At 38.2% G+C, this 288358-nt stretch overlaps 7 protein-coding genes and 1 long non-coding RNA gene across 9 annotated transcripts; 5 read left to right on the top strand and 3 right to left on the bottom strand.

The window, feature by feature from the left end:
* The first annotated feature begins 75423 nt into the window (after nt 1–75423).
* On the top strand, nt 75424–129732 carry LOC121648895 (transient receptor potential cation channel subfamily M member 3). Its single transcript, XM_041999347.1, has 15 exons — nt 75424–75506; nt 76251–76464; nt 79852–79976; nt 82008–82179; nt 95304–95478; nt 95939–96062; nt 107960–108032; nt 118432–118532; nt 118742–118876; nt 118963–119013; nt 122650–122790; nt 126636–126665; nt 127537–127829; nt 129320–129596; nt 129699–129732. The coding sequence occupies exons 1-14, from the start codon at nt 75504–75506 to the stop codon at nt 129588–129590; spliced, it is 1908 nt and encodes a 635-aa protein (XP_041855281.1). The 5' UTR covers nt 75424–75503; the 3' UTR covers nt 129591–129596; nt 129699–129732.
* A 10028-nt stretch (nt 129733–139760) lies between these two features.
* On the top strand, nt 139761–147296 carry LOC121648894 (transient receptor potential cation channel subfamily M member 3-like). Its single transcript, XM_041999346.1, has 4 exons — nt 139761–140252; nt 140880–141073; nt 141240–141372; nt 141692–147296. The coding sequence occupies exons 1-4, from the start codon at nt 140002–140004 to the stop codon at nt 143307–143309; spliced, it is 2196 nt and encodes a 731-aa protein (XP_041855280.1). The 5' UTR covers nt 139761–140001; the 3' UTR covers nt 143310–147296.
* Nucleotides 147297–150090: 2794 nt separating this feature from the next.
* Nucleotides 150091–155553, top strand: klf9 (Kruppel-like factor 9). The gene is made up of 2 exons (XM_041999402.1): nt 150091–150885; nt 153370–155553. The coding sequence occupies exons 1-2, from the start codon at nt 150498–150500 to the stop codon at nt 153642–153644; spliced, it is 663 nt and encodes a 220-aa protein (XP_041855336.1). The 5' UTR covers nt 150091–150497; the 3' UTR covers nt 153645–155553.
* A 68-nt stretch (nt 155554–155621) lies between these two features.
* On the bottom strand, nt 155622–162430 carry fam219ab (family with sequence similarity 219 member Ab). The gene is made up of 6 exons (XM_042000705.1): nt 162157–162430; nt 161166–161265; nt 160117–160222; nt 159460–159540; nt 159295–159349; nt 155622–157342 (listed from the first exon to the last, which is right to left on the bottom strand). Exons 1-6 carry the CDS (start codon nt 162232–162234, stop codon nt 157184–157186), a joined length of 579 nt encoding a protein of 192 aa, XP_041856639.1. The 5' UTR covers nt 162235–162430; the 3' UTR covers nt 155622–157183.
* Nucleotides 162431–169309: 6879 nt separating this feature from the next.
* On the bottom strand, nt 169310–173163 carry LOC121649622. The gene is made up of 2 exons (XR_006012139.1): nt 172708–173163; nt 169310–170956 (listed from the first exon to the last, which is right to left on the bottom strand). It is a non-coding gene; the product is annotated as an uncharacterized LOC121649622 (long non-coding RNA).
* Nucleotides 173164–175483: 2320 nt separating this feature from the next.
* Nucleotides 175484–178481, bottom strand: ela3l (elastase 3 like). The gene is made up of 8 exons (XM_042000573.1): nt 178377–178481; nt 178100–178188; nt 177788–177885; nt 177190–177318; nt 176627–176763; nt 176158–176303; nt 175628–175780; nt 175484–175528 (listed from the first exon to the last, which is right to left on the bottom strand). Exons 1-8 carry the CDS (start codon nt 178414–178416, stop codon nt 175511–175513), a joined length of 810 nt encoding a protein of 269 aa, XP_041856507.1. The 5' UTR covers nt 178417–178481; the 3' UTR covers nt 175484–175510.
* A 3437-nt stretch (nt 178482–181918) lies between these two features.
* Nucleotides 181919–189962, top strand: bco2l (beta-carotene 15, 15-dioxygenase 2, like). Its single transcript, XM_042000015.1, has 12 exons — nt 181919–181954; nt 183396–183573; nt 183728–183939; nt 184372–184487; nt 184582–184684; nt 185000–185140; nt 186482–186642; nt 187424–187594; nt 187934–188071; nt 188757–188939; nt 189024–189134; nt 189406–189962. The coding sequence occupies exons 1-12, from the start codon at nt 181921–181923 to the stop codon at nt 189520–189522; spliced, it is 1665 nt and encodes a 554-aa protein (XP_041855949.1). The 5' UTR covers nt 181919–181920; the 3' UTR covers nt 189523–189962.
* A 3270-nt stretch (nt 189963–193232) lies between these two features.
* LOC121649606 (GDNF family receptor alpha-2-like) lies at nt 193233–260326 on the top strand. Of its 2 annotated transcripts, none has more exons than XM_042000558.1 (8): nt 193233–193889; nt 195286–195642; nt 213789–213875; nt 227909–228281; nt 245309–245421; nt 246419–246559; nt 253421–253533; nt 257981–260326. In XM_042000558.1, exons 1-8 carry the CDS (start codon nt 193838–193840, stop codon nt 258104–258106), a joined length of 1362 nt encoding a protein of 453 aa, XP_041856492.1. In that variant the 5' UTR covers nt 193233–193837; the 3' UTR covers nt 258107–260326. The 2 variants fall into 2 exon arrangements, with proteins under 2 accessions (XP_041856492.1, XP_041856493.1); XM_042000559.1 differs by lacking the exon at nt 193233–193889 and adding an exon at nt 194812–194831.
* Nucleotides 260327–288358: the final 28032 nt, after the last annotated feature.

Genomic DNA, 288358 nt, shown 5'->3' with positions numbered 1-288358 from the left:
TTTTGAGATTAGTCCGAGGTGTATTTGATCATATTAATTACTGACATTTTGCATTACTTATGCAAATCAGATATTTGCCAAACACATTTTTTTTATCATGTTTAAGAAGCAAGCTGGTTAACCTTAACATCTTTCAATAATTCACTGTTCAAATATGTTTTGAGGACTCTGTAAATAAGTAATAAATGTGCTCAGAGGTACAGACAGCTCCATTTCTTTTAAGCTGTGAAGATGGATTTTTAAAAAATGTTTATTTTTTTACTGAGACTACTGCCGCAGTGTGAAAAAACATTATATCTTTTCCTAGATGCCTAAACGTAGTCAACAAGCAAAGTGCTTCTTCTCTTAGATTTATTAGCTATAAAAAAAACAGGTTTTTGTTCCAGTAAAGACAAGCTTTTACTGCGCTAGTTGAAGGGGCTGAAACTTGCGATGATAAATTCATTCATTATTATAATAATGAAAAAAAAAATTATTATTTTACTTTATAAGAGCAGAGATCAGAAAGGAACAAAGAGTTTTACTAGTTCCTATGGAAACAATTCAAGGCTCAGTATTTTTTGTCAGGATAATGCATTTAGAATAAGGATAAGAGGCTTTTGCACTTATGTGAACTATTGCAGGAAATTTGGTAATATTTTGTAATTACAAGTCAAACTTTAAACTTTTGCTCAACAAAATTTAGTTTAATTTAGAGTAAGAACTTTTAATCTCTTTTTTTCAACATTTTGAGGCAGATTTACAGGTACACTGTAGAAAGTACTGCCTACAGAGTGGAAACAACAATCAGCTACCATAAACCTAAAATGATGTATGTTATTTGATTATGGAATTATGCTTTAGAAATAGAGTGCTTTAGAGATGTAGTTGTTATATGCACCCACCTAAAAAAGCAGTTGATGCACAACTGTACTCTGGATGTATGTAATCATTGCTGGGCAGGGAGTGTTGTGAGAAGAGTCCATATCCTTTGGTGTCACCACTTCTGATTGTGTGAGTGCGTGACTGAGGTTTTCCCTCCCTCAGCAGCTACCTACCTGTCTGTAAAATGATTCACTGGCAAGTGAAGTCAAACAGCTTCTGGCTGCTCCTGGACAATTGCAACAAGTGGTGTTGCTCCATTTTGACTGTATGGTCTCTTGATCTGTCTGCATGGAGGGTTTTTAGCATACTGGTATGATTCTGAAGTGATTTCAGTAAGTGCATGGGCACCAGAGTGATTGACAGGTGGAGTGATTGCCATGTTTTTTGTAGTAATTTATTTGTCTTTTTAATCTACAAAGAATAACTTTTATTCTAGACACTGCAACACAGAGGATATAAATCTAAGCCCCCTGTGTTCAATACTGGACAAACAGACAGATGTGCAAAGTTCCAGCTGTGTGGGGAATTCGTTAGTATTGCACTTTCTAGGTAAAATATGAAGAGAAAGGTGAATCATCTCTTACTGACTTATTATAAATGAGCAGAGGTGAGGCACTTATTTAACCTATGCCTTTATGTGTTTTTATAGTAATTATGGTGTCTGGAGTTGACGGAAAAAAGCCTTCTCACCATGAAACACGGTTTGCTCATATCTGCATAGACATTACAACATCTATTGCAATGGCAACATAGCATGTTAGCTAGCATATTAGCATGCTAGCAAAAAATGCTAACAAGGTATATCAACATTTCAGATTCTCAGCTAGACATTTTACCATGTTATATATGTTAGCACGTTAGCTAACATGCTAGCAAAAGATGTTTGAGATGGGTGGCGGGGGCCATGAGGCTCGGACCTGATGGATGCCGCTTGTGGCTTTAATTATAATTATTACTATTATTATTGTTGTTGTTGTTATTATTATTATTTTATATTATTATGCTACTCTTTAAACTTTCATTTTGCTTTCTGCCAGCACTAGTGGGTGAGTTTTAACAGACCTGAGGGCGGGCCGCTGGCATGCCACCTCAGCTAAATCCTCAACATTTTAATCAGCTTAATACACATTTCAGTGGCAGACTGGTAGTAAAACTAATCTGGTTATTTGATGGAAGGGATGGTGTGCAGGGGTGTGTGTGTGTGTGTGTGTGTGTGTGTGTGAAAGAGAGAGGTTGGTGTTGACTGACATCGGTAGCAACAGTGGCTTGGAAACGGCCTGAAGTATCATGTAGAGTAGTTTAAGCCATGAACATGGTGGGAGGTGTTAGATGGTGGAAGAATGTGCTGAGACAAAGCTTCTTTTGGGAGGATGTAAGAAGTTATTTGTGATTGTCTGTATGTGTGAGACAGAGAAGGAGATGTTGTGAGAAGACTGAACTGATTAGCCATGATAGCCATAGTCTCAAGGGTTTTAGGTGTTGCAGTTGATGTTGCTTCATTTTTGTCCCCTTTCTTTTCATCACTGGATGTGGCATGAGCCTTTCTATTTCTAAAGCCTAACTAAGATCTCTCTAGATACTATTCAGACGAACGATGTGGATGGTAAACTTTTCAGGCTGGAGAATTGAAAGGGCAAAATGAACCCTGGTCTTTAAAAAGGGAAAAGAAAAGGAAAGCAGCAGTAGGATAGAGCTTGATAAGGTTGCATGGCTTACTTTTGTTACTGTGGCAATGATACCACAACTCACCTTTCTGATGAAATGACCACAGATGACCTGACAGACATTATCTTTTGGTGTGGTGTGAATGTGTGTGTGGAAGCTACTTGGTGGATAGTGTATACTGACCTTAAAAACACTCATCACTGGCGCTGCAGTTTGACTCAAGTTGACTCTTTGGGCTATAGCCCGCTAAGTTGCTCTGAACTGTTTGTGACTTTGCCTGCACTGTCTGCCTTTGGCTGGTTAAACTGCTAAAAATAGAAAAAAAGGAGATGGCAGATTGTTGTAGATGAAGCATCACAGCCTACACGACTAAGCTCTCCTCAGTGGTCACATTTCGAAAATGCCATGCGAACAAGAACACATGCCCGTGAAGCAAAAAATAATGATCAGAAACTAATGATCCGACTTCATCCACATTCAGCAGTAGATTTTAATGGGCTTTTTGTTGTTGCTGTAAAGAACTTGTTATTTATTTATTTTTTGGGGGGGATAAAATGAGATTTTAAGATAATAACTGCCAAGATTGTTTTTTGTAATCTGTGTGTTTGTTGTGTTCTTTGCTTTTTTAGGCAAGTGTACAAATTCTTGGCTGCCCATTTTCCTACTGAAATCAAAGAAATAGTTAAATTTGGACATCTGGACTGCATGACTTAAAGTCTATAATCCTACTTATCTGCTATACAGCTACGACATAAACAAACGCATGAAACAGCATGAATGTATAAAGCTAATTGAAAAGCATATATGTAGCTTGAGGCATCTGAAACTAAATAAACAAAAGCTATAGTGTAGCTAGCATTCTTCTTCTTCTTTTTTTTTTGTTATTGGGACAAGGTTGAGTAAACACATTCACTCATATGGCATGTTGACTTGCCAAAACAATATAAAGCATCTAACAAAAAAACATGATCTGAGTTGGTTCCCTTATGGATCTGTCAGATTACTGGCACTGGTTCTGATCAAAGGGCTTTTAAAAACCTCCTCTAAGCAGTCTTGCTCTGGATTCCTTTAGCTAATTTATCCTTTCTGAGACAGGAGAGGAGAGGAACAGAGGTGGGGAGGTGGAGGGAAAAAAGTGTTTGGTGATGCTCAGTCATGCTTCACGTCAAAAAAACTTCTATAAAGACCGTTCACATTAGATTAGAGCTTTTTCTTTGGGCTGCAAGAAATAAGTCTTAGTTTTTCCTTTCCTTTCCTATTTTGTTATTTTACTCATTTTAATTTTTCCTATACAACACAGATTTATTAGATATGTGCTGGCCAAAAACTCCATACATTTGGTGTTTAATATTAGAGTTGCTGTGTGAAAATGCTTCAGCATCCCTGTCATTAAGACATTTAAACAAGCAAAATAATGTAATAAATATAGCCGTTAAACATTTTCAACCCTGCAGGAATTAGCTACTTTAATCTGGTCACCACGGCTTTGAGTTTTTCTGCAAACATTCTCACCTGTCTGAGAAGAGAAAGCTGACGTTTTCTCCTTTAACCAACTTTTAAACTGAGGTTGTTCTTTTCCCCAACCTTTCAAAGCATTACTGGGATTAATTGCTGCCCAGTAAATGTACAGTTTGATCAGTCAGTCACTATCCCCTGCTGCGCTGACACGTCTCATCTTGTTATCAAAGTAGAATCTAGCTAACTGTTTAAACATTCACCTTAATTGGCCGTCGTGTGATGTAGTGGCTCTGCTGATTTTCCCTCAAGCTTAATATTATATTTCACAGAACTGTTATAATTTCTTCTGACATTAGATTAGCAGAGGTGCTATGTATTTCAGGAAAGCTGGCATACCTCCACAGCAGTATCCTGCAGGAAGCTGTAGCATTTTACTTGTTTATGGAGAACAAATGAAGGAGTTAAGTAGATACGATTTGGCATCCCTGCAGGGTGATCCACAGAGATGTCAGCAAATCTAGAATTAGTAAACAGTATAACAGAAAGCTCTATCTTTTTCATGTAAATGTAGATATTTTCTATTAATGTAAATTTAGGAATAAAGATCTGTTGATCTCAAACATGTATTGCACCCTACCTTTGAACTGTAGCTTTGAAGCTCATCTGTCTGATGCCTTGAGCTCTGAGCTTTGAGGCTGAGCGTATCCTCGTATGTATTTTCTGGTGTAGCCGGTTCAGCTGTAATGATTGTCATAAAAGCCATTACCAGGGGCCCCGGGGCCACTGGGCCGTAGGGCTAGCTTTATTACTCCGACCTGCAAGATGGTAATTACACTATGTCTATGTTGCTACGGCAACAAGTAAGTTTTCAACTGTTCCAGCAGAATTTATATCAGGGGAGTGAGCAGTTTTGTTTTCATACAGGGCAATGCAAGCAAGCTTTCCGTGCTTATCTTCTGTGTCAGTCGCAGCAGAACACTGTGCAGGAGGTTGATCTCTTCACTGTTTCACTTCACTGGTCCTTTTACTACCACTGAGCTTTGAAACCTTATTGTCAGTACAAGCTGGACATAAAGGCCACATTAAACACTTTTCAGATAACCATCCTAAACTTATATCTAAAAATTAAAAAAAAAATCTGTTATAAGTTAATATTGACACATTCAGAATGACCTTATTAGAGCAGTAAAAATTTGTGACAATACTTGGAATAGAATGAAAATATATCTTACATATCACTGAACTGAAAAGTTTTTCATTGAAAGTTTGACTGAAATTTACTCAGCTTGATGAAAGCTACACAGTGAGCTGAAGAAAGATGCTTTCGGTTTAAAGAGCAGCAGTCCACTCTGCTGCTCTGGGATGAAATGAGTGACTGTTCATTATAGTGGCTTCTGACACTGAGCCGTGTCTGCATTGCTCTGTTGACTCGGAAGATTAGATCGGCAAGCACTAAAGCTAATCTGGCATTTATAGATTTCTGTGTGCTTGGGGTTTGTGCACGTGTGTGTGTGTTTGTGTGTTTACGTGCTTGCACATGCTCCATTTTCTGTCTTGGCTGACAGGACTTGTGGGCTTGAGGTATTGTGAGGTGGGTACTGCACTGATCTGCTGTCTAAGGAGAGAAAAGCGATGTCAGTCTGAAACACAATCACGTTATTTTTTGCATGAAGTGACTGGGCAGATGGGGGTCATTCCCCCTGACTTGGAGTTTCTTGCATGTATGTACTGAATGTTTACTTATTTTCTTCTGTTAGTCATCTAAACCTAATGTTGTCTAAATGACGTTAGTCAATTGGATTTGATGTAAGTCCTCTTAGATGATCAGAGCCAAAGTCAAATTTATTTATAGAGCCTGTTTAAAATGACCAGATTTGTTCAAAGTGCTTTAGATAACATTAAGGCACATCAATAGCAAACCAAACAGAGCAAAGGAAACAAAAGCAAACAATAAAACAAACAATACTGAAAGGTGGAAGCAGAACAGGGGAAAAAATAAATAGAACAGTGACATGTTTTTAAAGAAGAAAAAAGAAATAAGGAAAATTTGAAATGCTAAATAGTTACAATTAAAAGCTATACAGAACCTGTATGTGTCTTAAATGTTTCAGATGGTACATACTGAATTAAAAACAGCTGATTCAAACCCTCTATCATACCCTCTTCTGTGGCCAAAGCTGAATATATTAAATAAGGCCAGAATTAATTATTAATGATCAGTTAAATGCAGAGTTTCTTGAGAAAATGCTAATGTAAAAGCATTTTTGTTAAGTGCAAGTAAAGTATTCTGTGAATCTTTCTGTTAGAAGCAGTTTTTACACAGCAGATATTGGCATTCAGCCGTAGTCATACAGAAGTTGCTTTGGTTGACACAGTTTTACAAGGGCTGTCCTTCATCTTGGGGACAATTTCCTGTCCACTGCCAGCAGTGACTCTGCCACAGTTCAGATAACCTGTGGAGAGCAGCTGGTTGCATGATCTGTCTTTTTATTCTTTTTACAAGCACACATAGACATTACATTACCTTCCACCGAAGCACCAGTCAGCATTTCTAAGTCCAGCAACTTAACTTACATCACGCTTTAACCATACATGGGAAAAACTGCAATTTCATTACGTTTGATTTAGTTCATCAGTTTTTTTTTGTTTTTTTTAGTAATATACCAGTTGAAGCAAACTTTATTAAAGAAAATAATTCCAAGTAAAGAATAATGAGATTTGCCATTGAAGGCACTGGTTTGTGTGCTACTACCAACAAACAGAATAAGACATGTAACAATCCATAATTTTTATATTTATGCCTTTAAAATGTTTAATAATATTGTAGTATCTTTATGTCAATTTAATTTAGTTTGAATATGTAAATTCTTTTAGATAGTATTGACATTACAATTGTAAAAGTTGATGTTGTTCTTGAAAGTGGAACAAATGCAATCTCTTTCCCAGGCTCATTTTTATTGAGATATGCAAATGGTAAACTTAAATAAGGGGTTAATTCATTTAAGATTCTTTAATGCAGCTACTTAATGTGAAAGCGCTATTCACAGTAGTAATATGCATGAAATGAGTATACCACAATGTTTACTTCAAATGGTTTTACACTTAATTTCTCTCTCTGCCATGCCCTCTCCTTTGTCTTCTTTTTTCTGTTTCTTTCGCACTCTTTTCTCTCTAATCCTGTCCTCTCAGCCAGTATTAGACTGGTGTCTCACAGTATTGCACGTGTTGTTTTTTAGCTATAGTTCTTTGTCACACTTCTTTGCTTCATTGATCAAACTAAACAAACACACACACACACACACACACACAAACGCTTTCCCAAATGTACAGCACTGTGCATGAATTTTTAGCCATAATAATATAAATGGGAATACAGTAATTTTGGCAAAAACAGATTCAATATTTAATATGACCACCTTTATTCTTTAACACAACCTGAAAACTTTATGACAAGCTGACAAGTAACCTTAAGAAATATTTCTCCAGGTTTCTTGAAGGACTTTCCAAATTTCCTCTTTGGACTTTGGACACTGCTTCATTAATGTTGAGGTCCGGCCTCTGATGAACTCATTTTTTTACTGTCTGTGTTCCATCCAGGTTTGTTTTTTACTGGTACTGTGTTTGGGATCATTGCCATGCTAACAACACAAGCTGCCAGTCGGAGACTTTCCAGATGGTATTACATGGTTTTAGAAAATATAATGGTTCTTTATTGCATTGATAATTACAAGAATTTTGACAAGATTACCAACAACTGGCTTTAAGATGTACAAAACCATGACAGCACCTCCATTATGTTTTACAGGTAACTGTAGATGCACGCTGTTGTATCTCCTGACCTCCTTTTTACATAATGATGAAAATTTGGATTACACCATAAGAGCTTCCGTATATTCCAAATATACCATTTCTAATGAGACTTCAGTGAGCAATATACGAATCAACTGGAGGGCCAGAAATTCTCTTAGGTTGTGTCAGGCCTTTGCTGGAACTTATTCTGTTTTGTAGGGACATCATTTCAGATTTTTCCTTTTTACACTAGGAAGTTTTCCAATAGATTTGAAGGACACAGATCTTGTCCTTCAAGTCTAAAGAAAATAAATAAATTTCAGCTAGCATTTTTGCTAAATTGTCTATCATGTGTAACCAAAACACTGATTAAATTGTTGAGTTAGATGCCTTTTCTATGCTTGAATAACATATAGGTCAGTTTTAATTACCTTAACAGTCTAAAAACACTCCAAGAACTCCATAGATTCATCTGGAATCGAATTTTTGGCCAAAATTGTATGAAAGAAAGAAAAAAAAAAAAAAAAAACACAAGTTGATTCCTTTCATCTAGGTTTCTTCGTGGTTTGCTCTGAACACAATTTCCTTCTTTGAGTGACTCTTAAAAATGAACCCACATCAAAAATTTTGAGTTATAAAGTTACAAAACATGGGCTGTGTCCGAATGTGCGCCCTACTCTTACATAGTGCCCTAAAATGGGTCACGCCTATGACGAATCCAACTGTGCACACACAAATTAAGATACGGATACATCATCTCTGTATGCATTTGTGACTTTCAACACGGATTTGTAGATAATATTGCTACAATAATAGCCCCATACACGCCATTTTGTAGAGCTGTCCTAATGTACAGAGAGATAAAAGTAGGGCCCTCAAAATTACCCACAATGCATCTTGAAAAGTATTGAGCATTGATGGTCACTAGACGGGTCAATATTGACCACAATGCATTGCAGGCAGAAGCTCAACATGGCGCAAGGAAGCGGAAAAACATTTTTTATTGAATAGATATGCAAAGAATATGCAAAGAATAAAATACAACATAAGGAATAAAAATAAAAATATTTACACACAACTTTGGATTGGATTTGGAATGACTTCTTGAAGCCATTGTGGTTGCCGTGGTGACTGCTGGTAGTCATGTGGTCTGCTGCGAGGGAAAAATAGGCAGCTTCGAGTCCGAATAGCCAAGAGAATGAATGCACTATGTAGTGTGCTGTATAGTGCAACCCTATTTAGTGAACGAGGGGTTAGGGAGTAGGGTGGACATTTGTACACAGCCATGTTTGTGTAATAAACAATGGAAATCATGTACCTTCACCCTAACTAATGACTTATGATTGGTATAATTCATTAAATAACTGTTATCAGATATTTAAAGTGAATCTGCCCATAGACAATTGAGTATATTGCAGTACAACAAAGTAATTTTCTCCCCAAGGACCACTTCTTGTACATTATTCATCTCTAGTCACAAGGGCAGAGTGCTATAATTGGGCATACTGTGGGCTGTAGTGTCTTAATTTTTGTGCTGTTTGAAGATTGTTAGCTACAACTGAAGATGCCCATACACATAAACACAACTCCTGATGCATAAATGCTTTCTTGCTATTTACATACGCCTACACACTGTGTGGTTTATTGTAACTCCTTGATCTGTTGTAAACTCTGTTTTTAACATCTATTTTAGTAGCCATCTATTTTCTTCATAGTTTACACATTAGTGTTCATAAGGATCTTTTAATGAAACTTGTACAGATTGTTCAGTTGCCAATTTAGTTATAGAAAGGTAAATTAAGGATTTTCATAAGATCATGATAAGAATAGTGTGTCTTAGATATTTATGGTTTTAACACATTCCATTATACGAAAATGCCAAATGTCACATAAATAATTTCTGCAGTAGAGAACAAGGCTTGGACTCTTGCTGTTTCTTTTTCAGACTATCTCACAGCAGGAAATGTTTCTTCCTTCCATTACTGCGAAGTTCCGACATTTACACCTGTACTTACCTTTTGTGACTGTTATCGCTCATCTCAATGTCTTTTCTCCCCTTTACTATTCAGCAATCCTTCTGTCTTTTTCTGAGTATCATTTTTCTTTTACCATTAACCTACTCTACCTGTACCATGTTGCGGGTAAACCCATCCATCCATTTTCTGCAGCTTATCCAGGGGGCAGCAGTGTGTGGAGAGACTCTCAGACCTCTTCTCCTCAACAGCCTCTCCCAGCTCTTCTAGCCTTAAAGGGACTCTCAAGACAGCCAAAACATTTTTATCTTTACAGCAAGTGCCTGGTCTGCCTTGAAGCCTCTTCGCGGTAGGACATGTCAGAAATAGCTCCCCTGGGAGGCATCCAGAAGGCATCCTGACAGAATTCTGAGCCACCAAAACCTGTTGCTTATGAGGCAGAAGAGCAGTGATTCTCTACTGGGCCCTTCTCAGATGACAGAACAATCTTTCCCATGAATTAAGCTCAACTGCTGTTAAGAGTATACTCAATTTGGCCCCTTTTATTTGCTTTCTTATTATTTTGGTTACTACCCATAGCTCATGATCATAAGTTAGGACTGGAATGTAGATTGACTGGAAAATAAGACCCTTCGTTGTCTCTCGACCACAACAGACCAGTAGCAATGCTGTTCAATCTGCCTGTCCATCTCCTGCTCTCTTCTTCCCTCTCTTTTGAACAAGGCTCTGAGATACATTGAGTTGCTGCCTCAAATGAAGGAGCATTCCAGCTGTGGACCATGAAATCAAACTTAGATTTTCTGGCTGCTTTAAACTTATACTAAAAACTGCCCCAATTTCTTCTGGAGGTTCTCAGGATCTTTCACAAATTACAGCCCAACAAAATCTACAGGCTCAGTTATTCTTGTGCCTGTGTCAGGTCGATTATGCCTTCACCGCCATAGGCTCTGTGTAGGTCTGCAGATGCTTGACGTGTCTCCCAATCAGATGTGCAGTCCAGCTACACAGTTTGTGATTATGTGTTTCTGGATTTTTGTATCTTCTCGGTGAACAACTCTGAAACATCGTCTCCTTTCTCTCATACATGTACACATTTGTGAAAGGGGATGCTTATGAAATGAACAATAATTAAGCTGTATGATTCTGTCCTAAAGAGAGAAAGAAGGCATCATAAGACTAAAACTATGGCACTTGAAAGAGAAAGAAAGAGTTTCCTTACATGCTCTGTTGACTGACATAGGCCCTTTTGATTGGAATCCTGGTCCACTTGCTTGGAAAGTCCACTCATTTGGGGAATTGTGAATGCACAAACAGACTCTGTTTTCGGATCAAAGCACCATGTCCACAAACAAGGGTCTCGGTCCGAGCCAAATACATGAAGTGAACTACCAAACAATGCATTGTGGGTACGGCGCATGGCATCTCTGTTAAACGCAAATAAAACATAAGCACGTATTGGATGATTGGTGGCTCTGGATGGGAGAAACAGCTCGCAGTCAGACGTTTAAGAATTTGTGAAAAGTTTTGATAATAAAAATTATCAACCCAATACAGCTAGAATCTGTTGCAGCTGTAATGTACAACAAACCAGATGAACAAGTTTTCTTCTTCACTGTGTGTCTCGTCTTCTCCTTCAGTGATTCTTGGTGCACTTCTGGTGGACAGTAGAACACATAATTTAAACTGTCTGATTCAAAGCTAGTTAGTAAAGTGATTGCTTTAAAATAAAAAGACATTCAGAACAGATGTCCCAACCACTCAGCATCTATGGTCAGTTGGTGGAGCAAGTACAGAGCTTTAAGTATCTTGGGATGGAAATCAACACCCGCCAATCCTCTTTACAACATAACACCTGCCTCAAGTAATACACATCACATTCAACACATACAGCATGTGCCATATTTTTATTTGAGGTGGGTACATCACTGAATTCTCTGCATGCATTGTGTTCATTGCTAGGGTCATTGTTAGAGTAATATACATATTGGATGCCTGCAGTGGTGGAGGAAGTATTCAAACACCATACTTAAGTAAAAGTATAACTAAACAGATAAAAATGTTTTCCAGATAAAATACCACATTAACCTTTTTACTTTAGTAGAAGTAAGTAAGTATACTTACTGTACTGACATTGCGGGAGAGCCAGATGAGGAGGATATGAACTCCATAGGGCAACAATTGGTTATTTTCCTCCTTTCTAAAGGTATTAAAGTGATTTTTTGTGATATTGAGGCCTGGCAACCTTTTTCCTCAAGGAATGAGAACGACAAACCAGTCATGGTTATAAAATTTGTAAACAGAAAACGCAAACTGCCTCTCGCCTACTAATTGCTGTGATAGGCTCCAGCTTCCCCATGACCCTTAATTGTACTCGGTGGTACAGAAAATGAATGAATGAATGTTCTAATGTCTTTTAAATTACCATCTTACAAAACGAAACACTGAAATTGCAACATAGAGGAACTGGATAAGTGCTGACTGTTATCACTGGAGGTACAGTATGAACGCACTGATGATACACAGCACACAACATTGTACTCTTAGAAAGAACCAACTCATCTACACCAGACAGGGACACCATTGCTGACTTGATCACAGGTCATAATCAACTGGAATTGAGAACTTTAAATACAAAGATTAAAGACAAATGGAAGTTGAAAATGAATTGGATCTGTTACCAACAACAGCTGCTGCTACTATACTAATGGTGATGTCAGAGATAACATTAGAATGGACAATAACCTTTCAATAATGAATTTCAATAGAAGATGCCTTTATGCCAACTTTATTAACATAAATTAATACTAAATGCTTGAATAACTTTACAAAACCATTAAAAATAATTGCTATTTTAGAAACATGGATTAATGAAGGAAGGGGATTTTGAACTTAACGGATATGACTTTAACTGCATGAATAGAAGGAATAAGAGTGGAGGAGGTGAAGTTCTGTATGTTGATAAAAACGTAGATTTTAAGGTGGTACAAATTATGACAACAGTGATTGACAACTTATTGGTGTGCACAACAGTAGTGCATAACAAGAATCTGTCAGGATAAAATGAAAAATGTTGTAAGTTGTGTATGAGGAAGTTGTGTACAAAAACCTCAGACATCAAAATTTAACCAACAAGCATAAAAAAGCTGCCATCACATCATTTACAACCAGATAAACACACTGGCAAACTGGGTTGAGCCAAAATGTTCCCTAATCAGCACTGAGTTTATGGTTAGGGGCAATATACATGTACAGACTAGTTTAGTTGAACAGCCTTCGTATTAAAATATCTACCATATATGACCTCCTCTATATCCAGGGTTAGAATAACCAGTAGCTTTTATGTTTGCTGGTGTCTTGGTCTTCCTATGGGCCAGTCCAGACTCCAGAATCATTTTGGGTGTTTTACAACTAGTGCTGCTGCTGATGTTGCTGCTGTGGATGTGCCCCGTTCTTGCTGAATGGAGGGTCTAACACAATGCTTCTCAAACTGCTGAATTAATTCAGAAAACTAAATAAATTAAATCTACAGCTTCAAGCAAAGTCTTGCAATGGTCTAATTTTTTCAACCTGAACCCACTTGCACTTGTTATATTAATAAGCATGCGACTGTTTACCCATTGTTATCTCCCAGCCAAATCTGGACCTGACCCGTTGATATATTTAATACAGACAAAATTCTATTCTTATCCTGATCTATCCACACCAGTGAAATTTCAAATATTTATTTATTAGTGATGGTGTTTTAGGTGATTTTTTTAAATCGGCTAGTCAGGCCTTTCAAAATGAATTAGTCGATTAGTTGTGCCAGCATCATGACGTCATCAATAATGAAATTTAAAAGTACAGTCTCCAAATGGGAATTGTAAAATGTGTGAGATGTTATTTATACAATGTGTGTAATCAGCTGACGTCTCTGTCCCCCTTTCTAACTCGAGCACGCTGTTCTTTTAACAGCGTTGTAAACAGCACCATGTCTCTGCACAATCAGACATAACCCTCATCTAAACATTAGTCGACTTTTAAAAACAGCTGGCAATTTTGTGCGCTGTTTTGAATAATCGATTAGCTTTGAGAGGAGAGAGGAGGCGGCGATTTACATGAACGGAGATTAATGCATGACCGGATCGGCTGGTAAACGACACACACAAGCTGGAGATCAACACAGAAAGAGTGTATGACGTCATGCTGTACACTGCTGTAGTTCTTCACATAGCGATTTTTTTTTGTTAATTCATTCTAAAAACGATGAATTTCCACTTAATGCCCCTTAATTCAGCTTTAATGAAGGGCACTGCTCAGGTAAATTTGATTTAGCAGGTAAACTTTGTTAGGCTGATGGATCTAAATAGTAAACTGCATCTTACAACAACGGCATTATGGTATACTGTGATAAAGGATAGCTCAAGTGACTGTGACATAAATTATTCTAGCAGGTCTTTATTTTTAACCGTAACGATCTTCCTACTCTGTTGCCACTGACTTAGCTAATTTTGTGACTGTTTGTCAACAGCACTTCCTGATAACATTTAGCTGTGCTGCTGGAGGTCTGGATGTCAGAGATGAAAAGTATAGATCTGATATTAGGGATGGGATGACAGAAACATGACAGCTACTTCAAAATTAGTTTGAAATGGTAAGGATGTGTTATGGTTTAGAAAATATGTTTTCACAGCTCAACTTGACCTGCTGTTGGTCATGTTTAGTTGTAACCTGTTGTTACATCTGTAATTAGTCCCTTATAACAGGAGAATTTTCACAGAAAGTTATATCCATTTATAAAACAGGTGATAAACAGGTACTCTCAAATTTAGGCCACTTTCAACCACAACTGTCAAAAATACTGGAAAAATATTCCTCACCAGACTGAAGAATTTTATTACAAAACACAACATACTGTATGATTAGCAATACAGAACCAACAGGACAACTACCTGTGCACTTTATACACAGCAACATTTATAGAAAAGAAAGAATGTGTAAGGGGGTATTTTTGGATATGAAGAAAGCTTTCAACACTGTAGACCATGAACTGTTACTAAGAAAAATTAGACAGACAGCACAAAACTGGATTATTTACAGGACAGGAATATATACAACAACAGTGGTCCCTCACCATATCGTGGTTCACCTTCTGCTGTCGTCCTGTTTTGCGGATTTTTTTGTGTATGCAGCATTGCATATTTAAATATATGTAAATCCTATTTCAACCATTCTATGTCCAAATTTTACTGTAGGAATCAGCCCACTGCTTTGTTTCTTGTTTGGGTCAGTAAACATCAATGCGCTGTGTTTTGTGTCTTGATTGGCCAAAGGACTCTGTCCAGAGTCAGTCTACTTCGTGTCCTGCTGTCTTTTTCTGAAAAAGACAGCAACACCCGTGCCTTCTGTGAAAAACAACGTTACAGACGAGGGTGGGGACGCAGAGCCAGCAGAGAAGCTGTGATATACAGTATTTTATGGGGTTTTATGAATTCACGTTGTTAAATATATATAGGTTTTTGAGAGTGTATAGTGTGTGGGAATGTTGAAAATATTCATTTTAGTTTGGGAAAGGCCTTGACATGCATTTGAATATTGAAAAATGAATAAGGTTGTCATTTCGCGGGGTGTTTTCAGAGTGTAACCCCAACAATAAATGAAAGACCACTGTACAAGAAGTAAAGTCTGAAATACAGAAGATTACCTGTGGGGTCCCCCAGGGGTCAGTGCTGGGCCCTTTTCTGTTTATTTTGTATATAAATAGTTTAAATGAACCATGTAAAAACATAAAGCCCATATTATTGGCAGATGGGAGAATCTGCAACTCCTCCAGGTACAATGGAAAGGGAACTTTCAATACTGAAGAAATGGTTTGATGACAATAAATTGTCACTGAATTTAAATAAACAAAATATATCATCTTTGGAAATCGTAAAATCGACTCAAACTAGAAACTGAGAATAAACTAAATAGAAATAGAAAGAGTAACAGCTATCAAGTTTCTTGGAGTAATAATTGATGATAAATTAAAGTGGAAACAACATATAAGTTATATTAAGACAAAGATATCTAAATCAATTGCAATATTACTCAGAACCAACAATCATAAATTCAAATTTGTTACATACTTTGTTCTTTTATAAACCTATACCTGACTTATTGTGTTGAAGTTTGGGGAGCACATACAAAACAAATACAGAACCAGTATACATCATCCAGAAAAGAGCAATAAGAATTGTATGAAATGATCAGTACAGACAACCCACAAACCAACTCTTTATCAACCTGAAAGTGCTCAAATTCAGAGATCTAGTCAATTTTAAAATAACACAATTCATGTACTCAGTAATTCATCAAAAAGTACCATAAAGTATCCATGAGTTATTTCAGACAAGTGAAAGTACATTTGTCACCTTCCTAAAATAATAGCCTAAGTAATTTTTTTACAAACATTTTTTTTTTGCCTAAATTATCTTTTTGTGACGCTGGCCACCTCTAATAATGTCACCAATATCCTCAGATGAACAGTTCATAATCTGATCTATTAATCTGAGAATGTTGGTGACATTATTAGAAGTGGCCAGCATCACAAAAAGATCATTTAGGCAAACAAATTATTTTTGTACAAAAACATGACTTCGGCCATTTTTTTAGGAAGGTGCTCTATGAGGTACGAGCATGCTAAAAATATCTATGGTAAGAACGAAAACAAATTATTATTGGGTTATTGCATGCAATTATTATTGCATCACAACTACAGAAGTTAACTTATGGAACATTTTGATATATGCACACATGTATATTTATACCTATGTATGTATGCAGGCATGCATATACTTCATTGTTTCTTTATTAGATTTGAAAAGCACAATAACACACATTATCTTGTGTGTGTATGTGTGTGTGAGAGATTGTATTAACCCCCCCCCCCCTAATATCCATCCACCCATCCATTTTTTTCCGCTTATCTGGGGTTGGGTCACTGGTGCAGCAGTCACAACAGGGAATCCCAGACATTCCCTTTCTCTGACCACTTCTTCCTACTCATCCAGCCACTTCTTCCAGTTTGTCCTAGCGGATCCCGAGGCATTCCCAATCCAGCTGAGAAAATTGTCCCTTCAATGCGTTCTGGGTCTTCCCTGGGGCCTTCTCCCAGTGGGATGTGCCTGGACACCTCACGAAGGAAATGTCCTGGAGACATCCTAACCAGATGTCACCACTCCCCCTATTATAAAGCACATTATACATGCTTTACAGTCATAATCAGCTAGACATATTATGGCACATTAGGTTTTACATGAAAGTCTTCCTGCTCCAGGCTCTTCTGGGAGGTTTTTGTTTATTTATTTATTTATTTATTTTTTGCTGTCTCCTCTTTTCCTATTGGCTGCTCTTGGTGTCAGTTGTAGACATCATGCAAAAGCTTTTGTTTACAGAATGTTTGACTAGAATATCTTAAATAAACCAACATATTTTTCTTATCACAGATCATTTAATTATCAAATAATTGACAGTTCAGCTCTACAGTATATTTAAAATATGAAGTAAACGTTTATTTTTACAACCATTTTTACAACTTCAGAACTGGAAAAACTACCAGCCAACATCCACTTTAAACCATCATATTTACATTTTTAAACACATATCATCTAGAAGTAGTGTAATCACAAGTTCGGCTTAATTAGGTTTTTGATGTAAGTAACAAATATGTTTTTATAACCCCATTTTTCAAGATTGTTCCAAAAACTGGAAGAACACCAATGATTTATTTTCAGCTGCATGGTGCTGCTATAAGGAATTATAGTTTTACATAATAAGCATTAAACAGGAGCAGTGAACACAACTGTCGATTCAGTTCTTAATAATCTTTGACAATGCCTTCAGTTGGTGGGTATACCACATGAGTTATCACATGACAGCTCAGGTCACGAAGTTCCATAACAGTTGGTCCAATGTCTTCATCCCCTTTTGCTGTTAAATAATAAGCCTTCAAATATGCACTAAGGTCAAGGTTCAAAAGGTCAGTTTTGCAAAGAAGAGCAATGTAGAGTGTTCATACTGACGTGTTTTTCCTGAAAATGTGCCATAGCGCAAGGATTTGAGGTCTGCCGGTGGACTGGGAGTTTCCTAGTACCAGTCCTGCTGATCAGTGGTAAAGATTGATGCTAACGGCCAACTGTTCCAGACAAATGGGCTGATAACCACAGATAATGTCAATTCAAGAACATCGGAATTGGGAGCCCATTCATGGCAAACGCCTTGTTGGGGCGGCATTGGCTCAGGTGGTAGAGCAGGTTGTCCAGTGGCAGTTTGTATCCCGCTACCCGTCGACACTTCACCCTCCTTGCCTCCAGTGTCGGCATAGCTGGTGTATGAATATGTGTAAATGTTCAGTTGTGGTCAGTGACACTGTTACCGCAGACTGGCTGCTATGTTTCCATCAGTCTGCCCCAGGGTAGCTGCGGCTACACATGTAGGTTACCTTCACCAAGTATGAATGAAGAGTGGATGAATGAAAAATTCGTTTGAAAGCGCTTTTAGTGCAAAGAAGCGCAATATAAATTTAATCCATTATTATAATCATTATCATTGGTAGTTCAGCGTCCTACTGTACTTTTTATCATTACCAGTATTAGCTGTGAATTGATTATAGGAGAATAAAATGATCTTTTCCACCATGTAAATGAAACACTCCAAGAGTCAGTGGTCAATTTTCAATTTTAAATGATATGATGATGTAAAACAAAACCACCTACACACAAAAAAATGACATTATTAGAGAACAAAACTTTAATAATGTGCAATAGTCAATTCAATGAAATTAGGATCAATATAATAAAAACATTTCTTCTTTTTTTGCTTATCTTTTGTTCTTCTTTTGTAGATTGGTGGAACCGGGCTTTGTTCACACTCTGTTGTATTGCAGATGGGTAATGTCACAATGTCCACAAGAGAGCACCTCCACTGATTTATTATTGTCCTAGTTGGCTCAGTCATGTCTTCGTAGGAATATGTATGAATATTCATGCATTGTTTTTCATAAGAAATCATGTTAGAGCAGCCTACACAGCTAGGGTGTATCTCAGAGGCTCATAGTAATTGATAGTAGAAAACTGAGGAGAAAACTACACATTGTGGGAACAATTTAGTATTTGTGTGTACAATATGTGTGCTTGTGGCTCACATAATTGTTGCCTTTCTCCAGATGGAGGAGTGTACCCGACTCAGCAGAAGCCTTCCTGCCTCTTTAGGGCAAGGGAAGTAGGGGGTAGGTGTGTATGAGCATGTGTGTGTGTGTGCAGGCATGCCCATGTGTGTAGACATTTGTGTGCATGTGATAGTATGCCTATGAAGGAAGATATTGAACTGTCACTATGAAACCTCCTGGGTATGAAAATCACACAGAGGAGAGGGAGACCAACCCAAATTAGATAAAAGCTTTTGGGGATCATCAATCTACCACAGACAGCTTTGTTAACACTAAGTCTTAGTCACTTGTTTCACTAAAAACCTGATATTGTCATCCACAATGTATTATGCTGCTGTACCATATGTACCCCAGCATGGTTAACCCAGAGGGAAATTTGGCCTTTAAATCTTTCTTCATCAAAACTGTTGTTGCAGCAACAAGGGGAAATCTTCTCTGTTCTGTTTACTATCTTTACATAGATGCCACTACAGTTACTGCTTACAGCTAGATCAGATAGGTGCTGTTTTGCACAGATTAGAGCTTCAGTTACAATAAAACTTGCTGTACTGATGTCATTTTGTGAGATCCTGACTTTTTAGATCCTTATGCTAAGTATCAACTCACGCTGGATGCGTGTCAGATGTGAATCGCCTGCGAGTGCAGTTAACGTTGCTAGATCCGTGAGATCATGAAACCACAGGAGAAGTGGAGAATCTTGACTGACTGACTTCTAACCAGGTATTTCCGTTAATGATGTAATGATGAGCAATCTGCATTGGGGCTTTTATTTTGAAATGTAACAGATACTTTACACTGCTCCCGTGTCTGATTTCCTATCTGGTCCCATCTGAAATGCTGAACTTGACACATTCTGAGCTAGCAGATATGTGACATTCATGAACGAATCGAACAACTCTTTTTGAACGACTATTTTAAATGAACGATGGGAACCGAGTCATAGCTGTGAGCCATTCATTTGTGAGCAGTTCTTTTTATATACAAAATTTCCGCACTGCCTTCATCACATTTGTGACATCATAGAAGTCTGATGTCCAACACTCTCCGTTCATGTGAGGCATCTATGGGCAGAGAGTATTGTTCGGAAACAAATACTGTGAGTTCTATCCAAACCATTTACTAGAATTTGCACTGTGTTACAACCTCACCTGGCCAGGGCTGGTAGTCCTCCACATCTGGTCCTGATCTGCTCACCTTAATCAATTTCAATCAGTCACACCTGTCCTCCAGTCCTTATAATCCCCTGTTCTGCCCTCAGTCCTCACCGGACCTTAATCCTAGGCTCATTAAGGACTCACTCCCTCTCTGTTCCTGGCTTTCCTCACCCCCCGTCACCTCCTCCATTGTCGGTACTAGTATGATCCTTACTCTGAGTTTATGGTCATTAATAAAGTATCGTTAACCTGCTTTTGTCTCCATGGAGTCCCTGCGTAACACACTGACTGCTCAGGTTATCCTTTTTAATCTATATTTTTCCTATAATTTTTAAATCATCCATAGTCGATTTTATATAGGTACATATTTTGATTGTTTGTCATTCTTATATATTGTGAAGTTTTGTAAGATAATATGACAATGAGCCAGTCTTTTGAATGGCTCTTTGAAAGAAATGGCTCCTCAAGATCCGGCTCCCTTCAAAGAGCCATAAATCCCATCTCTTAAGAGCTAGCTTCTATAGCACTAGGTCTTAGCCTTCGGCCGCCGCGCCGCCCATCTCACAGTGCTCCCGACCCTTATAGCCCCTCCTGCTGGTGGTGAGCCCACAGGAAGAGGGGGTGGCTATGTCAGCCTTTCGGGCAGAGCCCAACCAGGCCCCATGGGCAAAGGCCCAGCCACCAGGTGCTCGCCTCCATGCCCCACCTCCAGACCTGGCTCCGGGGGGGCACGGTGACCCACGTCCGAGCAAGGGAAGCCTGGATCCATCGTTTTTATTCATCATAGATGTATATTGATAAATGAAAACAATGGATTTAGGTTTCCCTTGCCTGGGTGTGTGCCCCTGGGTACCCCCTCTGGAGCCAGGAGCATGTTTTCTTCAGGTCGGGAATGAGGTCCTGCCCCAAGTGGAGGAGTTCAATTAACTCTTGTTCATGAGTGAGGGAAAGATGGAGCAGGAGATCGACAGGTGGATCAGTGTGGTGTCTGCAGTGATGCGGACTCTGCGTTGGTTTGTCATGGTGAAGATAGAGCTGAGCCAAAAGGTGAAGCTCTCGATTTACTGGTCGATCTACATTCCAGCGTGGGTAATGACAGAAAGAATGAGATCGCGTATACAAGTAGCCGAAATTAGGAGTCTCTGCTCCTCCACATTAAGAGGAGCCAGATGAGGTGGCTCGAGCATCTGGTCATGATGCCTCCTGGATGCAGTGAGGTGTTCTGGACACATCCCAATGGGAGGAGATCCTGGGGAAGACCCAGGACACACTGGAGGGACTGCATCTATCAGCTGGCCTGGGAGCACCTCGGGATCTCCTGTATGAACTGGCGAATGAGGCCGAGGAGAGGGAAGTCTGGGATTCCCTGCTTAGGCAGCTGCGACTTGACCACAGATATGTGGTAGAAAATGGAGGGATGGATGGATGGATGGATTGTTCATTTACAGCTCCCTTCCACTTCCCAGGCTCGGTGTCCAGCTGGTGATATTAAAGATGGCATAGCTACTAAAGATGATCAATAATAAGTACATAGAGAAAATAAAAAGGAAATATATTGGGAAAAAAATAATTGAAAGAATACCAAAACAATAAATTAATAAAAAAATAAAATAATGAAATTGTGTGAAAATAAATAAATGAAAAAACATAAAATATTTTCATTTCTCTTATGCGTTTGTATAAATATTTCTACATTTATTTCCTTATTCTTTTCCAGATTTATTCTTTTTTTGTGGCACTTCTATTATTTCATACTGCAGAGCCAGACTGCTGCCTCCAAAGCATGAAGGAGCGCTTGGAGGTGGTCCGCGATTCTCCCTCAAACACACTCAGTAAAATCCAATATAATTTATTATGGTAAATCCTTAATATTTCTTATTTTAATAATTCTCATCTATTAACAACAAGTAGGTTTCTGGGAGGAACCTGTGTGGAGTGTTAAAACAACATGCGAGCCCGGCTGCTCTCGGCTTCCGTACATATCTGTAAGCGTTGTCATTAATTTCTTTTCTTTTTCTCACACCTGGAGCAGCTCTTATGTATGTTAAAGTTTACAGTTTTTCCTTTCTGTCTATATTTTTATACATTTTACAGAAAGCTATGTTTGTATCTCATTCATAACCTTCTTCATAGAAGATTCAATTTAAAAAATCCTATCCTACATTCCTATCATAAAATATTTTGCATTGAATAACATAGTAATACTAATTTGTCCCAATAACTTACAAACACTGCCTGATCTTCATTCTTTGACCCACAATCTTTACACAGTACCAGCAGAGATGATACACGTTTTCAATGAGCGATCAGCTTTCTCTGGAGATCTTTGCTCGATTGACAGGTGGAAATGAGCTTTGTTCACACTGTGCTGTAGTGCAGATGGGTAATGTCACAAGGTCCACTTGGAGTAAGGATGAGAGTTAATGTGTGACAGATCATCCACTTTTAGTGCAGAGAAATCTGTTTCCATCATCACATTTTATTAGAGTATTTTATTTTGACATTTTCCCAATGAAGACACATATTTACACATTACACTTAATATAACATTATACAACATAAATACACTTGCACAGGCTCTAGAGCTTAGTTACTTTAGTGGGGCACATTATATATATATATATATATATATATATATTTATATATAATTATGCTTCTGTTCTGATACATGCTCTCAGCACTGAAGCACATAAGTAATCTACTCTAAAGTGCATCCTTCACCTGCCAACTTAAGTTTACTCTGGTGAAAATTAATAATGGAATAATTAATTCACAACTTGTTGGGTGTTGTTTGCCAGACCTTTAATACTATTTAATGTAATTGGTTTAGCCATGAAGAGTGAAAGGATACAACAAAAAAGACAGTTTATTGTGTGTATCAGTGTGTTGTACAGGCTCCCTCTGCTGGCAAAAGTCTGTATGATGCCTTTTTCTTTCCAGGAAAATGTTACAGTCTTTACTTCTGTCCAACATCTCCATGCTTTTTGTGAATTAAAAAAAGCACTCACCAAGATTAAGACTGAACAACATGACTGTTTCATAATGATCCTCTTACATTTCTTAGATGTTATTCACCTGTTTGGTTGAATTTCTGGCATAAGGCTGTGATGTGTGTTGTACAATAGAAGGTTGCCATCTAGGGTCAGGATGTGGGCAGTGCATGGTGATGCTCTGAGCTGTATTTGCTGATCCATTTTATGAGGAAATATGTGAACCAATGGTTTAGTGGGGGAAAAGGAAGGTTCTCATTCCTTTCTTTGTTTACCATCCCTTACTCCTTTGCACAACTGAAACATCCACACACACACACACACACACACACACACACACACACACACACACACACACACACACACACACACACACACACACACACACACACACACACACACCACACACAGGATATATGGTTGACAGATACCTCAGAGGTCATTGCAGTCTTCAGGCAAGACACCGGTCAGTGAGATGGATGCATCTAATGTCTGTTTTTAACTGTCAGTACTATTAATGCAAGGATGAAAGAAACACTAAGTTTTTCTTTGTTTGTTTTGTTTTTTGCTTCAACAGAGTTAGTGTTTTTAAAAACAAAAAATAAATAAATATTAGAACTTCCTCTTTATTTTATCTCCATATTACCATCCATATAGGAACTTACATTTTGTTTGTACACAACTTTATTAGGATATGAGTTACACAGATGCTTTTAGATATTTTATGCTTGATGCTGCTTTCCCTATGTCATAAATATGTACCATTTTGAGGTAATACATACATTTATATGATCATTATATAGATAATGATTTATCAACTGGTGAAATCTCTCTGCATTTAAGTCAGTTTCCTCCCTCAATCCCACCTTATCCAGACTAAACATGTCAAATTAGTGACAAAGAGAAGTTAATTTCTTTTCTCTTGACTTCTGCTTTTGCAGGTTTCAGTATTTTGTATTAGTAATTTGCAAGAAACAAGCAGTTTGAGTAACTTGAAATAAAATAAATCCCAACAAAGATGCAATGAACACAGATGGCTCTTTTAGAAATTTTACAATCAAGGATTCAAGTCTTTCAGGGCTGTACTTCACTGATAAGGCCAGCCATTGTTGATTTGCTTTAGATTTCTACAGCTCTGTGGATTGTCCTGTTAAACAAAAGCAATAAAAATTCCATTCTCCCTGGGAATAATCAATTAGCCTTTAATACAAATGGATAACCCAGGCCTTTGTAATAAGAGATTAAAAACACCTAACATAATTAATTACATTAAATAAAGTATTTACTACTCCTGAGAGGCTTAAAGACACAGTGTTAAAATAAGAATATGTAGCTCTTATAAAGAAAATAATTTAGTTGTGAAAGACCTGACTGGCTGCTTGGAATTTGAACTAGCATATAGTGAACAATGCAGTATTTTTTATACACCTAACACATGAATTCCAACACATAATCAGTTTATTTGCAAAAATGTTGAGGACCACTTTTTATTTTTATTAAACAAAGATAAATCAAGCCTAAAATGTATTTTACTATTAACTATTTAAATGCAGCTTAATATTCACACTAACACAACCTGACATCCCTTATTTGACTCAGTGATTGGAATCAGTTGATGGATGGGGAGGCAGTGAAGTTAATAGAGATTAAAATTACTTTTACATAAAATGACAATCACTTCATCGGTCCTGTCCTTAGTGTTTGTTCTGACCACTTGAGAGAATTTTCTGTGTAATTATGCCTCACATGCACATGTTTAAGTAGGTCGCACTGCTCTCCATTGCCACCTTACCAAGTTGTTTAACACGCTTCCATCTTCAATCTCCATCTGAATCCACTTAGGACTCCGTTCCCATACAGCCACCACACACCACCTCATTGCATCTCTTCCCTCTCCTCCCATTCTCTCCATCTTGCCACCTCCCTCTTTTTCTTTCCATCCTTCCTCTTTTTTTTCCAGTGTACTGAAAACATCTTTTAGTCCTCCATCCTATCTCCACAGTGTCAGTTTCAGCTGGTTCATCAATTGTATCAAATTTTATTATTACATCTTTCCTCCCTCCGCTCTCTCTCTCTCTCTCCCTCACTCTCTCTCTCTTTCCCTCGCTCTCTCTCTCTCTCCCTCCCATCTCTTCTCTCTGTTTTCATCTTGGAGACAGAAGTGTGCAGGCAGCCTCAAATCTAAGTCACTGCTCTGCTAATGCGCCCTGCGCTGTGCTCCTTTCCTCTTGTCTCTGTGCTACACTGCACTGCTCATTTCTCCTCTCTTCATATCTTCATCTCTCCTCTTTCTCGTTCACTCTTTCTCTCCTTCTACCTGCATATCTGTCAGACTAATCTCATCTCTGCTGTACATTGCTGCTCTTTACTCTACTGTTTGGAAAAAATTCTATACTCTGGGTTTATTTTTTGGCGCCAGAGCTGAGCACACTTCAGCCATTCGCAGAAGAGGAATCATATGCTCTTGATGCACCAGGTTTGACTTGTCTTGGATTCCTTGGACCTGTGGAAGCTAGAGAGAGGAGAGGAGCGAGAGCTTCATCTGCTTGGGAGGGAGTAAAGGCTTCAAGGTAGTGGCAGTGGTTGCTGATGGTTGTCCGTCGAGGGTCATGCCCTGGGACTTGCGTGCTTTTCGGCAGTTGGAGTTGGAGACCATCTCCCATTTTTGCCCCCCTAGTGGGGCAGCATTAATCCTGGTGCCGGGAAAAGCCGCCAGGCACCAGTGGCTGCAGTGTGAAGAGTGGACACCATGAACCAGCTGGATGCACCACGGCCACTCAACTGGACCATCAGAAAACTGTGCCATGCAGCCTTCCTGCCATCTGTGCGCCTACTAAAGGTAAAAAAAAAAAATAATAATAATAAAAAAAAATCACAAGAGCACAGACACTGGGAGTGAACTAAAAAATGGATGCCCTGGGAGATGTGGTAAAATATGTCAGGCAGCCCTTCTGCTTTCCAGCTCTCCAAAAGAAGAGAGGATTGAGGATACAAAATGATGAATACTGAAGATGCTTGTCACAGCTCTGGTTTCCTTTTTGTGCAGTTAGAGCATGAATCAGTGAATGTAAAGCAGTCATTAAGAAGGAATAGTGGGAGTAAAGCTGCTGAAAATAAGAAGAAATGGGGCAAAGCTGCCAGCATTACACTGTCAGAGGGGAGCTTAAAGGTTTGGAAGTATGGGGATGCGCAAAGAGTGGAGGATAAAAATGGAGACAGGGAAGAGCAGGAACATGGTGTTAAAGGAATGCACACAGAGTGGGACAGAAATGAAAGGGAGGGTGTTAAAGAATATACAAATATTCAACAACAATTGAATTTATTAAAACAAACAAAGATGAATAAGGTAAAAAGAAATCAGGATGAGTGTGGATTACAAGGTGTCCAATTTAAAAAGATGGGAAGGGTTACACATGGGGTGAAGGTGGAAGTATTGGATAAAGGGGATTTTTAGGGATAGGTGAGCAAGAATGTTAAATTAGAGAAGTCAAACAGGACTGAAGAGATTCAGGAAATATGTGGATGTGCAGCATTAAATCCCTGTAGAAAGGTGTATATAAATCTAATATAGCACTTTAATGTTAATTAATTCATGTTGGACTTGTGCATTATACTTAGCCAGGTTGAGTTGGCAGGCTGTCAACTCATCACCTGAGCAGAGGTGAGCACTGTGCGCACGAATGTATATTAATAATTGTATCTGATCAAATTATAAATGCCTCTGTGTGGATGTGTTTTGTAGCCTCAGTAAAATCGCATTGCCTTTATAATGCTAACTTACAGACATTTGTTCCCTAAAAGCCCGTCTTTGTGCATTTGTGTGCTTGTATAAGCCAGTTAGAAGCACTCTGCAAGAGGGGCTATTGTTAGTGGTCTTGAATGCCTCTTCTTCACTCTCCTTTGATCTGGTTTTATCAAAGTGTCTCACAGAACAGTGTTGCTGTGATGTGAACCTCACAACCAGAGTGCCTTAGCTTGTGTCTCATTCATTTGCATTTGTATAGCTTGGTTAAATGAATATCATTGTAAACCTTGATCCAGTGTGCACATGTGTGTCTAAAGGATGCACAAAATGTGGTTAGTAGCATGTGCTGTGGAACTTAACATGAGGATGCAGTTTTTATGCCCAAGTTTAGTCCACTTTATTGTATACTTATATAGCTGTGCTTATTCACATTTTCTGTGAATAACAAAATGTTCTGATCCCACATTCCCTCTTTTCTCTGAGGATGAAACTCAAGAATGTCTTTATTATCACCACAATGCTCAATCATACCAAATATATATATATTTTAATAGTTTCTAATGAGCAGATTTTTCTGCTGAGCAGAGTTTGAACATCAGCAGCAGCTAAACATTTGGCTTTTGCCTATGTTAGCAAGAATGATGCTACGGTACAGGGGATTATGGGAGGGAAACATCAGGTTGTCAGTGTGAAATAAACCCAAAAGCCTGTCATTATTGTTGCGAACTTCTGCATGGTAAGCACTTCTCTACCATGTCCCTCTAACTTATTACCTGCCACCTGCTGCCGACTGCAGATTTACACCTGTGTGTGGGTGATTGTGGCTACAATTTAAAGAAGAAAATATGTCCTACAGATTGTGTGTGCATGTTTGTGTTGGTGCGTAGGTGTGTGCTTGTATCTGTCCACATGCTTGTCAATAAATATGTACATTTATGATTTAGTGCTACAGGGATAGTTTACTTTGCAGTAGACAGCTGTTGTGCAAGTACCTGTGCATGAACATATATCTGTGGTCAACTCGCAGAGGCAGAAAAGGTCAGATAATGCAATATTTATGCAATGAATGCATTTATGCATGTTAGAACAACAACCTTTACATATATTGGTTGATATTACTGGTATGGATAACATCCCAAAAAAGTGTTGCCATGCACCTTTCAGCCAGGATATCTTTTATGGTTTGATATGAATATAGTCAGACAATACACAAGTCCCCTTGAAATTTTGTCCGTTTATATCTCAACTGTTATGAAAGTGTTAGATATGGTTTGTAATGCAAATCTAATAAAAATGCTCTCTGTCATAGCTCTTACTTCTTCATGAAATATTCATGTATTTGCAGCATCGCCACCTGACACTTTTACAAGTTTAAACTGTGTAGACCCAGTGGGATAAAATAAAAAGGAAACAGTATTGGAAAAAGAATGGGAAATGAACAAATAATCTTTCTTACTCCCTTGGCAAGTGTAATACTCATTTCTCTCTGACTCAAACACATATCTCAGTCTTGCCTTTGGAGTTTTATGATGACAGCTTCTGCATTTTAGTGCTTTTTCTGATTCAACTTTTGATCATCACACTACATCGAGTTGTCTTAACTGTTCCTCACCTTTCAGGTTTACTTCACATCTGTTGGATCTTGCCTACTGTGGAGATCCAGCAGTTTTCACATCTTTGTAGTACTGGTTAATAGTAGTGCAAAGAAACGGCAGCACAAAAATAATATCCCTTTTTTCTGGTTCTCTCTATGATGTTGTCTATTTTCAGCCCTGTGTCTCTTGTCTCTTGTCTCTTGATCGCATTTGTGATGTTTCATCTGTCTGCTTGTCGTCTTTCATCGTGTATTTGGCATCTTTCTGTGTTTGGTGTCTAGTACCTCTTTGTCTCTTCGCCTTAATCAGAACACACGGATACTATGTCTTAATTTGGGTGTGGGGAGGGTGCTGCTAAGACATACATCTCTCAACAACATGTCTCCAGTTGTAAAAATATCTGATACATATAAAGGCTTTTTCTAGTTAGACTTTGGGGAGTAATTGTTCATCTTACAAAGCAACCAAACTCATTGTTATTAATAAAAATCTGCCATTTTGTATTTAATTTATACACATATTGTAAATTACAACGAAGGAGTAAAATTCATGCTTTCACCCATAGATGGCACCACCCTTTTCTGTATCTACAGTAGATGTACTTAGATACAGAAAATGACAGCACATTTATTGTGAAACTTATAAATCATTGGATCTCAGATGTTTTTTATTTTTGCCTTTCTTTATGAAGCCTTTTGTGTATGATTGCATGAGACTAAAACTTTTCATAGGACACAAAAACAATCTTCAATTTCTTGTAGATGTTCATCAATAATAAGGTGAAGTGTGGGGAATTTTAGTTACTGCATCAGTGTCCGTTGTGTTTTTTTTCTTCTTTTCTTTTAGGTGTTTAATAGAATACATGTTACACAGAATATTGCCTTAACTTATTTCTTTATAACATACATTGTTCATTTCTATACTTGATTAGATTACAACAGCAGAGATTCCTCCAACCAATAATCCTTTATGAAGTCACTCATTGAGTCATCCAGGATGTTCATTGGAATCCGGTTGTATTTTTCTAAACTTATCACACTTTTTTCTATCTTGTTTCCACACATACTTGTTTCCTAACCTACTGACAGAGTCAATACATCTAGAAATACTACTGGAGTTTTAAATGAAAAAGAAGAAAGTCTTATCACACAAAAACCTCGGGAGAGGTCATTTCCCTTTGTTGCACTTGAACCAGTCAGAGTTACAGGACATGTTGGAGCTTGTTGGCTTATGTCTCAGTTATCCAGCAAATGCTGCATTTGTGTGATTTCAATTAAAACATTATCTCTCTAATGAACCAAATCAAGAACATAAGCTGCCAATTAACATCTCATTCCTTTATTTAAACACACAATGTCTTTATATTTTCTGTTTGGCTTCACTCCACACAACAACATGGGAAGAGAAACAAGCTGTCACTATTATTATTATTATTTTCTTTAAGTATCTGGATATTTAAACAAAAACGAGCTTGAGGAAACCAAATGTTTTGTTGTGCTTTTTGCACATTTGATCAAATTTGCCCTGAATCAATGCAACAGATAGCTCAGAATGATTTTACCTACCAGTAAGCTGCTGAATAATGTATGAGAACTATGCTGAAAAGACCTGCAGTTTTAGAACAGATGTATAATTTGGCTAACCACCTCAAGCAAGTATATCAGCATCAGTAAAATGGAGACAAAATGTTCCCACTTGCAGCAGAATTTACAGGAGCAGTAAAGTTATGAACTTTGAACATTGACCTTAGGGTTGTTAGCTTTCAGGTGGGAGTATACAAGTGATTGGGGCCTGTTCAATAATGTATGAGCATTACATGCCATAAATCATCCCAATACACTTAAGGGACTCTATATAGGTGATGTGGCCGGAAAAATTTATAGCTTGCATTGCTCCATGTTTTGCTTGAGTTTTAGGTGTGTAAGAAGATTTATACACATAGTTTCTAACTGCTGAATTTATATGCAGTTTTATGCTGCTGCTTGCTTTTCTCAACATAAATAGGTGATATTTTAAGACTAAAAGTAAATTCATTACCACATCATTACTTAAAAACTTGAAACATAATTTTTGAGCACACGCCATGAGTGATGGCACGGCAAGAGGACATTGTCGGAGGAAGAGGAAAGAGAGAAAGAGACGGGGTACATTGGACTGACTTTTACTAGCTGGAGAGAGCTTAGAAAAGGGTCAGGATGCAAGATGGATGTCAAATTAGCCTTCATTAGACTGAAGACCTTTAACCTTGTGGGTCTGAAAACTGAAGCCCAAAGTGCAAAAGCACTTTTAACATGCATTGTTTTTAATGGCAAGCAAGAAGCCACAACTGCTGCTCTAAAAATAAGTCCACTTTTATGGAGGTTTTTTTTGAGACTAGCTTAAAAAGTGAATCTGCCCTAAAGTTATCCAAACTTTAGAATGCAGCCACTTTAAGTGACAAGTGAGTAACATGAATGCAAGCCACTGGATGTGCATAAGGTCCTTTGAAGCAGTGATGTCAGGCAGGGTGGAATTATTTCACCTTTTCTTTTTAATATTTATATGGAAGACTTGTCTAACCAACTAAATGAATGTAGAACTGGTTGTGTTATGGGGGACACTGCTGTTAATCATCTCATGTACGTAGATGACCTGGTGGTGCTTTCCCTGTATAGCGCTGAGTTACAAGAGCTACTGGGGACCTGTCCTCAGTATGTTACCCAATATGACACTGAATACAATGTCAAGAAAAGTAATATCATGATTGTACGCTCTAAAGATGATTGGAAATCAGTTTTCTCTATGTTTTCCTTAAAAAACAAGGTCTTTGTAATGTTGTAAAATACCTTGGCCTCTGTATTTCTGAAGATCGGATGACATTGATATTCATCAACAATGTTGTAAACTGTATGCACAGGCAAACATGCTCAAGAAACAAATTTATATGTTCACCAGATGTCAAAGCCTTGCTGTTCAGAGTGTATTGCATACCGCTGTATATTGCTAAAAAAAAAAAAAAAAAAAGTTATAATCTGTGAAATAGCTTTGTTAACATGCAGCACATTCAGTCTTCTGTCACTACATTACTGATACTGAGATAATCAGTTTGTTTACCTCCTCAATTCTGTAGTTTCACAGCTGCCATTGTGTAGAAGCAGCCTAACCAGGTAAGGTTCATCTTAAAATCAGTTTTGGACATTCATACATACATGTATCCCTGGGGGGTTATTCGTAAAAAATAGAAAGCTAGTAAATATGTCAACAATCAATCAATAAAAATAATCAATATATTTCCATTAATTTACACTTGCTAACGGCTGTGAACCCTGACAATGAAAAGACACTTGGTGTGTGAGGGGAGGATGGAGAAATTATTGAAATCTTGGGTGCAGGACACTAAAATTAGAGGCTCTGTAATTATTTGAAAACTGAACTGCATTGTTACTGAGGCATTAGCAATCAATCAAGCCTTTGTTCACTGAAGTGAAACCACAAAATCAGTGCTTCTTGATCAGTGCAGTGAAAGGCAGCTTGTTCAAGCCAAGTTACAAAATCAGCACCATGGCTAGCGACAGACTCTAACCTGTGAATGAGAAGCCTCATTGGCACTTTTTACTTAATTTTTAACTTTAGCATTTAAAGCTTGTTGTCACATGCTTTTAAAATTTATAAGGCACAAAAATTCATTCATTCATTCATTCATTCATTCATTTAATTTTCTATAGCGCTTAGTCTAATTTAGCGTTTGGACAGGTCGCCAATCCATCACAGGGCAAACATACTTATAAACTCAATTATTTCTATTCATCAGCTGTTCTGATAATTATGATTTTGTCCACTCAATGAAGTGTTTTGTCTGAAAATCTGATAGTAAAAAGAAGAGAATCATTCAGTTTTGGAACAGATAATAGTGATAATAAAACTAATTATAATATCAACATCTGTTGATTATTTTATAGCAAAGTACACACCAAAGTAATTGTGATGGCTGTAATGGAATGGAATCATTCTTGTAAAAGATATTTTGAGGTTCACTCTGTAAAAAAACACTACTTAAATGTCAGAGTCTTGCTAAGTCCAGCACTGATAATTCCACATATTCTGACCTCAGGCAAACTGATAGGAGTAGATGTGTAGACAAACCAGCCTATGCATGGTTGAGCATGTGGTAGGCAGTGAATAATTGATATGGCTCGGCAACTATGGTTTGTATCTTTTTCTGTGTTTACGAAAGACTGAGTCATGATATAATGTCCTCTAACCTATTATAAATGCCATTCGAGCTTCTGGCTCACTGTGGTCCATTAGCATAAACTGTTTGCTGATTCAGTTTAACACATAGAGAATAATTCCTTTTCACATCCAACCTGTCTGGTTTCTTTAAATGAGGTGCATTTGTCACACATAGACAACAGAGTGTGAGGATTGAATGTTATTGTTTATACTCTGTGCAGTTTGCTGATTTAAAAATGTAGATTTTTTCCCCCCCAGAGCAGAATGAGATAGCTTGGTTGGAACCATGCATAGTGAAATATGTTGCATAGACAGTTGCAGTGGTTTGGCTTTTATCAATCAAATGCCATCAAATAAAAACAGTGAGTATATATCACTTTTATTTCTACATTCACTAACGCCTGCATACATGATTTTGCTTTACAAAATTTTGGTGTCTGCATTCATCATTGTGCACATTTTTATTGAATATTTATATTTTACTTCCTCCCTGAGCTGCCACCTTACCGTGGTGGAGGAGTTTGTGTGTCCTGATGATTCTAGGAGCTACGTTGTCTCTAGGGGAGGGACTGAAGGCCTGGTACTGCACTGTGACAGCCAAATGAAGAGGATGACATAAAATATGATTTCTGGACTGTCTTTGTGCTGGGCATCACTCTTCTCGATCTGTTAGAGTTTCCTCACTGTTCCACCACTGTCAGTGTCTCTCTCTAAGTACCCTCTTCTGCTCTACCAGTCCACTTGATACAAATTATATTGACCCATCAAATAGAAAATTGATGCTGTGTTATCATATGCATAATTATTTCCTCCTGGGAAGATAAGTTAGCAATTATAATAACAAACTCCATGACTGGAGTCAAAGAAGGGGGTTATGGTCAGACCTTGTATGAGACCTTTTCCCTGCCCTTCAAAGTTCAGGTCAGAATCCTAAAAGTTTCAATTTACTTCTCTTTTTTTACTATTGCTTCTTGCTGGTTGGTTACCCTGGAAACCTCAACATGACTGACTATTTTTGTGATCATTCAGTTCAGATTTTTCCATTATAATGCGCCTTTTGAAAAATCTGTTGCCCATGTTTGCTCTTCTGTAACAATTTGCTATTTTCTTTCCTCAGCCATGGGAAACTCTGCTCCCATTAACCCCCACTAATTCCTCTTGACCTCTTCACTGCCCCATAATATGAATTGCTGGTGGCTGATAAACTTGGTCATACTTGCTTGTCCTTTATTCTCCACTGAATTACTATGTCTTTTCTCACATTTGTTATCAAAGACAGTCAAGATATCTGGGCTTATCAAGGAAACTGCAGATCTTCTGGTACCCTGACATTATGTGATGGTTGCAATGAGCTATAGACCCACAAAACCTGATGAAAGGAACATATGATCAGATGAGCCCAAACAAAAATGGATTAATACTCAATCTCCCCCAAAAGGAAAGAAAGGTGTACTACATATGATCTATGTGTGGTTATTGGCAGTATTTAATCTGGTACATTGACTCTGTGATCCTTGGCCAAAAATAAAAACAGTGCTTATCCTACCTGCTATCATATGAGAGGCAGGATACACCCTGGACTCCCTCATCCATTGCAGGGCCAACGGAGATACAGACTCACTCACACTCACTTCTAGCAAGGATTTAGAAACTCAAATTAACCTAACATGCTTGGTTTTTGAAGAAAACCTACACTAACAAAGAGTGAATGTGCAAACTCCATACAGACAGGCTTCAGCTGAGGTTTGACCCAGGAACCATCATGTTGTGAGGCGACAGGCACGTCACTGTGCAGTCCACAAATGATTTCATCAGATTTAATTACAGCAACAGATTGGTGCCTTGATTGAGTATAATCCTGTGTATGATAAGAGCCAATCCTTGGAGAAGTAAATTAACATTTATTTGTTTTCTCAAAAATTGATGCTACTCCCATGATCATTGGTTCAGTATAAACCAAGAGGCGGGGAATAATCAACTCAGCGTTGAAGGTATCATCAAAACTGTCTCTGCCACTTGTTTGGCAACTTTACCATGATGAAAAGACTCCAGGAAGTCCAAATGACCTCCCCCATCCACTGAATTGATAACTCCCTGTAAAGCATGATTTATACACTTCTGTTTGTGTGAAGCAAATGAACCGAGCAAGCAGTTTCCTGCTGCTTCCAGCCTGTAGGCTAAGATAAACTAATCCAGCTGCTGGCTCCAGTGCTATAATGGTGGCTGTCTTATATGATTCTAAATGTTACTCTTCTTTTAACATTTTATGTATAAGTCCATCTTATCAACCTGATGAATTGTCTCCCTAGATTTATATTATTCAAATATCTTATTTTGACTCTGGTATTTTGAAGTATTTATGCTCTAATAGTGTTTAATTGTGCAGATGCCTGGCACATTGCTGTACTGACTGGAAGTAGAACAGGTCACTGACCATGTTTTCTGCCTCATTCACATACTCACACACACACACACACACACACACACACACACACACACACACACACACACACACACACACACACACACACACACACACACACACACACACACACACACACACGTAAACACACACATTTTATAATTTTCTCTTTAATTAAAAAAAGAAAAGCTTTTTTCACAATTTTATTTTAATAACTTTTTTTTGTGTTTAACTTTATTTATTTATTTTTTTCAGCACATGCCTTTCCCTTTATGCTTTATTTATTTTTCCCCAAAGCTCTATTTTCTACAGCTCATACAGTGGATTGTTTTCAGTATTTGTGATCTCACTTGGAGCATAGTTGCAAGCACCGGCATCTTAAATCATGCTGTGGCAGTTTAAGTTCCTCTGGATGCCTCCTGCCTGTGCTGTCATTTGTGGATCTGCACAATACACTGAAACTAAAAAATGCAAAAAGAAAAATGCATGGAGACACATTCACACACAAGTGCACAAATTGAAAACCTAAAGCAAGTAAACCAGGAAGACATGGTTGATTTATTGCACGTGAGATGCTCTGACTTTGAGCTGTAATGATTCTTACAACCAAAGTGGATTTCATTACCAGAAAGATGGTAGAAACAGATGAGGAGTGTCTACCCAGTGGAGGCGTTGTTTTTTTTTGTTCCCTGTTAAAATTATGCACACATGCTCTGATATGCTCACACATACATGTACACACACACACACACACACACACACACACACACACACACACACACTTGCATGCATGTGATTCACAAAGAGCATGAAGGGTCTTTGAAGATCAGCTGTAACACTAAGCCTCGTTTTTTAAATCTGGAGAAAGATGGGTTGGAATCTTCTATGTCACTTTGGGCCTCGAAGGAATGAACAGCACATGAATGCAAATTGCCCTCTCTATTTCTCTTTTCCTCTCTAATTTCCCCTTCCTTGCATCTCAGTCTTTATCTCTTTGCTTCTATCTTTTTTACTCACTCTATCTCCCCCAACCTCTTACCATCTATCACTCAAACTTTTATCCCCTTTAAATGGGATGAGCAGCTCTAAATCTCACAGCACAGCTATAGGGCAGGTCCCTGTGGAGTTCTTTTAGCTGCAGTATGTGAGTGTGGATGTATATAGGCATTCACTGTATACTGTATACTGTAAATGTCCCTATATTCCTGTATTAATTTGTTCGCAGTGCCTGGCTAGGTAGACTTACCATCTGTTGAAAATACACTGGATAGTGTGAGTGGATCTAAGATAAGGGTGAGTGTGGAGGCGTAAAAGAATATAGATGAGTTTTCTTGCAAAAGTAAATTAGATGGTGTGCATGTACTGTAGGTGTGTGCTTTTGCATGTATACCAGGGGTTTTAAGTGTGTGTGCATGCAAGAGAATGAGCAATTATGTGCGTGAGTGTGAGAGTGACAAATGTGAGAAATGTGTAAATTTAATACATGTACCTGTGTGTGTATGCGTATGTCTCAGTAAATTGGATACCAGGACATGGAAAATGTAAGGGAACAGCATGGCCACACTGGGCTATTTTTGTCCTTCCATCCATCTCTCAGTCTGTCTCATGCTTTCTCAGTTCTGGAATCATCTCTTTTCTTTCTCCCTCCTAGTTCACTCCTCCCTTGTTTCTCTCCTTGTCATCTCTTCTCATGCCTTCTGTCTGATGGACTGTATCTGATGTATCTTTGGGCATATCAACCCAGTTATTCCACCTTTCATGGACCAGTCATACTGGTGTCTAAAAGGTTGTTATGTCAGTGCTCCAGGTTGGCTTTTAAAGTGCAGTTTTTATCCAAGTCAGTCTAAAATTATCACTGCAATCCTCTCATGAATCATTTCTACATGCCTTTTAGATGTCCTGCAAAATCCAGCATCCATAATTAGATTTTCAATGTTTTCCAAGTTTATTGCACAACATTTTAATACATAGTCCATTTTTTCTGTGCTGAAGCAGCACTGTTGCCATGCCTGCAAGGATAATTATTTGGAAAATTCTGCAGGGCTTCCCTTGACTTCTTTTTATCCTTGCCATACCCACTATTGCAGTAGACAGCCCAGCTATGGAACATTAATCTGTATCTAAATTCAGTTTCCTCCACAGCTACAGTAAAAAAAGAATTTTCAATAGAAATAAGAACCACTCAAGAGAACCAGATAAAAAGCAGATTAGTCTTTAGTGGACAGGAAATTATTGAATAAAATCCAGATATTGTCAGTAGGTCATTTGGATGGAAAATTGCAATAAAAAAAGCTATGTTTTGCATGAAAATTTGTTGGCATTTCAGTTGAGTTGTTTTGAATGGTTGCTCCTAGCGCACACATCAGGCTTGGCATGAATTGTCATTTACAAAAGGAATTCTTTGTAGCTTAAGCTTAGCTTTACATACCTGCACATTTCTCTTGTCCTTTTTATGAGTTATGTTTATGAGTTTATGAGTTATGTTGAGTTAAGACACAAGCAAGCACTCCTTGCATTTTTCTGTCTTTGAATAATTTGTGCAATATATGCACACAGTATGGATAGTGTGTCTCCCTTTAAGTGTCATTGTGAGTGGGACGTGAGGACCCAATTGCAGGACAAAGAAGCAGGCGGGTGCAGGAACAAGGTTTAATGAGAAACACACAGACAAAATGGGAAACAGACAGATTATTTGACAAACACTGACTAGAACCAAAGAATATATAACTGGAAGACAACGAGATGCAGGCGGAGTGAGTTAACAATTAAAACCAGATGAACTAATGAACAGAAAATAAAACAGAATGCAACACACCAGGGGGAGGAACAACAAAATAAAACGGGGCAGGGAACTCAAAATGACAAGATTAAAAGAGCCCCAACCCCAAACCCACAGACCATGACATAGTGTGGCAGAACTTGAAGAGGATTAAACACTCTACGAGGACAACTGATGACTAAGACTGTATTGCTTTTCTTGGCTTTTTACGTTCTGATCCCAAAAGGCAGGGAGAAAATATGGATGCACCTGCTTCCCAGAAGTAAAAAGAGAGAAAAATCTGGGAATAAATAGGTAGGTAGAAAAATAATAAACTGCTAAAAGGAGACCATAGATGGAAAACAAAGAAAATAGCTAAGTGAATAAATATGAATGAGCAGATGGAAAGAAGTGCAGAAAATAGGATGCAGGAAGTCTGTTCCAATGATGTGTGCCCGGTGTTCTGTGGGATCATTGGCAGGTGGTGTGCCGTTGAGCACAAGCTCCGGTCCTGCCAGCAGCCTTATGTAATGACACTTTATTCCTGTCACTCTACAAGGGTGAGAGGCACATCGGCACAATGCCACAAAGACATATTGAGCCAGAGATTGTTAAAGGAAAACATGAATGGGAATTGCATTCACTGCTTTTCATTTTTGCCTCTAATAGATCATCTTTTGCTGGGAGTCAGTCAGTTATGTTGAAATGGGTTCACTTTGGACAGGCTTGTTCAAGTGAATGCCAGTGTGCATTTGACTTTAAATGTTGTTTCAGTTACCACTGGATTGGTTGCTGAACCATGGTAATCGTGAAGTACAGATCATTGACTCAAAGCAGTTTGCTTAAACAAGTTCTGAAAATTTTGCAAAAGAAAGCACTTTTTTTCTCTAGCTCACAGTTCAGTGCCAACTGTTTAAAAGATTTGTGTAAAGGTACTAATCATATTAAATTCTGCTACATTTGTCTTTAGTTTGTTAAGCTCAATAATTAAATAAACTTTAAACAGCAATGATAAACTATACATGCAATAAGGCAAAAAGGATGTCTCCAGTGGGGAAAAAAAAAATTAAAAATAAAAATAAAATAAAATAAATAAATAAATAAATAAAAAAAGAGTAAAATCCCTTTCTATTAAGATACCTTCTTTACACATTTACATTGTGCTCCATAGCTCATACTCAATCTTTAGTGAGATTCCGAATACATTAAAAGGTATATGATTTAATGGTTGCCCCACCATTTGTGTTGCTTATATCTTTTAAGCCCCTCCCTCAGCTGCCACGTTATCATGGTGGAGGGGTTTGCGCATTCTGAAGATCCTAGGACAGGGGTGTTCATCTCAAATACACAGTGGGCCAAAAAATAAAAACAGGCAAAACATTAAAAAAATAGTGGAGGACCAGACTGGTTCAATGTTTATAAAAACTTATTAAAATTACCTTATTGCACATATTGAACCTGAAACCTGAAACAGAACCTATTAGTTATTGGCTATAAAACAACATTAGTTATTAAATAAATGAAAACAAGATCTGTTCAAATCTGTTGCATTTACAGTATGTTTTATGGCTTTATGTGCTTTTTTTCTCAGAGTAATTTCAACTGAAAATTTTTTCAACACAATAGCCAAAAATAATCTCATTTGAAAAATCAAATGCCTAGTAATAGCAAGAGAAGAAATGCAAAAAGCCAAGCCTGGAGGTGGGGCACTGAAGCGAACGCCTGGTGAGGCCCTTCCCAATAGGTAACATGCCCCCCACCCCCCACCCCCCGTTTTATGCCAACCAGAGCTGTGGCTGCAACGTCATCGGTGTCTGTCGTGGTGGAAATCCCGAAACTCATTGGTGGACACCAACAGTGATGGATACTGTCAACATGAAGAAGCAGTCCTATCATGCCTTTTTGGCCTGTGGGACTCCAGAAATATCTGATATAACCATCAGAACCAAGGGTAAACGAAACGTGGTCTTGAGGCAAAAACTCGGGCATGGGAGGAGTTCGGAGAGGCTATGAAGAAAGACTTCTGGATGGCTTTGAGAAGAATTTGGTCCATCATCCGACGGCTCAGAAGGGGGAAGGAGTGGTCCATGGAAGAAATACTTTGACAACCTTCTCAATTCCACTGACACGTCTTCCAATGAGAAAGCAGAGTCCATGGACTCTGGCATGGACTCTTTTATCTCTGGGACTGAGGTCACTGAGGTGGTTAAAAAGCTCATCAGATGGAGTTCCTTAAGGCTCTGGATGCTGTAGAGCTGTCTTGATTGATGCGCCTCTGCAGCATTGCATGGACATCAGGGACAGTGCCTCTGGACTGGCAGATTGGGCTGATGGTCCTTCTCTTCAAAAAGGGGACCAGAGCATGTGCTTTGACTACGGGGGGATCACACTTCTCAGCCTCTTTGGTAAGGTCTATTCAGGGGTCCAGGAGAGGAAGGTCCATCAGAAAGTCAAACCTCGGATCAAGGAGGAGCAGTTTGGTTTTTGTCCCAGTCATGTAACAGTCTACGACAGGGGTGGCCAACGTCGGTCCTCGAGAGCCACAATCCTGCAGGTTTTCCATATTTCCATGCTCCAGCACACCTGACTCAAATTAAATGGATCAACAGCCTATAAGGATCTGCACAATGACTCATTAGTTTAAGTCAGGTGTGCTGGAGCAGGGAAAAATGGAAAACCTGCAGGATTGTGGCTCTCGAGGACCGACGTTGGCCACCACTGGTCTACGATCTCTACACTAGAGGGTGACATGGGAGTGCATTATTACTCCTGTCCCGTCCCACTCCCACAGAAAAAAGCCTGTCCCGTCCCAATCCTGGGCCAAGGCAAAACAAAAAATCCTGTCCCGTCCCAATCCTGATAAAATTACTCCCGATCCCATCCCACTCCCATTTAGAATGACCCCCACTCCAATTTTTTTTAAATTTATGTAGTCTTTAGGCAATACATTGAATTTGATTAAATGTTCTCACCCTTCTTTTTTAGAACAGCTGCTAAATGTTTCTAGCTTTTTTTAGAGGTCAATTACAATTGTAAAAAAAACAACAAAACAAACAAACAAACAAACAAACAAAACAAAACCAAACAAGGGGGACCAATACAGTAATGAAACAGTACATGGTTCACAGCATGTCCAAAGTTAAATAAACCCAAACAGAACATATAAAGTTGTATTTCACTCATTTCTAAATGTCATTAACTAAACATGTTTTACAAACGGCAATGTGTTAAAAACTGTCGCACTTGACTCTCATAAAGTTCATTAATATGTCCGCCTTTTCTAACCAGTTCTGCCAACTTAATAGACACGTCATTACTTCTAACTTTGCGTTGTGAATAATTTTTTGCCATATCGGTTTCTCCGCGGGTGTTTGCTAACTCCATTCCTTTGCTTCTTTCAATTCCAGCAGGAGAGCAGCGGCTGGAAAGCAGTGTTGGCTTCTGAGTAGTGTAGATCTTTTTTAATACTTGGTTACAGTGTAGGTTTGTTGAGCAAAAACTACAAAATGGCAGCGGCTGTCTATTTTTTTTTTTTTCTTTTTCTCTTTTTGTTTGGTTCCCGCTCCTGTCTGCTCCCATTAACTTTTTATCCTGTGCCGTCCCAATCACATGATTAATAGTACATTGACTCCCATCCCGTGGGAATCCCGTGATCCATGGGATTCCTGAAAAAATGTCAGCCTCAACTCTATACCCTCTTCAGGATCTTGGAGGGGTCATGGGATTTTATCCAAATAATCTACATGGGAGAAGGTGTTCGACCATGTCTCCCAGGGGCTCTTGTGGGGGGTGCTCCGGGAGTATGGCGTGCCAGACCCCCTTGTACAAGCTGTCTGGTCCCTATACGACCAGTGACAGAGCTTGGTCCACATTGCTGGCAGTAAGTTGGATTTGTTTTTAGTGGGGGTTGGACTCCATCCAGGCTGGCTTTTGTCACAGATTCTGTTTATAACTTTTATGGACAGAATTACTAGGTGCAGCTGAGGTGTTGAGGGAATCTGGTTTGGTGGCCACAGGACTGGGTCTCTGTTTTTTGCAGATGATGTGGTTCTGGGATCTCTAGCTCTCAATGGAGCAGTTCGCAGCCGAGTGTGAAGTGGTCAGGATAAGAATCAGCACCTCCCAGATCTTGGACAGGAGATTGACAGGCGGATCGGTATGGCATGTGCAGTGACGCGGACTCTGCATCGGTCTGTCGTAATGAAGAAGGAGCTGAGCCAAACGACAAAGCTCTCGATTTACAGCTCCATCTATCTTCCTACCCTAACCTGTGATCATGATCTGTGGGTAGTAACTGAAAGAACAAGATCGCAAATACAAGCGGCTGAAATTGGTTTCCTCTGCAGGGTGGGGGCAGGGTCATCTAGGAGGAGCTAGGAGTAGATCCTCTACTCCTGCACATTGAGAGGAGCCAGATGAAGTGGCTCAGGCATCTGGTTAGGGTGCCCCCTGGACCCCTCCCCGGTGAAGTGTTCTGGACATGCCCCACCGGGAGGAGACCCCAGGGAACATCCAGGACACACTGGAGTGACTATATCTCTTGGCTGGCCTGGGAATACCTCAGGAGCCACCTGGACGAGCTGGCAAATGTTGCAGGGGAGAGGGAAATCTGGGCTTCTCTGCTTAGGTAGCTGCCCCCCCCCCCCCCCCCCCGACCTGACCCTGGATAAGCGGTAGAAAATGAATAGATGTAAGGATGGATATCTTTTTAGAAGAACACAACTACACATATACGCATAATTAACCAGTTCTATCTCAGGTCAAAGATGAAAGGTGAGGTGGAAAGGAAGAAACTGTGTGACTGAGTGGAAATGGTTTTAACTTTTCTATAGGGGAGAGGTAACATTGAGTTCAGAGGTATGTAACACATACTAACGCACGTGGTAATCCGGTGTAGCAGAATGTTGGTACAGTTCCTGCTGTTCCTTATGGTGTCTCAAGGTCACTTTTTCTTCTTAATTTTAGACTAGCCCTGTCAGTTCATGTCTATATTGTGTGTTTTTGAAACGGGGCCTGTGATTAAGTTTGAATTAATCAGTCTGGTTGCAATCACTGTAAAACCAGCTTTCTTGCCTTAAATGTGTGTGTGTATTACATGTTTAAATGTGTGTGTGTGTGTGTGTGTATGTGTGTGTGCGTGAGAGAGAGTGTGCTAAAGAGGGTCAGGTGTTTCACTGTGGTGGCTGCCAAGACAGGCAGACAAAGACAGCCATGGCCACGGAGAGGCTGCAAATGAGAAGAGCTATTTGGGAAAACCTCACACTTTGCACCACAGGTGTAGAGAGAGACACACATGACTCATTTCATGGGCAGGCACCAGCTCATAAGTGCACATGGGGATGCAAAATACACATTTACTGGGATGTGCACATACAGCAGTGTGTATGTCTGAGAAATGCTGTGTGTCAAGCTACAATTTTGTGTAAACACCTTCATGCTCAAACATGCACTCACTAGTGCTCCTTTACTCCCATATTTGCATGTTTGTATGAAGGCATTTTCCCCAGTGCATTGAATAGATTGATGAAACAGGGCAAGATAGAGAAGTGGGAATAGAGGGAAAAAAAGCAATTAAAGTTGCAGTCAAATGGTTGTGGTGCAGCGGAGCATTGGATGGAGTGAGCTCCTGGTTTAATTACGCTTACCTCTAGATGTGTCATTGCGACATATGAGTCAGGAACTTGTGGTAAAGTTCACGTGTGATCAGAACATGGATTAGAAAAATAGAGACATTGCTACATCTTGGTAAAGGTTAACTGGGACCTGGTTACAAAAGTGGGCAGATATGTGTCTGTTTAGCTCACACAGGACATATAGTGAACATATTTGGCTTTTAAATACATGCTGATTCTTTGTTAAACCATACTGTCCTAAGGCATGAATTTTATGTGTTACAAACAAGTTTTGACTAAAAAATTACTGACTTCTTTATCTAAACAATGACCTTTCTAGCTAGACTGTGATTAAATAGCATTACATGATGAGAGAAGAAGCTGTAAAAAATGCAAGCTATACCAAGAAACATTTCTGTAGCTAAAATACAGTCTGGATGTCATCCTTAACATGACAGTAATTTCTATTGTAAATGATTTAATAATAAAAGCATGTGAATGGACCTTGTCCAATCCAGCACATTGAGTCTAAATGCTACCATACTAAGAAATTTCCTGTCATAGTTTTATAACCTTTGGTTTTGTCATTTCTGTTCAGCTGCCCCTTACTGCCAAATGCTCCAATCCCTCACATGTCCTCACATCTCAGCATTACAACAACATGCCTGTTGGCTGACGGCCTGACAGCTTCAGAGGCGAGGAAAACAAAAGCCATAGAAAGGGAAAATAAAGAGTTGAGTGCTAGAGAGCTAGTGGGTGATGAGGTGTTTCAACAGTGGAGAAAAAAGGGGAAAAATATCATTTTCAGAGAGATCCAGAAACAGAGAGACATGGAAGGTGGAACGCTGTAATGAGTCGCTGAGAGAATGAAATGAAACGTAAGGAGTGAAGAGGTTGGGTGTAAAGCAGAGAAAAACAGAAATGGAAGAAAAAGCAGTGTGATTAGGAACAGAGCAGGGAAGGACAGTGAATAAGGGAGTGAAGCTTGAAAATCTGGTAATAATTTGGTAGTGTGAATGACACAGGCTGCAAAGAAGAGAGAGGAAAAGACAGAGGTTTCACTCTCCCTGATCCTTAGCCAGCTTTTTTTTTCCTTATCAGCATAGTCCAGACATGGGAGAAAAACATGTACGCGCAACACACTATGGCTCTGGCCCATCTGCCTCAAAACATCCCATAACTCTATCCTATCAGCCTGGCCAGAGCAGCCAGCCCACCTCAGACCAACGGCACTTACCTCCAAATTCAGAAAAAAAAGAAGAAAAAAAAAAAAGTTTGCTGGGCTCACATAGACTTGTGTGTATTCCAAACTCAGCCATCAGCAAAAAAAAAAAAAGGATTTCTGATCAAATTAATATCTACAAATTTGCCAAAGTTTGCAGCTGATATGCGAGAGACAAACCTGAGGTCCACATAAGCATGTGATAAAAGTTTAATTTTTGTTCATGTCATTAAACATTGTATTAATTAAATTGAAGGAATTGGAGGTTTTAATGAAAAGTGTCTTTTTTATTATTATATTTATACTTAAATTCCTGAACTTGTTTTCACAGAAGTGAGTATGCGTATGCACCAGTGAGTCCTGATACAGAACCCAGCTGCACTAAGTTACAACCTCTGGCAATCTGGAGAGGAAGCTCCTGAGTGTGCTGTCTAAATGCACACATCACTTAGTGCCACTACATTTATCACTGGGCCTGTTTAGTGACATGTAATTCTCAGTGAAATGACCCTTCTGAACTCATGTGCATTTAAAGACCAGCCACACATGATATTTTTTTTATTTTAAGTCACTTCTTTGAGCCACTCAAGGTGTATATGTGTTTATTTACAACCACATTTTTCTAGCTTTCCTAAAGTATGAGAGAGAGATTCTGAAAACATGTTTTTCTCTGATGACAAATAATGTATTGGATGAGCTTTTGAAGCCTTTTACTTAGAGACCATGTGATGTCAGTTCAGCTTGATACAGGCGTAAAAATGAGCCTAAAAGCTTTTCAAATTCTTTTCCATTTTAAATTATACATTGTGCATGGTGGAGGAAGAAACAGGCAGATGGGTTTATTCTGATGTGCAAGGGGAATGTGGTGTCTTTAAACTCTCCATGGAAATTAAATCAAGAAGAGACTGAGATGAGATTCCCCATCTGCAACCTGGAAAAGAACGTAATGAAATAGTGATGAATCTCAGTAGGTAGGAGGTACAAGGCGACTGCTTCTGCATTGTCATAATACATCAATAAATACATGTTTTGTTTGCTTTCCTTTACTTGTCATATTAGTGTCAGTGTTTACTTGTCAGGGCAGATGGCTTTGTGGCACTGTGTGTATTTGTGTTGAGTAAGATCCTGATGTCCTGTTGTTCCCGACAATCTGTTGCAGATTAACCTGCCTCTCTCATTCATGCCAACCACATGTTAATGTCGCCTGTCAAGGTGTTGACTTAAGTACACCTGTTTGATAATACACACACAGAGGTTCTCTAACTAAAGTGAAAAAACAAGCAAATAAAAAAAAAAAAGAAAGAAATGAAGTATAAAATTATGCTTTTCATTCATTGTCTTTGAAGTGTTGGCTGATTTTGCTGAAAGGGTGAGTATGAATAAGCGTTTTAGGTGATGTTATATGAGTTTCATTGTTATTTGATTATTGTTGCAGTACCTGTTTGACTAATTGAGTTGAAATGGGTGAATTGATAAATGTTTTTGGATGACATGGGAACATGGGTAGCTGCTTCACAGATGGTAGTGGAGGTCGTTTAACTGTAAGGACTTCATGTATCTTCTTGCATCATGCGTCTGAAATTAAAATGCATTTGATATATATATATATATATATATTTTTTTTTAATCTAATCAATGAGATTGTGATATAGCTATCTGAGCTTTCTTTGTGGCTTTTCAGTTTTTAGTTTCAGACACACGGAGTTAATGAACATTTCAGCAGTATGTTCACATACAATCAGTCTAATCATTATCTCTAGACAAAATGAATGTCCAGAGTTATAAATATTAAAACTGCCCTAAGCATTTGAAATTTTTAGATAATTAATGTAAATATAACCTGCTGTTCAACTGCAAAATCCTTCAGCTATTAAGAAATGTTTAAGTAATTTCAGACAGTCGTGTACTCGTTTCAGCTAGCAGCCAAGCAGGTAAGCTCTGCTGACCTTAAAGTATTTGTGGATTTACTGACCTAAAATATAAAATTGACTTGATTTATTTAGATTCAAATTGTAACACACAAACTCATGAAATTACCTGGGCATGGAGAGAAGCAAAAGAATCCAATTACAAACCAGTGTGATAGAGTTTGTGCATGTGTGTGTGTGTGTGTGTGTGTGTGTGTGTGTGTGTGTGTGTGTGTGTGTGTGTGTGTGTGTGTGTGTGTGTGTGATTAGAGTCAGTGTTGATTGTCTGATTGTGCTGTTAATGGTGGTGTCCACTGAGACCCAGTTAGCCTGACAGCTCATTTAACTGGACTTGCTTTAGACTAATGGGATTAATCTTTGCTGATCAACATAAAATATAGTTCAAATTCTTTGTAGTTCTAATGTTATACATATAAAAGAAATTTAATTGTTGTTTAGTTACACCGAGGCACCCATAAAAATAATAAAAAAAGAAAAAACATCTGAATTATAGTAGCTTTCTAAATTGACTAAAGTAAAGAAGCACTTACTCTGACTTGATGTTTGGACCTAACCTTTTACGTTTAAATTGCACATTTACAATACAAGTGGATGACAATGGACTGGATAATTACCTCCATTTACTAGTTCTGCATTGCTACTTCTCTATGAGGGTTGGTTTTACTTTCCCAATGGATAGCCTTTATTTTTATTAATGTTGCATGCCACTCTTATTATTGTGTAACCAATTACATAATGTATCCTTACAGCACCCTATCATAGCCTACAGGTGGATGATGGGGAGGTGGAGGGGCTCCAAACAAAAGCAGGCAGTGTGCAGTGCAAGCATAGTGGCAGTGAGCATGAAGCAAAGAGCAATGGAAGAAGTGTGCAGCTTAAATAGACCGCAACATTGGATGGTTTTGTTTAATATGTTGCATGAACGTTTGAGACAGATCACATGGGAAGCAGCTAAACTTGTCTGCCTGAAAAAGTTTGCAGGTGTTGGTTAATTTAACAGAAACAAAGTAAAAGTGCAGAAGCACTTTAAGCTAATTTAACACATCCCATTTCTTGTACAACTGCCCAGCAACAACTTGAGATTTGTGAACGTTTATTTTTGTGCAGCTTTCTTAAGGCTTAATCAGTGGATCTAGACTAGCTGGGTCATTGTAACACTGCGATTCTTTTTCTTATGATTCGCTACAGATTTGTAATTTTCTGTCATCAGTTTCAACATTTAACCTGCTAGTTGAGGCCAGTAGAATTTAAAATGTGGCTCATTTTTCTGAGCTTTGCATGGCCTGATCTTGTCATGACCTTGCAGGGATTTTAACTCATTGGAAAACTGACAAGTGTCTTGTTTCCCACTTTTAAATAATCTTTCTCACTGTAGAATGATGGACTTGAAATTCCTTGAAAATGGCCTTATAACCCTTTTCAAACTAAAGGCCAGCAACAGTTTCTTCTCTAAAACCATTTCTGATGTCCTTTCGTTATGGTATTGTTAATGCTCTGGACCAGGAACGTAAAAGAAAACTACTTAATTATTAACCCTAATAATTCCCATTGGATCTGAAATTGTGTGCTTAGTTTTGAACAGATTTTTTTTTCCATTTTGGGTCAGTTTTTTAAATACATGACACAGAATGATGTTCAGTAATATGTTATGTGTTTGAGAAAGCCAGAATATTTCTTTTGTTTTTCTTCTTCATTTTTCTTTTATTATGTTTTGATATGTAAAATCTTAGATGCAACATACATGGATGCAGGTAAAAAAAAGGTACACTCGATATCAGAAATCAGAGACACATTGTTTAGCCAGGCCCCTGTGGAAACATTTCGGGTGGTCAATATACATTTCTGAATTTTAAGAACTGTCCCTGAATGAATTTACATTTCTTCTCAATGTATTCTTTCTTTCTGTTCTCCTTGTCCTTGCCTCACTAATTAATAAGTGCTTGTTTGTTTTCGTACAAGAAGACATTTCTTTCTGGTGTAATGATGTGTTAATCCAAGCCATTTACTGTATCACTAACTTCCACTTTGTCTAATTAAAGGACTTGACACATATCTCTGCTGAGGAAGGACAAATAACATACAAACTGGTAGTTATTGGCAAACGCAGTTGCGCTGATTCAGAGAGAGAAGTATTTATTGGAAAGACTGAAATAAGCCTGTACAAAACAGAAATGCAAACTCTTCACTTCTTATACTGGAAGCATGATTCTGTTGCAGAATATCATTATTTAATAAAGCAAAATGTTTGCTTTGACAAAGTTGCTTGTTCCCCCCCCAGATTTCACTGTGTCTTTATAGTATTTGAATAAATTAAATACATCTGATTTATTGCACTGTTATGTTCATTGTTGGCTGGAAAAAGAAAAGAAATAACAGTATATAAAGAAGAAACAAATACTTGTGTGTTTTGCTCGTCCTTGTTTGGGTTTGCACCTGCCTGTGCAGACAAGTACATATCTTGTATTTAAGAGAGAGTTCAACAACTTGTCTTTGCCAGGATTTTTCCTAATTACCCTGTCATGTCTGTGGTTAAGCCTTCCTGTTCAATTAGACTTAGGCTCCCAGAGAACATCACCAAGGACTTGTGGACTGACAGTCCATTAATAGTGATAGAGATGGATGGGAAAAGATACAGGATTAGTGAAAAAATATTTGTCTTTTTTTCCCCTCATAAAGCTGCTTTTCAAGGTATCATTAGCTGGCAAAAACTCAATTAGACTTAAATCTTCAGGGAGACATTACATTATTGCCAAAAGAATTTGGCTGGCCCAGCAATTAGCATAATGTTTCATGTCTCACTTGACTGGTTTTCATGTTTGCTTAAGGTAACCAGCCTACAGGAGACACACACACTAACAGCCGATAATGATTCATAAAGGAGCTAATAAATTCTATTTGCACTGTAATTATACTAATACTGTAGCTGTCGTGGTTACAAGGCTCAAACTAGACTGACTCCTAATTGTGGTGTCCATTTGGTGTCTTTTGAATGTACCACCTATTAAAATATGTCCAATTAAATTCATGACATGCTGCTTTGCACTATAGAATTCATGGGTAATTATCTGACAGATGCTTTATTGTAGACACTTACGAAACTCATTAGTTGAATTTGAGTGGTTTTTATTTGTTTGTCTTTTTTTAATTCTGCATTTGTTGTTGAACTATTGGCCCAGTTTACCGGACAGTAAATATAAAGTTCTGCTGCTCAAGAGAGGTCCTGTGTGTGTTATCAAATTAGTGTATTATTACAGTGTTAAATCCAACTTAAAAATGTTGAGGGTTGTTTCTAATTGCTAAAATACTGCTTGTCTGACAGCTCATTGTCAGGACTTTATGTCCTTGAAACTAACGTGAGTAAAAAATCAAAAGATGATGGACAGAAAAGTATGATGCATACATATAATTTTTTTAAGTTTCTTTTGAGCAGAGATTTATTCAGAATTTACTTAATGTTTTGTTGCTTTGTTTTTGGTGCAAAACTGGGCTTTGGTGGTGGAGAACTGATTGAGGGGAAATATTGTTTCAAACAAATACTAATGACCATTTTGCAAACAATTATTTTATCTACATGACATGGGAGATAAAAAAAAAAAAGCCAAAAAATAGTTAGGTCCTTAACTTTGTTTTTATTCATTAGTTAACTTCTCACTTCATCTTGTTTCTAAACTTATTGCATCTTTTAAATGGCTTTGTGCTCCAAGTGTAGGTTGTGCAAATCATTTTAATGAGTTTTTGCTTTTCTTTTTCCTCCCACAGACTGTATTTAAGGCCAAGGTTCATCTTGATTTATCCGACAGGCTCCTGTCGTGAGTGTGTGTGGGAAAGGCCAACAACAGAGAGTGCTTCACTGATTTACAAAGCAGGGCAAATTCACCTGACGTACTGTCCACACTGTACTGAGTTCATGAAGCTTCTTGGGAAAGTTTCGAGTTAAGATGTTCTTTGATGAAATACACTGCGCTTGAAAATTTGTGACCCATTTAGATTTTTCCATATTTCTGTAAAAAAAAAAAAAAAAACAACTTCATTGGATTTTCACCCAAATCCAAAATGCAGATTAAATAAAACACAAATATAAAAATTCACTACATAACTCAATAATAATTTCTTTGAGAGGTAAAAACATATTTTCTGCAGAATTAACTGCACCTACACATCCTAGTGAACTGTTTATTAGTCCTGCATTTCAGCCTGTAGGCTGTGATGAATCTTGATAGTTTCATGATACATTCCTTTAGACTTAATTTATATGATTTGCAACACATGCACACCATTGTTGTTCAGTTTTCTTCTGACATTAAACTCATATGTGGTTAAAAAGTCCAAAGTGATGCATGTGTCTCGCTGTTAAGATGTTGCCCCGGGTTACTTTATGGCTTTATGAAATATTACACACATAGCTTTTGGACCTATCTGTGTTGATTGACCACTCGGGGAGTCTAATACTTTCCTCCATAAATACAAATTCTGAATGTGGAGTTTAAACACTTTGTTTTGTAGCTTTTTTTCCCCCAACCTAACAAGATCAACAGGTAAATCTCTGATGTCCTAATAAATCTATCAGACTCAAAATAAAACAACATGACTCCTTTTACCTGACTGACATTCTTGAAAAATAAGCGACAAATATTTCACCTTTAAATTACAGTAACTACTAATACTTTACCCACTTATTGAATTTTATTTGAATATTCATAATAGATAGTTAGCGAGCGAGAGGAAGAGAGAGGCCGGCCAATTGTCATTTGTGTGGTGTGGAAAGTGTTAAACCTTCAGCACAGATGAATAGATTGTTCAATCTTGATCTTTGATGTTCAACTCATCCAGCTGAAGCAGGGTTGCTGCTAGACATGGGGATCTACTAGGGCACAGCACTCCCCCCAATCAAAAGTGACATGTTTTACTGCAACATCTCAGAGTCGAATGGTTGTCGGTAATAACTGTGATAAATTTCGGGTAGTAATCAATCTGTGTTGTTCCCAAATGAATCCTAATGTGCAGCTCAAACTGTGTTAGTCCAGGTGTGTTACTCACCTCTTCTTAAAAAAACCTGCTTTTCTCTTTATTTTCTCTCTCTGTCCTTTCTTGCCTTTTTTTTGGTAGCCAGATTTTCCTTTGTTGGGGAAAAGCATGACTTTTCACTGCTTCCTATGACTGTCCATCGTAGGCTACCTACAGGATATGTAACTCAGTTGAAAAGCCAGTACAGGTGTGGACTAAACCATTGTGCACCAGTACTGTTATGTGGTCAAGTGCTGCTTTGGCACAGCTTAAAAAAATTGAAATCACACAGAATATAACAGTCCGATTGGGTCTTTCCGGCCAGTGAAACTGAGATGCATAAACAATTATCTTGGTTAACTGTTGAAAGTAAATTTAAATATTGTTTTATTATGTTTATGCATAATGTGATGTGGAATGGTTCACCACATTTTTGCATGAACAGATAGGATTTAATAGGGATCTAAATAAATAAATCTTATCCCTTTCTGCTGGATGGTTAACTCTTGTGTTAACTCCTAAGACTATATCGGGGTGAAAGAGCTCTGGTGTCGCCTATGCCCTGAAGTCCAGTCAATGATTTTGTTTGATATTGGATCAAAAAGTATTTCAGCTGCCTGAGGTCAGAAACCTGCACCTCCTCTCTTCAGTTCAGTAGAACTCAGCTGTCGTCTGCCTTCTCAAATACTGTCCTGAGTCAAAGCAGCCTGTCTTCTTCTGGATTAGTGCCACAGATATGTCAAAGAGTTTACTATTACCTTGGGATGTAACAGACACAAAGCTTCCTTAATGACCAGCAGTCTTCCCATGCATGACAGCTGAAAGAACAGACTCCTCAGTTGAGACAACTTTGGGTAATTTAGCATTGGTTTTCTAAGGTATGAGCTACACTTTGCACTGTAGAGATTCATTTCTTTAAACACAGGTATGGCGCTGTCAGTCTAAGCACAGCTAAGGTGCACAAAGTTTCTCTTACGTTGTTCTCATTAGACATATAAATGGTGACACAGGTGTGAGTTTGATCTAAAATTAGAAGCCCAAAAGGCCTGATCCTGCAACAGGCAACATGCCATTCAGAGGCAATGTTATACAACATTTAAAGAAATTACATGAAGGCCATCACTGCACAAGGTTTTCATCCAACAATTAAACAAAATTAATACCAGTATTTTTTTTTCTAGTAGGCACTGGATTAATAGCTATTGAGTTAAATAATTTGATACTGAAGAGAGACTGGTTTTATTTATTTATTACTTTATACCATACAGCAACTGTTTATTGTTTTACCTATATTCATATATTTCTATATACATCCATCTTGTATAAAAAATATACATCGTCATCTTACTAATATTTAAATGAGGAGTCTGCATGTAATCTGAGATTCATACATAATATTGTCTTTTCTTTTCCCTCTTTGTTTCTGTCTCTCTCTCTCTCAGCCCCTTTACATTATCTCTAATAGGCCTTTGCAGCAATCTTACCTTTACTGTCATTCACTTTTCCATTCTTCATTACCTGTCTTTATTTTTGTCCCTCTAATGGTGATCATCCCATTTCAGCTTTTCCAACCTCCTCTGATGTCCTTTCTTATGTGTGTTTATCTGGCCTATCTGCTTAACAAAGATTACCCCTGAGGGTTGCTTCTTGTTCCATGCAAAAAAAAAATATCTGCAGCTTCCACACAGTGCTGATCAAAGTGGTTGCTTCTCTTGACCAAGTTTCGGGCATGTAGATAAACCCCCTGCCTGCAGAACGACAGATTTGATTTAAGTTTGTCTTTTGTGTTGGTGAGAAACATTTACCTCTCTTGAAACAGTGACCTTGTAGTCAAAATTAAAGTCATCATCACAACACTAATTCATCCTGAAAACATGGGCACAGTTTTCTTAACCTGTCTGCTGGCGAAACATCAAAATAACTTCCACTGCTGCACACAAACACAAGCACTGCAGCGACAGCCACTCTGCCACTGTGACAGAGAAGTTACTCTAAGCTGCCCTGTCACTAGAAGAATGAACCCAAAGATTCAGAAAGATGCAAACTTTTCTATTGTTGTGATAAATTTGTTGCCTTTTCTTATATGCTGAAATGAAGATGAGTATTTCTTAAACTGATCTGCTCAGGCAGTTATCTAAAAATAGGAAAACAGATATGCACATAGGAAGCAGAAAAAAAATATAAGGGTCTTTAAAAACAAAAAAAAAGAGAGAAAGTAAAATAAAGGTCTTTATTATGTTAGGGAAGGTATGTATCAATTAACCAAAGACTGTATTGTTCATCTTAATTTTTTTGTGCCACAGTAATGCACCATTGTAATAAAACTATGTTCTCTGTATCGAACTGTTTGCTTACAATATATGCTGTTACAGGATGTTATACTGCCTTTAAAATAAGTAGACTTTTAAGTCCCATTTCTTGTCTCTCTTAGACTGTCACACAAATATGACGAGATGCTGGGTTAGACAGGGGGTAATGCACACTTGGAGGGGCACAGAGGATTGGAATAGGACCAAAAATTAGGTTTCAATTAGGAGCTTTGTATGAGTGTAGCTTTGACTGATACATTTCTGAGTCTGTGAACAAACACAAAGTAGATCCGATTTACACAGATGACTTTCTGGCTGTAAACTCTCTGCAGGGAAATTGGGACATTGTACCATCTCTTCAGTCCTCTACATAACATGTGTTGTTGTAAATTCACAAAGAGGTCAATTGGATGTCAATAAAACTCAATGAATAAGGCTTCATTTAATCTAACTTAATCAGGTTTTAGCATTTATGTGTATGTTTTAATGCCTTCATTCCCAGAAAAAAATAATTCAAGGTTGATAAACACATTTGCATTTTTTTTCAATGAATTGTGGAAGGAAAAAAAAGTTCTTCTGTGTCAATCGGCAAAGCAGTGATACAGCTATGTGTTGCCAGATCAGCCAGACAGACCTATTACTGCTCTGACAGCTCAATCCTCAAGATAACAAATCACCCATCTATGCGTCTTTAATGGAAAAGAGCATGTGTCAGAAATGTCAACATATAATAATTTGTTAAACTGGGCTGCATATATGGGCTTCCTCCATATTCATACCGACTACATAGCACACTATTTTAGGGCAACTGTGCAGCACAGGATTGCTACCAGTCCCTTACTGCACAGTTAAGCACATAAGATATTTCACACCTTTAGCAAGTTTATTGTCTGTGAACTTTAGAAATAAGAACAACAAGTAGTGCATAAAAATAAACTCGCACATTAGTTTGTCTTTTATTTTTACTGGTAAATGTTTTAATATGTATGTTTTAATCATTGCCACCAATATTGTTTTAAAAACGGTGGGACATAGGATGATGAGTGTTGTTTCCACAGGCTTTCCAAACATCACCTAACAATCCTACGCAATCCTATTTGATGAACAGAAGAAATAATAAAAGGAAAAGAGAATCATTGTTCCATTTCCTTCAAGCAACAGTAACTTTATTTCTGGGTAAACTGTATATCCATAAGTAGATATGTCATTACCCTTTTGCATTTGTGTATGTGTGAATGCTCCTGTATATATGCATGACAAATGCTTGCATGCTTCAAAGACAACAACCAAGCTATGTCCAGGAAGCAAGGGTTGGGGAGGTACTTCAAGTTGTTAGTATCCATGGTAACACTATCTTGCCCTACCAGCATTTGTATTAGAAGTGCTGGGATGGGCTGTTGAGGGATGGCAAAGGGGATGAAGGGATAATATTAAGAAGAAGGGAGAAATTAAAGCCAATAATGGAAAGGTGAAGGGAATATCAGACTGAAAAGATATATGAAAGGAAGAGAAAAAAGGCAGCATGGAGAAGAACTTGGAACTAAGATAGTCGGTTGATAAATGGTTTAATAAATGACAACTGCAGGAGCAAGTGAGGAATAGTGAGTCAGAAAAACTGACAAGGTTAAATTATTTCAGTTCCATAGTTCATTGCTAAATGGACTCCCCACCACCTTCCACCTCTGTGCATTAGCCCCTGCATCCAAGACAGCTGACTCTTTGGTAGCAGGGCCCTTACTGCTGATAGGCATTTTGTTTGGAGAGGATGAGCTTCTCACATACCTTCCTGTCTAGCTATCTGAAGGTCATTCTCAAGTCCTAATCTGTTCAACCATCAGCTAAGCTAAGCTGATGACTGAACAAATATGACAAATGGAGGAATGATTCTGTAGTTAAAAATAGCTGTAATGATTTAATATTAAAAAAGCAAAGCATTTGTTGGTTTTAGTCAGAAGGTCTGGGTGTACTCTCAATAGATTTTTTTCTTCCTTTTTTTAGTACATTGTGAAATAACACTGATGGTATGCCAGGAGAGGAACCTTGTCAGCTGTTCCCGCTGTGCTGAAAACAACAGGGAGACAGACAGAGAGAAGGAACAGAAAGAGATATTGTGTTTGTGAATGTGGTACAGAAGTGTGACCACATTGTTTTGTGAAATAATAAATGGATGTAGCTGTTTAATTCTGCTTTAACTCAGTAATCAAAAACCTGATATGCTTCCTATTAAAAAAGACCCATATTACATATTAGGAATGGATGAGAAATAAGATGTTAAATGGAAAAAATAAAGTGTCTTGTTTTGATGGTTTGACATTGGCTCCTCCTTAAAAAGCTGTAATTTCTCAATGGTTTTCTGTATGGTTTTCCATTTACTGCACTCATTTATTCCAGTTACAGTGCATGTTTTTATCAAAGCAGAGGTCACACAATATGCTAAAAATAGACATCAAACAGCTCTTGATGATTAAATAGAAGAAAATACTATACATCTGGCTGTTTATGGTTGTGTAGAAAGACACTACAAATCTCCGACTGCTTCTTGGAGAACACCATGGCTTTCTCACACTTAGAGTGTGAGTCTCACTAATGAAACCTCATCTAAATCACAGTGTGACCACTGTGCCAGTTTTTGAGATTAAAAATGAATCATTTGCTGTGTTCTCTTGATCAGACGTATACATCCATCATAAATTGATGAAATGGAGAAGATTGAATAAAAACTTGGAGGGATGAAGTGAGATGCAATGGTGAAGAAAAGATGAGATCAGAGCCAATCAGTATGAGTCTCTTTTGGCACATTTTTTTTATCACAGCCTTTTCCAGATCCTGTAGTGTGTTCCTTCCTTTATTCTCTGTCTCTTTCTTTTCCTTCTTGTGCACATATACACACACACACATTTTCAATCTCCCTGTGGGTTATAATACTGTGGTCACCGAGAGGCAATTTCACAGCTGTTGGTCTGAACCACCTCAGCTCCTGAAACTTTATTGCAGTGCTCTGGATCTAGCCTTCTGTGTATGCATAGAGACGTACAGCATAACACAGTGAAGTGCAGCAGCTCTTGTTGGGCCTTACATGCTGCACTTCGTGATAAAGTTGTAGACATGCAGAATGGCCAAATGTGACTGTCAGTAGCCTGGTAAAGAAAACAACAAAAGCATTAGGTGGCAGTTTGAAGCAACAAAGCTATTGAGTCTTGTTTGTGTATTCACTGGCATGTGTTAAAAACAAGCTATTGAAATCATTAAAGATTCAGACCTGATGTTCTTAGACAGACTCTTCCAAAGCTTTTTGGGGTTTAAAAACAGTAGGACTGCTGCAGGGAGAATCATGTGAGTGTTATACCTTGCATAATCTCAAGTCCAATAGAGTTTGCATGGAGCATGACTGTTATAAAGTGGACACCAAATTAGACACTATAAAAGCTTTTTTTCCATTGCATGATACTCAGACAGTCTGTGGTGACATACAGACAGGACACAAAAAACATCCAGGTGTGTGTAGAGTGGTCATTTCATCATGTAAGATTGCGACCAGCTCTGAGTTCTCTGACATCCTCTGAGTGAGCATAACTACTATTGAAAAACACTTATCTTTGTTTTTCTTTTTTTTAAGTCCAGATGGCAGGACTGACCAAACTGTAGTGAATAGCAAATGAAAAGTAAGCACATAAATGGGTATAAGACTGGATGACTTTGCAGCTGCAAAGCAGTTGTAAACAAGCACAGCATCAGCAAAAATGGCATCTTTTGGAGTTTTAGACATTTCTGGATTTTCATGATAGTTATTTGTTGAAATCCTTCTGGCAGCTACACCCTAGTTTTAATGATGACTAATAGGAGTGTTGCGAGGGCACATTTACAGAATTATGATTATTTGTTACAGGAAAAGAAGAAACAAAACACCCCCATATGCACCAAGAATCAGCTAACATAAACAAGAGCATGAGAGAGCATGGTTGTATGTTTCTTTGGGTTGCAAGTGTAATGGATTAGTGACCTGTTAAGGATTTAACCTCTCTCAAATGAGATAGCCTTTATCCTTTGTGTGTCAACACAGCATAAAGTGGAAAGAGCTGAGTGATAAATGATCTACCAACAAAACAACAAAAGCCACATGGCTCCAGTATAAATATAAAAACACAGTGAAATTGGGTTTTACACAGCATCAAACTACCACAGCATAAAGATGCTAACCAAAGGTGCACCTCAAACCTTAAGCTGTGGAAAAATGTCTGCTCTGATCCGATTTCTTGAGGTATTAATAAAATGTCTGACATGCTTTAAACAGAATACCACAGAGATATAGTAACAGTGACAACTTCCCTTGTCACGCCATAGTTAACATTTATGTTAATTGATTTAAGGTGAGGAGCGAGCCACTTAACAATACTTCAACTTGTGTTCCACAGAGTGCCTCTTCTGAGATTGGTCGCAAAGCTTTGTGCATTTTATTAATAGACATTTGTCTATAGAGGTTCTGCATTTCTTTCATTCAGTAAGAATTATAATATCAGAATTTCCAACTTTAGACAAAGCAAAAAGAAAACTGGGATTTCTTCAGGATATAAAAGATAAATTAAATGCTAATAGAGAATTATCAGCTAATTTCTATCTTAAGTAAACTTTAGCTGATGATGGGAATTTGCAAATTTGCTGTTGAAAACATAAGCAATCAGCCAAGCAAGAGATACGTAAGTTTCAATCGGGCTCTTTTGGGGTCAGTGACTTACAGTTGGAGGCTGTGGGTGGAGATAAAGATGGGAAGGTTGGATTTTTACTCCCAGATCTGGTAATGTTGACATAATAGTACCTTGCAAATCTGAACATTTCACTGAATAATACCTTTTTATATTTAGGTGGATTTAAGTGGCACCAAATAAAGTGACAGAATTGTGTGATGTATCTTTTTCTGAGTTTCTGAGTCAGTAGACGCTTTAGATGTCCAAATATTACTCAAGGAAAGAAACAAATAAATGTCTCCTTTAATGGGAACCCATCATATGTCATTAAATCAAACTGTTTCCTTCCCACTATCTTTAAGGCAAATTTACACATATCAATCAAAGAGAGCTTAAATAGGATGATGAGTAATCATTAGACTGCTAGTTGCAGTGCTTGCCACTTCCACTGAGTTTGTTGTGACCAGGGTCTCATTTCACCTCTTTGTGGGGCTTCGGTTCTCTTGACATAGACAAAATATTTAGTGCATACAGGACAATGTAACCCATATTTTCTCACACACTGTCTTTCCTTTTCCTTTGTGTCTTTCTGTAAGTCCTCAATGATTTTCTCCTTTTTCTTTTTTCTCTTTTCCATTGAACCTGATTTTCTTCTCTTTACTCCTTCTTGTCATTCTGCATCTTTGTTCTCTTGTACACTTTCTCATTTGGCATTTTTACCCATATGTCACTCCTAGAATACAATTTGTGTGACATCCTACTTTTCTACCCCCAGCTCTCAAATTGTCCTCTTTGTGTTTCTCCTCTTAATGTTACCTCACACACCTTCACCTCTGCCTCACCTTATATCTCTCTCATCACTTCCCTCTTCCTCCATCTTCTCTCATCTCTAACCTCCTCATCTACTCTGTCCCCCTCTGCCACAGACAGAATGGCCATGCCAATGTTGATTAGAGCCTGCATGACCAGATGCTCAGCTAGGCTTAGCAGAGGCCTGTGGGAAAGAGAGGTGCTTATTCTAGCCTCAGGAGATGGATTGAAAACGACATGGGCTTAAACAAGCACATATTCTCTCATTTCACTCACACATTCATCACACAAATGCTCACAAGTACAGAAGTATAATACTCAGCAGTCTATTCATGATGAAAACAGATGCATGCACTAGCATATTGTAACAACTCGGTGTCATTTTACTTAATGAATTTCACATTTAATTCACCTTATGATAAAATGATTTGATGAAGTTTGATGATCACCCAGTTTTGCTAAGGATTTCCTGTAGAAGGAACAAAGCTGCATAAAGTTTATTTAAAAAATCCCATTTGATTAACTTGTTCATCCTAAACGAGGAACTGAAAAAAAAAGTATTTTTCTTTTATTTCACCCCCCTTTTTTTTTCTCTTGAAGCACTTGCATTATGTCAATGTTCAATATATGTCAATAATGGGGGCCATATTTGAAAGTACCAGTTTTGTTTGGGAATTTATTCAAAAGGAAGAGTCAGTGTGATCAGCTGGTTTCCTTGGCTAGGCCTTTTTATGTACTGTACTTTATATAGAACCCATCATAGTTGGTTCCATGGTATTATGGTCAGTACTCTGGACTCTGAAGCCAGTGATCTGAGTTCAAATCTCAGTGGAATCTGAGATAATTATTTACTGGCACCCCTTCAATGGGGTGTCTAGCCTCTTATCTGACAGCAGCTGGAATATGGTCCAGCAAATCCAGTTTTACAGTGTGGTTTCTCAGCCTCTGGGCACTTCTGTGCAGGGACAGTTCCAGAAATGCACACAACAGATATCAATGTTTTATGGTTGGAAAGTTATGTTGTGTGTCTTTAAAGTGCTTTGTGATGACTTTTGTCATGAATAGATGCTATACAAATTAAACTGAATTGATGTGATTTCTAGAATTGACATGTGAGAGCAGTAGTTCCCAACCCCCTTTGATAGGTCAGGGACCCGACCTATCAAAGGGGGCCCCCTCAAAGACCACAGGGTGTCCTCGAAGCTTTGACTGTTCGGAGTCACTATGATTTAAATTAAGGCTATATCCACACAAAGACAAGTTGAGGTGCATCTGTTTAAGTTTGGATGTTTCTTTTATTTGGAACTGGCACTAACCCAAAATGATTGAATGGGGGTCATCAAACGCTTGTGTAGTCATTTTCTCATGATTTTTCTTGCACCATGTCATTCACGAGACTTGTCTAAGAAATCACGCAGTGTAGATTATTCGTCCCTATAAAAAAAAGAAAAGGTAGTGGAAATGTGGTGCTAGGTGGCTGCTACTGTTGGAGAAATTAAATAGCATAAATGGCATAATTTATTAATGCCTGTGAACATATCCAAGATATTAAATGACACAATAACTCACTGGCTGGAAAATCAGCTGGAAAATTAAAAAAAAAGGTAGAAGAAAAATATCCTGGATAGCAGCTATCCGATCCTGAAGAAGAAGAAGAAGAAGAAGAAGAAGAAGAAGAAGAAGAAGAAGAAGAAGAAGAAGAAGAAGAAGAAGTGAAACTGGTTCCTCCTAGCATGAATGATACAGCAAAGAGCAACAGAAAAAAACTTCTGTCTCTGAGGAGCATCGGATCATCTCTGCATAAATGTTTGTAACACTATTTCATCCACGCTGAAGAGGGCTGAGACACTGCAAATAATGTGGAAAAAGAACAAAAAAAACAAAACATGTCCAATGACTTTTCACTGAGTTTAGTAATTTACACTGTTAACCACCCCACTGCTCAATATAGAGCTTCCGATTTTCTACAAGGTAAAGCAAGGAGTGTACTAACCACTCCTGAGGTGGTCAGTACTGATTAGATTTATGCATCACACACTTCACTTTGTAAATACAACATGTATGTATGCAACTTGGCATACAACTTTCTTTAACATTTGAGCAACCCCCTCGCTTACATTTAATTTCACTAATGTCTTCTTACATTGCCTCAGGATTTCTGTTTTGTTTCTTCTGATTATTTACAGAGAATTTTCTTCACTGCAGTCTACTTTACAGAAATCCATTGATATATGAGATGTATAGGATGGAGCTTTTTTTAAATGGCAGGCCTTTAAAGATTTCATTACCTTTATATCACATGTAGCACATACAGAACTGAATGAAATATGCTGCTTTGAGGGTTTTACTGTCTACCCAAGGTCTGGACATAATGTGTAATGAAATCCATAAATAACATTCCATGAATCAGAGTGCAACGTTCCATAAAGCTTTTCATCAGGAAAGAAGAAATCCAATCCCAGATCTTTCCAGTGAAAATATTCTCAGGGCCAGTAAGATGTGTGGTCTCTCACAGATAACGAGTCACAGATCTGTTCATCATTGCTGTGAATGATAATAATGATCAAGTGAGGTGCAAACCAAAGACTCAGCAGGAAAGACTGCTTAAGATGGTTTTGCAAATTCATAGTAGCTGATGTAACTCTGTCTTTTATGTATGAAAACTAAAATAGCTGAATATGTGTTTAAATGTAAGTCTGTGGATTTGTTTGAAAGCAACCCCTTCAGAGGAAATGAGGGCCAATTTTTAAAAGAAACATGCTTGGTTTATTTGCTTTAGCAGGTGGATAACAGAAGAAAAAACAAAAAAACTTATTAACCAGCACTGGGTGAATTTATGTGTTGTGTGTAATTACATCAAAGTATCCTGCTGGTACTTCACAAATTACAGGATTTAAATAAATGCCCTATGTTTATACTTGTTGCTTAACAACGTTTGGGATTTTTCTTCAGTTTTTCTTTCTTTTTGTTTTCTCTTCAATTTTGTTGCTTCATAGTTTTAATTGGACAAGAACATGCATGATGAAACTGTAGGCAACTGTCTCATGAGACACATGCCTGCACTCTTACGTCTTTTGCTTATATGAATAATATTTCTTTTGTTATTATGAGAAGTAAAAGTATTCTCAATATCTGGTTCAAAAGTGCAGTTTATTGTGTCTTTCAGAGCTCAAAGTAAACAGAGGTGAGGCAGAAAAGTTGGTTGGAGTTGCATCTTGTCTTCTCACTAGTTTGCTGCTGTCATCCAGCTGACTGAAGAAGTACTGTTGAAGGAGATGGAGGAGGATGGGCTGGGCCAAGGCTTTTATCTGATGTAACACTACAGGGAAAGCTCCTTGTGTTAGTTATTACAAGTCTTGTCCATTTTGCAAAAATGGTGTAAAGGACGGATGAGGGACGCTTCCTCCCAGTCTGCCAGATAGAAAAACAGATTTCTGATCAGAAGTGTAAAATGCTGGCTTAGACTGAGGCTCAGCCTGTGCTGTTTACTTTGTGCATACATATAGATGGATTTTAGAGCTGTGTGAACCTGAACTGAGTAATTAGGTCAGAATGAGAGCACATGCCTGTCTTTACCCTGGGGAAAACAAATGCATCCACACAATTCAGATGTACTCCTGAAAATGAACTCTGAATTTTTTAAATTTATTTTATTTATTTTAATCGCCCTTTATCTACAAAATGATGAAACAGGTGGAAAACTCACTGTGCGTCAGAGAATGCATAATATGTGTTACTCATATTCATGCTTGCTGGCTTCCTTCCAGGAAGATAAACCAGGTGTTTGTGAGTGTTTCTAGGTTTCCAAGATTTTACATAGAGGCAATGACATAATCTGTGTTGCACACAGTAACTACCCAGAGCTTACATCGGTCTGAGTGGGGCTAAATCAAGCACCCCATTACCGTTTACAGATGTATTGGCTTGCCCAAGACAGGTCATCTTGTCAGGTTTATTGTGCTTCTTATTATATGTAAGGTGAGTGAAAAAAAAAAACAAAAAACAGTTACAAGCTGAATTTGCCTCATTTTTCTCTTTTGCATGATCTGTTTAGATCAAACAGCTTGTTGCAATTTTTGTCTGCAATTTTTATCTTTCAGCCAATTCAGTCATATTCTGAAGTCCATCAGTGAGTAAAAACATCCTTTTCATTGCCTGTACTTAGTGGAAACGAAGCATGGAGCCAGTGACATCTGCTGCTCATCAGATCCACTAGATGGTGAATATGATTGGAAAGCACCCATCAGGTCCATTAAAGCGTTGTTAGAGAGAAAGCTGTTAATTTGCCTGTGAATCACGTCTTACTGCTGGGAAAATCACTGAAATTCAATATGACACAACTCAAATAATGTGTTACATCAATTTGAAGAAAAGATAAATGCATTTATTTCACTCTGACAAGGATGCATATTTTGAGACAGGTAGCAATTTAGTGCAATTAATCCAGTGGTCTCGAACTCTTTTGAAGGCATGTTAATAAAATATTGTGTGTTGTCTTAGATCTTGGTTACTGGTAATTTACAGGGTCAACACAGAGAAACAAAATCATTCACACATAAAGGCTAAGGGTTGAACAAGGAACCTTCTTGCTATGAAGCAACGATGCTAACCACCACACCACTATGCAGCACAGGAAGGCTGTTTTAAAGAGTTCAAATAACCCTTTGACTGCAGGTACACCTTGAATATGCTCTAAACCTGAACTATCTAAATGACTTGAAGTATAATTTTAAGGTCTTTCAAAAGGTGTTCATGAACCTGCAGCCACTGCTCAGCTAGGGTTCAAGCTCTAAAATGAACTGATATAATTGCATGTGGGTGTGAAATAGTCTATGATGATGTTGCAATGGAACTGTTTAATTCTTCTTAATAAATAAGATGATTTTAAGGGGTATTTTTGTTCTTTAATACAGACTGTTGGGGCTACAAAGTGGTGCGATGGTTAACACTCTTGCCTTAGGAGGTTCCTGGTTCAAGTCTCAGCTTTTCTGTGTGAAGGTTGCATGTACGAGTGTGAATGATTGTTTCTCTGTGATGGACTGGAAACCTGTTCAGGGTGTACTCTGCCTAGTGGCTGGTGGGATAGCCTCCGTGATGCTGCAAAGAAATAACCGAGAACTGAAAATGGATGAAATACAGACTTCTCAAATAAAAAAAAAACTTAGTTTTTGAGTGAACTTAAAAAAATAAGGTAACTATCTCCAAAGTATGTTTGACTAAACTTAATTTAAAAAATAATCATGTTGTCAGCCTACTGTGAGAGTGCAAATCAAAATCAAAATGTTAACTTAGACAAGCTACTATTTAGATTTACTTATGCAATTATGTTGAGGAAACTTATGAACATAAGTTGGCACAAGCTTTTCACATACTTATAACTTAACAACTTTGTTTCAGCTACGAGATACACATAGACCTGAATAACTATCATAACTTTGTTAAAGTTTAGATTTTACTTTGAGTTACCCTCTTAATTTAGGCTTTAAGTTCACCAAACAATTTTTTACAGTGTAGCTGTAATAAAAAAACTGTGCTTTACATACAAATGATGTAGAGTAAGTATTTTAGTGAACTTTTGTCTGTAATAATGGACTTTACCAGAGTTGATGTATATGCATGACTTCACTTTTCTGTATCTGTCATTTAAACAGATTCAGCATTAAATATTTATAGCAAGGTTTCTCTGTGTTATGAAACTTTAATCTTGCCCTTACTTGTAAGTCACTTTGGTTAAAAGCATCTAATAAATGACTTCGATTAACTAGAGGCAAGTGTGTTTTAAATGTTGCTATTAATGTGTGCTTAGGTTTGGCCATTTTACCAAGCAAAGACAAATTGAATATAAACTGTCCATTTCATACTTTTGCATTTAAATAATGAGATCATGTAAGTCATATACTGAAATGATAACATTAGCACATGTTAGTTAACGTGTGTATATGGGTGTGTATCAATTCCTGGTTCAAATCAAATGAAAATGTGTGTATAGTTTATGCAAATCTCTCTGTCACTAAATGGAAAATAATGAGGTTTTGTCATATCCAGTTTTATCAGGAAATTCTACCTCATAAGTGACTTCATGGTAGGAGGAAGAATGGGTTGCAGTGGAAAGCTGCAAATCATTTGTTTTAAATTCATGAATTCAATTCTTGTGTGACATTTAGCTATTTATTTTCACACAAAACTCAGTTACATGTTAGTCCTGTGTGAGAACCATTGCCTTTCTTTTTTAAGTTTTATTGTTCGGCTAGGTTTTGGCATTAAAACTTCTTGGTAGTTTAAATGACTACTTAGAATATTCCCTAGTAAAGCTTAATGTAAACCCTATCATCAGAGTGAAAAAGAAAAAGTGATGTGTTGTGTATCACAGATGTAAATTAGAAGACAGCACTTTATCCAAAGTACCATCTCCAGCCTCGCAGCGTTTGGATGGTTTGGACTCAGGTGTACACCTTGGAGCATTCTGAATCTGTCATGACACTGAAAGCTTGAGGATTTCATTAAACACAGATCTGTTAAAACAGGCTTATTTATACTCATTTTTAAACATTTTTAGTATATTGTGGCTGCTTGTATGTACATGTCAGTGTAATTTTACATTTGATTTTGGACATTTTTTTTTAACTGCATTCTTGTTCACTGCTTATTGTTGGATTCGCTTCAGATTATAATCTTATGTGTCCCATTTCCCCTGCTTGCTCTGGTAATTAAATATGTTCTGTATTTTCTGCCGGTTTGTTAATGTGCTCAGTAACAGAAGGGAAACAACTTCTGTACAGCAGTAAAAACTGCATGTGCAATGAGAAATGTGTGTCCAAAGATGTGTGTGTTTGTGTGTAACAAAGGGACAAAATAAGGACAGTGGACTGGCAAGACAAATGTCATCTTACTCCACCTAATAGGCATTCTTGACATTCTGACTCCCCCGTCAATTATGATCTCTGACAGAAATGCAGATGGAGATGGCACACACACACACACACACACACAGTTTCTTTCCAGTGTTAATTTGAAGCTAAATCAGGTGCTTGAACACCATTAAATCATACTGTTTCTGCAAAGGGGTACAGACTTTTGAATACTGTGAAGGGTCACGCTCCACATTAGCATCAAGTAAAGATAATTAGCCATCATCTATACCGTGAAATTTGAATTTTAGTTTTTTCTATTTTTTTACTTGCTTAAACTCAACCAGTGTCTGTGTGGGCCTGAGAGTAGGGAGGAGACTATGGAAGCTAGTTAAACACTATTTGAACACAACTAAATTACCATGAATACGCAAGAACATGAACATGCGCACACACACACACACACATTCCAGCAGTGCTAATAGTCCCACAGTTGACAAGTTCCCTGTGAACAGAGTGGTGGTCTGATCAAGTTGTTTTAGAGCCTTATGTTGGCCAAGACTTTCATCTGGTCAGTAGTGATTATGAAGAAAAGCATACAGGAATACAACCCGTCACTTAACACAGGTGAGTCTAGAAAAAATTCTATTCTTACTATGAAAAAAGAACCAATTTTATTTAAGATAGAAAATTACTGGATAAGGCCGAAAATAGAAAGAAATTGGAACCGAATGCAGTATGCATTAAAACATTAAAACAGTCTCTCACTTTAGCTGTTTAGTCTTCAATTTAACTGTGTAGTAACTTAAAGTAATTCTAGGTTGGTCTCTAGATTGGTCAAATGAAAACAATATATTTTACTATACTTATTTAATAAAAAAAAATCTTGGCCAATTCTGATTTCCTAATATTTGATCCTTTTGTGCATGAGATGTATGTATTTATTAGTAAAGCTTCTTTATTTTAAAGCAATTCTTGACACATGAAAAATCAAACTGAGCTAAAAGCTGAATTTGACACCTCAGAGAAGAAGCAGCAATTACTTGTTTAACTTTCACCACTGAACTGGCAGCAAAACTAATTTAATTGGAAATCGATTGAAGTGGTTTACAAAGTGTGTGAGATAAAGATTTAGAAAATTTTATAGCAATATATTTGATGTTGGAACATTCGCTGCATTAAATTTCTGCTGACTACTACTCACACCCTCAATTGTATGATCATATAAAAACCAAGTCATTCAGAAAAGATTTTTTTAAAAATTGGGAGAGAGGAAAAGGAGAAAATTGCGACATTAGACCGTTAATTGGATGTGGTTCTCAATTCAGCTCCCTGCCAGAGCCAATAACAAAGAGGGGATACAATAGAATGGCAGAGGGAAGAGAGGATGTGGAGAGGAGGGTGGAGGTGGCGGAGTTAGACTGTAATGGAGTCAAGACCCCTAACAGGCTGTCAGATGCTGCTTACTTGCTACACAGTCATGTCTCACATACACACACATGCTCTGCACACACTCACTCCCAAGAATCAATCCAATGTTTTGCTCGACAGCTGGTGTGTTTGTGTGTGTGCATATGACACTGCACCCCAGTGATAAATATTAATTACACAATGGAGTGCAGGCCATGTGCCATCTCATCATACCATGTCAAATCTCATAAACAACACTGGAGTGTAAAAGGAGTCATCAGAGAGGGACATAGTGGTACAATACAGAGAAAGAAACATTTGGGATGTAGAGGGATTAAAATCTTAAAATTAGCTGTTGGGCTACATCATCTGTGGTCCCATGTTTATGGGGTTTTCTTACAAAATCTGAAAGCCTTCTTGAGTTTCATTATTACTGCTCATTTATTCGCCAGCCCCGTCTATATTGATCAAATCTAAAAACCAATGGTTTCTAGTGTTTAGTGGACCTATTTCATGCCAAGAGAAGCTGGCGGATGAATACACAGTTTTACCATGACAGGGAAAGAATTGGGTTGGGGGGTATTGGTGTGGCCTGCTGAGTCATCAAGGCCAGGGAGATCTGTAAAAGCAGCCCCCTCAGCCCCCCAGAGTAATGGTTAATCGTTGGAAGTCTGGTGTTAGGGTAAGTGCAGACCTAGCCTGATTGTTGATGGTTGTGGTGGGTTTTGGTGTGCCTTGGTGTGACAGGGCCAGTCAGGCGGATGGGGATCATGTTGTTGTAGCTGTGAGAGCTGGGAAAGCCCTGTACAAGCAGCTCTGAGCTTTGCTGGCTGGGAGAAGAGCTAGGGCAGCTCTCCCAGAGCAAACAGCAAAAAATAGATCTCTTTTTCTTGTTTGTTTTTGCTGTGGTTGTGTTTCCTCTGCTGTCTGGTTTGTGTGCCCTCCTGGTTGTTGGTGTATGTGGCAATTTGACATTTGTCCCTTTTCCCGACCTTTGGTGTTGCCACAAAAGCTCACACAGACACTTCCTCGAATAGCGGTTTCAACCCACCAAGAGTTATTCTTGATCCATAAAGAGCTATTTTGAAAGAAGCATATGGATTTTTTTCACATAATCACAGAAACAATGGAGTTCATTTCGATGGATACCATGGTACTTGAAAATAAAACAGAAAGACAGAACGGCAACCTGCAACTGACGGCAGAAACTCGAGCAGGCAGATCAGCCTTGTTTTAGTGTTCTTGGTGGGATTTGTAAAGCAAATGTCAGACAATTTTGTTTAATTCCCCCTGACATTTCATGCAACTTGTTGACTAATTTACTATTCTAAATTCTGAACATACAGCTTTATTATGTCTATGTCTCTTTAAACCCCATAAGAGATAGTTCATTGTGCTGTGTTTCTGTCACAGATTAATAACAAAAAGGTTGAGAGAAGAATATCATTTTCACTTGAGTATTTCTGCAGCATTAGTGACAACATTTATACAAAAATAAACATCTAAAATAAAAGTACCATGGAAGCTCTATGGACTGAGCTGTACTAAGGTGAGCATAAACGCACTGTGTGGAAATAAATGTTTCACTACAACAAGGTACTAAACATTGGTTTTATTATTCATTCAGAAAGCATTCTCTATGTTTATTTCTCAATAGTTTAGACAATTGCATGTATTTTTTTAAACTGTAGGCTTTTACATACATACATGATTATGTATCAGGTCATCATTTTAGCAGCTTAAAGACTCACCGATGACAATTACATACAGTCCACCAAAAGTTAGGTGTACTTAACTTTCAGGTGAAATTTAAAGAAAATGAAAAAAGTTGATGCATCATTGATATAACATCAGTGGAGCATCAACTTCTTCTACATTTAAGTTGAATCATGTGATGATAATTCCTTCATCTCAAACTATTTATTGAAACAAAATAAAATAAGTGGTGGGTGTACCATAACATAAAATATCAAATGTGTCAATAACTTATCATTTAGCAGGGGTTGTTTTGGTGATGTCTAAATGTGATCAGGATGGTGAGGAGAACTGTTTAGATACAAGCTGTCACCAAACTAGATCATTTAGTGGTTCAAATGCCATTTTCTTTACTTTTTTTTTGTAATTAATCATCTTGTTAGAGAACAGTATGATCTACAATAAATACTAAAACATTGAACAGTTTTTACTACATGTGGATTCAGAAGAGAAAGTTATATTAAGTTCATAATATAGTGGATTTTAACAAGTCCTCCATTCATGGATCAGATTTGTAGCAGTTGCTCCAGAAGCTTTATGTAATTGTTGTGTAGCCATAACATTTTGGAACTGTTATGGCTGTTAACACACACAGCAAAAATCTTTACATTTTTACATTTTAGCTTGAGCAACGGATCTAAAATACACAAAAATACAAAAATTCTCTTCTTATCTCCTCTCACCTTACTCTGGTGAGAAAAAACCAGAGAGGCTGCCTTTCCTCTAAAATAACGCAAGATTTGAAGCAAGTTTACAATGTTTTCATTGACAAAATTTTAATCATATTAGCTTTTCTACCTTTAGACAAACCAAACCTCAGACCTACTGTAACATTACATGCACAGGTAGTGAAATGATATTCTTTTTTGTCAATTTAAAATTTGCATCACAACTATTAGCAGCTATTAGAATTAAGCTGTCATTATTATTACATTGCTTAATATGGTGTATTTATTTAGTCTTACCTCTTTCCTTCCATGCTGCTGTCTAATTCTGTCCTTGCAGCTCCCGCTTCGCTTTCCTCCTCTCAGTTTCAAAACAAAGCGGTTTTGGGCCTATGTCAAATCACCTTGCGCTGCATTCAGTGCAGTCAGACATTCACGAATGTCAAATTTGCCATAATAATTATCGCTTGAATTCGATGCTGCCAGCTGGGAAGGCAGTAGGGTTGGCAAGGCTTTGATTTAGGGTGGCAACTGCCACCTTATACCACCCTAATCAATCCACACATGTATTAGTTTTATTCTGCATGTGTATCCTTCCCTGGGTCATCAATGTCTCTGTGGTCATGTCAGGAGCAGGATAATTGGGTCAAGTTGGTTTAGCTGTCACTTTGACCTGCAGCAGCTACAACTGCAGGATGTCACTGTTTCACAAATGCATCCTTTAACTGTATGCATAGCATTGCACTTACTCACACTTTATAAAATCAATGTGCACACATACTGAAAAGAGGAGAACTCTCATGCTTAACTGGCTGCACATACAAGTATCCAAGGACAAGAACTCTAATATTATTTGCTGCTTCAGTGCATTTCACATCTTTTCCCAACCTTTCATATCCTCCAGTCTGATCTAAAATCACTGTATAACATAAAACTTTTGTCCGTGTTTAATATGTGCATCTAGTATTTTACGTTTGCTTGTTTGTTTATATGAAATTTCTCTGAACCTCTGATGAAAAAAAAACTGTATTTAATATGAAATTGCTGCATTTTATTCTTCTCCTTCCCTCTTTCTTCTTCTCCTCAGTTTCAACATCTTGTAGTGTCAATGTTCTGTCTTTCGTCACCCTGAACAGATTTATTGTGAACAAGCACCAGCCTAATCATAATTTAAACCTGTTTCTGTTGTTACTTCTTTGTGTTCAAGCAAAAGCGTCATTATTTGACTGAATGCTTCTTATCTCCAGGCACAGAAATCGTGGATAGAAAGAGCATTCAGCAAGAGAGAATGTGTTCATATCATAGCGAGCGCCAAAGACCCCCATAGGTAAGTACAGATACATGTGAAAACATTGTACATTTATGTCTTATTGCATCTAATCAGATTAATTTGAAAACAGTGTGAAAAAGAACATTAGATTAATAAAAACTGATGTTATCAAATATTTTTACACTTGGATACAGTTGGATACACATTTGATTTTGTCCATGACTTTAAACAGCATGTGTCAGAAAAGCTGTTAAATTGACAGAAACTGTTAAATGTCTTTCAGACATGTCCAGCACTTTTATTCCAGCAAAACTACTGCAGCATGGCCAGCAGATTAGTCAAGCATATTGTGGCAAATAATCAAAACAGTGGCTTAAAAAAAAAAAAAAAAAAAACACATTTGGGGAAGAAAATATGTATGTTTATTGCAAGAGGTTCAAATCTTTTAGTCCCATTATCCACCACTGCAGCCATAGTTAAGAGCTGACACTTATGGACAGCAGTAAAAGGTGTTGAATGCTAAGGTGAAGGGGCAAATGCTTCATCCTTAAAATCAACTACCAAAACTGCTGCCAATATTTGGAATGTTCTTTCTTCAAATAATGGACAAAATTACGTCTAGATGATTAAAAAGGCTGTGGTCTGTCCAGCTATTAAAACCATAAAAATGCCAGGATAATGAGCCTACACTGTACATTTAACATTCAGTGCATATGAAAACGTGTGTGTCCTTCCCAATGTGAGATTTACAATGATAGAAAACACCTCTTTAATGATATTTGGCTTTGGTTGCTATTTCAATAAAAGCAGATCATGAATAAATCAATAAACTGACAGACTTAATTGATGGATGGCTCATGGCAGCTAAAAAGGGTTGTTCATATGACTCACTGAGGTACACTAATGAAAAAATTAAGGGAAAACTGAATACATTTTAGATTTTGATGAATGAAATGATTCAGTTGAAAGTCTTTACTTGTTACAAATTGGAATGTGTTTAGAAAAAAAAAACAGGAATGGTCAAAAGAATTTAAAATCATTAACCCATGGAGGTCTGGATTCAGAATTATACTCAAAATAAAAGTGGAAAGATGAGATCACAGGCTGACCCATCCTCTGTGGAAATTCCTCATGACAATTCAAAATAAAGTTCAGTAGTGTGTGTGGTTTCCATGTGCCTGTATGCATTCCCAGTGTCTGAGCATGCTCCTAATGAGATGATGGATGCCGCCATTGATCAAGCATTCCTGGAAACTCATTACGTCATGTACCCCACAGTGTGAACCCTCTCTCATCTGTGAAGAGCAAAGGCCAATCTGCCAATTCTGGTGTTCTCTGGCAAATACCAATCAGGCTGCATGATGTAAGACTGTGAGCACAGGCCCTACTTGTGGACATTAGGCCCTCATACCACTGTCATCGAGTCTGTTTCTGACAGTTTGAGCAAGAACATCTACAGTAGTGACCTACTGGAGGTCCTTTTCTAGGGCTCTGGCAGTACTCTTGTTGCTCCTTTCACAAAGGAGCAGTAAGCAGTCTGCTATTCCCCCTCCATACTCTTTGGTATACTGGCCTGTCTCCTGGAATCCCATCCATGCTCTCACTGTGCTGCAAGACACAGCAAACCTCATATGTTTTTCCACTAAAAACCCTCATGCTTTGAGGTGACTATGTACAAAGATAATTTCCTCTGTTTTTAACAGAAAAGAAGCATATGACCTTTGCATTGCCCCTGCTTTCAGTGAGACTGTCTCTGTTTAACGGTTTCACAACCCCCAATGATAGAAAACACTTGCTCGGAGAAGCTAGTGGTGACCTCAGCCACACAAGATTTGGTTCCTTCCTGATCTCTGTAGATAAAAGATTCTAACATTCTCTGTCATTTCAGTCTTCATTGCGACTGTACTTCTACACAGAAATATTTTCTAATAAGCCTTTTCTTGAATGAACTTTTTTATCGAGACTCAGTTGTTAGAAGTTCATTTATTCCACCAGACCACAGCTTGCATTGATGTGCCATCCTGGAAGAGCTGCCCTACCCAAGCATCGTCTGTGGGTTGCAGACACTGCCTCATGTTACTTCTAATGGTGAGGGCACTGGCAAAATGCAAACGTGACCAAAAATCAGCCAGAAAGGATGAAGACAGCGAAAAATTCTGTAGCCACCACCTGCAGGACCATTCCTTTATAGGAGTTGTCTTGCTAATTGCCTCTGATTTCCACCTACTGTCCGCTCCATTTCCACAACAGCAGGTAAAATTGATTCACAATCAGTGTTACTTTCTAACTGGAGAGATTGAAATCTCAGACGTTTGACAGATTTTGAGTTACATGGTAATTATTATGTGTCCCCTTTATTTTTTTAGCAGTGTACTTTGGAGGCCAATAATTTTTTTTGTCATTTCATATTATTTATTTGTAAGATTCACACTTACAAATAAGCCTGCATATGTGTGTGTGTGTGTATATATATATATATATATATATATATATATATATATATATTCAATTTAAATAAATCAAAAACTCTACAATTAAAAATGAAAGAAAAATGGTGGAATAATATTTAGTTTTTTTTGTCAAAATATGCTGTAAATGTGCACACTTAAATTTCCCAAAGAAATACAAAACTCCTTTTTTCTTTGTCAAACATTCAGATTTGGAGGCTGTTACATTTAAATTGATGGAGAGTATTGTTTTCATCAATCGTGACCAATACAATTTTCTGAATAATTTGACATGTATTTCTCTAAGATCTTATCTTAGATTATTTGCTCTAAGAGCTGCAAAACCTCCATGTGGCGAGTTCCCCTTGTATAAAGCAAATGAAGTTCCACGTATCAGACCTTCTAAAACGTGTGTAAAAACAAACTATGTACTACCTGCATCCCTGGAAGTCTCGCAACACAAATGACCCATAATCCTGACATTACATTGGACGTTTATACAACCACAATAAAAAGTTTAGCTGCTGTAAAATCTTATTTATGATGACAACGTGATGTCCCACTACCTTTTCAAATCAAACAAATTTATGCCACATAGAAATCTACTTCCTATCAATACAGCAAAGTGAGCTGTTAGAATAGCAGCACTTCAGTGAGATGAATTTGTGTTTGAAGCTACTGTCAATGTTTTCTACATCCTGCTCTGCAATGTTAGTGTCATAATGATGTAATCTCAGTTTTTATTACAGCTGCTGCTGTTCTTTGGTTAAAAAAAACAAAACAAACAAAAAAAAAATCTGGGATAGTTTAGTTGAATTCATTCAGCCCCTGCCATCACATTCAGTGAAACACCTTGTGTTTGTATGGGAGGGTAAGTGGAAGCTAGAAGCAGGAAGAAGCTGGAAAAATATTTTCCTGAACATATTCCTTGTCAAAACCACTTGTATTTGTGCTAAAGGCAAAGAGTGGAAAAGTAGCTTTGGTAAGAGATGATGGAAACTTGACGTAATAGTCAAAGCTTCCCAACTCCCTTCCTTTAAGGACTCCAGCTCCACCCTGTTGGGTTAAAACAGAAAATGAAAAATGCATTTATCTGAGTAAGCATGTACTCATGTAAAAAAATAGTACAATTCATGACTGTCACTCTGCCAAGTCCCGTCATGGCTGAGAACGAGAAGAGGACAAGAGAGAATTCAGACAGATGTTTGAATAGGTGAAAACAAAAAGAAACACAGCTGGTGAAATATTACACAGGCATACCAATCCTCCCTCCCCTCCCAGTGAGATGAAATTCAGCTGACAAGCTGCCACTTCAGCCTTGCCCACTTCTTACACATAATTATGGCAGCTCTCACATTCTTTTTTCTGTCTCTCTCATTTACACACAGACTATTTCTCGCTTCTTTTTTCTCCTTGTTGCTAAACTCGCTTTGCTAAGGGCTCAGACTTCTCAACATTTCAATTACTCTGTGTAACGGTCTGTGTAATACTCCAGTCTTGTACTCACCTTTTCTTTCTCCTCTTATCCAGGTGCTGTTGTGGTCGTCTCATAGGTCAGCATGTGGGTTTGCCGCCCGGCATCTCATCCAGTCAGAATGATAAGGCAGAGCGTTTGGCAAAGAATGACAGCCTGTCGGAGAAGTGGTCAATCAGCAAGCACACACAGCTCAGCCCCACTGATGCCTTTGGCACCATTGAGTTCCAGGGAGGAGGACACTCCAACAAAGCCATGGTGATTCTATTCACACATTTAATGAGCTCTCTTTTGGCATTTTCCCTTCAAGATAAGTCTGAAAAAGGAGAGTGCACTGATACAAACAGCAACGTCTGGCCCAGTTGGTGCAGTGTAAATGAAAACAAAATTAACTGGCTCATCTTTAAGATAATTTGAACCATATTTTTCAAAAACACGATGATTGATCTTTTTCGAAAACTAAACTATTGTTTTCATAAAATTTTTATTATTTACCTCAACACATTGTTCCAGCTATTACTGAAACAGCTTGAGTCAGTCTTAGAGAAAGTCCAGAAAGTTCCTTTCACACAGAAGAGCTGATAAAGTTTAACAAAAGCTTCATGGATCTGGTCAGTGAGATTGTTTGGAACAGAAGTGAACCCACATGAAAAGGGGTCGGCATTCTCCTTTCATTTCATGCTGTGGTAACCCTTTGTGCAGCTCATGCATTAAGAAGTTTTAAGTGACTCATACCTACATGACAATAAAGCAGATATTTTGTGTTCTTGTCTACAAGCAAGTTTCAGGTCGTAGTCAGCTTACCATACCAAACAAGAAAAGAGCAACCTCAGGGTTTCCATGGGGGAAAATAGCAACCATTAGGTCTTTGACACTTGCTTTCAACCTCTGATGGAAGTGCTGTCACATTTTTTCTAATTTCCTTTTCATAAATGTTTTTACTTATTGTTCGTCCTCTAGTATGGACTCTATCTCTATCTCTATTCGGACCCTTTTTTGCAGTATGTGCGAGTGTCTTATGACACCAAGCCTGACCTCCTGCTCCACTTGATGACCAAGGAGTGGCAGCTGGATCTGCCTAAGCTGCTCATATCTGTCCACGGGGGCCTGCAGAACTTTGAATTACAGCCTAAACTCAAGCAAGTCTTTGGCAAAGGGCTCATCAAGGCTGCCATGACAACAGGAGCCTGGATCTTCACTGGGGGAGTTAACACAGGTAATTCATTAATAATCTTTTTTGTATTATTTGCGGAAATAATGTAAATAATTATTTGCCATGTAAAATCTTTTTTATTTCATTTTACTCATACTCCAGTGACTTTTATTCATTTAAAAAAATAAGAGGTACTTCCAGTAGAAGATTAATGAGTGTGTTGAAATGTTGATGTAAGTTATTTGCTTTTTAATTACCCTTTGTCAAGACAGTCTGCGCTTTTAATTTGTTAAACCACTAGATTTGTGAAATGGTTCTTTATCTTATGAGCACTCAACTCCACTCACAGGCACTGAAAGTCACAACAGATGCATGAAGTGATAGCTCCTAATAATTATCACATTTTGAATTAAAATAGTGTCAAGCAGTCTAGAATGCTTATTTTAATGTAGAAATTAAATGAAAAGGTGCCACGTTTACATTATGTTTTGGATAGAATGAGAGATAGCATGACAGAAGTTAACATTCAATAAAAATAATAAAAAAAACAGGTCAGGCTGATATAGCACTTTTCAAGGCACCCCTCTTGTGCCTTTATAAGCTCATTAATACTCATCTCTAAACTTACTCAGAAGAAAAATTGACATATTTTCTTTATTGGGCAAAAGCAATGTAAATACAACTGTTTCTAAAAAGTTAGGATACTTAATAAAATGTAAATTTATAAAAGGAATGAAGGAATTTAGAAACAATGGAAACATATTTTAACTGATGATAGTGCAAACACACTGAAAGCGGTTTTTAATATGGGGGAGAAATTATTTCCTTACAGTGATGCTTCCACCATACAGTCCCTTCCATATAAGTCACTATAAGAAGTTAAGAGTCAATCTAAAGAAATGAGTAAATAAGTGAATGTAAAGTTGACTGAAATGTGCAAAAATAGAAAATTTTAAAACCCAAACCATGACAAGATAAAATCAAGACAGAGGAGCAACCTGTTTGCAGTGATCATTGTGTTTTAGGTGGCGCTACATTAAAAACGAACACGACTATCATAGAAATCACTGTGTGGGCTCATGAACTCTTCTAAAAAACTGACAGTGAACATAGTTTATCACTACATATAGGCAGGTTACATATAGGCAGAATAATTAGGATTTTTTTCTGTAAAAATAATTTAAAATGTTGTAATTTCTTGCGAGGGATAAAAGGAAGCTTCCCTATAAAAAATCTGTCTCTCTACATCAACAATGTTTAGTCAAGCTTTTCTCTTTTCAAAATCAGTTGACGGAATAACTTTGGTGCACTGTGTAGCTCATTCTGTCTTCCTGGTTTCTTAACCAATCATATGTGACTCCTCACGGTTGCCAAACAACGCAGCGTTTGGTATTTTATGTCGGCAAAAGAGCAGCAGCCTGCAGGTTTGAAAGCTGGTAAAAGAAGAGGACCAGAAATAGTTTCAGAAAAACCTGAAAAGCCTCGGCATCCTGCTAAAATAGCAAACGACCAAAAACGGAAAAAACAAAGATCAAAATTGGAGAATCTTCTGCAAGGTGGAGAAGTCTGAGAGACTAAATTAATTTTAAGAGGAATGTAGAGCTGGCAAAGTTTCTCCTCAACAAATAAGCACCATAATTTTGCTTAAATTAACCGAAAAGTTTATCTTGATTTACAAAGATTTTAGTCTAATTTATTTCTCGGCACTCATTACATTAATTTGTGTGACTGTATGGATATATTAGTTGAGCAAATTGGTGGCCTGTTAGTTTACAACAAAAAATGTAATGATGTTTTGGCCAAGTGAATAGTGTGTTTGTCATTATAAACTTATGAAATTACTATCACGCTCTCCGTGTTTTTCTCTTTCGACTGCAGTTCTGATTTGAAACGCTAGGTGTCAATGCTTATTACACCTTTAAATATCTGCCATATAAAGGAAGAAAACAAAACAAAACAAACAAAAAACAAAAACGTGTTATTTACACCGTTATTACAACAGCAGAATGTGGCTGTGGGTGCATCAGGACACACTTAGATTGGAAACATACACTTAAAGGTACCATTAGCGGTGAACAATATTCACAGATTTTGGAGCAATATGCTCTGCCTTCCAGATACTGTATTAAAAAAAATAAATAAATAAAAATATAAGGGAGAGAGAGAAAAAAGACACAAGGGGCACTGCACTGTTGAGCAGTTATATATTTCTAAATTAAATCAGAAAGGGAGACATTTCTATTGTCTCCAGTTCCCAAATGCTTACAGCATGTTTTAAAAAAATGTGATGCAACACAGTGGTAAACAAGTCCTTTCCCACCTGTTCTGAAATGTGTTACTGGCATCAAAACCACAAGGAAATTATATTTTTTCACACAAAAGTGGTCCTCTGTGTCAACATTTTATATGTGGTCTTTTTACTAATTTCAATTAAATAATAGGTTTCAATGATTTGTATATAACAGCGCTCTCCTTTCACTGACATATTAGAGTACTTATTATGTTTGGATGACTTTGAGTGAGTTGTGTGACTGCATGAATTTGGCCTTTGAGTTTGATAGCAGCGAGATGGTTAGCTACAAGTTTTTATGATGAATACTGATCTGGGAATTGAAAAGTTAGCTGACAGATTGTTGAAAATGGATTTATTAGAATGTGGGAAGTTTGGGCATGAGCACTGACAATAAGGTAAGATAGAGTTTTCCTTGGTTGCTTTCTTTTTGTTTTGTTTAACTGTTTTCATTTTTATTGTAACACAAGACGCAAAGTTATGAATATAATGTTATTTCACATAAAGAATCCCTGATGCACTTTACCTTTTAAACATGAACAGCACTCTTTAGATTGCAGCTCTTATCCTTTCTCCCTCACTTTGTCTTCAGCCTATAGAGTATCTTCTGTTCTTATTATTGTTTCTAGGTCACAACAAAAGACAAGTATTTTTAGTAACTCAGAACTATTTTAGTAGGCACAAAGAAAGAACTGAGGTGGGGCAGTTATATTCAATAAAACGATAAAAACAGATGGAAAGAAATTATACTCTGTTGGATGTTGTATTGTGTCAACAATTGAATACAGAAAGGAACAGAGTAAGATTTAGTGACAGAATGGGTACAGAGGCAAGAAAGAGGCAGAGAGAGGTGTAAATTATGGATGGATGGTTGGATTGGAGGGATAGTGGGTGGAGGTGGAGAAAGAATGAATGTCAGCTGGAGAAATGTGATAAGATGGCCTTCAGGTTTGACTGCTGATCCCCTGAGGACAACAACAAGAAGCCTGGAAATCTTTGTGTGTGTGTGTCCATTCTTTTGGCTACCATGCTTTAACCTTTTGCACTTAATAAATGCTGTTTAAATATGACACAATAGATCACTTTCTGACATAAAACTGTTTACTGATTGTACCAAAAAACACAAACAGAATATCTCTCTTTGTCTCTCTAAAACATAGGTGTGATTCGTCATGTGGGAGATGCATTGAAAGACCACGCCTCCAAATCAAGGGGAAAGATTTGCACCATTGGGATTGCTCCATGGGGTATCGTAGAAAATCAAGAGGATCTTGTTGGCAAAGACGTGAGTCTTAAAAGTGAATCAACCAAATCTTAAGTCGCAGAGTGGCTACTTGCGTGCTTTAGTTTGATCTAAATGAAAAAAAATAAATAAATAAAAATTGCACTAAACAATTTCCATAACCTATACATTTTAGTTTTTTAATTATTTTATTTACATCCCCACTAACTGATGCAGACCATCAATTATTCTTCTAAGGGTCTAGCTTATTAAGTGGGATGCAGAGCTAGCTGTCACAGTGAGTTGGAAAGTTGATGAAACGTTATGAGTGCGCAAGAGCTCTTGCTGACTCATTAAAATTTGGTGTTTGTGCAATGTTGTGTTTAAAATTTCATCAGAACCGCCGCAATCTGTCCCAAGAACAAGTCAAGCAGAGCTGATTAATGTCAGTGGCTGAAATGAGATGATTAAGCTCTGATGTATTTTTTCTTGCTCGATTGGTCTTCACAGTATATGTAATGTTGAGATGAGTTTATCTCATATTGTCAGGCTCTGTCCCAGTACACCATAACCAAGCTTCTCAGAAACTCTCATTAAAGAATAATCATCAGCCTAGTTCTCAGTACAACTTAGTGTAACGTTTAATTTCAGTGCAGTAAAACGGTGCGCCATGGACTGCGCCGCCACGACCACATTTTGGTGGCAACCTTGTATCGTATGTCTGAACTGATGACGTTTGGCAGTGGCCCACAGTTACTGATGAAAGTATCTTATCTGCCAGTTTTGAAGTTATTTTACTTGACATGTTAGTGCATTGCTTACGACAATAACCAGAATAGTTAAAGGAGAAACGTGGGAAAAAAAATCCACTCAACATTCCTCCCCATCTCAGTTTAAGTACTGTAATGCTACTGTACTAGCTAGATCGTTTAGTTGTACTCAGTCACTGCAGACCAGTGAGCCTAATAAAATGAATATTTATTCGATTTTTTAGGATTATTTCATTAATCACCTAGCTTGTGATATACAAACTACATAGAGCAACTCAGAACATGCACGCATTAAAAAAGGTGTGTCCTTGTGTGTGTTGCTCTTGATTAACATGTAACAGTGATTATGCCAATAATGAAAGATAAAAGAATAAAATAATAAAATAATTTAAATGAACCACAGGGAGATTAAAGTTATCTATGTGTCTGATTTAAGGGTCAAACATCAACTTCGCAGCGTCTTCCAAAGCGTAACAGAGAATCTTTCCTTATCTCAGCCCAGCAAGAAGTACAACTTTATCAGGTTTTGTAAATTAGAGAATTTTCTGATCTGCTGTATGCACAGTTTCCTCATTCATAGATGACAACATGAATGCATTTAACGTTTCACTTTCTAAAAATAAAACGCATCATGCAAATTTCATGTTTTTACAATAATCTATGAGATTAGAACTAAAGTCCACATGTTTGTTTCTTTGCTTGGCAGGTTGACGCTTAGCAACATTTTACAATATCTCCCAAATCATTAATTTACTCTCAGGAACAGGACAACCTCTTGTCTCTTTGTCTATTAACAAAAACTAGCATAATAAACAAGATTGTTGTGTCATCTAGCCACAACTGACGTTTTCCACTGCTGTTTGAGCAACCAAGAACCTCACAAGTCCTCCCAGATTTTCATGATATCGTTAGGAAGGAAGCAGTAGCATTAAAAAAATCATCCAGTTCTCTTCACAATTACTTCTGGTAGCCACACAAGTGCCATCGCAAAAATGGCAGACGGTCTACTTCTGGTATTTGCCTGGATCAGTTGTAGCCTACTTGAAGCAAAAAAAAAAACAAAAAAAAACGAGAAAACAAGTTCACTAACAAAAAGAGTTTGCTTTTGATAACCAATTTCACTGTTGATCTGATTGGTTAGAGACACAAAGATGATTCACCCAATCATCCACCAAGTATTCATTTGAAAGTGCCTGCCCCTTAAACAATCTCAGACAGCAACCTCTTTGACAGTAACAAACTATCAGGTTAACATACTTTAGTGACTATGTGTCATCAATGCTTCAGATGTTTGGTTAATTTTTACTGCCTTCTTCTCGACTAGGTGGTGCGTCCATACCAAACCATGTCCAACCCCCTGAGTAAGCTGACAGTTCTTAACAGTCTTCACTCCCACTTCATCCTGGCTGACAATGGTACCACAGGAAAATACGGTGCTGAGGTCAAACTACGACGCCAGCTCGAGAAACACATCTCCCTGCAGAAGATCAATACACGTGAGTGGTGTTGAGATATATAAGATGGGGTCAATGGCAAACTGACTTATGTAACCTGAATCAAAGGCCATTTTTTTTTCTTTTTTTATTTGCTTTTTTCTTTTTAATCCTTTAACTGATGCAGTTTTTTCTTTTATCAACGATGCCATTGAGGGTTAACTGAGCTCAACTTTTTTCTTTCTTTTTTTTTTTTTTTACAGATGCAAATACTAAAATTATCTTTACTTACTTTATATGAAGCACACACTGCCAGACAGTGTATTTTTAGGCACCTGAATATAATTCGATAAGCATTTGAAACTGTCCTCTTTTGGGAGTTTGTTTTCTTTTCAAAGCTACCTGGCAGGTCAGGTTAACTCTGTTCTCAAACGAATCTGCATGCTAATCATTATTTTCTGTTCTGATGTACCTACAAACAGCAAACTGGCAGACATAATAGCAAAACTACATAACAAATTACAATATTTTACATGGAAGTCATCTTAAAGACTTGGTTGACCTCACATATAAAGTACAGCTTTGTGGCTTTTTGTTGCTTTTTCATACATTTCGACAGATGAATGGGTAATACTGGGTTTAAACGGGTTGCATTTGATAACCAGGGGTATTATTTTTTTCTGTTTTCTCCCTTTTTTTAATTCAAGTTTGGACCAAATACATTTATCTCATCTGTGTATTTGCCTGCATGTCCTAATATTTGTGTTTGTTTATCCAGTGCTGAGTCCGTGTCACATCTGCCTGTAGTTTTCACATTAAACTAGCTAAATACTGGATAGATTTGCATGTATACAAAATGTGTTTCTCTGCACAGAAAGAAGTCAGGGTGAAGAGATGGTCCCAAAAAGCTGTACCTTGTTAGTGTACAAGCAGCGGACCTTAGTACTGTCTGATTTTAATTAATAAATTAATTTATTTTCACACCTTCTGTTCTGTATGTTTAAAAGAACAATTTTGCATCCCCACAGACCAAAATATATTATTATGTTCACTTTAGACTGAACAGAAACTTCTTCTGTATGGAGTTTCCATGTTCTACCAGCCCATGCACTGGCTCTCTCTGGGTACTTTTGCTTCCTGCCACAATCCAAAAACATGCATGGTTGGTTAACAGATTATTTAAAAATGTGGGCATGCATGTTCGTCTGTCTCTGGATTGGCCCTGTGAAGGACTGACAACCTGTCCAGGGTGTACCCTGCTTCTTTTCTGATAACAGCTAGGATAGACAAAAAAAACAAGTGCCTGTCTGTAAACAAAAAATGCCAAAAAAAAAAAAAAAAAGAAACAAAACAAAAGAAAAAAAAAACCAAAATGATATATTACATCAATGTCCTGTAGCCTTTTTATCCTGCACAGGGTCACTGGGGAGAGTGTGCACTCTGCTCAGGTTACAAGTCAAGCAAGGAGCTCACATAGAGACTACAGTGCATACCTGCATCTACAATAAATATGAAAGAAAGAGTCCCAGCCTTTAATTAAATTAAGAATCTTCTTGATGTGAGGTAGTAGTACTTACTATTACACCCATGCAGCCAATAACAGTTTATATAGAACAAACAATAACAATGTCTCACATTTTTTTGTTCCCTTTTTTTCTGTTAACAAGAAACCATTTCAGACAGAGCAAGTTCCTTTGGGGTTGGTAGAGATGTGTTCACACACTTTAACGTCAATGCTTATTTAAGAGCTGTAGAGAACTCCCAAGTGTCAGAAAGCAGGTTTTGCCAAGCGCAGTGCCTTGATTCAAACCTCACCTTTGTCAACACCATTTTTACTCTCTGTCAGAACCATCACTGATGTTTATTTATTGTGACATTATATGGTTAAGCTCCTATGGAGGTGGACTTTTTGAGTTGCAAATACCTTACTACTCCTAACCCTTAACTCAGAGGATTTAAGAAATGTTTCTGGTTTACAAAAACTCATGAATGTGCTCCTTTTTCTGTTCATCATTCTGTCAAGTGACCTATGGGCTTCCCTTTGTCATCCTATGCCTGGATTCATACAAAAGGGGCTGGGAAGGCAAAGGGACGCCCAGCTGTCATGCAAGCACCAAATGTTTGATAACTATTTGAAATCCCCCAGCCATTATTGCAGCGTTTATTTGGATCCAAGGTAAGCATCAATATGGGGTTCTTTTAAGAGGTAACAGGTAGTACCTGCTGCTTACCTGCGATACATATCTCAGAGCTATCACTTGCAGACCTTCTCTTGCAGTAACCTTCAATTCAGCAGTGTCTGAGGTCACACTGATAACCAGCTTCAGTGTCATAATCTTCTATTCAGGCTGGCAGCTTGCCTCCTGAGATGAAGAGCTATCAACCAAAATGGATCCCTCACTTTATCCTAAATCATTTGAATATCTATTGTTACATGGTATGAAGCAATGTGGAACTTAAATCTGTGACTGATGTGGAGAATGTTATTTCCATTGTGCCAACAGCTTGAAGTAAAATGTGCAGTTTAAAAATACTAAGTTATAAATGCATTAAAAGGTAGTTTAAAATGAAAAGGGAAATAAATAATGTGTACATTACAGATTTTAACAGAAAAAACGTTTAATTAAAACATTAATGGGTTTTTTGTAGTTGACAACTACAAAAAATGCACTCTTGGTATAAAATGCTGGTGTAAATTTCTTTATGTTGTACTTTGCGGTGCACTTGTCCTTGTCCTTTATTTATTTATTTATTTTATTTTTTTTTGTCACCCCTGTAAGGCTTGCAGACAAGAGCTATTTCTTGATTTGATTACCTTTGCATGACCAGTCATGGACTGCATCAATTTTCCTCTCAACAGGGCTTTTGTGGGATCTCAGTATATATATATATCTGTAAGGAAAATGGGTGAATAGGGAAAACCCTAGCAAAATTGGCATTTTGGTTGTGGACAACACTTAAAAAGCAGTTCTGTTTTTTTTTTTTTTTGTTTGTTTTTTTGTTTTTTTCATAACATACAGTCACACACACTGCACATTGCACACTAGATGAAAGAAGTGTGGTGGATAGATATGCATAATCTCCCCCTGTGGTATATTTGTGATGTCTGGGCAATCCTGCAGCTAATCCTACAGTGCCTGTCTGTAAATTTCCAGCTGAAACATCAACATGTGACTGCCAGAAATGCTGTGGCAATCAAATTGGATAAATGACAATTTCTGAAAATGGAGATCAATCATATGTAACAAATCTACAGCTGGTTTGCTTTTGACTTCACCTAGGACGAAGCCAGTATCCTAATAAATCCTCTAAGCTATATTATAACTGAAACTCTGCTCCAATTTAATATATCATTACCATGTAAAACTTCTGGTCTTGTATTATATTGAATATTTCCAGCACAAGTTCTGGCAGCACTTTCAGCACCTGTCAGAACACATCAATGGAGTGTAATTGTGCAGTTCCTAAACCTTTTAACACCACCTTTGGAGACAGAACCTTTTTTTCCCTCAGCATATTGAGTTAGTACCCTCCTCAGTGGAAAGTCAATACAAATATCAAAGGAAGCGCTCTAAGTGCAAATGAAATATATTTCTTAAGAGAAAAACTGTTGGTTGCAAGGCTGGTTAATGGAGCCAACACATTTATGCTAGATTGAAAGCTCAGCACTGTGTACTGCTCTATATTTATTGCCCTCTCGTGAGTTAAGCAGCAAGATGTGCTCTACAGTAGCTTGATGCAAATGAACCTGAATCCCAGCACATGGCACAAATATAATGGCCCATTTTATAAGTGCTTGGCATACACTCTATTCTTTACTAATTTATTACCCCTTTCTTAATTCTTCCTCACTTTTCCTGAAATTAAAACATGACCAGATGCTGTCAATTCAGGGATGGGGGGGGGGGAAAATCAATAAAATGACTGGGGCCATTAACACACTTTTTTTGACATGTCACAAGTTGTGGCTGTATCATGTTTTAATCGCACACCTGCCTCACAGAGATGAGAACAGAAAGACTGAAAGAGAAGAGTGAGAAAGTGATGACAGAGAAGACACTAAGGGTGGGAAGTGACAGGAGAGAATTTCATCATGTGCAAAATGCAAGTAAGAAATGAGTGAAAAAATGCAGGCAGTGAGACAAGGCTTAACCTTAAAATGTCCTCACTGAAAACACAACATGAAAAAGTGAAAGCAGCAATGGCAAAATAATCCAATTGGCCTCATCCATTAATGCTTTCTTATTAAACCAAACCTGCAAAAAAGAAGAAAATGCATATTCATGTTCTTTTTCTGGGCTATAAACAATAATAAATAAGTAAAAAATAAATACACATGCCTGGGCCAAACAAGAATGAAAGTTATTAATGTGTGCAAGTTTAGACAAAGCCTGATGTAATGAAAAATTCACCTTGAGTGTGCCCTTTTCCTTGTTAGCTAAATTACATGAAATAATAAAATGGCAGCATATGTATATTGGGTTGTGTGGTCACCCGTGGGCACAGACATGCATCCACATCTGTGTAACCTTCACTGCCCATTCCAATATAGCTGTGGTTTCATAAATCATTGAGTACATAAAAAGTAGCCAAGGTAATTGAATCCCGAATCCATAAGGTCTTGCATTCCAGATTAGCCATGAAATGGTGACCTCCTCTATGGAGCAGCACATACAAGAGAAATAATAGCTAAGCTGTTATACATAGGACGTCAGCAAGGTTGTACTACTCTTGTCTAAGCACTGTAAATGCTGAGATGGATAAAGCCTTTTTTTCCTGATATAATTAATACCATTATCCTTTTTTTAAGTAAATGATGCAACTCTGTCACGTATGATGATGAGGATATAAAAATTACACCCATTACCATGTATGGTTGAATAAATAGCAGTAATAACTGAAAAGAGTTGAGTAGCAAAGCATATATTTTCTAATTAAATATTAATATCTAAAGATTATTTAGATATTTATAAGTTAAAACTTTGTGATTTATTACTGTTAGTCTTCCAGAGCCCCTCAGGTTTTTAATACATTAATAGCTTTTTTAATGAGGCAAAACTTGCACTGAGGTATGTCCCATAATATTATTGAAGGCCAGTGAGAGTAAGCAAACAAACAGTTTGGGGAGCAATTAAGTCATTTGGAAGCAAGGTGCATTTAGCAAAAATGGATACAAAAACATGTCAAAATAATAAACATCAGCTGCCAAAGTGTTAAACCCAGTGGCAGAGACATAACAGCTAGTAGTTGATTGGATACTTGTTCTTAGTGTGATTACAGGTTGAGGATGTACATGAGTGAGAACATGTTATGTGGTGTGGAAAGAATTTGAGCGCACGAGCATCAGCGTGAAATGTGGTAAATGTCTTTGGACGTCCATCCCCTCACTTTTCTGCACCTGCTTAATCCAACTGAGGATTACAATGGAGTTGGAGCCTATTCCAGCTGAATCCAGAAAGAGGCAGAGTACACCCTCGATAGATTGCCAATACATTATAGGGCCTTTGGAGCAGCAGGTGAAAAAAAGAAAAAGATAAAAAAAAAACAATCAGCTATGTGAAGGCAATAATTATTGATATATGGTTTAGTTTGGATGAAAAGCACATGTTTTTCTTTCTTTCATACTGCATGTTTTATATGTGTCATAACTGTCTTCAAACATGTTAGAAACCTTACAGGAAGTATGTTTAAAATACAGCTTCCAAAATTTTAGCTTTTCCATTAATCCACTAAGTGATTGGTGGAGGAAGAACCATTCAGATCTTAATAATTTAGATGAAAGTTTTACAGTACGCTGTTACAACATATTATTTTTATTGAAAAATAATTAGGTTGTTGCAAATGGACATAGCAAGTTAGACAAATTTGTTTTTAAATCCTACTTACGAACATTTTATGAAAATTGTTGCTTTCACCAAAATCTTATATCTTCAGTCAGGAGTAATTAAACAAACAAACAAAACAGGAGTAAACAAAACCAGCATTTGTGTTGTTTTCTGATCTGTTCATTAAAATATAATAAAACTACAGTAATATTTTTGTCAGATTTTTAAATAACTGGGAGAAGTACAAATGTTGCCATTTTAGATAAATACCAGTATTTCAGATCCAAACATTGTAATTTTTCTCAAGGGAAAACTAAACCATTTTTCATCTATTTAAATGAATTCAAGAACAAGTCAAAGTCAAAACAGATCTACTTCTATCTGGTCTTCAACGCCATCGGTGCAAAAGACTGTACACACACCAAATCCGTTCCCTCAACCACATGAATATCATTCCATAAACGTCCAAGTAATCTGTGACTTCCAAATCCACCTGCTGAATGTCGTCTTTAATAATGAAAATTTGCTACAACCATGTCTTTTTATTACAATTATTTTTCTGCATCTTGGTAGCAGACTGCAGGCTGCTGTCCAAGTTCAGGAGTAATTAATGATCATCTGTATTTAAATCTGTTATTATAATTTTTGAAGCTCACCATGTGATTAATTATGACCAAGTAAACAATGAGGAAAAGCATGCTTCATTGCATATCTTGAGGAAAGACACAAATAATTCCGCGGTCTATGAACATGTTTACGACTCTGACTGAGGGTTTTCGTAAAAAAGTACAACTTAAGAACAATTTTAAGAAGATTCATGAGAAGATATTGCTGAATAAGGCCCATTCATCTGTTGTTATACCCTTGGGCAAAATACCATTCCTGCCTCCAGTGTCAGCATTGTAGGTGTATGAATGTTTTGGTGGTGGCTGGAGAGGCTGCCACATTTCCATCAGTCTACCCCAAGGCAGCCTTTAGCTACACACACATTTCAGGCACATATACTATATTTACTGTTGCATATACGGATCATTTAAAGCAAATGGAGAGCAGAGATGCATACACTGTATATTGCTAGTGACTAATTTGATTTTAAATGAGCTGCAAAGTCAAAATTTATGTTTTGTCATAAGAAATTGACTGAAGGTTGTAAACTAAAAAAAAAAAACAATTTATTTTTGGCATTTCATGCAGCATCTATCAGAATACAATATGATATTTAATACATTTTCATTTGTACATACCCATATGCATGCATCTCAAGAGTGTTGGCTAGATCATAATTTTGAATGTGTTTCATTTTGGATTTACCAGACCATGTGCAGATTAGTGTCAGTGCAAACACATTTTTATCAGCCCAATCATGCCCAAACAGCTTGGTGAACCTTGGGAGGAAGTTGTTTTCTTTCTTTATTTTTTCTTTCTTTTTTTCCTGCTTCTTTAATGAGACAGATAAAACAACTAAATTCTGTACAATTTTAACAGCAATTTAGTGTACACTCCCTGTGAGTAGTTATTTGCAAAGGCAGCTGACTGATACAATAGGTGAGGTGTTAATTTTCAGTTTTACTGGGGACCAAGATGCAAGGTGTTCTGTTTTATTATTATTATTATTATTATTATTATTATTATTATTATTATTATTATTATTATTATTATTATTATGCTGTTGCACTATGGAACTTTCTGACCTTAACACTCTGCATTCCTGACTCATTTGATGGCACAGTGACATTTATTATGCACATTTCTGGACTTACTATTAGGTACTGTCATTATTTTCTTCTTGGAGCTCTGGTTTGGGAGTTCTTGCAGGATGTTTTTGACTCATCATTCAGACAGAAATTGTCTGTTGTGTGTGGTGTCCGAGAAGAATTGGGTGATAAATAGGAAATCTGAAGCAGGCATGGGGAATGATGAAAAACGTCAAGCGTAAAGTTTCCGTTAAAGACATTGACAAACAAACAAAAACCCCACTTCACTGTGGACGAAGTTTCTCATAAAGTAAAAAATAACTAGGCAAGAACAAACTTTGTTCTTGTTCTTGCCACCTTTCCAAATTTCTCTCTTCTTGCAGAGTATTTAACAAGCTTTATACATGTGTTGGGGAGTGATGTCCTTTTTGTTTGTAGCTTTTTTTTTTCTTCTTCTTCTTTTGTTTTGTTTTTTAATTATATATTTATTTATTTCAGGGGGTGGTCAGGGACCTAAATTCTGGAGCACACCTCCTCCAGGCATGTTGATGCAAATTTGACATATACAAGGACAAACTCGCAGACACTAGCACGCACCCACAAAATGAATCATTGCCGGTGTCCTTAATTAGGACAATTTAAGCATGTTATGTGTGTCTGTGTTTCTAGCAACACTTACTCTGCCTAATTCCTGCTGTTAACGATTACTTCCTTGTCTCTTAAACTGAAAAGGTTCAGAAAATTTTAGATTTTGACCCCTTTCCTTCCTTTTCTTTTGTCTGTTTTTTGTCACACATTAACTAACTATAGTTGCACTCTGTGAGAAATAAGGTGCACACTCACTGGGTGCAAACTGGGTGCAGGCAGGTGACACACCTTGTCCGGTGTGTACAAGGATAAATCGGAATAGAACAAATAATCCTTGATAAAAAGAACTGAAATGTTTCTGTTTGAAAATGTATTTTTCTCCATTAATTTTAGGTCACAACAACATCTGCATACAGTAGGCTACTTTGATTTATGTTCTTATTCCAATGAAATTTATTATGTTATAAAGTTATATGTTTCACATTTTTACAATAACACTTATCACATTATAAGGCCCCATTTTATTATAATTTGAGTAACAGCTCTACGCGTCCGTAGTCCTCTTTAGCAATACAGTACTGCAGTGGAATCTTTTTGAATGCTTGTTTGCAATCATCTGCAGATGTGTTAAGACAATCTACAGAGATTGAGACTTAGAGATTGTGATCTTGTACAGTAGCTGCTCTGTATATATATATATATATACAGAGCGAGAGAAAGAGAGAGAGAGAGAGAGAGAGAGATACTTAATCTTTAAATATTTCTACATTTCTATATTTCTACAACCCCACCAAGATTAAGTTGGTAAAATCATAGAGAATCATAGAGAAATCTAATCTAATCTTAATTATATTTTATTTTCACAGAGAATTGGATTGCTTTACTTGAAAGGTTTTTAAAAACCTTTAACCACAGACAGATATGGTAATCTAGGAATTTCATATGTAAGAATAGCTGCAATAGTTTGTAATGTTCATCCGCTTTCCCCCATATCAGCATGTTGCCTTATTCTCAACAGGCGTAATCCATAACTTGTGATAACTGGCATCCACATTCCCACAGGAAGGAATAAATTGGTCAACTCTGTAGTTATTAATAAAAAGATAACTGTATTTGGAGATTTTGACCTCCCATTCAGTCAAAAGATAAATTAATTTCATTAGTACTTGTGTGTGTGTGGATTTATCTGTGTTTATGTGACACTCTAGATGTGTTTGTGTATGTCTGCATGTGTTTGCGAGCCCCGACAGAATTTCCTCCTTCCAATTAGCCATGACACAGCTGTGCTTTCCCCCTCCTCATCTGCTCTTCAGTGGATTTCAGCTGAACAATAATCTAATTTAGATACTGCAGCATTGCCTCCAAAGCTCACTACTCATCAATATCAATGTTTGATCTGACACAACTGCAAGCTTGCACACTTACACACATGCACACAAACATGCAAGAAAGAACAGAAATAGACATCCAAAAGAAAGTAAGAGTCAGATACAAAATGCAAGTCATTAGTCTACTGCTCTGTCACATTATGCTCTGTTCGTGTATGGTTGTGTGATGCGTATTGGTACAGTGACGTTTTACCTCTTTGAAGTAGACAAGGTTGAAATGCTTTAGTTCTCTTTTTTAGCGCACACATTAGAGCACCATTGTATTTTCAATTCTCCTTACATAACTGTCCCTGTTACAGCATAAGGCTGTGTGAGGCACATCGTATTAATGGGTGCATTCCCAAAAAATCTGAGTGTGCTTGTGTGTGTGTGTGCTTGTTTGTGTGTGTGTGTGTGTGTGGTTGAGAGACAGACCGTGCTTTATGCTCCTGTAAATTATGCAAATAAATATGCAGATAAACTAGGCCAGGGAAGATGAGGCAGTTACACAGTTTTTGAATTAAAAAGAGCCAACGACACAACTTTATGAATTAAAGTGGGAGGAAATGGATATGAATGAAGTGCTTATGGAATTAAAAAATTCCTGTACTATGAAGCGGGATCAACATACCCAGGATATCTCTTCATTACCTGTGTTGACTTAAAGTGGATTTATACTTTGCAAACCTGATAAGCGGTACCATGAAGTTGGTTATTAACTCAGTAACCCAAGAACCCAGTGTTTCCTGTGTGTGCTCACGTAAAAAGGGTGGTGTTTGCAGCGTCTGACCAACCGCAAACATGGAGAATCTGTGCAGAGCAGCCTACTTTACCATGGAGGAGCAGACAATTATGGTGTGTTATAGTTGTCTCATAATTCTGAGTGGTTGAGATTAGGTGACGTTATTACCAGGTAGTTGGCATTCCAGTTGCACAAACTCGGGAAAAATTGGATGCCTCCAAAATAGCCAATTTATTAGCATCTACAAATGCCATTAAAAACTAGAAAATGACAAACCCATTTTAAATATGTGCACCATGAGAACACCTGTCAATTTTGGTGAAAATGATTAATAAACCATATATTGATCTAATTTTTCATGAAAAAGCCTGCTGAAACAATGTAATTATCAATAACAGCAACTTGCTGCTGACTACACTAGAAACTTAACAGACACAAAATATACTTGGAGTCTCTGGGTCTTCTAAAACTTATGAGTTCGCCGTTCAGAAAAACAAGATCACTGTCATTTCTGGCAAAAATTCCTCAGATTTCCGAGGACAAGCGTAACGCACAATTTTTCTGTAAAAAAATGAAGAATTTAAACACATCCACGAGGCCAAAAGCAGCATTACTGTCGCAGCAAAAGCCACAGAGAAATGCTGGCAGAAAATGCCGACTGTTAATGTGTGAATTTGTGAGATTATACAATAATAATTCAACAGACAATATAAACGGACATCACTCTGATCACTTAATTTCACTTTATCCCAGCAGCGACATTTCAGGCAGAGCGCTTTCTCAGTGCCCTTCCTTTCCTTTATATTTTCCAGGGAGTTCTTTTGTGGCTCAGCAACCCCTGTGTGAGCACGTTTTGTGTTGGAATATTAATTCCATTGTAGGATGATCAGTCAGTCTCTTTAGTTTGTGTTCTACCTGTCCTTCAGCAGTTAGTGTGGTAACCATCATACAAATGATAGCTGTCTGTTATTTCTTTTTTTTCTAGTCTTGCTGATTAATGTGCTTTATAGTAGAAGGAACCTATTCACATACAGAATTTTAGCATGCTCCTTACAGTGCACTTTTGAAACATACACAGACAAAAATGAGCAAATGAAGTTAATTTAATGAAATGAAAAACACTTTACTATAATTTAGTATTGTCTTTTTTGTTGTCAAATTGTTGTCAGTCAGATTAAAAAGATTCATTTAGCTTCCTGTGGATAGTGATGACTTGGCAGGGATGACGTCCTGCACCTTTGTTTCTACAGTGGACCTGAATAAACCTCTTACTGAACACACTGTGTTGTTTCCTCATAGTGACATGTGGAGAGTGTGAAGCTTTGTCCATTATGTTCAGGAATGTGTACAACATTCTTCTCTGGTAATCAGCTCCAGAAGCTCCAGAGTTATACCCAGCACAGAGCCAGCCTTCTTAATTTTTTCAGTTTCTTTAAGTCCCTTATGCTACTGTCCTGGCTTGTGACATAGTAGATTGCATTTTCTACCACAGACCTATAGAAGATTTGCAAGATCTTCATGCAGACATTGATGGATCTCAGCGTTTAGACTGCTTTGTCCATTCTTGTAGATTGCCTCTGTGTTGTATTTCCAGTCTATTCTGTTGTCTACTTGATCTCCCAGATATTTGTAGTCCACCAACTCCAACTCTTCTCCCAGGAAGTAAAATAATGCTATTCTTACTGCTGTTTCTCCTAAAACCTGCAATCATCTCTCTGGTTTATGTTCATGTTCAAAATGAAGTGATTGTTTCCACACTATCCTACAAAATGATTAATGAGTTCTCTGTACTCAGCTTCTGATGCATGCCACAACTGCAGAGTCACAGCATTTCTGCAGATGACAGGACTCAGTTGTATTGAAATGCTCAGTGTTAGGAGAAACGGTTAAATTAGTCTCTTGTGGTGCTCCTATGCTGCAGACCACCATCTCAGACACACAACTTTTTAGTCATGTTATATCAGGATCAATGTGATGTTGATCCTGATATGACAATACCATATACTGTCAGACATGGTCACATCTGTTTTGGTCTTACATGCTGTAATTTTATACAGCTAAAATCCCAATAAACCTGCTATTGTTTATTTATTGACCTGTGTGTGTTATCAGACAATAACACACACACAAAAAAAAAAAAAAAAAAAAAATCAGGAATGATGACTGAAAAGCAGCCAATTTAAGGGCTGGTGTGTAGGATGTACATTAAAGATGATAACCAACTAAATACCCCCACCTCACAATCCCACTTACAAATGTGTAAAAAAAAAGAAAAAAAGGTGAAAGGTGTTTAGACAAATTGTCTCTCGTAGATCTATGTAAAAAAGAAAAAAAAAATGGACATTAGATTAAATAAATTAATTAAATTAGATCAAGTGGGCTAAATTTCCACCTATCTGATGAACACAGTAATGTTTAGCAGCAGTTATTTTGCATTGCAATCAGGCCACACCATATACCAACAGCGAAGGTTCACATATGTTTGGAACCTTACATCATATCTAATATTGGATAATTATTTTACATAAACAAGAGATTTTTTTAAAGGGTTTGTTTATTACCATTCACCAATGTGTATAGTTTGATCATTGATAGAAACTTTAAGTAATTTTAGTGGGAAATATAGGTCATATAAATGTACAAATATATCCACACACACACACACACTGCCTCTCTCCTCTGGAATACAGCACAAAGCTCAAAGAAGGCTGGATATATTTGGTACAAGTGTCTTTTCTCCTTAAATTAGAAGCACCATGGCAGGAGGGTCATGTGACATCATAGGTGTCAAATTTACATCTTGCTGCTGACAAATTTAGAACAGTTTTTCTATTTATGAATCCAGTATAGCTGATGTTGTACTTTCTTTCTTCCATCTTTGCATTCCTGCTTTTTTTTTCTGTATTTTTATTGGCTCCACTCTGCAATCACGCCTCACCTCCTGTTTCTCCCACTTCCACTTCCTGTGCAGGTATTGGCCAGGGTGTGCCAGTGGTGGCTCTTATCGTAGAGGGGGGCCCTAATGTGATCTCCATAGTGCTGGAGTACCTCAGGGATACTCCTCCAGTCCCTGTGGTGGTGTGTGATGGCAGTGGTAGAGCCTCAGACATCTTGGCCTTCGGACATAAATACTCAGAGGAAGGAGGGTATGTGCTCACATGTACACATAATGTAATTGTCCAAGTTCAAATAGTCATAATTATACATTGTGATTTGGAAAATCTGCTAAAATGAAACCTTTCATGGTTTATTTGTTATCATAAAATATGACAATAATTATGTTAGCTTTTAATTTTTGACAAGCATTTATACAATTTATATTAAGTTCAATGCTACTTCCTTTCTTTTTCTGGATAAAATGTCATAGTACAACTTGGAAAATATTATATTGCAGTATTTCTCAAAGAAATTAATCAGTTTTTATAGACTCATATCTAACTCATACCTTACCAAAGATTCAGTGGTGAATGTCTCAGTTAACATTGTTTTAAGTTAATGACAAATAAGCTATATATTTTAGTTTCCCTATAATCCTGTATCTGATCCCTTTTTGGCTTTCCTTTGTTTTTTTTTTTAACCCTTTCTCACACCTCTTTGGCCCTGCAGCATCATTAATGAGTCTCTAAGAGATCAGCTGCTGGTGACCATCCAGAAGACGTTCACATACAGCCGCACACAAGCCCAGCATCTGTTCATCATTCTCATGGAGTGCATGAAGAAAAAGGAACTGGTCAGTCATTGTCTTTCACAGACACTTCATACATGAGCACATACAGGTCATGTGTACTAAATTGTTGAATAATAAAGCACAGGCAAACTCAGAAACATATAGATCTCATTTAACCTTAGATAAAACCAGTTTTACTCAAATATTGCTGTATTAAAAAAAATGTGGGGGTAGAACAAAATTTTTATATTTAAAGCTTCCCCATGACGAAACTAAGGGAAGTAGTTATTATTCCATCTTTTATGTATGACATGTAGTGTTAAGTAGATGTAAATGTAGATGACTTCTGGGACCAACTGCCCTCTACTTTGTACCCCTTTGAGAGTGTTTAACTCTTGAGGTGCCAGCGTTTTTTAAGTTTTTAAGGCAAACTGTAAATGACAGAAAATGTTAAATATGAACCAGAGTTTATGATGGCAGCAAAATTGCTCATCTAATTTCATCTTGTGGCATCACAGGTAGGCAGCCATATTAAATTCCATAACTTTTACTATGAACTATGATTTGTATTGTTTGTGACCGCAGCCGATCGTTGATGGCAGTGCCAGATTGTTGACGGCCGATTCACATCTTCCATATAACGATGGAAATTGGTGATGCATTTAAGCGCTCTCTATGGAGACATGGCCTGGTACTTATCTCAATTTTGCAACTTTGGAGCTTAGAGGGTGCAGACAAAGTACAAGTCGTGTTAAACAGAATAGTCAGACAGGTCCCTCTCCTGTGTGAAGGAATTTCAGTCCTTTGAAACCAGCTGCTTGGTAAAGTTGTTTGTGTAGTGCATGCATTTTTCTGTTTCTGCATGTCTGTGGGATTGTCCATGTTTAGAGGACCGAAATCTGTTATCTCAGTTACATTTTGGTGATGTGTTTCTTCCTTTTGAGAAAGAGGGAAACCCCAAAACACAAATCATTAAGTTTTAAGGTAAAAACACATTTAACAGTTGCGGTAAAGTTGTGTTATGCACTAGCAAATAGAATAAGCGACCGAGTGGAAAGATCAGTCCCAGTCCCTTGAGTTGCCTTCACATTGTGTAAGTGGAAATGTTCTTACTTTAGCTGTTAAACATATCCCTGACTTCTGCTGTTGTTTTTCTTCAATTTGATTTCAACAGTTTTATGATTGCCAATCAACATTATTCAGGGTTTTTGTTTTGTTTTTGTTTTTTTACCATGTTTCTTCTTGGAAAATGATTGTTGCCACATCAGTTGGTGCTAAATAACTTGTTGCGACCTCAAATTGTCCAAGCAGTAATTATCCAATAGTAGGCTTGTATTTATTTGCTTAGTTAAATCCAGGCGGTGTCTTTTTTTTTGGGGGGGGGGGGGCAGACAGTGTAAATAATCCATATGGGATATATAATTCTTGACTTCAAGTGTCTTCACATGACTTATTTTATAATATGACTTTATATGAAAGAAACTGAAACAAACAGAGTATACATCATGACAGTACTAGCACAGCATGCTGGGATGTATGCAACATCATATATGGCACTTACATTGTACACTCTAAGTGTGAAATCATAATTTAGGTTTGGATAAGAAGTAGGTTTGGTTAAGGATGATGTGATGTTTAAACTATTGGTTATTATTATTAAGTAGTATTTCTAGTCACACAGCAGCCATCTGTTAATGCTCAAGTATTACAACCTCTGTGGCAATAAATGTGTAGCAGCCAGCTTGCTCACTTTGAAGTGGTCCCTTAACATTCAGCAACAGGATAGACTTATACAAACTTAAAGTCATGTACTTGTTCAATAAAACATACATACTTATTTGATATGAACACTTCTGATGTAGGCAACAAAGTAATGGTTGAAAGCCAACTTACATAGCTAATAGTTAGGCTTCAGTATTTAGCATGGTCTATTGCAGAAATTGAATATGACATTCATATCTATGTTTTTACCAAGTTCATTGGAAGTGGAATTGTACAAAAATAATAATTATTGTGTTTTGATGTGTTAAATTATTATTGTGGTTTTTTTTTTTACTTCAAAATAATTGTTTAGATCTGCTGATGATAATGGCCTTCATCCTCTTAGACTGTAATATTGCCCAGAATAAACATACCAGAAACTGGTTCTTGAAAAGGCCTTTCAGGTTATATTCCAACTATGGTGACTTTGGTGCTATATTTTCAGACCCGTCTACCAACTCTATTTCAACTACGCAACTAGCGACAAATATAGCAACTTTTTCTGCTGTTATTGAAGACTGACATGAAAAAAATACATTTACTTTTTCTTAATGAGTGCTGGGTCCTGCCGCATGCCCCTTTATATATATATATATATATATATATATATATATATATATATATATATATATATATATATATATATATATATATATATTATCAATTAATCACAATTTTATCACATAACATTTTCCCAAAAAGGCACAATTTTTAATTTTAATGGATTTTAGTGGACAACTGAATCAAATAATACTACAGACATTAATATTCTAAACTCAATCTCTTTTAATGTCTGGAAAACATGCAATTTATTACATTTCAATTTAAAACAGTATAAAAAGAAAACAAGAATATTTCTGGACAAAAATGAACAGACCTATAATTAAAGTGCCATTAATATACTTTTTCAGAGCAGTATTGACTTTAAATGTTGAAAAAAAAAATCAACATAAAGTGCCATTTTTTTTTTTTTTTTTTTTTTTGCCACTTCTGGTAAAACAAACAGAAATATAAATGACAGGTTTAAATCTCTTTTAAACTCCAAGTACCTTTAGCACAAATTATTTTGTACATTATAACAGTTTGAACCTCTGTGCCTATTTCTATGCCTATGTCTTATAGATATTGAATTTTGCTTAAAATAGTCTTTCTGCACAGCATTTGAAAAATTGTAGCACATTCTACCACTTATCTTCTACCACTAGAAGTGGTCTACAGTTCAGAACAGTCCATTTTGCGAGTGAATTTGTGAGTTTGTCCGATGTTATCTTATTTTTGGTCTGAAGCCAGTCATTGGATCGTGTTTGGGCCGAAAAACTTTCCTATTTTCTATTGTAAGCGAATCACTTTATTTTAAAGTTCTGTTTTCCTGATAATCATAACACACAGTGTCCCAAAAAATAGAGACGTTGTTTACACACACAGAAATGTGCACAATTTGGTGGGCAGCCCAGCATTGGTCATGGTGGAGCAGCGTGTAAATGGATTGATTTCACCCTCTGTGGGATCCCAGGGACTGACTGATGCTCCCTCTGATGAAGCTTTTAAACATCATACAAGAGAACAGCAGAACAATTGGGTGTGAATCATTCAGCATGAGCAGCTGCAAAGCTCAGATAATCTGATGCTGCCTTTCTCTGATTTTCCCAAAGTGTTACTGCTATCATATTGAAACTTGAAACTGACGCAATGACTTCACTGTATTATCAGTCCCCAACAATGTCACGACCTTACATGAACATATCAGTTCTGAAGGCTGAAGTATCTTTTCATGTTTTTGTGCAGGGACTGATTTTCAAAACTGCAAATGTTACCTATTTACAGAAGTGCATACATCTCTGTACACATTTAAGATTTACTATAACAAAAACCATGTTCCATAAAACAGTGTTTTTTTAAGGCTGTTTAAAATAATGTGTTTACAGCGTTAATTAGTTTATGTGATTAATTGTTCAAATTTTCAACGCAATTAACGCATGCACGGCAAGACAAGCTCCGTACATCTGTCATTTCTCTGTTATGACGGCAAGACGTGAAGGAACACGATGGAAATTATCAGCCAGGTGGTTCTCTGGATGGACTTGAGAATAAACACAGCATTAATGGAGCAACCCATAGACTTCACCTCCATGCAAAATGAGGGTGTTTTAACAAACTTTTCCCGGAGAGAGGGTTACACAGCCGCACTTTTTCCTTTTTAAACTTGCGACAGCCCAGCAGACCAGGAAAAAAGTGTAAAAAAAAGTGAAGAAAAAATGTAAAACAACAGCCAACGATCTGTTTTATCAACAGGTGTTTACTTTGGGGGATGCTGCTGTAGGACTTTTTTCACTGCTGCACAAACACTTACACTTCAATGATAAAAGGAATCATCAGTTTTATCAGAGTTTCTTCATCAGTGTTGGCTGTTTAACTTCAGTTGTCACATCTGGTGATTTTATGACAGATATTATCACCATGGAGACGGTTAGTGAGATGATGATATATTAATTCTGCATTATGATCTAGACCCTGAGAATGAGAGCTGGCACCTGTCTTGCTCTCTTACATAGGGAATTTTACTCTCATATCTCTCGTGCTGATAGACATAGACACATACTTCCAGTGCAGCTGTTTGCACAGAGACCATATGATCTGAAGTGCATTTTTACTTTTTTCATGTTTTACACCTGCAGAGTCAAGGATTTTAGGTTGTGTTCTGACCTCCTACAAAAGCATTTCAGCTACACGTGTAAGGCAGATGCATACAGAGCACCTAAGTTTCTGCTGCTCTTGTCTATGTTAAACACTACATGAGAAAGCTATGATTGCAATGTGTATTGCATGTGTGAGATGTATGTTTATGTGTGTGGAAACAGGATATCTCAGGGGAAGAACAAAGACTGAACATGTGTAAGAGAGACAGTTTCCATGCATCTTTGTGTGTGTGTGTGTGTGTGTGTGTGTGTGTGTGTGTGTGTGTGTGTGTGTGTGTGTGTGTGTGTGTGTGTGTGTGTGTGTGTGTGTGTGATACATGATTTGCAAACTGTGTAAACTAATTTGTGTGTAACTTTGGTTTGTTTAATACAGAAAGCATGGAGCTGTCACCCAAATGAAAAAATAATAATAATAAAAAATAAAAAAAACAAAAAAAAATAAATAAATTTGGGACCTTAACACATAACGTGATAAGTTTATTGTAAAAACATAGAACGTATCATGTTATAACGTGATAAGTTGTAAGAACATAGTCTGTACTGTATGCTGTGACCGATATTGCAGCAAAATACATTTTATGGAAAATATACTCGTCAAGCAAAAATTTCAGGTCTTTTTGCCAAAGATTAATTGTTCTACTCTGGTTTATTGTTGTACACATAGAAATGTGGGACAGTTATGAGCAACATGGTAGGTCACCTGCCTGCACACAGTGAGATGGTGTGTGTGTGTGTGTGTGTGTGTGTGTCTGAATTGCCACAGAGCAGGCATCACCAACTCAAGACCTCTTGAGCCAGTGTCCTGCAGGTTTTCAGTATGTCCTTACTGCAGCACACTTGACTCACATAATGGGTTGTTCAGAGTCTGGTGCAGACCTTAACAACAAGCTGCTGGAGAACTATGTTATTTGAACCAGATGTGTTGCAGCAGGGATGCAGTTTAAACCTGCAGGACACTGGCTCAAGAGGTCTGGAGTTGGTGATCTCTCCCATAGTGTGTGCACTGCTTGTAGTTAAGAACATGTGCCAGTGATTACGCATATGGCTGTTTTCTAAACATAAAAATGAAAATCATAAAGGCTACATGCACCGCTGGGACCAGGAGAAATAAGCTGCCGACATAAAGATGTAGTCCTGTCTGCTTTAAGGGTGCAATGTAACACAATGCCCCTCAAGCTTCACCAAATCGCTCCAATGAAATACAACTTAATCCCATTTGGTAAATTAGGCATTTCTCTGGACGTAGCACGCCAGTTTCCCCATATAATGACAAATATGGTTTATAGTCCACATTTTCTCCAAAAACGTATCACATTATAACATGATAAGTTTCACGTTTTTACAATAAACTTAATAAGTTATAATGTGATACGTTTCTCGTTTTTTACAATAAACTTATCACGTTATAATGTGATAAGGTCGTAATTCTTTTTTTATTTGGGTGACAGCTTCACTCTTCCATAGTTTAAGACATATTTCGTAAACTGTATAAAACCCATGTTGAGAATACTTTGGGTTATTTGCAAATGTATTTTCAAATGCACACACAAATATCTAAAAATTACATAAAAATTTTTACACATGAACAAATAACAAAAATGCACAAACATTAATATTTTATTCATAAATGTTTTAATCTTCAGCCTCATAAATTTAATAGTTTTGTTTTCAAATTGTTAAATCCACAAATCACCTGGTGTGCAAGGAAAAAACTGCATTTACGCACTGATCAATTTACAAGTGTTCAAGGGGTTTCAGGACCCTTTTCACGCCTCCGAGAGCCTCACAGCTTAAACGCACCATCTACGCACTGTGAGGCTTTCGGAAATGTGAAGCGTCTCAAAACCCCTTGAGCACTTGCAAACTGATCTGTGCGTAAATACAGTTTTGTCCATGCATAGCAGGCGATTTGTGCAGATGTATTTAATGATATTGAGTTGATTTTTTCTCCATATCCATGATCCTGTAAGATTGAGAAGCCTTTTGATTAGGGTAAAATTAGTGAAGCCCATCAGTGAAATTTCAAATATTTTCTGACCAGTATGTGGGTTACTACCTCTCTCATGGTGAGAATGTTTTTTTTTTTGTTTGTTTGTTTGTTTGTTTGTTTTGGTTTTTTTTTCTGTTTGTTTGTTTTGGCCCACATAGTCTTTTGCCAAAATCTATATGTGTTCTTCTGTGAACTGTTGAATATATTTCACAACTTACTTCAGCAGGCAGATCAGAAGCTAGTTCACAAAACCAGGTTAAGTAACATGTTGATTCTGTACTGGCAGCAAATGGAGCATTATTTGTTGTTAGTGCATTGGTCTGAAAGGGTGTCAGTCAGCCAGTGTCTCCATTTCTTATTTATTTTATTTTTTATTTTGTTGGCTTCATGGCAGAATAGCCTAAAAGACTAAATAAGGGTTTGTTTCACTTTTTTTTTTTTCTTTCCATATTTTCAGCAAGTTGGCTTTGTCATGACATTTCTTGTAACTCTTATTTCTCTGTCATACCCAGGGCAGCTTTTTGGTTTTTATGTAAAGATACAATGACCCAGAAAATGTAATGCATGTACACTGAAATCTATATGTCTGTATGCTCCATGTGTGCTTTATTTTCCTTGCTTTTATCAGTACATAAATCTATCCCACATTCAAACATCACAGCCATTTTTTTTTCTGTTTGTGCTGTGTGTTTTGCGTGGCAGTACATTAGAAATCTAAGAAGTGCTCTTTGCAGTCATAAACAATTTTCTGTTATTTACCCTAATGATTTGCTCATTTGCCAGGGGTGTAAACATATTGCTATTCAATAGCTGATAGATTAGTATCTTCACTGTTTTAAGGATGACAGCAGGAAAATTACTGCAAAGCTTGTCAAAGACTAAGCTCCTGATTTTTACACATGGGGATAGATGTGTGAAGTACCATATATTGATGATGTAATCTGTAAGTGCTGTGAAAGATTATGCTAAAGAAGATTTTTTTCCAATTTATCTGGATGATAAGGGTAATTATCTCCCTAGTAGATGCACATGTTTCCTTTAGATCCTTTACATAAAGGTAGAACAACCTCACAGGCTGTGTGAGAATTGATGCCTTTCAATGTAAACACAGCCTGCTGTCACTACTGAAAATGTCAGCATACAATTCCTTTCCCAATTTTTTAACTGCTCTTCCTCTTTGAAGGTTGAAGGGGGTGGGGGTGACTGTCTTGGCAACGAAGAGCTCAGTATGAATAATTGAATATAGAATCACACTTATATCTTTAATTTGGATTAAATATTGAGGAGGAACCACCAGCCTACAGTGTTCCTCCGCCTCCCTGACAAGAGGAACTAAGAAGGTGTAGGAGGAAGATGAGAAAAAAGAAAGAGTGACTTAAATGGTTTTGAGAGAGAGGAAGCAAGAAAAAGGAGAGGAAATGGAGACGTGAAGTATGGAAGAGAGCTAAAGTAAAAACATGGATAATAAGAAAGAGACCGTTCGTTATCAGTTAGGAAGTTTATCAATTGAAAATTTAATTAAAAGAGACTTATAAACTTATTTCCCTCAATTTTCTTTTCTGGGTATACTGACAATCCTATTATTATGGTTTATTTCAAAACCATAGTTTCTGTCAGATCCAAGCTTTTTGCAGTTGTTAATGTACTGACAAAAGAAGAAGGAAACCTCACTGAACTACCCCAGTAAGCTTGCATGGTAACTGCCATTTGTCTTCTATAAACACCAACATCAGCAGGGTCTCTGCATATGAAAGTGTAACTGCACACCCTACTTTTTTTATAACGCGTGTCGTTAGTCCCGGAAAATTCAAAAATGGGCAAAGAGGTCGAGCTGAGAGGGAGACTGTGAGGTGGGGGATGGATGATTAACAACCATCAAACTGTGGGCTGCCTGTAGCTAAAAGCTATCCGAGCTAACCCCGAGCAACGGTAGCTAACCAGCTAATGGCTAAGGCACGTTGTTAGCCAGCTAAAAACCGTGGTTGTGCTGCACTCTTCCTTCTTGCCACAGATATTGGATACCTGTCAATCAAAAGGACACGCCCCTAATTATCCCAAATTTCAAGATTAAATGACATCCAAACGGATGAGTTAGAAAAAGGCACAGGCAGAAATGATTGACAGACAGCAGCTCAGTTCACTGGCAAGATTCACAAAGCACCAACACCACAGAGAGGTCTTAGAGGTGGAAGACTTTTCCCTTCCTGAATCTCCTCAGCTACACAAGAACAAGGTAGTCCTGAAGCATATCAGTCTGAGCCTTAGTGCTGTTACGCTGGCCTGTCAGCAGCTCCAGCAGCTCTGGAAAGCTGTGGAGACTTGCAGGAGGTTGAGGCAGCTGCAGGAAGTGCTGCTGTAAGTTGCCGCTGCTACAATTTGAGCTGCCCGCTGTCACCAAATGAGGATCAGCAGGTAAAGAACAAAGTCCGGTGTTACTTTTACATCCCTCACAAGCACAAATTCGTCCCATATCAGGAATATTTCATCAGAAACTCTGTTAAAGAATAGAAGTCTGAAACTAGCAAATCTAAACCTTATACTGTAAGTTCACATTCCTTCCTATGCATTGGTGGGCATGGTTTTCTATGCCTGTAAGGCAAGGACCTTTCTGTCTGCATCTGGAGGGAAGGGGCTGTGGGTTTTTTTTTAATTTTCTCGTGATGTAGATAACCTCTCTATGTCACGAAAAACATAACCTGGTTTTACCCTGTAGAGGGTGTTATGAGCCATTTTTTACCCACAAAATCCTGTTTTTAAAATACAATTAAAAATACAAATTTCATCAACAGCATATGTAGTTTTTATCACAATTAAGTAATACTGTGTTGTTTACAGCTCAACTTTTGGTGCACTACCCCTGTAAATGAAAGGTAATATTTAACAATGATTGGCTTAATTGGCTGGAATCTAAAGTGGATGTTTTCTATTCTTCTGACTTTCTGACTTAATGCCTCAAAGTATGCAGGAATTTTTCAGCAAACAGCTCCACATTTTCATCAAAATTTCCATACATCCATCATCAGTTTATTAACACTAAATCTCCCTATCGTTGTTTTTAGTACCTTTAGTGCCTGTAGTTCTTTCCCACTGCCTGATGTCTGTCCACCCATTTTTTGGTCTTCTTATCTCCCACTTATGGCACTCATACATATTTCTTTCTGTCCTTTATTCTCGCCAAATGCAGCTAGAATATACACTGGATGGGTGAATGTATCCCTTGAGTTAAAATAAATAAATAGATAAGAGTGAATAAATAAACCCAATAAAATTAACTGACCCTGTCTTTCAAATCACAGTTCTACATTTGTTTGCTCACAATACATCCTGGGGAGCGCTTTGGATGAAATGATGGATGGGGATGAGGAGAATCTTTATGTTTACTTTTTGCTCTCACTTTCTCACTTATTTATGGTTCTCTGTAGGACTGTTGAGAGATTATACCAACAACCTTGCAAAACACCCTGACACCCACGTAGTGTACATCTACAGTCACCTTGAGGGTGTAAGTGAGGGAAGTGAAGGGGGACAAAAACAGGAGAAGTATGCCAAGGATAAGAGGCTGGGTAGTGCTCCTATGGGAGGTGCTATAAGATTAGTGGTTCAAAGAGATGATGGGAGGAAGAAAGGGACCGAAAAGGTGTTGATGCCTGAATTCAAATGTGAATCTCTATAATCTTTTAGGTATTTGCACCATAATCTATTTTAGTCCTGAAGAAAGCCAAGAATCCTGGATGCATGCATGTGCAAAAGAAAAGTGAAAGTACATGTGTGTGTGTGTGTGTGTGTGTGTGTGTGTGTGTGGGAGGGGGGGGGGGGGGTCTCCCCATTTTGCTACATTAATAACTGCTGAGCAATGGGCAAATGGCCAGTAAAGACATCTGTACTAATTGGATAAAAATACGCAAGAGATCTCCCTCAAACATTTTTAGAAAGCACCCTTCTCATTTTTTTTAAACTTTCTTATCTTTGTTTGCCCGTCTGATCTTGTAAGATTCCAGCTTTGCATCTGACCTTTTTAAGTTACTGTTTGAGCGATTACAGCCTATTTTAAAATTAAACTGACTCTTAGAAAGACTGTCTCTAAAGACTCTTAGATTGTGTTGAGCAGATAGCCTTCTAAATGTGTTGTTAATGTCTATTGCATTAAAGGAAAAGATGCACTGTAGCAAAAGATCGCCTTGCCTCTGGCCACACTATTAAAATACACAAAGTCACATACTGTAATGCAACATAACCCAGAAAAGCAAACTCTTTGGTGTCACTGTGTAAGAGGATCACAAGCGATTTCTTCACATCTCATTGCACTCCTATTTTACCTGGAAAAAGGTCCTCTGATTAGACTGGCACACAAACACACAGATACAAATATGCTCAAAACCTGCCCTTATATTTTACATTTTTTACTGTAACACAGTCTTTACGTGACATGACATTTCACTACTCACATTTCCCTAAAAGAGGAGACAATATGTCATCAGCATGTGGTGTGCAGTGATGAATATGCCAGCTTAACGAACACTGTAAAACATCATTGTAATTTGAATTGCTTTAATGGCTTTAGGTTTTAAAAATTAGATCATTTAAGGTGGGGGGAGAGTGGGGTTAACTCAAACACTGCAGTATTGCCCAGGGGAAGCAACAGCAACCACAGCAACAGCAAAGCCTGCAGTTTTCTGGAGTTCCACAAAATGCAGCCATTTAGAGGAGGGGGGAGATGGGCTGCAGGAGCGGAGGTGGGAGGAGATGGATGAGTGGATGTAAGGATTAGAGGAATAGCTCATCAAGTATTCAGAACACACATTCTTCCATACACAGCTCCAACAAGGTGCCCTTCACAGATGCACATGTATGATGAACACGTGTGCCCACACACGTGAGCACCTGTACGGTATGTGTACGCAGGCTTGCTACTGTAAATATGGCTTAAAAAATCCAGAGAAGCTGCCTCAGATTTCCCTCTAAGCTGACTTTATCATTCATTGCATCATTAATTTAAAGCATAAGCCCAATCCCAAAACAGCATTAAAGTCAGCAAAAGAAAAAAAGAAAGGTTTATGGTAATCGTGTGCACAAGTAGTTTTTATTCATTTAATCTTCTCCTTTGTATGCTTGTATTTATGTTTTCTCTGTTTCTTTTTCAGCTAATTCCCTCATTCCCTCCTCTCAGTTAACAAGCTGTTTCAGAGTTTTGTGGTGTCCACTGTCCTGGAGACAAGAGAGGGCAGGAGAGAGTCCAGCGAAGGGATATAGTTCAAGGCTTTAGAGAAATGTCTCTTTTTTCCTCCCTCTTAGCAGCAGTCTTTATAGTAAAGCAGTTTAATCCAGCAAATGAAAGCAGTGCTACTCAGTATGTGACTGAATTTCTTCATGCAACATATCTTTACAACAACAGTGGAATGACAGATGAAGAAAAGCCACTTGAAGGAAGTTCTGCTTGTGTGGGAAATAGAAATACTCATGTTTCTCCCTGTCTTTCATTCTCTTTATGTCTATCTCTTTCTCATTGTCCTCAGATAACAGTTTTCCGGATGGGCTCAGAGGGTCATCAAGACATTGACCTTGCCATCCTCACTGCATTACTGAAAGGTGGGTGTGTGCATGTATGTCTGTGTGCTGTAGAGCATGACTGACCTGTGGTCCTAAATCAGTGTTGTTATTTCAAAGCTTCTGTGCACTAAAGTAGGATGTTGTCGTCTTAGAAAGGGCCTCTCTTGCTAACTACATTTATAGTGCATGTGTTCAGAGCACAAAAGGTTTTTTTGTTTTTGTTCATAGATCAGAGGCCTGCACTGCCAAGTGGGATTAACATACCCAGGATATCGCAAATGTCTAGGTTGACCTACCATCCTAGTATTAATGGCAGTTTTAATTTATCTGACAATATAAACAGATAGCATGCTTATCATTAAATTTCTATTTATTACAGCGGGGACATTTCAAGCAGAGCACTTTCTCAGTGTCCTTCCTTTCCTTTATATTTAGGCCCGAGCACCGAAGGCGGTGCGAAGGCCTATTGTAATGCAAGCGTTTATTCTTCTTCTTATTATTATTCGTCCGTCAAATGAATTGCATTTTTGGGGGTCTCAACATACCCCAAAACTCACCAAATTTTGCGTACCCCCCCATTCGAATGTGAAAAATTTCATATTTTGGGGTGCTCGGGACTATTTGGGCAAAATTGAACAAGAGCACCACCTATTTATAGTGCCCCGCCAGTGCATGTCGTCAATCTTCATGAAAATCAGTGCACTTGTTCCAAATGCTCGGGCAAACAAAAAATCCTCTTGGAGTAGTGCTCTAAAAAAAACAGGAAGTCGGCCATTTTGGGTCAAAGTCGCCATTTTGGCGTTTTACTGACCTCGCATTTGAACGAACTCCTCCTAGAGATATTATCGTATTGACACCAAAATGGCTGAGGATGTTCAGAAGGCATGTGTGATCAAAAGTTATGCAAAACTCTCTCAAAGGAGTAACGGCGTACAGGGGGCGTGGCCTCAAAGTTTGATGTCTCGCCATGAAACACGATATTGAAATAACTCCCACATAAAACAACATTTCTGAACCAAAACGGCCACGTATCATACTAGTCCCATCCTCAAGACATCTACATGGTCATTATTGGATTATGAATAGGCCACGCCCCCTGGTGACAGGAAGTCATGTTTTTTACTCGAAGACCCACTTCTCTGACATTTTCAACACAACTGAGGTCAAACTGGATCAGACACCTCTAAACAAGTTGGTGATGATATCCGGTAAAGACTGTTGCTCTACGCTGCAAGGCGAGACCGTGGTGCCATGGCGAACTTTGATAAGACGCCATGACATCATAAACAAGTATAACTCCCTCATTTTTCACCCAATCACCATCAAACTCGCAGGGAATACTCATGGTCTGGTCCCGAACAAACCCATATCCCCACTTCCGGTCTAGCCCTAAGCCCCGCCCACTTTCAACAGGAAGTGCTTTTTTGCAGATGCCGGGGTCCTGCTCCTCAGGCATGAACCCCAGACACTTGAAAGTGCTTCACAACAGGTCAAACCCTTTCATGATACTACAACAAAAATCTCAAGTCCCTTAGCCAAACGTAACCATGGCGAATATTGGTCCGACGCCACCAAACAGGAAGTACTTGTAACTCACCCGGTGTATCATCGATCTCCACCAAACTCGGCAGGAAGGATCGTATTCAGACGTGGAACTGAGCCAAATTGAGATATGCTGGAATAGTGACATAGTGGCTCTATAGCGCCCCCTACAATATTTTGATCAACCAGCCTCGCCCCCTACGTGGACCGACATGCATGAAATTCACCACATTGATTTACTATGCCAGGATGCACAAAACTGTCCATTACACCTTTTTGCTAATTTCAACAGGAAGTCGGCCATTTTGTAAAACGTGTCATTTTCAGGGTCATTTTGGCCTGTTTCTTGCCATTGCATTTGAACGAACTCCTCCTACAGATTATATCGTATTTACCTCAAAATCACTCTGAAGCTTCCAGAGGCATGTGTGATCAAAAGTTATGCAAAACTTTCTCAAAGGAGAAAGGGCATGGCGGGGGGCGTGGCCTCAAACTTTGATATCTCACCATGAGAGACGAAACTGACATAACTTACATATAAAACAACCTATCTTGACCAAAATGGCCCCGTTTGATGTCATTTCCATGCTGACCACATCTACATGTCCAGATGTTGTCACCTGGACATTGCTCAACGCTGCATGGCCAGACGGTGGCGTCATGACAAACTTGGATAAAACGCCATGACATCATTAATCAGTACAAATCCCTCAATTTTCATCCAATCACCATCACACTCACAGTAATTACTCAGGGTCTGTTCCTGAACAGATACATTGAACTACTTCTGGTCTTGGTCTAAGCCCCGCCCACTTTCAACAGGAAGTGTCTTTTTCAGACACTGGGGTCCCTCTCCTCAGGAATGAACTCCACACACTCAAAAGTGCTTCAGATCAGGTCAAACTCTTTCGTGATACTACCGAAAACAATCCTCAAGTTCCTTCCTCAAGCAAAACCATGGCGAATGGCGTTCATCGCCATGAAACAGGAAGTATTTGCAACTGACCCATAGCACTCCCGATCTCCACCAAACTCGGCAGGAAGGACAGTGGTCAGGCCTGGAACTGATTTAAATAGACATATGCTGGTTATGTGGCTCTATAGCGCCCCCTATAATTATTTATTCTATCAGCTCCAACCACTGCTTTGACTGACATTCATGAAATGTGGCATATTTATATAACATGCCAGTACAAACCAAAAAGCCTCTTCATGTCCTGATGTTTTCAACGCCGTAGCCCCACCCCCTGGAAACAGGAAGTACCCCATTTTTTTCCATTGAAAACCTTAAAAACCTACTCAAACTCATCAATATCATCCTTGATGAACTCATGACTCACAATATAACAAACTCTTTACACCATCATGATTAAAATGGCTGCCTGTGAGGTTTCTGTCCCTCGCCATCAAACAGGAAGTGGCTATAACTCTGGACTCGGTTGACCCAAGGATGGGATACTTGGCAGTTGTCATTGAAGTCCGAACCTCAACATGTTAGTACATGATCAAACACTGTAGCGCCACCTACTGGCCATGTTGATATCTGCAGATCTTAAAAGCATGATTTTGTTTGGATTTGTTTCACACTATTGGTCAGAACATGGTCATGAACACTTCTGATGTCATTATTAGGCCCATTGATGTACGAGATGATGGTCAGAGAGAGACAATGACCACACGAGGCAGAAACATGGGGACGACTGAGCGTACGGCTGCCAGCCAGAGCGAGCTTGCTTGGGGAGGGAGGTTGCCGGCCGAGGGGGCGGTGCAATAGGCTTGAGCGGCGCCAGAGGTGCGAGGGCCTTCATCGCTGCTTGCAGCTTTAATTGTCATTGAGTTCTTTTGAGGCTCAGCACCTCCATTTGTGCACGTTTATACTCGATTTCTTATCCAGAACATTGCTGTCACGATGTGTGAATATGAGGACCTAAACACAAGGAGAGGCAAGAGGCAGACACCATGACTGTTCTGGCAACTTGTGTGTGTGTGTGTGTGTGTATTTAGAGGTTTTAGAAATTAACTGCATATCTTATTTTTACTATATAATATTTTATAGAATATTTCCTGATCTGCATGTCTAATTGTTTATCTATTCTGTTAAATTTACAGCGGTTACAGCCCTAGTATTAATGGCATTTTAGGAACAGCTGTGAGTTTAGGGTTTTAGCTTGGTATGAGATAAAAGTAACTCCTGTTGCATCATCAATTAGACTGAACACAGCTGCTCATTAATTCTGCAGCAAGAGACAAATAATCACAGGAAGACCCTTATAGCCTTCAATAGATTATGAAAAGCACCATCTTTTTACCATCTCCTTTGAAGAATAAATTTGGTCAGAAGGTAGTTTGTAAAAGGGATGAATCATCTAAGCTTATGACTGTCTCTACTTGAGCTTATTGTTTCATGCACTGTGGCTTTTGCCACACAAACCTAATTTAACACATTGTATCTTTAGAGGTTTAATTTCTCATGTTTAAAAGCCATTCAAAGGCACTGCAGTAATAAAACAAAATGTAGTGTTTAACTATTTAACACTTGACTTTCTGTCTCTGGAATTGTGCATTAGAGACTATAATGCATTGATTTAAAGACCCATATCTTTGCAGGTTCCCTTCACATAATATTCTCTCTAAACATGGCAGCAGTATGACACTGAGTTTATATGATAGGCAGTGAATCTTTAAACACTGCTTGTTTGTGGTTTGTCCCTCTTCAAACAGCCACTGGAAGATAATCATCCCTGTTGACTAGGAATTCCTTGCCTTGCTCCATCCCTATCATCTGGCCAAAACTGTTTGGCTCTTGCCAAAGATGAATGGCTCTGAACACATGTACTGTCCTCCTGCATTCAACACTTTGACTGTGATTGGTCATAATGCTTTGGCTAATTGGCATTCTGGTAAAGACTGTGATCTATATGCTGTAACAAATTGTAATGAATTTACCAATAAAAGGAAATGAAGGGAAATAAAATAGCTTACATAACGGAATTCAACTAAACCTCTAATCTTCCCTATGCTCCACACAGTTTCCCACTTCACTGCTTTCTGTACCCACCCATCACCCAAACACACACGGAGGGATCCATATTTTTGATTGTTGTTCAGTAGCTCGCATCGACCAGGGCTTCTCTTGCTTCTTTGGGCAACATGGCCCACTCCCTCTCCACAAACCTCTATACACATGAAAACAGTCTGCACAAACTTGCGCATAAAGAGGCAGAAAGTCCTGTGGGGCTGCTTAGTAATTCAGAGCCTATGATGAGGAATTGCTTCTCAGAGAAACATTTCAGTCTACAGAACGGGAAGAAGAGACAAAGTACAATTTGGAGAGGGAACAAGTGAAACAAAAATGTGTTTAAAAAAATTTATATCTGGCCGTGATGGTGCATGATGTACTGTATTTGGCCAGTGAATCACCCCCTGAACTTTATCTTCATCTTACCCATATTCTTGTTCTTTTGCTTTCTGTATGTATACATATTTCACTCACATATTCTCTTGGTCGCATCTATTGATCTATCCCTTATCTCTGATCTCTTTTTATCCTTTTGTATTCATTTCTGTACATGATGTGACAGGAATGCCATTCTGATAAATAAGTGAAGGAGGAACAAGGGGAAATGATAAGAAATAAATCATAGAAATTAAAAATGAAAGAGAAAGCAACAAATGGGATTAAAAAAATACTTAATGGTCAACATCAATGGTCATTTTCCATGCAACTGTCATAAGAGTCAATGAGATGTGTTAAGGTTCCTAATGTAAAATTAAATCAATCACATGCTGCCTGCGAGCTTTTTAAAAAACTGGATTAGATTCTTTTCCCAAAGAACTAAGCTGCTGCCTAAAGCTCAACAAAACACAGCTCAGTCAGAAATATGCAGCGTGGAGGGAACAGAGCACGAAAAATGGGTAAAAAAAAGCAGTGTGAGCTTGTGTGAGAGAAACAGAGACAGATTAAGACAAGTGGGAAAAGACGGTGCAGGGGTGAAGCAGCAGTGTAAGTGAGGGGAGTTAGAAGTAATTGATGGTCTGCTGTCAGAGTTAGTAAATATCCTGGGGATTGGATGCATAAAGTTAGATAGCTGCAGCTCAATCCCCCCTGCAGGCCGACAAAATGAAGTTACAGTCCTTTGATAAAGCACTACAGCCATCCTGGTTTTTAATATACATATATCTGCTCTAAAGCTCTTATTAGTGGGTGCTGCATGTTATTAGTGGGGCTCTGTCTGAACTCTTATTGCTAAGCTCCAGTAATTCTCTGCAGACCTTTAAGCCAAGAAGAGCAGGTTATAATATTGTGTGCTTATTAAAAATTACACTTTCATGTCGACACACAAAGCATTGATATGGTACTTTGCATTACCTGTGATTTTTTTTCTTCTTGGGTTAATAAGATAAATTAGTTCATCCTAATCATTATCCTCCCAGTGTACAGGTATATTATCCATGTGATTTGCTGTTAGATTCCTAAAGCTAGTAGTAATTTAAGTGTAGCACAACCATTTATTGAGTGTTTCCTGAAAACATTTTTAACTAAAGTTTATGGAAATGCAATGACAAGATTAATATTTTCTCTCATTTGGTCTTTTCATTTTTGTAAATGAACGCTTAAAACTTTGAAGTTGTGATAACTTCAATATATTTCAATCTATACTTTTCCAACCTATTGTGCAGTAAAAATACCCAAAGTTACTTGTGCTTTACTGATGCATCCATTACTTTGCTTTTCCCTCACTGTTAGTGTTTTCCTCAGCAAAATGTCTGTATATTTTAAATTAAATTTACAAATGTCCTGTCTTTGTGTTTATGTTTGTAAAGTAGCATTAAATGATTTGGACACCCTGGTCAAAATATATGTTACTAGCAAAGTTAGCATCTTATTTCTGTTTTGCACTATATTTGATTTGTAGGAATAAAAGGTTAGGAGCTTAGTTCAAAAGTTTGGGCATATGTCATTACAAAGTAAAGTAGCCGTTCCGGGGCTGCGGGGCTGGCTCTATGCTAAAAGCTAAGGGGCTAGCAAAGAAGTAGAGATTCAAGCCTCCGGTACCTTCAGTGATAATGGGAAACGTGAACTCACTACTGAATAAGATTGACGAACTGGCTGCTCTGACAAAGAACCTAAAGACCTTCAGGAAGAGCAGTTTACTGTGCCTTAATGAAACGTGGCTAACAGTTAGCATTATGGACTCTAACGTGAAGCTACCGGACTTCAGCACAGTCAGATGACTCGCACTGTATATGAACAAACGGATGTGCAATCCTGGGCATGTGAACATCAAAACTCCACCTGCTGCAGGGATACTGAACTCATGGATGTAAGCCTACGTCCCTATTACTTGCCAAAGGAGTCGCAGATGCGGAGTAGTGATGTGCCACCCGCGAAAGAACCGGCTCCGAAAGCCAATGCTTGATAGTGAATCAGAAGTGCCGGCTGTGAGTGAGACAGCAGACAGCCATGTGGAGAGTACATGAGTGCGCTGTGTCATCAAACCCTACTCAGAGGGGAGAAACTGGATCAGCCATCCAAGATGAGGCATCTTATTTTTCTGAATGCCAACCTACACTGAGGACATTAATGCTGCTCTCTTGAGTTTGGTTCTCATTCTGTTTTGTGGATTTTTTTACTGTTTTTTTTTTTGTTCATTTGTGCAATATAAGATTTTTGTTGAAATATTAAACAAAAGTAGGGGGTTCTGTATCAGAATAAATGCACAAAAGGAGGCAATTCTAAGGCTTCTCGTAAAAAAAACTGAACACAAAAGGGTTTTCAAAACCTCAAAATTCATTAATTTTTGAGAACTTAATGTAAATTATAGGGCTAAAAAAAGATGCTAAATTAAGAGCTATTTAGGAGCCAGGAGAGCTGGCTCTTCTTTGGGAGCCGAGCCTAAAGAGCCAGTTCTCTAAAAAGAGCCGAACATCCCATCACTAATGCAGAGCTTGCATGTGATGTGGCTGAACTACAAACACAGCATTCTAAGGCTCTCATACTAATCTCTGGGGACTTGAATCACGTAACTCTGAACAACGCACTGGCTGATTTTCACCAGTACGTGGACCCTAACACCAGGGGGAAACGAACTTTAGACCTAATGTGTGCAAACATGAAGAATTCATACAGAGCCACCCCCTGCCTGCACTAGGGAAGGCAGAACAGAATCTGGTCCTGCTCAAATCTCACTACACACCAAAAGTGAGGAGACTACTAACAACCACACACTCATTCAGAAAGTGGTCTCCTGAGGCCAGACAAGTTCTTAAAGACTGATTTGAGACCACAGACTGGGAAACATTTGAGGGGTCTAACAACAAGAACATGGAGGAGATTTCTGTATTGACGCTGTTCTTTCAGTGAGATCTGTACACTGCTTTGCTAACAACATGCCCTGGATAACAAGTGACATCAAAGGCCTTCTGAACCAGAAGAAGAAGGCCTTTAAAGATGGTGACACACAACAGCAGCTATAGACGCAACTCAAGAATCCAGCTCAGGGAGGTGATTGATCAGTATAGAAAAAAGATAAAGCAAACGATGCAGAACAACAACATGAGGGAGGTTTGGGAGGCGATGTTGACCATCACCGGCTGTAGCTCCAAGAAAAGTGCAACCCATTGAGGGGATGTGGGAAGGGCAAACCAGGGAAACGACTTCTTTAATAGGTTTGACCACCTTAACCCATTCACACCTCTGAACACAGCAGCCCCACTCTCCTTCTCCTGCAAGCCATCACAGAAGAGAACACCTCCCCTACCCCCCTAACACCACCCATGACCATCATAGCAGCTCAGGTCTATGGAGAGCTAAGAAGGCTGCGCCCTAGCAAAGCTGCAGGTCTAGATGGGATATTGCCGTGACTACTGAAGGACTGAGCAAGGGTGCTGGGACAACCCCTTCAGTGCATATTGGAACAGAGGAGGGTTCCCCACCTGTTGAAGACATCCTGCATCATTCCAGTCCCTAAGAAACCACATCCTGGGGAGCTAAATGACTTCAGGCCGGTTGCCCTGATGTCGCACATGATGAAAATCATGGGACGGCTGCTGCTCCAATTACTTGAGGCCACAGGCCCACCATGCTTGATCCTCTGCAGTTTGCTTGCCGGGAGAAGGTGGAAGTGGAGGATGCCATCATCTTCATTCTCTGCCGAGCTCTCTCTCACCTGGACAGAGGCAGTGGTGCTGTGAGGATTACATTTTTGGACTTCTCCAGTGCCTTTAACACCATCCAGCCACTTCTCCTAAGGGACAAACAGTGATGGACGTAAAATCACACCTGGTGGCATGGATTGCAGACTACCTGACTGGCAGACATTAAAACGTGAAGCTGGTCATCGTCAAAGGGGACTGTGTGGAGGTGGCACACACCTACAAATACCTGGGAGTGCAGCTGGATGATAAAATGGACTGGACTGGCAACACAGATGCTCTGCTCAGGAAAGGACAGAGCTGTCTGTACTTCCTCAGAAGGGTGGCGTCCTTCAACATCTGCAAGAAGCTGCTACAGATCTTCTACCAGTCCATGGTAGCAAGTGCCCTCCTTTATGCTGTAGTGTGCTGGGGGGGCAGCATTAAGAGGAACGGTACAGCGTGCCTGGACAAACGGGTGAGGAAGGCAGGCTCTGTCATTGGCACACAGCTGGACAGCCTGACATCTGTGGCAGAGTGACAGACGCTAAACAGGCTCCTGTCCATCATTGACAATCCAAATCATCCACTGCACAGCTCCATCTCCAGGCACAGAAGCAGCTTCTATAACAGACTGCTGTCACTGTCCTGTTCCATGGACAGACCGAGGAGGTCCTTCCTCCCCCATGCCATACGGCTCTTCAGTGCCTCTCAGGGAGAGCAATAACACCAAACAAAGCCCCAGACTCACTCCACACACCTCAGACACACGCAATTTGTTACACATACACACACACAAGCATCTAAATATTGGAATCAAGTAGGTACAAACAGACTGTTGCGCAACTTTATGCCACAAACTGTCATTTTGCACAAACTGCACCTTAGAACCAGAAGGACAATATTTTACATTTTTATTCTATATTATATTTTTAAATTTTACCATAGCTGTTGCTTTTTTTAAAACATGTTTCCAACTTCCAAGTTGCTGGAGCTGTGAATTTCTTTTGGCGATAAATAAAGTATCCATCCATCCATCCATGTAATGAGCTCAAACTGTGCTTGAGGCCATTTACTTTTGTTACAATTTTGAAACCATAAGAGACAAATATTTATTAAAGTAAACATATGTTTGTATTGTGTGATCTTTATTGTGCACCATTCACAGTAACAATATTTTTGTCTGGGCCTGCACAAACCTTTGTATTTCAGTGGACTGTAGTTTTTCTTTCTACTCTATAAAAGCTGCAATATGTTGATATTCCTAGAAGACTACAGGACTGCAAACGATTTACACAGACAAAGACACTCGAAGGAACTTTGACAAAGTGGAGTGTAAAATTAAGTGATACATCAGAGAACAAAGAGCAAACTATTGTTCCCCAGTGCAATGGCATCCTTTTCTGCACAGACACTCATTACAGTCACAGCTAAAGGCAGGAACAAAACAGACATGGTGTCAGCAATGAGCCGAAGCCTGAAGTCAGAGGAAGCTGCTTAACAGCCCTTTAATAGCTTGCCATTATTATTTATTTTGCAGTTCAATTTAGTTTAAAAAAGCAAAAACTGTTAATAGATAGATAATTTAATACAATTGTGATGAGCAATAATAATATAGCTACAAACAAAAAAAATATCTTCTTTCTTTTTAGTCTATGGAATACATCAGGTTCTTAGTACCACAGAAGTGACTACAGAGATGAATATTATGAAGCATCGTTCTCTGTGGTAAAGCTTTATCATATTTCTGGATTCATTCCAGGTGCCAATGCTTCAGCCCCTGACCAGCTGAGTTTGGCTCTTGCATGGAACAGAGTGGACATCGCACGCAGTCAGATCTTCATCTATGGGCAGCAGTGGCCTGTAAGAAGCAGTAAATACAAGAATATGCTCCCTTATACTGTATTATGGAATCATGAAAAAAGTCGTTTAGCACATAAATTATTTGACATTGTACCTCTGTTTTGAATTGTGTCTCTCCTGATTATGATTGATAAAGGAAAAATGATTGCATACTTTGTGCAGTTCTCCTGTACAGGCTGTATCAAGTGTTCTTTATTCTTCTTTATTAGGTTGGTTCCCTTGAACAGGCGATGCTAGATGCCTTAGTGTTGGATAGAGTAGACTTTGTCAAGCTGCTGATTGAAAATGGAGTCAGCATGCACCGCTTCCTCACGCTTTCCAGACTGGAGGAGCTCTACAACACGGTAATAATAATCACACATATGGTGGTGACAGCATAGTCTTTTCTAAATACATGCTGCATCATGTTTTCCCTCCTTTTCTTTAACAGCGACATGGACCATCAAACACGCTGTATCACCTTGTCAGAGATGTCAAAAAGGTATGACTATCACTGCCGTCTCAGTAGCTCTGTAGCTGCTCAGGCACACCAGATGGGAATGTTGTATATTAAAGAGGACTTGTTTCACCACATAGAGTTTCAGTTGCTTTTTTTTGTGGTGTGTGTATCTTACTCTGTTTGCATCTGTTTTGCGTGTGTGTGTGTGTGTGTGTGTAGATGTTAGTGGCTCTAGTAGCTGTTTACTGCAAATACAGGCCGGCTTTTCTCTTTCAGCCAGAGTTGAGGGCTGCGGTGGCTGTGTAGAGCTTTGCACGACTCTCATTATTCTCATGACTTACAAATATACTTTCTTTGATATATTAAATACAATGTACCAACAAAATTTGAAAATCAGCTTTATCAGGCTACAGTGAAGCAGCTGCGAGGCTTATGAGGATAACTCAGTGGCATCATGATTTATTTGTTATCATATTAAATAACAATTTCACATGAGTGGACTTTTTTCTGTTCTGATTCCTTCGGTGTGATTTTGCACAATATTTAGAATAACATAGATTTTCTTTTTTCTTTTTTTTCTTTTTTTTTTTTTTTTTTGTTTAGAAGCTAAATTAATGGCATCACATCTTTAAAAATACCTTTTGGCTTGCAAAAATTGTAAACACAATGCTAGTTTTAATTTGCGTCATATCTCAAATTGCACTTTGATAATTATGGGCGACAAGAAACAGCAACCCACGTTTTACATTCAACACGTATCTGCGCGCCAGCTGGTACGAATCCCAAAGTTCTAAAGAGAGAAACAGAGGTGTCACCAACACCATCATTATCATTTAAAGGTATTTGTTAAATAACATGTTACCAATTACATTCATGCTGCATTCTCCTCTGAGGGTGGATAAAAATGCTTCCTGCCTTTAAACGTGACTCTAATGGTTGTGTAAAAAGAATTAAACTCATTCTATCATTTCATGTTGTGGTTTTATTATCATGAAAAACAAAACTTGTCATTGCATGGTGTGACATAATTCCCTCTTTCTGTGGAGCTGTGTGTAAATGCAGTAGTGTAGCTGAAGTGTCTGTGTGTTGCTGTTGTACCATGATGCTAATTTCATTTAAACACTATCCCTCGGGTGGAGTCTCCAGAACATTGGCATCTTTTCTCATTATTCCCTGATAATTGTCGCTTTGTACTGTCAGCAAGTGCCAGTCATTTTTTGAGTTTGTTAGTGGTGAAGGTCAATGTAGGCAGGCTTAAGGATTAATCTGGTCTATTTTATTAGAATGTTTAAAAAAAAGAAGTTAAAAAACATAAACAAACAGTCAGGAGAATCCCAGAGTTTTGCTCATTGACAACAAATGCCAAAGCTGCAACTCAAAGATTTATGATGAGGGGTTAGTACATCTCACACATCAGGAAGGGTGTGGAAGAAATCCAACTGTAACTGGAAGCTTATAATTGGGTTTGCTTTAATAAATATCAATCTAAAAGAATCTACGTAATAGATAAGTAACATGAACTTATATTGATGTTCTGTTGTGATGAATGTGTAATACATTACACAGAAATAAATCCTTCGTTCTGATCATCTTACAGGTTTCCAAAGTATTGACAAAAGTATTATCACTAAATAAAAAAGCAACTTTTCTGAACTGCAGTTATAAATTTCAAATGTATTAAAGAATGAAAAAAATCATGTAAGAGCTGTCCAGCGCACTAGTCTCCTTATTAGCATCGCAGCCAAGACTCAGAGTTTAGTTACTGCAGTGGAAAATTAAAAACTATAAAAAATAAAAAAATAAATTCAATTGTGATGACAGCTAGGAGTCCATTTTTTATTACTTTAATACCAGCTCATCAGCCCATGATCAAACTGTTTGCTGGAAATAAAGAAAATAATAAATCATTAACAAAACAACTTTTGCAGTGCTCTTTAAGTGTCACCTTTGTTAACAAAAATTTTTCAAAGTGGATCAAATGTTTTTGAAATATAGCCAAAATTGTTGGCTCCCCTCTGTTAATAAAAGAAAAACTCACAATGGTCACTGAAATAACTTGAAACTGACTAAATGAATAATAAACAATAATTGACTGAAAATTAATGAATGAAAATCAAATATTGCTTTTGAATTATTGTTTAACAGAATAATTTGAAACAACAAACTAAAGAAACAGGCCTGGACAAAAATTAAGGCACCTCTAAAAAAAATTGAAAATAATTTGGTTTTCAAATGTTCTTGGTCTGCTTTGTTGCATCGGGCACAGGCCATCTTGAATCTGTCCAGGGTACAATGAAATATCAAGACTATCAAGGCATCCAGGCAAGCAAAATGTGTTTCCTAGTGTCTAAAACTTGGTTTCAGTCACAGGTCAACTGGAAGACCGGTGCAGAAGTCTCATTTACAGTTAAATTGTAATTTTTTATTTATTTATTTATTTTTATTGGACTTATAGTCTCAAAAGCAAAAGGTTCTGCAACAAAATACTGAGTTAAGGGTACCATTATATTTCCCATGCCTGTTTCATTGGGCTGTTTTTAAAATAATTCTGTTTAACAACATGCAAAAGATCTTGGGATTTTGGTCAAATTTCAGCTATGGTTTGTTTGTTATTTGTTTTTTCAGTTTCAAGTTATTTCAGTGACCATTGTGCATTTTTCTTTCATTAACAGAGGGGTGCTAACATTTTTGTCCTTAAAGGTAGTTTTTCCACTATCCTGTAGGGCACCAGCTATAAAATAGTGTTATGTAAGACAGATTTCTAAGAGCTCTCATCTGACTGAAGATGAGAAGAAACAGAGTCATGGGTTGTGTTAAGATACATCCGGTAACTGGTGTATCTCAGAGGAACAGTAAGGTCCAGAATAATGAGTGCCAGCTCTGAGGTTGAGGACAAGAGGGGGGCAACCAGCAGTGATATACTTCACGTTAAAACCTTCTGATTCATTAATGACTCTTTTATCCCATCAATAGCTGTCTGTCTGTCACTCCACGCTACTGCTGCTCTCTTCCAGGCTAATGAGTCATTTCCACTTCTCTCTTCCCCTCTTCAGGACTGCATCGAACCTTACTGGGAAGATCTCATTATTCCCTAAGTTAAAATCATGACAACTCATTCAGTTCTTCACATCCTTTGTAACTGCCCTTAGGTGTTACCTCTTGAAGTTGAGCTTTAATTATTTCCTCATCTTTAGCTTCTCTATTGAATTTAAGCAACACTTTTTTTTTATTACATTCTACAAAACTTTGATGTTTTGTACCTGAAACATTTTTTTTTCTTTCCAAAACTGTAGGCATCTTAAAGTTTCACCATTTAGACAAATTTAAAGTAAAAATAGACCAACTAAGGTACAATCTGTTTGAAAAACTATTTCTAAAAGAGACTGGAAGAGAGATCTTGCCTGAGAGTTTCTGTGTACCTCTTTCCCGTGCTCTTGCTTGTCGTGCGGTTTACTCACTGACATTGTGTGTTCTTTCCAAGCGAGAATATCCAGGGTTCAGTTGGATCTACTTCAAGGTGAATCCGATAATCACGTTTTCTTTTATAGCCAAAACAGTTTGATTTGGATTTTGTGACTAGAGTGTGTAAGACTGTGTGGTTAATTTTGTACTCTTATGGTCCTTCCTTTGTTAATAAGTTTGTTTGGTTGTTGGCTATTAACACTGTCTGGTTTCCAGGGAAACCTGCCCCCGGACTACCGCATCAGCCTAATCGACATTGGACTGGTCATTGAGTACCTCATGGGGGGCGCATATCGGTGTAACTACACAAGGAAGAGATTCAGAACTCTATACCATAACTTGTTTGGACCCAAAAGGGTGAGTAAATGATTCTCACCCTTTGTTAGCATCCAGCTATTTAATTAGTTTCAGCACTAATGTCATTAATGGGAGGAACTGCATTAGTCTAATGAGACTTATGATAAAATTTGCCCTGTAAGGCCAAGATGCGCAAATTACATTTTAGTAAGTGTGGCCTTAGTTAGGGGTTGTGCTCTCAAGGTTAAACTTCATTTTGTTGGTGCAAGTAGTAAATCTGCATAAGCATGTAAATTTTGAATATGTTGACATGAGTATAGGAAAGAAGTCACAAGTGTGGTGCTTAAAAATGATCAATTATACAGTTAATCATATAAAAAATGTTAGAGAATGAGTAGAGCCAAGTAGAATATGAACAAAACAAGAAAAAAAAAAAGAATAAAAGCAAGCTCACTCTCCTAATGTTCATCTTTACAATGCAGCTGCTGGGTTGCATCTAACAAAGAAACATGACATAAGTTATGGGCGCATTCCTACTGGCACTGTTTCCATGGATAGTCGGGTCTGTTTGGAGTATTGTGAACATGCATACTGATTCTGGTGCAGACCAAGGAAGCAAATCCTGGTCCTCTTGAAAAGTGGGGGTCGCAGTCCTCCTGCAAATGGACTCTGATCCGGTGCAATGCGATGACACTGTAAACGCAAACAGGCCATCCAGCGAACTAAAGAGAGGAAGTGACATGTTGTGATGTACAATAACATGTCATATATGCCTCTCCTGCTGCTTGTACTGCATGGATTCTTATTAAAAGTGTCTTAGGTTGTAATACCAAAAGTAAAGGCAGAAACCCCAAGACTGAGTAAAGTTATTGTTGCTCCATTGTTTCCTTGCAGTAAACAAGCTGATTTCAATAATGGCCAATCAATGAACCAAACTTTCTTCTTCTTACTTCTTAGTCAGTGGTCTCTTTTACCTTCCCTACGGAGCAGTTGTTGTAACTGCATGACATGGTTGAGGCTAGAGTAATTTGCAGTTTCTGCATCTGTTTGGCTCTAAAACCTGTGTGACATAAATTTTGCATCATCACCAGCATACAGTGGTTTATGGGCTCCCTCAACAGCTGAGCACGTGCAGCACAAATATGTGAAACCAGATGAACTGAGAGCATATACGATGTGGATCAATTTTGGATAACAAAAACACTTGTTTTGTGGAGAGACTTTGTGAGAGAATCACTGTAATCTACATCTCTACAATGTACTTCAGACCCATTTCATGCACAAGCTTGGAAAACTTCAGCACCCAAAAAGACCATATAAGCATCTGAAGAGTCCTGATTAATTTGTGCATGTAGATGGGGTTTTCCCTAACCTTGCACAGTCTGACTTCACAAACAAAACACCCATGTATTGTAATAATAATATTATAATTTATTGTATCATTTGATTTATCATTCATTTTTTTAACATTCTTGAATTTTCTATTTATTTCTACAAAGACAGCAGAGCACAAGCTGTTAAAAGATGCAACAAATCATCCATCTGTGCAGCAGCTTTTCAATACTTACCTTTATGATCCAGAGAAAACACTCACTTCATTACAGCCTTGAAAGAAAAATCTTTGCACTGATGAGTATGCTCAAGTGAAGTGGAGGAAATGATAACTGAAATCGAGTGTTTGTTGGTGGTGTTTGCACCCCACACACTACACATTATATTACATTTATTTTGTTCTGCCTCAATGACTCACACACTGCCACAGGTGTAATGATAATAGAACTATACACAGGTGTGACTGCTACTGCTAATTCCTGCTTAACAGTGCATTCAAGCGTTTGTATGTTTGAGTATGTGTTTGTGAGTGTATGTGTGTGCGTAGAGTCTCATGACAAAATGAAAGGAAAAATCTGGATAAAATATTAAATAATACTCTGCGGCATGTTTAGGAATGCTTAGCTAAATGAGCTGACTTGCAAGCTGCAAAAAAATAAAGGACTTAGTGACTTTGAAAAAAATGTTAATCTTTGGGACACAGATGGTAAAAGTGTCACCCATAGAGTAGCTGGCTAGTGTTTCAATACAGTGACTAAAGGACAGCTTTATTCATGTTTATGGGAAAGACATCAGTAAATAGAGCTAGACATTATGATAGGTGGTGCACATTTAACGAGTATTACACATGAATAAGTATGATAAATAAGGACAAATGGAGGAGCAGCTCTTTCTCAGATGACCGTGAAGGTCACTGCAGCATGTTAAGACTGGGAGCAGTTGGTCAACAGTAGAGGTGTTGTGAGGCATACACTGCTCATCACATAGATGAGTGCACATTGGACAGTTCAGCGTTGCAAAAACCATATGCACTGGTCTACAAAGGCAGACGTGATACGGTCAGACAAGTCATCCATTGCCACATTTTTGACAGCTCGATGAGGGCGTGTACATGAAGAAAACTGTACATGCCCGATCCGTTGATCTGTAGTTATGGGATACAGTAGCGCTGTTGTGAAATTTGCTGGCACAGTTCGGGTCCATTTGTCTCTTTACAGCAGAGGTGTCTAGCTCCAGTCCTTGTGGGCCACAAACATTTTTTCAATGTTTCCCAGCTCCAACACGCCTGACTCAAATTAATAAGTCATTGTGGAGAACTTCACTGGCTGTGGCATCCATTTAATTTGAGTCAGGTGTGTTGAAGCAGGGAAATATTAAAAACCTGCAGGACAGCGGCCCTCGAGGACTGACTTTGAACACCCCTGCTTTAGAGGGAATGGTTGCTGTAAATCTATACATTAGAACACAAATTCCATGAATCATATGATATGGCATTCACCAGATCTTAATCCAAAAGTACACGTATGGAAAATTTAGGTCTGAATTGTTTGACAGCGCTCCTTACCACCATCATGATCAAAACCAGCTTTTTGAAAGAATGTTGCTCCATCCATCTAGTGCAGGGATGTCAAACTCCAGTCCTCAAGGGCTGGTATCCTGCAGATTTTCATTGTTTCCCTGATTTAACACACCTGAAGAAAATCAAATGGATCCAACAGCTTCTTGTCAGCTTCTTCACAATTACCCATTAATTTCAGTCAAGTGTGTTAGATCAGGGAAACAATAAAGACCTGCAGGGTACCGGCCCTCGAGGACCAGAGTTTGACACCCCTGATCTAGTGTAAATCCTGATGCATGTCATATCATACTAAAGGATACTAAAACTCATGTGGTGGCCCCAAACTTAACTAAGACTCTTTAGATTGCTAATTCTTTTATCACACATCTTAATGTGCTTGTTTGTATGTCAGTTTTTGTTTTTTTTTTTTTCAACAAAAGCAGCAAAAAGCTGGAGAGACACAGGTAATGCAGGCACAGAGAAGCAGAAGAGAGACTTTGCAAAGAGGGTAAATTAAATAGACTCAGTTCTGTTTTCACTGTGATTTTCTAGATGAACTGAAAGCGTGATCACAGTCATGTGCATGCACACACAAACACATGTTAAGTAACAACAAAGCCTTGAAATAGATGTAGATCTCTAATTCCCACAGGAAACCTGGGCTATTTTTACCAGCTCAGATGATGGTTCATGAATGCATAATTCACACATGCCCTGCTTTTTTAAACAGACACACATTACTGTACCAAATGCACTTTACTTTAATACGTAAAACTGTGAGATTATTGCATCTATAGTATACTGTCAATCACACCAACGCATAATGCAAATTCCTCAGTAAAATTTCTCTTAAAATCAAGTGATTCTTAATATTACAGTTTATTTATGGCCTGATATGAGCTGATCAGCTCGTCCGTAAGTCTGTTCTGTTTTTTGCTTACAGAGTAAATTGCACTGAAAAATACATTAATAGAAGGTGTTACTGTGCTTATGTTTGTTTTTTTGTTTTTTTTAGCCCAAAGCCCTGAAACTGTTGGGAATGGAGGTGAGTTTTGATCCTGTCAAGGTTATTCTTCTCTGTTGAATTGTGTTGATTGTGTAGCCAGAGCAAGAATGTCTTATACTTAAAGTGTGTTGTATGCCTCTCAGTCTTTGAAAGAAAGAGCTTGAGGCTTGTTTACTTCATTTTGGTGGCCATTTCGAGTTCAGTTCAGAGCCAGATAAAAGTTTGTTGTTAAATAGGCAGTCAAGAAAATGTAAAGGCATTTCATGAAAAGTCCAACACTCCAGACGTGTAATTTAATATATTTGAAAATATTTGTATGATAGCCAGATCAGTTACATTTAACTCAATGTATGACTGCCTTAAGATTATATGATATATGTATTCATATTCTTCATTGAATATACAAACTGTGTACACAAGGAAGAATCCATATCATAAACCTTTTATCTTAGCATATGTCTCTGAGGTATTTCTACCTAGCACACTTGGCTGTCTGTTCTTTTGTGTGACTCCATGTTTAAAATCCATCTTCCATCCGTGTCACTAGGGTCTTCTTTTGGTTTTTTTTTTCCTCTCTATTAAATTTGTACTATTTCTCTCTGTGTTTTTGCCCTTTGAAAGGCATCTATCATAAAATTGTCAGTTTTTTTTTAGTGTCACTATGATTAGCATTTAGAATGCAGCCACTGACTGCATTTGTTTTTTCTAAATTATTTATTGGCGACTATGTACAATTTCAACTTTACATCTACTGTCCCCTGGTAAGGCACAATAAAAATGCTCTAACCTCCCCAGATTAATTTTATGTTTTTCTATTAGACAGAAGTCCTAGCATGAAATAGCGTGTTAAAAATAATCGAGAAATACTCTCTTTTTCCCACCTCACTGACTTATTGTTGATCTCCATCAGGATGACATGCCAATCCGCAGAGGTCGCCAGAAGACAACACGTAAACGAGAGGAAGAGGTGGACATTGATTTGGATGACCCAGAAATTAACCACTTCCCTTTCCCCTTCCATGAGCTGATGGTGTGGGCTGTGCTTATGAAACGTCAGAAAATGGCGCTGTTCTTTTGGCAGCATGGTGAGGAGGCTATGGCCAAAGCTTTGGTGGCATGTAAGCTCTGTAAGGCCATGGCACATGAAGCATCTGAGAACGATATGGTGGATGACATCTCCCAAGAGCTGAACCACAACTCCAGGTGGGTGGCATGAATAATGTATACACAGGGAAATACAAACCACACTGTCTTTCCCTTGCTTGTGTTATCAACAGGATATTCCTTTAAGGTGTAGCAATACCACAAAAACTGCTTAGGAAGGGTTCAAGGACCATGACAAAAGGTCCAGGTTGTTGATCCAGCAATTATATCTTCTCAGTCTTCACCCACACAATATTTGTGGTATGTATTGCAACAACCTATATCCACAAAGGCTGTTTTACAACCCAAAGGATTCAAACGATACTATACCAGCATCCTGCTGCCAAACACCTTGATGTCCCCATCATGCCAACTGCTCTAATAGTATGCTGGCAGTATGGGGTTATGGGGCAAAGAAGTCCCCCCCCCCCCTCACACCACTGTGGCTTTAATATTATGGTCTATGAACTGCACATGGTGTGCTGTATACTGCAGCACACTGAAAACATTTTTATAATAAATGATTGATGCAAAGTTGACTTGGGAGTCTAGACAGGAATGCCTGTGCCCTTCCACTCTAGTAAAGATAGACAGCTGCACACACAACCTATCGTGCCTTCCTCCCCTGCAAACTGTCCTGTTTCAGACTGCTGTGTGCTCCCATGGGATGTAAATGACATACATACAGAAATCTAATAACATGTATCGTCTTAAGTTAAGAATACGCACTGAGATTAAGATAATGCTTGAGTTGAAAACGTTGGCTACGGAAATCACTGTTAATTAGGTTAATTTTTTTTTTTTTTTGGAGATAGTACAAATGAAGCACAGCCACACTAAAGCAAACTCCCCCAGCACACACATGCACAGTTTCAAAGAATCGCCTCAGAGCTGGCATATTTTAAGTTCACTTTCCACAGAGAATTTGGTTGGCTTCCTTCGAAGAGCTCATTTAAGTACATGCATTTTTATATCTCGTGTTCTTTACTTAATTTGGAGTATTTGTGAAGTGCTTCATGTGTGTGTTTCTGTATGTGTTTGTACAGACACATAATTAGGCTGGTGATTATGTTATTTTTAATATATCGTGTGTGGGTACTTGCTGTATTAAATTCTGTTGGGAATTCTTTCTTGTCAAGGCATTTTAAACAAGTTGTGTAAGGAATGTTGCAATATTTGCTTTTAATGTATGGTAGTATTTTATATAAGTTATCCTAAAAGTACTCCAAAAAAACAGAAAGTTGTTCATCTGTTCACATAGTACTACTGAACTGTGTCATGTTGCATGTGACATTGTAAAACCTTGTTTCATAAATTCCCAAACTCTCGGCACTGTTTGTCTATGCACTTGTGTCTGTGTAGGTAAATAGCCTTTCATAGAATGAAAGTAGGGCAAAACTTGGATTGAGAGTATTAATTTGAAGTGTGAATCTTACCAAGATAGTCAGTGATATCATTTTATTTATTTTACATTTTGGACAAAGTATATCCCTATTGCTTTTTTTTTTTTTTTTACTAAGCGCCATATATTTTTACATATACTTTCACAGGGAGTTTGGGCAGCTGGCAGTGGAGCTCCTAGACCAGTCCTATAAACAGGATGAGCAGATGGCCATGAAGCTGCTGACATACGAGCTAAAAAACTGGAGCAACGCCACCTGCCTGCAGCTGGCGGTAGCAGCCAAACACAGGGATTTCATTGCTCACACCTGCAGTCAGATGCTGCTGACCGACATGTGGATGGGACGTCTGCGTATGCGCAAGAACTCAGGCCTGAAGGTACAACAACTGGAAAAGATGTTTGGAATAACCTGTGGGTGAAGATGAGTAAGCCTACACAAGAAAAAAATTGTCTGTGCACACCACAGTGACTGCAAGCTTTTGTGTTACATCAGCAGGTTGTATAGGAATGCTTTCATCTCCACACAGTATTTGAGAAAAACTGAAAGAGTAATTAGAAAACCTCTCACCCCCATGGAAACTACTCTAGAGGATTTCCAAATCACCCCTGCAGATCTGCTGAGCGGACATGTTCGCAGGCGCCTCTGATGTGAGAAAATGTAGGGAACTAACAGGGAGAAGTACTAGTTAGTTTTTTGGTGATTACCACTGACATAAAAGTAGAATATGGCTGATACAAGCCATGATCAATGTTTGTCTATGAATATGACCTAAAATATAGATAAGATATTTACACATCCTAAAAGAAGATTTAGAGACAATGTTGAAAAATGACATAAAAACACTTGGTGAGTTATCTAATAAGGAAAATACCATTTTATCACTAATACTGTTTTTATCATTTGTGAATCTTTATTTACAGTATCTGGTATGAGTCCTCTGAGTAACAATAAATGCACATTAACATTTCCAGTAACTGCTGATCCATCCAAACAACTTAGAGGAATTGAGGCCATTTCTCCAGACAGAACTATTTTAAACTGGGATGTTGAAGATGCTGCTCCCTTCAGGGCCTTCCACAACCTCCATACTGGATTAATGACAGAACATGGACTTGGCCAGATTAAAACATCAGCTTCTTTGGTCAAACAACTTGATGCTGAGATGTTTAGTTCAAAGACAGATGTTTGTTTTAGTTTTGTTTTTTTTTCCCCACACGCTCAGTCACAACTTGTGACAAGTCTTAATCTTGAATGTAAACAAGATAAAGGAAATGATTATGGATTTTTGGAGGATCAGGAAAAAGCTGGACATTATTTCTATCCTGAGAGAAGCGGTAGAGATGATGGGGGGCTAGGGATCATTGTGTGTTCCCCTGAAACACCGGCTGGAGTGGAAAATGCACCACCGAGGCCACCTACAAGAAGGAACAGAGCAGACTATATTTATAAGGGAAGCTTTCGTCCTTGAGTTTTGTCCTTCTTAAAGTTTGTTACAAAGAGTGAAAAAACAATGTTTTTGCAATATGTTGGGACAGAATCAGAGCTTGTGAGATAGAAACTGAACACAGTGATTAATAAGACTGACTGTGTTGGGGATTATTCTGAAGCTGATTATAGAAAGAATGCTGCACCAGCTGCGAAACATAATAGACAAAGCTGCACACCCTCTACAACACTGATTTAACCGCAGTATATTCAGTGGGAGGCATTAATATTGTATATTGATGCTTATGTGGTGATCATCCCTCAAGGAGAGGGAAGAGGAAAGGTTCGAGTTAGGAGCAGTGTGTTCTAAGCAATATTTGCTCATGTCTGTTTCCCAGATGTCTGGTAGTCGGGTGATAGAGGGCAGTTGCTCAAACCAAAAAGGTTAGACTTATTTATAATGAAAAGCCGCCCTGATAATTGCTGAAGGTTAGATTCACAGTCAGCCATACACAGAGTGAAGTGGCATGATGGTCTGGCCGGTTGGCTGGTTTCTCATAGCGAACAGATTTCCAGTGCAGTGAATATGATTTGGCTTTTGAAGGGGGGAGGTAGGGAGAGAGAGAGAGTGCTCTAGTAAGACACACTGTCTAGAGCAGAAAGACAGAGAGGAAACCACAAGTGGAACAAACAAGATTCAGTGCCCCCAGGAGTTCATGATAAAACAACCATGTCAAAATCTTGTTAAAACAGTGTGTCTGCAGTTTTTGTAGTCATGATAACTGCAAAGGAAGGTAATGTTCAACCTGCTTGCTCTCTGTTTCATATGGTTACAGGAAGCTCCAAATGAACTGAATTCTTGGCAACCTGTGTCTTTGCCTTCTGTTCCTTCATATAAAGACAAGAAAAGCAAAATATCACTTTCTGTGCTGGGGTTATAGTTACATTCTTCACTACCTTAATTCCTTCAGTGTAAAACCATCATTTTCCCTACATCTGCTCATTTACTCATCCAACTACGCTGGTACATTGATCATTAGATTACTGCACTTTTTTCAGTGATTGGACCAGGACCAGTATGGAATCAATTCAAGATTGAATTAATAAACTTTCAGCTCACATCTACACCTGACATCAATGCAGTGCTAAACAATTAGCTGCTTACAAAGGCAAAGTGACATGTGAATACACTGTCCTTCATATGCCTCTTTTTCCCATATTCCTCACTTTCCCCCTGGGATTTACCCACTCTTACTTCATGCTTACTTCTCTTGTTTGACTATTATATATCTGAAGTGTTTACAGCATTTGAATGCTTGCTTTATCTGCTGTGTGTGTGTGTGTTGCTCTCATCCATTGTAGCAGTGGAGTATCCTTGCTACTTGTCTGAAGTAATGATTTTATAATTGACTTCCGCATGAGAGCCCTTGTCTGAGCTGTTGTCAGTTTCAAAGCTTTTACATTCATCTGTACACTAGTTGGGGCAAGTTGCAGAGGTGTTCTCGGGGTACATTTCTTTCATGAGTTTCGCATGTGTGTATTGCAACTATTTATAAAGCATATTTTGTTCCAGATTCTCTGTGTTCTGATTTCCATGATGCTGTTCATGACTGAACATCTGTGTCCTATCTGTGATTTGTCACATCCAGCTTTTCCATTTAACTTTTCTTCACCTCTACACTTCCTTGTCAACCAGGTGATTTTGGGCCTTCTTCTTCCACCATCCATCCTGAGTCTCGAGTTCAAGAACAAGGATGAGATGTCCTACATGCCGCAGGATCAGGAGGCGTATTTACAGGAGAAGGAGGAGGAGGAGCCAGAGAAACCAGTCAAGGAGAAGGAGGAGGAAGACATGGAGTTCACAGTAAGATCTTACTGTGAGACGCAGTACAACTCCGTGGTGAGAGAACCCACCTCAGCCCCGCATCTCAGAATCTATACACATATGCAAACAAGACAATACACACATGCTTTGATGATTCTAAAACTGATCACTGACCTCATTGCCCAGACTCCGTTTCCTTTGTAAATATCTCTTGTGGACTAATTTGAAGCAATGTTCTGGCTGCCCGTAATGAGATATGCATACACATGTGTACACGATCCGCCCCACACAGACACTTGTTTCTCTATTCTGGCCACCTGGACTCTTTCAGTAAAATTGGCCTTTCCTGTTTCTCGTTGTCTTAGTAAAGACATAGTGTGGAGTTGTAGCGTCTCAGTCTGTCGCCGCCTGTGGGTTCCCTCTTGTATGTTTCTCCCTCTATCTCTTTTTTCCTTTGTTTCCCACTGCTCTTCACTTTCCTTCCCTCTTGTTCTCTTCCCAACTCTCTCCTTGCTTCTTGATTTCTTTTGCTTTCCGTCATTAGTTCTGCAAATCCCCCTATCTCTCTAGCTCTTTCTCTCTTTTTTTCTCCCAGCTCAGGTCTGATTGAGGTACAGTACTGTATGCCAGCCGATTGCTGCCCCTCACTTTCTCCCATCAGTGATGGCTTGCTGCAGCATACCACTCAGCATGTCAGCTGCTGAGCATGGGAGGCCCAGGCTTTTGCATTATATAACCATGTTCGCCTGCTCTTGGAAGGCTTTAATCATGCAGAGTCTGAGCACCTTCTCCCAGCTCACAGTGAAAGAGTTGGTCCATCTGCATAGACATGGATGTACAGCAGGAATACAACACGTTCTGTTTCAGTCCATTCAGTTCTGATGATAATACCAAGATCCAGTTTGTGTGTTTAAATGAAGACTGGAATTTAGAAAGCAATTTCAATACCCAAACTGTATCGAGGGTTGTCTGGTGAAATGACTGAAGTGAAACAGAATGCTTTAAGTGCCACTGTACATACTTTCCATCTGCATACAGTTCAGTCAGCAAGCCAGCGCAAACATTCACAAAATGGGCCCTGTTACACTGAAAGCCCTTGAGGCACTCTGGTGTTAAACAAAGAACATTGTTGCCAGTGTATGCATTTGCAATAATCCCCTTACTATTGCCCTGGCTTCTGACTGCACAAATGCTCTCTTGGATTCCTATGAATCCCACAAAGATTCATACAGATGTACACAAACTGCTTCACCATTGAGGGAGATTGTATTGTTGTATCCTCAAATGCTGAGGATAAACCACAATATAAATGACATAGCATGTATTATATCTTGTTTTTATTTGCTGATTGGACAATGCACATGTCCAGTGCAGTGAAGGTATTGTGTGATTTATACACTGGCATCTGAACCTGCTCTCTTTGAAGGCCTTGTTTGTGCCTTCTTTGGGTAAACTGTATCTGTTTCAGAGATTTGGGAAAAATATACATGCTCTATTACAAGTAATTACTGTGATTTTATGCTGATTTCCTATAAATGGCTTTTATCACTATTTTTTGGCCTTGGGACCAACTCCTCATGGAATATTAAAAATATTTAGACTGGCTTTCAAATGTGTATCTTTGCCCAGGTCTGTGATACCTCTTGACTTACAATACAATATCATAAATAAACTCCCTCAGAGATCTGGTGTTGCTTTGACATTAAGACCATGACCCATTAAAAATGGTGGGCTCTGAACCCTCTCTCATGGATTAGGACATGTGTCACAGATATAAATGGGATATCTATGTCTTATCTTTTTCCTTTTGTTCTTCTATCCTTTATCTGTCTCCTTTATCTGTCTTTATCTCATGGTCTATCTTCTGCCTCCTAAATGTTGTCTGAGACACAATCCATGAGTGTCTGTGTCTGCGTCATACTGTTACAATACCAGTCCAATTCCACCTCAAACACACATTTCACATTTTGGAATGATGGCATTGCTTGTGCTTGCTTCTTTGATTATAATATAAGCTGTTGTTCATAATATAACCCACTCCTTTTTCTCTTTATTTATTTTATCTGACCCTTCCCATCCCACCCCCTTCTTTCCAAATTCTTGTCTTCATCTCCATCCACATCTCTACTACTTCCTCCTCCCCTGCATTTCCATCAATCACACATCCCTCTTCCCACACTGTGTTCTTTTTTCTTTTCTTTAAATCTTCACACCCTTCACTGCCTCCTCATTTTGCTCCATGTGGGGGTCACATTCACCCAGGCAATGCTGGGTAAGGTAACCACAGAGACATCCAGAAAGAAGGATGTTGAGGAGGTTCAGAACCGCCACCGCCTTATCCCCATGGGACGCAAGATATACGAGTTCTACAATGCTCCAATTGTCAAGTTCTGGTTCCATACGGTTAGTGTTGGTTTCAGCAACACCTCCTACATTCTTCTGTGGGCACTGTTTTTTTTTTTTTTACTGTACTACTGCAGTCATCTGCAGTATCCCTACCATTAGCTTCTACTTTTGCACAGCTTCCATTGTCATTAGGCTCATGTTCCACTCTGTCATTAAACAGCCTTCCTTGGGTGGGAAAGTTAAATGTAAGGGGGAGAACAGTGGAAGCAGCATGGTGAGAGAAGTACAGGGTAATGAGGTGGGAAATGAATGGAGGCATTCATACTATACAGGTTTTGCATTACCATTGCAAGTATACACTAAAACCTCTTAGTTATGGGATATTACTTCAGTCAGTTCAGACATGAAGTAAATATTAGATTTAAAGTTTATGTTTGGATTTTTATGCTTAGTAGGAAAAGTGACCTTCCACAACATTGTGTTTTCAGTTTCTGTTATTCTTGCTCCCTTTGAATAGCTTTCTTTTGGTGCATTTCTGCCTGTGAGCAAGTGTCTAATGTTTAATAGAAGCTGATCTTCTACTTTCTACGTTTGGACATCTTCAACATTTTTACCCCCGGGAAAGCATCTCTGTACTACAACAGGAAATTTTATTGTTTATTTTCCTATTTATAGAGATGTTTTGACTGTTGTTTGTTTCATCCAATTTGCCTCTCTCTGCTCTCATTTTCTTTTCCTCATTACTCTCCCTTCTGCCCTTCCAGTTAAAGAAAATTGTTCTACAATCTTTTTAAGTAAACACACTTGTAGGACAGATGTTTACTTTTGTCTGAGTCAAAATGTGGACTTCAGCTCATTACATAATTTGTATTCCCACCCGTCACCTGCTGTGGAGTGCTGCTGGTTTTTAATAATCACTGTCAAATTTATCATATAAACCAGGTGTGCATGCGGGATTTAATATAACAGTTTCAGTCAGACATATTAAAATCATTTCACCTACTGACATCAGTGGAATACGTGACTTGTACTTGAAAAACAAATGGTTCCCAGTTTCTTTGTTAATGTTTTAATCTAGAGTTTAAATATTTTTAAGTGTGTTACCTTCATCTAAATATTAAATTTTCCATTAACATAACACATTAAGATAATGGTGATACCCTTATCTTGACACCCAGTGTTTATTATCACATTGTGGAAATTCCTTCAAAAAGAAAAAGGTGGGATGACTGAAGTAGAGATTTTATAATGAACTGAACTTTATTTATGTCCAGCCTGCTAGTGTGGGAGAAGCAAAGAAACATGCAATTACAAATATGGCCTCTCTCCCTCTTCCTCTGCTTATGTATTTTCATGCAGATGGCATACGTGGGATACCTGATGTTGTTTAACTACATAGTCCTGGTCAAGATGGACCTGTGGCCTTCTCCTCAAGAGTGGATTGTCATTGCCTACATCTTCACCAATGGCATTGAAAAGATGAGAGAGGTAAAGTAGATCCTGATGGTGGTTGAATGCAGATGTGCATCATAAAAGCAGAGATGTATTGAACACATCAAGCAATAAGTGGGACACAAAGTGAGTCGCTGTAATGTTACATGCAGTTTAATTCAGTTACTTTAGTAATGGATGCCAGAGGCCAGACATTTTGTCCACTTCATGAAAACGCCCATATTAAGTAAGGAAAACAGTGATGGATCAGTGAACAAGAAACAAAATAGCACATCAAAGTGGAAGAGAAGGGTAGCAGGAGGGTGGTGACTGCAAGCATGATATAGAAATGAGAAAACAAAGAAGGAAAGAAAAGAAATAGAAAATACATTTTGGTTATGTAATAATTTCCAACCCTACTGTGGGCTTTTTTTTTTCTTTTTGAACTGTAAGTGTATGAAATGCATTAATCATTGTGTCACATCCTTCTCAGCTGCGCTATAATGCCTCCTCAAACAACCAATTCTCTGATTGCTGAACTCATACTGCCCTCTTATGGTTGGCATAATAGAATGCATTTCTATCCTCCCAATCAATTTATGTGTTTTTGAACCCCTCTTTCCAGCAGCATCCTTATCTTCAACTCTTGCCTCCATTATGTTCTAGATCCTAATGTCAGAGCCAGGAAAGTTGCTTCAGAAAGTAAAGGTGTGGCTTCAGGAGTACTGGAATATCACAGACCTCATGGCTATCCTCATATTCTCCGTTGGCATGGTTCTACGTCTCCAGGAGCCCCCGCTCATGAGCTACGGGCGGGTCATCTACTGTGTCAATATTATCTATTGGTACATCCGGCTGCTTGACATCTTCGGAGTCAACAAATACCTGGGTCCTTATGTGATGATGATTGGCAAGATGGTGAGTGGAGGCAGGGGAGGGCAGCTGTGTGGTTGTCTGCATATGCCTGGTGTTTTTCTTTTTAGATTCCCATCCTCCTCCTATCCTGCTTTGTTATCTGTTTACCCTGTGACTTTACTTAACATCCCCTATTCCAACTGTAACATCACACAGAGTTGCAAAGATGCAATCTGTAAGTGGTTTGCAAGCCCAGTTCAAACTCATGTTTTGCTGAACTTTATTGTTTGATCTCAACAAGTGCTAGATGAGAGCCACTGATTCATGCAGGAAGATCCACATCTGTTTCTATCTGATACTTGATTGCCTTTGACATGGACTGTGTGCCACTAGACACAAAGTCTTTGATATGAAAATCAGCAGTTAGTTAGAGACAAGAATGAGAGAGATTTGGATTTGCATTAAGCAATTCAGTCAGCTCAGGGGCATTTGTCATACTGCAGTAGTATAAACTGGTCTGATGTCAGTGCAGTTTCAGTGAAGCAAAGAAAAACAAATGCTTCTTTCTGAATAGAGGGAATGGTACTTATGAAAATGTCTTTTCACTGCCTTTCTTGTAACCTTTTTTTTTTCTTCAAACCATTCATTCATCCCTTTCAGATGATCGATATGATGTATTTTGTGATCATCATGTTGGTGGTCCTGATGAGTTTTGGGGTGGCACGTCAGGCCATCCTCAACCCTAATGAAGACCCATCTTGGATGCTAGCTAGGAACATCTTCTTCATGCCTTACTGGATGATCTACGGAGAGGTGTTTGCTGACCAGATTGACCGTAAGTTCAGGGTGTAAACTGCTGAATAAAGTTAGTGTTTATAAGTTTATGGGAGGATAGTTTCTGAACCTAAGTGAAGGAATAGGTTTAATTTCTAAATACACAATTATCTCATTGATTAAGTCTCTAGTTCACTTTAAAAAAAAATGTTTGTTGAAACAAATAGAGCACATATTAGAAGTGCTGTAAGTGAGAACATTTGCATCTAATGAAGGATATTATGTCTGCAACATCCTGACTGCATTATATTTCTCAGATGATGATATTAGTGTGTGCTGTCAGTTTGTCATGATCTTTTTTGTCTATTTATTTATTTTAGACCATGTTGACAAAGTGAAGTTTTGACTCAATAAATCAAAAATAGGCTGTGAGAATTGTCTGTGAGAAAACGTCTTTCAGGGGGGAAATCTGTCTATATGTTGTTTTGTTGTCTATCAGTTTATGATGGTGTGTACAGACTGTAAGGAGTGGCCCAAAGAGAAGAGATCTGAAATAATGTTTTCATTCTTTGTTTCAGATATGCATAGTAGGAAGTTACAGCACAGGCTGAATGAAAAACTCTGGCTGGTCGAAAATTACTTTCGAACTCACGGAACCTGGCGTAGTAATGGTCCATCCCACACTGCCCAGTGCAGTCAAAATCCCAGTAAATCTAAACATATAGACCTCAGTTTAACCACATCCACATATCCCACCTCTCCTTTGTCATCTTTGCATTACCACTATGCCATGCCCACTCCAACCAGTAGAGGTCACTTAAGACAAAAGTATGCATGCGGCTCCACACTCGAAGGCTAAAGTTGCCCTTGTGTAGGTATCTCAGGTCAGCTACTGGATATCAGCAGCATTTTCAATAACTAACCAGTCGAGGAAAATCTAAAGTGAATGTAAGCCTGACTCTGAGAATTTAGTCTTTCTTGAAATCTTTGACTGAGACAGCTAGTAGCTTGACCTTAGGCTGCACCCTGTAAGCAACTTTACTCTGATTAATTTTGGCACAAACTGGCAAATGGTTCTGTTACATGGCAGCAGCACTTTTCAAGTGTGATTTCATATTTTTATGGTGTTTGTTTTGGGGCACCTACTACTTTAAGACGAATTATCAAAGATTTGATGTTCCTCCGATGATTACTTCCTTGATTTTGTCATATGACTGAAATCAGTTTCATTTGAAGATGTGACCCTGCCATGATAATGTCATCTGTCATGCGAACCATATCACCTTCCCTTTACCCCAACTCGGCTTTTCACCAGGGCAGTTTCACCATTGCTCAAATAATTCAACTAATATATTCAACATTTTACACAAATAACCAAGCACAAGCATAGATGTCACATCATGCAGGCATAAAACAGGCATCTACACCAGAAAAAAAGGTTATTATCCACCATTCTCACCTGTAATCTGTTTTTTCACGTGGTTCAGTTGTCAGAGTTTTAAAATCCAAATTTTTTAAGGTAAAAAGAAACAATTACTTCAGTTCTCTGTCTTTGGGCTACATTGTGTGAGACAATTGAACACCAAGCAATGACGAGCATGACGAGAATGAATCTCAAACAAACCAAGGACAAATGCTGAATGTTCTGCAGATAAGCCACAGCAACTGAACCATCGCAGATGGAAAAAACACAGTTTCCAAAATACATCTCAAATTATTTAGAGCAATCAACCATTGTTGAATGAAGCTATTGCTCCCATGCGTAACAATATATTTTAAACATTGGTTTAAATATATTGTGAACACAAGTTGTGATGACAAATGTGGTGTTGTGTGCATTTTGTTTTCAGAAACACATTTCTGAACATGAACCCTTGCCATTATAGTGTACATTTTTCCAACTCCTTCAAGAAAAGAAGCATAAGAAATAGTTTATGCTTCTAATGTTTTTGCAAATTGAGTATTTATGCATTTTATTTGATATTTTCAGGTTTGCTTGTATCTTTGTCATTATGGTTTTTGGACTCAATATATAACATATCTTTGAATGTCTATGTATTGTTTTGTTTTGTTTTGTTTTTTCTTCTTTTGCTTAGGTTTGAACTTCCTTCTGTTTTTTTAGTTTATGTTGTGAATCTGCATGTATGTCTAGATAATTTTGCATCTAAACACTATGAAAATATCATTGACAATGAATGAAAATGTCTCTCTAAACATAATTTCCTACTGTATTCAGGTAAACGTGTGTGTATTCATTTTGTGGCCTTGTACAGCTCCCTGTGGACAGAACATCACTACAGAAGACGGGGTGGTTGTGGCCCTCCCTCCCTGTAAAACAGGTGCTTGGATTGTCCCAGCAATCATGGCTTGCTATCTGCTGGTGGCCAACATACTGCTGGTTAACTTACTCATAGCTGTGTTCAAGTAAGTAAACTCTTCCTGAAACAAACTAAAGGCACTTTGAAGCAAACATATTTTACAGGCGCAGTGGTAAAAATCATTTATGTCCTCCAGCACCAACATAAAACTACCACACCACAGCATGGATGTATATAAGAAAAAGTTTAGTGAAAAGTAAATTTATAGATTAGATATGGATGGACGTATGTGTACTTCTTAGCTGCTGTTAGAGCAGCTGCTAATTCCTACTTATTAAACACAGAAAATTTGCTGACACAACAAAATTGTTCTTTTTTCTGACATTATTATTATAATGATCTGTTATTATATTGCTGGTTGTGTCATCCATGTAGCAAGAGCAGTTAAGCTCTTCATCATTTGTTTCTGATGTGTATTTTGCTAGAAGGGAAACTATGTCCAAGAATACAAAGTTAAAATGAAAATTTAATCAATATAACCTCACACAACTAATTTATATTCTCAGTGTGTGAGTTCAACTCAGTAGTGCATCAAATGTGCTCGTTCATCTAGCAGGCAGTCATTAAATCATCAGAACCTGACTTAACCACTGATGATTTAGTTCAGTTTATCATAGATTTCTGTGAGAGGAATCTGTCATGGCTGATCAGGTGTCTGTGTGACTTGTTGTAGCAATACATTCTTCGAGGTGAAGTCCATCTCAAATCAGGTATGGAAGTTCCAGCGCTACCAGCTCATTATGACTTTTCATGAACGTCCAGTCCTTCCTCCTCCCCTCATCATCTTCAGTCACATAACTATGGTCCTCAAGCATCTGTGCTGCCGCTGGCGAAAGCACGATGATGACGAGAGGGACTATGGCCTGAGTGAGTGACAGTATTTAATACCTAGACTAAGAAAAAAATGACTATGTTGTTTTCAGAGTTATTTATTTCCATTGTTGTAAAGTGTTTGAAACATTTATAAAAATGTGCTGTTATTATACAGTCAGTTAAATATTGTATTGTAACGTCAAACTTATTTTACTCACAGAGCTTTTCATCACTGAGGATGAGCTGAAGAAAGTTCACGACTTTGAGGAGCAATGCATAGAAGAGTATTTTAGAGAGAAAGATGACAGATTCCACTCATCTAATGATGAAAGGATCAGAGTCACATCTGAGAGGTCAGTTTAATTTTTACCTACATATTGTTTTTATTATACTGTTTTCTGATTTTTCTTTTTTGTGTGATGGCTAACACATTCCAACTGCAGGGTACAAAATAAGAAGCACATTTGCCAATACGATAACACAAACTGCATTTAGATTTTTTTTTACAAAACATCAGAATGAGTTTTAATAAAAAAAATATTACAAAGAAATCTAGCTATGAAAATAGTTACATTTGCACCAGTTACAGAACTGCTGATCAAAAGAGCTCTGTCAACCATTTTCATCCAGCACCTGTAATGTTTTTTCTGTCATTTTACTCTGCTCCATCAGGGTGGAGAACATGGCAATGCGTTTGGAAGAAGTTAATGAGAGGGAACACTTTATGAAAGCATCACTGCAGACTGTTGATATTCGTCTGGCCCAAATGGAGGAGCTAATTGGACGAATTGCCCTCGCGCTGGAGCGCGTGACGGGTGTTGAGCGTGTGGAAATTAGCAAAGCACGTTCCCGGACTTCATCTGACTGCACAGACTCTGCATACATACTCCGCCAAGCTGAGTGCCCAGAGGCAGCGTACATCCTCCGTCAAAGCAGCTTTAACAGCACAGAAGGGAATGCCTACCGCTTACAGGAGGCGTTGGAAGGAACAGCTGAGGGCTCCATGTCTCCTCCTTCTCCCACAGGCATGGCTACACGGGCAAGGAGTCACTCTTTCTATGTTGGAGGTGGCCGTGTTAGTGAACATGCAACTAGGGCTGAAAGAGCTGAGAGCTTCTTTAAGGAGCGCTCACTCAGTCTCCACCGAGCAAACAGCTCACAATCTGTGTCCTCAGCTGCCGCCCCCAAGGAGTCTAAGCCCCTCCCACTGGCAACGCTGTCGGTTTCTCAGCAGCACCGTCCGTCATCATGCATTGATATCTATGTCTCAACTTCTGAGGAGGTGGGGCCTACGGAGATCTTTCTTGATCCTCTCCGTATGGTTCCACCTCTGCAGAGAGACTCTTCGCTGCAGTCAGATACCATGGAAACGGTGCTGCCTGGAGGCCGTGAGTTAAGCAGCACTGCCACAAGCGGTTTGGGCGACAGGCACTCGGAGGGCAGAGGAGGCAGCAGTGGAGCAACTGGAGCTATGTATGATGACAGCGCAGCTGCTGATTTGTCATTGTGCTCAGCACACCTCTTACCAGACACAACCCTACCTCCTTGGGATGTGGAACCATCCCCACCTCCCTCAGCAGGGCTGCTTGAGCGCTCTAAGAGCAGCCGCTACCTCTCTACAGCAGGCACAACATTCCTGGATGAACCTCCTTTGGTCAAGTCCCACAGCCTCATGTTCACACCAAGAGGTTGCTATGGTGGATTAGGGGCTGGTGTCCAAGTAAAGGCGGCAGAGTACACCAGCATCACTGACTGTATCGATACACGCTGTGTCTCGGCTCCATACACTCCTGCAGAAGGCTCACACTCACCAGGAGGCTCCACCTCATTCCCTTTTGATAAGCCGTCAGACATGTGCTCCTCTCATCCAGAGAGAGAGGCAGAACTTAGCCACACAGAGTCTGATCCAGAGGACCTTGAGGACATGATTCCAGCTCCTGATACCCCTCGCCTTGGGGGCTTTGGTGGGCCCAGTGGAGCCCCTCTCTGCTCCCCCTTCTCTAGGCTGGAGCGAGCAAACAGCTGCTCTTCAGACGACTCCCATCCTTCCCTCACTCTGGCTCCTCCACACCGGAAGAGCCTGTCAGTGAGTGAGAGGATGGAGAGGGGACCGGGTCTGGGAGCAGACAGGGGGCCTGGGCCCGGGGGGCGGGGTCTAGGACCTAGAAACCCCTTCCTCAGGAGCAAATCTGGAGCAAGGCCTGAAACAACCAAAACTGACAGCCTCTCAATAAGAAAACTGGCTGCTCCGTCAGCTTTCCGCAGTTTTGATAGACAAAATTATACGTGACAAGGACACAATGGTGCATTCACACATTGTTAGCGCCAGGGTGGAAAACAGAAAGGGGAATAGCAAAAGCAGGGTGAAGTTGCCAATAAATGCTGATCTGGACCAGATCCTCACTTTTTTCACTTATGCTTTAGATTAGAAAAGTTTATTCCTAGTCAGTATTTACAGTATTAAAGGGCAGCTTTACCCTGAGCCATGAAAGGGTGGGAAAAGGGACAGAAGATTTAGAAGGTCCTATGTACACCAGTCAAAACAAAGAGCTATGAATATAGATTAGTTTATACCTCTTGTAGCTAAGTATCTTTGAATGGGGTGTTATGGCAGTGGAAGGTGTATCTGTTTTGTATGTCTTCCACCAACCAACTTTACATAAAATAGACATCTGTCACTGTGTTGTATCACATATCAGTCAGCTGACCAGACACAGTATCCTGTTATTCCTAGCTGCATTGTGTGGTAGACATTGTTAAGTCTGAGACAAAAAAAAGAGATTGAATAAGGAAAGAGAAGCTATTCAATTGGTCATTTGTCTTGGCATTACTACCGTGACTTTTCCCCTCTTCAAAAGCATTTCATGCTCATCATTCTAACTCTAACTTGTGTAACTCCAACTTAAACAGGCAGAAAATAGATGATTTTTCTGGATGCGTCAGTAGGTTTCTGGGCTTAACTAGATTTTACATTATATCTGTAACAGGACCATAGCTTAAATCTAGATTATCAAGTATGCTTTTCATGTTATCAGTACAACATATATTGTTTTTTCAAGGAAATATCACTTTTGTGCTTTCATATATTTTAGCTTCAGAGAAAAAAAAGTATTTAATAAGCTCATTATTGTCCGTGAAATTTTTTTTTAGTTCACCTAGAGCTGGAAACAGAAAGCTGCACTTGAACTCACTTCAGTGAAGTTGTCATTTCTCTTGTATGATTGAGCCATGGGTCTGTGTCAGGTTAGGGAATAAGTGCAAAGCCAGGGCTATGAAAGACAATAAATAAGACTTAGTATGTTATAAAAGAAGGTGTGCATCATTACACTCTCTCTACTTGCAATTGTCTCTGAAATTCTTCAAATCATAGAATAGATGCTGACACCTGGTCCCAGAGAGCTTTAAGAAGTGCAGTTGCAAAATATGAAGGCCAGAGGGCGCCATGAGGTTATATCAGAGGCCATGCTTGCCACATGAACCCAAGTTGAACCTTCCTTGCCTACACCTAACACCAAAAATCCTTCCACTCAGTGAACTGTAGCTCTGTTGTAACCCAGCACTCCTCTTTCAGGTTTTGGCCAGGGAATAATTTTGCAGTTTTACATCCAGCAACACCTGATAGATCCGTCCTTCATCTGTGCCATAACTGTTATTTGTTTATCTTTATTATTATTTTCACTTACACTCAAAACAAGCCACTGCAAAGACACGGTCAACGAGAGAAGTCGCTCCATGACTAAAACCCAATTATAAATTGTGTACAGGACATGAAGCGTTCATAAGGAAAGAGCTACTTAAATAATTTACTTTCAAAAAAGCTTATGAATAAGCTGTTGAGTATATGCATTTGAGCTGAGATTTAAGAAAGGTGTGTGTTTTAAGTGACATTAAATAGGAAAGGAATTATAAAAAGATGAAAGCCAGTTCAGTGTTTTTCATTTTTCTCTTTTTTTTCTCTCTCTTTTTTTCCCCCCACTGTATTGGACAAAGTCTGGTGAGGAGGATGATGTCTTTCTCAGATAGCTTTGTCAAGGTAATATTGGTGGAATGATCTTAGTGATTTTAATGTTTTATATTTCCTCCTCACTATTACAGTTCAGTTTAATCATTTATTTTGAGATTATATTTCTATTTATTGATATTTTCTTGCTCATTACTGATGATTAAAGTAAATGCCTGTTTGAATTATAAAATTAATATTTATATCTTCTCAGTGATATTTTTGTCAAATTTTAAGTATTTTATAATTAAGCTTTTGAATTAAATAAAAAAAATGACCATCTACATGCACTAAAAGATGATGTATAATATTTATTGAATATAGAATAGTATGTACATTTCAATCATATTTAAAGTATTTAAAGTAGTTTTTAATGTGTGTTTTATCAAGCAGCTTAAGAGAATTTTCTAATGTTGACATGGCAATACAACGTTGCCAGCATACCAAACATGGGGTGCCTTTTGGGCATGGATGGAGTATGTGGGGATGTGATTCAAGAATCTGTGAAATTTCACATTTTTGTCTTCTTTTCCTTGAACACAGATATCAGTGATTATTTTCTCATAAACCTTTATTGTTCTCTCTGAACTCATCCAATGGTCAGAGAGAAGGAACCGACTGTATTGTTGTGTGTACGGACATTTATTTGAACTTGTTTGAATTCACAGAAAATATTAAAGATGCATTGGGTATAAATGTTTATTATATTTAAAAGAAAAAGTCTGTTTTCACATAAAACTGAGATATTATGATGACATAGCCTAAATATAGGACTGGTGCTGTTGCAGTATTTCTTTTGTCTTGCCTAAAATGATTCTTCTGACTCATCTGTTTCACAGTCCACACCTCCAGGCTGTTAAATACCCTCAGCTGATAATGCTATAAGACATTCAGCAATCTGTGGAATGTCACCTTAACTGGGTAATCTCAATGTTAACATACAGTTTGTGTGTGGACACATGGTCAGTATGGATCATGCAGGTGGGACAGATTTGTTTGCATGTTGTAGCCAGTTGACTCATGCAAAATATTAGATCTGCAGTTTCTTCAACAAACATGTGGGTTAGATTAGGGTTAAGAGATAAAAGGTTGACCCCAGGTCAGTGCTCAGGGACAATTTTACCCCAGTGATGCAGGATTAAAAGTATATCATGGAGTCATAGTGGGAAAAAAAGAAAGGGAGATCTGATTTGTTTTTGAGCAGAAGGTGTCCAATATAATCACTGTGCTTTCATAGACAAATCCAAAATCGTTGAGGATCATCAAAAAACTATATTTTGAGTTTCATTTCTTCAGAAATGGCAATAGTATATGAATGAATGCCATCATACATGAATACCTGCTCAGCTTGTTCACCTGTAATTATTAACACAACAAATAAAAAGGGACTTTTTCTTTCTTTCTTGTTTTTTTTTTCTTTTGCTTTGTCCCCCCCATGTTCATGTATACTTGAACCCCCTACCTTTTGTACCAAACCAAATGAAAACAAGCTGAGTAATGATCTGATGACATGACATATTGTCTGCGCATGTGGAAGGCAGGGTGAAACAGGCCAAGGTTAAACTGCTCCACTCAAGTTCTGCATGAAAACAGACAACTGTGCGTGACTAAGGCCGTCTGTTTGACCTGTTATCGCAGAAAAAAATCACAATTTTTTATAGTTTCTTTATAATTACAGTGAGGAGCATACATGTCCATGACATGTATGAACTTATACATGATTCTTTAATGGTTGTGTGAGATGTTGATATGGCTGTTGAGGAAATTGACATCAGATGTGCATGTGAACGTATGTGTGTACACAACTTAAACTTGTGTGTGAACTCAGTTGTTTAGATGACACTAATAACAGGGAGGCATGCAAACTCAACACAACACAACCTAAAAAGTCTCAGTGTACAGTATTTTTTAGATATTTTCCTAGTTTGGAGCAATCATGAGCATTTTGTGATAATCAACAGATTTGCTTCCTTCCTATGACTCTTGTGACTTGCAAGTTAAAGGAGAGTTTCACATATTTTTTCTGCAATAACTGCTGATGTTCAACTAAAGGGGAGTTACCCCCCTACTGGTCACACTTAATTTAATGTCCTTAAATGCATGCGGTTCTTCCACTCAGAGTGTACAGAAACGACCTGTAATGTTGACTGAGAGAAAGATATAGAGAGATTATAATATGAAATCAAAGTAGTGAGTATTTGGATGCAAATACAAATCTGTATTAAATGTGAATAGGATCATGTCTGGCATGCATTGTTAAATAAACAATTAAATAGATTGGTACTCTGTGTTTTCCCTATTGTTACTTAGCCTAGTATTTAACCAGTAAATGACTGCTATGGGTGTGAAAAATGTGACAACTTTGTATCATCACAAGCATTTAAGGGTAATCGTGTTTGTCTCCAGCTATTGTAAGAAATCACACCCCAGCCTCCCCTGGCCATTTGTGAGATAAATGAGATGAGGGCTGTCAAGTTTAAAACGTAGCCTATGTGCCTTGAGGTAGAAGCTTTGAATTGGGAGGGAGGGCTCTATTCAGTACTGGACTAAATTTCAACTACATGGTGTATTTTTCCAGTGATCATTTATTTAGTTTTCTATTTTAAGATATGTATCAGCCTCCCAGGGTTGGTAACTTTACAGTCTACGGTGTTAATGTACCATGGAGCCACACTGTCTGTCATCATAAACGAACTGTGCCGACAGAAGACGAACCAGACTGGGGCTTCCAGTCTGTCCGGCTGTATATGTGGGTATATATATGTGTGTGTTTGTCTAGGGAAGAGTGTGTAGGGAACAGGGCCAGTAGTAATGCGTCAGCTCACACTGCGCACGTGGATGGGAACATTTTGTACCGAGATTTTGCACGTGCCCTATCCTTCTCTCTGTTACATTACATGCACGCGCCTAAACACTCGAAAACATGCTTATCTTTGCCACAATCATGTCAACACAACGATATGACCCAGAAGCGCCGTGCACTCCTGAACTCTTGCACTTTTGAGAGACTGGGGTAGAGACTGCAGCGCTTCTCCTTCCACAGAAATGTTTACAGCTCAGCTAAGGAGGAGCGGCGGGCGCGCGCGAGGGGGAAGGGGTGACTGCACGAGTCCAAGCCAAGACCCCAGTTTAAACTTTTTTTTTCTAGGAAATTCGGGGTGCTGTTCCTGAATCGAGCACTGTGGGGGAGGGAATTCTAGAGTGGGCGATCCTGGGAAATGGAGAGAAGTCTCCGCAGTGTTGATTCTGTGCTGCACAAACACGGACTTTGTATTTGTGTCTGTCTTCTTGAACTTTTCCTCTTGTACATTTTGTTTCTCACATTGTGTCAACAGAGCACATATAACTGAACTGATTTCGAGTATTCTGCTTTCAAGTTGTGGCTGATTGCCACAGTATATCCTCAACCGAGGGGGTATTTCGGATGTTCTATCTAGAGGCGTGGCGCTTTCTGCCTGAAATAACTAGTGTTTGGCAGTCACACAATATGAAATGTACACAATACATACCAGAAGCTTAAAGTTATATTTTGGTGGCCTTACGTGCTATAGAAATAGCTACAAGGGGGGAAAAGGAAAAAACAAGCACTTTGTAATCACATAAACAATTACAGGGAAGAGTAGCTCGATTTCGTGTAAAAGGAAACTGCTCCGAAGATAAATTACTCACTCCCATCACCCACAAAAGCTGAGTAAGATTTTCTAAGAACTTGGCCACGTATGAAGCAACATCTACACTGGAAGCTCTTCTTTTTAAACTGGAATTGTCTTATTACAAGTGTGCTAGCAGTTTTCTGGTTTTCTTTGACACTCCTGGAAATGTCATCCTTTTTTATGATGATGGTGATCATTTTTAAGTCACATGAATATGATCTGAAAAGAGCATTGTAAACAAACTGAAAGCTTTGAGGCTGAGCAGAAAGAAAATAAAAGAAAAAAGGGTGAGCAGAACTCATCATGTCCTGTGAAAATGGGAATAAGATAAAGTTATGCCCCTGTAAATTTATGATTGATTGTAAGAAACACATCAAGGTTTTTCTGGATTTGTATTTATAACGAGCCAACATAAACTATCAACATAAATCTGTTTTCAGTGACAAACAAATGGCAAGACATGGTCGTAAAACTCCAGACATTTTGATGCAAAATACAGTTAGCAAAGCATCTAAAACAATTATGCACATAGTGTTATTACATCAAGTGATAAGAATGTAAGCATTTTAATGTATTTATATAAATTGCATACAAAAACATGTTTATTGTCACCAATAAGGAAAATAAGGAAAGTTATACATGCCATTCCACATATATTGTAGGCCTATGTGTGTTTCATGTTGAATGAGTTTGCATGGACGGTGAAGAGTTCAAGTGTAGCTCTGAGGACATTAGAAGACTGTTCTAATTTAGGACCAGGTTGTGAAACTTGGACATAGTGAGACATGTGCTCACCTAAAACATAATAAACCATGGTAGCTGGGTTAGTTTACATCTAATAAACAAAACATGCTTCTCCTTTAGTGACACATATTTTTGTGCCGTTCGTTAAATAGTGATGGTCCCTGCCAGGACAAGTTGTGAATATGTTATTGTAGGACATAGGAAATGCCTTAGAGCAATTGATTTTGCTGTGGAAAATGTTGTGGACAAAACATGAACAAAAATGAGTCAGTTAACATATATTTTTCTAGGCTTACACATTCCATAATAAGAATGAAATCCAGCTTTAGTTGTTTTGTTTTTTTTTTTGTTTGTTTGTTTGTTTGTTTTTTTGTCATTTGGGAGTTTGATAATTATTTGTATAGAATCATTAAATAGACTGTGGTATCAAACCTGTAATCACACTAAAATTATCAGATGGAATTTCCAATCAAATTTTCACATTAACACCCATATTTCCCAGTCACGTTAAGTACCTATATCTAACGTCTGTCTAATCCAGCCCTCTGTTCACCAAAGACAGCCTGTGATTGGTCAAGTGTACTATCACTCACACCAGTAAACAGTATTTCCAAAGGACGAGTTACGTTCCCTCTCAGCCAATCACAGTCCGGTTTTATTATGACACTGTGGGATTCCGCGAAATTGTTTCTTGGAGTTGAGAGAAGTGCTGCTCTCAGTAAAATGGGACAAGTTGACGCATGAGTGGGAGCGCAGGGAAAGGCGAAATACACGCAGGCACATTAGCTCAGTCGACTCACTCGATGCTTATTGACTAAGCGTCCGGAAAACGAGAGAAGAAGAGACGAAGAACCGGGGAGTGATTCAAACTCATATCTTTCCTAAGGCGGTATTTATTTGTCCGCCCAGCATCCTCAACAAGAAAACGCGCAGTCTTTGCGGAATAGTCACATTGAAGACGACACGTGTGGATGATTAACGACGTTTCATCAGCGGACTGCGGTCTGACTACTTTTGCGCCCGCTTTTTTGGATATTTTTTTCTAAGCTATAGCTGCTTGTACCCCACCCGGTTAGAGGAGATGTCGGAGGTTGATGTCTCTACCGACTGCGCCCCCATTCGTCCTCCGGATCGGACGGAGGACATTCTAAAAGAAAACCAAGAAAACAGGACTTTACTTATGGTTGCAATGATTTTATTGGACTTAAAGAAATGCAGCCCTGAAGCAATAAGCGACGGAGGCAGCAGATGTCACGGAGGCAGCGAGGCTGGCAAGCAGGAGGAGGAGAAGGAGGAGCGGGGGAGCTGCCGTTTGAACACCGAGGACAGCTGGGGGTCGGTGGCTCTCCGAAGCAAGACGGCGGGGAGACAAGAATCCCCCGAAAAGAGGCACTGCTGCCCGTTTGCTGGCTGCGGAAAGATGTACGGCAAGTCGTCTCACCTTAAGGCTCACCTCAGGGTCCATACCGGTAAGTGGAGGTTTCGCTGTGTGTTTGGGTGACACGCCTACGAAACTCACAGGCTAGGTTCTGTTAACGACGGCCAAACCGTGCTGCGTCACCTACAAGCTGTGGTCTCTATTTGACACTCCCGTCGACGCTGTTAAAACTCTCCTGGTTCTAAGCCGTCAAATGTGTGAACATTTAATTAACGTTCATATTACACGAAATACTTTTAGATAGTTCATAACTGGGTTGTTACAAAGCCTTCAACGGCCCGTGTATGTTCAAAATGTAAAACTTAGTCGGCTTATAGGCCGGATTCACACTCTGGGTCGTGTCTTCACGTTGCTTGCGCAGAGTACGTGACCACATGTTCCAGCAAACGAACAACATGTTACAGGAAAGATGGTCCCATGTATCGCCTGCTGGGGGTGTGACCGGCCGGTCTGTACAGGGACAGACACAAACTGAGTGACTGGAGAGGGGAGGCGTGTGTGAGATAAAGGTGTATTTCAGTGTTTTTGACACGCAGCAGGACCGGTATCTTGTGAGAACATCACGTGCCGCCGCCTTTATGTGGTACATGGCAGATTGCTGGGTTGTAATGAATCACCCTGGACGATTGCTGCTCGAATAACAACTAAAATGTTATGCTTAATCAATGCCAATCTTATGACGGACATATCTTTAGCTTTTGCAGACTTAAGTAACACATTTCCAGCACATTGGCTTATGATTCCCAGACAGGTCACTGCGACACTGTTGTTCCCACATGTTCTTGTCCGGAGGTAACCCATCCTGCACCACTGTTTCCTCATACGTCACCGGTCTCCACTCCCCTCAAACATGAGGGTTGTAAACAAGAGCAGACACGTGGTCCACTGGAGCACGTGGAGAAGAAGTCGGGGTGTGGCTTTCTGTGTGTTTTTCTCATTCACATCACTTTTTTCTTTTATCGTCACTCAGCATTTGTAAATCGAAATATATTGTAGAAAATCTGCTTGAGGACAGCCTTCTCACAAAGATATAAAGTCTAAGCCATTTTTTCTCCACCTCTCAGTTGATAAACTTAGCCAGTGTGAATATTGTTTGTAGTGTGTTTGTTGTTGATATTGTAATAATTTATAACAACAGCTTCTCATCAAGCCTCATCTGATTAGTGGAAGCAGTTGGCCTACCTGCTATTAACCTTCCAAGTTTATGTGTCATGGTGTCTTGACTTTGTGTCTTCATTTATTTAATAAAAACTAAGCCAAAATGTAGAAGCAGTGTGTGAGAAACGTCGGACACCCTTGCTACTTTAATTATAATCAGGAGTTGTAAGCAGCAATCAGGTGCTGTTATTCCCATTTACTTGATAAATTGATCATCAGTAAATGTGAGCACCTCTATTAAGGTATGTGCTTTTGTCACTTTGTTGCTCTGGGACATTCAGGTGTGTGTGCCAAGGAGGAAAGACATCAACAATGATTCTTCTCCTTAAAAAGAGGAAAAACAAGGTGTTGTAATAACCCGATCAAAGTCTAAGTCTTGATCCAATTGAAATGCTGTGGCGTAGGGATGATGGGGGATAGCTGTGGCTCAGAGGGTAGAACAATGGTTAATGGTTTTATCCCTGGCTTTTCCAGTCCACATGCCAAAGTGACCTTGGGTAAGACAGTGAACTACACATTTACTGGTAGGCGTACATCCATGTTTGAGTGTGTGTGTGTGTGTGTATGCACACAAGGGAGCAAAAGGCTTAAAAAATTCAAAAGTGTTGTCCATTTACCATTTATCTTAAAGAGGGTGTGCATAAACAAAGGCCCACAAACCTTGAAGAATTGAAGCAATCTTGTAAAGAATAGCGTGCCAACATATCTCTACAGGAAACAATTAAATAAAGCAATGGAGTCTATCCCAGCAATTAGTGGGCGAGAGACAGGGTGGCACCCTGGACAGGTTGCCAGTCAGTAGCAGGGCCATGTTAACATACATGGGCTCAATATTATGAGCAGCACTGTATGTTTTCTTGGGAAACCATACAGTTACAATACATTTAGAACAACGTGATATTTAACTAAATATGCTGAAGTCTTTTTTTTGTTTTATGTTGGGCCATAAACAGTATATGATAGAAATACTCACTATAACTTGTTCTTCCAAGAAGCCAAAAGAACATGTCATATTTATAATGAGCCACTAAAAGCATCATATACCCAAACAACAATATTGGCATGAAAAAAAGCAAAACAAACAAAAAAAGGCATGAGTCAAAACAGTTAACCTGTGAACCACAAGTGAATGAGGCAATGATGTTTAATAAAGTTTGCACATTGACCAGGAGGAGTTAAATTTAGCTTATGACATCATTGTGACCTGTTGTTAAGATGTATTGATTAAGCTTTTCAGCCGAGACAATAAATGAATTAGAAGGAAAAATGAGAATGAAAGTACATACATGATGGATTTGAGCCATGGCGCAATTACCTGAAATGACTAAAATGTGTACAAAACAATCTGTCTCCTCAGGTGAGCGGCCTTTCAAGTGTACCTGGCCGGACTGCAGCAAGAAGTTCTCCCGCTCAGATGAGCTGACGCGTCACTACCGCACACACACAGGCGAGAAACGCTTCAACTGTCCAATGTGTGACAAGTGCTTCATGAGGAGCGACCACCTGACTAAACATGCCCGGCGACACGCAGGCTTCCATCCCAGCATGCTCCAGGGTTCCAGTGCAGCCAAGAAACGCCGCTGCTCCATGTCCTCCTCTGATTCTGGGGACCAAAGCCCTACCGGAGTGTGAGACATACCCACATACTGTACAGATAGACATAAAGGTACACAGCAGACACCGAGGCATACGCACCCACATGTATGATGTGTGTACCTTTACATAATCCCCATCAAGTCAGTCAGCTCAACCAGCCAGACCACAATTCAGGGAGTTTTTCTTTCACCCATGGAAAGCAACCAATGACCTTCTGAACCTGACCGTAGTGAAAGCACAGCTCACTGTCTTTTACCCTGAGGTCATTGATATTTATTAAGGGTTAATCAGGGTTTGTCAGGAAAGTCTGGTTCTTTTGCTTGGTTTAATTTTGGTTGTGCAACTGTTTGTTTCTTTTTTTGGTTTTCCTTTTTGTTTTCTGGGAAAAAAAAATCTCCCAACAAAGTGGTATTCCTGTAAACGTTCAGTTTTTTTTTTTTTTTTTAAGAAACACTACATGTGTTCATTTGGCAACACACTTTGTGTGAAGATGAAGATACCAACAAGAACATTAGTTAACAAAATCTTACAATAAACCGATTCCTAGTGTGTTAAGAAATTTTAAAAATAGTTCTTTAGTGAATGTTAACTATTGTACACATAGTTGTAATACTTACATACTTTTGTACAGTTTCTTTACAGTTCAGGACAACATGAATGCACAGCATAGCAGTATTACTATGTAAATATATTAAATAGACTGGATGATCTACTCAGTATAGTATAGTTAAATGTTATTAGAGAGTAATAAGAAAAGCTATTATATAGAGAGATACAGAGCTTGGTTATTTAATTTTATATATTTAGCAATGGACTTCAGGTAAAATCAGGTGTGCTATGTGTTTGTAGGGATAAGCAGTGTGTTTCCTGCATTGAAGCTGAAATGATTCAAAAAATGTTGAATTTGCAAATACATGCACCAGTATACATTTACAGTACTTTAGCAAGACCATAACATTTGAGCCGATCTCATGGGAATCGACACCTCAGCATCTGCGTTCAGACTTGAATTGTGTTAGCAGTGCAGAACAACATAACAGGGTAAAGACTTTAAAAGATAGAGTGGTAACTATTTTTGTTTTCTTTAAGATGGAAAAACTTTAAGACCCTGATAATTTATGTTGTGCAAGTCTGTGCCTTTTAATGTTTTGGGTTTTTTTTTTAAGTTAAGGGGAAGTACTACATTTTCATTTTCAAGGGAAAATACCACTTGAATGAACATTTGTCACATTCTTTGTTTTGCTTTTCAAATAATAATAAATACTTTAAAGATTAATAGATCAATGACTGTCTCTAATACCAATGGTGCCAGTTACTATATGCTGAAACTGAATTTTGTTTGTATGTGGACTGCATTTTATACTGGACCCATGTGTGTTCATGCCAATCAATACTACATCTCTAAGTGGTGACATGGAAGCACAACATTTCTCACAATAAAACATTGCAAGATTTTCTTTTTTATTTCTGTCAGCACTTTGAGTTATGCCCTCATCATTAGTTTGTGAATGACTGTATTCCAACATGTAGCATGCTTTTATGTATTTCTTTGGTACAATCTATATTTTATTTGTCTGGTAATCTTTTATAATATTACTAATGGAATGAGAGGTCTTATTGATCCACTACAGGAGCCAGATACCTTGTTGATGTCATTAGTTTTCTTTTTTTAAACTTCTCATACTGCATTCAGATGTCCAGGTAGATTGCTGTAGTTGTAGTAAAGACTACGTATGTTTGCTAAGCGAAATGCTGTTTTTCTTTTCTGGCATTACAACAACTGTGATTAGATGCTGGTGCCTTTCAGGTTAAAGCCTTTTCTTCTGATGCTACTGTGCTGTAATCAGGGACTGACAATGCAAACACCATGTTATTGCAATGCACATTGCTGTGTAATAATTACTGCTCAAGGTTTAAACATTAAAACTGCTTTTTTCGTACTAAACATTTGTTCGTGTTTTTTCCACACTGGCAATAATATGTGATACTATTCATTTAAACAGTGACAGAACAGAAGATGACCCATTTGCTTTGTGTTTATTGATCATCTTCATACACTGCACATAACAATAACAATGTTAAATACTGTAATGGAAGCATGTACAATACAAGAAAATCATTTTAAAAAAAGGAAACCCAAAGAAAAATAGTGATTAACTTGCATCTACATGTTAAAAATAAATGTGGACCTTCATCAACAGCAAATGATCTTTAAATACACTAATCAAGACAGCAATAAATACACACACCGTTAGACTTCTCTGTACTTAAGGCATACTCTAATTGTAAATAAACGACTGATTCAGAGAAGAGAGGGTTGTAAATGAAGGACATTGATGCTCCAAATCAACCACCCTTGACGTGATGTTGCAGTTATAAAATGCTTTCTATCCTGTTCGTTAAAAGAGAATGCCATGTTACCTATCGTTTTGGCATTGTAGGTCTGTATGATCTGCAGTGTCCAGCGAACGTCTCATCCTGTGACGCTGAAGAGAAATAGAAGTGAGGGTCTAAGACAACAAACTGTGCTGGAAAATCTATCTAAAGTTTATCCCTTCAGTTCCTTTGGCCTTGGCAACTGGTAAGCATCGTGGTAAGAGGGTCAGTTCCATGATGTGTAATCTTCCCTTTTAACACAGTTTATTTCTGAAAAGCCACTGTCACGCCTGTGAAGAAAATAGTGCACAGATATGGACCCATACAAGTAAACAAAATGTGCAAATTCTAAATAATGCAAGTCAAGCTGCTGCCACAACAGTAGCATGTGACGGCGCTACGGAAATCAAATGTGCAAAAGCTTTTTTTTTTTTTTCCATTCAACCATTCTGTCCGGTGCTCTTCATGCAATTTGTTCCTCAACTATTCATGTTCATACATTCAACCCTAAACACTGTGATGAAACATCTCTAGCCAGAGGAGCAGAAGTGTTGACAGTGGTGTTAATGAATGCAATGATCCAGCCTGTGCTACATTACAACTCTGTACAGTACCAGAGATCCTCCATTTGGGCGGTACAAAGACCATAATCCGCACTCCTCCTTATGTTTCAACATTAACACATAAAATCGCACTGATCACGCAGATTATAAAAGTAAGCATTTAAATTAAAACAAAACTAGAAAAAATGCAAACCAGAGTTCAGGTAAGCAGTTGAGACAGCAGTTATGATAATGCTCATTACTCTTTAGGACAATTGAAATCACTTCACAGCATCAACTGACCTTTTCTTGTTTTTCAGCTAATATCACTGTGTTATTACACGATATCCGCCAGGAGAGGAGCTCCCAACCGAAGTGTTTTTCCTACCATAGGAGGAATCCACCACTTTACTAGTATTTCAAATACATGTAGACTATTCTCATATATGTTCCTTCTACTAGCTTTTAAACCAAAGTTTCTAATTCTTATTTGGATTATTTGTCATTATCACCATAGCACTTAACTGTCATGACAATATTCTACCAATGCCTAGCTGTCGCCACTCTTGTGGCGAGGTAAACTTGTGGCAAATGAAGAGGCGGGGAGGTCATGTTGTGTGGAAAGGGACAGGGAGCAGAAGGCCATTGGGGTCGGTGTTACTGGATTTGGCAGGTGGTGGAGGAGGCTGCCTGGCAGCACATGCAGGTGGGGTTGACTGATTTGGGCGGGATCAGATCCAGGTCTTCGTCGTCTGGGATCTCGTCAAGGCGGTAACCGTCTTTCAGAAGCTGAATGTTCAGATCCTGATTGATTTGCTGAGGGGGAGAGGACAGACAGAGGAGGCTGATGAGGTGTATTTTCTGTGTAACGAACCAGTGAGTAGTGTTAATTTTCCCTTTGCTTGGTTTAAAATCTTGATTTACTGTCAAACCTAGTTTCCCTGCTTGGATCCAGACCTTTGAATTGTCTGGCATTGTGACATGAAACAAGGATTTTTCATTTGAAAAACAATTAATCCAATGAGGACTGCTGGAGAATTAATAATTTAATTAAATAATTTTAAGCCCCATGAGTGGAGCTAATGCTGTTGCCAGGCTGTGGACCCCTACATGGATATTTTAAATTGGCAGTGCTCATTTATTTCAGTACTCCCAAGGGATGTCTTCTAAACAGCAGAGACTGATCTGCTTTTGGTCAAAGTGTTAAATGATCTGCTTTCTGTTGCAAATAATACAAGACTAAATATAATTAAGATCATCCAGTGTAGCTGTTGTCTGATCTCTAACCCCTGCAATCTTTATTGTTTTTGTGCTTCCCCCCAGCTTGTGATGAAATCTGTTATCTTCTTCCTGTTCAAGCTGACATTCAACCAATCAACATTCAACCACTGCCTAAGGGCTGTGCACTGCTAGCTGATGACTGCATGCAAGACCATCTATGTTGGTTTGATAACTAGAAACTTTAAATTTGCATTGAGTTAGAACAATTTATATGGATACCAACATGCTCCCAAAACCCTTACTTATCAAAAAAGTTAATTGAATGGTGGGATTAAACCAGCTGCAGTGCCATAAGAGGACCTCACTCATCTTTTAAATCAACTACAATTTTAATCTAATCTACACACTTGTAAAGATTCAATGTAAAAACCAGAACAAGTACACCAAAAACACCTTTATGCTAGTTTCTACCATGAAAGTGTATTTTGTAATGCAGACACACATAACGGTCTCACAGAAAACAATATCCTGTCAATATGTAAATAGACTGTAAATTAAAAAAACTAAAACATCTCAATTTATTATACCCCACAAGGAAAAAGCTGAACTATGCAGCATTAATTTTTTTGTGATCTTTCCCTTGGATTTATGTACAAACATTGAGACTGTCCATGCTTGTGAAGTGGACTAGTTAAAAGTAACTGTGGTAACCATGGCAGAACACGATGCAGCACTTTCACAGATGGCTGAAAGCATCATCACTTGGAACTTTGTCACGATCATGATACACCTGGTGCGCTTCTTCTTTTCAAAGAAATAAATTTATTTGTCTGACAGGCAGAAACAACACGCAAAAAAAAATTCAAGTCTACAGGTTTCCATTAATCAAACCTCTAGACTTCTCTGGTATATGCTTTTGTAAACACAGCATCCATGTTACTTTGATAAGCCACAACACAAACACTTTAACTATGACTTGCATGTTCACAACTTGCTGCTCCTAACTGGAACTGACAAAAATGAGACAAAATTGGATTACTGAAAAACAGCATTTTATAATGTTCATAAGCTACATGGTGCCATCAGGATCTAAACACTTGAAAATATCCCATACTATTCAGCCACATTCCTGGACTTGTCACAGACAGAAAAATTATATGAGGAGGAGGGAATCAGGCTTTTTTCTAGAGGAGTAAATATGATGATGTGCCTGTGATTTGCTTGTATACCAGCAGCTGCATTGAAAATAAGCTGGGTACTGCAGGAGCAAACACCCAGAGATTACGTTTTATTTATATCCTGCTTTATGTCTCAAACACATTTATGCACAGGTGCACCTGCAATGTAATCATGCACTTGCAGGGAGAGCACACGCCCACAGAATTATGATGGATAAGCAGGATGACTGTGCTGCAGCGTGTTTTAAAACCGGCTTATAAAGGTCTGACTTTTGGCCTCTTGGAAAATGAAATAAAGAAAATGAGGGATGGAGGGAACAAGATGGAAAATCTGAGGAAAGGAAGAGGAGCGCAGAGCACTCATCTCACCTCAGCAGATGAGTATCCTGATGATGAATATCTAGACATGTCAAAATCATCATCACTGAAACATAAAGAAAAGAGTTAGCATTTAATTATTATCATTATTTTATCATAATTTATGTTCAGTAACAAGAAGTGCTCTAAGATATGTGCTTGGGTGTGTTTGTTCACCTGTCTGTATCTAAGGCCACCAGAGGCTTTTCGTCTGGGCTCTGGTCTAAAGAAGAATAGCCTTTATTGGGTACTACCAACCTGTGTGGAGGGAACAAAATAATCATGAGCAGAAAGAGGAGTGCACGAGAAGAAGAGAAAGAAAAAATATCTTCACAAATAGGAAGAGGTGAGTAAGAAAAGAACTGGCTGAGATGATGACAGAAAATAAAGGTGGGCCTGGAGGCAAAGCCACAGCTGCACTAGGAACGACAGAAGCATGACAGAGGTCTACTTTCTGCCTCAAACCCTGAATCAATAAAGCTATTTTTGCTGCCTCGTCGACAGATAAAGGTACTGAATAGCAAGAATAAAAGCAACCTGTGAAATTTCCAAAATGTTTTACATGTAATGCTGAAATATAATGAGATAGTGTGTGTATCAGTTTCCTAATGAAAATACACTTTATTTCTTGCTGTTGTGGCTGTTCATTTTAGCTTCAATCCATGACTTTGAGTTTCTACATTGAGCTCTGTACTGGAAGCTAACAGATTATGCTAAACTAAACGACAATAAAGCAGTATTTAGACTGTGTTTACCATGACATACAGTACTTCTTTAACAGAAGTGTTTCTCTGTTTTTTCCACTAATGCGTGATAACAGAGTTCACGTCTTACCGTGTTCTGGCCATGACATTGTTCTTCTTGGGTTGTTGGTTAACTGGACTACCTACAGTGTTGCCGTTCTTCAATGAGCCCTTCCTAGCCAGCTCTCTTTGTTTCTCTGCACAAGAGACAAAAACACAGGTGCATGGACATGTGTTCAGCTTTAGACAACAAACACACTGCACAGAAAATAATGCAATAAAGAAGGGATTTAATTGCAGATTGTCATTTGCAGACATATATGTGTTATGCAGATCAGATTGCAGTCAGACTGAGACAGGTATCTATGCAAATAAGCTTCAAGATTTCAGCTTAAATGAGAATTCTAATTTACAAGAAGAAATCAATATGTTGACACATTCATCAATGACAGTGTGTGAGTGTGTCAGTGTGTCATGATGTGGCAAGGAGATGTTCACTTTAAGAAGCCTTTAAGAAGTATTTTCTTCTTCAACACAATGACAAAGTTTATAAAGTACTGATAAAACATCAAGGCAGATCAGTTTTCATTTCCTTGACAGATTTATTGGTCACCTAAAAATGTTGACCACTGACAACAGGACTGACAGGGTTCTTTCACATAAGCAATACAAAACACGTAGATGTTTTCAGCTGTGTGTAAGATCAACATCTAACCTCCCTTTTCTCCCTTGTTTTTTTTTTCTCATCAACAAGTAGTTGACAAATTACTAAATTAATACTGTTCTGCTTGTCTGAGCACACAGTCAAGTAACACATTAACATAAAAACATTTATCTAACTTGTGCTCCTCCATAAAGTAAATTACATTACTTTTTTCTGTCAGAGATTAATAAAAAAGAATAAAAATATACCTTTTAATTATTCAATAAAAAGACAACATCTTGGGATCATATTTAGCTCTGGGAACTTTCAGATATCTTTTTTTAAACATTAAAATATCATTGTTATTGAAAAATTAAAAAATCAGAAGACGTATTAATAATATGAATACACTGTCCCTAAGTTGTTTTTTTTTTTAATTCGTAGCCAATTATCAAACATGCTAATTCTGAAAAATCAACAAACACTGCAGCTCCTACCTATTTTCATCTGGAGGGGTGAGGGCTTGTAGTTGATATTAACAGGTTCCCCCTCTCTGGTGTCTGAATCTGCCTCTGAAGCAGTGGAGGAGGCTGGATCCTGGGGACAAAAGGTAAACAGGCGGAAATATGAGCAGAAATGTACATTTCTAAGGCAGCTATTAATAATTAATGCATTTTTGTCCCGCATAATAGGATGTGTCCAGGTAATGTGATACAGTTAAACAGTGAGTAAGGATGCGTTTAAGTCCCTTAATCCCAGTTTTAGGGAAGCTTTTTAGAGATGTAGCTACATCTAACGACCACTATGTTTAAAAAAGAAAGAAAAAAAAACTGAATGATGAATGGAGGCTGGGGAAGGCCTAATGACAGTAGATCTGATTTGCTTTAGTTTCTCGTTGTGGAGCGGCCCCCGGCAGCGGGCAGCAGAGGCCGCCCTGCAGGCTGCAGTAACCCCGGGCTCCGCTACAGGCCACACAGCGCATCGCTACACCATTTACACAAAATTGTATAAAAAATTAATTTGATAGAAGATCCAAACACATACTCGTGACTAGAAACCTGTCACTGATCCTTTTAAAGCGACGAAAGTAGCATCGAAGAGGAGCAACTTGCTGCATGGATGCTGAGGATGTAGCAGCAGCAGCGTCGGGATGGGATGCTTGTTTTCGCCAGACATGACGGATGCTGCGCAGACGCCGGACTGCTTTCATTACGCTAAGACAAACATGTCTCTTTCTGAACACATCGATCACATACGATGAGAGAACCGACCATTTGAACATTTCATTCCCGCAGAAATTGAAAAAAAAAAAAAAAAACTTGCTGAAAATGCTTATATGAGACATCAATAATACTCATGGCAGATGATGGATTTGTCGGGACCTCCAACCACTATGAGCCAGGCCTCATGTGTATGTATACCACTATTAATGTCGTTCGGAATAAATTCATTATCTCCTGGTGATAACAGCCAACAAATCTGACTTACCAGCGGCTGCATCTCAGACTGCATCTCTGCCTCCTGCACCGCACTCGGCACTTGGAATCTGTCTATTTCTTCCATCATTTTGGCAACGCGCTCCTGTCCTCCCTTCTTCTACAAGCCAAGCGTTCCGGGCTGCCTCCCTCGCCGATTTTTGACCAATATTATAAACAATCCTAGATTTTTAACTATGTTTGTAGCGCTCTGGCGGCGAGCTACATCCCAGCAGGCAGTATGTCAACGGTGGTGTGACCAGTTGGGTGACGGTGACTCCACCACCCACTTCCGGGTAAGGTATCCCAAACTAGGGTCCGGGGGCCCAGAGTGGGCCATTTGAAGACAGCTAGCGTAGTCCCCAATTACCAAACGCAACATCATGTCTTTATAATTTAGTGGAAATATATTACTTTAGGCTCTTGGACTATTGTAAAACATTATTGTTTTTGCTGATTTACCCCACTGTTTCCCTCACTCTTTATTAATTTCATAATTAGTTTAAACTACATGTCCATGACATGGTAGCCCAACTAGCTACTAATATAAGTTCCCTGACAGTCAGCAAGTGAAAACTTTTAACTGGGCTTATATCAATATAGCAGTTGGTAAATGTGGACGTTTTTTAAAGCAGAGAGCTGGAATTACAAATCTTAGAAAGACTTCTGACCCACACTGCACATTGTGTAGCTACTGTACCGGTTCCGTATATAAATGTCTTCTTTTAAAGATAACTGAGAGCTGCCTTGGAGGTTGAACTTTCATTGTGAGGTTGAATGATAACATATGCAGAAATATTCTCTGTGTTGCATTCAAATAAAAACTTATTGGAACTGTTTTTAATCTTCTTTGTTTTTAATTTTTTAATTTTTTATGTATATTTTTTTTCTCCTCAAAAGAACACAGTTCAACAATTAACGGTAACTGGCCAAGTCAGTTACTGTATCTAATCTCAGTCTAACTAAGGTGGATTCCACTTGCTGAAGACAAGACTGAAGTCTGAGAATCCATTCAAGTAGGAATTGAATATGGTGACACTGAAGACCAGAACATGACCAGGAAGGTGCCAAACAGCTGTTAAGGCCTAATGATTGAAATTTGAGGAAAGGTTTGACTGCAAAATATTTTGATTGACATATTTTATGCAATGACTGACTTAATGTGCATCTGTCATTTTACTTTTGTCTTTATCAACAGTTATTTGTAATTATATAATCAAATATTTATATGAATACAAACTTACAAAGAAGAGATTTGTGACTTTAATAAAACAATCATAGTTTTATCTTTGAGTGCACAGCAGACAATCTAAAAACCAAAAACTGTACCAGTCCAGATACCCAGACACTCCTTAAACCATTCAAATCCAGCTAACAACAGCAATGGTGAAACATAGCTGATCACATTTAATCAAATGTAAGTGTTGGTATTGCACTTCAACTACATACTTTAACTTTCTGCTAATATACAGCTTTAATTCATAGAGTATAAAATAATATACAGATACACATACAGACATAGACGGATATATTTAGATATAATAACAATAATATTGGATTAGATTTATGTAGCACTTTTCGAGGAACCCAAAGCACCTTTACATTGAATCCATTATTTATTCAGTCTACATTCACACTCGTGGCAGTAAGCTACATGTGCAGCCACAGCTGCCCTGGGGCAGCCTGATGGAAATGCAGCAGTCAATCTGCAACAACAGCCTCACCAACCACCTCCAAATATTCACACACCAGTGAGACACCAGCAAGACTCTAGCTTTGTGTCTTGCCCAAGGACACAACAACAGATTGGAGCAGGATTCAAAGCACCAACCCTCTGGTCCCACTGTACTTGAACCACAGAAGACATATGTAAATCAAATTAATCCAGAAATAAAGAGCCATTCATGTTTTGATACAAATTATATATAGTACAATGAATGAATCTTTATTTTAAGAATTTGTGTTTTTAAATGAAGAAAGAAAACAAAAAACAAACAAAAACTTAAAGAATATTTTTGCTCACAGCATGGTTGTCACTTTGTATAGACTCCTCTGATGACACATTGTCCTAACTTACAAATACCAGCAGAGAGCAGCAACAGTACACTTCTCTACAGGGGAGACCACAAAAATGTGATAGAGCCAGCAGGTGGCAGTCTAACACTAAAGAAGACAATGATACAGGCTCTATGGAAGGTGAATGTCGATGAGAAGTGCAGAGTTGAGTAGGTCATTGCCTTGTAGTCCGCTGAATCCAGTCAGTTTGAAGTACAAAATCCTTCACAGCCTTACATGTTGCTTACATGGTAATCTGGCAAGCTTTATAAATGTAATAAATGTAGGTTGTTGGTGATACATAAGGCATAGGAATATGTAAAAAAAAATGTAAAATGGATTATTTATTAATTTTACTGTTTAATTTTAACAATACCTTTTACAATCTCGCCATCCTGCTCATCTCTGTCTCTCACAAACTCACCATGTCTCATTGCTTTTGTCGTGTCTTGCATACTGATGGGTTTCTTACATTCATCTTGTTTGATGATATAATTACACCTTCATTGACAAATAACTATTCCTGCTGATTAAATTGCGTTAAAATACACTTATTTTAAAATTAAAGCTGCACTGTTGTGAAAACTGTTGTGATAGTTGTTAGTCTGGGTACATGTAACTGTGTAAAAGTATTTGTAACTCTATCAATCTTATTTTGAGGATATTATTAATAGTAATTTGAGATTTTTGATTAATTATTCACACAAAACAACACCATGAAGCAACACATGCGTACAGAAGCCTGCACAATGCTCATTATACTGCATAAATACAATATACACGTCACATTTCCAGAAGTTGAGCCACTTTGTAAAATCCAACTAAACCTTGAATCTGCATTTTTTTCCTTTTTTTGTCATTGATTTAAACTTTAATAAAACAGATGATTAGAAAAGACACACTACCTCAATTTCTATAAGGCTGGGACACATAAAAACAGAACGCAATGATTTGCAAATCTTGTAAACCTCTTTTTTTTTAATTCCCAATAGAACATAAATAACATCTTAGATGTTGAAACTGACAAACTTCTCAATTTTATGGAAAAAAATAAATTAATTTTGAAGTTGATGGCAGCAGCATATCTAAACAAAACTCGGAACAAGGACAACAAAAGGCTAGAAAAGTTATTGCCACAAATCAAAAACAACTGGAGGAGCATTTGACAACAAATCAGCTTCCCTGTCAACAGGTCGGTAACATGACTGGATATTTTATCTCTTATCAGGGAGGTGGAATCTCTTAGATGTGAAGATGGGCAGAGGTTCACAAATCTAATAATTGTGGAACAATTTCAGAAAATCTTCCTCATTGTTAAAACGGCAAACACTTTGAAGATGACACAATCTACAGTGTACAATATTATCAAAAGATTCAGAGAATCAGAAGGAATTTCTTTACCCATGAGACAAGGCCGTAAGAAAAAACTGCATGCTGGGGATTTTTCAGGCCCTCAGGTATGAGGGTGTATGTGTCCTGCAGGCTGCAGCTACAGAGAACAGGCTACTCTACAAGGTTTCTTTATGTTTTTTATTGGTCAGACACCGCCCCTGTTATGTGAGTGCGCACTGATCAAGATGGGAAAAGCCTGCACTGAATTACTGAATTGATAATTAGCTTTGTAGTACCACTTATCAGGATTGCAAATGTCTGGATTTACTACTGCTTCGTAGTACAAGCCACTGGTCCTAAGTGCTAAAGAAATTAAAGAAAATCCAGGCTGTTATGGAATGCAAAAGCCAACATTTGTGATAGTATTAGGGAGTAGTGATTGATGCAGTGACATCCCAATTTCAATCCCAGATGTTACCATCCAGGCAATGTTTTACTTTGAAAGGTGGAAGATCTGTGGTTATTTCCCCAGGACAACTCCAGATCTCATTCTGCACAGGCTTCATAGACACAGAGTGTGTGTGCTTGACTGCTCTGCCTGCTGCCCAGATCTGTTTCCTAATGAAGGCAAAAATCCTCCACCTTTTATTTATGTATTATTATTATTTTTTTGTATTTTCATTTTTGACATGTAGTGTTCATAGTGTTAAAAACTCAGATTAATGTTGGCAACCGTGTTACAACAGATTCCACAAATCCTACTGATGACTAGTGTGTAGTGTGATGTGGGTTATGCAACCCTCCAGTGGTACAGATGGAGTTGCAGATTACTGACCCTTCGTGCATTTATCAGTAATCTCTCCATTTGTAATATGTGTCCCTTTTGTTATGTAACGCTGTGCTAAACCTATGAGACTTTCCTGACTTTTCTGTTTGAATAAAATAGAAATTTGGAGCTATGCTATATAATCTCAGAGATGGATTGACAGACATGTCCAATATCAGAAAAGCAAGAAGATAAATAATCACTACTCATGATTAACAAAAAGCAAGCAACAAACCCAGGATAGAGGGATCAACAGAAGTGCAAAGATCAGGGAAACAGATGGGTGCTAACTAAATGCCTTGATTTAAAAGTGATATACACAGGATGCAAGATGAAAAATTCCTTCAGTAGTCCCAAGTACGGCATGACTGGCGCTGGTCACTGATGTGAACAAAGAAACAAAGAACAGAAAGAAAGCCAAAGAGACAGAGATCAAGAGAGAAACTGGCAAAAAGGTAAATAAAAGTGAATCAGATCAACAGACTGTGATAGATCTCCCTTTCTAATGAACAGCTTTAAATCAGCAGCCCACCAAAGGCTGCTACCATCTGCTTCATCCTTATCTCACACATGTGTGTACACAGTCTTTATTCCTCTAACACACACTTGCTGAACACACAGCTGTACTTCTACTATGAACAAACATGACACACTTCTTTATCTCATCTAAAGATCTGTGATAAATCCACACATCTTATTTACACCTTCCCTGCAACATGAAGTCCTTACAAAAATTAAATGAGTGAAAATCAATGTCCTGCTTTTATATGGCATTTAAAGGTAAAACATATGTCCAATTTCAAACATTTTAGTAAAAGTTCTGCATCGTTACTATACATTTAATGTACTGAGTCATGCTTAGAAATTTCAGTTTCACACAGAACAGAACAGATGCAAAACATCTTGAGCCTTTCTATGTTTTGTATTGTCTGCTTTTTAATTTTCAGTCCAGGCTTTGTATACATTTTCAGAGGCATATGTTTTTGTGAGCCCAAAGATTTTTATTCAAGTACAAGAAAGGCACCCACCTCAAGGGATGAGCTAGTGATGTGGCTACACAGAACAAGCAAAATGTCTTCAGGCACTTTAGCAGCCTATTGCATAGCCTGTTATTTATTTCTCTTTAGTTATACCTACAAAAATGTCTAAAAGAACAGTTTGTCAGGCACAATATAGTAATTTTGCACATATAAATAACAGATTATTCCCAAAGAACTATTCCTGAAATCTTGCCATTTCTAAACATGCTGTGCAGCATGTCTGTAAAACGATAAGGTGGCAGGCCAAAACAAACAAAACAAAACAAACAAACAAAAAACTCACATAAGTAAATTCTCCAAGTGATGTCCTTTACAGATAAAAACAAATCAAGCAAAGACCTGATACAGGGCCTGAAAGAGGCATCTGTACCTTTAGTTAAAGACATGATAAGAAAGAGGATTCAGGTCGTGAAGAACAAACATTCATATCAAATACCAAGCTTACCAAGTTTAAACTCTGCTTTTGTCTATTAAAATTTATTTCTCATAATCAATGTTTATTTTATTTTAGAGCTGTCAAATGATTAAAAATTTTAATCAGAATAATCACAGCTTTCAAATTAATCATGATTAAAAACCATTCGGGAGTTTTTATATGCCTGAAATTTGCCAGTTTTTACTGTATTGTATCAACAGAACGAGACAATGTTACAAATATTTACTGTTAACTTACCTTCCCTTGGTCAAAAATTGAAATGCAATTTAATACATGGGCTGCAAGGTGGTGTGATGGTTAGCACCACAACCTCACGGCAAGAAGGTCGTTGGTTTGATCCTTTGCTGAGGTAAGGTTCAAACCTAAGGGGTGGTCTTTCTGGGTGGAGTTTGCATGTTCTCCCCATGTACAATGTGTGAGTTATCTCCCAGTACTTCCTCCCACTGTCCAAAGACATGCATGTTAGGTTAATTGGTCACTCTAAATTCTCCCTAGGAGTGTCTGGTTATTTGTATCTCTGTGTTGGCCAAGTGATGGACTGGTGATCTGTCCAGGGTGTACCCTGCCTCTTACCTGCTAAGATGCTGGGAAAGACTCCCACTACCCACGACCTGTAACAGATAAACTGGTACAGATAATGAATGAATGAATAAATGAATAAATACATACATTAGTTAACGCTGTAACATGTTATTTTTGACAGCCCCATATATATATATATATATATATATATATATAGGTAATATGCAAAGAAAAGAGGAACGGCTACAAATTTTTGCTCATTGTTATATATAATGAAAACACGAGTTTGAAAATTATAAGGTATAAAAGTGTGCAAATACAAAAGCTTTATTATTTTCTGTCAGTATTTTTTTCTTTGTGTTTTGATGGTTTTGTTTATTTATTTATATATTGATTGGTTTTCTACTAGGTAGGTAAAGTACAACATAGGATACTCTGTTATCTTCAAGACACGCAACCATGACAGAGTGAAAGAATACCATTGAAAGGGAAATATAAACCCCAACAGTTAATATCATAACTGCTTTTTAGTATGTTTTAAGACATAGACTGTGCACTCTGTATAATTAAGTCACTCATCACTTTGTATCTGCACTTTACACTCTTGTGTTATACAAAACCATTATAACGATGCTGGATTGTGTTACAAGATAAGGATTATGTGCTTGCTGTTGATTACCACCAGGAAGTGGGTCACAGTTGCAGTCAGTGTGTTCACCATTGATTAGCTCAGTGCTGGAGGTCAACCATCAGTTCAATTCAAGCGTTATGGTTCAAAGAAAAAATAGAGTCAATGATGATAATGCACAACAAAATTCCATTGCATTGCGAATGCTGCTTTTCTTTGGTCTTGTAGTCCATGTGTGTAAAAAAGTTGCAAGTTGCCAAACTACAAAGTTATGATTTCAAAGTTTTGTCTGCTCAGCAGTTTAAACAAACAAACACAGACAGGCAGTTGATTGAAATACAGTTTAAATCTTTAATCAATAATTCTTTACAATTTTTATTCGTATTAATTAAGAAGTAAAACAAGAAGTCATTTTAGTACAAATTACTTCCCCGTAAGTGAAAAACAGAAAACTGCTAAGAAAGAAAAAAAATAGATAAATAAATAAATAAAGACTAATCAAAACACAAAAAAAAAAAAAAAAAAAATTATCTTACTGGACTATAGCAAGTTGTTCTGAGAGTTGATTTCAACAGATTTATCCTAAGGAAAACAAAACTTTTCCTTGACAAAGCCCTTTCATTTGTCAAAATAGGATCAGTTGTAAAAGACAAACAAATGTAAATGCAGCGATGTAGCTGCAGCACAGTCACTACCGTAAACACAATACTCACTCAGAACTATAAGACTCTGAACATTCTGATATTTTGCATGATGGCTATCTATAAATATCCCATTCAGTCTACACAGGAGCTGAACAAATAAAAAAGAGGCACAGTGAAACATGAGCAAAACTGTTGCTGTTACACTTTTGCAGTTGCTTTTAATCCTGTGAGAACTGGATTTGAATAAGCAGAAACTTGTGCATCAAATGGGGAAACAGTCAAACGGGTCCCTTGTGCTCTTCTTCTGTTACAAAACATCAAAGCATCCCATTTTCAATTCTTCCTCTTGCACTTTATCATCCTTGTCAAGTATAAAGCAAACTTTATCTCTAGCTGTCTTGACTTAGCTACCTCCTCCAGCTGCATCTCTGCTCTCTCTGTCGCTTTAGGCTGCATGTGCCACTGTCACTAATTCTGCAGTGTGTACAAAGTAAGCTGTATGTCAGCTACATAGCAGCATTTTGTCTTTCCCTCTAAAACATATCTTTCAACTGACTTTGACCCCTCTAAGTCCTTTATTGCACTGCATTGTGCACTTGCTATTTCTCCTCCATGCCCACCCAGCTGTCTTATTTGGAGAGACGAAAAAGAACAGAGCAGAGGAGGATATCATGGTTGGCTTATGGGGAGCAAGCCAAACTGACTGACAGATGGACAGTCCCAGCGACGCACAGCAGAGATAAGAGGATTGGGCCTGCTTGTTGTTGTTGTTGGTCTTGCCCCAAGTCTTAATGCAGTTAGTTTAGTCAAAGCACCACTGAATGGCACAGATGAGATAGGGCTGATGGCAAAAAGCTGTAAACAGTGAGTAACACAAAAAGGAAACAAAAAGGAAAGTAAAAATAATGACTTGTGCAAGTAGCTGCTGGTCCCAATCTACCTTTAATTATTTTGAACCCCCACAGGTAGGCAACGTTGAAGCTTGCCTACATGTCAGGTTTATGTCCTCTAGTCTTAATCAAGCTGCAGTCAGCATGTACTTTTGTTCAGCCCTCTTCTGATCCAGCTCTGCTGTAAAAACAGGCATTTTTTCTTGGTGTGAAGGCACTTTGCAGGCTTTATAGAGGATAACGAAGAGGATGAGGATAAGGACACCCACCACAGAGTTACAAACAATTGCCACAATGGCCCACAAGGACAGGCCCATCCTTAGATCATGCTCCATGGTTGACTGGGATGTAGCGTCTTGAGGGGTCACATCAGACCTCAGAAGTGTGTCTTAGATGAGAAGCCAGGGTAGAGCTTGTTTCTTCACCATTGCAGTTTCTCGCTGAAAACACAAAAACATAATGAATAAAAAATACAGCAGACATAATGAATTGAGATTTTAGGCACACACACACGCCTGTGGCACACTTGGCCACAGTTAACCTGCCTGTCACGTGGGTGGAGTGAGTCCTCTGGTGAGGTTAGCTCAGTAAAGATTACTTTCTCTCTGATGAGTTATTCACTGGGCCAAGGTGTTTTATCCCTGCAGACGCTTTATATGGAACAACCTACATTTTCTACACTCACTGTAAAAGTAGGTTATATTCTCAAAGCTGATTTTGAGAGGCAAAAAAGATATATCAATGTCAAATACAAAGCATTACATTTTTTTTCCTTTTTAGCAGATATATTTTTGTGTTAGTAAAGCTGAGGAAAAGTGTAGAGGAAAATTCATTCTGGGTCACTGATCTTTAGCAATAATATATTTTTTGGGAGAAACGTGGGAATATGGCTGTTTTGAAGCTGATATTTAATGGGTCACTGAGGTGTGCTGGTTTGGGCATTAGCTAGAAGGAGAAAATGACAGAGAGAAAAGTCGGGCTGAGCATGAGATGGCAGGAGCAAATATTTCCCCACTGAAAGTTCAACAGATAAAAAGTCAAGCTTCTCCTCACTTTCACCCCTCTCCCTTTCCTCTAATGCGTTTCTAATGAGACCACATATATGAGACCCTCTCTCCTACTGGGAGCAAAATCACTTCAGACCAAGTCAGCTCCAACTGTAGAGAAGTCATTTCAAAGTTTTCCTTCCCTTTCTAGGCTTTTTATGCACAAGTCAAATAAAGATGGATAGCCAAGGTGGAGTTTGGTGGCAGTGACACATTTGTTCTGTTCTTCAGCTCTCAAAGTTGGTTTCTGTCTCAGCATACGGGTGCCTCTCAGAATGCTGGTTGGAAAATTGCCCTTATAATCTAACTGTGACTAATGTCAATAAAACATTCCTTGCAGTTCTATTGCATATTTCCAAAACATCCTGAGAAACTTGCTATCAGAAGTCAAATAGTCCTACTTATTTCAAAATGGCTAATTAATAATAAAGAATAAATACATAATAAAAAGGAAAAGAAATAAATTATTTGTGTTGCACATTTATGCAGTGTTAAAGAAAGAAGAGTGTCACTTTCAAGAAAATATTATAATAGTTCACAGTTGACAGTTTAAATGTTGTTAAATGTAGTTTGATTGCACTGAATCTTTCTACTCAATAACAAACATGTCTCAGTCAACCAGCTAGGTGAATAATGAGTTTAGGTTCTACATGTCGATTCAAGCCCAAAAATCTGAAAAACACATGACTACCACCACAGAAACACACACTCCCTGAGGCCACTGTCAATACAAAGATAGTGTCCAGTGTTACGCAATGACTTTGCTCTTGCACTGTTGCAGGAAAAGGTTAAGCTTTAAGTCTGAAACTAGAGACATGCAACACTGAAACACAAGATTATGCGCTTTAGCTTGCATGTGTGCATTTGAGAATGGTTCCTCTGTATGATATAATGGTCTATTGTGTACACATGCAAATAATCTAATGCAAATTATGTACGAAATCCCCATGCGTGTTTATACGAGAAGACAAGTGGGCACTGCGCACAAAGAATCATGTTCACAGACCAGTGCCTACACTGCCACATGGAAAACAGGCAAGAGGTTTTGCATAATGCATCACCTATAAGACGATCAGCATGAGAGGCCCCATTCTCATGTGACTAAACTGCCTCAAAGCACATAAACATTTCATACATCATCTTACCTAACTAGCTCCTCTGATGTCTTTTCTCCATGAACTTAAACTTCTGTATAGGCAACTTATTTTCCCACTTTCAACTAGCAAATCGGTTCGGATAATATTGTCCAAATAAACGCAGATCTTCTGTGACTCCAGCACTTTATGAAGCAAAGAGCTTTCTGCATCCAAGTAAGTCCTAAAACTCAGTTTCCAGCAGCTCAGCATCGGACTTTCGGACTTGACCCAGTATAAACTGGCGGTGCGTCCCGTCGATAGGCGCGCAGGAAGACAGCGCGGAGATGCTGCTGTCATCGCGGCTGCTCATCATCCCCCGCCCCCAATCCTGCTCTCTTCTCCTCCTCTGTCCCTCCCCTCAGTCCGTTACTACTGACTTTCTATTATAAGACACTCTTGGAACATCCTATCAAGTGCTTTTCCTCTTACCTCTGTGAAGCGCAAGTGGTCAGCAACAGCCAAACAATCAGTAACAGTACAGCCTATAAAAGAGAAGGTTTGGTCAGGAAGAACAGAATTTGCTCAAGCAAGAAAATAACAGTTATTCTTACCTCAAAGCATACTCCCATAGATGTGTTTCATTCTTGATACTGGGAATGACAAAATTAGCAATTAGTTTCAGCATTCATTGAATAATTGCTACCTATAATGAATAATGTCATGCATAGACTACAGTGGGGTGCAAAAGTTTGTAACTGCAACCCTTTAATGCATTAGTTAAGGATAGGCTACTTCAGTGTTCATTTACAGGCTTTTAAAATAAGTGTTACTAAAATATCCTTGTTGAATTCTAAAGAGCTCATGGAAGAGCCAGACAGAGTTGTATTTCCAACCTTTTCTTTCATTAAAAACAAGTTGCACATAGCTGAGCAGCTGCTACACAAGCTTCTCCTCTTATCCTCATTGGTATTCAGCACAACAGCAGGGTGTCCCTGAGGAATTCTGCTCAGTGTCCCTTTCAATGTTTCTATATGTGCATGATCATTCATCTATCTTTGTAAGCACCTATTTTAGTTTGACACTTTAGAAGGGGTGATGTTTCTTTTTGGAAAGTGAAAACATTTTCAGGCAGTTTGTTAGAACTTTCTAAAACTTTGACTGTTTAGGTTAGAATAAGAATAAGGTTGGTGTCAATGTGTCCCCACAAAGACTGGAAAACATGCCTGTGTAGGGTGCAAATACTGTGACCCAGAGTTCAGGCAGAAACAAAGACTTCTTTTAGGCCTTGCTGTGACCCTCGCCAACTGCTTTCTAGAGAAGTCTACTGGAAAACACACCCTAACAGATGAAAGAGGCATTTATAAATTGCAGCTTATGCTTGCAATATTTCCGTGACTGAATCATTTGAATTAAATATGAATGTAGTGACTGACAATGTAATATCTGCCCAATGATATAGAGACCTAATATATGTAATTAAATGCAGCACTTAATATGCAATTAAAATGGAAACCTAGGAGTTACCAGAGTATATTGTATTTTAATTTTTTATGAATGCCAGTTATGCAATGTCATTTGCAATCACTGCATTAATCATAGTGTGACAACTTATTAACCAGTCAGTCAATATAATGACTCTAGGAGCAGGTCTGTGTCATGTTTAACTCTCAAACTGGGATTAATTTAATTTGTAACCCATTTACTTATTAACTGAACTTTACTTGTTTTGATATATATATATATATATATATATATATATATATATATATATATATATATATATATTTATACATAGGTTGATTCAAGAGCTGATTTGATGGAATAGTCATCACAGGAATCACATCAGTGATATGAAATTATATCTAGCTTGAGAATACCATCCCTTACCTTCAAACTGCTCATAATGTACCATTCAGACACACATATATGGAGCATGCACTCTATATGTATATATATATATATATATATATATATTTATATAAACTCACAAGTCATTATTACTTTTTTTTTAGGACATTTCACGCCTGAACACTGTATCTCATGTCAGCAAAGATGTTGTCATGCCTCCTGAACATTAGAAGTATGTGTTTCCATGTTTAAAGAGCTTAGGAGAGAGAAAGACATAAGAATGAAACAGATAGGAAAGCAGAGAGAGGCAATTTCAGTATTTTATCATCCTTTTCACCCCACTTACTCTTTAATTCACATCTCATTATAGCATGGAGAGAGAGAGAGAGAGAAATCTGTAAATGTTCATTTCAACATTGTCATTCAGGCTTTTTCACTTTCAGATCATATGTTATCAAGAAGAAATATTTTTCTCAGCGGGAGTATATGATGGGTTTCATAAACCATTACACTGACGATATGAGGGGGAAAAAAGACACATGGTGTCAGTTTAATACATTGTTATTAGTTACATATCTCACATTTCTTTATGGTGAACAAAGCTTCTACTCTTATCATAAAGCATGAAAAGCAGCATTACATGACAAATCCTCTGATGGTTTTGTTTGAATGTTTGAATTTTTTTATTTTATTTTTTTTCTATTTGATATATATCACATTTGCTTACTGACGATGCACAGAAACATTAGCACAAAATCCAGATTTGGGAAGCTGTCAGAAATAGTTTTCTAGCATGAGTGTGTGAGGACACCTGCTGGACTATTAGTGATAGTGTTTCAGATTCCAACAAGCAAGACCGTGGTCAAATCACTTGATGTAATAAGAGAAAGGCTCAAGACTCAACATTTTTTTTATTGGGGAAAGTTAGTAGGATCTTAGTTTGCATCATTGTGATGGGTAGAAAAAAATCACATCAAAGTCAAGACATAAGCAGTTTGTTTGACCTTTTTATTGAAATATAACCTTAGTTGCTCATCATAACCTGCAAGAACAAGGACAAATTGTATTGAGTAAGTTACAAAGCTGAGGAAAGTAAAGGTGTTTCTTCACAAAATAATTTTATCATTTTTGTGTCCTTTACCTGGTCAATCCAGTCATTGAAAGCAGACACTCTGGTGAACACGGTGGGCTTCTTTATGAAGTTGCAACCAAGGCCAGACACAAAGCTGGCAATGCCATGGACTTCCCAGACACCCGCATCATTTTTGCAGTTCAGAGGGCCACCAGAGTCACCCTGGTTAAAGACAGAGACGAAGAGGGTAATCGTTTATTCAGTTTAAAGAGCACACAGCAGACTAGCAAGCCACAACTGTGAATATTTTTGCTAATATAAGTGTTTTTTAAAGTATATTATGGATACAAGGAAAATTGGTTATGTGTGTTGGCAGCAGGGCAACAACTGAGTTTGATGGAGGAGAATTTTATTCCTTGAATATATATTCATTTAGACACAGTTTTGCATTTGAATTCAATTTTGCCTCAGTTGCATAGCCATGTACAGAGTAGCAAACATCTATCAGAGAAAAAAAAAACACTAAATACATATAACTGGAAAAAATGTATAGTCTCTCTCTATATGCACACTTGCAAGCACACAGGGTGTAGACTCACATTGCATCCCGCCACAATTCCATCCCCACCGGCACACACCATGGTGGTCCTGACAGCGATACCCCACCAGTCAGGCTGGGAGCAGGTGGCATGGTCAGCCACAGGCATCAAAGCCTGCTGCAGCATATCAGCAATGGGGCCGCCGGCTAAAACACACAAGCAGAGTCTATTACCATCACACACATACACTTGCCTGCTGTCAAAGCTGCTTTACAGCAGCTCCCCCAGAGCCAAACTCACAGTCTGACCCAAATTTTCAATTTAGGAGTAATCCACCCTCTAAAAAGTACCGGCTAAAAATCTCATGCATGTGATTTTCTTTCCAGCTTTAGAGGTTTTCCTGGGTAACCCCAATCATACACAGTCACACATAAACATTTATAAAGAAGAGCATCAGTAACATGAGGGCATTTTAGAGATCTAATAAATAACCTAAACACAACCCAGGATTGTCTAAGCAATGACTTACTGTACAGCCTGCCCCACCCCGTGATGTAGCAGGGGTAGAGGTTGGTGAGCAGAGTATCAGCAGGAGGAATACATGCCAACTGTACATGATCACTCAAAGTTACAGACTCAGACAACTTAATCAGGGCAATGTCGTTACTGCAAGAAACACAGACAGAAAAACAGAGGTTGAAGAAGCACTGACAGGCCATTTAAAATAATCATCCAGAACCTTAAAGACTAAACAGGAAAATAAGATCAAGCATGTTAGCGCAGTCTGTGTATAATGACGTATATGCACACTGAAAAAGACGATGATCTATTCTCGAAATTGTGAGAAAAGCCTGGCTCCGTTTTCAAAAACAACCAATATGATTGTTATACACACAAAACAGTCTGCTTTAGTACATGAATCTAATTTAATGCAGATATATTTAAAACAAATGAAGAAAGAGATTCAGTGACAAAGACATGAGCTTTGTATTAAGTGACTAAATTGAGGTTTATCCTTATTTGTCTCATTAACAGAGAGAATGTTTATACGTTTATGTTTATGTTTATACTGTGCAGTGGAGGTTATGTTACCCAAAGGCTACGAAGATAGGGTTCCACTTTTCATGGACAACAATCTTCTCAGGCAGAATGGCCTTGGAGCCAGCCTCTTCCTCAACCAGGTTGTGTTTGCCCACAAACACCCTGTAGGAGAGCTTGGTGCTGTGGGAGAGAACAGACTGTTAAGGCCCAAGGCAGCCAGACAGAAGAGTTAGTGCACAATTGAATGATTTGATTAATTCAATCTGATGATTAGATGTGGAGGCAAAAAGAGGAACTGAACTTAACAGTGACTCTAAAGTGCTGTGTAATATTAAAACTTTGTAGAGGTAACCTTTTTGAGCCAGATCTACCATATTGTTTGGGAATGTAATGCTAAAAGTAATTCTGTTTAGCCAGTTTTAATTTAAAGTTTTCAATTGCTTATTTTCTCAGAAAGGATGTAAGGGGGTTAAAGTTTTGGAGTTTGTCCATTCTTTGCTTCTACAAGGGCCAGTAGGACTTTGGCTGTGTAGTGTACAATACAGCAACAATAGGTCTGTGCATATGTAATTTGTAGATGTGTACTGATAGTGTTTTTTTTTATTTTCTTTTTTTGTCTTTGTTTCTTTAGATCCTCATCTGTCCATACTTGATACAATGAGCAGCAGTCATGACCCAGTTGGCGGCAATCAGAGATCCCCCGCAAGTGTGCCTCCACTCACCGTCCCTCTCATACTGCAGAGAGATCTGGAGATGAAAAGTGACAATGTGAAATACAACATGGAGTAGGTTCTGATTTTATTGATAGATGGTATAGTTTGCAAATTTAAGTAAAAATAAAAACATTTCATTGCAGGATTTTCACTAGATACTCAGTTTGATGTCTAATAAGCAGATGCTGAATCCACAGGGTTTGAAAGTGAATATAAAAACACTGACAGATGTGTACATATTAGCATACCTGCCAGGGCCAGCTGTGGGGCTTGGCATCTTCTCCGTTGACCACACGGGAAGTCAGAGGCTCAATGGGTGGAGTGCCACACCCAAGGGCTGGAAAGGGGGGGGGGGGCAGAATTTACTATGACACAAGTGAGAAAACTAGTACTGATTCCCACATCTGAAACAAAAGCCAACATTTCCTTTTTTACAAAAAGGAAAAGGCAGAGGGCTTTCTTCCTGTGTGGTAACGAGCAAACAAACAATTATGCACAGATTTAGAATACACCAGATGTTCTTACCGCTAGCAATAAGCACTGAGGCCAGCACAATGGGAATCATGTTGATTGATGCTTCTGCTGAGGGACAGCAGGACACACACTCTTTTAAACTTTTCACCACAGGCAACTCCTGCTCTGAATTCAACAACACACTCTCCAATTGGTTTGTTATGACCTCCTGGGGGTGTAAATGGACCAATGGCATCAAGGGTCAGTGCATCTGGACAGCTGACAGATCACCCAGGTGTGTTTTCTGAAACATTTCCCATAACCTTCCTGTAGTATTAAGATGTATTGTGTACTTATTAACCATACAGGACGTGTGTTCCTGAGCTTTCATATGAGTATGTACATAGTATGAAAAGGAAGAATGCTGATTTTACACACCACCACATCATTTTTGTGGTTTTTGTGTTTAACTCGCGTTAATGCTCTGCATGATTAAGCCATCTTGTAAGCACCTGAAATTGAATGCTTACATAATTACATGGGAATTCAACATCTGGATACCTGGCGCTGGCCTGTTTTCATAGAAAGAAAGAGTAAAAAAATTGACAAATGTTCTGTCAAATACTCTGACACAGTATCACATGAGGTTTATATAATGACCTGAATGACTAGATTTGAAGGACACAGACTCAACTCTTAAGCTAGGTGTAATGGTGTGCAGGCCTAAGGTGACATTATAAATCTGTCAGTGGCTCATTAACATTACTTGTCACCATAAAGGTAAAAAGTAACCATGCAGGAAAGCAAAAGTAGAAATGCAAAAAGGAAGTGGGAAATGTTTTAATTGAAAATACCTGTAAAGTATGTAATGAGCTTCAACATCCTACAGTCAGTTTAGATAATACATTAACAATTTAGAAATAATTTACCCTATAGGAATACTTTTAACAAACATTGTGTTGCAATAAGAAGAATATAATAAAAATATAAAGAAAATCATCAGTGTTTTAGAATTATTCATGAATTATTTAGTTTCCCAAATCACCACTAGATGGGACAATTTTATCTGCTTTGATACCAAAAAGAGTATATTTTATATAGATATATAAAAAAAGAAGAAGAAAAGAACAAAGCAAAATCCATGCTGTATTTGATTATATTTGGACTGGGATATGTAGTGGAAGTTTATTATCAAAGATCACACAAAAGTGAGACTTCAGAATATCTGTTTTATTGCAATAATCACACAAAATCACACAGAGGCAAACCGACTGGGTGAGTCTTAAGTCAGACTCTAAGACACAGATAGTTATACCCCTGCCCGCATGCAGGCAAGCTGGAAGCGGTTACAAGAAGCAGAATCAACAGGACTTGATCTTCATCTAATTCTGCTTAGAGATAAGGTGAGGGTGCTATTCGCAGAAGTGGAGACATCTCAGTCTGGTTCAAACTAGTAGATACAGCCACCTGCAGTGTTATGGGGAAAACCCAGTCATCAGTGTGCACAAGCATTTCTCCACAACACTCTTCTATCTTATGGAATTAAGCATATGAACTCAGGCTAAATGTAATTTTTACCACTACAGAACCAACGTCCAAGCTCTGCAAAACGAGTCATTTAGAAAAATGGTCTTCAATCTAAAGCTAAGTGGTTTGCAGCAACTAGAAAGGAAGTTGGAGAAAAAAGCTTTGATCCTAAAACTTATAGTTAGATGCCCTCATTCTCCAGAGAAGAACTTTCACACAGAATAACTTATTGCAGCCAAATCTACTTTTAAAGCTGTGTTTCTAAGTTTGTTAGAGATAGTTGCTCATTCATGGGGTAAAGGAAATTCTCAGTGTGATGAAAAACACTTGGAAGGCAACAGTAGAAAGAACTCACAGAACTGCATCTCTGTGGTTTTTCTACATATGTGATATTCATATAATATAATCTAATTTAAACAACTTTTCATACGCATTAGGCATTGTTAAAGTCATGTCATGAGTAAATGCTTCTTTTAACATTTTCTAATGAAAATGATTCATTCATGTGAAACTTACTAAATGACACAAGATAATGAAGTAAGATAAATACTGTACTGATACAACTATACTAATCAACAAAAGTATACAAAAAATACACAGAGGAAGTGAACTCATGCAGTTTTGCTGCGAAATGTAGCAGCCTGACCTGAAATACCACCAAACCTCTTTATTGGGTTCAAAACCTCTGATCTCCCAAATGTGCTCCTTATCACTGAAATATGTTTATATGCAGTCAGAGGCAGCCTGTCATGTTCTCATGGCTGAGCAGGGCAGAACAACTCATCCACTGAAAGCCCTCAGGGGTTTGTAACAGGTACACTTCAGACTTTTTTTTATCAGAACAGCAGCTGAACTCTGAATGACACTACAGTTTATGGTTGGTGTATATTATGTTGAGACAGTAAACACTCTACTGGTCATTTCCATTTTCTATACAGAGTGAAGAAGAAAGATGTTGCAATATGTATAAATATTATTGTGGCACAACTGTGCTATTGGCTGCACCCAGCTGTGTGATTTTCAACTCATTTTCCTTGCATACCTTCACAACTGCTAATGTTTAGCCCATTAAGAAACCACTGAAGTCCATACTATTAAACTTTGTGCCTTTTCAAAAATACAACACACAGCTGTGTTTTCCAGTGGCTGCCTTATTTATCACAGGCTGTGAGCTTTGACCCAGAGGGCTGAAGTAAATCCATCAGCTGTCTGCTGCTGCTGGTTGGCTTTTATCATTAATGCCAATGTTAACAGAAGGCTTTTCCTGCTTTTACGTTTTGATTGTGCATATGTTTACTTCATTTTGATGTCCTTGTTCCCTGCATTTCTAACTCAGTGAATCTTATGCCTTTTATAACACAAGATTGGGAAGTACTAATTTAATTAAATTGTAGAAGAACATCATGACTCAACTAGTCTTGTGCATACTTGCCAAGTTACTATTTCTTTCATGCTGAGTAGAAGCAGAGGAGCAATGGGGGAGGGTGTGGTGTGTTTCACAACATACAGTGAGATAATATGTTTTACTGCTTGATTATGATGAACTAAAATGATTTTTGCTTCTGTTTAGGTGACAAACAGGATAATTAATAGATTAAGACTTACAACATATTTTTGTAATGATATCTAGAACCAATTTTCCTTTTGTACTAGCATACTTACCAAAGTAAAATGCAATGGAACAGAGCATGAAAACATATGATTTTCAGATCAGAACTGGATTAATGCACAAAATGAAATTAAATATTTAATCAGCTGTCAAGGTTTTGTTCTGGAGGTCCATGATTGATGGCAGGAATGACCTCCTGTATCCACCTTGCAGAATACTTGAAGAGGCCAGTGCTGCAGTGTAGACAAACTTACATCTTTTAATATACATATATATATAAACTGCAGTTACATCAGTGCCAGTTCTTTTCCTTCTGTTCCAATGAAGCATTTATACAATGCACACAACCCACGTTTTACTGTTGGGTTGTCATGTGCCCTGTAACATCTCTTTCATTTGAGAGTAAAGGTTCAAAGGTTTGTCTTACAGCTTGTATAAATACTGTGCGCTCCTCCAATCAAATCCACAGAACAAGCAGCCATGTCCACGACCACAGTGCCACAGACACAAAGCTGTGAGTAGACACTTTTTTTCTGATAGGTGGTATGATGATTAGTACATATGTACACATCTGAAAAAAACAGTAAATTGCCACTGAAGTAAATTCCATTGTATTGCAAGCTGTTCTTAATCTTTTAAAAAGGGGTTGTTGCATGATAATCAAAATATCTTATTCCTTTGAGTGAAGTAAATTTGGACTCATTTGGAATAAACTAATTCAAAATCTAATATAGGTTACAAACCAGACAAGGAATTTCTTCCATCATTGTATGTTGATGTTTCATCTTTAAACCGATTCAACAGTTCTTTATAAAACACAGTAAAGACTGGGTTTTCACGTGCTCCAGTGAGTCATTGTGGTATTTTCTTGCATTTCAAAATCACTCAAAATCAGAGCTGAATTTATAATAGGACATGTTGGCAGTCTCCATTATTCCTTCTCCATGGACTCTTTCTGAATCAGAGTTGGTAGAAGAATTTTCACAATGCCTCATTATCAGTTTTTAGTGGTTCTCAGCTGTTCACCAAAAAGAACTGCTGACAATTTTCTGCAGTTAAAATGAAAAATACAGAAATGAAAGGATATGCATGATCATGACCATGAATTCCAATGAGGTATTCTTGCTTCATGAATTAGACACCCCCTTCCCATAAAAAAAGAAAACTAAGACCCAAAAACAGCAATACCCAAAGTTATTTTTGATAGCAGTTCTAAGCTTGTCAGTGTTGCTGTTTTATTTACAAGAGATTGCATTTTGACTGCAGCTGTACGAAACTACTGAACTACCAATTTCAAAATGACTGCATACATTCAGGTATTATTTATAATTCTGCAGTTATCACATTTAATACTCAAGTCCAACATTGTAAGAGACTGTTAAAACCCACAGCAATTATATATCTCATGCATATTCCCATTTTATGGTCTATTTTACCTGTGTTGTGGGAATGAACAAAACCTCGGTTGGTCACAATAACAATTCACACTGTAGAGAAAAAACGATACTCCAGTCCCAGTTCATAGAGCTTCACATTGGACCTTGGTGGTTTGCATTTGCTAATCACATAAAGCTCATTCATATTTTACAGTCCTGATGTTGTAAAAAGATATGAAGTAATGAACAAGACTTGGTTATTGAATAACAGAGAAGACAGCAGGTAGTCCAGGTGGCATTCATGATCCTAAAAACAAAAAAAAAAAGTTCTCAGAGACCCTGTACACCAAGAAGTCAGATCCATGTGGATGAATCAAGAATTCTCATGTGTTTTTAAGGAAGATGTTCTGCCATTTCCCTATCCACACTTCAACTTTTCACAGCTATAAACATCACAGCAACACAGTCTGGGGCCAAGTATTCTGCATGTTGACATTATACTCTCTCCGTCCTCATATTTTCCATTGTACATTCAATAACTCCCCCCACCCCTCTTGTCTCTCCACTCTCTTCTCTTAGTATCCAGCAGACAGAAATGCCCACAAGCCAGTGGGCTTGAGACCATGGCACCTTTGGTTACCTCTGTGGAGGAAACCCCGGAACCCATCCCCACTACCACCAAGGGAATTATTCCGACATGGATCAATGGGAGCTTCCTTAGAAATGGTCCAGGGAAATTTGAATTTGGGAATGACAAGTAATTGATGAACACCCCCCCCCCCCCCTCGCCAAAAAATAAATAAATAAATAAATAAAACTCCCTCTTTTCCCACAGTGCTACTTTCAGATCCTCTTCTTTAACATTCACAGACAACCTGGTGAGAAATTAAAAACCTTTCTTCTTTGCTCAGGTACAACCACTGGTTTGATGGCATGGCCATGATGCACCGATTTCACATCTATGAGGGCAATGTCACTTACAGCAGCCGCTTCCTAAGAAGTGACTCGTATGTCTGCAACTCAGAGAAGAACCGCATCGTGGTTTCAGAGTTTGGCACATTAGCCATGCCTGATCCCTGCAAGAATATCTTTGCACGCTTCTTTTCACGCTTTCAGATACCAAGTATGCTTTTCTTCTGTATACATTGCACATTTCTGCAGCACTAGCAGTGACAAATGCATTATGAAACCATTTATTTAGGCACAGGTAACAAGACATTTATACTAAATTACCAAAGGCAAAACAGAAATCAGACAAATACTCAGAGAAAAAAAAGAATACAGATGTAGATGTTACTGCTTAGTTTCTCATACCCTTGATTGTATGGGACATATAAAACACTATTGCAGACTGATGTTTTTTTGTTTGTTTTTATTGAGGCAAAGGGAAGTCAAGTCAATATTTGTGTGTACATACTGTGAGGGAAAATCAATTTGAAACATGACATTAAGCTTCTGAAAAATGAAGGTGAAAGAAATTAATTTAAGTGTGTCTGTGAGAAAGACGAGTTTTGCTGAAATGCTTTACGTTTCTGACATCCATATATGTGAACAGAGGCCACGGATAACGCTAGTGTGAACTTTGTCAAGTACAAAGGAGACTATTATGTCAGCACAGAAACCAACTACATGAGAAGAGTGGATCCACAAAGCCTGGAGACCAAGGAGAAGGTAAGCAACTAACATTCAAGTTTCATTTTAAAGCTGAGACTTGAAGCTAAACATCATAAATTTCTACCATATGATTTCTATTGCTTGATTTAAGGTGGATTGGAGTCAGTATATTGCTGTCAATGCAGCTACAGCTCACCCTCACTATGACCGAGAAGGGGCCGCTTACAACATGGGCAATTCCTACGGCACAAGTGGTGAGATTGGCTTTCTGTCAAAATTTCACCTATTGAAAGCTTTCTATAATAAAATTCAGACCTCAGTTTAAGTGCATTAGTCCTGTTGGTTTTCAGATGGATTAAAAAAAAAGTATGTATGTACATATATATATGTGTGTATGTGTGTGTGTGTGTGTGTGTGTGTGTGTGTGTGTGTGTGTGTGTGTGTGTGTGTGTGTGTATCTGTTATAAAATGTTATAAAAGGATCCTACCTTGTATCAGTGTGGCATACCTCATACTATCCCAATAAAGCCAAGGCATGACAACACAATGTGTTTTTGAAATGTCTGAAGGTTTTTTCTACACCATCATTCGTGTGCCACCTCCCATGGAAGGTGCAGCAAAGCTGGACTCAGCAGACCTAAGTGGAGCTGAAGTGATCTGCTCCATCCGTGCAGCTGAAGCCAGAAAACCTTCCTATTTTCACAGCTTTGGTGAGATATACTTGAGCATAACAAGTAGCATCTTCTTTAAGTTCTCTGCCTGCAGGACGTGTACTGAAATTAAATTAATGAATTGCTTCAGACTTTTTGGCCTTTGCCTGGTCTACTGGGATTAATCCACTTCAACTTTTACCCATACTATTGTATAACAATGGATGAGAAGTTTTTCTTCCTTGGCTAAATTTTAAGAACATGACTATCCAGACAGTAAAAATTGTTTATCCGGTAATTCTTTATTTAGATGTAACTGCATATGCCTCTTTATTAATACATCAATTAGAAGTTTTACCATTGCATATAATTAGTAATATTTGGTAGAGCTCTTTGTTGGGGTTCTCATAGAATCTGAGAATAAAATTGTGGCTGAGAGAATTAATCTCTGATACACAAACACATGAACATGGATCTCAGTAAAGTCAGCAGTATCAAAAGCTTAGCGCACAATGTGGAGGCTGGGGTAGTGGATGAAGCTGCGGCAGCATTTCCATGACTCCTGTCAGCAGCATCAAATGTAAATGAGTGGGGTTATAATAGTTGCACCGAACATGATAGGATGTTACAGGTCAGCTGATATCCAAGAAGGCGACAATGTAGCCACTGAAAATCAAGAACCGAGCCTTTGCAAAAGCAAATAAAATTACATTCTTTGACTAATTTAAAACAGCATTGCTCCATTTGGTTTTTCTCCTACACCAGCTCCCTGATCACATCTCTGTCTGTATTTCTGCCAGACCACCCCTATTCTGCCAGACTTCTTGGCACCATTAAATCCCACAACTCAGAAAACATTGTACAGTTATATAAGACCCCTCATGCATTTTCTCAGCATGGGAGTTAATGTTTAGCACCTTTTTCACAGTTTCATGTGCAAAAACAACATTTGGTGTAAAGTTTTCTCTTAGAAGTGTAGAAAAACAAAAGGTTCATCCAGAGACAAGAAAAAATTTAATTTGCAAACTGAATTCACTACCAGCCCTCAAACTGTAGTTGTAATTAAATAACGCCCACAGCTGTGTACATCTTGTAAACCTGCTTCTCTGCTCACATGCAGATTCATAAGTAATGAAAGAAGCTATGTTGACAGGTCACAAGGCCTTGCATTAATTTGCTATGAGTTATTGTATTTTTGCATAATTTAATCACCATTAATTTCCAAAAACTCTTTGAAAGGTACAATAATTAATCATCTAACGATGGCACAGGAGGTCTCTATACAAGTCTAAAAGTACAATTTATTATGGATAATGAACTGTGATGAAAGTATGATGAATAAAGTGTGTCAGTCGTGTTTTTTTTTAATGACATTTCCTCTCATGCGTCTTTCCTCTCTAGTCATGTCAGAGAACTACATTGTGTTTGTTGAGCAGCCAATCAAGCTGGATCTGTTGAAGTTCATGCTGTACAGGATACAAGGGAAGAGCTTTAATAAAATCATGTCCTGGGAGCCTCAGTACGACACCATATTCCACCTGGTCAACAGGCACACAGGCAAGGTGTGTTAAAATAGCTGCGACTGTTTAAATTAAAATTAAAGCCATACAGGTAAAGTTAAAGAAACCTTCTTTCATAAATCTAAGAATATAGTCTAAAACCTGAGCATGATAGATGGAAATACAAAAACAGGAGTCTCACAAACCTGAAGCTTTTGTAGGAAAAATGGAACAGAAAAATCCTATAATAGCAGAACTGGGAAATTCCTAGCTTGTTGTGACTGGCTGTGATTCTTGTCAAAAAGGGTAATGAATGCAAACCTCTCCTGTGCCCCAAGTGTATAAAAATAAATTCCCTATCCTACTTGTGGGATATAAGGACATGTTTTCCTCCCTAAGATGTTATTAGTTCCCAGACTTTTGCATCCAACCATACCTACAGCATACAATAAAGACTGAAGCAGGAAACGCTCAAACATACCGAGCTGCTAAAAAAAAGGGAACAAAAAAGAAAAACTGCATGTTGATCTTTTTCATGCATGATTACATTTTTTCCTTGTTTATTTTGATGAACTCACACTCGGATGGTGTAGACTTTCCTCATACATTGTTACTCACAATTTCTTCGTCTCATTACACAGCACACCCATTAGGCATACAACCCTTCAAAACGTTAAGGTGCTACATTATATTATTGGCATCATTCAGATAGCTTGTCTTCAAACATTAAAAATACCACACCTGCTTCTTCTTGTTTGTGCAAGATCTCCACATCATTTTCTTACTATTTAATGACTCTGAGTCCTCAATCGTTGAAGTTAAATGATGCTGACTGTTCTAACAGGAGAGTGAAGTGAAATTTCGGGCAGCACCAATGTTCACACTGCATCAGATCAACGCCTTTGAGGATAATGGGTTCTTGGTTATGGACATGTGCTGTGGGGATGATGGTGAGCTAATCGGGGACTTCACCCTGGAGAACTTACGACGAGAGTCGGGAGAGGAAATGGACAAGGTAAATACTTTCAGTTTGCCTTCAGTGTGCAGCTCAGATAATTGTGCCGGTGAACATGACTCAGTGAGGGGAAAGGAGGGTTTTGTTTATTTCTTAAGCACAGATCCTTTTTTCTTTTCTTTTTTTTTTTCTTTCACATCCTGGTCTGTGATGCATTAAGCTTATGAAAAAGTTTGTGATTTCAGCAGTGGTGAAATGAATTACTTCAATCAAAACACAGAAGCTTGGTTTTGTGTCAGTATTTTGCAACTGTTTTGTTCCTGATGCTGAATTGCACCTTTAATCCAAATAAGCCACACAAGTTGTAATTTCTCATGTTTGTCTAATTTCCTTTGGCAGTTTTACAACTCATTGTGCATAAACCTCCCAAGGAGATATGTCCTACCTCTGGATGTGGACGAACAAACTCCTCTGGACAAAAACCTTGTCACTCTGCATAACTGTAAAGCCACAGCGATGAAGACAAAACCTGGGGAGGTAGGATTATACAATATTCAGAGCACAATGTGACCATTGCATTTTCATTGTAATATGTTTAACTGTAAAGAATCAAGCATATAATCATGATAAATACAACCAATTTACTCCTACACACTCTGCAATTACTCAGCATGATGAGATGCTGAAGTTACTTTCTGAAAAAGACAGTAATTTCCTGACTTAAAGTAGATAGATAAAAATACTGTCCTGCAGGCAGGTGAACAATTGGCATTTAATAGCTTATGTGTGGCCCACACACATACTGGACGTCCATCGTGTTCTTATGGCACAATAAAGCTGAAACACTAAGAGAAAAAGGTGATGGTTTAGTTGTCATGACTACCTTATTGGCATTGTGCTCAGTCTTACTTGTGTTATGTACAAGAGCTGAAAACAGCTGTAAAAGTGCTCCTACCTGCCACAGTCACTGAAAACAGAATACCTGTGGAAAAATTTTGATTTTTTTAATTGATTTTTATTTACTTTTCAAAATATATTAGATTATTCAGCCTGAATAAAAGAATAGTAAGGACCCTATGCAAGTATCTATTTTCTTTTGGCCATGAAAGACAGAATTGATTCTTCGCAGCCACAGCACAGCAGTTTCAGTTAATTAGAGTTGTTGGTCGACATCAATTTTTGCCAAAAATTTACTCCTCTGTGTTAAATCTTGACCCAACAGGTTTACTTGATCCATGAAGAGCTTCACACTGATGAGCTGCTGCAGTACGGTGGCCTTGAGTTCCCTCAAATCAATTATGACAAGTACAATGCCAGACCTTATCGCTACTTCTATGCGTGTGGCTTTGGACATGTCTTCGCTGACTCTCTGCTCAAGATGGATGTCAACACCAAGGAGCTTAAGGTTCCTAATCAATAAAATATTTAGTTTATTGTTAACTGGGTTTGGTATTAGCACATCAAAGCTTGTGGAATGTCCCATGTCTAGGTGTGGCGCTATCCTGGCTTGTACCCATCTGAGCCTGTCTTCATTGCTTCGCCTGACGCGGTTGAGGAAGATGATGGAGTGGTCCTGTCAGTCATCATCACACCTAGAAAAGTAATTCAACAACACATAAACTGCATATGCAAAAATGTAGAATCACTATTTTTACTTTGAGTACTGACATCATGGTATTGTGGTCCGTGAGATTTATCTAGTAGAAGTATACAGAGCAAAGATAGAGCTTATATTTGCTTTTAGTATGCTTGAGCACTATAATATTATGCATGGGAAAGATTAATTCTTTGTTTTTGCTATCATCACAGCGAGAGTTGCTCTGTGACCTTGTTAACATAACACATTAAATGTCCTCTGCATCTGTTCCCAGGAAAAAAGTACCTTCCTACTTGTTCTGGATGCAAAGACCTTTACTGAGTTGGGCAGAGCTGAGGTCCCTGTCAACATCCCCTATGGGACTCATGGAGTGTTTAACAGTATGGGCTAAATTTGCTGCTGTTTGCAAGTCTGTGGCAAATTGCTGAGACTGAACCAGCAGCCAGCCACTTTATCCACACAATAGAACCCGTATTTTGATGTCATTGCCTATAACAGTCCTGTTCTGTAAAAGACAGAGGGTGAGAAATAAGACAAGGACGAACTGTAAACTCTTGTGATTTATTTGTGCCTCTTTGAAATGAATTGATGCATTTCTTCACTGTGTGCTGGCATAACATTTGGAAAGATGGCAATCTTTTGGAGATTAACAAGACAGTGAGCCCACCATAGCAACAGCATGCTGATAAAGTTTTTCCTATATGCTCTTTCGAGAATTTGAAATACCTTTTTACACAGTGGGCTGAGCACCATGTTGATTGTACACACCTGAAAGGGCTTATATTTTAGGTGGAGAACAATACATTAAAATCAATAAACACGTTGAAATAAAATATGTTTCCCATTTTTCTGGTAAAAGTGTTTTTGCATCATCACACCACTGGAAATGCTATACTACCCCAGAGGACAAAACACCACTTAGGATACATAAAAATGCATCAAAGGAAATTCAATTTCTGTCAAAGTAATGTGATAGAAATGGACAGCGTCTGAAATGCCTGGAAAACAAATGGATCCAACTGGTCGATAGTCTCCAGAGAGTCTAGTGGAGGTCACATCATGATTTCGTGTTGTCCACTCAAAACAATTTAAAACAAAGTTGTCATAAAAAACTGACATTTAGAAACTTGTGTATGAACAAAAGGAGTGTGTTGTTTCATGGTTTTGATCTGTGAGCTGGACATAACACACTGTATCCATCCTTAATGTGAAGCTATTCTAGCTGCTCTTGTCTCTACTGTCTCCAGGAGGGATTTCGTTAATGATGTTGTCATAAAATTCAGATCAAAACCTTCTGCTTTGATTTGAATGGACTGATTTTAAGTAACTTTGAGTTGTGAACCTGTTAGAAGCTTTTCATATGAAAACAAAGAGGTTTCAAATATTGTATGTCTCAGAGATAAAAGTAAATTATGATTTAAGTAGCTCAAATGTCGGTTTTGATCAAGATCATGGACGTTGTAGATATTAAAGTCCCAAACTAAAGTGAAATATGATTAAAGGGTGCACACAAGGAATGTTTCATTTTTAGCCTCACTTGTTACTCCAAACTAAATAAAACATTAATAAACAGACCTATTATGTAATGTTTATATTAATTTAAACACTACATTATAATTCTATTATCTTGGGGATAAAACTAAACTAATGTTTTGTCTTGTTTTTGGCTCAACTTTTACTATATCACCTAATAAAGATGCTATACAGGTCTACCAAGCTACACCTTAATTAGCCCGTAATTCCTAATCTAATTAGTCATGGTCAGTTTCTGTGTATGCTTGCATTGTGACGTATTTGTGTGTGTGTGTAGGTGTGTGTGCATATATAGTCAGGTTCATCAGTAGTGTTTCCAATGGGTGTGACCAGCAGAGAAATATGCATTAACCTTTGCTCTCAAAGAATTCTCCTGTTAATCTGCAAGTCAGCTTTTTTTCTTCCCCTGCAACGCCTTAGCAGTGTTGGCTTGTGTAATAATTTAAAATAAATGGTGGTTGAGACACTAAGCATGAGGATCAGTAGTTTATTCAAGGTGTTTGTTTGGGTAATTACAACTTTGATGGCTAAATTAGTTGGACTCATTTGGGTCAAGCTTTAACAGTGATAAAGCATACTGCTTATATTTTTCATGAAAACACACCCACTATAACTCAATATTCCTTCTATGCAAGATTGCTTGTCACACTTTCAAGGTGACAGTTTCAGACTGTCTAAGCTCTTATTTGACCCACTACAGTAATCCTGAGCTTGCTCTTGAGACCCCCTGCTGTCCCACTCAACACAAGTTACTGCAGTGAGTCTTAACTTTGACTGTTATCTGTATCATTATTTCATATCCCATGAATTCATAATGATATCATCTATATTCACCATATTAGACATGCTTCTTAAAAAACAGCAAGTGATTCCTCTCAGTGGTGAGAACAATGCCTTCAAAATCCAGATTTGTCATCGCCTTCTGTCATGGTTTTGAGCCATCTTATGGGAGCACAGTTATCTGGCATATAGATTATGCACATCTCTGTGTGCATCCGTCTACAGTGTGGACTCTTCAGTGCACATAAGTACTGTATATGCTTATTAATGAGAGAACATTCAAGTAAGGAAACATGCAAATGTGTTTCTCTTGGGCCCTCTCTAATTGTACATGTGAAAAAGCTGCAGATGCTTTATGAAGTCAGAATGGAGCAATTAAATACCCACAGAGGTGGTGAATCATGCAATGTCAACAAGAATAAAAACCTAACCTCTGATCTGACAAGAACAAAAAATGCTTGGAGAGTTTATCTATATTGCACTGTTGTGAATAGACGTAATGTGCTGCTTCAGTAAGAATTTACAATGCAATATTTTTTTTAATGTTCATTTCATGACTTTTTTCTTATGCATTTCTTCTTCACTCTGAGCCATTTTCCACTGTAAACTTGGTACATTTTATACCAATGATCTTCAGTATGAAATTACTTCAACAACTCTTTGTTTTCTGCCACAATATGAGAATGCATTTTGTCTCATATTTCAAATGGTTGCTTGAATTGAAAAAGGTTGCCTTTTTAGGTGGAAATATAGATTTTTTTTTTATTGAAAACAACTCACGGATAGTCTATACAATCCTCTATATAGGCAGCAATAATTCATGATGGTTAGAGGATAATTGTGATGGTGCATGATCCTATAGTGTCCTCATAATTCAGTGACTTCAAACTCAAGGGACAAAAACAAGCCAGGGCCAATATAGGCAGAATGAGGCTGTTGCTGCCATTATAATGGTGAGCTCTTTTCCCTCTTGGACTAACGCCTGGGCTGACAGTCAAACGTCATTATGAGCCAGTGGCCATGCAGTTTGTCACTGTCACAACATCTGAATGGAGACTTTGTTTTTAAGATTTGAGAAGATTTATGACATTCTGGGCACTATTTAAGCGATGATGCACAACAAAGTCATTTTGCTTGATGTGAAGCCACTTTGACAAATGGCAGATTCTGCTAGTTGTGTGTTAAGCTATTTCCACCGAGCACAATTTGGGCCTATGATACAAGACATTGTATTATTTTTTTTTTATTTTCAATTTGGGGAAACACAAATGAAGTGTTATGAGTTTAGGTATCATTTAAATTAAAGGCAACATTTGAAGCTTATGCTTAAAAACATTAGCAAATTGGTATGGTTTGCAGCAACGTCAATTAAAGAAAAAAAAATCTATATTCCTTAGTGGTAGCCTCCTCTCTTCTGTCCTGAATACTGATCGGAGTGATTAAGACTATATAAAAACAATAGTTGTAACAAAGTAATAATGAATTAGAATTCTTTTCACAGATTGTGAGCTTTCACAGAAAATCCTACAGCTGTGTCACACAGGCCATGTGAGGTCACTAATTTAGCATGCTGAAAACCATAGATACATCCCACCGCCCAGCAGGAAAATTACAACATCGCGGCGATTTTTCTGCAGGGTATCATTCATTATTGGGTCTCTCTCTGTGACCGTGTGTGCCACGCTTTCCAATAAAAACAGTCACCGGCAGCGACCTCTGCCGGTCATGAGAAGCTCCTCTTTATAAAGTGCAGTGATGCCTCGAAACGCATGCAGTCAGTGGAAAAAGGAGCGTTCACTCCTTCTAGAGGAGCGCACAGCTGTGGGAGGAAGCCAGTGGTGCGAAGGAAAGGTTTTTAAAAACCAGTCAGCGGTTTATTGCACTTTTAAATGACTTCCTTTCTTTATTGGCAATACTAGCAAACAATTTTAAGACAGTTTCAGGGCTATTTTAGGGATAAATTGGCTTCAAGGGGGTGAGAGGAGCGGGTGGTGTGAGTCCCTATAATGCAGACACGTCAAGTCTCAGTAGTTTGTGGTATGAACGCAGAGCAGACGGACCCCGAGAAACTGCTTTCATGGATTGACTAAGTGATTGATTGTTTGATTGCATTTGATTTTTCTTTTCTTTTTTAATATATTTTTTTCTTTCATCTCAGAGGATTTTTTCCGTGTCGTTAGTGAAGTAGTCCAAGAAATTGTGGATTATTGTCTCATTGGTCGTCGAAGATTTTTCTTTTAGGGCACGCGTGTTTATTTTGGGAGTTGAATGAGGATATTGGTTTACCACAGTTAGCCTATGCCTGGGTCAAGCATCCAGAGAAGGGAATTAACCTTTCAAGAGGTGAAGATAAAAGTGCGATTGGACTCCCAGTCATCCCTCCTGACTCCAAAATGAAGCCTGACACTGTGTGGATGTGCGTTTGCATCTTTCTACTGCTCTTAGGTAAGAAGTGGCATATGGGAATAACGCACAGTTTTTGTGCAAATTGTGAATTTTATGAAGATAATTTGTGGCATGATAGCAGGCTACGGAACAAACATTCCTAAGAAGTGGTCACGTTTATCTTAGTAGAGTTTTTCGAGGGCTTACTGCGAGTCTGCATATCATCCACCTCTGATCAACATTATTCTTTTAATCAAATAATTCAACCGAGTCACGTTTAATTTAAAAATACTGCAGCAAATACAACTTATATGTCAGTTTAAATGTCTGTTGCTTATACGGGTCTTTGAAACACCCATAGATTCCACAAAAGGGAGGAATAAAAGGAGGTGGGGGGTTACGATTCAAAGCTGAAGGTTACTTTCTATATATCTAGTATAGGTTACTATACTACTAAGAAAAAAAGAGACCTCATAACGTTATAATTTGAAAAGTGTAGTGTATATTTGAACGGTGATTAATATTTTTCTCAATTTACCATAAACCCCTCATATGATAACATTATAAGTTTTCCTCGTCCTGGGGTGACAAGATTAAGCTTTTATATCTTAAATAGCCTATCTGAAGTTTCCTTTCTTTCTTTCTGTTTTCTTTTTCTTTTTTCCACTCACAGACTTGAGTTTGGTTTCTTAAATATGACAAAAATCCAGCCCCACCACCATCATCACAGTCATCTTTGACATCATGTTGATGTTAAAATAACTTAAATAATAAGGTATTTTCATTCTTAACTTCTCATAACTCTTCTCATAGCAGTAGACCTTATACTGATGTAGTACGCCCTGAATTCTACAGAGTTCAGTTCACAATGTCACCACAAGGAGTCTCTCTTGTCATTCCACAAGAACGGTCTGTGCTTTTTGGGTTGTGCGATTTCGTGTCTAGCCTCTTTTCAAACGGCAGCACCTGAGTCTATGCTCTATGGATCACTGTTTCCACGATGTAAGCTCATTTTCTGCTCATCTAGATTCAAATTAAGTGTAATTGTTGATTAAACATTCGATAGATGATTAGATATTCTGCAATGACTAAGACCTTTAGTTAGATTTAAGAATCTTGGAGAAGTTTTTTTTTCTATCTCTCTTTTTTTTGTGTGCTTTGGTTGTATTAAAGTTAGTGGAGGTTAATTACTGAATAGATTAAATTGCAAATATTAACATCCCATTTAAGTTACATCAGTTTAATGTGGACCAGGAGAAGTTTAAGCTTGCCTGGACAAGTCAAAGGTCATCAAATGTGTTACTTGTTGAATGACCAAAACAAGTATGAAACGAGGTTTTTCATATTTATACTTACACAACACTCCTGCATGATCATGTAAACAAAGGCTTCCTCACAGGTCTTTAGTCTCTGGACTAACTTTCTCGTCAACCCCAAATCTTTCTTCTTCCCCTAGATGAGGAAACAAGCTCCTGGAATAGTTCTCCAGCTTTGACAGTGTCCTTCAGCAATGGAGTTCCAGGATCTTCAAACCTGAGGTCTGCACGTGATGCTGAGCCAGAGTGGATGGACTGCATCCAGGCGAGTGACAAGTGTAACCAGGACAGTAACTGCAGCCCTCAGTACCGGGTGATGCGCCAGTGTCTTGTGGGCAAGGAGAAGGAAGCCATGCTGGATAACAACAAGGAATGCCAGGCTGCCTTGGAAGTGCTGATGTTAAGCCCGCTGTATCGCTGCCGCTGCAGGAGGGGCATGAAGAAGGAGGTGCTGTGTCTGCAGAACTACTGGACCATCCACATGGGACTCAATGAAGGTAAGAAGCAGATGGATTCATGGCCTCAGAAAAAGTATCATTGATAATTTGGCAGTTTCACCACCAGTAATACCTCACATAGTCACACTGTTTCTTTGTATAGTTGTGTCATTAGTGTTCATGGGAAATTAACATTCATATACTTAAATTTATGGTCTCTTTCTCTCTCAACTCATTATAAACAATATGGCCCCTTACTGTCATTTGCTTCCTTCTCTATTCCCTCTGACAGTGAATTCATCATTAGTGATGTTATAACAGATTATACTGCAGGGTTCTGCATGAGCCTCATAGTCAAGTACGACGTGGCACGTGCAGAGCATGATGCATGTTCACTGCTGCAGTAAATTTTCTGTGGCTCTGGATGTCTCACATACTTTCACTGATGTTTTTGTGTCTGATATATTCGAGCAATCTTCCACTTTCGAGAATCAGTGATTTTTGTGAGCAAAGACAAGGAGAATCGACACCCTGTTGTCCTCTTATAGTGATGCCCAGAAGCCGCTGATGAAAAATATATGCTTTGCTACTTTCCTCTCCCTCAAATGTAATGGAGCTGTAATGGGACTACATTAGGTGGACCTGTTATGGTAGTCTTATTGGTTTTCACCTAAAGTGTTCCATTTTACCATGTAATTAGGTTACAATTGTATAGAGCAGTGGTCCTTATGTGTCCACTTATGCAGGACATAAAATTCCCCTTTAAAAAAAAACCTCAAAAAACTAAAACCTTCTGGCTTTTACACTGCAATGCAATTAAAGAGCATAAAGCAGCTTGGACGTAAACTTCTTCAGGTCCATCTTCATATGCAGAAAACACAGAGCTTCGCATTAAAACAAATCTGACTGAATCAGCGCTGCTAGAGGCTTTACCTTGAGGACCAGCCTGGGGGACAACCTTAACCCAAGACTGGCATTTCATAATGTTTGTGTGAATATGTTCAAAGTCTAAGTGAATGATATCAAGTGTTGCTGTCAATGTAGATGGCATTGTGTACTCAGCTGTTTTGACACGAGGGGTAATGGTGGAAATGTTGCAAAGCCTCTGAGCTTTGAGCATTCTGGACTCATGTGTGGTGATCCATGAAATGATTCACCAGGCTGATTGCTCATAGCACCAGCTACACTTCGATAGACTGAAGACAGCAGAGAGTCCCTGACATAAGTCTAAAGGAAATGCAATGACATGGATGCACACTAGGCCCTCCGTCTTCCTTTTCCCTATTTCTAACTCTTTGTTAGATCAGTATGTTTAAACTCTCCAATGCTTTCCTAACAAATTGCTGTTGCGGTCAAACAGTTTGCGCTTCAATCCATCATGTAAGTTATTTTGCTGTCAATGACACTGTCAAGTGCTCGTTTCTGAAGAATACTCTTCAGCAATGCCCCGTTTTGGCCGTGTCATCGTCAGAGATAAAACCCGTTTTAACACAAACGAAAAGCTTTTACAGTGCAGCTTTAATCTAATCACGTTCCATTGGCAGTCAAGCAGGCTTTTGTTAACTGGAAACAATCTATGTACAACACCCATCTCTGGAAACAAACACAAAAGGCTGAATCCCAGCAGACCCTCTTGAAATGGTGCTAAAACACTACAAATATTATTTGTTAACCCAACAGGAAGGTTTTGATGTAGTTGCAGGGTCAAACGTTGGGTAATGTAGTATAAATTCATCAGATGTTGTGTAATGCAATTTTGAAAGTTTAATTTTATGCTTAAATGGAAAGATGAAAGGCTCAAACAGAAGGGCAAAACATATGAAGGGATAGGGACTTGGAATGGGAAGTAGTGGAGCAAGTAAAGGAGAAAGAACATTAATGACTAACAGGCAGATGGAGAAGCAGACTATGAAAGACACTTGAAATTTTTACTGATGTGATAAGAGTTTTATGTAGAGATGTGAGGACAACAAATAGTGTTAATTCACTGAAGTCAGTGTAACTTATGAAGTGTTGAAAACTACACAAGAAACTTCACCCTGTATAGAGCTTGGTATGTTTACTATGACCCATAAGGAGGACTTTGCATTTTTAATGGCTGAATCTTTGTATCTATGAAGACAAAGCTCCTGAGCCAGAAACAGAAGGTTATTGCTGCAGCATCTTACTACCACGTCATACAAAGACCACACTGATTCTGCCCAAGGCAAGGTTATCTTTCAACCTTTACTACTGTTCATAATTTTTTACTAACACGTGCATCATATCTAAATGCAAATCAAGGAAGAAACTGTCACTGTTTGAAAGGAAGGATCAATTGGTTTGTTGTTTTTAAGCATCAGGGCGTAGTCGTTGCTATTACAATGGGTTATGTGTCAGCGTTGGGTAAGATTCCTTTAAAATGTCATTTTACTGAATACATTATTGAATTAAACAGCATTTCATCCAATTTTTAATCAGAAAATCTAATAAGAATATTTTGTGCATTGCCTACACTCTTTACATCAAAGGCCTATGCTGGTAACCCTAGTAAAAATAGTGACTGTCTTAAAATTTGTTTCTTTAAAAAGTCATTTTAAAATACAGTGCAAATACTGCAAATAAAATCAAACTACACCCTTTTTTTTTACATTTTTTACATGGAATTGTCTCTGAATACACGTTAGTATTTTGTATAATCCAATGACATATAATGACACAAATTCTAATATTTCCCACAAAGCATTGCATTGTAACGGGTTAATCAATCATTCACATTCACTTCACCTGTTAGTGTTTTAATGTTGTGGCTGAGCTCTGCAGGGCTGAGATTGCTTTGAACAACATCTGTTACTAAAAATCACTGGAAAGACTGGATCAGGTCTTCAAGAAATTCTTTCTGCAAGGTCAAAAATATAGAAATGTGCAGATAAATTAAACATATTTTACATGTTTCGATTATGTAGGGCCATGAACATTTCTTAAATTTGATTGGAATAAAGACAGACAAATCATGTAAGTTTGAATGAAGGAAGGATTACTTCTAAGACATCAAGAAAAGTACAAGTCTAGAGGAGAGTGTTTACCTGAAACAGAGAAGACTATCTCAAAACTAAAACCTATGTGTCCTTTATTGGAACAGCTTTTATTTTTCATATCAAAATGACTTTCCTAGCTGAAAATATATCAGGTAGCATTATGTAAATTCACCACGTATATTGTTCTGGGAGCTGTACTAAGATGTAAAATATATCAGTTGTTCAAAGATTGAAAAGGACCTTGAAGGGATTTGCTTCTTTAAACTTATTAGCATGCTTCCTCCCCTTTTCTCTCTGCACTTGTGATTCAGCTACATAATGATTGCTTTAAGCTGAAGCAACCGTGCAAACTAAATATTCCAAGACATGTCGATGCCTTGGATTTATTCTATTTAATTCATTTCCTTTGTTTGTTTTAGGATGTTTGAAATGAACACTGACTTACATGATATGAACTGTATGCGAGAAACCACAAAGCCCTTCTTGTTATTTTCTGTTCGATTTAATTTTACAACAAAAGGTAATATAGAATGTCAAGGCAATGAAGGAAGGCTCGTACTTAAAACCTCTGTGTTATATAAAGTGAGTGACATGCAATTCTCAGGCATTCAGTGATAACTGATAACTAAAAATCTTACATATATTTGAAAGCAAGCTAAGGAGAATGCTCAGAGACGTAAAAGTCAAATCAAACCACATTCACCATAAAATGTGGTGAAAAGGCTTTTAAGCTGTGACATGTCCATTAGAATTACATCTGTACTGTATGAACAAATGAGAGAAATGCGCTTCCTAAGTGAGTGTGACTGCCTTTTTTTCAGATATTTATGCAAAACAACAAATGTAAAAATAGGAGAGGGCAGTTTCAGAAACACTGTGCAATACATTATGTGTGTGTTGAAAAAAATTAATCCTGGTGAGAAAACAATTACAGTGCAGAGGGCCTCAGCAGAGTGACACCGAACATTGCTTGGCATGTTTTCCTGAGGTATTAGCAGAAATTGCACATTGACGCACATCAGCAAGTAGTTGCAGCTGCAGTCTTAAAGCGTTTTAAATGCCCTGAGAAATTTCTGTAACATGTTGGAATAAAAATGATCTGTAGCTAAGCGGACAGTGTTCTTTCTTGATAGCTGTGTTTTACCTTTAAGCTACTTAAAATCTTCAACTAAAAGGTGTTCTATTGCCAGTCTTTAAACCATTAGCAATGGTGACTGATGTGTATTTAACAGTGACCTGTTGATTGTGTTTTGTGACAGAAAATGTGAACCAAATTTAATGTGTCTGTGGATGTGGGATATCTATACTTATTGGGCTAGTGAGAGTCAGTGAGGTCTATATAGCATTTTGAATCTATAAAAGAAGTAATTATTAAGAAAGATTTTTGGTGGCTCCACACATGGATATTGTATTGTTAGGTGCCCAGTGTCTCATGTGAATATAGCCTTGCAGGTTTGCTGTAGAAATGATAACTTAAACAATTAGTTCCACACCTCCAACATACATTATTTTATTGCCTTGGCTATGAAATGATAACCGAAGTCTATAAGACTTTAAAAAGGTTTAATTAGTTGAGCTAACTTTCCCTGCAGAAAAAGAGAGGATACCTCCATGTTGCTTCGTATTGCTTTGGTTTAACTCTTTGGGAGAGGAGATTCTGTCTTTACATAAAATCGTGGAAATTCATTATTAGTGGAGCTTTTGAACTTAAACAAAAAATTGAGTTGTAAAGGACAACTGTTGATTATGTGGCTACACTACAAGCAGTCAGGCCCTAATGGTCAGGAATGGTACATAAAACAAATAGTGTAAGAATGCTGCACACATTATGGTAGGTTTGGAAATAGAAAAGGAGTAATGGAGAGAGTGAGAGAGAAGACAGGAGGTGAGGACAGGAGATGAGGACAGGGCCAGATAAATGAGGAGGGAGGAAAATTTAGGAGAGAGGCAGGAAACACCAAAGAATGAAAGAAAGAGAGAGTACATGCAAAGGTACATAGTATTCCTGGGTGAAACCATCATTACTATGAGCAATGGTAGCAGTCACTGGCCATTACCTTAGCCATCCACTGTCATAAGCAGAACATTTTTCCAGCCTGCACTACAGGTCAGGGGGGACAGGATCAGTAAAAAGAGCAGGCTCCTGCATGCTGAATATGTCCTCTTTGCTTTTACTCTCACTGCTCTGTAGACCCATCTGGCACTCACTAGGTGGCTACTTCATCATCAGAGGAAAGGACCTGTCAATAGCCTCTGGACATGATCAATAAGATCTTTGAGCATTTCCCTCCTTGTCCTTTTCACGCCAGCTACTCACCTTTCATCTTTCATTGCGAAATGTGGAAAGGATCAGTGAAATATGACAACAAAAGTCATGCTATTTGTCCTCGTAAATCTGTCTAATGATTTTCAATACTGTAAGGTGAACTGGATGAGATGACACCCATTCAGTTTGCGGCCAGTGGGGAGTGTGACAGCGCAGCTGAAATGAGGACCAGGTTTAAATTAGCCTTTTATAGCAGAGTGAGTTCTCAGGCTCTCTATCAGGGTCGTGAGTGAGTGACGGGCCATTCTGCTCACTGAATACTGTCATGATGTGGGCATTGAGACTCACTCCTGGCAGAAAGGGTCATTGGGGGCTGAATGAATGAGCATCATAGAAATCAACTTCTGGGCAGTCTTTCTCTCTCTGTCACTCTGTGTAACTCTTTGCATCATGAAGCAGCTTCTTTATGGAGGAATTCAAAGCACATCTAGGAGTCAAGTAGTTTTTTTTTTACGGTTGCCCCTGAATTACAAGTGCATCCACACAGCAATATCTGTCAGCTTTAATGTAAATATTCAAATTGCTTACTGTCAGCTGTTTAAAGGTGTAAAACTGTGACCTGCTAGTCCAATCCAAAGAACATATAAATGATCATATGTTTGTAACTGAACAATACTGGGTATTTAGGATGGGGCGTTAAGTACAATGCAAATTTAGTAAACAAAATACAAAGCATTTTATATTAAAATAATATTTACATAACCAAAACTCAGCCTGAAAATTTCAGTCTTCGTTTTCTTGCTGTGTTTGCCCGCCATGCTAGGCTAAAATGGAGTTGTGACTTGAATTATTACTCAAAGCTAATCCAATATTCTATTTGTAACATTTGAAATTGAGTTTAAAATGTCAATAACACTTCAAAAGCTGATCCGTTAACCAAATTTATGCTTGTATGCTGTTTAGAACAATTTAAAAAAAAAAAAGAAAGGAAAGAAATAAAAATGCATTTGTGGTATCCCATCACTTATTTTTGCTTTGTGGAAAAGAGCACATCAGAGAAAGTTAACAGGACATTTTATTGCATTTTATCATAATGTAATAACATTTCCAACATTCTAAACCTTCTTCTTATGCATTTGAAGTATATGTTTGCTTTAAGACTTGATTTAAAAGTAAGCAAAGGTTTGGTTACCTTTTTGTTGGCAGCTCAGTTTGTACAACAGCCATCAGGACTCTGCAGAAGACCTACGGCTGTGCTCCAGGCTGCGCAGCCTCTGCAAAGCTCCCTCTGTAAATATGAACAGAATTAGTGCTGTGATGTATTGTTATCAAGTATAATATGTTATCAAGCCTGTACTAGATCAAGATAAAAAAAAGTGAAACTGGAAGATAATCAGAAGGCCACCTTTAAAAATACAAGTGAGTGACAATTATTAACACTGAGTTTGCTTTCATCCATAAACAGTTTACCAAGAACATCACGATGAAAATACTTTTCCCATCTCTGAAAATTTTACCTCTTGATAATGCACAGGAAAAGGTTGAGTGATCACACAAATTGGCTTTATGACACGTTGCATCTGCTTACTGTAGAAGAAGCATTTTTCTCATGCTGAAGAAGAGACCTGGTTGGCTGTCTGCGCTTTGCCAGTCAAGCTCCACACTGAGCAAATGAAGTCAAATGAAGGCTTAATTACAGCGATAAGTTGTTGCCCCGAGGCTAAAAACATCTTATCACTGAACAGCTGGGAAGAATTTTCTATGACTTGATGAATCCATAATTGGGTCCAGGGTGACTGTCAAAGAGCACTTCTTTATTTTTAGAGGTACAACAAGACCTCCTGTTGTGCTTTCTTTTTCTTAGTTCTTTACAACCTGAAGTAGTGAATCAGTGTGTTTTGCACTTTTGTGTTTCAACAAAGGCTTTAATAAAATAAACCTTTAAAATGAATTCACCACAGCTGTGGTTTCATGTTATTGAATGATGCAGTTCCACAGTACAGTTCCACATATCAAATTTTATTTCTTTTTAATTCCCATCTTGTGCTGTGAAAATTTCCCACGCAGAAAGAAGCTGCCTGGACAAAGTGTTAAGCAGCATCATATCACGGTGGTTTGCTTTTAGCAAAAGAGTGAACTTCCATGTTCCATGTTGCTCTGTACAACACAAGTTGCTCTTAGTGTACTGACAGAAACATCAGATTCTACTCTGAAACATTCGTTTCTTTTTTCTAAAGTGCACAACAGCTCTGGGTGCTGCTTATAAAAAGGACATAGATGGGAGTGAAGGTGGTTATTTTCTGAATAAGTGGTAATCTTGAACTGAAAAGCTTCAAAGTAATATAGCATTTGAGGGTAATTGTTGTAATTAGACATATTGAGTGACCTCAAGTTCTGCAGCCTCTAAAGCCCCTCTATAATGATGGAAATATAAAGGCAACAATGAACAGAGCCATGAGTAATGAGGTTAAAAAAAAAGCATACAGCTATACTTTCATTCTCCCTTATTTATTTTATATTATTTGTGACTGACTGACTGTCTCACTTCAATCCCAGTCAAGTTTACTTTATTTCTAAAATATGTGAAACTCTCAATCAAACATGATGATGCTGAACTTTCTCCATTGAAGTTTAATTACAAGTGATGTAGGAGCAAAGATCTGTTCCAGAAAGCGAATCCTGCCAGGCATGAGAAGAGGGAAATTCAGGATATTCTGTTTTAAAAGAAAAGGTAACTGAATCTCTGTGCCAGTTACTATGATGAATGACTGTGTGAACCTTACATGCACATGAACAAAATTTAATCTTATATCAAACCACACTACAGAAGACAAAGAACTTTAACATGACTGTATTATCAACCATCTCCAGTTCAGAATAAAATTTAATTATTTTTTATAACACTTTTAATGTATGAATATGAAAACATCTGTTAGGCTGTTTGTTGGTTTCAGTGCTATGAAATGTACATCTTTTCAGCATGTTATGGTTACAGTAAAAACTATTCTGTGTGAAGCTCTGAACACATAAGACACTGACAGTATGATGGAGCAGACTGATCTATATTAATATCCATAGTTGGTGTTACTTTTTCCATTAAATTAAAGAATACACACACACACACACACACACACACACACACACACACATATATATATATATATATATATATATATATATATATATATATATATATATATATATATATATATATGTACATCAGGGAACACAGGTCATTTTCTATATCCACTTAATCCAGTTCATGGTCATGTGTGGGCTGACCACCAGTCCATTGTACAGCCAACACAAAGACAAACAAGACAAACAACCACTCATGGTCACACCCACTCCGGTGCATGCTCAAACATGGATGTTTTTGGACTGTAGCAGAAAGCTGTACCTGGAGAGACGTGCTAACTCCTCTAGGGGTGGGCGATACTGCCAAGTAAATCCAGGGCAAGGATTGCCAATACTATTATTCATACTTTTTGCTTGAAATGTCCTAATCCTTTAATGATATTGCCTTTAATTATGGATCATGATTATGAACATAATAAAACACAGTACAGATTTTCATAATTTTTTCTACTAAATGGCAGAGCTGAAAAATTTAAATGTAAGTTTTTTTTTGTAAACAATAAAAAATAACAACACCAACAATGTAATATAAAAAAAAAAAACTTCTGCTATCCCCTTTCAGAAGTAGTGTTTGGTTATATAAACCTAAACGTCCAGCAGTTTTACAGATGGCAATTCAGACAGGAGTAAGGAAATATGATTAAAATAAATAATATGAATAATAATATTTTGATATTTTAAGCACTTGAGATTTAATTTGAGTTAGGGTTTATAGTGGAAGCATTTAAGAGTTTTACAGGACTGGAGTTCTGCAAAAGATCATATTTCTTCCCTTCTCTTCTTTTAAAGCAGCGTTTCCTAACCTGGGCTCCCCAAAAATTACAAGGGGGCACAATGTTTTCACTGCACAGTGGTTGTCATAATCTAATTTATTGGATTATAAAAGGGCTGTGTGAGGATGGTCTGCCTCAAACGCCCCCCACAAAAAGCTGACTGATGTATTTTGGATTAAAACTGCATGCCTTGGAGACACATTCATTTTCTACAATGACACCAAGAAGCAGATCCAAACATCATGAGATTCAGTGATGCTCTTTGTGCGCAAAATAGGGTCTATAGTTGGGAAAATGGAAAAGGCGGAGCAATAGCAGTTTCTGCTGCAGATGAAACAGCAGTGTATGTGTATCTTCACACACCAATTTACTCTATATCTGAATATGCTTTGGAAGAAATTAACTCCTGTTTTGCCAAAGTTGATGCATTTCTTCCTTATGTTTGGAGCACCTGTAAAGATGAGATCACCCCTAAAAGTGATTTAATATCAACCATATATTTTTTGGAGAATGCACTAAAACTTTTAGACTTTCAAAGCATATTCTGTCGAATACAAAGTAGGGCTGCAACATTGTCAACAAAATAAAAATAGACCACAACGAATTTAACTGTCGACTAGTGTCAAGGAAAAAAAAACCCTACAGAGTGAGACATCATCTTCTTTCCTATCTCTGCTGAGAGTTGCAATGACCTCTTGACCCAGTACAAACCTACCAGAACCCTCAGGTCATCTGGATCCAGTCTCTTATCAGTTCCCAGAGTCAGAACCAGATGTGGAGAAGCTGCATTCAGCTTCTATGCTCCACATATCTGGAACAAACTCCCAGAAAGTCTTAGACCAACTGAAACAGTTTATTTAAATATAAATTAAAGACCCACCTGGTCTGGGCTGCATTTCAGTAGTTTTTATTTATAATAAAATAAAAATCTGGTTCAAACCTGCATCTATTTCTTTTAAAGCTTGACTTTTTAAACTTGATCATGTTTTAATACTGTTTTCCCCCACACTGGAACTTAATTTCTTCCATTTTATCTACTTTATTTTAGCTTTTTCTTTCTGTTTTTATTTAATTTCTTTTATTTCTTCTAAAGTTTGTTTTTTAACGTACTTGTTATTGCTTGCTACACCCCGCTGTAATGTTTTAATGTCTTATGTAAAGCACTTTGAATTATCTTGTACATGAAATGTGTTAAACAAATAAATTTGCCTTGCCTTGCCTTGCAATAGAGTCCACCAGGGCAAAAATATGGCAGCAGACCAGGGAACAAAACGACGGCAGAGGACGTCAAAAGTCTGGGACCAATTCACATTAAACTCACAAAAAATATTAAGTACATGTAAGATTTGTAAAGCGGACTTTGCTTACCACGGAAGTACATCTGCAGTGCTTGAACATTCAAAGAGGAGGCACGTTGGACTTGAGGATGAGTCGGACTCGCTTCGGTAAGATATTAGCTTGTAAGCTAGTTTCGATATTAGCAGACAGATACCACTCTGCATGCATGATTTTAGAATCAGAACAAAAACTGACTCACATGTACATTGTTAAAGGCATATTTTAGGTTCCCCCTTGTCTGATGAAAGCATCTTTAATCAGATTTACACTACTGTTCAAAAGTTTGTGGTCACTTTGCCATGGGATTCAATAGGGAAGTGACCCCAAACTTTTGGAAGGTAGTGTATACAGTCCATAGAAAAGCCAAAGAATCATGGATGGCTTTCTGCAAAAGAAACAGACGTGTCTTTCACAGCAGGCAACTGTCCTCACCAACTTAGTATTAAACATGCTCATTAATGACATTAGGTCATTCTCATTGGTTGATGGTGAAGGGTTTCAAGAAATGATTCGCCAATTCAACTCAAAGTACATCCTGCCATCCAGAACCCATTTCACACAACTGATGGAGAAAAAATATAAGACAGCACTACTGAACGTGAATGTTTAGTGCGCACACACACACACACACACCAATTATATTTCATATAACACAATGTTTTTATTAAATAAACTCAAAGAGCAACACACTCTATAGATCTTTGCACTAAAATACTGACTAGTAAAACATATTTACAAAAGTCCATTCTGTCTTTACAGATAAAGGAGATTTTAAAGGAGGTTGACAGCTCCCTCCCATTGACTGCTGATGTGTGGACCAGCAGTGCCACAGAGTCATGTCTTGAAGTGTCCTGTCATTTCATTCAACAGTCATTTAGCAGACATATTTCTCCTAAGTGACTTACGTCTGAGAGTAAGAACAACACAAGCAAGAATCATAATTAAGTGGTAGTCAGACTGCTGTGAGTCCAGTTGGACCCAGGTGCTGTCATGTAGTGCTAGAGGCAGTGCCTTTTTTTTTTTTTTTTTTTTTTCTCTATAATAGTCCTTTGTTTAATTACGAGATCATGATTTCAACGCACATCATCTTGGGCGTAAGTGCACGCAACTTATTGCTGAGTTGTGCCAAAGAGCTGGACAAACTCATTTGTTGAGTAGAAGAGTTAAGCTAAGTGCAGAAATGCTTCTTATACAGCTGAGTCTTTAGCTTGCTCTTAAAAGTGGATAAGGAGTCTGCGGATTGGACGGAGTTTGGTAGATTGTTCCAACAACAGAGTCTAGCTACTGATTTTGTGCCATGTTGCGGTGGGAGTACTAGGCGTCTCTCGCTGGAGCTTAACTGTTGAGAGGGAGTGTAGCTCTGGATTAAGGTAGACAGGAGCCGTTTGGGTTATTGTTTTGTAAGCCAGAAACAGAGCTTTGAATTTGATGCGTGCTGCAACTGGAAGCCAGTGAAGAGCGATTAGCAGCAGAGTGACATGAGCTCTTTGTGCTGGTTGAAGACGCACTGCTGCATTCTGAATCATCTGCATAGGTTTTACTGAGCATGCAGGCAGCCCTGCTAGTAAGGAGTTGCAGTAGTCATCACCAAATACTGGCAAACAAAGACTTTTAACATCACCACCATGCCTCTAGAGGAGAGGCATACTGCTGCCAATATCATGGCATGGATGGAGGAGGTGATAGGGAAATTTGACATATTGCTAAACAAAATTAAAGCAATTGTTCATGACTACGGGTCCAACATGGAGAAAAACATGGCTGGGCTTCAGTTCGCTGCACTGAGCACATCTTCCTGCTTGTAGTCAATAGTGCCCTCAAAGATCCCAGCATAAGCAAAGCAGTTAGTGCTGCAAGAAACCTCGTGGAACACTTCAGGAGAAGTGAGCTGGCTAATACTAAACTAAGGAACAAACAACAACAAATGAACACCGCAGAGCACAAGTGGCAGGTTAGCCTAGCTCTGGCTAAGTAACTTAGCTGAACTTGCGTTGTGGTCATTAAGCAGAAAAAAAACACAAACAAACAAAAAAAAAACACTTACACTAGTTGGTCCGCTCACAGTTCACAGTACGTCATGTATTTAGCATGAAATTCAAGGCTCACTGCTCTACGCTGTTACCACGTTTTTTTCCTCTCATTCCTCAAGCTCAGTTTTTTTTTCTTAAACCTGGATGTGAAATTTTTTAGGCCATGAACTCTCAAACGTAATCAGTATTACCCCCCCCCCCCCCCCCCCCCCCCATTTTAAAACACACATTTTATTTAGAAATTATTTACACATTTTAGTACATTATTTATCTCAACATACTATTTATGTAAATTCAACTTCACCATGGCAACTGAATGCTAATCAGGCATTTTATCCTTAACTTATTCTCATGAGAATAAATAAATAAATACATACATACATACAACTGATCAGAGTGTTAAAGCTGCAACGGTCCCTCCAGGAAAGCTTTTCTGTCTAGTGCAGAAAAAGGAGTAAAGGAGAGATGGGGGAATCTGAACACCCTCTCAGCACAGAGACCCAACCCACTTGTTCTTGCTGCTGCCCTAGACCCAAGATTCAGAAAGTTGAAGTTTATGTCAGCTGAAGATGGCACAAGGTTGAAAGGAACAGCTGAAGTTCTTCTTATCAAAGAAGCAAAGGAGAAGACTGGAATACATGATGGCTGCAACCCTGAGCTACAGCAGAAGATGGTGATTGTTCCAGGGGAAAACGCAGCACTGGATAACCTACTTAAGTCTGACACAGTCTGAATGAGGAAGTGGAGGAGACCCAGGAGGACCAAAAGATCCAAATGTGAGAAGAGAAATTCAGATGTTCTTCATAGACCAGCACTATCCAAAAAGGAAGACCCTCTCAGATGGTGGAAGGAAAATGAGTGACGTTTTCCTACACTGTAAAAGCTAGCAAGATCTCTTCCGTGCATTCCTGCAACATCTACCCCATTTGAGCAAATCTTCTCTGCAGCTGGGAATATCTGCTCTAAGAAAGCTAGCCTGACCCAAGACCATGTTGAGACGCTGACATTCCTTAACATGAATGAACTGTAACTTTGTAACTTTCAACAGACACTACACCACTGAATGTTCTGCAAGAAATGCACTTTTCTTTTATTAAACAAAAACTCAAGTTTACTGTTTTTCTGCTGCTAATTTGCCTATTCTTTTTTTTTTAATGGATATTTGGTTTGTATTTACTTTTTATGTTATCAGCATTAGGTTAACATTGGCTGCAAAGTTCAATAAAAGATGTATTTTTGAATGAAGTGTTGATCTCTTCTTTTTAATTAGCACATAATTTAATCAACCTAAAAGCTGAAAGTGAAAGAAAAGCCATTTAATAATTATGAGATACATAATCCAATTAGTCGACTAATCGTTTCAATAATCGATGACTGATCGACTATCAGAATAGTCATTGGTTGCAGCCCTTATGCAAAATAGCCATACACACAATTTTAGGTTTTTCTCTCATTCAGCGCTTTGGTTGTAACAAGAATTGTACCTGACATCTCATCTTTGGACAGAGGAGCTGAAGATGGGTATCAGTATTTTATGAAAGGAAAAATATGACTGATTGTTTTGGAAAAAGGTACCAATAAAGTTAATTTCGTGTGTATGTATGTATTTATACACGTGTGCAGATTTTTTTGTAAATGCAGGTAAAGGGGGCTTGAAGTAAAAAAATATTGGAAACTGCTTTTTTGAAGTGCTGCATTCACAGTTTACATTTTTGGTGTCTGACGTACCCTCTCCGTCTGTTATTCTAAATTCTAGAATTCATCAGTGCATCAGTGGTTTCCCTCCTCACAACCGTCACCTCAAGGGCCTGCTTCTGTTTGCTTAGTGGCTGTTTGAATTATATCACAGCCTGGATTCTGCTAATGCTGTCTCTGGCTGCTAAGCCAGGCATCATTACTATTGTTAAGGAGTCATTATTTCTTGTTACTATTATTAGGAGTCATCATTACTAACTTGGGCTTCAAATTTCTGTGCACTTAAGCCAGTTCTCGAATTAAATAATGAAATTAAAGTATTCTCTTTGTGTTTACATGGAAATAGTAATTCCAAATTGAGGTTTAAAAGGAAAACCTGTTTAATTGCCTTTATTTAACTCTGCTTAAGATCTGGAGGTTGGGAAGGGCTCTGATTGGACAGAGGACAGATGTGACGTATTTACATGTACTGAACGAAAACAAACTCCAGTTACTCCAGTTACTGCTTCCTTTTTTTTTTTTTTTTTTTTTTGGCTACAACATGGAAGACAGCATAATAATTTTCACTTTGATTTTGATTATAGTTTTGAAGCAGTAGCTCGACACTAGTATGCTACTTAACTTTTGTCAGCTGAGGTATTGAACAGAGATTAAGTATGAGGCCATCTGCCTTGACTGCTTGGTAATAGCTAGGACTGGACAGAGGGGTCAAGAATGAAGAGAAACAGTGTGTAGTGCACAGTGTTGGTAAGTAAATTACTTTAATGGCCTTGAAGAACTACATTAGATCAAGAAAGTATGTTACACCCTGATGAATTGGAATAAAGAAGCAAGAAAAGTTGTGCCAAGCCTCAGGAGTCCATGCCGAGTTCTGGACAGGTAAAACAATAAGTTTTTAATGTATGTAAATAAGGAAACACTTCAAACGTTGTCATACGTCGCCGTCCTCATACTTCTATGCATCTTTTATGTTGCTGTTTGTTAAGTCAGTTTTTCCACTAGTGGGCAGTGGTAAGTTCAGAGTTCACACCTGTGATACGACGTCAGTTTCAGATACCGTTACGCAATGGAAATCTCAGTTGTTTGCAACCGCTCAACACACCCTAAACATGTTGCAGTCTGTCTAGTGTTAGGCTGGACCGAAGGGTTGTTTCCTTCTATCTACTGTTTCTTTGTCTCCTCTTCCATTTTTTTTACTTTTCTTTTTACTTCTCTTCATTATTCTCTTTTTTTTTCTATCCCCTCCAGTCAGGTCCAGCAAGATTGCATAAATTCCATGATTCAAAATAAATAAATAAAATAAAAAAATAAATCAGGTTATCACGAGGAGCCTAATACCCATAAAGCTTCCTGTGGCAAAGCAAATTTGTTCAGCACAACACAGCAGCCAGACCATCATTCTGCCTGCTACTATGCTGAATAGAACAAGTTAAAAGAGAGAGAAAAAAAATAAAAGTTTTGGGAAAGTATCTATATGCACCTTACTTTTTGTGGGGTCTTGTGACTGTCTTGTCTTGCCCTGGTTTGACTTTCCAGCTTTTTTTCAACCACTCTATCTTGTTTACTAAAGAAGAATTTTCTTGTTCCAGTGCAGATAACTTTTCTGCCTTATCATTCTCAATTTGATTAAACTCCAGCTCAGAGACATGAAGTTAAACCTGGCGGGTCAGATCAAGGTTGTTCTTAAACTCACATTTGCAACCTGTATGGTAGCTGCAGGCTCTTATTTGTCTGGGCATGAAGCAGTTTGAGAATCACTCCTGTAAGTTGCATTTGGATCATTACAGCAGGCTGTGGCTTGGGAGGTAAAGTGAGACACTACACCGTAATGTAGTTTGGACGCGGTGGTAGGCTGAAGTTTAGGCATTGCAATGGCCGCAGTTGACAGTTGCAGATATGGCAGTTTGTGGTTTGAAAGCTGTGGCTGGCATTTCATTAGCTGTTGCCGGCTAAGCAGGCACCATTATAGGCCGAGGTTCATCAAAATGAATCCAAAGGGAATTCAAAGCCTTCAAAACACCTTGCAGAGGAATTTGCCTCGAAGCCACATGAAGTAGTTAAGTTCACTGAGCTTCCTGAGGTTTGATGCAATTTTTTAGACTTACAAAGGATTTTATTGCTGGTCTGAATGGCAAACTTTTTCTTCAATATTCCGTATCCCACTTTAAAAATTTACAATTTTTTACAAAACTCATTCAGGCGCTCACACCGATTCTCATGTACACACACACACACATGCATTAACACAATAATTACCAATGTAGTGATATAGCATAATTAAACATTAAATATGTTTGGATTAAATATTAATATCAATAATCAATAATGATTACTATTAATAATGGAGAAACCGGGCACCACCACGCTACTTCTAATGGCTGCATGGAGACCATTAAAATCCTAGATTGATAATTTAACTAAATTAATTAATTTAGTCAAGTCAAATCAAATCAGTCTTTAGATGCTAGTGACGCGAGTTCTTTTTGAAAGGACCCCTTACATGATTCAAAGGGAAAAATCACAAACCACGATTAATTAAAATAAATATGGATATTTATTAACTAATCTAAAATGCTTAATGTCAAAAATTTACAAAAAAGGGTAAATGGGCATAACATAAATCAAACAAACATTGTAAAATGCGAGCATGATGTTCAGACAGAATCTTATAAGGCAATGTAAGATGTGGAGAAAAATGAAAACAGAAGTTAATTAATCTGTGGTGTTAATTAAACTAATGTTTAAGAGGAAGGCTGAAAAGGATTTTTGAATCCTAAGAAGGCTAAAAAGAGTCTTGTTTGTTTAAGCGGGAAGCGTAGATGGAAAGCAAATTATGTCATTATAACTAACTCTATCAGACAACCAAGCATTTCTTAGCAGACAAGCAGGACTCGTCCGGTTTCGTTTGGATCGAGTCCACCCACTTAGAACCGTTTCTGATGACACTCAGTTTACAGGGGTAAAGCCTGGGAAACAAAGAACAAAATGTAATCTAGTACCAAAATGCATGTGCAGGGCGGATCCCCTCCATCTATCATGCATGTTAGAAAATGCATAATGCTGGTGATCCAGAATATCACCAGGGTTTGATATTCCCAACAGCCCACCCAGTTTGCAGGGTACTGGGTGGGCTGTTGGGCCTTTTGGGGGTTTTCCTAGGTCAGTGACCCTATGGCTTGGCGGAGGTCTGAGGTCTCTCTGAGTGCTTCTAGATTACTTTATTATCACTGTAGCTTGTATAATGAATTTAGAAAATTTGGGAAATCATGTTGATAAAAATAATGTTCTAAAACCTATTGATTGGATCTATTGATAGGTTGTCCTGAAAGTTTAAGCACCAACAGCTTTTAGGTTTGTTTATTTGTAGCAGAATACCTCACAGCCAACCTCACACTCTGTTTCTGTTCGGATCAGAAGCCATTACACACTGAAGGGTTTGTCTCAATCACACCGAATGGTTATGAATTTTAAGTGCGGGATTAGAGCCCACAGAGAAGCAGGCACATGGGAGAGACTCAGTTGAGTGCAAATTTAATTTTTTTTCTTTCTTTTTCTTTTACAAACAGCTCTGGTAACACATTGCTAGCAGGGAAGATATGTTGCTTGTTCTTTAGTTCTTCAGCTGTTCCTTGAAATCAGACTACAGCAGGAACAAATGTACTCTTCAAAAGGAAATGCTTTGGTCAAGATAAACATCCTGTTCTCCTTATGAAAAAAAAGAGCCAGTTATTGGCCAGCCCAACCAATACTGGGAAATTACATCATTACAGTGTATTCCTACATTTAATCCAAAGTTTCCCTCTGGTCTTTTAAAAACAAGAATAACAATCATGATGCCGTGTAACCAGTGTGTGAAAAAGAAAGAATTATTATACGAATGTACCCATATTTTCTGTTTTCCTTTTTTATTTTATTTAATAATGAATCGTTATCCTTGCTTTTGTTCTAGGTAGAGACATGGAGAATTCCTCACCGTATGAACCTGTAGCCCCCAACAGACACCCTGATGTATTCCGCTTGGCTGCCATCTCTTCAGGTATCACAAGTTTAATCTCAACTGAACACTGAGCTTGTTTTGGGAGTGAAAATGAGATATTTATCAAGACAAGGTTCAATTAGGGTTCTGTTGGTATGAAAGGAAAAAAATGGCTTTGTTTTGATCTTTCCCCATTGGTTGACCTCTAATAAATAGCAGTGAGTCGTGAGGTACTGTATGATATACACTCTCAGCCCACCATCCCACATTTTTTTCCAACCATTGATTTTGCTTTCAGTTTGATTTCTCCTATGGTTAACTAATTAAGCAGCCCAGGAGAGCTATAGCTTTCCATTTAATCTGCTGGTTACCATCATCAGGGTATCATAAATCAATGCAGCATTCGGCTAATTTAAGAACTAGCGACAATACTTCATGTTTTATAGAGCTATAAGCTGATTGGTTACAGAAATGATACCTGTCCAATATCAAAACCAGGCTACAATCAAAGGAAAATTCTGCTTTCTTTCATTCAGTTTTAGCTGAAATATCCAGAAGAGACTCTCCTTTATTATTTTTATTTTATTTTTTTCTTTAATTAATTTTTTTTCCAAAACCAACAAGACAGAAGAAATCATATTTTCCTTTTCCCCTCATCTTGGTGTATAACTGATATTCAAAGGAAAAAAAATCTTTTTGCATAATCCGCTTAGCTTTAAACAAGCAATGTATCACTTGTTTTTTAAGATGAGCTTGTTTGATAAATTAAAGAAGGTGAATCTGCTAGTTAAAAGATTTTAGAGATCATCACAAACTGCCCCAAATTATTTAAATGCATGTTTATCTTAAGACTCAGAAGGTCATCAAAGCTGCAGAATTGGCAATATTTGCTACTTCACTGACAGAGAAATATTTAGAAGTTGGCAGAGATGTTCACCAGTCCTTTTTTTGTCCAAGTCCAAGTCTCAAGTTTTTGATCTAAAGTCCAAGTCAACTTGTGAGTCTCTTTAAGGGTGCATTCACACCAAGATAGTCTGGGGGACTCTGTTCGATTGCATGGTGAATTCTGAAAGAAATTACACATTTGTTTGGTTTAATTTGCATTCATGTTGCATTTTCCTAGAGCAGACCAACTTGTCTTAACAGCACCATTCAGTTGTAATCACTAGGGGCAAAATTCTCCAAAACCACCACTGACAAAGAAGAAAAAAATCCAGCTCACTGATTATCAAGGATTAAACATAGCTTGTTGTCTGCATATTAACAATGGAGCAATAATAGATGGATTCAGTGTCTAAGCTTATCTTTTTACTTTGGTCTTCAAATCAAATGTGATTTTTTAAAGAATCTGTCCAGTTGAGCAGCAAGGCAGTAAGCTATCCAGCATTTTGTGATATGACATGTCCTATATCATTTTCTTTTTCTGGACTACCTGTGGAAATGGACCACAGTTAGTTTAAAGTGGTCCAAACAGTGCCAGTGTGAATGCACCCTAGTTGTAATAAGTAACCTACCATGCAACGCCTGCTATCTGGGCTGCTTAGAACATTGCATTGTAATATTCTTTATATAACAGCATTTTGCAACAACACTAATCTTTAGCTTAAACTGACAAGTGCTCTGTCAAATTTCTCTGTTTGACTGATTTAAAAAACCCTGTAGCAACTGAGTTTCTAATGCATATCAAAACCCATCTGGACTTACAGAGTTGTAGAAACTTATCAAAACCAGTACTTCAGCTTATAGTATTTTTTCTATTGTAGAGAGGATGGCTAAAAAACTACACACTAGTACAACACAAAAATAAGAATAATTAAATTAAATATAAAAAAGTCTTGAAATGACTTTATTTCAAATGAATACAGAAAATATTAATGTTAAACTTTTTAAAACTGAATAAAAAATAAAAGACTTTTGCAAATATTTTTTTACATCCAGTTCTTACAGGTGAAATAAATGTTGCTAACATTTCTTAAGCAGCAACAGATGCAACCCTTATTCTTATAAACAGACTTAGAAAAATCATTTTTTAACAGAACTCGCTGTGATACATAACTTTGACAGTTTTTTTCTTTTGTTTGTTTTTTTAGAATATGCGTAGGCTTCTTTGTGTTTGTAGATGCAAGTCCAAAGCTCAAGTCCCCACCTCTGGAAGATGGCTTTATAAGAGGCGCATATACATTCCTTTAGATTTATAATTAGTTTAATTTGCACAGGAAAATATTTCTGTTTAAGGTGGTCATTATTTGGTTTGAATGTCATCGCTGTAAATAAGTGAGTAAGTAAAGTTTATTTGTATAGCGTCTTTTACAGACACTTGTCACAGAGTGCTTTAAGGAAAAGTAAGTAAAAAAAACATTCACAACCAAAGAAAATACACACAGAAAAAACATAAAATGGAAGTATAAAATGTAAAATCAGTCATAAGAGTCCAATTCTAATTAAAAGCTTGTAGCAACTTTAGGAAAGACAGTGCCAAATATTGAAAACTCAAGCAGAGTTAATTTGTGCATGTGTTTACATCCTGTTCAAACAATATTTCAATATATTTCAGACATATGTTGTTAAGACTCAGTGAGCCCTCCTCTGTGTAGGTTTTTCTTGTTCCTTCCAGCTGTGGAATTCCATATTAAAAGTGGTGCTCACAGCTGTGGAAACCATACCGAATCACTTTTAATTATTTAATTATTCTTAGATGTAATTTGACACTCAGTAACTGAATGAGTTGTGTTTTCAGATATTTGTATTGAGGTTCCGCAAGCATGACACAACTTTTTATGTGATTTTGTGTTCCTGTTTCTGCTTTTGCTGAACTTGCTGGTATGACATTTATTATAAATATTTCTCCAATATGTCTGAACAGAATAATCGAAATCTCTTCATACTTCCTGTTAACAAAGGCTAAAACATGCTACAAATCAGAAAGCATAGGTTATATTTAGGTTGTTGGTGTACGCACACAAGTGGAAGTGTCCAGGTGAAAGTAATGAGTGCAATTCAGTGTATACAACAGGGGGCTCTTTACCAAATCATTTTCCTCCTACAGTTTCCGCCATTCCCTCTGAGGTGATATATTGGATTTGCTCTGTAAAATCATTTTAGCTGCAGACTTTGTGCATTATGCATAATTTCTGAGCACAAATTAATTAACTGGTATGATGGGAGAAAACCACAAGCAAACAGATAAGTAATTACAATCTTGTTTTATGGACACACTTCTCACTTTGATTACAAAACAACTCAAAAGTATTCATAAACATGCCTATAAAAGTTAAACTGTATAGAGACCCAGGAAATCTATATCTAGTGGGATGATGAGAATGTGGGGATCTGTATTCTCAAAGAGGAAAGGTGGAAAATTGAAAATTTCTTTACTATTACAAAAGTTTTTTTTTTTTTTTTTTTTTGTTTTTTTTTTTTTTGTCTAGAGTGAAGATAAGCAAAAAAGATTTCCATACAATGTGCACTTTAGTTGAAGTAAAAATGAAGCAGAATATATAGATTTTTTTTTCTCTCTACTGCTCTGAATATTACCAAACATGCACCTCCTTTTAATGGGACACAGAAGCCCTAGCCACTCATTTTGCTCTTCTTTGAACAAACTTACGAGTTGCTTGTGCTGTACACAAATAATCAAAATGTCAAGTAGCACTTTTCTCCCTGTGGGATGTTCTTTAAAACAAGGGCAGTGACAGTACATCTCATCCATAATTCTTCAACAGCAGTGATGACAATATAACCAAAGATTAATTGTGCTCCTCTTGCTCTGGCTTTGTTGGCACTGAGCACCTGCATCAGCAGAGTTGTATCACTTTAGTGTTCAGCATAGTTGCATCTTTGGGTCTTGAACCGACTGGAGTCTCCTTATCAACAGCAGTAGACCTTTTTTCAGTGATCTTCTGGCTCTGATAGCATTAGAGGTGCAATCTCTCCAGCACTGAACCCTCAACCTTTCACCACTAAAATGTGGTGCTAATTGTGAGTTAGTACTAATGCAGTCACAATATCAGAATTTTCCTTGTGCCCAAAAGTATTCATGATAATATTTTCATGAAAGAAGTGAAGGGCTGCATGGTGGTTAGCAAGAATGTCGCTAGTTCGAGCCTCCGCTGGGGGGGCGTTCAAACAGTGGTCTTCCTGTCTAGAATGTGTGGGTTCTCTCCAGGTACTCCGCCTTCTTCTCACTGTCCAAAGACATGCATGTTAAGTTAAATGTTAAGTTAAATGTGAGAAGTAATAGGTCATTTGTACAAAATATAAAATCCCAATTTGCTATTTATGTTTTTGTTTCATTTGAGATTTTCATACCATGATATTAATTATCTACACCAAGGCTGAGGCCATGTTTTCAGCAGCATTGATTTATCTGCCTATTTGCAACATAGGCCAAAAAAGTATGGATGAATTTTGATTCAATTTTAAGGAAATCTAACAAATTGAATAAAGAACAAGTAATTTGATTTTGGGTGTGATCTGGATAATCACCTGGATTTTTTTAAAGAATACTTTACTATGAGGAGATAGGGAACATTTTGCTATTACAGTCTCTTATTAAAAAATAATGTCCACAATCATTGGCAAAAAATAAAAAAAATAATAAGTGCAATGACTTGGCGGAGGTCTGTCCTCTCTGAGTGCTTCTAGTATTTCATTCTCTTATTTTCATTGTCACTGTCAGTACTGATATATAGACACACACCTTTAGTTGGAACTATAACAATTGGTTATATGAAAATTCATAGATTTTCATAAACTACCTCTGTCAGTGTTTTTGTTTTTTTTTCATGGTGAAAAAGTGATTGGGTTATTAAAAATTGCTCCTCTATAATCAGCCAGTGAGGGATTAGCATTCTGTTTCCCCTTGTTACTATTTCATATAGACAACTATTTCACTTGACACCAAAGCCATTATAGTTTGGCTTTGCTGTAACAGCAGGATCAATCTTACCCTCTATTAGGAGTGAGTACCTTAGGAAGCAATTCAGTTATGATTCAGAGTGCTGTGATGTGATCATAATATATCTATTTGTTATAAAACAAACAGAAAAAGATGTCAGTCATGTTGAAGGTTACGTTTCTTAACATATTTTCCTGCACTGAAAAAGAACTGACCAGAAAGAACAATTCTACCTTTAGCAGCATAGTTATTGTAAAAGAATACAGATATTAAAATATTCTAAATCTCAAACAAAAAATAACATTCTATTTATTTGTGCAATAAGGAGTATAATAACTTTGTTTTTGCTTTTGTCTTTGTTTCAGTTTTTGTCTTATTGTAAAGTTTAGGGATCAGAAATTAGACACTGTATCTTGGCTCCAAAGTGCATAATATAGTAAAAAAAAATAAAGAAAGAAAGAAAGAAAGAAATAAAGAAAAAATAAAAAACTTAATAGGGATAACAAATATTAGACAATAGAGATTTTTTAAACTGCTTTGCACGTTTTGGTTTGGGATGTAGCTGCGACATCAGTTGCTGCTTCTGATAGCAACTGAGTGTTGTGTAATCTTTCCAAGCTAGAGAAGCTCAATGTGGTTTTTCACTTTCCAAAATGTTCTTCAGCTTCATAGATACTAAAGTATTTCCATATGCTAGCGTATAGTACAGGGGGCGCTAGTCAGAATTTACTCACTAAACCATCCTGCCCATGCTAAAGATTGTTTGGACACTTTGCTTCTGTTTTTCCAAGTTCCTCTTATTTCCATCAACATATATTAATTTAAGAAAATCAATTTTTTAAAAATTTGTAAAGGCAGTCCAAGTCAAGTTTAGGTTCAGGACTATTCAAAGTACTTTACATAAAATATTAAAAGCATTACAGCAGGGTGCAGAGGAGGCATTAACGAGTACATAAAACAACACAAAGAGAATCAGAATTATGCGTCCATCCATTTCTTTTTCCACTTTGGTGTATACATTGGGTGAAAGTTTAATCTCCACTGGCAGATTGTCCTACTTGTTTGCAGCATAAAAGCTAAAAGCTGCTTCTCCATGTTTAGTCTAGAGACTCTGGTCTGGTCTGGACTAGCTGACCTGAGTCCTTGGATCTAAGAAGGTTTATACTCTGAACATATCAAAGATGTATTCTGGGCCCTAAGCCACTGGGTTTTAGAATCCAGTGTTTCCCCCACCATTATATTAGTACCCCCCAACTGCAACCCCTGCCCAAGAAAGTCAAGTTAATTTTATCCTCTCATCTCTATATTGTGCACAGCGATAGATTTTAAAACCGGTGTATTGTGTTCAGAGCTCTTTGTCTTGGTTAAAACTCTAGCAACAGCATTCTGGATGAGCTGCCGCTGTTTAATGCTCTTTTGGGAAAGTCCAATTTAAAGACCATTACGGTAATCCAGTCTACTAGAGATGAATGCATGGTTGAGGTTCTGATGGTCTTTTTGGGGGACAAAACCTTTAATTTTGTTGATGTTTTTGAGTTGGTAAAAAGCTGCTTTGGTGACAGCTTTAATTGTGCTGTTGAGTCTATCGACACTGCAAGATTACAAACTTGGTTTTGGATTTTAAGAGCCTGAGTCTTCAAGGTGTTTAGTAATGCTAACCCTCTTTTCTTTGCTAGATTCTACTACATTTTGACCCAGAGAAGGTTTTCATCTGTCTTCCACAAACTGGTTTCTGTCACAAGGTGTGATGCTACACACCTGAACAACTCTGTAAAAATGGAAGTGGCCTCTTGTCATCAGGGAGTAGTAATGCTGTGGATAACTGATATGTCTTCCCCAGGGATTCCTTCTGACAGCTCCAGTGAACTTAACCTGGCCCACATTCATAACTGCTGACACGTTTACACTCTGTGCTTGTGTTTTCACATTTTACCTGAGAAAAGCTGATTCTTACCTCAGCAGGCTCCACCAGTATCATCTAAAAAGTTCAATGTACAGATAATTGATTTTTGACATTTTTGAACTGATTTAGAATGTTCCACCCCTTTACCTCTTCAATATATATATATATATATTTTACTTAAAACAATAACTCTATCAATACAATACTACTATCAATGCAATAAAGTGAATGAGACACAGAGGAACACACTGGGAGAACCTCTCTAGTGATGCAAAAAATGCTGCAGCAAATTGTAAGACAAATGTGAAATGAACTTTACAGGCCCAACAGTCTCAGCCCTTAATATTCTCATCTGTGGTTCCCCAGTGGTGGGACAGAAACAAATGCCGAGCATGGAGCGTCCCTCTTTGCCATTAGGAAATAGTTGAAGAATCGACTCCTCCAAAAACACATCATCTCCTAAATCATTTAACAGCTTAGTATGCCTAACTCATACTTGTTTTGTGTAACCATTACACATTTTCCATGCAATCAACACAGTTCCACTGTTCTGACATCAATAAAACGTAATGTGTGAAGGATATGGGGAAGAATCCTCAATACAAAATTTACGCTTATCAAAGCCAAAATGAATACCATATTAGATACAGGATACACATCATTGACTCTAACTGGTAACATGTTACATGTGTTAAGTGTTCTGTTGTGTTGACCTTACACTGAGCTAATTAACTTATTAGGAGCAGAGGGCAGCAAAAGAAATCTTGCATACTGGGGTCCCTCCAGGCATTAAGTTTAACATCCCTTAGTTAGGCCCTCTAACTCTGCTTAAAGCCTCTCACCTCTCAGCTCTGTTCACTATCCAATTAAATCCAGAAAGCTGTTCGTACAGCTGAGGAAAGTGGAACAGTGCATCAGCCCTGCTCAGCATGCTCTGGAAATGTTGGACAATTTCACATTATCCTCATAATAACAAAAACTATTACTAAGGCAAATGCTAAGATCTTTCTTTGTATAAGTACAATATGAACTTTAGGTTGTGTGAGATCTGATTGTCTCTTTACACATGCAGTCTTTGTTTGTGCAGGGTTTTGTGTATGCCTGCCACTGTGCTTGTGTGCATTTATATTACTTTGTTCATGTGCTTCATTGTCCTGTAGGGACTTTCTAGTCAGTTTACCCTTAGTAAAGCCTTAACTTGTCTCTCTGTGGATCAGTAATGAGACTTGTTCCAGTGCCCTTTGCAGAGTCAGCATTTTTCAGAGAAGTTTAAATTAAACAGCAGAACATGTTCTCTCAGTTTCTTAGTGCATTTAATAATTCCCTGCTTGCATGCTGGTAATGAACAACGAATCCGATTATTGATACAGTATTGGTCAAGCAGACCTAAAATGCACATTCTTGTTAGTGTATTACCTAGACGTAGGGGAAAGCTGAGGATGCTAAAGCTCGGGATTTCTCAAGAGGAAACCTTGTTTGGCAAAGTTCAAGCACATAGAAATGTATTATTTAAAATCCCTTTGGATACCCATTTCCTACCTCTGCAACATTTTTTCCTCACATACAAATATTAAATCATTATTCTCTCATAATTTCGACATCCACTCACTGAGTCTTGATCTCATGCTGATTAATTTTGCTGCATTAGCTTCATGTTTAGGGAAAAAAATACAGCTGATCTCTGAGAACAAAGGATTTTATGACTGCCGCCAGTCTTCCTCTCATGAAATCTTCATATATAACTTGCTTGCTAAGGCTTAGAGGCATGATGTGCATTCAGTGCACCCTCTCTCTCCTCTCTGGAAACCCCCATTGCGACACAAAGTACAGAGCTAATGACTGATGAGCCCTTTGACACAGAAATGCTTGACATGCTCCTCGGGGTCTAGACTAAAGACTTTCCTAACAAGCTCTCACATGCTCACCCAGGGCTGTATTAAATCCAAATTTTGGCACCCTTCCTAATTACTAAGAACATACAGGAGTGAAGAGTCTCTTTCTAACCTGGGCTGAACCCCCCCTGTAGTGCTGCATCCCTTGAGTATGGGATGATATAAGAAATGCAGAATTCAAATTAGGCTGATGGAGCGCAATTACTTGGGAAAGAAGATCCCTTGCTCTTTAGGTGAAAAAATAATATCCAAATCCTGATCCACAGTGCAACAACATTTTATCCACTTCCTTCCATTCCTTCGGGCTCCGTCTACCTCTCATTTTGGCTGTCCTTATTGAAATTTCCATCATGTTCAGGGGTACATCTAAAGCTTCACTCATTGCAGAAATGTTTTTTGTGAATTGTTTTTCAGTTTCCCACTTTGCTAATTTTAATCTTTTTGGAAGTCTATATAGTTGTATATTTTAAGGCCTACAAACCATTTTTTTATTAATCCCACCCTAAGAATTGATTATTACAGCACTGTATCTCTATAAAAATTTTTCAAGTGCTTCAAGGAAAACAACAAAACATGATTCCATTGTAATTTTTCAATTAACGGGCAATTAACAATGATCTATTTCTAAATATAAGCTAGCGGTTTCTTCTTCTAAACTTAAACACAGACAAAAAAGGGAAACGAACCAAAGTAAAAAGGTTCCTTTCACAGATCATCCCAGGGTATTTTGATTGAAAGTCTAGATGGAAAACAGTGAGTCAGGTAGTTTGTGAGTTGCAAACAGACTTCCCACTGGCATTGTTTTAGCTCTGAAGATTTTAATACTGAAACAAAACTTTGGAGTAAAACTTAATGATATTGTAAGTGCTCAGGAAATTCATAGAAGTTAAAGTTTTCTTTAACATGAAGTGGGGGTGTTAGGCGAGTTGTCTGTCAGTTTTTTTGTTTTTTTTTTCTTCTTCTTCTTTTGGATGGAACAATGCAATTCAAAGAACATTTCATTAGATATGAATGTAAACAAGCAGGATTACAGCCCGAGGCTAATTTCCATCCGATGTCCCCAAAAGATGTTAAATGAAACACAGAAAAAATACTGTAAATAAAAAATAATAAAAACAATAATTTTTTGCACATTAATTGTGCCTATATAATCTTAGTTTATCAGCATGACGTCCCACTTATATTAGCATTCATTCATTAGTTCTTTCCTCATTCATTTGGTGCAACAGCTAGCAATGGTAAGTTAACAGATATATGTAGATAATTGTGATGTCGAGAGCCATTGATTGCACTGCTGATGGGTTGGGTTAATTATTCTATGCAAGAGTCATGCATCTTCCTGCATTAGTCTCCATTAATTGAAAGCTTTCCAGCATGTTTGTGTAAGTGGCCGTTCAATCTATTTGTCTGTGTACACTCGTTCCATGAGAGGATCAGCTGCACTAATCAACTGCTCAAGTCTTCTCTGCCCTCTTAAAGCTTTTTCCATTTTTATACATCTCATATCATTAGCTTATCAACTGCTTTTTCCTGCACATTACAGCACAATATGTTTGCTGAAAACCTGTGTTATGTTGCACTTGGAAAATCAATAATTACTCTGTAACTTAATATGGAACATTTCCCCTCCCATCTCCTCCTCTTTGACTCCTTGCTCTTCTCCTCCTGCTCTTGTTATTATCCCATTCATGTGTAAGCACGTCGAAGCCATCAAGTGGGCTTTGTGTCCTGTGTTTGCCCCAGGACATCTTTTGGGGTTGAGCTGCAAATTCAATCTCAGTTTCCCAATCAAAGGTAGTAAAAACAAGTCCATTGCTGCAGCCTCAAAAGCAGCTATATCCCAGCTTGGTCAGATAAATCATAGAAGCTCATCCTTCTCCTATTTTCTTTTCATTCTAGACCCCCCCCAGCGACCCACATTGCAGCCTGCAGATGGCCAGGGGAGATTTAGAAACTGCAATCCATCAATGTAATGTAGCCTGAACCACTGGATAGTTGCCCTGCTAACATCTCCTCCAGCTGGACTTTAAGGCTTGCTCCAAGCTCGGCCCACTTTAGTAAAACTTTGGCCCTGTTTGAGCCTCGTCATGATGACCAGTGCCAAAGTCAGTTCTTGTTTCAGTTTTCATAGTAATAACAAATCAGTTAAGTTACTCCAGCATTAAAATGCTAGCTGTGTCTCAAATACTGTTTAAAAAGTCTCATGTTTACTAATGTCACAAAAGTAAATGATGTGCACACAATTATGTGTGCCTTTTCAGTCACGTACACAAACATGACTCAGAATATTATGATAGCAGACATCTGCTGTGGAGTTTCCCCTTACCCCTTGGAGAGGAAGAATAAATATGTCTAGTAATAGTTATATTTATGTCTTTATTGTTTTATCAGGTAAAAAAGAAAAAGTTTTTCCTGGTGTCTTGAGGCAAACACTGCAAAGAAAGCACCATTCTGAACAACTCCATCAGATGAACTCTGGACATTCTCTTAACACTCTGGCCATTTATCAGGGGACCTGCTACATTAACTTTGATACATCTAATGAAAGTACTGGGGAAAAGGAGCCTAGTTTAAGAGTGCTTTCTTCTCTCTGTGATGAACGCTTGATATTCTGTTATACTTCAGGGGCCGTGAGTTTTGTTTTATCTGATGTGATCTGAAACCACAAAATCATTCATTATGGGGGTTTGCTTATTGTTCCCTCCTGTTGGGATTTGATGTGCTCACATACCCATTTCTAGGATTGATAACGTGCAATGCACCACTTGGAAACTATGCAGCGTCTCTAGCATACCTCTCTAAAATAGATGGTCTTCTTCCTGCTTCAGGCTGTGTGATAGACACAGAGAGAGATTGGTTCTGTTGAATAAGAGATGAATCTCTCCGAGTGTCACCATGTGACCACAACCTCTGAAATATCATTATCTACAGGGGAGGGAGGTTAACTTCTCTAATATAGCCTGAACACAAGACAGGGGTGCCATCAATGAACATGGACCTGCTTTATTATTGGTATACTGCAAGAAAAGTTTTTTTCTTATCTTTTTTTGCTGTTATGTGGTATCTGTGAACATCAAAGCATGTTTAATAAGATAATCTCCATTTTATAACTATGAAGTGAACTAAGAGGGATAGTTACAAAGTTTCAGTTATTAAACAAAAAATAAATGGATTCAGCTGTTATTATGCTAAAACCACCCAATGAATGGGTCAAACTGCATAGAAAATGGCCTTACCTACATTGTGTTTTGGACTATTTTGTGTTGTTTAAGCGTTATATAGCCTCTAAAATGTATTTGTGTACCTCAAATACAAAACAGGAAAACACTTTGCACAGCAGTTGTGTGCCTCTTCTCCCTTATATGACTACCTGTTCTTCCTTACTCAGTTAATGTAGCTATGATTATGCTAATCAAGCACAATCCACATATCCACCCTTCAATACTTGACACAGCCCCTGAAATCATCCATTCATATTACTGTAACTCTGCTTTATATTTATGTATCCAGTGCATCATTATTGTGTGCTCAATGAAGCCCACAAAAAATCTCTGAAACATAGTTATTCTCTAGAAAGCCAATTATTTTTGGATTACATGCACATAGAAGTAATGATAGTGTATGCACTTTTTATGCTCTCAACAATTAGGTGGTGTCCAGAGGATAGCCTAGCCCAACATTTCCCAACCCATTCCATTTCCAGGCCTTAGTAGCACGCAGCAGAAGCAAGGCCAAACTATAAATCATGGCACTATGAGCCGCCTGGAGTCTTGCTTGCTGCAGAAATGCTGGGCTACCCTTAGAGCTAGCAAAGCAAAGTCTTGAGTGGGCAAACCCACTCCTTCTAAGCAAACCAGAAGCTCACTTGATGTGAAAGCCCTGGGAGATGTTGGGTTGGTAGGCTTAATCCAGGTTAGTGCTGTGCCTTTTTAATTTGCCATGCTTCTGCTGTCTGTAAAGAGTTCCTTCTGACAGATCTTGGACTTTTAGTTCTCAACCCCATTTAGCACAATTCTCTTAGAACTACCGGCTTCCACAGTAAGTTCCAAGTTGACCAGAAACAAACTTCCCAAATGCTACGCTTAGACAAAAGTTGTGGGTTCTTGCTTGACCTTGATGCTGCTGCTTGTTTTTTTGTAGAACATACAAGCCTTTTGATTTCATATTTCTGAAGCTTTCTGTGGAAATTCAAATCAGAAATCCTCAACCTCAGTATTGCTGACTAATTCTGTTCATGATTAGTCTTGTGCCACATACAAATGGACATGTTAAAAAGTTTTAAATTGGTTTTCAAGCTGAATATCGCTGCTGTCAGGTGCAAACGTCCAATGTCTAAAACTGTTATTTTTCAAGAAATTAATAAAACTGTATGGTTTTTGTAATAATTTGACATAATGTCATCAAACTTGATATTGTGTTTTACATCATTTATCTTTGGTAAATTATTGTAAAACTAAATACAGACATAAAGGGTGACCAATAGTGCTGATTTATGAAGAAAAAAAAATCACGAATTTTGGACATGGCAGGTTTGCGCCCGACAGCAGCGATATGCAATGTGCATATGCCAATATTTTCCCAAAGACTCAAGTCTGTTGTGTACATTATTTTCATTATTCTAATAAGAGATAAGGGATTCTAATAAGAGACAAGGGATTCTAATAAGAGACAATGTGAACAAAAACATCACATTAAATTTAATTTGTTATAAATTGAGGTAACTTGCAGTGACAACCCTGCAGTTAACTAATATTATAATAATTACATATTTTCATCACCAGAAGATGAATAATTTATTAACATTCAATCTGAAATCATAGCTTAATTAATTTATATTTGATTCAAGGTCTGAAACAGACCGAATCAATTATTCAGTTAGAGTGCAGGCCTGACTGCAGGCATCCCTCTGTCGGTTTACAGAGGGATGCCTATACAAAGGAGCATAGGTGAGATTGAAGAGTCTCTTTTAAAGATTCACAGATTATTGTTTTATTTGTTTATAGAACTTTGTAGGTACTCAAAACCATAATAAACTGATGTTAAGACAGAGGCACAATGATGGGATGAAGACATGGGGAACGTTTGTGTAACTGGGAAGTTACCATATGGTCATAGTAAATGGACCAGTAACTGGTCAAAAGTTTTTTTCTTAGATTTATTATAGTGATGTAATGAAAACACTTTGTTAAGGCCAAAGATCATGACCTCCATTGATCATGTTTCCTCTTAAAAAGACTGTATTCTGCTCTTAGTTTTTAGCCAAAGTGCTGGTGCTTCCTATTGTAAATCTAACCAGAGGTGGAAGTTGTGAAACTGAAATAACTAATTTTTATTTCCCCTTAAAATTATTTAAGTCACTGTGATCTACATCTGTCTCTCGTTTTGATCTGTTTACTCTTAGGGATGCATACGGCCCCAAAAAGCTTCCAATGCCCTGAAGCTGAAAAAAACTGCAACCCTTGCATTGATGCAGCCAAAGCTTGCAACCTCAATGGCGTCTGCAAGAAGCACCGCACCAACTACATAGCTACTTGTGACAAGAGAGACGTCAGGGGAGACACCTGCAACAAGAAGCGATGCCACAAGATACTGAGGACGTTCCTGGACCGTGTGCCTACAGAGTTCAGCCACGGGCTGCTTTTCTGCCCTTGTCAGACTGAGGCCTGCGCTGAGAGACGCAGGCAAACAATAGTGCCAGATTGCTCTTATAAGGATAAAGAGAAACCCAACTGTATGGAGCTACGAAGGATCTGTCTCCAGGACACGCTCTGCAGGTGAAGAGAAAGAATGTTTGTGTGTGTGTATGTGTATGTGTGTGTGTGTTTGTGCCTGTAGATAAATGTATTTTTAGTGAATTTTTATTTTGTTGTCTTGTTTTTTAAGTGTTTTAAGACAAGCCACCACCTGATTTATTATTTCACAATCAAGGAAAATTAGAAAAGCAAACCAAATCGAATCTTCTAGAGTACCTTTTTTGTTGTAATATTCTTCCCTCTGGCCATCCTAAAGTTCTTTATTCCTCTGTTGTAACTTTGCCAGCAAAGTAATTAGACTTCCAGGGAAGCATTGGCTATTAGATGCTGGATGAAGATGTGAGACTAAGTTGAAGGGACAACATTCAATTAGGCTGAACAAAACATTAGTGGATCACTTTGGCTACATGGGGCCTCTATTGGATTCAAGCAGCCAGATTCAGTTCACACCTACTCAGCCGTGGCATATTTGCTTGTGTTAGTGCAGCTTAGAGCAGGTGAAACGCAGCAGTTGTGGCCAAATCAGATGTCAAGATGTTTTTACCCCCCCCCCCCCCCCCCCCCCCCCAGAACCATGTACTTCTCATCCAGTCAGCTAAAAGAAATATTTTCAGCAGTCATTAGTCTAATAGCATAAAAGATGTGGGACAGTTGAATAATTTGAAGCATTTAAAAGCTCATTTAAAAGCTTAATGGGGTCCAACCAAGTGTTCGGCCCTTAAAAGCTCACTGCTAAAAATAAAACTCATGATGTGAGAATTAACAAATGGGAAAACTTTAGGCTATTTATTCATTTACCATTGTGACAGATGATTAGGCCACTGATACTATTCAGAAATAGTCAGGGTTGGTCTTGACAACATTTGGAGGCCTGATATACCAAGTAGCTGCCCAGTCTCTGTAGACATATTCCTCATACCTTCACATCCATGCATCCATCCATCTATTGCAAATAGATTGTAATGTAACGGATTATCTATTGTAATGGCCAGTTAATCCAGTTTAAGGTCATGGGGTAACTAGAGATTTTAATATTTCCAATTCAGTCCAAGTCCAGGTACATTTTAGACCAGCTGCAGGCAAGAGAGAACAACTTGGCTAACCCTAACCAGCCCAGGGCAGAACCTTGTATGCCAACACTGTGCTCCAGGTGCAATAACAAAATTTTATGGTCAACCGTGTCAATAGCTGTCGTCAAAACTAAAAGCATCAAAACAACAGTATCCTCTGAGTCTATGACAGGTAAGATGTCATTAAAACATTTAAAGGTGCAGTTTCCATACTATGATGGGTTTTCAAACCAGACTGAAAGGCCTCAAGAATTTTGTTTCTGTTTAAAAAGTCCTTCAGTTGGATAAAACAATTTTTCTAAAATTTTGGAATGAAAAGGAAGCCTAGATATTGGTCTAAAATTAGACAAAGCTGATGGGTCCATATCATGTTTTTTAAGTGAGTGGTTTTATGATTGCATGTTTATAATCATTAAGCAGTACACCATAAGGGCCAATCACTGGCATAACATCTTTAGAAAGAAGAGGGGGCACAACATACCATAACATGCCTGATGGTTTAAGCTGACCAATTATATCCTCTAAAACACTGAGTGACACCTTTTCAAACTGCTGAAATACAGCAGAACAATGGGAAGCACACGGTAGCACAATTACTGGGTAGAAAATTGTGCCCTAATGATGTAAATCTTTTCTATAAAAATGTGCAGAAACTTTTCGCAGACTGCTGAAAATGCTTCCAAACCATCAGGATGAGGAGGATTCAAGACACTCCATCCATCCGTCCATTATCTGCCGCTTATCCGGAGTTGGGTCCTTGGGGGCAGCTGCCTGAGCAGGGAAACCCAGACTTCCCTCTCCCCGGCCACATTCACCAGCTCATCGGGGGGGATCCCGAGGCATTCCCAGGCCAGTCGAGAGATGTAGTCCGTCCAGTGTGTCCTGGGTTATCCCCGGGGCCTCTTTCCTGTGGGACGTGCCCGGAACACCTCACCAGGGAGGCATCCAGGAGGCATCCTGACCAGATGCCTGAGCCACCTCATCTGGCTCCTCTCGATGTAGAGGAGCAGCAACTCTACGCTGAGCCCCTCCCGGATCACCGAGCTTCTCACTCTATCCCTGAGGGAGAGCCCAGCTACCCTGCGGAGAAAACTCATTTCGGTCGTTATTATTCTTGATCTTGTTCTTTCGGTCACTACCCACAGCTCGTGACCATACCGGTAAATCAAGAGCTTTGCCTTTTGGCTCAGCTCCCTCTTACCACAACAGACCGATGCATCCAGGTCTGCATCACTGCAGACGCTGCACCGATCTGCCTGTCGATCTCCCGCTCCATCCTTCCCTCACTCGTGAATAAGACCTCGAGATACATGAACTCCTCCACTTGGGACAGGACCTTATTGCTGACCCAGAGAAGGCACTCCACCCTTTTCTGGCTGAGGACCATGGTCTCGGATTTGGAGGTGCTCGTCCGAGCTGCTTCAAACTTGAATGAATCACTCCAGTGAGAGCTGAAGATCGCAGCCCAATGAAGCCAACAGAACCACATCATTCATCATCATCATCATCATTCATCGCAAAGAGCACAGATCCAATTCTAAGGCCACCAAACTGGATCCCTTCAACACCTGGGCTGTGCCTAGAAATTCTGTCCATAAAAGTTATGAACAGTATTGGTGACAAAGGGCAGCTTTGGCAGAATCCAACCCTCACCGGAAACTATTCTGATTTACTACGGGCAAGCGGACCAAGCTCTGACACCGGTCGTACAAGGACCAGACAGCTCGTACAAGGGAGTCTGGCACTCCATAATCCCAGAGTACCCCCCACAGGAGTCCCCAGGGGACACAGTCGAACGCCTTCTCCAAGTCCACAAAGCACATGTAGACTAAATGAGCGAAGTCCCATGCCCTAATCTGCTTAGCCTGCCGATACCCATCAGCTGCCTCTGGAGTCCCACAGGCCAAAAAGGCCCAATAGGAGTCCTTCTTCACCTTGACGGCATCCCTTACTGCTGGTGTCCACCAATGAGTTTGGGGGTTACCGCCACGACAGGCACCGATGACCTTGTGGCCACAGCTGCGGCTGGCCGCCTCAACAATAGAGGCACAGAACACAGCCCAATCAGACTCAATGTCCCCTGCCTCACCCGGGACATGGTTGAAGCTCTGCCGAAGATGGGAGTTGAAACTCTTTCTGACAGGGGACTTCGCCAGATGTTCCCAGCAGACCCTCACAACACGCCTGACTGGCAAACTCACCACCAGGTGGTGATCAGTTGACAGCTCCGCCCCTCTCTTCACCCGAGTGTCCAAGACATGCGGCCGCAAGTCCAACGATACAAAGTCGATCATCAAACTGCGGCCTAGAATGTCCTGGTGCCAAGTGCACGTGTGAACACTCTTATGCCTGAACAAGGTGTTCATTATAGACAATCCATGACGAGCACAGAAATCCAACAACAAAACACAGAATCAGATCTAGGGGGCCATTCCTCCCAATCACACCCCTCCAGGTCTCGCTGTCATTGCCCATGTGGGCATTGAAGTCCCCTAGCAGGGAGGCCCAGGAAGGAGTGCTCTCCAACACCCCCTCCAAGGACTCCGAAAAGGGTGGGTACTCTGAACTGCTGTTTGGTGCATAAGCACAAACAACAGTCAGGACCCGTCCCCCCAACCTGAAGGTGGAGGGAGGCTACCGTTTCGTCCACCGGGGTAAACCCCAACACACAGGCACCAAGTTTGGTAGGCAATAAGCATGCCCACACGGGCTCGGTGCCTCTCACCGGGAGCAACTCCAGAATGGAAGAGGGTCCAGCCCCTCTCAAGGACAGGGGTTCCAGAGCCCAAGTCGTGTGCTCAGGTGATTCCAACTATATCTGGCCGAAACCGCTCAACCTCGCGAGCCAGCTGAGACTCCTTCCCCGTCAGAGAGGTGACATTCCACGTCCCTAGAGCTAGCTTTTGCAGCCGAGGATCAGACTGCCAGGGTCCCTGCCTCTGGCAGCCGCCCAGCTCACACTGCACCCGATCCCTATGGCCCCTCCTGCAGGTGGTGAGCCCAAGGGAGAGGGGCCCATGTCACCCTTTCAGGCTGAGCCCGACCTAGCCCCATAGGCAAAGGCCTGGCCACCAAGTGCTCGTCTCCATGCCCCACCTCCAGGCCTGGCTCCAGAGGGGGGCCCCGATGACCCACATCCGGGCAAGGGAAACCTGGGTCCATGATTTGTCATCATCATAGGTTTGTTTTGAGCTGCACTTCGTCTGGTCTCTCCCCTAGACACCTATTTGCCATGGGTGACCCTACCAGGGGCATAAAGCCCCTGACAACATAGCCACTAGGATCATCAGAACACACAAACTTCTCCACCACGGTAAGGTGGCAGCTCAGGGAGGAGATTCAGGACACTATTCATGGTATAAAAAAGCACATGGAGGTTCTGTGAATTTGACAGGTATATGATATGATTTCATATCAAAATTTTGCTATGAAAATTTTGCTATGGAAATAAAAAAGCTTTTGCTTCCTAAATGGCTTCTGGATGATTTTGGACCTCGCCACACAGAGAAGTTAGCTGGGAGCTCCCAGGGGCTAGAAGCCATAGCTAATGAAATTAAATGGTGACAATAATCTTGTTGACTTTGGATTAGGCTGTTTGTTAACTTCCTACTTTATGTGTTTACTTAGGTAGTAAAGCCACATCTTTGTAAAAGCTGCTCTGATTCAAAAATCTCTCTGTTACTGGTGTTAAACATTGAAACAAACTGCCCATTATGACTGCAGGCACACCCACAATTCTCTTAAATGCACTAAGCCACTGAGCCACTAGAGTTTCTACCCTGCTCTAACAAATTCCTGATTTTTATTAAGCATTGCATATTCTGATAAAATCCACCATTCACTTAAGTTAAAGGTAACATGTGCTGTGATTTAAGTTCCATTTACATAAACAATGTTTACTCCTAGAGAAAGTTAGAAGTGACAAAGTTTTGACTGCTTTACATGCATCTATTGTAAATCTATTTATATTACATGAATAACTCTGCTTCCCACTTCCCTCTGGCATTTTGGGTAAGCAGTCAAATCTGAATGATACTTATCATCTATCAGTTATTCTCCTACCATCACAGGACAATACAGGTGGCTCTTTTTCTCTGTTAATTAGCTAGATTTGACACATTTCACTTTTTTTGGGCATGAATGGAGATCCAGGAACAATAAGATCACTAAGGAATGCCCTCTTTGACTGAAAAAAGTCCCACATCTGTTCTGGAGATACCTCTATTTGTAAAGATTGTTTTCCAGTCTTTTGTATTGAGTATGTGAGCTGCCTGACCTTTTTGTCTCCAGTATGCAGACAAAAAAAGCAAATAGTTGGTGGTTGGGGGGAGGACAAAACAAAAAACTCACAAACATTAACATGATCCATAAATCTTTAAATAACAATAATTCACATTCTCAAACACTTTAATTTGTCTCACTAATGATGCATGACAGTTTGTTGATAGTATTCAACTGGAAGTTCACTTATATGCTGCTTCCATAGAAGTAAGCTGCCTGAGTCTGAGTCTTTATAGCAAAAATGTGATTCATTTCCACCAGCACTAAATCCAACCACCACACCACTAAAGCAATGAAGCTCTATCAGCTCTTCTCCAATTTATGATTGTCTCGATAATTACCTGCTTGCCTGTATTGTGTTATCTCTTTTCAGACTGAGTTGCTTTCTTTGACCTTTAGGTGCTGTACACCTCCTTATTGAGAAAGATGAAACAGAACGTTGAACCTCATTATCTGTGGCTGCGTATTGCCCCTCCGAGGTCAACAACATGATTTGTGTGTACGCACTCACGCTGCATGGACACACGCTTGCCTGTGCACCACTAGACCAACATTCATTCAGGAAGCCCTCACACACTCGCACACACTCTCATTCAGCCACTGTAAGTTTCAATGAAATTCTGATAATTGTTGCACATTCCCCAAGTACAGCATTGCAAGGGTATGTCACTATCATTCAGTCACAATTAGATGTCATTGGTTCTTATTTTGCTGGTCTCTGGTGATTTTTTTTCTATTAGATGCCTGTAACAACACCATAGTAGGAAAAATGTTCAAATATCTATTTGAATTGTTTCATTTGATGAGCTGATGTGATGTTGCATTAACTGGCATTTTATATTCTGAAATTGTTATGCAATTTGGGTTTATTGTACAGAGACTCTTTTTAAAATGTTAACCAATTAGTGTTTGTTTATCCAAGCATAATTTTTAAGACAATGGAAAATACTTAAAATTCAGATCTTAACACACTTTACAACAACACTTTACAACAACACTGTCAACAACGTTTCTTGGCTCCATTCCCCCCACCATCATTCGCCCCTCTGACAGATGTGTTGGTAAAAGCACAGGGAGGATCATTTAATGAGAAGCCTGTCTCCCCTGGAGATAACTGTTTAAGTCCAGAAGGAAGTTAAACAGGTATGTCAAAGCTTGCCCAAAACCATTCCATTTGAGCACAAGGGATAAACTGAGGGAGGACAGGGAATGGGAAGAGGAAGGGAGGAAAAGATAATGAGATAAGAAGAGGCTGAGGAAGCAAGGGAGTATCCGCAGAATCAATCTGAGCCAAAGAGCTACTGCAGTAGGTTGGAGGTCAGTGGTTCGGTCACACAGCTACAGACCTCTGCCGAAGACTCCACACGCCATCTCAAAGAAGATCAAAGCCTCCTGCAACACACGCTTGTGGAGACAGGGTCACAACTTGAAACACACCCAGTCAAAAAGGATTTAAAAAAGAAAGAATTTCACACTAGTAAACGAGCTACACGTTTATCCCCAGATCTAGAGAAAAAAAAATACTAACTTTTTTAAAAACATTTTGCTTGAGAAATTGGCTATAATGTCACCTTTGGAAACTGATCAGTTTGTTCCAGGTGGAGCGGAGACCTCAATCCAAAAAAAGACCAAAAAATAAATTAAAAAAACAAAAAGCCAAAGAAACTAATTACTTGAAAGGATTTTAATTATGTAATTTTGGAAAGGTTCATGGTGGCATATTGCACTAAAAGATTTTCTTCTCTTTCTGGTCTCTGTGGAGATGATTATTCACACACTCTTAAGATGTAGATGGTAAGCGAACAAATATTAAATGGAGCATTTGGTTGTATGTATCTCTGCTGCAGTTATTACATCATTACAATTCTGCACAGACACAAGCAAGCATGGCTGTGGTTATTACTCTTCTTCTACTTCACTCTCCCTCTCTTATTTCTCTGTGTTTCCTCTTCGTATTGTCAAAATTTTTCTAGTGGATTCAACATTTATTCATTTGGGACTGCTGAGTCCACAGAGTGACTATAGCCTACATGGGGTGTGCTGTTTCAAGGTTGCCTAGCGTGTGTGTGTGCATGTGCAACTCAGTTCACAGAACACATGCCCTCTGATGCCTAACACACAGAGCATTGAGTTGTATTTGAACACGCAGTGTATTGATTGTCTAAAGGATCAATGCAACACTTCTATCTTTGATTCATTTCCCCTGCTCACCAGGCTCACTGGGTGCTCTTTGATTGAGTTCTTTAGCCACTGGTTTTCAAAGTGGGCAGCTGAGAGACAATCGATCACTGTACAGGTAACTTGACCCATTTTGGGAGATGTACTGTACCAAGCTGCTGTTACTTACAGAAAACTCACTGGGTAGTATGCACTCTCTTTTTCGCATACACACACGGGCACACACACACACACACATGCACACTACCCTAAATCAACAGTCTGCTCTCTCGTATCTGACAATTCAGCCCCCACTGAGGGTGAGCCGAGCAGGGAGAATGACTGGCCCAGATGACATTACTCTGTAGCTTCTGAGATGAAGCAGAAAGAAATCAGGATGCTGCTGCACTTTTATCATCACTTTCTCTCACTTTTTCTCACTCAAGCACACTCTCACTCAGATACTTGTGTGCTTTTTCACTTGTGAGGATCCTTAAAGTTTTCCCTGGCCAGTAATTCTGCCTCAGCCTCCAGTGCTCACATACAGTACGATCAGTTTTCTGTAAAGCGCTGTACTATTAATGAGAAACCAGGGCTTGACTGTGTGGATTTCTCAGAAAAATGAACTTCTTCATCATGAACCGGAATAGGGGCAAAAGCCATATGAGTGCATAACTGGAGGTCATTTTGTAAATTCCATGTACAAACCAAAAACACACTGTAATTTTAGTACCAATGTAACACCATTTTTTCCGATCACTCACTATCAGCTTTGTCTGATAATTCTTGAATATCAAACTCTTTTATTGTTAGATGCTATTTCACAGCTAGTTAGTAACTTTGCCAGTTTGCTGACAAGTTTTGCCCTTATGGACCAACAAACTTGTGAAATGCCACACAATAAGTATATTTCCATAAACTAGTCTGGAGATTATTAACTAATCTGCATAAAGTTATTAGACAGCAACTGCCCAGGCTATGTTACCGAAAAATGGAAGAGAAGGTGTAATGCCCAAAAGGAAACAAAGATTCAGAATTACCAAACTGATAAACCAGTCAGCGAGGACAAGAGAAACAAAAGAATTTTTAAGTAAGTACATTGTATTTATTCTTCAGTTTCAGTAAATGTTGAGCATTTTTCTTTCTAGCAGAAACAGCTCTTCATGTGATCAGTAAAATATTTACTACATCAGATTTAGTAAACAAACAAACAAAAAAATACAGCATTTTTAATTATGGTGTGTTCAATTTTTAATTAAAAAAATAATATTTTGAACTTCAACAGGACTATTGTCTGTAAAAGACAATGAAGAGAGAGAGGACAATTAATTAAAACTGTATACTTGCTACCATTAACCCAAAACCATTTCAGGCAGACAACTAATGTGCATGTGAATTTGATTAAAGTTTGGTGTGGTGCATTACTCCTTGTGGATATGTTTTTCTCATTTTGACATTGGAGTGATGGGAGAAAATCTCACCTGGAGCCTACAGGTGGCTACTGGGATGATGGAAAGGCTAAAAACAAAAAAGCATGCAGTATTAGCGACATCAGCAATAGTGGCATTAAAAGCAGGCAGCATATTGTAAAGTGATGCAGTGGCAGCAGGTGAGACTGCAAGCAAGGCAGGAACATGGCACCCATATTTGATATGTACCTTTGATATGTTGTATGTAGATTGTGAGATACAGTAGATCACATGTCTGTCTGTTTCATACTAACCATCCTCTGTCATTAAAGCCACAAGGCACCAGAGCACAAGTATTGGCAGCGTCTGTCTTGACTCATGTCTGAAACTGCATATAGAAGTAATATGTTTTGATATGGCTACATTTCATTTGGACTATTTACACACTTTGGAATGTGATATCTGATCCTGTTAAGCATGATTAGTAAATGTTAAATATATAAAAACATACAGCTAGCTTTGACCCGGAAGCCTGTTAAACTGTAAATGGCCTCAGTGTAAGGGTTAGTTTTTTACCCCTTTTAAAGACTTTGATGTGACTTTGTTGTGGATCAGTGTGATTCGTGAAAGGGTCGAGACAGAATTGGGCAGTCAGAGTTAACAGAGTTAACTAGCATGGATGATAGTTACAGTTGAACAGGGTCCATGTACTTCCAAACTGTTTTTTTTTTCTTAAAAGTAAAAAATTAGGAAAAAAAAAAGTTTTTCCCAAACCAAAATAAAAAATCTAATAATGCACTGTTATGCATTTTCTAATTTGTGCTCAGAAAAAAAATAGAAAAAACACATAATGAGCACCTTGATTTGATTTAATTGTTTCATCTGAGAAAAGTTTCTTGATTAGGAAAGTTTCTCTAACCTTTGTATGCTGGTTTTACTTCACTTCCAAAGCTGTGTTGAACCTTTTTGATCATCATCATGAAGACATCAGAATGCATTATTTCCTTACTTTGTTTTGCTTGTGCATTTAAAAAAAAATAATTTTTTTTTTTTTTTTTTACTTGTAATAAATGTTTTGTTTCTACCTGTTGCTGTTTTTGGATTGACCGTTTATTGGCCTACACTTTACTCCACCAGTGGGAGCTTGCTGTTGTTTCACACTAAAACAAAAACAAGAAAAAGTGTGTTTTTTTTCATTTCTAAGGAAAAACGGAGTGCTTACACATGCACCGAACACACCCACCTCGTATGAATTTAACACACCAAGTCAGCATCACATCATGATTTAAACGAATAAACAAATCTGACTCCTACATATTACGATGAGACAACTTGTCTAAATATTTCAACATCACGATGTTATCATGTGCAGCACTGTGTCCTGCTTATGGCTAACTGGGGAGCTAGTATGAGGGATATATCATATGTAGATCTTATAAGCCACACTTCACACCAACTCTGCTGCCATCACTCCTCTGATTACCCAACGTTTTAATGATTGTGAAAGCAGACACTGACTGGAAAATTGAATTCCAAGAGAATTCCATCTTTATCACTCTTTGAGGAAAATGCAGTTCAAACAAATGATGAATGAGTGGATTATGTTTAAAAAAAATTGTAACAGTAAAAATTCACAAATGCTTTCTGCACTCCTGTTTTTGGAGACATCATGGTTTGCAGTGGCCCTCATTCATATTCCCAGCATCACTGGATTAAAATGTAGCTACTGTTTACTATTTACTTTATGTTGTGTTCCATTTATAAATGTTTATTTTTTCTTTTTTTCTAATCTTTTCTTTCTTTCTTTTTTTTTATTTTTATGTATTTATGTTTTTTTAATTATGCAGCCAAGCTGACTGTTGATTAAAGTGGTACAGTCAGTTCAAGAGTTTGTTAAACCTGCTTTTCAGGTGCTAGCTAGAAGTCTTGTTTATTCAAACAATCATTTGATCCTTTAGAGAAGGATATTTTGTGATGCATGCAGCTTCCAGCTTCCTTGTTGTGGCAAAAAAAAACAAAAAAAAACAAAAAAAAACTATACTTATATGACAAATGCTGTGTTAAAGATACAAGGTACATTTTTTTCTGCAGATTATGGTCTACAAACTATTGGTCCACAACTGTTCCCACTTCTGAGGTCTCAAAACTCAAAATGTTCCTAAAAAGGGATATAAAAGCATCTACACACATTTTTCTACTCACTTTTAAAGGACTGTGATCAAGGCAGTTGCAGGACTGCTTCTTTTTCACTGGCTACATTACAAGATATCAAAGAGTGTCTTTTCTGATAGTGGTAAGCTCTGGTTTTGCAAGCATAGCATGTGTCAATTGGTGACCTTTTCCTCATACATAGTACAGTTTGCTGCAGTGTGGCTTTAATCAGGCATCAGCTTCTGCAGAGACGTGCTTAGCTTGCTGGCTACACATGAGAGCGGCAAAAGGGGTGAATGGAAAGAAAGAAGGAGAGTGGAAGAGATATAGTGTGAGGGATGGGGCAGGCGCTGGAAAAAAAAGGGTTGTGCATTTAATTCCAATAGATGGATTAGTATATGCCCATTAACTTTCCTTACAAAAACATCTAAGGGAAAATGGCATAGTGGGAAACTGCAGTCATTTCCGACTAGGCCTCATCCCTTCCCTTTGCAGTGGTCCACTATCTATTATTAATGCAAACATTATCAATAGGACTTCAGACTTATCTACATAATGGTCGATGTGCGGGTTTTGAACCTGTCAATTAGGGCTTCCTCTTTCACTTTTTATTATTCTTACCCTGAACTTTTCTTTGTACTTACAGAGTCTCAGTGAACGCTGCAGCATGAACTTTCTGTAAACTTTTTCATTCTGTGACTAAAAGTGATTGAACTAACTTTTCCACAGTCATCTAATAAATTGTCCATTTTTATCAGAGAATGATTACCCATTTATTTGATATTTAATCTTGTTCTGAGAGTTATCTGCTTGTCTTTATAGTATTTAGGGTATTTGGATAAACTTAAATAAATCTCTAAGCCTTAGCCAGACTGTCAGTAAAGCCTTGAAGCTTTCATCCTAATTATATCCAGTCATTCAAAGACCTCCTACTTGATTATTGGAGATATATACATTTTTACCAAACAAGTTAAACTATAAAAAAATAAATACCTTTCTTAATTAAGCAAAAGCTCAAGTTCAGATTGTGGCTTGTTTTGTGTCTTGGATTTTTTCCTCAATAACACTGGCAGGCCATGTCACCAGACAGTTTTTGTTGGTTTCAATTCTCTGCTGAATAAGGGTGCAAAAGGTTCTGCCATGTGACTGAAGCTAAAGCGTCTTGCGTTTTAACTGAATGCCATCTGTCCACATTGCCCTTTAAGAGTATTGACTTGGAATCCCAATGAGCACAGTGATGCCAAAAAAAAAGGCATGTCTTTTTGACACATTTAAGAGAAAATAGCTGTTGGTAAAACAGACAATCACATCTGACCAGAGCAGCAGAGTTGCTGTCTCAGGGTCATCAGCAGAAATGCATTTGCAGGGAACATGAGCAAAAGATACTGAAGACTGTTCATGGAAAGATGCAGCACTTCACTCACAAGGTTGGTGCTGTCATGGAAGGATTTTTGTAATCGTTTGCATGACATACTGCGCTGTGGTGCATAATACAGGAAAAATACAGTGTCAGGAGACAATAGTCATCAAACATCAGCGTTCTCAAGTACCTTTGTTTGCCTTGATGATTAATATCAAATGACAAAAGGACATACAAAGCTGTTGGCTCTTATTGACTGAACTCTGCCATAAGTTTACACGCGATCATTTGAAGCTGCAGTGACAACTAGTTGATGAAAGTGGCAATAGAGCAGAGCGGGAAAGAGATAATGTCAGAGGAACACAAAAGATAGGAGAAAGGCAAGAGGGGAGCGGTGGGGTCATCACAGAGAGAAACATATTTTGTTTCTCTTGTTTGCTTCATGTAACTCTCATTATGTTGTTAGCTATTGTTTTGTGTTATTGTTATGCTTGCTGTAGATGGGTGAAAGATATAGTTTCTAAAGCCTCGAAAGGCTGAAGACTGAAAGAAATGATAAGAGTGAGCAGCTGCAACTTCACATTTAACAGAAATTATCATCTGCAGAAGAGTTTATGCTTATAGGAGCAGCACAGAGAAGACTCAGATAGGACTCGATAGGCCTGTTTTTAAATGGAGTCTGATAACAGTTTTTTTTCCCCCCCTGCTTTTCTTTCTTCGGAAATAGTTTCTTGGACTAACAGTCATCTGATTTAAGTCATATTGTTTATCGTGGCAATCAAGCGATAAAAATAAGAATCCACACAAAAAGCCATTAGTTTTCTATCACTGCCAAGCCAGATGGACAGGCACTCAGTGCTCACCCGAATAACTGTGTTTAAAGTGTCAGGTTGGTTGAAAGAAGTCTACCTCTGTGGGGGCTCCCTTGCCTCTTCCCTGGGGGCTGAGTGGCTGAAATGACCTTAAAACTCTGTTGAGCTAGACAGCCTGTAATTTCAGCAGAGAGAGGCGCTTTGCCGAGATATAATGGAAAGTCCGTAGAAGCCATGAAATGTGCTGCATCCTGGTGTTGGATCACCATTGTCTGAACAGTCAGGACACCTCTCTAAACTTTAAATTACTGTTTTTAAGCCGTCATTGTCTGAAAGAGTCCCACTGCTAAAAAGAAACTTGTGTCTGTTCAGCTTCTTTAATCCTCTATGGTCTATTTTGCTCCAACAGAAATCTGACATTCACATTCTGTATTTGTACCAAAGTAGAAGAACCTTTTTCCCATAAGAAAGAAAAAATGGGGGAAAAAAAGTACTTCCAAATGTTGCTTTGTGTGGGCACAACAAAGTCCTTCTATCCCCTATTTTATTATATTTTTTCTTTTTTATCATCTGTTGCATGAAGGGTAAAATAGCCTTTTTTCACAATGAGGGTAAAATGGATGAGAAAGAGCTTTGAGTGAGGTGGACATATGTTGAGGGGTGAAGTTTTGCATTTGCTTGCATTCTTTTCCTTTTATATCTGGCATACTTATCCATGTATTGTCTGAGTCAGTTTGAGTGTTTTTCAGTTTATGTACATCTTAATTCATTAGAAGAAGCATATGTCCAGTTTTATGAGGCAAACCTTTACATGTAAAGTTAGCAACACATCAGGAGGCTTTCGGGCTGGTCTGTAAGGAGGGTGGATGGAGCTGAGGTAATGAAGTGTATCTGAGTGGGTTTTGCTGCTGGAAGTTCAAGAACCATCACATCACACTGGCTGCATTTCTTCTATGGTCAATGACATAGAAAGAAAAGCACCGACAGATAGACAGAGCGATTGTTATCACTTCACCCTTTATCCCCCTTCAGCCAAACGCTTGTCTTATCTGCACACTGGGGATGCAGCAAAGCAGCATATTGTTGTGGATGTTCCCACTAACAGACTGTCCAATAACATGTATTCTTCTCTCTAAGTTTCCTGAAAGACAATCTCATTTCTGTGGAAGCAGTAGATCATTTGTTAGCTGATAAACACGCACATTGAGACTCAGTATCATTACAATGCATCTCATCAAATCCAATTACTTGAAAAGCTCATGGAAAAGGTAGAAAATGATGAATAAGTGATCAAGTAGTGCCACTGTCATGTAATGCATATTTAATGAGAAGCCAGTATGTAATTCTCTGTGACATTAACGTTTCTCCTTTTTTGGCTATGCCTTACGCTGGGGTTTGCAACAACAGTATTTTGTTATTGTTGCTGTCTTTTTAAAATATATATCTTTTGAAGATTACGCCATAAATACATCAAAATTTCAGAAAAACTGTGGTGCCAATCATTTTGCTAAGTCAAACATGCACAAAATAATGCACTTTAGGGCTTAAGCAATTTTTGTGGATCTTTCACATGTGTTAAGTCTTTGCTCATATATATATATATATATATATATATATATATATATAGAGAGAGAGAGAGAGAGAGAAAGATAGATAGATAGATAGATAGATAGATAGATAGATAGATAGATAGATAGATAGATAGATAGATAGATAGATAGATAGATAGATAGATAGATAGATAGATAGACAGACAGACAGACAGATAGATAGATAGATAGATAGATAGATAGATAGATAGATAGATAGATAGATAGATAGATAGATAGATAGATAGATAGATAGATAGATATCTGTAGAGATGTTTGTTCATGTTCATGCGTCAGGTGGACACAGGGAGCCATTATTTGTGTTTATATATATTTTTTCAGACTTTGTGTACCAGGTCTTTTAATTGTTTGTTGTCTTAACTGTGTTTGGTGGTCATAGAAATTTTTTAACTGAGCTGTTAGCTGAGATTCTGGACTTTCTGTGGACACCATACATGTTTATTGTTACATTTACAGACTGTAAAAATGTTAAACCTTTAACTCCTGTTAGCGGAGGGTGCAGGCCACTAAAGGCTCAATGATGGAAGTTATTGTGCAAAGTGTGAATATTAATTATTAATTATTTCATCTTTCTTTGTCATAAATTTTGTATTTGTTAAGAAATATTTTAACTGATGCTGTTTAAAGACAAAACTGCCGTTGAATCAATTTATTTTTTTAGAGCAGGGGTCTGCAACCTTTACAATCCAAAGAGGCATTTTTCCCACAGCCAAATTAAATAAAACTCCGCAAATTAGAGCCTTAAATGTTACGAGACCTTTTGAAAAAAGACAACTTATAATTTTTTATAAATATTTGCTACAGGAAATGTGTTGTCATTTTTGAAGAACCACATTTTTATTTCTAATACTAGGTTTTTAATAAAAAAAATAAAAATAAAAAAAAACATAAAACTTTTCCAGTAAACAGGGATGGGACATAGATATTTGTGAAAAATTATGTAAAAAAAAAAAAAAAAAAAAAAAAAAAAAGCTCATAGTTTCCAACCTAAGAAAACAGATTTAAAAAAAAAAAAAGTACCGGTACTTTAAGTGTCATTTTGTTGTGGAAATTCAATGCAATTATCCCATGAAAAAAACTGAAAATTTGCTAAAACCGTAATTTCTTACTATATCTACATTTAGAAACATTATTTAGTTCTGTATCCTTTTTAGCCTTGCAATAATAGCCAGAGAGCCACTTGCAGCTCCGGACATTGCAGACCCCTGGTTTAGTGTTTGTAAACCAGAATTTATATATTTCTATTCCTACTTTTTTCAAATTAACTAATAAATTAGAGTGAAAGAAAAGGACTTTGCAAAGTTGTTTTTGTTGTTAAGGTTGGCTTTTCTGAAGAGCTCTGTTTTGTTATCATCAACTTGTGCAAAATTAAATGCAAATCTCTCAATCTCTACCTACACACACGCATATATATATATATATATATATATATATATATATATATATATATAAAAGATTCTCCAAACTTTATCAACCAAGCAGCCAAATAACTAATTTGAGCAGCTGCAATTAAAGTCATTTTGTGTTTGCATACAGGTACGTGACTGTTTCTGTTCACTCACAACCTAACAGCCTCAGGTACATTACAGACCCTTTAAACTTCAAGCTGAAAATAGCGGTCAGGCCAGGTCAGAGTAGATGACTCATGATAGGGAGAAGAAAGAAAGAGCAAGAAATGCACAACGACTGTGATTCACTTAGTGAGCAGCTGTGATGTGAGCAGCACAGACAGGGCAACTTCGCACACGTTTCTCCCAATAAACCTACTTAAGTGGATTAGCGTGCCACCTGAGGGGCATCTATAGACTTAAAGCTCTTATCACAAACACACTGAAACAAATCTACTATTTTTATCAGTCCCTTTGGTTTGTGGTGATATAGACTTTTGGGGAGACAGTTGAGATGTCCTGGATAAGCATGAGAGCTATAAAGAGATATGTGGGGTCCTCTCTTATTCAAACACAAATTCACCACAACTGAGATTACGTATGCTAAGACAATTAATAACTTAATGGTAGTGAGGCAAGAGTGAGAACTGGTTGCTATTCAGAGCACCTGTTGTACCAGAGTGGAAGCAGATGTTGCATCAACTTGCCCAGTTTGAGACTGGTGACAATTGGAAGCTACTTTTAGCAGCACTCGTGTGCTCATCTATCATGTGCTTGGAGTTTGTAACTGTCCTCTTTCTCTGTTTCCAGGTCTAGGTTGGCTGATTACATAGACAACTGCTGGATGCCACCACACACCATGAGCACCTGTCCCAATCAAGACAATCACCAAGCCTGCTTGGCTTCTTATGCAAGGCTCATCGGTCAGTACGGGGCTGTGAGTGACACTGTGAAAATTGAAAATCTGTTTGCAGGTTTAAAGAAGAAAAGGTAATAGTAAAACGAGTGGATTCATACACTGTTGCACTTTAGAAATAACTTTTTTTTTCTTTTTTTAGATTCATGATGAGATAAAGAATAATGGTTGTAAAAAACTAAAGGAGGAGGCAGTGTGACAGCAGTTTAGAATACCTTCATCACAGGGAGGCAGAGGAGTAACTCAGCTTTTCTCTTTTCCCTCATGGCTTGATATCTCCACCAGCACACTGGACATCAGCTCAGTACCAGAAGTAAATTAGGGAGTAGAGGCACAGAGAGGGTGTTTACTTAATTAAAACACTTGACAACCATCTGTTTGCTCATAATAAATGTTGTGCAAACAATGTGCAGACTGGTGCATGCATATTTTCCAATCCCAGTATGTAACACAGCACCTGGGTGATTTTGTGGAGGTTTTAAAAAGATTTGTAAATTCAAATTTAAACTAAATATTTATTCATTTAACTTTTTTGCTGCTTAATGGATGCTGAAGTGTCCATATTTCTGTATCTATCAGTGCGTCCTCACCATGTGTCATATATCATGCTGTATGACGTGTAACATGTCACAAAGCTTTCTGGATTCCTCTAAAAAATACAACCCAAAGTGCATCTAACAATCATGGCTCCAGCTAATAGCAGTGACATGGACATTTGAAAAGTAAAATGCTTTGCTGCTGTAGTGTTGTGTTCAAACAGGGTACACACTTCCTAAAGCAACTACCATGCAAAAAATATATAACAAAATGGCCTCTTTACATCTCATTGAAGCATTACAGAATGGTTGCTGCAAACTCATACAGAGCAAATCCATTCCTGTAACTAACATTTTGTTACCTATTTTGCATACTACTTGCAATAAATGTGCTCCATTATTGTCCATTAGTGACCTATAGCTGTTTGTCCTAATGTGTGTACGTGTGTTTGTGTCGATGCTTTACAGGGACAGAAATGACTCCCAACTATGTTGACAGCAGTTTCTCCAATTGGACCATCTCCCCGTGGTGTACCTGCAAGGGCAGTGGAAACCAAGAAGGGGAATGTATGAACTTCCAGCAGTACTTCACCAATAACACATGCCTAAGTGAGCCAAACGGTCACACACACTCACTCTGCATACATCTGAAATGTGTTTTGCAACTGATAGGGGTCCAATAGTCATGTAATATTGATGAGAGCAAAAGTGTGTGATGCAGTAGTTATTCTTGCTAACATGGCAGAGATGTGTGAGCCACGAACTTTGATCTAATGCAACTTAAATGCTTTCATGTCACGTTTTGCTTTTCTGTGCTTTTGAACTCTGTGGATGTTGTTGGGAGACATAGAGTGATATGGAAATGTGAGAGATGTGGGTGGTAGAAATTTCTAAAATGTAATTAAAATAAAAAAGCAATTCTTTAAAACTGAATCAGTTAGATGTAATTAGATTATACATAAATAAATTCAGTATTTCATTTTTTTGGTTATGATAAAAAAAGAAATTAAGCCATATGGATTAGAACTTTAAAAATATTAATTGATGAATGGATAAGAAGATGGATAAATGCATTGAAGTTTGAGCATTGAAGTCCTAAACTTTTCTAGACATCCCTTAATTCACTGATAAAGTTAGAATTAAACATTCTTAGTTTCTCAGAAGCAAGTAATTTTTTTTATCACTTTTCATCCCTCCTGTGGGCAAGATCTGCTCAGACATTAATACAAAAGAAACCATTTGCATGTCATTTTCACATTTAATCTGAACACGCTTATCCTTTATGGGAGAAGGATGTCATGAAAAGGAACTAGCTAGCAGAAATGTAATAATAGGGAAGGCTACAGTAAAATATAAATCATTTGCACCTCTAATGCACAACACATATGGTGCAGCATGACAGAGCGGCTCTTTTCAAATATCATTATGCTTTTTTTTCAGCCTAAAGTAAAATATAGGGAAATCCTTCCTTGTTATGGCATAGCGAGCAGTGTCATCAGCACCACAAGACACCATTGCCTTTAACATGTTCCATTGTGTGGATAATGCTTTCAGACCATTTCAATAGATTGCTGGGTTACTCTTTTAGCTGAGTGTGCAGTATGAAGGATGAGGCTGGGAGCTGAGGAGGCGTCTTGAAAAATAACACAAAATGCAGCATCTCCTCTCTGCAGTCAAGGGGAACAGGCGATAAACTTCCACTTCCAACAAGGGAGGAGGGTATACACAAAAACAAAACCTCTCTGCACGCTACAACACTTATTCAACCCGGCCATACATTAAAATTACATTTTATGAAAAACAGCCATAGCCTCAGCGTCAAAGAAAGTTTAATAATGCCAGTGATCTTTGAAAAAAATTACAGATAGTTGCAAAGATAAATAAAATAGTCTCTGGATAAAATCTCAAAAGGTACATTTTTGAAAGAGCAGCTCTTTTCAAATATCATTATATATATGTATATATATATATATATATATATATATATATATATATATATATATATACAAAAATAAAGATTAACTTCATTTTAAATTGAAATTTTCTAAAATTAAACACATTTACATATTATCATTGTGACATATCTATTTAAAATAAAAAATAACACTAACACTTTAAAGTTACAAAGTGTCAACTCTTAGGATTGCATTGTTGCATTGAACTGAGCACTTTTGAACTTGTATTTTAGTAGAAAAGGTGGGATTGTGGGTCACTGAGGATTTTTGTCATTCTCAGTGGCAGGGAGGCAACTGCTGTGATCAAGCTCTTCTCCAGACAGAGTCTGTTTTGTTGTTTTGTTTTTATCACAGTCATTGCAAAGAAGGAGGCCTCACATATATATGTGGAATCAAAAGGTAGTAGCTGCGCCGAAGCTTTCTGCCCCAGGTCAGGGTGCTTCTGTTTTACACACTTCCAAAGGTGTGTGAGTGTGGATGTAGCAAGCTTAATCTGGAGACCACAGTCAGATCACACTTCCAAGAGTTTTTCCTGAAAAGTGACAGGAAACTTGTTTCTGTTTGCTTCAGATGACATGAAGGGTTCTCACCCAATCCAGTGGTACAGATTCAGGAAAGTAGGACTGAAAGCCCTGAATCAAGTTGGTCAAATGGCCCACTATAAGTGATTTCACTAGTGCTCTGTCCATATCTTCACCAGTAAGAAAATCATCCACCTGAGGAAAGCAGGTGAAATTTTAATGTACATAAGACCGTCTCCACAGCTCTGCTTTCTTCAGGAAGCCACCCACCTTGTCATACGAGTTCAAAATGCTGCTGTCTTTGCCCTACAGAGACGTATTCACTTCATTCAGTTTGCTGAAGATCTCGGCTAAGTAGCACAGCTGTGCAAGCCAGTTTTTGTCCTGGAACAAGGTGACAAGGGGAGATTGATGCTCAGCCAAAAAGGTGTGTACTTCAGATTGTAACTCAAATAGCCGATTGAGTGTTCTTCCTCGAGAGAGTCAGTGCACTTCAGTGTGCAGTAGCAGTTGTGTGTGTTCTGCTCCCATATTTTCACAGTGACGGCGAAACAGGCGTGCATTTAGTGGCCTTGATTTTATAAAGTTGATCACTTTGATGGTGTCGTTCAAAACGTCAGGGCTCATTTTCTTGGATCCCAGTGCCTCTCTGTGTATAACACAGTGAGTCCACGTTGAGGTTTTCTTTTTTTACGCGGGCTACAAGTCATCTCGCTTTGACAACATCAATATCTCCTCTCCGTTGTGCTCATAAATGTCACCAGTATCAATGTATCTCACAAAAGCAACAAGTTGAGCATTTCCACTGACATCTGTGGTCTCATCAAGTTGGAGGGAAAAGATGTTTAGTTTCCCCACAACTTGCTCAACAATGTCTGTGCCCATTTTCTCCACTCTATAGAAAACAGAATTTTGACAAAGGCACCATCTTTAATTTCTCAGCCAAGTTTTTGTCCAGTATGGTAGCAGTAGAGTGATGGTCTGGCTGTTGTGTTGTGCCGAACAAATTTGCTTTGCCAAGGGGAGCTTCATGGGTATAAGGCTCCTCTTGAAAATCTGATTTTATTTAATTATTACTTTTTATTTATTTAATTAATTATCTTATTTATTCATTTATTTTGAATTATGGAATTTATGTAGTCTTCCTGGACCTAACCAGAGGGGACAGAATAAAACAGTGATGGATAGAAATAAAAAGGAAAGTAGAAAAAAGGAAGAGGAGACAAAGATACAGCAGATAGAAGGCAATGATTCCTCAATCCAACCTAACAGCAGACAACCAACTGCTACACTCATCAGGAGTTCCCCCAAAAAATAACAAAGACAGTAACAACATGTATCACATCAACAACCAAAGTATCAAACACACACAAATAAAACCTAAACAGAAGTAGCTCTTAGTTTATGAACCCTAGTTTATCTACAATTTCTTCTTCATTTTGGGCCTGGTGAGGAAAGCATTTATAAGAGGAGCCAAAGCTAAAAGCATTAGGGACATTAACCCCCCCCAAAAAACAAAGTTCTATCAAAAACTTGCATCTCAATTGGGAATGGTGTGCTATGACTTTTACTGTACAAAAGTCTTACGGTGTTTACATAAATTGCAAAAATACTGCATTTTTTTCCCCATAGGAATGAATGGGATTTGGTTGACATGAGCAAAAAACCCAGCCTACTTTGGAAAATTACAGATCAGGCCTACTTTCACCTAGAAACATCATTCAAAGTTAAAACAAGTTATGAAAGATAAAACTTTGACTGACTAAAAAGTTATTTAGATATCTTTTACAGTTTTAACACAGTCACAGGTTATGTTTTAATATATTCAGAATATTCATAAATCGGCCCAAAATCCTTTCCACTCTAAGATTTACTGTAAATCTGGCCCAAAAAACTTCTCAAACAACAGTTTTCTCTGTACATACACAAGTTATATATCAAAATGGAGGAATTTAAGTTGGCTTCTAATAAACTTTGCTTCGAAGGAACTGGGACTTACAGATCTTGAGCTACGGTGTTTCAAGTGTCAGAAAGTCTACTTTTCCCTCCCATTAACCTCTATTCAACAGAAACTTGGATTCCCAGACTTAATCGCAGTTCTCGTGTGTTTTTAACTTGCCACCATTTAAATTCTCTACACAGTAGGGAAAAATAATTTACATCCATGAGTTCCTCCAACCCTTTTGGCCCTCACAATTCAAGATTTTTTTTTCTTTTCTTTTTTATACAAGTCTTCGTTTGCAAACAGCACTTGGTTGTTTGAGGGGTTTGTTGAGCCCTTAATTATCTGTGAGCTCTGAGTCTGTCTGTTTAAGACAATATTTCCAGAAAAAAAGCCCAAAAGAAGCAACTTAGCCCCTCCTAAAGAAAAAGAAATATGTTGGTCTTGCTCAAGCCTTTTCAAATGTATTGTTGTTTTTCATTTTTCTTACAGCAGAATCAATTAATTTGAAAAACCGATTTTAATCATTTAATAGGTAGTCTTTTTTTCTTAAGGCTTTATAGAGCATTTTAATTCTTGGTAATGTATAAAAGAAAACACAAAACAAACACCTCAAAGGTTCAGTTAAGACACGGTTTATCTGTCTTCCCCTAAAGAGGTTCTTATCATTACCTCCTTCTCTCAGATTATTAATGCTAATTAAGTGTTTATAAGATGTGATAAAAATGTGAAGTTACTTTTTCCGGGATATTGACCTGATCTGATTTGAAGATTGAACATGATATCACATTGGTAGTTTATGTTATTTAAGTAGCTCACATTTGAAATAGGATAAATGTTCACATATTTGAATATCTTCAAAAAGTCAATCATTTCATTGGCTATTTCATTTCATTGTTGTAATAAATTCCATTGCCTGTCCCACATGCTTGCTTTGCCGAAAGATGGTTTTCTGTCATGAGATGCCTGCATTTGAATGTGAAGTGTCTTATTTATTTTTAGCTGTTGATGTTTTAGTTGTTTCTCATTCAGACTTGCTAATGCAACCAAATGCAGCAGCTCAAGCTCAACATTGTTCAGCAGTTTGGTTATCTTAGTGGTCAATGTAAGACAACTATGTTGGATAGTGGCTGAGCAATTATGACATGAGGAATCCTTTTATTCTAGGAAATGGTGTCCTACATTTTCATTACCAGTTTGATAACACCATTCATCTCATATAAATGTAATTAAATTCAAGATCATAAGAAAATGTTAAATGAGTAAACTGTTTCATGCAGAATAAGTTCAAAGTTTTTAATAAAAAAAGAAAACAATCTTTCATCTCCTGCAAACTAAACTAACCCCCACCGTAACCTCTTATTCAACTAACCTCTCATTTTCAGTGTTTTTGTTTCTTTAAAGAAAACATTGACAAACTAAAATGATGGGCAAATGAAAACCAGATGCCTTCCATTTTATGATATTCTGTAAATGAATAGTCATTCAGAAGAAGTCTTTTAGCATATGCATTTGACTAAAATATGCTGGGAGTCCAACAGAAAACATTCCAGCTAAAAGGATTATTAATGACAGTCAAACACAGTCTGAACTCTGATTCCCTCCTGTTTTGATTTCTGTTCTTCTTGTTCCCTATTCCCTTATGTTGTACTTCATCTTCCCCTGCAGGTAGGACAATGCAGGCTATGCCCAGGGGTTAAGGGAAAATTTGTCCAGAGTCATTAAAAAAAATGAACTGCTATCGGCAATGAGCTTAATCACTGAGTGGAACATTTGGGCACAATGAAATATCCTGGTTGGGAGCCCTCCGGCCATCTAGTTTGATTTATGACTTTATTCCCTCATCTTTGTGAATCTGTCGGGAGAAAGCTGATGAATATAATGAATATGTTTATGTGTTACATGTGTGTGTAAATTTTTTCTGTGTTTTACTGTGCCTTATATAATAGTTTGTGTAGGTGGACAGAGGATGTGACAAATCTTTGAGACCATGCATCAGAGGTACACTTGTGTGACGATTGGATTATGCATGTGCATTCCACAACTATCTTGTTTTGTCCTTTGTGTGATAGCAGGGAAATGCCATTCCCCCTTTGTTTGGGAATGTTTTGAATTTGATCAGTCACATAAATCTATTCAAAGTCATCTCTGCATGCTGACCTTATAATGGAGGTGGTTGCCAAGCAATTACATGCTTTGCCTTCTCTCTGGCTGAACAAAGAGAAACAAGCCTCGTGTTTTAAACGGATGAGCAATGAAAAGGTACTCAGCCCCTATTTTACCATATCTAACTGAAAAGCTGACTGAACAGGGATTTATCACATTTTTGCAGACTTGCACATATACACTCTCAAAATTACACACATGCGTACAGTATATCTGCAGGCACAGACACACAACCTCTCCTAAATTCACAGACTACTGTCCTCTGTTTGAACTGATTGATTTGTCACTTTTAAGAGATTCTATTGCAATCCTCTACTGGCAAGGAAATTAGCACTCATCGGCTCAAGTGTGGACATTGTGTCCCTATTTGGTCACCTTGTTGCAGTCCAAGAATGACTAGTGCAACATTGCAAGTGTTTTTGTAATGAGCAAAAAGCATGAACCAAAGTTGTTTGTGTTTGATAAATGCATCCATTGTGCCTCAGCAGGATTCCCTTCCCTAGAAGGGTAATTACTTGCTAAATTGACAGGGTAAACATGCAAGGCAGAAAAAACGAAAAGCACATCTTACAATGTTAAATATACTGTATTGCCATTTCGTAAAATCCTGTACGGCCCCCTAGACAGATTTCACAAATAACTCTCTGTTTTTGTGATTAGTTTTTACATAAAACTTTCAAGGATACTAACAAAGCAAAAAGACTGCCTCTATGTACTTCTTTTTTCTCCTTTCCTTTGCAGTCCCTACTTATGCCCTGCCTCGTTCCCTGGGTTGCCAAAGATTGGGCAAGGGATCAAGAATTTGACTTAGAGCTGTCTGTCTGCTAGCTGGCTTCGTGCTGGGATGGAAGTCAAAAACAAGTGACTTTATTCTCTCTCCCCGCAGGAAATGCCATTCAGGCCTTTGGTTATGAGATGTACAGCACACAGAACAAAACTGTGACTGTCCCAAGCACTTCAGCGACAGCCAAACTGGAGCCCTCTTTCGAAATCACAAAGGTAATAGCCTTGCATTATTTGTTTCAGTATGTAGGGTGTCATGAATATTGTCACATTAGTCATTAACTGCCTTGTTGTGGGTTAGATAGAAACCTAGAGAAATGTTTGTTAATCTTGGCGTGTATCACATCATATATAGGTCATTGTATTATGTAAAATGTAAACAAATGTGATGTTTTTGTTGCTGTTAGTCTAAATATATCCATACATTTCCACCACTTTCCAGAAACTTCTTTGCATAAATTTGTTAAAATGGACCCATTGCATTATGAACCACAAAAAAACCTCCTCCACTCTGTATCCATGAAAGGGGGATTTTGTACTTTTACAAAATCCTAAAGCGCAACATGCAGCACCATTCCCATTCACATCACATTCTATCTCTATGCTTGTTAAAGCCATTGGCACATCAAAATACACGCCTTATGATAAGACAGTTTATGCTACGCCCAAGATGATGACATGTGGTTGAAATATTATTTTTCTCTCTTAGACAATGGAATAGTCAAAGGAACGGGAGGTGGGGGATTTAATCTGGATTAGAGGTTCTAAAATACTGGCCCAGGGCCTGTTCTCTGCTAAATGCCGACCACTCTGAAGACTGCAGTGAACTCAACTGAAACTGGGCTTACCGTCTGAAGCAGAAAAACATCACTGTTTGCTGTGTTGGACAAATGCATGGATTTTTTGTCTTTTAATAAAACTTTACATTTTCTCCCAAACCGTAAAGATGAAGATCCCCACTCTTATTCTGTCTCTCTTGAAAATGATTGAAAGATTTCACCCTGCACTTAGGGCTCAAAAGAGCTTTTCTTTGACTGTTTTTTTCATCTTTCTGTCAATTTTGATTGATCCTCACAATGAAATATTCTTGTGTTTTACAGGTGTAGTTTAGATGTGCACTACAACCTTGACATGTATGACAAATTATGTTTTTCACCTTTGCAGGAGACCCAGTCACCCAGTTTGGCTGAATTAGATATGGTAGTATAAAAAGTGCTTTGTACAACATTCTGCTGCTGTTTTATTGTTCATGTAATTTTTCACTGACTATTACAGATCCAAATCCAAGCAGTGTGCGGCGTTTATGAATGCCAATTTGTTTGTCGAATGAATGACTCCCATTAAGACGTATCACATCACAGCCATTAAATGGTCACACTTCACCCAAGGCATTCAGTATTTCGCTTCACTCCGAAACCCTCATTGTTGTCAAGACAGCAAATTAAAACCTTAAAAAATGTTGCAAAGAGGAGAATTAATGAACGAGCACTACTGATAACAATAACACTATATATTTGGGAAAGGTACTGGAGACACAGAGCTGGAGAGGATTGCGGAGAGAGAATGGATGATGCTTTCTCCAAAGGTTTTGTGTGCATGTGTGTGTGCCAGAACTGATGCACTGCTCAGTGCCTGTCTCTCTGCAGCATGGTGTTTAATTTATTGTAAAAATGGTAATTAGGAAACAATAGGACGTGTGATTACTCAAGCAGGAAGTTTATAATTAGAGAAGGAGCTGGTAGGGACATTTTGGGCGGCCCTGTATTCTCCAGCAACCATGCCTGGCAATTAAAACTTGTCAAACTTCCACAGCAGATAAATTGAGGAAGTGTTGTTATGGTATGAGTCCTCTTGGCAAAAAAAAAAAAAGGATGTCCTAAGCTGTAAATCTCATGGTGACCAGCGTGAGCCTTGTAGTAACACACACTCTGTGTGCATACACATGACAACAAATGATATGGGTAAAAGAATGTATGAGGTGTGAGGGATAGATACACTATCACAATGACATTATATTGGATAATGTTCAGCCTGTTTCTGTTCATGTCAGTCATGCTGCTCCTTCTTTACATTTCAAGGTATTTTTAGCTAATTCAGGCACATTGTTATTCAAAATGACAGTTGTTATGGGCCTCAACATGCTCAGTGAGTAAATATGAGCTAAAGCTCTGTCCAAATGCTCAATCCTTTCTGTCACGTACATGAAAAAATGTTAATGAAGTTCCAGTTTGTAAAAGTCAGACAACTAACTTTACCAGAGTTTTACTTTATCACAGAACCTTTTTTTTTGTCTTGGACACCACATTTTCATCCTTTAGAAAGTCTCATGCTAGACCATTTTTTATATTTCCTTCAGTTCTCACTCACTGATTAGGTTTGGGCAGCAAATCTATTTTAATAAGGCAAAACATCTGAGATAATAACTTGTGATTGGTGTACCGTAAAATATAGATTTGGAAACTCTGCTGTTTTTCAAAAGCATCATTATGTGACATATTGGCTGATAAACGTTGATGTGATGCATATTTATGGTGTTAAAGAGACATAAAATGGGAACAGTTTCTCTTTTGACTTAGGCTGCCTCTTCTGTAGATCTTTCTACTGTACCTAGGTGTGGCATGCAGTTTTCATATCTATGAAACGCACCGGAGTGTATGCGCAAGTACCCTTAGTTGCCATCACATCTCCTGGGAAACTATGTACTGAAAGACAATTACTTTCCTATGTGTTTTTTTTTTTTTGTTGTTTTGGTGGTGGTGGGGGGGGGGGGGGGTGTTTTTTAGTTTAATGATAGAAATTTTGAACTCCCTGTGGTATCCCGGGTCGCAGTTGCATTTTTAGTTGTATTTAAAAGAAGGTTTAAAACAAGTGGGAAGCTTGTCTTGCCTGTGTTCTCATGTAACGTTGTCGCTGTTGATTTTCAGTTTGGTCGAAAAAAATTGACTGAACAGAAGTTGCATAACTCAGGGTTACTCGATAACTGGCCTTGGGACATGTAGCCACGTTTCACTGTAAATTTAATTATGTGCTGATTGATAATAAAAATTGATGTCAGCATGAGCAGTTGGTTCAATGCTACAACTCAGATATGATCTGAACAGTTTAAATATACTCCTGAGGGATTTTTTCTCTGTGTTTGTGTGGGTGCTGAAGTGAGTGTATGTTTTGACACAGGTTGTATCCTGTCACAGTTTATGCATGTGTGTGCATGTGTTTGTGCTTTAGTCACCCATTTATGTTTATGTGTACCTCCTCACAAGCCTGTGTGGGTCTGCGGATATTTGCTCCAGCCAGAGATCTGGACTCATGTCAACAGGCTGCTGCCACACATCGCTGCCTTTGCTAATTAATTGGCTTTTAGTTGTGGATTTGTTTGGTGCATTGTCAAGCTACCAAGCACTGGCCCCTACATGTGTCCCTCTTTTTTTGGCAACTGTCATTTTATTTCTTTGTAAAATGCAAATGCACAAGCATAGGTACTGTGATAAAAGCAGCTATTTTGGATGCTGCTTCGTTCTCTCCTTCATGCTCCCTCACTTTTACCCCTGTAGGAAAAAATATTGTGGCTTCCTTGTTAATATAATTCAACACTATTTTCTTCCTTCATTATTTAGTTTCTCATTTATTTGTTACCTTGTTCTGGTGGAAGATGAGGTGCTAGTAGATAACATCTGAATGGATGCTTTTTTCTATGTACAGGGAAATGGACCAGTGCAATCTCTGCAGAGGTTTCTTTGGTGAAGATGAGGTGGGGGGGTAGAGCAGGGGGAGGATGAGGAGGAGCAAATGTTTCATGTTCCTTATGATGTGCTTTGGTATTTCTGTGCTGGACTGAAAATGGTTCCTCTGCAAATTGAGCGGGACTTCTTTAACTTGAAGGCAAATGGTTATGTTTGGTGTTACAAGAATCCGAGAAAATTGAAAAAGTATTCAAAATGCTCACAATTTTATGGAACAGCACATAATGGCACTCATTGTAGTGTGGATGCAACAGTGGACCTCTGGAGGCCATAGCATGCAGTATCTGGACTGATTCCAACTCCCCCATTGTAATGTTAACAGCGTAGTAATGCACCATCTCAGTTTCCATGTTGCACATAAAGTTACTTTACTCTGAGCATAAGAAGAAACTCTCCAGTGTATTCATTGTGAACACTCAAATACTATAGCAAGTGTTTTGTTCAGCATCTACTTACTGTAAGATATGCATTATGAAATATTAAAAAAGACACCCTTAGATGTTGCTGGCATTGCCACATGTTTTTCCTGAAAAAAAAGTAAAGATAGCTTTAAAAACTATTTAGAGACTTTCTGGCACAACCTAAAAGAGTTTAAGGAATAAGGGCTCACAAGATTCTTTCCCATGTTGCCATCTTGTTTAAGAACCCATGAGCATGCCAAGTAGCAGAGTCCTGAAATGTACTTCATATATCAAAATATTTGGTCATAGTCAAACACGTATTGCTCATGTCAAAGAGGCTCTGGTATGGATACAAGTAATTTCTACAGTCTGTCTTCTCCTCAGCTCTGACCCTGTTCTGGCTTACCTCCCTCATCTTCTCTTTTTCCTTATTAAATGCCAGAACAGAAAAACAGCATGAGTGTCTGAATCATGTCTAACCTTTACATGTCTTTTTCCCTCTGTGTTCTTCTTTCTGCTCAGTATTCTCCACCACCTATAGGTGCCCTGGACTTGGGAGAGGATCATTCTCCTTGTCTCTGTGCCAGCGTCTGGGTGCTGCTTCCCAGTCTGGCTTTGGCTCTGATCCTGGCCCAGCATGCCTTGTAGAAGTGCCAGGCGGAGGGAAAAAAAGAGGTCATCCACCCACAAGCTGATCCCAAATGCAGAAGGTGTAATTTCTGAGACTGATATTAAGAAGGCTGAATCTCTGGTGACAGTTGACATAAATGGTATTTATAAAAGCGGACAACAAAAGAAGAAGAGAAGTGGAAATTATTAAAATTTTACAACTGTAAGTTTGCTGTTCATTTGATGAATTGTCCAGGCTGACCTCAACTGTGATGGAGCACACGGCTTTACAAAGGACCTTTGGTCGAAAAGACCAGAGGGCCATTCTCGGTAAGCAAACTCTCGCTCTGACTAAGACATAAAAACCTGAAAGACCGAAGATGCTGCAAAGACTTCTGAACTTTCCCCACTAAAGGAGCGAGAGAAGAAATGAACAACATTATTGAAAGAAGACAGAGTTGACAGAAAAGAAATTGTTGCAGAGAGAGTTGGAAGGAGCATGAGGTAAATATTAAATAGAAGAATAAAAGAGACATTTTTTTTGTTGTTGTTTTTTGACATGACTTAATCTTCTCTTTGATGAACAGATCAAACATTTAGGGACCTAAAAGAGGGATGATTGCATTCTGTCTCTTTAAGCTAGTGTAAACTCTAAATTGTAAAGTGTACTCAGTGTTCTAAGTGTTGGTATAGTATCTGTGACCATAATCAATCGACAGTACAGATTTTTAATTTGGGTGCTGCAGTATACTTTCTAAGCAGGTATTGAAAAGAACTAAAGCTGACAGTTAATGGTCCTATGGTCAATAAAGATGTTGTTGTTAACTGTGGGTGTTCGTATGTCCACCTGCATATGTGTATATTTCTGTCTATGTATATAAATTACATTTTTCTTTCATTCAGCATACTGATATCTAATACCTGAAAGGACATTATTGTATGTTAAGATTGCTCTGTGTTGCTACCAATGGAAGGCCTTCATTATCTGCATTTATATTTGTCTATTAAGGTTTAATCACAAAGAATGTATTAAGCGATGGGATTAAATGAGCTCAAATTTTGAAAGCCATATTCTGTGTGTGAACATCATATTGTGTTGGGTGTCCTCATTTACTTCAGCGTATGTACTGTGTGTTTACATGCAAAAGAAGCATTTGAGCATTTTTTCCTTCCTCATGGTTGAGTTTGTGATGCATATTACAAACAATGCAATTCACTTCACACATGCAAATACTTTTTAACCCTGCTATTCTGCATTTTAATGATCCCATATTAGTTAAATTGCATTTTATTTTGGAATTAACATACATAACCATATGTAACTGCTATCATGAATCTGGTGCTGTTTTCACCTTTGTCTGTCTTGGAGATGCAGCCATAGCAGAAAAAGTTGTCATCTTGAGACAGATTTTGTCCATTAAAATACCCCCAAAACCTATTAAAGATAGTACTGAAAAACCTTTATTGGGTATTTTGTTTACAGGAAATTCAAGTTTGACTTAAAAAAAAAAAGTGTTAAAAAAATGTCTAATGTATGCATTTCCACAGTCTGTGAATCTACTGGGCTAGTGTCTAGTGTAATACCATTCTTGTTAAGACAGACAAAAAGAAAGTCACCTTATCCTTTAAATTGTTTCCTTGTTGACTGGACATTGTTCCACATGGGTAAGTTTGTTGCAGTTGAAAGCCTCCAGCAGTTAGATACCAGTTTCAAATACAAGGAGTTCTTGTTGTCTATTGAAAGGACTTCAGTGTAATTCTGTATAACAGATGTGATTCATAATTCAACCATACTGCATTCATCTGCAAAACATTACACAGCACATTTGTACACCTTATATGGCAGAGTGAGTAATATTCTACCATACAATTAGAAAAGCACTAAAATAATACTCTGGGAATATTAATGTGCCCATGATATATGAGATGCTTTTCTGTTCAAATATATACAATCTGGGATTTCCTGACAAAATGCTGACACACTTTCTTTGGCATGTTTGCAGATGACAGATTCATTTTTTGTTTTGTGTTTACACTTACAGTATTTTTCCCTTGAGTGTCTGAATGTTAACTGTCCTCACAACCATTTATTTCACAGAAATGTTTATGTCCTCAGGCAGAGCATCAAATGCAGTGCTGTGCCACATAAACACATGTTACAGAATCAAATGGTCTCATATTACCAGCTGATTTAGAAAAGGTTTCTAAACTGTCTGTCATGGATCACAGATGTAAAATTAAACCTAGCTCATTGTGTTATCATTCACTGTGGTTGTTCCAAAGTTACACGGCATGGTAGATATTCTGTGCAGAAATGACACATATTTCTTAGTGAGTCGATTGCTATGGGCTTCAGAGAATATGCAGTAAAATGTTTTATATATATATATATATATATATATAAAGAGAGAGAGAGAATTATCAGTTTAGATGTTAAAATTTATGAGAATACTCTTAATTTAAAAGTACAAGCTAAGGGCCTGTTCTCCTGTTTCAAAACATGTCTATGATTATACCTGTTTTAAAGTACCAAAAGATTTCAAAAGATGTCACAGAATCTATGACTGATTTTATGTCAATTTTAAAAAGGAAGAATAGATGGGATACTAATGAAAGTTGGTCTACAGTCCACGCTCCAGCTGTATTAAGCATCCCTCTGTATCTGGTCCTGGCAATGCTGCAGTCCTTTTGAATAATAAATTACCTCAAAAAGTTTACATTCAAAATTAATTTGCAAGATACAGTTTAAAGAGTGTTGTAGAAAAATTACCAAGAGTCTGGAATGAGTAAAAATACAGAATACAGAATTACTTGCAAGTAATCGAGAGTGGCCGTCTCAACTTGCATGAAGTCGAGAGAGACTCTGGGGAGGCAAGAGGAAAAGCAATAGATATACATTTCTGTAGAAAGAATCCTCCCTCCTGAAGACCTTGGGTGGACACACAACTCCAAGAGCTGACGTCAAAACAACCTCACATAGTTGTGTCTCCACCAGAACCAGTCTGACTAAGGGTCTGGGCCAGCTCCAGATAAAGGTCATCTTACCCTCGTAGTGAACTTATAACATAGCATGTATATGAAGAGAATAAACCTTAAAAGTGAATAAAAGCATGATAAGTAAAAATGTACAATGTATAAAGTGTAAATGAATATAGTAAAGGAAGTAATTATAGTTGTGATTATAATATATATAGAGAGAGCATAATAAGTCAAATTTCTTCCACAAGAGTCAGTCTTTGGCTAACAGAAAGCATTTCTGACCAGACCAAATATTTCAGTTTAAGCAAATATAATAAATTATTGAAGTTCAGTTGGATTTCTTTTTAATCCTAAAAAAAATGAAAAAAATAACAAGAATTTCTTGTCTTACATCAATGTTTCACATCAGTCCCTCTGTGATGAAGCAGGGATGGCAGTTCTTTGGAAAAAAAACAGCCTTGGTAGTCCATAATGTAGTATAGTCATAATAAAGTCCAGAGCCTGGGACAGATACAACCCATTGCTCAAGATACTTTCTCCAACAGACATGAGAATTTTTTTTATAAGCAAGAAAACCTTGTTATTTACATATGTTTGCATTTTCCTATTAAATTACAAACAATATTTGAGCTCACTACAGCAAGATGTGTTTGCCCAGTTTTTCTTTACCTGCAGTTACTTAGATTTCTTTGTGTCTTACTTTGTTCATTAATAATTTACTGCTTAGTGGAGTGTACAGCTGGATCATAACTAAAAGCCAAAGTGCAATAAAACTGCAGTGTTTATAACCTAGTGATAATTAAAATGTGATAATGTTTCAGCTAGAGGTCACTGACACTGAAACCTTTCAAATAGGTTTCTTTAAATACTGCATGTAAGACAAGAGCATTTCTACTACAACTTATACGCAACTTGTCAGTGAATTCTGCAACATAAATGCAACATGCGAGCAAACTTATGTATATTTGTATATATTTTACATGATTTACAGCTAAAAGCTCACTGTTAAAGTGGCTGTCACCAGAACAATAATTTGCATACTCCCTGCCTATTAATCAAATTCTAAATTTGGTCAGTTTGTTGCTTACTTTTCAGAAAATTTGATGCAGCACTGTGAGTGATTATACAGTCAACTTACCATAAAGGTGATCAAAACAGGCAGATAAATTAAAGGTTTTGACATGTAGAATATGCAAATAAATCCATCAAAATTCAAACTTCCCCTCCTCATTTGCCCTTCCCTGGTGTTAGTTTGGGGTGAGAAACACAACATATCAGCAGTTCTTTCAATGAATGTAAAATAGTAAAATAATGTATATGCAGGAGACATCCACACTACAATGCACAATTTTTTAAATGTACCAGGGATTTTATTGGAGATATCACCAATGCAGGAACGCAGGGGTGGGCCAGTTTAAAAAGAGACTGAATGAAGCTCTTGTATAGGGGGAGAAGCGAACTGTGACAGCTGAGTGTGGATGTTGAATGTAAAAGCAAAATGATATAGTTATCTTTCTCTATGGGCATAATTTAAGCCTCTGAGTCAGAAATGCAAAACATGTGCAGAGGAAAGTGTTCAGCTGCTAGTAGCAAATGTTCATGTGTGTTTCTGGGAAAGCATGCATGTATAAATAAAATGGTGTTTAAGTATGTGATTGGGAGACAGCAATAAAATCTGCTAGATTAGCTTTTATTTGTTTTTTTGTTTTTTTAGAAAGGAATCCTTGTGGTGTCCAGTTTGTTTATTCTCACCAGACAACCAGAAGAAGAAAAGCAGATGAAGCTGGTAGCAGAAAAGTTTTGGGGGCATGGGAATAAAAAAAAAGCGGCAGGTAGCTGTACATTTCACAGTTGATTAATGAGTCAGTAGGATGATGCCTCTTATCAACACTCCACACATGGCAGGGGGAGAAGAAAGGTTTACTGAGGGTAGGTATGCTCCAATCACAGATGGCTCCTATTGCTGTCCCATCATTCCTTTCTGTGCTCACCCACCTGTTTTTGTCTCTTCTTCTCTTCTCTGCTGCATTTTGCAGCTGACGAAATACCCTGTGCTGTTTGAGGAGTCGGTAAGCTTTGCCTGGAAAATGCATGATACATCTGTTATGGCGTTCCCAATGTGGATCCCACTCTTTGTTTGGAGATTACCACAGGAACTGATGTAAACACTTGTAATGAGTTGTTAACATGGCTTATGTCATCATGCAGAACAAAAAGTTGCTTGCAGACAGCTGAGAAAAATCAACCACTAGAATATTAGCAATAGAGATAAAGACGTACTTGAAAATATTTCACTTTCATGTTTGAAATAAATGTTTGATATAAACTTGTGTTTATCAAGTTTGATACGCAGCTTGGATGTGTTGACTCTTGATAAATATTTATGGCATGGCTCTCAGAACCAGTGCGATATCAGCAGCAAGTGATTCTTTTTTTGATGCCAGGGCATGGGAATCCATATCACAGCATGTATTGTTAGCACAAAATTTTAAGATAAATATAATAACATAAATTACAAGGAGAAAATTAGAAAAAGAAAAAGAAAAAAAAGCAGCAGACTGATTCAGTGTAAGTGATCACATTGATAAGTATAGTACACATTGTATCCTCACGAGACTAAATATGTTTCAATGGCAGCACAGAATAATGAGATGTTTTTGTCACAAGCAGTGAGCCACATTATTTTCTTTGTGGTTTTATGTGTTCCACTCAAGGTGTTAATATTTTACTAAAATACGATAAATCCTCTCCGGTTAATGGAATTGCAACACAGTATTGGTGGCACTTGCAGGGAATAAAAGCGATTAGAAAGAGACAAATGCAGCATGAATGAAACGCACTGCAAGGCTCATCTAATTTCAAAAAACTTCCTGGCCTTTGATTCCTCAGGACTGAAAATGGGAAGAAAAACTTAGAGAGGACGTATGCGAAGGCATTCAGATCGTTTACCAGTGCCGTGACTGAGGGGGGGTAAATGGTCCTGTTTATCCAGGGCCTACTGCAGGGCGGGGGCCTGAACTAACACACAGTTTGAGCTGATATCAGCAGCATGTGTCTTGAGTGAAGGCAGCATGTTAAAATTTATTCAGTGACTTTCAGAAATTCATCAACCCTAAGTTCAAGTTATTGTCAAGTTATGTGGGATTTTTTTCAAGTTAACCATCAAAGTTATTACTGCAAATCGTTTGACTTTTATGGACGTCACGATAAAAGTTTAAATTTGTCAATATTTTAGTCATTTCCCAGGGTTCAATCATGACATATTTGGTATCAACGGATTCCTTGTCATTCTTGGATTGTGAACATACTACTTTTATCGTTATCTGAAAAAAAAAATAATGCACCAGACAAAATTTGTGATTTTGATAACAAATTGTCTACCATAGTTTTTTTAATCAATCAAATAAAACAGAGAATGAATATATTCCAACTTTAAAACCATAATGAATGATGAATAAGACAGTCACTATTGTATCACCTACTGTTGGTGCATTTGAGTCAGATTTATTACCTTGTAAAGAATAGCTGACCTTGAAAAAGTTCTGTCTTATAATTACTGCTGAATTACTTCATTCAGTGCATTAACTAGAAAATAAAGTGACCTGAATCTGAAAGATGTGCAGCTTGCATGTGATAAGATACAGAGCAGAAGAAGTTTACATTCAGGCAGGAGGTACAATACAAAACATAACGTGTTTGTTGGTGTAGCCTAGCTAATGGTGTATTGCATAGCAAATATATATTTAACCTTTCACTAATATATCAGTATTAGCAAAGCTAAAGATCATGAACCCCTTGGTCTGCAGACACAGCAGGAGGTTCATCAAGTCCAGATGATCACTGAGGATGTGAGTTCATGGAGGTAGGGAAGTTCTTCAGTTTACAATCAGTCATCTGTAGCTGCTTTTATTTTACTGACTGCCATGCTATAAGCAGGTTAAGATTATCTTGTATCTGTCTAGCTTGTATGGGGTCTGTCCTCGTTGTAGCAGAGAGTAAAATATGGAAGATGCAAGTGAAGAAATGGGAAGTGAAGGTTGCTCTAAAGGCATTGAGGAGTTTGAGGAAAGAAGAGGAACAGGAAGTCAGTGAGAGGCTGAGTAATACAGAAGAGCACCTGCTGGATTTACCATGACTGTGGCCAGAGAAGCTTTTTTGCCATTTAGAGCAAGGATCACCAACTCTGGACCTTTTGAGCCAGTATCCTGCAGACTTTCACTGTGTCACTGCTGCAACACAGCTAACATTGTATTTATTAGCTTTGTCTTATACAATGGGGGAAATATGTGTGAGAACTATCGATCAAGTCCATATAGGGGCCCACCATGATGGTTTGTACATAGGGTCCATAATTTTGAGTTACGCCCTTGTCTGCCACATTTCAAAATCACATGCATGACACATTTGTCAAGCTACCAGTTTTTTTCTGGGTTCTTCATGTTTATAGCAACCATGTCTCTGTCAATGGCTGAGGAATAATAATAACTGCCATGAACTATTCAATTCTCAGAGCTTACCAATAAGGTAGCTTGAAATCTTTTTAGTCCTTTAAGACTTTTCACCCTTTGCCCTAAAGATTTGTTAGTTTAAACTGGTTGCTTGACATCAGCAGAGAGGTTTATAAGAGCTCCACTGTATCTGGCTGATAGTTTAGTTTTCAGTGATGCTTCCTTCACTCCTCTTTCAAACATCTCCTCTCTCTGTCTAAACATCACTTTGTTTTTTTAAAAAGGATTGTCCCTTTGGTTTAAAATGCAAGTAGAATGCAAGTGTTGAATTAAGGAGATGGTTATTCTGTGTTATGCCACACACTTGTGGAGTCAGTCTTCATGTATCTTGTATCTATAAATCATTACAGTGTTTGTTGCTTTGACCTAATTTCTCAGTTTTGTTAGTTTGTGGTCCGGTGGGCTTTTTCTGTTTCTTTGTGGATAGAGGTAGTCACTTAGCTATCCAAAGTGTGTTCCAAATTAAGTTTTAGTCCATTTTAAATGTAAAGACTTAACTTCTAGCTATTGCTGGCCAGTTCAGTAAGTTCAGTGACTGATCAATGGAATTCCAAAACCAGGGCAAATGCCAGTGGGTGATACGATCAGGCCTTTCTGCACAATGACTATGATTGAAAAACTTACAAATCTACCTATACAGATAAGCCCAGAGATCCTTTCCACTGAGAGATGCAACCAATTTGCCAACTTTTTTAGCCAAAAAATAAAAACAATTAGGCAAAATATTAATTCCACACAGTCACACAAGAAAACTGCACTGTGTCTAAAACCCGGAAATAATGGATGTTATGTCGCAATTTAAAATGGTTGATTTAAAAATCCTACAAGAAACAGTTTGGCATTTGAAATCAACAACATGCACTCTGGACATGATACTATCCGACTTTTTAAAAACAGTTTTTACCTCAGTAGAAAGTGATCTCCTACTGATAGTTAACAGCTCACTGGCATCAGGCATTTTTCCCAAGTCACTAAAGATGGCTGCTATTAAGCCCCTCGTAAAGAAAAGGACACTAGATGTCTCTATAATGAACTATACACCTGTCTCTAACCTCTCTTTTATTTCCAAGATTTTTGAGAAAGTTGTATCTCACCAGCTTAATGACTTTTTAAATGAAAGTGGAAATCTTGATAAATTTCAGTCCGGCTTCCGACCTCATCACAGCACTGAAACAGCTCCGGTCAAAGTGTTAAATGACATTAGGTTGAATACTGATTCTGGTCAAGTATCAGTCTTGGTTCTGCTGGATCTCAGTGCTGTGTTTGATACTGTAGATCACAGAATCCTGTTGCACAGGCTGGAAAACTGGGTTGGACTTTCTGGAGCGGTCCTTAACTGGTTCAGGTCCTATTTAGAAGGCCGCAGTTATTTTGTTAAGATAGGCAGCTATGAATCCGAGCAAGTGGCCATGACTTGTGGAGTCCCCCAGGGGTCAGTCCTTGGACCGCTTCTGTTCAACTTGTATATGCTCCCTTTGGGTCAAATATTACATAACTATAGCATTAATTATCAAAGTTATGCTGATGATACACAACTTTATGTGTCTCTGTCACCAGATGACTGCAGTCCTATAGACTTATTGTGTCAGTGTCTGCAGCAAATAAACATCTGGATGAAGGAGAATTTTCTACAATTAAATGAAGGCAAAACTGAGATTATTCTGTTTGGTAGCAAAGAGAAGAGGGTCAGCATTGGCAAACACTTGGAGACTTGGGCTCTTAAAATCACCGACCAAGTTCGTAACCTTGGAGTGCTGATAGACTCAGACCTGACTTTCAGCAGCCACATCAAAGCTGTTACTAAGAAGCTTTTTACCAGCTCAGAAACATCAACAGAATTAAAAGTTTAGTCTCCCAGAAAGACTAAGAGAAACTCATCCATGCATTCATCTCCAGTAGACTGGATTACTGTAATGGTCTTTTAACAGGACTTCCTAAAAAGAGCATTAAACATCTGCAGCTCATCCAAAACGCTGCTGCTAGAGTTTTAACCAGGACTAAGAGATCTGAACACATCACACCAGTTTTAAAATCTATACACTGGCTTCCAGTCAGTCACAGAATAGATTTTAAAACCCTTCTGATTGTTTACAAATCCCAGAATGGTTTAGGCCCAGAATACATCTGTGATATGTTCAGAAAATATAAACCTAGCAGAGCTCTTAGATCCAAAGACTCTGGTCAACTAGTCCAAACCAGAGTCCAGACTAAACATGGAGAAGCAGCGTTTAGCTGTTTTGCTGCAAACAAGTGGAACAAACTGCCAGTGGAGATTAAACTTTCACCAAATGTAGACATTTTTAAATCCATTTTTAACTTTAAATCCAAGTTAAAAACATTTATTTTCTCATGCGCCTATGCATGAAATCTGCATGTTAACTTTCTTTTTAACTTATCTTGCTTTTAATCATTTTAATTTAATTTATTATTTTATTGTGATTATGTGTAATGCCTTTGTTTTATGTAAAGCACTTTGAATTGTCTTGTACATGAAATGTGCTATACAAATAAACTGCCTTGCTTTGCCTTACTACACAAATTTAGGATTTTTTAAATCAGACTGTAAATCAAGAAAAGCTGAAATCCTTCAGATATACTTTTTTTTTTACAAAAAGAAGACTAAATGATGCATTTAAAGAAAAGTTAAATTAGTTAAATATTTATAATATTTCTTTAGAATTTAATTTGCCAGATACCAAGTCTGTGTAATCAGTATCCAATACATTTCATTTAACAATAATAAGACTCAATACAAGTGTCCATTTATTCCTTCTTTATAAAATTATTTGCATACTTATTATTATGATCACTTTTGAACATGCAAGAGTTTTAGAAGTGAAGAATTGAAAAGCCTGCTTACGTGTTATGGTTGCAGAGACAGAAAGAGCTGGTTCTTATTTTATGTTGATATAAAAAATACACATAAAGAGGATAAACATATTTTAGGACAAAAATTTTTCTCCAACAAATCATGTTCTGCCAATTGCTTTGCTGTCTCACTAGTTAGCACTTAATAAACAATGTAGTGTCTGACAAGTGTGAATAGTTTCAATCAAGGAGAAATAAACTCAAAGACAGAAAGATTGTAGTAGAAATCAAAACAGAGTCCACATATTCTTTTAGACTAACATCTTTGTAGTATTGCAAAAAGAGTGGGCAGCAGTATTGAACCAGACCACTTGAGATGTAATTCCTTGCTCCATTGAAGACAGACTGGACATGTCTATTGTCAAGGCAAAAAGAAAAAGAGAAAAGTGAAGGTGAAAGAAAAAGAGACGAGCAGGGAATGAAAGAGAGCCATCAACAAGAACAAAGAAGAGCTGGAGAGGACAAGGGAGGGAGGAGAGGACTCAAGTCAATGGAACTGTGAAACAAGCCGAAATAGATTCTACCATGGCTGTACAACTTTGACTGCGTCATGCCCACCCCTCTGCCTCTCACATGTGGGATGGTTATTGATGGAGCCGTCATACCCAGGCTGAACATCTGTTATGAAATTCTACTCCTCTTATTGGATTTGGTGATGAGCTCTCTGCCTCTCTCCCTCACAGCTGTAGTCTGGCCTTTATTGTGCAGCTACAGCCGTCCTGGGGAGGGCACATGTACACATACAATGCCCAACACAGTATGGCACATACCTGTATATGGTTTATTCCACTGTTCACCTGGAGTTTTGCAACTAGAACTGTTGTGGGTGGGGAGGGGTAAAGCCAAGAAGTAACCTAATTTAATGGTATAAAGTGTAATAAAATAGAAAAGAAGAAACAGCAGAAACAGAAAAATGTATATAAATGTTTATCAAGAATAAACTATTTTGGAATCTTCATATTAGAATGGACTCCATGAATAGTTGTGGCTACTGGAGGAATTTTCATCCAAATTTCCAAAGGCAGAGAAAATGAAAGGCAAGAGAGCGAGAAAGAGGGACAGCACAAACACAGTGAGGAGACAGAGTATAAAATTCACATGACAGGTCTGGTTATCTTGAATGCAAATGCTGGCTATGTGTTTGCTGGAGTGACACATTGGTTCTTTTATTGATAAATTGAGAGCCGCTATGCTATAATGCTACCAATATACTTTGCAGGAGCCGGGGTAGAGGACCCTCTCTAAAGGCATAGATGATGACAGACTGTTTAGACTGCTACTCATTTTTCTTGCACCTCCCGGCCCAGCGCCTTTACATGTTTATGACATACACATGGTGAAAGATTCATTATACTTTCTGTCTGTGGTTATTTAAAATGGTATGGGTGGATTTTTGGATTATCAGAGCTATATATATATATATATATATATATGTATATATATTTATATAGATAGATAGATAGATAGATAGATAGATAGATAGATAGATAGATAGATAGATAGATAGATAGACAGACAGATAGATAGATAGATAGATAGATAGATAGATAGATAGATAGATAGATAGATAGATAGATAGATAGATAGATATGCGTGTGTGTGTGTGTGTGTGTGTGCGTGTAAATGAGAACCTTTTTTACAACATGATTACAGTTTTTACCCCAATGAAATCTGAGGAAGGAATTGTTACACAACAGGAATTTAGATAATCTACTTTTAATGTTCCTTTGGTGTTAAAAATATTATGTGAGATTTTTCATCATATAACAGTGTTCAGTTATTTCTCAGAGAGCTTAAAACTGAAAAGATCCAGTCCATACAGAGGCCATACTGTGGGAAAAAACAGAAGCCAAAAAGCAGTCATACCCATCCTGAAATTTTATTTATAACACAATTTTGCCTAAAGTTTTTGTTTGTTTGTTTGTTTGTTTGTTTGCTTTGTTTTGTTGTTTGTTTGTTTATGTCACAGCTTACTGTCTCGTCAGAGGGTCTTTTGTCCGGAAGTCTAGGTGAAGCAAAAGTCCTTCTTTGCTCAGCCTTGTAAAGTATTTCTTGAAGTTTCTGAGCTGACACATGAGAAAATTGCAGGATGCTCCTTGTGGTGATATTTGCACCTAAGAAGATACTGTATTTGAAGGAGGACTACATGAAGATTATGGGGGAAAATAAAATAAAAATTTAAATTTGGGCAACACAAATATTTAGAAGTATACAAAGAAAGTAATTAACAGAACAAGTACAAAAACCTGATCTTGAAAGAAAAAGAGAAAAAAAAGAAGATCTGGTTCTGTCCATATTTTATGATGTCCTGCTCTACTGTTTGATATAGCAAAATTTTCAATGACTAAAGAACAAAATTTTTTCAAGAAAATTAAAACATTGTGAAGTAACATTTTTCCATAGTTTTTTCCTTAGTGTGAACTTTAAAGGGTTATAAAAACGAACTGAAAATTAATGGAGTGTGGAAAGTACACCCATGCTGATTCCAGCAGACTAAAGAGGGTAAATAGCAACGAGATGCTTTTTATCAAATGGGCTTTTTTTTAATCATCATCAGGTGTCACTACATACCAAAAAGCTGAAGTTTTGGCAGTATGCTGGGAAGTATGCTCCAGTGGCCATCCCAGCAAATTCACAGTGTCATCAGCCTGTATAATGATCAAAGAAACTGCAGAGAAGTATCAAGGCTATACAACGGATATTAAATATTATTACAGCACAATTAGAAAAAGACTGCAAAATATGCTTTCTTTTGAAGGGTTGCCTCTAAAAAGAACAGCATAGTACTGCGAATACAAGTGATATATATCTTTTAACACATTCATCCATTCATCTTTTGTTCAAATAAAAATTCACTGTAAATTAAATTCAGCAGCAATATTCCAGCAAGAGTATTCTGTGAGACCCAATCAGTGAAAAAGCATTTCCAGTTGTGGAAAAGTATTCAGACTAAAATATTTTCATTAGAAATTCAGAGTTAATTCTGCATGTCCTAAGGAGATTCACAATTTATTATATTTCTTACCCTCTTTTCTTTCTCTATGATGAACAACTGTTTCCACTCTGTCAGGGTGCCGTGAGGCAGTGTAACAACTCTCCACCCCTCAACCAATTAGAAAATTACTCAGCATATGAATTACTGTTCGAGTCCTTCATCAGTTACTATAAAACTGAGTATTTTGCTGCCCCAGCAAATTTAAGGCAACTGTGTGGGTGGTCTTATTTATTTCTTGATGTTGACGGTCCTATCATACCTACAGCAAATTATATGAATAATTATAAATATTTAAGAGTGCTGCAACCATGCACAGAAAGCCCATACTTGTGTAGACCTGTTGGAAGTGTCCATTCCAGGAAATCATTCGTCATGACTAAGATTACATGTCAGCATATCAAACATTGTTGATAAGAAATATAGTTAATATAGTGAACATTTTCACTGCCAGCAACAAACGAATTAGATACCCTGAACTATTGTTTTAGTGTTGCACAATTTAACATATCCAAAATGAAATGGGGAGTAGAGAGACAAAGGATAGATATCCTTGCATCTAAAATGGCTTAATATCTGATTTTTAGTCCAGCTAAAAACACAGAAGAGCTGTGTTCTCAAAATCTAATTGGTCCAAGTGTGGAGAGAGATTAGTTTAAAAACTAAAGTCTGAGCAAAATAGATCATACAGAACTCAATGCAATAGTGGGGAACAGTTCTGAGAATCTCTGAAGCTTGTATTTTTAGGTCTTTGCCCTGGGCTGTTGTACTACCCTGAGTCTGTGTACTTTGTGTATGCATTGAGGCATTCAGAGAGAGGTGAACAGAAAAGGGGGGGTGGGAGAAACAGTGGCTCTGAAGGTGGGAGATCGGCATTGAAGGAAGGAGAGGCGGTGCTGAGCCCCTGTCTTACCCCATATCCATGTCTCCCTTTTTCAGAGGTGAGCTCCAGGTTAGCATTCAGAATCAGTGCCTTGGCCAGAGAGTAGCAATCCACAACCAACAGACCCCGACCCTACGAGGACTCCACAGGCCCCCCCAGCAGGTGTAGATGGACGTGCTGAAAAATCCAATGCTGGTTCAAAACACCAGCCTCACAACCACACATAAGGGGGGGACACAAGAGAATACAAGAGTGGAAGGAGGGGGAGGTGCAGTAAGGAAAAGTGGGGAGAAAGAAATAATGAGAGTTGGAGTAACAGAAGAAAAATAAAAGATATAGAAAAGCCGATGTCTTTCAGATAGTGATGAGAAGCAGAGGGCTATAAACATTTTGCAGGTGTGTGATATACACTGCATCTGTGTGTGAAGTATAGCAACAAGGAGATAGATATGAAGAGTAGTGTAGAGACCAATGAGGAAAAAAGAAGACAATATGTTGAAAATTTACTAACTGGACTGAAGATTTTGTCATCTTTTTTCACAGTCAGTTTAGTGGAGTCTTTCTCCCAATAAAGCACTTTCTCTTTGAATACTGATGCATCAGTGTAGAGAGAGCTGCACTTTGCATCTGCAATACAATTTCTGAAGAAGAAGCTATACCACTACTACATATGATCTTTAATTTCAAACTGTTAAAAAAACATTTCAACATAGAGTTGTTAACTAATTTCCTTTAAAGCAAAGAGAAATTGGAAATCAATACTGTTCTCATTTCTTTTTGAATACAGTCAACCGGCAGTTATAAAAAGGACTGAAAACAGGAGGAGACATATTGCCTCGCTGTCTCCAGCGGTTAAATAAAGTTGTCTTTCAGCACCTCTAAAACTCACAAATCAGCATATTATACTGGATCTAGTCTATATAATACCTACAATAAATAAATATTGTCAGAGTCCTGCAGGAATACTTTACCTCATGGGTGGAAACCATAATCTTACTGTCTGTATTTGCAGTTTCCAGAAAGTCTCAAAGCAATGAGAAGTAGCTTCCACAGCTTTGTCCACAGGTAATGTAACCAGCACCTGAGACATTGCTGCTACCAGCTAAAATTAGTTTTGAATTGATGGGTAGTGTGCATCATAGATCAGAAGACTATTAACAACACAATTCACAAAAGCATCTACACAGCTGTTTAAAAGAAAAGAAAGATAAATAAAATGTCTGGACTGCCCAAAAGACATTTTATTTGAGCAATCCTGTAAAAATAAATAAATGAATAAATAAGATGGTTTTCTTCTTGTCTTCTTGGAGTCATTCTCATAGATACGATTTTTCCACCAACACTGAATGAAAATAAAAACAAAAAGACTCTTACAACTAACAACTTATAACTAAGCAGACATGATGCTGTGTCCTTGTTGGAAAATGGTCAAAGCATGATAAGAGAAAACGGCACCTTGTTTAGAGGTGAATCAGCAAACGGTGTTAATGCTTCTAATATTTTTTTTTTTTTCTAAAAAGAAAGTATGTATCTTTGTTTTTCTCTGTATTTTTTTGTTAGTTTGTTTTGTTTGTTTTCAATACAACTTAATAATAATTAGCTTTTCAGTGATAAATCATATTTCTAAATTTAAACGTGCTGACATTTCAAACATAAATAAGAAGCTAGAGAGCATATTCTGGGTAACAGCATATCTTGGTGTCTGCACAAAAGACAGATGGCCAGCTCTTGACAACAAAACTTTCATTTTGGCACCATTTTCTGAAAGTCTGGGGAAAAAAAATGTTGAAAAAAAACATGAAAACATTTGCTTTAAACATGTTAACTTGAAAAAAAGGTCAAACATGTAGCAGAAAGACAAAATTAAAAGAGAACATCTTTGTTCACAATGTCAAATCCTAACCGAAATTTATGTTAACAATAACTTCATGGACTGGTTCAGCAAACCTTATTCTTAGAAGGCTATCAGTGAAAACCACATGTAATACAATTCAGTAGCCAGAGAAGTAGCCGTTGTCTAACCATGGATGATTAAAGAGTCACTATCAGTTCACATGACAAGGCACCAGTCACGGAGTACAAAGCTGAATATGAGTTAATCTTAATACTGTAAATTTAAAGGCTTATATTAGATTAATATTAAACAACTACACACTCCAAAAGTTCATTATGTTCATAAAAGTGGTATTTCTCAGGAACTGTTTCAGCCTGCTCTTACATTTAAGTTTAATGTTCTCTAATAAACTTGAACAGCTCCAAAATGTTCCTCCTATTTAGAGCCTCCTCCGTCTCCTAGTGTTGTCTGAGTGGAATCTTTTTGTTTGTAATAAAGGATTATAGTATCCAAAACTATGGAAAAAATAGAATTTGATTTAATATAGTGTCATGATTTTATGACTTTGTTTTTAAGCTCCCTATTTAGACACCTGCATGTTGTTTGCTGGTCTTATTTTTGCACCAGTCTATCTTTGTCAGTTTCCAGATAATTAAATGCAGTTTTTGCACATGAAAGCATAGTTTGGATGCCTTTGGAAATCATCTCTAAACCTTGCAAAAGACTTAAATTTTCCCTTACTGCACTCTATCCACTTAAATCATTACCACATCTGGACAAGCATCAGGATTCTTCGGCTGTCTAGTAGTGGGAAATGATGTGGGAATTTCTAAGTTTACTGACTAGCTCAGCAAGAGCTGAGCCGTCATCCTAATCGTGGTGGAGGAGTTTGTGCGTCCTGACGATCCTAGTGGCTATGTTGTCGGGGGCTCATGCCCCTGGTAGGGTCACCCATGGCAAACAGGTGTCTAGGAGAGGGACCAGACGAAGTGCGGCTCAAATCACCCCTATGATGATCACAAAGCAAGGACCAGGGTTTCCCTTGCCAGGAGGTGGGTCACCGGGACCCCCCTCTGGAGCCAGGCCTGGAGGTGGGTCAAGGAGGCAAGTGCTTGGTGGCCTGGCCTTTGCCCATGGGGCCCGGTCGGGCTCAGCCCAAAAGGGTGAGATGGGCCTCCCCTCCCGTGGGCTCACAACCTGCAGAAGGGGCCACAGGGGTCGGGTGCGGTGTGAGCTGGGCTGCTACCAGTGGTGGGGACCCTGGCGGTCTGATCCTCGGCTGCAAAAGCTAGCTCTAGGGACGTGGAATGTCACCTCTCTGGTGGGGAAGGAGCCTGAGCTGGTGCGCGAGGTTGAGCGGTTCTGGCTAGATATAGTTAGACTCACCTAGACGCCAGCTTGGGCTCTGGAACCACTGTCCTTGAGAGGGGTTGGACCCTCTTCCTATCTGGAGTTGCTCCCGGTGAGAGGGAGCAGGTGTGGGCATGTTCATTGCCCCCTGACTTGGCGCCTGTACATTGGGGTTTATCCCGGTGGATGAAAGGTGGGGGGACGGGTCCTGACTGTTGTTTGTGCTTATGCACCAAACAGCAGTTCAGAGTAACCACCCTTTTTGGAGTGGGTCCTTTCGGGGACTCCCTCGTTCTGCTGGGGGACTTCAATGCTCACGTGGGCAATGACAGCGAGACCTGGAGGGGTGTGATTGGGAGGAATGCCCCCCCTGATCTGAATCCGAGTGGTGTTTTGTTGCTGGACTTCTGTGCTCATCATGGACTGTCCATAACGAATACCTTGTTCAGACATAAGAGTGCCAACATGTGCACTTGGCACCAGGACACTCTAGGCTGCAGTTCGATGTAGTTGTATCGTTGGACTTGCGGCTGCATTTTCTGGACACTCGGGTGAAGAGAGGGGTGAAGTAGTCAACTGATCACCACCTGGTGGTGAGTTTGCCCAGATGGTGGGGGAGGATGCCGGTCAGGCCTGGCAGACCCAAGCGTGTTGTAAGGGTCTGCTGGGAACGTCTGGCGGAGTCCCCTGTCAGAAAGAGTTTCAACTCCCATCTCCGGCAGAGCTTCAACCATGTCCCGGGTGAGGTGGGGGTTCCGTGCCTCTATTGTCGAGGTGGCCAGCCGCAGCTGTGGCCGTAAGGTCGTCGGTGCCTGTCGTGGCGGTAACCTCCGCACTTGATGGTGGACACTGGCAGTAAGGGACGCCGTCAAGATGAAGAAGGAATCCTATCCGGCTTTTTTGACCTGTGGGACTCCGGAGGCAGCTGATGGGTATCGGCGGGCTGAGCATAGCGCGGCTTCGGTGGTCGCTAGGGCAAAAACTCGGTCCCCCTCTTCAAAATGGGGGACCGGAGGGTGTGCTCCAACTACAGAGGGATCACACTCCTCAGCCTCCCCGGTAAGGTCTTTTCAGGGGTTCTGGAGAGGAGGGTCCGTCGGATAGTCGAACCTCGGATTGAGGAGGAGCAGTGTGGTTTTTGTCCCGGTCGTGGAACAGTGGACCAGCTCTACACCCTCTTCAGGGTTTTTGAGGGGGCATGGGACTTTGCCCAACCAATCTACATGTGTTTGTGGACTTGGAGAAGGCATTCGACCGTGTCCCCCAGGGACTCCTGTGGGGGCTACTCCAGGAGTATGGAGTGCTGGACCTGCTTGTACAAACTGTTTGGTCCCTGTACAACTGGTGTCAGAGCTTGGTCCGCAATCAGAATCGATTCCAGTGTGGGTTGGACTCCGCCAAGGCTGCCCTTTGTCACCCATTCTTTTATGGACCGAATTTCTAGGTGCAGCCGAGGTGTTTAGGGGATCCGGTTTTTTGGCCTTAGGATTGGGTCTCTGATCTTTGCGGATGATGTGGTTCTGTTGGCTTCATCGGGCCATGATCATCAGCTCTCACTGGAGCGATTTGCAGCCGAGTGTGAAGCGGCTGGTTTGAGAATGGTCCTCAGCCAGAAAAGGGTGGAGTGCTCTCTCCCGGTCTTCAATAGGATCCTGCCCCAAGTGGAGGAGTTCACGTATCTCAGGGTCTTGTTCACGAGTGAGGGAAAGATGGAGCGGGAGATCAACAGGCGGATCGGTGCCGCGTCTGCAGTGATGCAGACGCTTCATTTGTCTGTCGTGGTGAAGAAGGAGCTGAGCCAAAAGGCAAAGCTCTCGATTTACTGGTCGATCTACGTTCCAGATCGTACATCTCTCGGCTGGCCTGGTAACGCCTCGGGATCCCTCCAGATGAGCTGGTGAATGTGGCCGGGGAGAGGGAAGTCTGCTTAGGCAGCTGCCCCCGCAACCTGACTTCAGATAAGCGGCAGAAAATGGATGGATGGACGGATCAGCAAGAGGTGATACATTGGTAATACAAGCTTCAAAGACCATTCCTGTATTACGTAATGTTGGCTGATAAGTATCAGTTGCTTTAGCATGAAATAAACTTAAAACAAACTTTACTTGTCTCACTACACAGTGATGTTTTATTATTTATTTTATTTTGCTTTGCTTTGTTTATATTGCTTTGTTTATATTGGTCATTTTAAGTCAGAAAGCAATCAAAATAGCAATCAATACTATAGAAATGAGAACAGTATTTAATTGGGCCTGCAGTCAATTGGGCATGCTTTGTGTGAATCTCAACAAACAGGCTACTGGCTGTTGCCTCATTTTTCCCAACGTGGACCTAAAAGTAGCGTAGGTTTTCTCATTTGACTCAATAAAAAACTAGAATATTAATTTATGTAAAATGCTGAAGTTCAAGCTGTAAAGCTGGAAGGCTTCAAAATGCCTTTACTATAAAAAGGTTGTTTTTCAGTCACTGACTGCTCCATATTTTATTTAATGTCAGATGAGGAAAAAAGGAGAGTTACAAAGTTGGATGCAGGGGAACAGGGAAAACATTTCATGGGAAAAAGTGAACAGAGAGATGATTAATTGAGGAGGTCAAGTAGACAGAGATAGCAGTCACTCAGCTGATTGTTGATGCTTGAACTTAATGGAAAATACAATAAGATGGTAATGGACACATGCAGAACTGATGATCTGTTTCCAGAGAAATAAGCCTTCAAATGCTTAGTGTCGACTAATGCATTGTTGTGAGGTGATAAACATTTTTAACAAGCATTTGGTCCCCACAAGTTCTTTATTTGTGTTATTTATGACATGCTTCTTTAAATCATCTATGTATACACCAGTATGTCTCCCAGCAATGACAGAATATAATTTTTAGGTTTGGATAATTCTATTTTAGAGATTTTTTTTTAAGAAAATATGATTACTCTTACTTTGAGGTATTTGCTCACATTTTATATCTTTAAGAGAGCTAATGTAGAAAACTGGGTTGTACCTGATCAGGCCTTTGAAGTCAGAATTGAGCTTTGACTAGTCAAAAAGAGGGGGCAAGAGATGGTCCCAGAGAGAGCAGTACTTTTACTTTTGTCTTTATATGATGCATGCAATTATGTGGGCTGCATGGTGGTCCAATGGTTAGCACTGTCAGTAAGAAGGTTCCTGGTTTGAACTTCAGCTGGAGCCTTTTTGTGTGGAGTTTGCATCTTCCATGTATGTTCCCTTCAGGTACTATGAATTTCTTCCTCAAGGGAGGATGTGAGTGTGTGGTTGTCTCGGTCTCCAAGACAGGGTGTACCCCGACACTCACCTGACAGCTGCTGGGATAGCTTTTAAATCCCCAACCCTGCTACCCTGGATGGGATTAAACAGGTATAGAAAATATGTGGAAAGAATGCCACTTTACTCCATGTTTTATGTGTATTTTATCAGCAGAAGCTAGAATAAATTTTCTAGACTGTACTTTTTGTTGGCCGTTGAATTTGAATGGCTTTTTAAGTGTCTTGTGAAAGAACACAGTGAAAGAACACAGAAAATGTGCATTAAAACTTTAGTATCGTTTAAGAATAACAACTGTCAATAAAGATTATAAATGCTAAAACAAACTATATTATGTATGATATGACAGCAAAAATGTCATTGGAAATTGTCTGCTGTGTGCATATCTTTGCTTTAATCTTCAGGCAACTGGGACATATAATCCACTGACTCGGGAATAATGACGCCTCTTTGGGAAAGGAATTGAAATTGCAAGGAGGTAAGAAATGGAAAAAAATCCCAACAGCTCACTACAGTATTCAAGTGACAGTAGCAAGTTTAGTATGACAGAGCTGAAAATGTTTTATGATATTTATTCATACTCTGTCTCTTCTCATTTTTGACTCTCCAGGCACCAGCATCTGCATTTCACTATGATACAGTAAGTGAACAAAGTCAACTCTTAAGATGCATGGTTTTTTTTTTCTTGTTTTTTTTTTTTGTTTTTTTTTTTTGTTTTAGATCAAAACTTTTAGGCCACTTTACAGTAAGAGGCCTCTGATCTAATGAGCAGGAAAAAAAAGAGTCGGGCAACTCCTGACGTTACTGGCTGAGCATTAGCTTGAAACAGGCCCCAAGTAGACCCACTTATCTAAAAATCACCTGTCTTCTGCAGACCGTATGACCAATTATGTTGAGGTAAACCAGTACTCCAGAAACAAATTTAGAGCACAGTATTGTCATCTGCTTATTCACGACCCAGAGAAAATTCCTATTATTTTATTAAACTTTTATTTGTTTATAGGGGGTAACCTTGTTAGGATGTAATGCACTTTTCATGATCTAGTTTCATCTTCACTTGCTCACTGGGGTCAACCCCCACTACACCAGAGAGACTGGAGTTGTGCTCAATGTGTCTGTATATCTATGAAGTTGCTCCAAGTCATTAATAATGTAATGCAATTGGGGTTACTTAACACACAGTATAGCTTTGCATCAATTCAGCATTTGTAATATTTTTCCAAGAAATAAAGACCCAACCAGAATAAGAGAACAGTTGTTTTTTAAGTCTATAAGGCAAATGAGGAACCCAAACTTCTTTAAGGGCTGCAGGGTCAAATCTTCTGATCAAGGTTCTGTTTAAATCTTTGACTTTTAACCCTAGCTGAAACATTATAATGGAGAGCACTTAAATACAAGCTGACCACAGCATTGATCTGCACATATGAAGTAGTGATAGAGACATTATGTCAAATAATTTATCTTTAAACTTGCAAAATGATTGACAGTAGAAAAGGATTCTTATTATGTTTTCATGGCTTTCCCATTCATCAAGATTAAATGCAAGAAAGTGAGTGTGTCTTCAGATAAATGGACTTTCTCAGAAAATGTATGATGTTGGACTTAACTATACTTTCTCAGGAAGGGAGAGACAATTTAAAATAACTCAGCCTCCAAAAAGCTCCCTTTGACATGAAAGAAATCGTTTCAGCCATGATCGAAGCACGTCATAACGTATTTATGTGTATGTTGTGTGTGTATGCACCTGTGTTTGTGCTTGTGTCTACTCTTCTGTAATGGCCAACTGAAATTATACACTCTATTATCTGCTCTCTCCAGCCAGTAAGCTCATTTGGAAATGAGATTTGAAACAACAATAAATATATAATTATGTTGGAAAAAGAGGAAAGGGGGAGTGATTTTAAAATTATTTTGTCATGGGTTGGTCCAGCTCGTTACTGAGGGTTTGGAAAGAGGCAGCTAGACAGAAGTAATGGCAGTGACTAACTGCTAGCCCATGTTTTTGTGCATTCAGGCCCCCTTGCTGAAAGCAGTATTTTCCCCACAGTTTGAAATCCTTTTCCCAGGATAATTATCCATTGTAGATGCCCATCCTCAGATAATGACTGCATCTCTACTGAGCTAGGAAATTAACAGAGACCCAGAGTGCTGCAAGCACAATGGAGGGACTGCCCCCCATATCAACACTCAGCTAATTTCAGGCAAGGAAAGAAACGGGCAAGCTGTTGTTAATACTTTCCTCTTGCTCATAAGGAATAACATAATTTCATTTTGTGTATGATATCATCTTAAAAGGAAGAAAAAATTAAGCATAATGCATGAGAGGACCAGGCTCTAAAAAGTAAATGGCAACAGTGCCCCCTTGTGAAATGGATTAGCAACTTCTCTGCACTCAGTAATACTGCAGCTGAAGATTTGCAGTGGCTCCAAATTTTTCTTGTCTTTCCCACATTAAGTGGCTGATTTGTAAAGTTCAGACTCATACTGTCAACACTTTAGTAACTTTAGATATGCTAAAAAGGATAAAGTGCTCAGGGAAGATCAGGGCTGGCAAAATGGCTGAGGAAAATGGGTTATATCTAGAGGGTTTATTTAAAGGTACAAGATCGTGTGGTAAAGAATAAAAACCAGATAAAAAAAACTGTGTGCATGAAGTGCAATCACAAGTTGGCATTGTGACTGTACAAGGATTTTTATAAGTGCATTAGTGTGGCAGGGTCTCAGTTTTAATTAGTGTGGCAAGTATTAACACATTTGCTTAGTGCAGTGTTAGTGTTCACAGAGGCTTGATTATAGGATAGTGAGGACCATTTTTCAGCAGCTTGGCCTCTTTGCAGCGTAATAACTACTGACTCACAGACAGTTATTTTCATGATTTAATTCACATGCTTGTTGAGAGCTGGCATTTGGCCAAAAACTCTGTCATTGGTTAGTTATTATTGTAATTTACATACATTACACCATCAATCTTCAGAAGAAACTACATAAAGCAATAAAATTGTCATTTTGTGCTAACATCACTTAACCATGCTGTATGAAGCAAACAGATTTTAGAGAGAAAAGGTGCTCGGTGTATTCTATTATTCTGTTCACGATGGCTGACTGCACAGCTCGCTTGCAATTTATAGCCCTGTTACACTCCATATAATCCCTATTAGCAGATGCTTAAGACTTTTCAAAGCAGTTAACTGTTGTTAGCCTATTAAGTGTTAACCACAGGGAGAGATGGATGACTTTATTTGTAAAATTTATACTATCAAAATCACACCTGCAAGGCAAATCAAGGATATCATGGTGACTCCAGTAGTGATCCGTCTGTGCTGCATATGAGCACAGTTAACCTGCAAGTCAACATCCATACATCAAAAACTTAAATCATCAGCAACAGTTCTTTTATTAACTCCACGATTTAATAGGATTACACGAAAATCTAGTTTGAAAGGTAAAGGAAGGATGAAAAAGTAGCTTGAAGCTCCTAGCAAAGAGTCAGCGTGTTCCAGAGACATCTCTGTCCTATCATTAACCTCTCATGCCTTCAAATTTCTACAGAGGTAAGATGTATACTGAGCTGCAGATGTCTGAGTATTTGGACATCTGCTTTCATCTGAAGCCAGTTAATGCTTTTTTGTCTTTGAAGACAGTACTCTGACTCTGTGCCCAACACCTTTAGCATGGAGAGTACGTTGATGAATTAAAGTCTCATCAAACTGTGGCTTAACAGAGTTGAGCAAGGTACACTAAATCAATACTAATAACTCCTTCCTGCATTTGTGTGAGTGTCTTGGTGACACCGGTATCTGGGTGTACTATACACACAATTTGTGCCACTCATCTGGTGTGTAGGACAACTTCATTGTCCTCATTGAACCTGACAGGCGGTTACTGGGCTCTCTGTCCACTTGATGTCAGGCTTATTTATATGCTACCTGTGACGATCTTGCAGAGAGCCTTTGCACTGAGAGACAGCCATCCATTCTTTGAAATGTTAGCAGCTATGTATGCCCTTGTGTGTGTATAGTCCAACTCCAACTCCAATAATTGCTATTATAAATTGTAAACATTTATGGCAAAGAAGAAACCAGATTCTATTTAAATATTTTGTTGTTGATGGTAAGTTGTTGAGATGCAATGAAAGCTGGAGATTCATCAACTTCAGTGGGGAAGAAATGTTCTAACAGGTCAACATGCAGGTGGATGTCTTTCTTGCTCTTTCCGGTTCATACCAGCTCTCAGTGGAGTAATGATGCACGAAGCTCAGAGGGCTGCCCTGCCCCTGCTATACCAATGGTGTAACACAAGGTCCCTGTGGTGCCTGACTGCCTGACTCCCTGACTTGTGTCCCTTGCTGCAGCAGCAACGAATGAAACAGCCATACATCATAGGCCTAGTGTGTCCTCTGAGGCGGTGACAGACAAAGCCAGCAGAATCAATAAAGCCTTAGCTCAAGCCCTACTTCTGTGCACTACAGCCTCTTTACCTTCTTTTCTGTCTTCAATTCCATTTCTTTCTTTCTCCCATCTTAAATTTCATGCCTAATTTTCTTTCTACTTCTGCCTTTTTCAGGTGACATCATTTGTCTGTGTTGGACCACAACAACTGTCAATATTATCTCTTTCCGCTCGGCCCTAGGTGAACATGCCGATACACAGTAGGGCTGTCAGCCTTGACAGGAGATGAAAAAAAAAAGAGACAGAAGCACTTCAGAAAGAAAGAAAAGACCAAGGCCTGAGGATTACCGAAGGCCATTCAGCTTGTTAGTGCATAGGCACCGACATCAGACAAATGCATACTTAATTTTTTTAGAGGCTGGGAGATTCAAGTTCTGTTGGGGTGAATGTTCCCCAAATAGGCAGTTTAAATGATGAAGTGCCTTTTGTAGTACCCACAAACCATTTTAGACAGCAGTGAAAATGCTGTTAGAAAGATACAGCGAACGCTAGGGAGTAGTTCACTGTAATTAAACTGGTGCGTCAATGTTCCTGTTACCTGTTTACAACCCAAGATAGTAGCAGGTTCCTGTAGCAAATAGGTTTGAATTTTATTTATTAATGTCGATTACTGTTATGATATCCTCCTACAGAAAACTTGGATTTTATCTTAAAAAAAATAGTATTTCTAATCTGTCTTGGAAATATTTCCTGTTAAGAATTATTCCTCAGAGATAATAGGTACAGTGAATTTGTAAAGCACTGATAACAGCATATCTTTAATCTTATACATTGATACTGGTATGATTGTACTTATTTTTATCTTAAATGTGTTCTAGAGGAAATGTTGTACTCTACTTTATCTATTTTGGTATAAGCTTTAAAAAGAAGGCTCATACAATTTTAAGATGACATATTATCCTTTCTGAGTTTTCCCACTTCAGTTTTTGCATGTTGTAGCAGCTTTATTCATTTAAAAGTTCAGCAAACTTACAAAACCCAAAGTTCACTTTCCTACACAGACGACACTTCTCCTGAATTTGCTGCAGTACTTTATGGGATGACAAAGAAAGAAGAGCCTTTTCTTCATTTACTTGAGTCATCAAACAAAATTTCATGAAGTCTGCTCAGGAGGCCATAGTTTGGCAGGCCTCAAAAAAAGAATTAATAGCTGCCAATTTAAACCAATCAGGTGATCATTCAAAGCAGAGTGAGAGCTTCCTGGAGGGAAGAATTACAGAAGCAAGCTAAACATTGAGCTATTTACACAGAAGGCAATAAGAGGTGTTTCAGCAAACTACAATATGTGAAAACTGGGGTGTTTTTGAACATTAAACCATGTAAACATCTTTTGATAGACTTCCAAGCTATATAATAAAGAAGATGCAAATAAGAATAATTTGAGCTCCTTAAAGAGGATAGAGTGAAGCATATGTCTGAAAGTATAATGTAAATTTTTCCCAGCATTTCTACAAATATTCTGGCATACAATTTAAAATTAGACATATGTTCAGAAGTCCTGGAACCAAAATGTTGATCAACTAAGTGAAACAATTGAACTTAGCTGCCACTGAGTGAGAGGTAAGGTACAACCTGGACAGGCTGCCAGTCCATCACAGAGATGAACAAGACCCAAAACATGCATGCCTTACAATCTCTCCAAGAGTCATTTCAGAATCACCACTCAATCTAACATGCATTTTACTTGCTGTTGGAGGAAGCCGTAGTGCTCTGAGAGAGCATAGAAACTGTGGCCTCAGTCAAGATTCAAACCAAAGATCTTTTTTACTATGAGGTGACAGTGCTAACCATCACGCCATCCTGCAGCTGCTCTTTGCTTCTTGTGTGTCATAATAGTGGCTATTGACAGTTGTTCATGTAGAAAACGTATGAAAGTGCAGGCTGAAATGGAAAATGTTGGCAGCAAGGATGTTTAAAGACAGAGGGGCTCAACCCTCAGGAGTTGATGTGTAAAGTTGCTCCTTTCAGCTAATGGTAAAATAATGATGGTGAGGAGTTAAAAGCAATGTTGAAAAGCAGTTATCAGTTATTGTAATTATAGTCGGTTATTGTAATGTTATTTTAGACAAAACTGTGTGGGACAATTGGGAATGTACCACGACCTCCTGCTGAGTTTTTTCTGGATACAATGGCATGAATGCTAATTACCCTAATACCCAATTCCACTTTCTATTATGTTATGGCTGGCTCAAGCACGGAACATAACAATGGACACCACACCAGGGATTAGATTGAAAAGTGTTGTTTATTGAAAATGCAAAAGAAAAGAAAAAACAAAAGAACCAAAGTTTACCAAGTTGTGGCAGTGAGATTAGCCAGGATCCTTTATAGACTCAGCCTCTAGATCACAGGTGCTTCTCATTCAGCTAATTCAACTAAAACTAGAGACAGTAAGCACCACAGCAAAACAGGAAGTACATTCATAAATTACAATCAAAGAGAATAAGATTTAACTGAATGTTGCGATTAGATAATTTGCAGGTCTAGTCATGATTCAAGATTAAACCAGGAAATTTCTTGCTGTGAGACAACTAACCACCACAATACCAAACAGCATGTTGCAGGTCTAAAGATATTTAATTACACCGGTTGCTGCACTGTAGATTGATTAAAGCAGAATGTGATTTTATCCTGTAGTTTTACTTTAATATCAAATACAATGGAATAACCCAGGTGTGAATTTAAAGCTCATAGTAACATCTAACAAGATGGAAATGTAGAAAAGGATCAAACTCTATATTCCTTTTAAACTCCAAACTCGGGCTATATTCACCTTAATTATTGTCATGAAAAGGAATAAAATGCTCTTTTCTGTGCACCAAACTGTCTTGTGTGCAGCTGCTCAGTGTCATCTGTCTGGGTCCTGTGGCTTTGTTACCTAAATTAAACACATGAGTTGAAGAAGTTTCTTCTTCTATCTTTGGAAGTGTTTGGTCACTTTCTCCATACATTTCCTATACCTTCTCTGTCTTTGGATCTCCATGCCCTCTCTAATAAGCAGGCTAACATCATTATAGTTCTTTAAATTACTTGAATGTGGTAATAGAAACCCACATTTTTGTGGGTCAGACTGATTTGACTTATACACATCCATTGGTGTTTAATTAAATATAATTTTGTCTTCCATTCCTAAATAAAGTCTCTTAATTCCTCCTCTAAATTGCCTGAATCACAAACAGTTCAGTCAAATCCTTCAGAGTAGCCTACCCAGCAGATGTCTCTGTCTGCTCTCTCTCTCTGCCCTGTATCTGTGTCTGTAGACAGGTGATAGGAGTAATGGAGTGATAAATATAAACACTTTTTATTTTCATTGAAGATAACAGCCAGAGAACAAACTGAGCTCTCCTTATTTTCAGTGCTAACCCAACAATAACAGAACTCAAGATTATGCAAAGATTTTAACCTAAACCTAAATTATTCAAAGAAAATGCTAGATTTGGATATCAAGAATTTAAAGGAGGAAGCAGTAGAGATAAAGTCATACAGTAAATGATAAAAATGTTGAATATGAGCCAGAGTTTAAGAAGAGAGCAAATTTACTCTTCCCTTAATCAACAGTGGAAAAGTATTTTGACATGTTGCATGGGGGTTTCCACTGAAATGTTTTGGTTCAAAGAAATGTTACTCAGAAAATATTTAGAAAAGATAGGCATACAACTACTCTACATGTTTTTTCCATGCTCGACAAACATCTATCATGAGCTGACAGTGTTTATTTTGTATGGCTTCATCAGGGATACACATTCAGCATACTACATCTACGGTCACACATGCTACCACTGAGCAGGCCTACATAAAAATTAATTGGATTTTAAGTTCACCAGTGCGTGTGTGTTTGTGTGCACACACGTGTGGCATTCTTTGAAATTGCTTCACCAAAATCCTGAGTCTAAATGCATGCACATATGTGCATGTGCAGGTTATATGAAAATACATGATGTTTATTTACATGTGAGCATGACTGTTTCTGTTTATGTGTGCATTTCAGCTGTGTGTTGTCTCTGGCCACAGGACAATAATTAGGGTCAGTGAATTGCCAGCTGGATCAACAACATTCTGCTCAGTCTTTTAATACCATAAGTTATTGATCTACATCCATGTGTCCTTGGATGGGAATGAAGATAAGCACGAGGATGAGGCAAGCCAAAAAAAGAAAGTGTGTTCTGGAAGAGTGAATTTTACATGAATATTAAATTATTTTACAGTGTGACTGTCAGAGCAGCTCCTTCAAGTACCAAACACAAAACCTACATAAGTAATCACACTGGTTCATTTACTTGACAGTAAACAGAAACACCCCTTAATTGTTTTCCTGTAAAGCAATCTTTATGGAGACCTGGTAGAAGATTTATATGGCAGTGAATGTAAACAACAGCATACACATATACAACCGATTCATATACAGAATATGACGCTTGTGTGCGAAGAGGTGCCGCAGTATATGAATGAATTTTGACAACCCTACCTTTAGGCTGAGGAACACAAACAACATTACTTTTTTTGTCACAATCTCACACACAGGAGAAACCTGGGGAATGTTTCACATCAGCACCTGGCAGCACAAATAAATACAAATATTACTGTGAGGTATCAAAATTAGATCATTCAAAGACTTTTTGGACACAATTTAAATTACAGTTTTGTATCCAGCACCCAAATACACCACTATATAAATACACACTATTTTGCCACCCGCTGAGTTTAAAGGCTATATCTTTGACTGTGTTCCTGTTTGCTGATTAAATATCATTGTCAAGACTAAAAGACTGGGATATCATTTCTGGACAAATTGGCACTGGAGGAACACCGAAGGAAGTCTTTACATCTACATCAGACATGCCCAGAAGGCACTGAAGCACACTATTTTTCTTCACAGCCAGCAGGGTCATTTTATAATCTTAACTTTGAGAAATATGGTCATTTGTCAATGTGTGATTAAAACACAGAGAAAAACATTAAAAATGAGAAAGAAGGTTAGACTGGAAAAGGGGCAGGAGCGCAGAAAGAGAAAAGTAAAAACAAGAAAGACAGACAGAGGAGCATGCAGGAACATAATCCATACAGACAGACAAAACAAGCATTGAGGCAGAGAGATGCCAGGGTGTGCTTGAGTGTCAAAATGGGGATTCCGCTGAGGTTTCTCTGTGAGGTTAT

The sequence above is a fragment of the Melanotaenia boesemani genome, chromosome 11 (genome assembly GCF_017639745.1).
Source record: "Melanotaenia boesemani isolate fMelBoe1 chromosome 11, fMelBoe1.pri, whole genome shotgun sequence".
Lineage (NCBI taxonomy): Eukaryota > Metazoa > Chordata > Actinopteri > Atheriniformes > Melanotaeniidae > Melanotaenia > Melanotaenia boesemani.
The sequence above is the reverse complement of the archived record's forward strand: the minus strand, read 5'-3'. Positions and strand labels throughout refer to the sequence as shown.

Coding starts and splice junctions, on each gene's coding strand:
- LOC121648895 (XM_041999347.1), top strand. Junction 96,063..107,959: donor GCATGAAGAAAAAGGAACTG/GTCAGTCATTGT, acceptor CATTGTCCTCAG/ATAACAGTTTTCCGGATGGG. Junction 119,014..122,649: donor TTGTCAGAGATGTCAAAAAG/GTATGACTATCA, acceptor TCTGGTTTCCAG/GGAAACCTGCCCCCGGACTA.
- LOC121648894 (XM_041999346.1), top strand. CDS start 140,002: ATGAAAATATCATTGACAATGAATGAAAATGTCTCTCTAAACATAATT. Junction 140,253..140,879: donor TTACTCATAGCTGTGTTCAA/GTAAGTAAACTC, acceptor GACTTGTTGTAG/CAATACATTCTTCGAGGTGA. Junction 141,373..141,691: donor ATCAGAGTCACATCTGAGAG/GTCAGTTTAATT, acceptor CTGCTCCATCAG/GGTGGAGAACATGGCAATGC.
- klf9 (XM_041999402.1), top strand. CDS start 150,498: ATGTCGGAGGTTGATGTCTCTACCGACTGCGCCCCCATTCGTCCTCCG. Junction 150,886..153,369: donor TCACCTCAGGGTCCATACCG/GTAAGTGGAGGT, acceptor CTGTCTCCTCAG/GTGAGCGGCCTTTCAAGTGT.
- fam219ab (XM_042000705.1), bottom strand. CDS start 162,234: ATGATGGAAGAAATAGACAGATTCCAAGTGCCGAGTGCGGTGCAGGAG. Junction 159,350..159,459: donor GTGGCCTTAGATACAGACAG/GTGAACAAACAC, acceptor TTTATGTTTCAG/TGATGATGATTTTGACATGT. Junction 157,343..159,294: donor CAGGATACTCATCTGCTGAG/GTGAGATGAGTG, acceptor TCTCCCCCTCAG/CAAATCAATCAGGATCTGAA.
- ela3l (XM_042000573.1), bottom strand. CDS start 178,416: ATGATTCCCATTGTGCTGGCCTCAGTGCTTATTGCTAGCG. Junction 178,189..178,376: donor CTCAGTGCTTATTGCTAGCG/GTAAGAACATCT, acceptor CCCCCTTTCCAG/CCCTTGGGTGTGGCACTCCA. Junction 175,781..176,157: donor GAATTGTGGCGGGATGCAAT/GTGAGTCTACAC, acceptor GTCTTTAACCAG/GGTGACTCTGGTGGCCCTCT.
- bco2l (XM_042000015.1), top strand. CDS start 181,921: ATGTCCACGACCACAGTGCCACAGACACAAAGCT. Junction 183,940..184,371: donor TTCACGCTTTCAGATACCAA/GTATGCTTTTCT, acceptor ATATGTGAACAG/AGGCCACGGATAACGCTAGT. Junction 188,940..189,023: donor TCAACACCAAGGAGCTTAAG/GTTCCTAATCAA, acceptor TCCCATGTCTAG/GTGTGGCGCTATCCTGGCTT.
- LOC121649606 (XM_042000558.1), top strand. CDS start 193,838: ATGAAGCCTGACACTGTGTGGATGTGCGTTTGCATCTTTCTACTGCTC. Junction 193,890..195,285: donor CATCTTTCTACTGCTCTTAG/GTAAGAAGTGGC, acceptor TTCTTCCCCTAG/ATGAGGAAACAAGCTCCTGG. Junction 195,643..213,788: donor CCACATGGGACTCAATGAAG/GTAAGAAGCAGA, acceptor CTTTTGTTCTAG/GTAGAGACATGGAGAATTCC.